At 43.3% G+C, this 288,358-nt stretch overlaps 1 protein-coding gene and 1 pseudogene across 1 annotated transcript; both read left to right on the forward strand.

Moving 5' to 3' along the window:
- Positions 1–10,742: 10,742 nt before the first annotated feature.
- Positions 10,743–145,671, forward strand: LOC126235142 (pituitary homeobox homolog Ptx1; the record flags this gene model as incomplete). The annotated part of the gene is made up of 3 exons (XM_049943878.1): positions 10,743–10,864; positions 144,958–145,489; positions 145,610–145,671. Coding segments are annotated over exons 1-3 (651 nt in total), but the record flags the coding sequence as incomplete, so codon positions are not given.
- LOC126209030 (5S ribosomal RNA) lies at positions 138,568–138,685 on the forward strand (annotated as a pseudogene).
- Positions 145,672–288,358: the final 142,687 nt, after the last annotated feature.

The following is a 288,358-nucleotide window of genomic DNA, read 5'->3' on the forward strand; positions in this document are numbered from 1 at the left end:
TTTCGACCTAGGTTGTTTTGAGTTTTCTTTGACTGCAAGGCAAATGCCAGAAGTGGGAATCCTGCCCCGTTCCCAACTCTGGAATTTTGGTGATAATAAGCGAGCTCTACAATAAGTTCTAAATGAGTGAAAACAAAAAAGAAATGAAATACTGAAAGCATACTTATACTGTCTATATGGCCTTAAAGAAGGGTTTTGTTCTATTAAAAAAAACACCGAAGTGAGATACAGCAATACTGTTCTGTGGTGATTGTTGCGTGTTATCGACACAGAATCAAAGTTACACTTTCCCACACAAAATGCACAAGTTTTCCCATTTTTGTGCCCTGTATCTGAACGCACTGCCTATATGTGCACGCTGTACTGCCACTGTCTGTCGCTGCATATCTTGTGCTACAAATTTCGTAAAGTGGTGCACTCACTGTAATGCTTTATTTAGGTATCCCGTACCAAATGGACTTCCTTACGTTATTTGCAGCAACGTAGGTCTAATGAGATGTCCATATTTCGTATTCGTTTCATTATGGACATAAATTTTTATCTCCGTTGATGAGTAAATGCAATGTCATTACGTGCACCTTGCAGGCAAAGAAGCCGAAACCTGAATGAGAAATCACTAATGATCTCAATGTCGACGGAAAGTTATACTGAACGAGAAAAGACATACGTCTCGTCCTGCAACAGCTATACTACAGCCATACGTTTCAATGAAGAAGTAAATAGTAAACTCAGCAAGTGGTTTGGCACCACGACGAATACAATAACAATATACCACAGCAAGGAAAACATTGTTTCTAGGAGAACGCCAGGCTCACGCGATCACTGAAACGCTTCTAAATAGTACATTTCTCATTCAGTAAATGTATTTTACAAATGCAATATTACTACTAGTTTAAGTAAAGTTAAGAGCAGTTTTGCATTTAACATGTTTGTAATTACTATCAAACGAAATATGTCTGCAATTAACCTCTTCATTCCGAAATTTAAGGATCAGCTCATTGCTACATATCGTTCAATTGCAGTTCCCAGACCGCGAAGAACATACCATTCGATCTATTAGTTCTCCGTGAACGAAAAATGCTAGTCGTCACAGAGACATTCACTTATTCAAATTTCTTATGTTATACAAAACATAACTTTCTCTATCGGTTGGCGAGATGGAACCAACTGCTACTTTTCATCCGTCCATTACTTTCGTCGTGGTTGTCTACCGCATTTTTTAATATTATTGTTACTGAACTGTTCTGTTCAGCAGCAACTTCTGTACGTAAGCTTAAGCAGGTAAGATAAGTCTCTGAGACATAATAATATTGTTACAATAACAATAATAATAATTATTATTATAATAATATAACTTGAAAAGAAAATCTAAAAATCAGCATTCCTAAATTTGATAAACGCATACAACTCAGTTTATGGGCGTCATTGTTTAAAACGATTAATAAATTGGTTCTGTGTAATGAAACAGCCACCTTAATTAAGAAAACCAAAATTAGGATACAAAAGACACAATCTCTCAATAGCAAGAACTCAATGTCCATAATCACTATGCAACTACAATTTTCCCAGAGCACTATGTGCTGCACAATGTCTGTTGCGGAGTAAGTAAAGTATCACAAAAGAATTGGAACCATTGAGAGAAAAATATTATATTTTACACGCATATTTAAACAAATTTCATACGTATTCAGGAAGTGATGAGATGCTTTTTGGGGCTACGCTCAAACAATATGTCCTGACAGAATCACAAAAAATTATGTAACTACTTTACTAAATTAAAAATTTCTAAATCGTGGATCAAAGAAACGGAAAGGACAAGCAAGAACTCAAAGTTGCTCAAGAAGATATCCAAGTACTTGCTTCACTTTAAGAAAGGTTACAAAATTTTCCAATTTTTTTTTTTAGAAATGGCCCAAAAAGAAAACTTGTGTAACTTTTACTGAGGAAAATAGACATTAACATTAAAGAATTAAGGAAGTGTGGAGGAGAATGAAACAGTTTAAATTAATGTAGTCCACAGCGGCTATTACAACTCATAAAAGAAACTACTACATCCGTTTCATGTAACGTATTGGTTCACAACACCAAAAAAGTGTTTATCGAATTGAAATCACTAAAAAAAAAATAATGCAATTAACTGACCTGCAGCGAACGTCCGTGTTATGTTGATGCAACCACTTTTATTTCGCCGAAGGTTCCGTTCGTCCGAATATGAGTTCGTTACTGCTGGCGCAGCTGAAACAATACAGAATTCGCAAACTGAAAGAAATATTACCGAGCGAGGTGGTGCAGTGGTTAGACACTGGACTCGCATTCGGGAGGACGACGGTTCAATCCCGCGTCCGGCCATCCTGATTTAGGTTTTCCGTGATTTCCCTAAATCACTCCAGGCAAATGCCGGGATGGTTCCTCTGAAAGGGCACGGCCGACTTCCTTCCCCACCCTCCCCTAATCCGATGAGACCGATGACCTCGCTGTCTGGTCTCCTTCCCCAAAAAACAACAACAACAAAGAAATATTATTATTAAGGAAAGGCAAAGACCACGCGCCCTTCGCAGCACTGAAACCAATACCATATTCTATCATTATTAAGATAAACTTATTTGTAACTACAATTTGATTAACCAGACTGACAAAAAGAGGGGGCGAAAGAAGACTTTGATTGCATACATATGATAACGTGCACAAATTTCTTTTTCACTGAAATTGCCTCGTAATTAATTTCATAACTCTCATTTCACTATCGTGCCGCTTATATTTGTCACATAATTCGTAAAAGATAAAAGCTTACAATTCATCATCTGCAGCCATTCTATCATCACAATATCTTACCATTATTTTGGCTATTTCATATCATAATTTTAACGCCAAGCAGCGTTTGCAGGTTCTTTGCCAATAAACATTCATTTTTACTAACACAAAATTGAAAACTCTACTGAAACTTACATAAAAACGTTGGTCTTCCAAATCTAGGGCCGGGCAAAAGATACTCGCGTTCGAACAAGCTCGAGGTTTCCCGATACGCTTCAGCGTTCGATGCAGTATCGAGCTTCTTTGAAGAGTCACGTGACATTTAAATCGCACAACGCGAGTGCAAGGGAAACGCAGGGAACTACGAACTAGCCACAACAATAAGCTATGGTACTGCATAAGGTTTGCAAATTTAGTAAAACACTGCACAAGCTCCTATTGTCTTTGAACAAATTTACGGTCCGAGTTCTCATACAGTACCAACATGTATGGATATACAAACATTTTGCATATTTTTAAGTAGAGGTAACAAAGACGAAGCTGTTGTCCTCCAAAACATATTACTTGAGTGAACGCAGTATTATATTTTGTTGGTGAGAGGAGTTAATGATTTACAAAGTAGGTTGCAAATGAGCAGTTCAATCTCTCGTCACGTATTAGAATAATATATAAAAACGCTGCCAGATTTAAATCAGTTTGAAAACAAGACGGTCGCATTCAGATGAAAAAATCAAGACAGTTCATCAAGAATTAAAAGCCGAACAAATATAATATATCGTAATAAAGTGACTGTAATTTTTACCAAGAGAATGAATTACAGCGGCAAGACTAATCTTGCAGATAGTACCATCAGCGGTCACTAGCTCGCGGGACGAGCGAAAGCTCAAGAATTGGACAGAACCGTGATTGGAAATCTTTTATTTATTTATTAGTTTCCCATGTTACGCATGGTGTCTACCCTAGAAGATATTTCAGTCCGTGTTTCATGGCTATTTTTATTCTTAAAATCCATAAGACAGGTCATTGTAATAGTACCAGCAACAGTCACCAGATCGCAGGCCGATCAAAAGATCGAACAGAGCCCGAGATTTCTCGAACTGTGACGTAAACTGTTCGAACAGCTCGAGTACTGTTCAAACACAGCTCTAACCAAATTATTACCAAAATGTATATTTTCTTTGATATACACCACAGAAAAAAACGCGCGATTCTTTTGTTTGTTAGTTAACAAAATGAATATATCTGTGTTACAGAGGTTCTAACGTTTCCTTCCGCTACTACATTCGTTACAACGTCGAACGATTCAGAAACATATTACAACTTATGTTTATAAAAAAAAGTCATCTTTTGTGACTCGTGCAAAGAAAACTTTATTGATCAGACCCGCACGCTCGCACGAATCATGTTGCTTTTCCCTCAGCTCAATTATGTATTATTTGATATACCAGATTAGTGTAAGATGTACACTTGACGTTGCTGATGAGAAGCAAGAGAAACGCTGCGTGTATCTCGCAGACGTATTGTGCGAAACATTGAACACCAAACAGGTGGATATAAATAATTAAGCGTTGCCATCGTCGCCAAGGCATGCAACACGAAGATGCGAATTCAAATTACGACCATCTTATTTATGAAAATTTGCCTGGTTAGTGTCTGGGCTGCTGGAGTTAAAAGTTTTAACAGCTGTTTCCTATGGTACGAGATTCTTCTAGATCACTCCGTGAATGTAGAGAATTTTCAGAAATACAGTATGTCTTCTTTCTGTTGTGCACCCTCGAAACCTTACCACTACGAAATATTTTCTTCATACACACGACATATGACGGAACTGCAATTCGTTAGACTTGACACACCAGGTAGCGTGAACAATGAGCTAAGCGCGTATATACTGTTTCACTTTTACTTCGATTCTACAGATATAGGTTTCAAGCAAATGTGTGTTACAAACATTATATTGGTACATCATGAGGCAACAGAAATCAGAAAACTAATAACACGGAAAAATATCAGTATTTATTTGGTTTCTGTTATATCCGACACGGGCAATACCAAGGTGCAACCCTCATTCCGTTAGTTGTAAGGACTTCATTATCAATTTCCATAATTTAAAATTTTTATTATTCGTTGAATGTTTTACTGTAGAAAAGTGCAGCAATTAACGTTTTATCAGAAACGTTACTTCTCATGACGGGTATATGCCACAAATTTCTGCTATTAAGTGATTAATTCGTCCCTTATATTAGAGCTTCCTTTTCTTAGCTGGATAAGATAACAACTGAATATTTGTAGGAAATTACTCTGTGCCATTAGGCCATCAGTGCAAATACGCCGGGTATTAAACTTTCTAACATATGACATGTTCCGGCGTAGAATGCTAATATCACCGAGGTGGAGCACAAAATAAAGATATGTACTCCGTGACATACGACTCTTGTAACTTGCAGATGTATCGGACATAGATAATTTTGAGTTTCCTATTTTTGTTACGTAATACAATATATATAAGTAGAAATTTCAGTAGCTTCTCATACTTACATTTACTGATGACATATTGGTTTCACAGTTTTTTATTTGCACTTATACATCTTTCGTTATCCGAGAATACTTTTAGTGCGAGCCGTGCCTGAAGTCATTATTACAAATTTCTGACTTACTCCGACGTTTAGCTCACATTTTCTTCGGTTACGATTATCAAATAATGTCTCTTGTGCTACGCAGCACTTCGCAATTTCCCTTTACTGTTTTTGTTTATTATTAATGTTTATTTGGATGTGCAACATTTTATTATTTGTTGTTGCGTATTCCAAGCCCTCTACAAAATGGCTGGTTCAAATGGCTCTGAGCACTATGGGACTCAACTGCTGAGGTTATTAGTCCCCTAGAACTTAGAACTAGTTAAACCTAACTAACCTAAGGACATCACAAACATCCATGCCCGAGGCAGGATTCGAACCTGCGACCGTAGCGGTCTTGCGGTTCCAGACTGCAGCGCCTTTAACCGCACGGCCACCTCGGCCGGCCCTCTACAAAAGATATCATAATCAATACTCACCCGACAGCTGTGTTACAAATAAAGCTGTCTGGTATTTCGTGAGCGCTTTTTTGGTCGTAGCTTTGATGAAATTTTTAATAAACTGAATTTGCTTTTCCCCCCAAATTTGCTCCAAATTCTATACTTGTTTGTTGTGAAAGGGACGATTTTTTGTTTCTCACTTTGTATCATGTTGCATTATTCCCCACTCTCTGAAAACTTGATAAGAACCTTACGTACATATTATTTACCGTTTCTTAAGCACCAGCAGCAGACAACATACCACGGTTTGCTTCATTCTTCAACCACACGTTTTACGCACTGTTCTCCCATATGAAAATAGTGTGACAAGCCAGGCTCTTTCTTACTCTTTCTTAGTGTTCCGCAGTAATAAAACTAAAGTCGAAGTTCGATGCAACGAACATCTCTCTCCTAAACACCCATTCTCCCCAGAACCTTCCCCGTATATTTAGAGAAACAGGGGAAATGTAGCACAAGACTGGTGAGAACGTGTTAACTAACATCGAATCAACGCGAAGCCAGTGCCTTAGAAACACATCTAATACGTATGCGATTTGATTTGTCCTTGAAAACTAGATCTTGCTCCAATTATTCATAACTTGAGATGAGGATTTTGTCAAATGGAACCTGAACAGTTTCAATTAATTCTCATTTTACGCTTCCTTTTCCTCCTTTATTGTTAGAATTCTCTCAACGTCTCACTTTTTTTCAGACTTCTTTACACAATCTCATTATGTTTTGAACTCTTTCTAATTTTAATACATTCCTTCTGGAAATTTCGCCGTATCCACACTGATTGCGTGCTTCAGTGTCTTTTTTAACATCTTGTTGGTCTACTTCCAGAGGCAGAAGATCTGTTTTTGTTATTCATTGAAAAAAAATCAGTTTAATTTTCCTTAGTGTTTCTGTTATTGGTTGGTTGGTTTTGGGGAAGGAGACCAGACAGCGAGGTCATCGGTCTCATCGGATTAGGGAAGGACGGGGAATGAAGTCGGCCGTGCCCTTTGAAAGGAACCATCCCGGCATTTGCCTGGAGCGATTTAGGGAAATCACGGAAAACCTGAATCAGGATGGCCGGACGCGGGATTGAACCGTCGTCCTCCCGAATGCGAGTCCAGTGGTTTCTGTTATTCTTTTGGTTTACTTGTATACGGCGAGTAAACGATAACTGTTTACAACTTACCACAATGGGTTAGCTAAAGTGGAGACGAACACTTTGGTATAGCACCCTTTTGGCATACCAAGCCGAAAATAATCTGAAGTTGGCCTACAAAAATCACTAAGTTACAGTGCATTCACGCCACGTGGGATTTTGTCTAAAATCGTCCTTAAACTTTAAAAGCGCCTTGTTTTCAAAAAACAAATTTACATCTGTGTAAATTTTACGCAAAAAACGTTTTGTTTGTCCCGCCTTCTTACTACGAAACTGCTGTGGTTGTGAGAGCTAAAATTAGATCTAATTGCAAACGTAATTAGATTTTGCATAACATCTACACAAGTATTTTTTCTTTCATTCCCTTCACTGGAATGTTTAGTTTAATCATGTAACGAAATAGCCGACTACGCCGGTGGCGTAAGACAGCGAGAGAATAGTGGAAACCTCGCGCGAAGCGCATGCTTAGTAACTTAAGTGGCTTTTGTAAGCCAGTTCGAGGTATTTCCCGGTATGATGGACCGCAACTGTCTTATATCAAACTGTTCGTCTAGCCATCGTCTGTACCACTGTGATACAGTTACGCTTTACACACGGTATATATTATTAACCTTTAAAAACTCCGGAAGCGACGTAGATGATATTGTGACAAGTAATTTAATATAAGACATATAGGGCTGCAAATGTCGGGAAATACTCCAAAAGTGGGTGACAAATGTTGAGCACGTGACATCGCCAGATGGCGTACCTCGCCACACGTGCAGCGGTTGGGCTTGTCGATAGGGGGCAGTGCTGAACATCGCTCCTCTAGGCTACTCTTTTTACATGAACTGTTGTAAATGTTGCCTGTTGCAAACGCAGATGTTACAAAATCAATGTCCTCGCTGTAACCAAGCAAAAACTGTTCTTATTTTGTCTTTCTTTCCTTATGTCCCTTCTTTTTTTAGTTATGTACTTTATGTAGTAAAGTAAACGTACATCATTTACTGTTAGCGACGCAATTCGGAAGATTATACTCATTAACTTGTGATGCAATACCTTAGGCGTTTGCTGTACTGTACGTTTCTGAAACCAGTGGAGATCTCGAGCCCGGTAAATAAAATGGTAAATCTTACATCAATGTAAACACATAATTGTCTAACGCAATGCAGAAAAATACTGTTTTGCGCAAGCAAAACTCGAACCCCGAATCCCACGCACTTATTTCGCACACACGGTCCCAGAGGCACACTGACTTGGGTTGGATTCATCAGGTGCGACAGACCGATAGGCTCAAACACCGCACGTGCGGTGAGATGAAGCCACAACATTTGTCAACAACTTTTAGGGTATTTGCCGAAATTTGTGGCCCCATGTATCCTACATTAAACTGCTTTTCTCGGCATCATCCATGTCTTTTCCGGGTTTTTTAAACGTTAATAAGATTCGTCCTGTATACATATTTCATCGTCTTGTTAATTTCCAAGCTTTTGTGCCTCATATTTGACCTAAAATTTTCGTCATAACAGTTGTCTTGTGTGAGTATTGTGTATTGAAACCGGGGGCCTAGAAACGACGGAGAGGTTTCGTCCCGTCGTAACCCTCAGCGGTTCCCAACCTCACAACAGGCCACAGCAGTCCACCCCCCCCCCCTCCCCCATCCCGCGAACTTCGCATACCAGTCGAGTAGACGAGTGTAACCCCAAATGTTTGTATGGTAGAGTAACTATGATGTACGCGTACGTGGAGACAGTGTTTGCGCAGCAGTTGCCGACATAGTGTAACTGAGGCAGAATAAGGAGAACCAGCCCGTAATCGCCGAGGTAGATGGAAAACCGCCTAAAGAACCATCCGCAGGCCGGCCGGCACACCGGACCTCGACACCTGCAGGGCGGATTCGTGCTGGGGACCGGCACGCCTTCCCGCTCGGGGAGCAGCGCGTTAGACCGAGCGGCTAACCGGGCGCGCACAGTTGTCTTACTTCTCGTTTCTCTGATTTATAACTGCATTGTAACTTAAATGTTTCTCTTGCATCGCTATTGAAAATTACTGACAGTTTACCACCGTGGGCCAAATAAGTAAACAAACCCGAAATGTTTGCTGTTGCTTGCGAACTACACTGAAAAATGAAAGTTTAGTTGAGTAACCATCCTCTGTTCTGTTGCTATTACTTTGGCCGCTTATGACGAACCATATATTACGAGCCGGCCGTGGTGGCCGAGTGGTTCTAGGCGCTTCAGTCCGGAACCACGCGGCTGCTACGGTCGGAGGTTCGAATCCTGCCTCGGACATGGATGTGTGTGATGTCCTTAGGCTAGTTTTTAAGTAGTTCTAAGTCTAGGGAACTGATGACTCAGATGTTAAGTCTCACAGTGCTCAGAGCCATTTGAACCATTTATATTACGGACAGAACTCCTAGATTTATGCAGAATCGGACATTGGTCAAATTAACTTTTGTACATAGTGTTCTGCACACATGAGTGAGCCATTACAAGGAAAACGTGGCTCTTGAGATTAGTAAAAGTTGTGAAAAGAAAAATAATTATACATTATTGTACGTAGTTTTAAAATAGAGTTTTGTAAAAATTATGGCGCATGCCACATCCCCAGAATAGCAAACATTTTGTTTCCTTTCATATGACTGTTTTTTATGAAAAATTGAGGTTGCTTCCAAAAAACTGGAACATTTCTTCATTTGACAGACAATAAAATTTCATTAGAATTTTCGTAACCAAAATATCGTAAAGTTCGAAATGTGTGCCATTTGTGCTCAAATAAAACAGATGGAATTTATAGGATACTTAACTGCTTTAAAATCAAAAATTAAAAAAATGTTCCAAAGTATAACAGCTGGGAAAGTGTGTAATTTAAGCAAATATTTCCATACAGTACATCGGTTAGGCGTGTAGTTTTAGGAAGAACGTAGCCGAAAAAATAATGGAATCAAAAATTTCGTCAAACAGGCTTAGTATCGTAATGTATTATTGACCAATGATCCCTATCATTCTGGTTTATAATACTCTTACGTGCAGTGTAAGTGTTCCTGATAGAGACTCAATAATAATAATAATAATGTCGTGTGACGAGGGCCTCCCGTCGGGTAGACCGCGCGCTTGGTGCAAGTCTTTAGATTGGACGCCACTTCGGCGACTTGCGCGTCGATGGGGATGAAATGATGATGGTTAGGACAACAAAACACCCAGTTCCTGAGCGGAGAAAATCTCCGACCCAGCCGGGAATCGAACCCGGGCCGTTAGGATTGACAGATAGCGACTCAATGCTACTTGATAAGTAACACCAAACTTGTCAGGTTTGGTTACTGATTTGGCGCACGGTATTGTAGAAAATACATACAGTTTTCTGAAATAGAATGAACCTCTTCGAAAGGGTCTGCGTTGCGTGTGAAATGAGAAAAGTTGTGTTCTAGTTCTGGTCTGCCACAGTCTTTTAGCGTAGTCCATTCCAGGACTCTTTTCTTGTTGAGGATATTTTATTTTTGTGCAGGAGGTTTCAAATAGACAAAGATACTAGTACAGTGATGACGACACTTGAGAGAGCAGGCTTGGGGAGTGAGATGTCCAGGTGGGGTGTTCACAGGCGGGCGCGTGCTGGCTGTGGAGCCGACGTCGGCGGTCAAGACGGAGGCGGGCACTGGCGGCGGCGGTGGCGGCGGCGGCGGCGACGGGGGCGGCGGCCCGGGGGCGGACGGCGGCGCCGCGGGGGCGGCCGGCGGCGGCGGCGGTGACGACGGCGGCGGCGGGGGCGGCAAGAACGACAAGAAGAACAAGCGCCAGCGCCGCCAGCGCACGCACTTCACGTCGCAGCAGCTGCAGGAGCTGGAGGCGACGTTCGCGCGCAACCGCTACCCCGACATGAGCACGCGCGAGGAGATCGCCATGTGGACCAACCTGACCGAGGCGCGCGTCCGGGTGAGTACGGCTACTCCACACCACCTCAGTCCGGGGCAGCGCTAGGGAAAGTGTGGCCAACCTTCTCCCGTCTGTTTCTCGCCGTCTGCACTCCGTAATTGGCTGAAGTACCGTCACGTGACACTTCCGGCCATTACGTGTGTAGTGTAGGACGCGTCCTATACTTTCGTAAATTTCCTCTGCAACACTTCCATAGGGCTGCGCTCTTAGGCTGCTACTTTCGAGGCCAGGACAGAGGGAAATGTTGTAGGATTACTACTGAGGGGTGAACTGCAGCAAGAAGAATTGTTACGCATTAACGTAGCTTTGTAAACTGCCTATCTCCACAGGCTACGAGTGTTTATACAAAGTGATGAATATATTTTATACCTTGAAATGTCACGTAATGATAACGCGATCTGACATTTTTACAAATGATAGGAGATGGCAACGCCACGCATAGCGCAACAAAAACGGGGAAAGTTACACTAAAGTAAGACAGTTGAACAGTGAAAGCTGCACGAGACTGTTAAACACGTACACCCAAGCTCCAAGTGTCAAAAATCGTACGTTATGTGTCCGAGTTGTGCAAGGACAAATATCTTTGTCGTCTGTTGCCTACTTTTTCTAAAAACCTGTAAACATTTTGCGCTTGTGGTGAATGCTGTCGTCGTAGTCTCAGCAGCTCAATATCTCGGAGTAACTGCACCAGCTTACTGTATTTGCCCAAAATCAGAAAAAAAGAAGAATTCAACAGCGAACACATGCGCAATGTAACCGTGAATTCAAGTCCGAGCAAACGTAAGAAGCACACCAGCGCATGAAAGTACATTAGAATTCTGACATAGGCACAGATACACGCAACTAAAATTGGTAATTAGCTGTGGAGTAATGAATACGTGAAATCTAAATACAATGGATAAACCATACAATTGAAGGGATTGGAGGAAGGAAGTATTAACCCTCGATTTAGTTGGGGCTAATCTGATCACATAGGCTGTTGTTTTTTTGGAATGCACTACAAACTAGTAAAAAGAAGTTCCACGTGTATAGGTAGAAAAGATTGTCTACCACACGAAGCGCTTCGCTTTTTTATATTTATGTACTTGTTAAATTTAATCAGATTTATAACATGCATTAGCTCAAAATGTGCACATATGGATTAGCACCTTCTTCCGCCAACCCCTTCACATAGCCAATTGATTAGTTATAAAATTTCGCCTGGATGGTGATGGGGAAATATGGAGTGAGAGTAGCTAACATTCCTTCAGAACAGTATTTCAGTTTCACAAAATAAATATTACAGATGCCCTAAAAGCTTCTAAATGAGAGGAAAAGACTACTTGTAAGTCACTTGAGTTTACAGATGCCGAATACGGATACAGATTGATATTACTACGTGGTCTGAATCAAGCATAACGTCGATAAAAAAACGATATTCTGCACATTAAAGCTGCACCCAAAACTGCACAAAGATGGTACGAGTTAAATTTCATGGCATGATATGTGTTCATCACTTTGCATGAACTTGTCGAGATAGGACGGCGGGTTACAAGTTTTAAGACTTAAGATTCACCGACGAGTATATCTTGCAACAAAAAGTTGCAGTGTTTCAACTTGCATAAATTCGTACTCACAATTGCTGCTTCGTGATGTGACGGTAAATTCGTGACGTATCGATGATTTCTGTTTGCTGGTTTGTAATCCACATTGCTGCTATAGTAATTTAGCGTTTTTAATGTGATGGATCGATGTCCGCTAAATTGTCATCTTCAGACTATCTGCGAAAGTTACACAATATTTTTATTTTATTATTATGATAGTATCTCAGATATATATATTAACTACAAAATCGCGAAATCGCGTTCAGTTTCCAAGCCATTGTTATTCATGTTATATGTGCAGCAGTTTCCGTTGCGATTTATCAAGTGTCTAAATTATGGGAGCAACGATTGTACGTAGAATTTTGGCTGAAATTGGACAAGCATTTACTGTATGCTAACTTTTCAAGAAAACTAAGAATAGTTCTCCTCATACCGACAGTGGTCATTGATCAAATTAAAATGCTCGTCGACTAGGAAGACCTTCGACCTCGACCTCGACCTTCAGAAAACCAAGGACTGGTGTGCTCCACCGCCTTTGTCAAACAACCTGTAGGGGAAATTGTAATTTCACTTGGTTCACGTCATACGACTTTAAACAAAAAATTGAATATTCTTTTAATCACTGAGGAATAGAACAAGCAACTCGAACAGTTACACAATAACAGAAGCGTTTTGAGAAGCATAATCACGAGATTTTGGACTATGACATTGATAACTAATAAGAAACCCGTCTTCAGAACGGGTTGGCAAAGACTCGCTGTTGTTATTGTGGTCTTCAGTCCAAAGACCAAAGACTGGTTTGATGCAGCTCTTCATGCTACTCTCACCTGCGCAAGCCTCGTCATCTCCGAGTAACTACTGCAACCTTCATTCTTCTGGATCTCCTTTGTGTATTCATCTCTTGGTCTCCCTATACGAGTTTTACCAAAAAATGGTTCAAATGACTTTGAGCACATCTGAGGTCATCAGTCCATTATAACTTAGAACTACTTAAACCTAACTAACCTAAGGACATCCATGCCCGAGGCAGGATTCGAATCTGCGGCCGTAGCGGTCGCGCGGCTCCAGACTGAAGCGTCTACAACCGCTCGGCCACACCGGCCGGCACGATTTTTATCCTTCACGCTTCCGTCCAATACTAAATTGGTATCCCTTGACGCCTCAGAACGTGTTCTACTAACCGATCCCTTCTTTTAGTCAAGTTGTGCGACAAATTTCTCTTCTCCCCAATTCTATTCACTACCTGCTCATTAGTCACGTGATCTAGCCATCTAATCTTCAGTATGCTTCTGTAGCACATTTCGAAAGCTTCTATTCTCTTCTTGTCTAAACTATTCATCGTCCATGTTTCACTTTCCTGCATGTTTCACTTCCCCATGGCTACATCGATACAAATGCTTTCACAAATGACTTCCTGACGCTTAAATCTATGCTTGATGTTAACAAATTTCTCTTCTTCAGAAATACTTTCATTGCCATTGCCAGTCTACATTTTATATCCTCTCTACTTCGACCATCATCAGTTATTTCGCTCCCCAAACAGCAAAACTCATCCACTACTCCATGTTTCACTTCCCCATGGCCACACTCCAAACAAATGCTTTCAGAAACGACTTCTAGACACTTAAATCTGTATTTGATGTTAGCAAATTACTCTTCTTCAGAAATACTTTCATTTCCATAGCCACTCTACATTTTACATCCTCTCTACTTCGACCATCATCAGATATTTTGCTCCCCAAACAACAAAACTCATCTACTGCTTTAGGTGTCTCGTTTCCTAATCTAATTCGCTCAGCATCACCTGATTTAATTCGACTACATTCCATTATCCTCGTTTTGCTTTTGTTGATGTTCATCTTATATCCTCCTTTCAAGCCGGCCGGAGTGGCCGAGCGGTTCTAGGCGCTTCAGTCTGGAACCGCGCGACCGCTACGGTCGCAGGTTCGAATCCTGCCTCTGGCTTGGATGTGTGTGATGTCCTTAGGTTAGTTAGGTTTAAGTAGTTCTAAGTTCTAGGGGACTGATGACCTCAGATGTTAAGTCCCATAGTGCTCAGAGCCATTTGAACCATTTTTTGAACCTCCTTTCAAGAGACTGTCCATTCCGTTCAACTGCTCTTCCAGGTCCTTTGCTGTCTCTGACAGAATTTCAATGTCATCGGCAAACCTCAAAGTCTTTATTTCTTCTCCATGGATTTTAATTCCTACACCAAATTTTTCTTTTGTTCTCTTTACTGCTTGCTCAATATGCAGTCTGAATAACATCGGGGATAGGCTACAACCCTGTCTTACCCCCTTCTCAACCACTGCTTCTCTTTTATGCCCCTCAACTCTTATAACTACAATCTGGTAGCCTTTCGCTTCCTGTATTTTACCATTGCCATCTTCAGAATTTGAAAGAGGGTATTCCGGTTAACATTGTCGAAAGCTTTCTCTAAGTCTACAAGTGCTGGAAACGTAGGTTTGTCTTTCCTTAATCTATCTTCTAAGACAAGTCATAGGGTCAGTATTGCTTCGCTTGTTCCAACGTTTCTACGGAATCCGAGGACGGCTTCTACCAGTTTTTCCATTCGTCTGTAAAGAATTCGTGTTAGCATTTTGCAGTCTTAACTTACTAAACTGATAGTTCGGTAATATTCACATCTGTCGACGTCAGCTTTTGGATTAGAATTGTTATGTTATTCTTGAAGTGTGAAGTTATTTCGCCAGTCTGATATATTTTGCTCACCAGATTGTAGAGTTTTGTCATGGCTGGCTCTCCCAAGGCTATCAGTAGTTCTAATGGAATTTTGTCTACTCCCGGGGCCGTTTTTTGACCTATGTGTTTCAGTGCTCTGTCAAATTCTTCACGCAGTATCATATCTCTCATTTCATCTTCATCTACGTCCTCTTCCATTTCCATTATATTGTCCTCAAGTACATCGCCCTTGTATAGACCCTTTATATACTCCTTGCACCTTTCTGCTTTCCCTTCTTTGCTTGGAACTGATTTTCCATCTCAGTTCTTGATGTTCATGCAGGTGGTTCTTTTTTCTCCAAAAAAACTCTTTAATTTTCCTGTAGGCAGTATCTTTATTACCCCTAGTGATATGTTCCTCTGCATCCTTACATTTGTTCTCAAGCCACCCTTGCTTAGCCATTTTGCACTTCATGTCGATCTCATTTGTGAGACGTTTTTATTCCTTTTCGATTGCTTCATTTACTGCATTTTTATATTTACTCCTTTCATCAGTTAAATTCAGTATCTCTTCTATTATCCAAAGATTTCAACTGGCCCTCGTCTTTTTATCTATTTGATCCTCTGCTGCCTTCACTATTTCACCTCTCAATGGTAACCATTCTTTTTCTACTACATTTCTTTCCCCTCTAATTGTCAAATCGTTCCCTAATGCTCTCTCTGAAACTCTCTACAATCTGTGGTCCTTTCAGTTTATTCAGGTCCCATCCCCTTGAATTCCTACCTTTTTGCAGTTTCTTCAGTTTTAATTTACAGTTCATAACCAGCAAATTGTGGTCAGAGTCCACATCTGCCCTTGGAAATCTCTTGCAATTTAAAACCTGGTTCCTAAATCTCTGTCTTACCATTGTATAATCTATCTGAAATATTCAGAGTATCCAGTCCTCTTCCACATAGACAACCTTCTTTCATGATTCTTAAGCCAAGTGTTTGCTATGATTAAGTAATGCTCTGCGGAAAGTTCTAGCAGGCGGCTTCCTCTTTCATTCCGCAATCCCAGTCCATATTCACCCACTACTTTTCCTTCTCTTACTTTCCCTTGTATTTAATTCCAGTCACCCATGACTATTTAATTTTCGTCACCCTTTAACTATGTGAATAATTTTCTTTATCTCTTCTCTAATCTCTTCATCTTCTGCGGAGCTAGTTGGCATATAAACTTGTACTACTGTGGTAGGCGTGGGCTTCGTGCCTATCTTGGCTACAGTAAAGCGTTCACTATGCTCTTCGTAGTAGGTGATCCATGTTCGTATTTTTTTATTCTTTATTAAACCTACTCCTGCATTACCCTATGTGATTTTGTATTTATAACCCTATAATCGCCTGACCACAAGTCTTGTTACTCCTGCCATCGAACTTCGCTAATTCCCACTGTATTTAACTCAAGCTATCTGTTTCCCTTTTTATATTTTCTTACCTACCTGCCCGATCAAGGGATCTGACATTCTACGCTCCGTTCCGTAGAACGCCGCTTTTGTTTCTCCTGATAAGGACGTCCTCCTGAGTAGTCCCCGCCCGGAGATCTGAATGGGGGACTATTTTACCTACGGAATATATTACCCAAGAGGACCCATCATCATTCAACTCATTTAACCATAAGGTAAAGCTGCATGCCCTCGGGAAAAATTACAACTGTAGTTTCCCCTTGCTTTCTGCCGTTCGCAGTACCAGCACAGCAAAGCCGTTTTGGTTAATGTTACAAGGCCAGATCAGTCAATCGTCCAGACTGTTGCCCCTGCTACTACTGAAAAGGCTGCTGCCCCTCTTCAGGATCCACACGTTTGTCTGGCCTCTCAACAGACACCCCTCCACTGTGGTTGCACCTACGGTACAGCTGTGTGTTTTGCTGAGGCACGCAATCCTCCCCATCAACGGAAAGCTCCGTGGTTCAAAAAAGCGAGACGGTTATCAAAGTAAAACTTTTCTTTTCTTTCGATGCCAAAGGCATTGGGTACCTCTAAATTCTCTGTCAAGGTCAAACCGCTACATGCCAGATTGAAGTATTTTTTAATGGTTGCGATAGAAAATTTGTAGAAGAGACCACAGTTGCGGCAAGAACACTGGTGATCGTTCACCATAAAAGCATGCCTGACCGATCAGAATAGTTAGCCGCGAATTGAGTGGCAAGTATCACAGTACTGTCCTAGTCATCTTACTCCCCAGACTTCGTCGCATGTGTCTTACCTGTGGATATAGGCCATTTAGAAACAATATAATGTTGATATAAAGCATAGAAACCAAAGCGCGATGCTGAGAGGTCTAGACACAACTACCGTCTCTACTACATGAGTAAAGCTGCCGAAGGGATTTACTATTTAATTACACTTCTGATTTGAAAAAAATTGTCATGAGACTCGGACCCTCAGTGCTTTGTTACAACAAAAATTTTAAGTACACTTGATTATAGAATTTTAATTCTACGTGCACAAAATGAGACACTGAAATTAGCAAGAACTTGCTAATTACTGTAATATTGACATAGGTATGATGTATGATGGATTACGCAGCGATAATATGGTATAATAATAATAATAATAATAATAATAATAATAATAAATGTCTGCCCCCGGTAGCTGAGTGGTCAGTGCGACAGAATGTCAATCCCAAGGGCTCGGGTTGTATTCCCGGCTGGGTCGGAGAGTTGTCCTAATCATCATCATTTCATCCCCACCGACGCGCAAGTCGCTGAAGTGGCTTCAAATCGAAAGACTTGCACCCGGCGAACGGTCTACCCGACGGGAGGCCCTAGTCACAAGACATAATAATAGCTGTAAACGCTCACGCACCCATTCATATAAATTAAGTTGCTCATCAAGTACTAAACAACATTGTCTTAAGTAGAAATGATATTGTGCTGCTAATAAAAACCTGTTACGTGACTCCAATGAATTTTGAAATATTACCAGAAAGGTTTTTCTGGAACAATTTAAATACTGTAAGTGCCAAAATTAATAGTCTAATTGTAAGAAAATTATCCTTTCTTTTTAAGAAATGACTGCTATTGGTTTATGATAAGGGTGTGCGGATAAAATGATTAACAAACAGCAAGTTCGTTAAAGTGACTTTTATAGACTCAGCGTCGAAAAATGTTTGAAAAGAATTATTGATAAGCTGAACTTCACAAGTTGTTTTAAACCTAGTTGAATTGTTTCCGTAGACGTCGTGAGTGTAATTGCAGTTTGACATTTTCTCACTTTCCTCCACAAACTTCACGGTGCAGTTTGCTGTTATATAGTCCACTACGATAAACATCTCTTCTGCTGAGGTCTGAATAGGTTCCCACTAAGTCACTAGAATTACTTCGAGCACCACAACTCACTCAGCTGTATTCACGCACACTGCTACACTCTCCGATTGTCACCCAGAGACTGCTACTACTCGATTCCTTTAAGAACAAATGCTAGCTTTTGCCTACCCAGTGCAGATTTCTTTAAGGGGACATTGTGTGTCCTATGCTGCCAATGTTAAATTATCGAATTTTGTGACCCATTATCTTGGAAACTTTTTAAGACGTCAACTTACAATTTTCCGTAATTATTGAATGCACCATTCTAGATACACTGAACTAGAATTATTACTAAGATTGTATTGTGGGGCATGTTATCTTTTTTTTTTTTCAAACACTCAATTTTTTGACAGGATTTTGTAAATAAATGAACATAAAAACAAAACAACTCAGGATATTTTAATTATTCTAGTTCCATATGTGTTGAATCTCACACTTGGCATGCTGTGAAAATTTCATGCCTCTACCATCAGCATTGTTCTTAGAAAGCGTGTCGTTTATTGCAATAAATGTAGTTCAGAGAAACTGAGGTATAAAACTTTTTTTTTATTACAAACTCTTATACAGACTTACATTTCTGCGTCTTTTAGGCACTGGAATTGCCCTGGCCCCATAGTCTGTGTCTCCTTCAGTGCCACAACAGCCCAGTGCTTGCCTCCTGCTTTTCTTTCTTGCCTCTTTTGTCATTTGCTGAGCAGCTAACTCTGCTTCACGTACACGAAGCTCATCCAGTTTCCGCAGCCCTTTAGCTGTGTTCTGTCCAAATCTTACCACTAACTTCTCCAGAACATTAAGTCTTTCAAAGTTCCCACCATTAAAAGATATTACAGTATCATATACTGCTAACTTTAGACTCATAAGGCCAACAAATACATTTTTAGGCACACGGCACCACACAACATTGCTGAAGGATCATTCACATGGGTCTTTCCATGTAAACACTTCTTTAGTAGCTCAGGATTTGCCAAATCTCTGTAAATAGGTTTGATTGTCTCTATTACTGCCAAAGGAAGAGAATGTTTATGTGTAAATTCATGCAGGGTGCCAGAAAATTCAGGTTGCCTATATTTACACCAAGTGTTTTGTGGAGGTGGACACATAGCACGACATGGCGTTTCACCGGTTGATATTCGATAAAAGAAAGTGCTCCACACATTTCTTTTCCTCTTCTCTAAATTGTCACAGTTATCTCTAATGCCCTTCCCTGAATGTTCCTGTAATTCATTAATTACATTGCCGTTAGTCTTCCAGCACATTTTAGTGTCTTGTTATCAGACAGTTTTGTGTTACCAAGCTTGGTTTTTAAGTTTATTCGTAATGGCAACTTCTGAGACGTAGCAGTAGGCACAAAACAAAGCAATTCACAGCCATATTGACTGTGTAGTTCCCAAGATATGACTGCTCGGCTGTGGCAGTATATGCGTAGCCGCGAAATTTGGCAGTCACTCGTCAACATTCAAAATATTTTTTGAAGGTCTCACAATTGTCTGATTTTAAAGTATTATATACCAAAATGTTTGGGGAACTCTAAAGTTCATTAGGGAGTAGAAAACAGAAAACGTCAAATTTCAACAAATTTCATGTACGATGTCCCCTTAATGTATTAACAAAATGTTTATATATTTGTTTTACTTCATATTACACACACTAGTTTTTTTAAGTTATTTGAGCTTTTAGGAAAATGTATCATAGAAGTAATAAGAAATAAAATTACTACTTTGTACAGACCAAAAATCATGGAAACCTTTACACAACGAGTACTCCACATCACAAACAGATGGCACTGCTTGTAGCGTTTACAGCATATTTGCGTATACATCGAGATAATTCAAACCAAACTGACGAATGACAAGAACAAAATTATATTGCACACTTACTTCTTGAACGTTTGTGTGTACCTTAAACGTAAGTCACTGTTTTAATATACTGCGTCATTACACATTACCATATAACGCACCATGTTGTTGTTGTTGTGGTGGTCTTCAGTCCTGAGACTGGTTTGATGCAGCTCTCCATGCTACTCTATCCTGTGCAAGCTTCTTCATCTGCCAGTACCTACTGCAGCCTATATCCTTATGAATCTGCTTAGTGTATTCATCTCTTGGTCCCCCTCTACGATTTTTACCCTCCACACTGCCCTCCAGTACTAAATCGGTGATCCCTTGATGCCTCAGAACATGTCCTACCAACCGATCCCATCTTCTGGTCAAGTTGTGCCACAAATTCCTCCTCTCCCCAGATCTCTTCAATACCTTCTCATTAGTTATGTGATCTACCCATCTAATCTTCAGCATTCTTCTGTAGCGCCACATTTCGAAAGCTTCTATTCTCTTCTTGTCTAAACTATTTATCGTCGACGTTTCACTTCCATACATGGCTACACTTCCTGACACTTAAATCTATACTCGATGTTAACAAATTTCTCTTCTTCAGAAACGCTTTCCTTGCCATTGCCAGTCTACATTTTATATCCTCTCTACTTCGACCATCATCACTTATTTTGCTCCTCAAATAGCAAAACACCTTTACTACTTTAAGTGTCTCATTTCCTAATCTAATTCCCTCAGCATCACCCGACATAATTCGAATACATTCCATTATCCTTGTTTTGCTTTTGTTGATGTTCATCTTATACCCTCCTTTCAAGACACTGTCCATTCCGTTCAACTGCTCTTCCAAGTCCTTTGCTGTCTCTGACAGAATTACAATGTCATCGGCGGACCTCAAAGTTTTTATTTCTTCTCCATGGATTTTAATACCTACTCCGAACTTTTCTTTTGTTTCCTTTACTGCTTGCTCAATATACAGATTGAATAGCATCGGGGAGAGGCTACAAACCTGTCTCACTCCTTTCCCAACCACTGCTTCCCTTTCATGTTCCTCGACTCTTATAACTGCCATCTGGTTTCTGTACAAATCGTAAATAGCCTTTCTCTCCCTGCATTTTACCCCTGCCACCTTCAGAATTTGAAAGAGAGTATTCCAGTCAACATTGTCAAAAGCTTTCTCTAAGTCTACAAATGCTAGAAACGTAGGTTTGCCTTTCCTTAATCTTTCTTCTAAGATAAGTCGTGAGGTCAGTATTGCCTCACGTGTTCCAACATTTCTACGGAGTCCAAACTGATGTTCCCCGAGGTCGGCTTCTACCAGTTTTTCCATTCGTCTGTAAAGAATTCGCGTTAGTATTTTGCACCATGCCAATACAAAATACTAATTTATCCTTCTCATCCTCTTCCCTTTCCTTCTTTGTACGTTCTCGGGTAGGCGGCTGCGGTTGCGGCGCCCTCAGATTTCGCTAAGCCGCGTGACGCGCTGACACAATGCAGGCGGCGGCGCCTCGGCCGTTATCTGTTATTGCGCGCTACAAGTAGCCGTATAGGTTTACGGGGCGCCATTAGCAGCCGCGCGGTCAGCGGGCCCTGCGCGCCGCATAAACAAACCGACAACACGCCGCCTCGGGTCGGCTTACACCGCCGACAGGGCCGCCAATTTACGCGGCTTGAGGAGTCGCAGGCCTCCGCCGTGGCGCCCCCTAGGCTGGCGCCGTAGCGTGGCGTGGCCAACCTGTCCTCCAGCCTTGAGGCCGACCAGACCCCACAGACAGCGGCGTCCTCTGCAAACAACCACCCTCCGATACCACGGCCACTAGCAAGTGGGTGGCGCGCTGTCGGTATGCGAGGCGATATTTTCACATCTTTCTGGTGCAGCGAGACGGACTGCAGTCACGCTACTTTCAGAGTCTCCACGATGGCGTAGCTGCAATCACAACGGAGGGGTATCTGTCCAGAGACCAGACTAACCTGTGGTTGGCCCGCCCGGTTGGCCGTGCGGTCTAACGCGCAGCTTTTCGGGCGAGAAGGATCGCCGGTCCCCGGCACGAATGCCGGACGTTTGCCACGCCGGACATTTGCCACACTTGCCCCTTTGCCGGGTATCGATCCCTAAGGTAAGGGACGCCCTTTCTACTTCTGTCCGCTTTCAAACCGTCGTCTCCACATCTTATTCCATACAACCAGTACGTAAGGGACCTTCTTCTTCGACATCTTGGCCAAATACAGAGCTTCTTTTCCGAAATAGAAATATTTATAACTTTTGGGAAACAAAAGCAGTACCGACGGTTGTGTCAGTATGTAATTAGTTCTGCCAAGTATAAATATAGATCCCTCTGTCTGTATGGTAGCTTCCTTTCACGCTTACTGACTGCGATAGAAACAATCTATCGCCATGAGAGCAACAATAAAGGAACGATGTAAAGAGAATACGAATGTACGCTAATCATTTCTTTTTGATCACTGAATTTGTGCCTACTTTAATTACTACAACTGCATTTCCAAAAGACAATAAGGAAAGGAGAAATGGGTATGTGAATGTTTGAAAAAAAAAACGACATACTCCATATTAATTTACTCTCTAAAATGCGATATCCCTTGCGGCGAAACATTAGTTAATAAAGTGTAGCGGGGAAATGTGCAAAACATGACTGAAAATACGTTCACTAAATAGAGATAAGATCATCAATGATCGATATGTCATCTAAAGTCGACATACAATTTTAAAATGTTAGAAATAAGGAAATGAAGTAATACAGAATGCTATGTGTGGTGTCACCGCTAGACACCACACTTGCTAGGTGGTAACTTAAATCGGCCGCGGTCCTGTAGTACATGTCGGACCCGCGTGTCGCCACTGTGTAATCGCAAACCTAGCGCCACCACATGGCAGGTCACAAGACACGGACTAGACCTCGCCCCCAGTTGTACGGACGACATTGCTTGCGACGAGAAGTACGACGCCTTCCTCTCATTTGCCGAGAGACAGATAGAATAGCCTTCAGCTTAGTCCATAGCTACTACCTAGCAAGGCGCCATTTGTATCAGTGCTTATAGCGTACTAATATTCAAGAGAGATGTATTCCAACAAGAGAATAAAGTTAAGTATTATAAAACTACGTACTTTTCTTTAGTGCATTAATAAGTCTCCTGTTCCAGTACTTCAAGCCCGTCTGCGTTAGTTTAGCGTGCACCTAGCTACCTCATTGTGTCTATGCTGTATGAATTAGACACAACACTATGCTTGTAACGTACGTTGTTGTTCTACATTGTTTAGCTCTGGTATTTACAAGGTCACAGAGAAAGCATCCTAGGTTTTGGTGGGAAAAACCGTAATTGTAATGATCTGCACTACAACAGAAACAAGAAACACAACTTAAGGAAAAATAATGTAATGTGTGTTCCAGCTCACAAGCTACATTGAAGTAGATAGTTCCTGTGACTTAGTATGGGCAGAGGTTATATTAGACAATCGGAATAAAGTGATAACTGGCTCCTTTTACAGACCACCGGTCTCAGATGAAACAGTTGCTAAACAGTTCAAGGAAAACTTGAGTCTCATCACAAATAGATACCCCACTCATACAATTATAGTTGGCAGTGACTTCAATCTACCTTCCGTATGTTGACAAAAATACATTTTCAGACCCTATTGTAGATTGAAAACAACTTCTGTAATTGTTATAAATGCTTTTTTTAAAATTATTTTGAACAATTAGTTCACGAGGCCATTCAAATTCTAAGTGGTTAAGAAAACACACTTGACCTTTTAGCCACAAATATTCCTGAGCATCACGACGGATACAGGGATTAGTGAACACACAGTCGTAGCGAGGCTCAATTCCGTAACAAATGAAAATCACCAAAACTAAACGTGAAATATATCTATTTATAAAAGCAGCTAAAAATTCGGTTGACGTCTTTCTAAGAGACAGTCTCCAATCCTTCCAAACTATGTAAGTGAAGACCAAATGTGGCCTAAGTTCAAAGAAATAGTATCAACAGCACTGGAGAGATTCGTACCAAATAAATTAATAATAGACGGAACTGATCCCCCATGGTACACAAAACACGACAGAAAGCTGATGCAGGAGCACCGAAAAAGGCACGTATAATTTAGACGACCGCAAAATCTGCAAGATTAGCGAAGTTTTACTGAGGCTCGACATTTGGTGCGGATTTCAATGCGAGATGCATTTAATAGTTTCCACAACGAAACTCTCTCCAGAAATGTGGCGGAAAATCCAAAGAGATTCTGGTTCTATGTTAAGTAAACCAGCGGAAAGGCTCAGTAAGCGTTGAGGAGGAGGAGGAGGAGGGGGAGACAAGGGACCCAACCCTCCGGAGCAGGTAAAATCGTGGCAAATGTCTGGCGTGGCAAATGTCCGGCGTGGCGAATGTCCGAAAACCCCCGGCACGAATCCGCCCGGCGGATTAGTGTCGAGCTCCGGTGAGCCGGCCAGTCTGTGGATGGTTTTTAGGCGGTTTTCCATCTGCCTCGGTGAATGCGGGCTGGTTCCCCTCATTCCGCCTCAACTACACTATGTCGGCGATTGCTGCGCAAACAAGTTCTCCACGTACGCGTACACCACCATTACTCTACCACGCAAACATAGGGGTTACACTCGTCTGGTGTGAGACGTTCACTGGGTAAGGTGGGGTGGGGGTGTCCACTGGGAGCCGAACCTCACAATAACCCTGGGTTCGGTGTTGGGCGGCGGAGGGGTGAAGTGGACTGGGGGACTGCGATAGTCGTCGTCGGGTTGCGGACCACTGCGGCTGCGGCGGGGACGGAGCCTCTCCCTCGTTTCTAGGTCCCTGGTTCAGATAACATAACCTGTGGTTCCTGAAGAGCGCAGCAGCCTTTTCAGTAGTTGCGAGGCAACGGTCTAGATCAGATATTTGCAACCATCCTGCGCGTGACTGGTTTCAACCCGGCTCGCGGAAGAAATAAGACAGAATAAAGGCAAATTCACACTGGCCGTCACGCCACGTCACTTCACGTCACGGTACCGTCAAGGTTTCTCAGAAAGGAAGTTTTGACGGTTGACGTCATCGCCCGTTGTTGACCACGTGACCCCCAAGCTCACTTCCTTCCGATACACGGCCCAGCGCACATCTCCATATTTCATTTCATCGTCATTTTCTTGGTTGACATCAGTTGCTCGTTATTTTTGTTATTTATTATAAACCAATAGCAGTCATTTCTTAAAATGAAAGGATAATTTTCTTACAATCAGACTATTAACTTTGGCACTTACAGTATTTAAGTTGTTTCACAAAACCCTTTTTGGTAAAATTTCAAAATTCATTGGAATTACACAACAGGTTTTTATTAGCAACACAGTATCATTTATACTTAAGACAATGTTGTTTAGTACTTCATTAGTATCGTAATTTGTATGAATGGGTGATGAGTGTTTACAGTCATTATTATTATTGCTATTATTATTATTATTATCATTATTATACCATATTATCGCTGCGTAATCCATCATACATCATACCTCTGTCAATCTTCCGGTAATCAGCAAGTTTTTCTTTCTTTCTAATTTCAGTTTCTCATTTTGTGCACCTGACAGTAAAATTCTATAATCACGTGTACTTAAATTTTTTATTGTAACAAAGCATTGAGGGTCCGAGTCTCACGACCATTTTTTTCAAATCAGAAGTGTAATTAAATAGTAAATCCCTTCGGCAGTTGAGACAGTAGTAGTGTCTAGACCTGTCAGCAAGCGCTTTGGTTTCTATGCTTTATAGCAACATTGTATTGTTTCTAAATGGCCTATATCCACAGGTAAGTCACATGCGACAAAGTCTGGGGAGTAAGATGACTAGGACAGTCCTGTGATATTTGCCACTCAATTCGCGGTCTAACTATTCTGTCGAGCAGGCATGTTTTTACGGTGAACGAAACAGCAGTGCTCTTGCCGCATCTATGGACTCTTCTACAAATTTTCTAGCGTAACCACATTTAAAAAGTGGATTTTTATACGCACCAGAATCGTATTTAATATTTTACAGTAAAATGCATTGCAATGTGGCTGCAATTTGAAGTGAAAAAAGTACTGTGGGCAGAATTAAATTGATTAGTAAGTGGGATTTATTTGCATGTTGTCAGGCATTTGTCATGTTTCATAAATAAATGGACTGAAACCTTAGACACTGCAACAGTGTTAATTTTTTTTTTTTTTTTTTTTTGTGAAGTGTACATCAAGTAATGTATTAGAGTTGTTTGCTTAAATATGTGTCTGTGGTAGGTTTATTTATTGTTAAGCAGCTCTCTGAATTGTATGTGAAACAATTTTGAAAGTGTCAGTCGTCAATGTTTATGTGGTTTCACTAGCTAACCCCAGCATAAATAGTGTAGTTGAACCATTAAAAGCCAAATACAAGACGTAAAGAAAAGCTATAAGTGTTGAAGGGAAAAATATTGAGGGAAAAGATATGGCTATTGCACAAAAAATTTTCATGGGATGTGATGGCAGCCCGTAACACTGTGCTCCTTTTAGAATTCTGGGTGCAATCTGACGTAACAATTGAAAAAAAGCTGATGTTTCGGCTTGCTAAAATATTTATAAAGTGCAAATTCCTCTACCTTGAGCTCCTTGCACAGTGCATAAAATTCCCCTTCTGTATCACGCAATGATATTTTTTAGATTCGCACTTTTTTGCATTGTTTTGCAATTCTCTCATCCTTCTCTAATATACAAATTATCACCTCAATCTGCAAACCAGTTAAGTCCGAGGTCATTTTCGTATAAATATGGACTCCAGCATCCAAGTATAGAAGCAACCGCGTTGTATACTTCCACTTCTTGCGAAAAAACAGTTGAAAATCATCTTACGGAGATTACAGTTTCTGCGAAGAAACAGTCGAGGACAGCAATGCGAACTGACTTGACGTACCGTCACGTAATGGACAGTTGCAATACACTCTATCGTGACGAGACTTTTTTTGTTTTTAATATTTCATTCCACCTCTGAATACATGGTGGGCTGCAGGAGAGGAGAGCCCTTTTCAACTGATTAGTGCTGTTGTAACACTATGATCTCGACGGCCAGATTGAATCGGCCTTAAGGCGCTAACGGGGTACGCCGCCCGGGACGCATTTTCCAATATTTCCGCCGACACTCGCAATGCCTCAGGTTTGCAAGTCAGGACACAGATCAGTGAAAATCTTGCTTATTCCGCAAATGTGCAAACCCACTTTGCCGCAGATGGATTGGAAAAACAAAGAGAAACACGATTCTATTCTAATTTATGATGAATTAGCTGCAATCACTTGCTTTCATAGATGTTTATTTTTACTTGATGGCATTTCCAGACGCCTGGCATCCCATCTTCAGCTGTTCACGTTTACTTACGTGTCGTGAACGTTATTTCGTTAATGATGGCATTGCAGGATTTTCGAACAGTAGCTTTTGAGACAGTTATTGAGAAACGTCGTATTGAAGAAACAATGTTCAAGACGGATAAATAAATGTAAACATTTGAAGAAGAGGTGAACATAAAATTAAAGTAATGTCAAAAACGCTTGTTTTGAGGCGCAATTAGTGGGCGTGGCTTGTCGGGAAATGGGTGCCTTACTTATCGGTGCAATACCCGATAAACATCAACGTTACGGACTTTATACTTTTGAAATGGTTCAAATGGCTCTGAGCACTATGGGACTTAACTGCTGAGGTCACCAGTCCCCTAGAACTTAGAACTACTTATACCTAACTAACCTAAGGACATCACACACATCCATGCCCGAGGCAGGATTCGAACATGCGACCGTAGCGGTCGCGTGGTTCCAGACTGTAGCGCCTAGAACCGCTCGGCCACACAGGCCGGCTATAGTTTTGATTTCACGCGCTAGGAGCTCTACTATCACGTCACGTGACGAGACAGCGCACGACCATAAATAAGCACGTGAATGAGGCTCGCGGGTTATCAAAGATTTCCCATGTCTGATCTAGAAGATTGACCGGTCTGGCCTTGTAACGTAATCCAACGTCACCTTCCTTTCTTGGTACTGTGAATTGTTGAAAGCAGAGGGAAACTATAGCTGATATTTTTCCCAAGGACATGCAACTCTAGCATATGGATATATGACGATGACATCCCCTTGGCTGAAATACACTGGAGGTGAGATATTCCCTCATTCGGATCTCCAGGTGGTGACTGCCCAAGAGGATGATGTAATCAAAATACAAAAACACCGTCGGAACGAGCCTTGAAGGCCCAAGGGTACCGACTAGCCGCCGTGTCATCCTGAGGCTTGGGCGTCATTGGATGCGGAAAGGAGGGGCGTGAGGTCAGCACACGCTCTCCCGGCCGTTGTCAGTTTTCATGATTTTCATGACTGATGCTGCTACTTCTCACTCAAAGAGTTCCTTGCAGACAAACAAAAACTACGCGAAGTGAAATGTAGTGTGAGGAGGGCTATGCGAGAGGCGTTCAATGAATTCGAAAGTAAAGTTCTATGTAATAACTGGGCGAAAATCCTAAGAAATTTTGGTCTTATGTCAAAGCGGTAGGTGGATCAAAACAAAATGTCCAGACACTCTGTGACCAAAATGGTACTGAAACAGAGGATGACAGACTAAAGGCCGAAATAGTAAATGTCTTTTTCCGAAGCTGTTTCACAGAGGAAGACTGCACTGTAGTTCCTTCTCTAGATTGTCGCACAGATGACAAAATGGTAGATATCGAAATAGACGACAGAGGGATAGAGAAACAATTAAAATCTCTCAAAAGAGGAAAGGCCGCTGGACCTGATGGGATACAAGTTCGATTTTACACAGAGTACGCGAAGGAACTTGCCCCCCTTCTTGCAGCGGTGTACCGTAGGTCTCTAGAAGAGCGTAGCGTTCCAAAGGATTGGAAAAGGGCACAGGTCATCCCCGTTTTCAAGAAGGGACGTCCAACAGATGTGCAGAACTATAGACGTATATCTCTAACGTCTATCAGTTGTAGAATTTTGGAACACGTATTATGTTCGAGTATAATGACTTTTCTGGAGATTAAAAATCTACTCTGTAGGAATCAGCATGGGTTTCGAAAAAGCCGATCGTATGAAACCCAGCTCGCGCTATTCGTCCACGAGACTTAGAGGGCCATACACACGGGTTCCCAGGTAGATGTCGTGTTTCTTGACTTCCGCAAGGCGTTCGATACAGTTCCCCACAGTCGTTTAATGAACAAAGTAAGAAGCAATTGTGTGATTGGATTGAAGAGTTCCTAGGTAACAGAACGCAGCATCTCATTCTCAATGGAAAGAAGTCTTCCGAAGTAAGAGTGATTTCTGGTGTGCCGCAGGAGAGTGTCGTAGGACCGTTGCTATTCACTATATACATAAATGACCTTGTGGATGACATCGGAAGTTCACTGAGGCTTTTTCCGGATGATGCTGTGGTATGTCGATAGGTTGTAACAATGGAAAATTGAACTGAAAGGCAGGAGGATCTGCAGCGAATTGACGCATGGTGCAGGGAATGGCAATTGAATCTAAATGTAGACAAGTGTAATGTGCTGCGAATACATAGAAAGAAAGATCCCTTATCATTTAGCTACAATATACCAGGTCAGCAACTGGAAGCAGTTAATTCCATAAATTATCTGGGAGTAGGCATCAGGAGTGATTTAAAATGGAATGATCATATAAAGCTGATCGTCGGTAAAGCAGATGCCAGACTGAGATTCATTGGAAGAATCCTAAGGAAATGCAATCCGAAAACAAAGGAAGTAGGATACAGTACGCTTGTTCGCTCACTGCTTGAATACTGCTCAGCAGTGTGGGATCCGTACCAGATAGGGTTGATAGAAGAGATAGAGAAGATCCAACGGAGAGCAGCGCGCTTCGTTACAGGATCATTAAGTAATCGCGAAAGCGTTACAGAGATGATAGATAAACTCCAGTGGAAGACTGTGCAGGAGAGACGCTCAGTAGCTCGGTACGGGCTTTTGTTGAAGTTTCGAGAACATACCTTCACCGAGGAGTCGAGCAGTATATTGCTCCCTCCTACATATATCTCGCGAAGAGACCATGAGGATAAAATCAGAGAGATTAGAGCCCACACAGAGGCATACCGACAATCCTTCTTTCCACGAACAATACGAGACTGGAATAGAAGGGAGAACCGATAGAGGTACTCAAGGTACCCTCCGTCACACACCGTCAGGTGGCTTGCGGAGTATGGATGTGGATTTAGATGTAGAAGTGTTCAAATGTGGTTGAATTCCTAACGGATCAAACTGCTGAGGTCATCGGTCCCTAGACTTACACACTACTTAAACTATCTTACGCTAAGAACAACACATACACCTATGCCCGAGGGAGGACTCGAACCTCCGGCGAGAGGGGCCGCGAAATCCGTCACATGGCACCTTAAACCGCGTGGCCACTCCGCGTGGCAGTAGCTCCTCAAGTGACCTCGCAACGGCTGAGTGCACCCCACTCGCCAACAGCACTCGGCAGGCCCGGACGGTGACTAATGCAAGTGCTAGTGAAGTGGGGTGGCAGGAAGAAGATGACTTCTGGTCAGTGAGTCTTGGATTGTAAATGCAAAGTGAAAGAGGGATAATGCAGTAGCAGGTGTAATAATGGACAGTAAAGTAGGAATGTGCGTAAGATACAGTGTATAGCACAATGAAAGAATTATCATTGCTCCACACCCTCATGTCCAGTATTCGGCTCTTGAAGAAGTATGGGCTGCCATTCCTCCACAGACATTTAGACAGCTCGTTGAAAATGACCCCAGCAGAGTTCAAGCCGCCATAAAGACGAAGGGTGGACACACCCAAATTAATATCCACTAAACATCATGCTTAGGCGATGGTTACCAGTATGTATAAATTAAAAAAAAAGGCACAACACTGTGCTGTCTGTAATAATGTTATTTTATTTTTCTAACTGTTTCGGTTCTGAACCATCATCAACGGCAGGAGAATTTACACAGACGTATCACATGTCACACATGCTTTAAAATAAATTATCACAGGAAACAACTGCCAAGATAAAATAAAATCGAAAATTGTATCAATTGTTACAGTTTTCGATTTCATATCATAGGAAACCATAACTGCCAAGAAATATAAAATAAATAAAATTGTAACTTTTGTTACAATTTTCGATTTTGTATTAGCTTGGCAGTTGTGGTCTCCGGTGATAATTTATTTTAAAGCATGTATGACATGTGATACATCTGCGATAATTTTCGTGCCGTCGACCGTGGTTCAGAACCGAAACCGGTAGCAAAATAAAATAACATTATTGCAGACAGCGCAGTGTTATGCATTTTTTAAAATAATATCCACTAATAGGTGTCCAGATACTTATGATAATGTATATGGTGCCCCAGTCAGAATTTGTCTACTCATTCTGAATTTTTCTGGTAATTCTGCTTATATTTTTTGTGAGCGACATCTCGTGAATTTCTGGAACCATTACATAATTTCTCGCACTTCTTTTGTCTTAAAAACTAGTAGGCTTATGAAAAATTCCTGTCAACTGGAATCCAGTCTTATACGATGTTAAAAATGACACCGTCTCGCGGCACAGTTTCCACAACTCAGTTTCATTATTAATACACTCCTGGAAATTGAAATAAGAACACCGTGAATTCATTGTCCCAGGAAGGGGAAACTTTATTGACACATTCCTGGGGTCAGATACATCACATGATCACACTGACAGAACCACAGGCACATAGACACAGGCAACAGAGCATGCACAATGTCGGCACTAGTACAGTGTATATCCACCTTTCGCAGCAATGCAGGCTGCTGTTCTCCCATGGAGACGATCGTAGAGATGCTGGATGTAGTCCTGTGGAACGGCTTGCCATGCCATTTCCACCTGGCGCCTCAGTTGGACCAGCGTTCGTGCTGGACGTGCAGACCGCGTGAGACGACGCTTCATCCAGTCCCAAACATGCTCAATGGGCGACAGATCCGGACATCTTGCTGGCCAGGGTAGTTGACTTACACCTTCTAGAGCACGTTGGGTGGCACGGGATACATGCGGACGTGCATTGTCCTGTTGGAACAGCAAGTTCCCTTGCCGGTCTAGGAATGGTAGAACGATGGGTTCGATGACGGTTTGGATGTGCCGTGCACTATTCAGTGTCCCCTCGACGATCACCAGTGGTGTACGGCCAGTGTAGGAGATCGCTCCCCACACCATGATGCCGGGTGTTGGCCCTGTGTGCCTCGGTCGTATGCAGTCCTGATTGTGGCGCTCACCTGCACGGCGCCAAACACGCATACGACCATCATTGGCACCAAGGCAGAAGCGACTCTCATCGCTGAAGACGACACGTCTCCATTCGTCCCTCCATTCACGCCTGTCGCGACACCACTGGAGGCGGGCTGCACGATGTTGGGGCGTGAGCGGAAGACGGCCTAACGGTGTGCGGGACCGTAGCCCAGCTTCATGGAGACGATTGCGAATGGTCCTCGCCGATACCCCAGGAGCAACAGTGTCCCTAATTTGCTGGGAAGTGGCGGTGCGGTCCCCTACGGCACTGCGTAGGATCCTACGGTCTTGGCGTGCATCCGTGCGTCGCTGCGGTCCGGTCCCAGGTCGACGGGCACGTGCACCTTCCGCCGACCACTGGCGACAACATCGATGTACTGTGGAGACCTCACGCCCCACGTGTTGAGCAATTCGGCGGTACGTCCACCCGGCCTCCCGCATGCCCACTATACGCCCTCGCTCAAAGTCCGTCAGCTGCACATACGGTTCACGTCCACGCTGTCGCGGCATGCTACCAGTGTTAAAGACTGCGATGGAGCTCCGTATGCCACGGCAAACTGGCTGACACTGACGGCGGCGGTGCACAAATGCTGCGCAGCTAGCGCCATTCGACGGCCAACACCGCGGTTCCTCGTGTGTCCGCTGTGCCGTGCGTGTGATCATTGCTTGTACAGCCTTCTCGCAGTGTGCGGAGCAAGTATGGTGGGTCTGACACACCGGTGTCAATGTGTTCTTTTTTCCATTTCCAGGAGTGTATTTCATTTTGTCGATACTGTTACTTATTTGACTGTCCCTGTACTTGATCATCACATCCTCACATATTTTAACACCTAAGCCGATTTCACATCTGTAAGGATATCTTTCGGTTCGTAAATACCCTAATGTTTCTTGGTTATCTAAAGTATTCCTTTCATTACCTTCCCCGACACATACATCATCATCGCACTGCACCAGTTCAATTTTATGTGTATTTGAGTCTATGTTACTACAGTACAAAACGTAGAAGCGCCATGTTATAACACGCTTATCTAATAGTTATCACAATCATATGATATCAAAATGGTTTTCTGGAAGTCCAACGTTGTGGCTCCTGTGTCATATATTTTCGACGCCAGAGTGAATAATCTTGTAGATCCTACATTCCCGTTCAGCATTCACTTTCGAAGGTATGTCACTGGCTCTTTCCTCAGCCATTGCTCTGTCAAGCTCTGACCTGATAAATAATTCACCTTCGATTACATATCCATCTCTTTCCCTTCTGCTGTCACAGTACTGCACCGCTTGTCTCTTCTTATTGACTATGCTCTGCACTTAATTATCATTATCTTCACAACTCGCTCTTGACCGGTCCGTTCCTTGTATCCTTGCATTTTTGTTGATTTCGTTTGTAAAAAACTTTTGTTGCTAATTTCATTCTTTCATTAATAAGCGAATTAATTGTCCAGTTCCATGACTTACTTATTTTGGTCTTCTTTATGCTATGACTACTCTTAAACTTCCCTCTTCTATTAAATCCTATCATCAAAGACACAATTTAGTAACTACTTAGAAGGGAGCACCAACTTTTTGAGCTCTTTTGAGTCAGCAACATTAAAAAGAGAAATTTTATGTCCATTTTGTGACGCTGTGATTTTGTGCAGTGTTTTTGAATAAAGCGCTTTCCTGGAGATATTTTGAGACTTTTGAAAGGAGTCACTTTTCTTTCCCTTCAGATTACTTCACTTCCTTTCCTCACACTCACGTAATTTTTTTTTTTTTTTTTGTTATTCTCTCTCTTTGGATTATGTCGATATCTACGGCCGCAAGGCTTCGACCTTGGAAGTGACAGAAAGTGGCAAGGCAACCTTTGGCCAGTTTTTACCAGCCACTTAGTGGATTTTCCCCTCATTGTAGCCTCTTTCCTGGGTCTGCCTACACCGAACAGTGAACAGACTCATGGTCCTCTACCGAAATGGAAATTTCTTGCGAAGTATTAATGCTCTGCGTTTATTTATTTCCGATAGGTACTGTTGTTTCCAAAATGTATTCAGTCGCATGACCAAGTGTTTTATCTCGGCAACATTGGTAAAAATGGTTCAAATGGCTCTGAGAACTATGGGACTTAACTTCTGAGGTCATCAGTCCCCTAGAACTTAGAACTACTTAAACCTAACTAACCTAAGGACATCACACACATCCATGCCCGAGGTGGGATTCGAACCTGCGACCGTAGCGGTCACGCGGTTCCAAACTGAAGCGCCTAGAACCGCACGGCCACACCGGCCGGCAATCCTTCTCACTCACGTATTAGTTGCTTATGCGTCATCGTCGTTTTATGGACGACAAGATAAGTTACAAAATATTGTTATCACTTATTTATCAAGTGTCTGCCATTTAAAGATCGACAGATAAAAAGAAGCCGTTGACCATGTGGGAGAAACATCCTTTAAAGTATATTACAAACTTACTAAATCATAGAAGGAGATTTGCTGAGACCGCGTACTGTCTTGAGTGATGATGACAAAAGTAAATGTTGAAATATTCCCTTATTAACCCACCGTTATTAACTAGTGGATTATAGCTAATTAGGATGTCCTGTAGCAATAATCGATACATACTTCGTTGTTATGATTCTAAACAACACGATTGACGCAGTTACTCCCTTCCTCTGACAAAATAATAACGGTTAACTCATCACAGGTCACCTATTAATATCGTCACACGCCAATACTCTTCATGTGGCACTGAATACACAGTCCTGACTGCAGTCCAAATCGTTGGTGGCCGGTGCGGTTGTCGCGTAATCGCAGTGCACAGATGACCACTTAAACACATCAAAAAATCACTCAGTTAGTGCCGTTGCCGTATTTTCTGGAGGTCTGGCCCACGGCGTTGGGTGACACACACAACCGTTAAACAACTGTAACGGCGGTCGGCCGTCCTGCCGAAATCCGGCCTGCTCGCTTAGCAGCCAACAGCTTACTTGTCTGGAATCTCAACACTGACTACCTTCGCGCACCGAACGCTTCACTATCGATAGTACCTACTGCGACCTGCTTGAGGCAAAGATATATTGTTCTCAATACGTAAGAGGCGGCTGACTCCTTACAGTGTCACGTACAGTTTTCAATTTATTTTCGTTTGGGCCTCTAAAGAACAGATGGGGCCGTTAGTTAGCTTCCCCTTTAAAGTCTGTTTCATAATTTTCTCTTTTTGTTCTGCTTCCTACGATAATCTAGTGGTTGGTTGCTTGATTTGGGAGGAGGAGACAAACAGCGAGGTCCTCAGTGCCGTCGCTTTAAGGAAGGACGGAGAAGGAAATCGGCCGTGCCCTTTCAAAGGAACCATCCCGGCATTTGCCTGAAGCGATTTGGGGAGATCACGGAAAACCTAAATAAGGATGGCCGGACGCGGGTTTCAACCATCATCCTCCAGAATGCGAGTCCAGTGTGCTAACCACTGCGCCAGGTCGCTTTTTTGCCACATGAGATCTTTGATTTATTAACGAATATCATAGTTTGAAATTTCTTGTACTAAATGGCAGTATGACTTAGCACACTCATGTTTGAGAATTCTGCGTTACACAACATACTGTTTCATCTTTCTCACTTTTGTCTAAATGTGTTTCGATAAATCGACATCATATTGAATGCGTTTCCTTTTACTTTACTACAGAATGTAAGTTATATGGGAAAAGTAAGTGTATACTTACCAGGAAATAGTTTATGGTAAAGAAAGAATTGATTACAGACTAAAGTTGATTGGAAGCTTAAGCGAGAGACCACAAAATAGCTTAAATTACTGCCAAAATTAGTCACTGCTCTGAATATCTGTGAAACTAAAACTTATATATTTAATTTAATAAGTGTGAAGTAACGCAGTGCTTATGAGACTGGGCTCATATTCAGAAGGAAATGGTTTCAAATTTTCTGCATCCATAATTTCCCTAAATTCTCGGTTTGCGCAATCGCCATAGGCCGTCTTTATTTTCCATTCTTGTCTCACTACTCCCATACTTTTAGTAACAACTCCACAGCGAGACATTAAACACAGGCATTCCCTTTTTTCATTTTTTGTCATTACTTTAAAAGCACATCACGGCTAAATAAAAACAATCTTTATTTCCAACTACACTCCTGGAAATGGAAAAAAGAACACATCGACACCGGTGTGTCAGACCCACCATACTTGCTCCGGACACTGCGAGAGGGCTGTACAAGCAATGATCACACGCACGGCACAGCGGACACACCAGGAACCGCGGTGTTGGCCGTCGAATGGCGCTAGCTGCGCAGCATTTGTGCACCGCCGCCGTCAGTGTCAGCCAGTTTGCCGTGGCATACGGAGCTCCATCGCAGTCTTTAACACTGGTAGCATGCCGCGACAGCGTGGACGTGAACCGTATGTGCAGTTGACGGACTTTGAGCGAGGGCGTATAGTGGGCATGCGGGAGGCCGGGTGGACGTACCGCCGAATTGCTCAACACGTGGGGCGTGAGGTCTCCACAGTACATCGATGTTGTCGCCAGTGGTCGGCGGAAGGTGCACGTGCCCGTCGACCTGGGACCGGACTGCAGCGACGCACGGATGCACGCCAAGACCGTAGGATCCTACGCAGTGCCGTAGGGGACCGCACCGCCACTTCCCAGCAAATTAGGGACACCGTTGCTCCTGGGGTATCGGCGAGGACCATTCGCAACCGTCTCCATGAAGCTGGGCTACGGTCCCGCACACCGTTAGGCCGTCTTCCGCTCACGCCCCAACATCGTGCAGCCCGCCTCCAGTGGTGTCGCGACAGGCGTGAATGGAGGGACGAATGGAGACGTGTCGTCTTCAGCGATGAGAGTCGCTTCTGCCTTGGTGCCAATGATGGTCGTATGCGTGTTTGGCGCCGTGCAGGTGAGCGCCACAATCAGGACTGCATACGACCGAGGCACACAGGGCCAACACCCGGCATCATGGTGTGGGGAGCGATCTCCTACACTGGCCGTACACCACTGGTGATCGTCGAGGGGACACTGAATAGTGCACGGTACATCCAAACCGTCATCGAACCCATCGTTCTACCATTCCTAGACGGGCAAGGGAACTTGCTGTTCCAACAGGACAATGCACGTCCGCATGTATCCCGTGCCACCCAACGTGCTCTAGAAGGTGTAAGTCAACTACCCTGGCCAGCAAGATCTCCGGATCTGTCCCCCATTGAGCATGTTTGGGACTGGATGAAGCGTCGTCTCACGCGGTCTGCACGTCCAGCACGAACGCTGGTCCAACTGAGGCGCCAGGTGGAAATGGCATGGCAAGCCGTTCCACAGGACTACATCCAGCATCTCTACGATCGTCTCCATGGGAGAATAGCAGCCTGCGTTGCTGCGAAAGGTGGATATACACTGTACTAGTGCCGACATTGTGCATGCTCTGTTGCCTGTGTCTATATGCCTGTGGTTCTGTCAGTGTGATCATGTGATGTATCTGACCCCAGGAATGTGTCAATAAAGTTTCCCCTTCCTGGGACAATGAATTCACGGTGTTCTTATTTCAATTTCCAGGAGTGTATAACAACAATGTTGACGTATTGGCTATTCAGAATTTCTATAGCGCTTCAGTACTGCATCGATTTCATGTAGGGAACTTACTGTCCGCATGACCAGTCGAACTCATCTCCAGTCTCAGTGTTGAGCTTCTAGGTAGGATGGAAATTCTGCATTGCTTTATCGTACGAAACATGTCGAAACGGGGGGAAATGATTAATGAAGTCACATGAAGGAATATTTTACATTATCCTCTTATAAAGAAAATATTGCAGTGCTGTACCGACCTTTTAAAGAACATGAACTTTAGATAAAAAATAATTTTTGACTGCCATGCAGAAGCGATCAGTTTAGACTTGGCTTGGAAAGGACTGGCATCATGATCCAAATTTGAAGTATCTCTAGTGCGACTGTCATATCGGCTGTACCCGCCTTTTCTCTGGAAATTGGGTAAAACGCGTTTGATGGAAACCAGTCAGTTTGAATTTGGTACCTCACACCTGATGGCTACTGCAGCAGACTAGGTCAACTCCAGAATGTCGAACAGTATTATGGTAGAGAAGTCTGTGTGGATGAATAGAGTTTTTCAAACTAAATATTTTCTTATGTGAGAAATACTTCTCGCATGTTACACGGTTCAATGAGTTCATCAAAAACTGAGGTGGTAAGCGCTTGAGGAGCCAGAAATTTATAACGGAAATGGAGTGCCTTGAAAGTGCCTCTTCAGTCATGTAATGAAGGGAAATCGGTAACGCTCGTATTAAGAGAATAATATTAGAATTCAGCTGAAGTCCCTACAGATGTTGGTTCGGTATCTGCAGCGCTGCACAGCCCAGCTCCGTGCGAGCGTTACTGCGAATCGCTCTCTCGGGGTCTAAGGGGTGTCTCCGATACTTCCGTGACAGCTGCCATGCTCCTCCATGTTGATCTATCAGTCTCTTAAATCATCGATTTACTTCTAGCTTCTACAAGGCCTTGACCAACCGTGGTAGCTCTAAAGTGTTTAAAAGCTGTTGAGTCGTTATTTTTGTGAAGTTGCCGTAGAAAAAATGGTTCAAATGGCTCTAAGCACTATGGGACTTAACATCTGAGGTCATCAGTCCCCTAGACTTAGAACTACTTAAACCTAACTAACCTAGGGACATCACACACATCCTTGCCCGAGGCAGGATTCGAACCTGCGACCGTAGCAGCCGCGTGGTTCCGGGCTGTAGCGCCTAGAACCGCTTGGCCACCCCGCTCACCTGGTAACTGGCTGAAAAGTACCGCAATTCTGTAAGGTTGTATCTCGAACATCCCGCTCTATCCTTCAGAAAATGAAATGTATTAACACAAGTCAAATATACCGAGTCTGTCTTATTTCAGTTAAGACGTAAGTATTCTATAGGAAGAACACTTTAGACGAAATGGAGGCGTCCAGGATCGAGTACTGCTCTGCTAAAAAATTCTCACGTATCAACCCTCGTGCCGCACTGGTATTGTCGAAAGTTACTTTCAAATGGTTCAAATGGCTCTGAGCACTATGGGACTTAACATCTGAGGTCATCAGTCCCCTAGACTTAGAACTACTTAAACCTAACTAACCTAGGGACATCACACACATCCCTTCCCGAGGCAGGATTCGAACCTGCGACCGTAGCGGTCGCGCGGTTCAAGACAGTAGCGCCTAGAACCGCTCGGTCACCGCGGCCGGCAAAGTTACTTTGAAAAAGTTACTAGTATCTACAATGAAACAACACAGGAATCCTAATTAGTTTACGTACAAGTAGGACTTTGTAATTTAAAAACAAATCAGAAGCTAAATTATAGTTTGCTTGCCACATGTAGTTGCAGTTGGCGCTAAACTGTACATATCGTTGACAGAGCGAATCCATACCTCTACAGATGCTTTTCGTTTACCCTTGTGAATGGTATAAATGCAAAAACAAGCGAAAAAGAAGCAAAGCAAACAAAACATTCGTCTTGTTGCGGCGTTTAAAAAGCACTTGTTGAGTAATTCATAAAACATTTTCCACGGTCTATCGTCGCCAAAACACGGCAGCCCTAGCGGCCGTATTTCGTTTTGTCATTTAAATCCAAAACAATAAAAAAAGGGCAAGCCGAAGACATTTCAATATTCTTTTTCCCGTGACGCGCTAACCGCACGGAATAACACGTAAGCCTACCGTTTTAACACGCGCGATCCAAAATTATATATCACTTAGCAGCGATTTAAACTTCCACAGGTCTTTACTTCTCTCTCTCTCTTTTTTAGCCTGTACTGTAACGGTCCGTCGCTCGTTTTAGTCGCACTTTAGAGGGAGAGGGGGTGGGGTAGAATGGAGAGGGACGATTCCGATTTTTTTTTTTTTTTTTCTCCCAGAAGCACATTCGCGAGAGACCTAGTATTTCAACAAAATATAATTGAATTTCCATAGAATTTTATCGTTTTTACAAGCACCTGCAAATGTTTGAGAGCGCAGAGGGGGGGCGCGGCGACCGCTAGGACGTGTTAATGTGCCGCGGCCAATATTTTACCGGCGTCGTCATCGCCTCCGGCGCCGAATTCGCTGGCGCTCTGCGTCGCTCCTGCCGGTCCTCTCCCTCTGGCGCTGTTTCTGTTTCTCTCCGCCCCCGGCCCCATCCCCCAGGGCACACACACACACCCACGCACGCGCGGCTGCGCACATGTTGGCTTAAGTAATGTATTCCGTATACATTACATCATTTTTTGCAGTGACGCCCGGAACAGGTAGGCGGGCAGGTAGTGCCCGGTTAAGCCGCGCCTGTACAAAGTTAATCCACGTATGATTAAGACTATAAATCTGCTGGACGGATTACTGTGGCGTGTATGTTTGGTCGCGGATTAAGTCCGCCATATTGGAAGTACGGCGGGCTCGCTGACCAGTGACTTTATCTGTGTGCCCAGCGCCCTGGCCGCGCCGCCAAACGGCAAAACACCGCAGCAGGCCGCACCGGCGCTAAATCTCGCCCGCTGCGGTATTAAAGCGGGCCCGCGGCTACACTCGCTGCCTCATGTTGGCGCCGCACTTCCGAAACTTCGCGCGCACCGTACAACTTCTTCCCTGCTACGCTCACACTGCCATATGGCAGCCAATTAAAAACAAGTCTGTTTTGTAATCTGCTAATGATCTAAACACTTTATGAATAAAAGTCATGAATGTTAAATACCTGCATTATTGTAGCTAAGATCATATTATGTTTATCTGCATCCACAATCCTGAAGTATTTTAGAAATGACAACATTTTTTTTTCTTTTTTTCTTTTTCAAAGTTTTGTAAAAACTACATAATTGTTCCCGAATTGTGCCTCTTCTTGCCCCACTGTGAAGTGCGTTAATGCAACAAGAACGATTAATATTTTTTTTAAAAAAAAGGCTGAATTTGCTTTAAAAAAAGTGAGAATAGAATCAGTTCTTTAAGGTAAAGGTCCCCAGTTCGAGTCTCGGTCCGGCACACAGTTTTAATCTGCCAGGAAGTTTCATATCAGCGCACACTCCGTTGCAGAGTGAAAATCACATTCTAGTTCTTTAAACAGTTTACATTGAGGTGAAGGAAGTCATGGGATACCTCCTAATATCGGGTCGGACCTCGTTTTGCCGGGCTAGTAGTGCAGCAACTCGACGTAGCATGGACTCAATAAGTCATTGGAACTATCCTGCAGAAATATTGAGCCATGCTGCCTCTGTAGCCATCCATACTTGCGGAAATGTTGCCGGTGCAGGATTTTGTGCACGAACTGACCTCTCGGTTACGTCCCATGGATGTTCGATGGGGTTCATGTCGGGCCATTTGGGTTACCAAATCATTCGCTCGAATTGTCCAGAATGTTATTCAGACCAATCACCTAGCCACACTTAACCATTTACAACCAATTATCGGTTTAGTTGGACCAGAGGACCCAGTCTGTTTCATGTAAAGACTGCCCATTCCATTATGGAGCACAAAATTGGTTCAAATGGCTCTGAGCACTATGGTACTTAACACCTGAGGTCATCAGTCCCCTATAAATTAGAACTTCTTAAACCTAACTAACCTAAGGACATCAAACACATCCATGCCCGAGGCAGGATTCGAACCTGCGACCGGAGTGGTCGTGCGGTTCCAGACTGAAGCGCCTAGAACCGCTCGGCCACAGTGGTCGACTATAGAGCACAGTGCCTTGTTGACAACCTGGGCCCAGGCACACAAGAACCCTACCGTCAGCTCTTACCAACTGACGTCAGGACTCATTTGACCAGGCCACGGTTTTCCAGTCGTCAAGGCTCCAACCGATATGATCAGGAATCCAGGAGAGGCCCGGCGATGTCGTGCTCTTAGCAAAGGCACCCGCATCGGTCGTCTGCTGCCATAGCCCATTAACGCCAAGTTTCGTCGTACTGTCCTAACGGATGTGTTCGTCGTAAGACCTACATTGATTTCTGCGGTTATTTCACGCAGTGTTACTTGTCCGTTAGTACCGATAACTCTACCCCCTGCTCTCGGTCGTTAAGGCCGTCAGCCACTGCGTTGTCCGTGGTGAGAGATAATGACTGAAATTTGGTATTCTCGGCACACACTTGACACCGTCGATCTCGGAATATCGAATCCCCTCACTGTTTGGCAAATGGAATTCGCATGGGTCTAGCTCTAACTACCAGGCCGCGTTCTGAGTCTGTTAACTCCCGTTATGCGGTCATCATCACGTCGGTAACCTTTTCATGTTAATACCTGAGTACAAATGACAGCTGTGCCAATACACCGCCCTTTTGTACCTTATGTATGCGATACTACCGCTATCTGTGTATGAGCATATCCCTATCCCATTACATTTGTATTTGGAGACTCGCTTTTGGTTCAAATGGTTCAAATGGCTCTGAGCACTATGGGACTTAACATCTGTGGTCATCAGTCCCCTAGAACTTAGAACTACTTAAACCTAACTAACCTAAGGACATCACTCACATCCATGCCCGAGGCAGGATTCGAACCTGCGACAGTAGCAGTCGCGCGGTTTCGGACTGAGCGCCTAGGAGACTCGCTTTTATTCCGGGCATAATAGCGACGTCAGAGTAAGAGAGTTGCAACTTTAATAGTGGCAACAATTTATTTACAGCTCGTACAGAATAGATATGTGTCTCTAAGTTTTACTGACTTTCAAAGTAGTCACAAGCATTGTGTATAACCCGTTGCCAGCGATGTGGAAGTCGTAGGATACTCTTAGCAGTACCAGTTGTGTTGACAGTTCGAGCGGCGCGGTCTATTTCCCGACGAATTTGTAGCAGTTCTGAAGCGAATGCCATGAAGTGTTTCCTTCAGTTTAGAAATAGAGTTGAACTTACGAGGGCTTAAGTCAGGGGAGTGCAGTAGGTTGTATAGCAATAGGCAGCCCCGTCAGTCAAACAAATTGGTAACAGCTTGCACTGTACGTGCTTGCGTATTGTCCTGCAGAAAGTGTCATCACTTCTGTGTCTAAGCTGGTCGTAGCTTGTGTTCAAAAAATGAACACTACGTTATTAGTGATGGTCACAGTCTAAGTGAGAACAAGATGTTTCACTTAGTCAGTGGTTTTATTTATACTAAAGTTATTAAAAGCAAAGAAAAACGAAAACGTGCAGACAATTCGGTTAGCAGCAACGACCTTTATACGAGGGTGATACATCATCATCCTTCTGCCCGCTGTGCGTTTCGTACGACTTATACTGGCATTGGCTGTAACTTATGAAATAAATGCAAAATTGAAGAGGGGAAAAATTACACATTCTGGGGTTGGGTTGTTTGGGGAAGGAGAGCAGACGGCGAGGTCATCGGTCTCATCGGATTAGGGAAGGACGGGGAAGGAAGTCGGCCGTGCCTTTTCACAGGAACCATCGCGGCATTTGCCTGGATCGATTTAAGGAAATCACGGAAAACCTAAATCAGGATGGCCGGACGCGGGATTGAACCGTCGTCCTCCCGAATGCGAGTCCAGTGTGCTAGCCACTGCGCCACCTCGCTCGGTCGCACATTCTCGTTACAGTCCTTTTGTTCCGCTTGAAGTCTTGCAAGTAGAGTAAATCTATAGAATCCACCACATCCATAACTATTCGAGATATCTGACCACGCATCCGTATCTCTGGATGGGTTGTAATGAACACTTTAAATTTTTCCTACGTTATTACGACGTCAAGTACTTATACGGCAAGGCACACCGTAAATTGTCCCCGTTGCTAGACTGCAGTAGTTTCCAGTACGTTTATCCAGCGTTTTTAAGTACGTTCATCTTGAAGCCAATGAATGACTAATTTTCCGTAATTTCTCTTTTATTACTCTTTATAACATTGTAAAACTAAGCCCCAAAACCGGGTGTGGCGTGACGTAGATTTTATGTAATGTTCCTAAGACATAGGCTATCAACTTTGTTCAACCTGAGCCTGTGTTAAATCTCTCATGACATGGACACAGACGGAAGATGGCACTTATTCTTTATTACTCTTTTTTAAGCAACAAATCTTATTAAAATATAGTTATTCGTCAAAATAATTTCAGTCTAACTGAACACATTGATTCTGAATCGACGCCTTATAGTTCCCTTTAAGTAAAATTTTGTTTTCAATAATTGTCGGACGTACTCATGTTTAGAAAAAAAGCAGAACATCTTGAACGACTAGTGATAGGACGTTCATATTCACAGGACATGTACATTAGTACCTTCTGCAAAAATGATTAGCATTTTAGTCGTCTCAGTTCAACATGTATCCTGTTGTCTAGTAGGCAAAGAGTCCGTCACGAGCCCTGATAACTTGTTCTATGCGTGATGGCATCGACGCTTATAAGGCGCGAATGGCGTCCTGTGGTACAGCCATCTATGCTGCATTCACCTTGTCCCATAGTTCATCTGTGACTGTTGGCACTGGATCACACCGCTGCACCCGTCGTTTCACCGTACCCAACACATTTCCGAATGGCGAAAAGTCTTGGTATCTGGTGGGCCACATCGTGTGACTCCAGAAGTAACACGTTCGTGTAACAGTATGTGGTCGTGCATGGTGTTGCTGAAAAATGGTGTCTGAGGTGTTGCGCAGAAGGCTATGGCTACGGATTGCAGGATGTCATTGAGACAGATCACACTGGTCACAATACTCTGGATACACACCAACTGTGATCTGTGGTTGTACCCATTAGCACCTCACACAATAAGGCCCTGAGTTGGCGCAGTATATCTTGTGCGAACGCAGTCACTGTGGTGCCACTCCCCTGTGCGCGGCGAACTAAAATGCGGCCATCATTTTCAAACAAACAGAACCGGTACTCTTCAAACAAATTTCGGGCTTGCAGCCGGTCGTCGTTCAATACTTCGCACGATATTTCAACTGGGCACCTGCCAGTCATCTTCAGGTGAGCCGTCGCAGACTGGCGATAAAGTTCTCCGCTCCGCAATATATAGCGTACTGTAACTATTCTGCGCATGCGTCGAAAACTTGATAGTTGAACCAACACTGCCCGCCGGCAGCGCCCTCACTGGTGGAATAGCGGAACTCAGTCGCCCTCTGCGTTGCTGTTTGCCACGGCCGTCGACGCACTCTGTCGTCTTCGATTTGAGCAAATCGTGGAGATGATGGGATTCCATACACTGTCCAGCTGGTAGCCGCTGTCACGGTTTAACAGATTTTCCGCCAGTCGTATTTCTACGGATTCTTTAATAATGGAGTCCCAGAAAGACGTTGCTGTAGACAAAATCATTGTTTTCTCATACTACATTGAATGTCCAGTAGAAATACAATGTTCAGCAATAGCGGACTTGCTTGGCTGCAAAAGGCGGGTGTAACCTTGATGTTCAGTGCAGCGTTCTTTCACGGTGCGTGTGATTTGACCTATGTAAGCCATACCACATTGGCTGTACTCGTCCGGAAAAAACTATCTCCTGCCATTCCTGTCCTCAGTGACGTCGTTCCATTCACCATTGCCGTCCAGCGTGTTTCTGCAGATTCGTCAAAGGAAGGCGGAGAAGTGGACGACGCACACATAATCCATGCCGTAATAAACGGCGACGGCCTGTCACCCCTGACAGGGTACGATGTGATACATTGTTCCACTGTCGCGCCAGAGCCGAGGAGGACGCCATGGCATTCGGATGACATGTCGATCTTCTCGGGGATGGTCTGGGTGGTGCGGCCTGATCCATCTCGTTGTGTTCTGTGAACTTTCGCGAATCATTTTGCACACAGCCGTTGCAGCGCTGACACACTTCGTTCCACACGAACAGCAATTTCCCGGATGGATGCATCACATTCTCTCACGCCAATTATGTGCGCTCTTTCAAACTCACTGACTAGACGGTACAGTTCGCGCATACATCGGGGAGGCATCCTGCAAGTCACATTAATCCATTAAGTTCAATCATAGCGACAACGGGAGCTGTAGGTACGTTGTACCGGTAGGTGATGTTGCGCCGCCGCGCGGAGTGGCCGCGCGGTTTAAGGCGCCATATCACGGATTGCGCGGCCCCTTCCGCTGGAGGTTCGAGTCCTCCCTCGGGCATGGGTGTGTTTGCTGTTCTCAGCATACGTTAGTTGTAGTAGTTTGTAAGTCTAGGGACCGATGATCTAAGCAGTTTGGTCCCTTAGGAATTCACACACATTTGATGTTATGCCGCGATGGTGATGTTGACCTCGAACCCGCGGGCCGACATTGTTCAAGAGCTAGTCATTTTTGCAGAACATACTGATGTATATGTCCTATCCTTAGTTGCACAAGGCCTTGGAAAGGAAGATTTTCCAACAACTTTTTATCTATCCTCGGAGACTTCCGAAGCGGAAAATCTACTCGGTATTGAAGTTGACCTTTTCGACTTAGATTCTAGTGCTTTCGACAGCTGTAAAACTACTGACTGTCACATCCTTGTACAGCCCTAATTTGTGCTCCATCTCCAATGATCTCGACGTCGACGGTATGTTGAACGGCGCCGATTCCATGTTACTGAATAGAATGGCGGAGACAGGTGTCGAAAGCACGACTACTTTATTCGAAATGACTCCAGCTGAATACTAAAAACATTTCCTCAGTTTCTATTATAATTAAACACCATATAACCATATTGATTGATCAGTTTCAGTTTCGACAAATTCAGCAGCTGATTTGCCATGTTTCACACAACAGTATTCGAAATGAGTCTTTGAAGAAAACTATCCATAACAGGAATGGACGATAGCGGAAGAACGTACCGCTCTTGTGTCCGACATGTCCCAGCGCAGTTCGCCATGCTTGCCGCCTCCATCTTCCAGTGCGCTGCGAAGCAAGACCCCTGCGCGCGCATGCGTACACAGATACCGGCTGGTAGCCAGGGACAGCAGCGTGGATTGTAAAGAGCACTCGCCATGCTCTGAACTGTCACCACACAAACACCTGGCCGTTTTCCCATAATAATACAGTTTTTCTGTCAGTTTGACATAAGTTCTTAGCAAAGCTTTTCTTCCTGCCTTAGACTAAATTGTCGCTCTCTTTAGAGCTATATGAATCGTTCTTCATATCGAACGCCAGCGTACGCATCATGAGCGTAATACTTTTTATTTTTACTGATTAACTCAGCGCTCTAACCCAGCCGGACAATTCAGTACCGCCTGGCCGACCGTCGTGTCATCCTGTACTTAAGCGCCACATTCTGATGGTGTATGGAGAGGAACGCGGTCAACACACTGCTCTCTGGGTCCTTGCTTCCAGATCTTGGAGCCACTACTTCTCACTCAAGTAGCTCCCCAATTCGCATATCGAGCGTGCCTGGGTTCGTGATTTCCTGTCAGAGAGGTCACAGTTCAGCGTAACTGACGCGAAGTCATCGAGTAAAACGGAAGTTATTTCTGGCGTTCCCCAATGCAGTGTTATAGGCCTTTCGCTGTTTCTTATTTATGTAAACGACTTAGGAGACAATCTGAGCAGCCGTCTTAGGATGCTTGTAAATGACGCTGTCGTTTATCGACTAGCAAACTCATCAGAAGATCAAAACAAACTACTAAGCGATTTAGAAAAGATATCTGTATGGCACCAAAATTGGCAAATGATCCTAAATAATGAAAAGTGTGAGGTCACCCACATGAGTGCTAAAAGGAATCCGTTAAACCTCGGTTACACGATAAATCAGTCGAATCTAAAGACCGTAAATTCAACTCAATATCTAGGAATTACAATTACGAACAGCCTACATTGGAACGAACACACAGAAAATGTTATGATTAAGGCTAACCAAAGACTGCGTTTTATTAGCAGGACACTTAGAAAATGTAACAGATCTACTAAAGAGACATCCTACATTCTTCTTGTCCATACTCTTTTAGAATAATGCTACGCTGTGTGGAATCCTTACTAGATAGGATTAACGGAGTACATCGAGAAAGTTCGAAGAAAGGTAGCACGTTTTGTATTATCACGGAATAGAGGATAGAGTGTCACTGAAATGATACAGGATTTGGGGCGGACATCATAAAAACAAAGGCGTTTTCCGTTGCGGCGAAATCTTCTCACGAAATTTCGATCACTAACTTTCTCCTCCGAATGTGAAGATATTTTGTTGACGCCGACCTACATCCGGGGAAACGATCACCATAATAAAATAAGGGAAATCAGTGCTCGCACGGAAAGATATACGTGTTCGTTTTTTCCACGCGCTGTACGAGATTGGAATAATAGGGAATTATTGTGATGGTGGTTCGATGAACCCTCTGACAGGCACTTAAATGTGATTTGCAGAGTATCCATGTGGATGTAGATGTATATGTCGAGCCCGAGTGCAACCCGTTCGCATCCTCTGACTAGGCTACATTTCAGGCAATAACGGGAACTGAACCCGGTCCTCCCTATGATACTCATACAAGCATACCCGTCAGCTGCGAAAGCGGACAGAGTGAAATAAAGGAAGAATAAAAACTGGTCTATATCCTCAGTCGGTAATCTGAATCATCTTTGTTTTTGTCTATTTCTTACTTTTCAGATGCTTTTCATGTCTGACGGCACACTTGCGTGTAGTGATCTCATTAGGTATGTTGATGGCAACAGAAGTAAAAAAGACAAAGTCTTCGGCAAAAGTCATCTAGGGAAAGAGCAAGAAGTCTTGGTATGTCCGTCACGCTAAATGAAAGGGAGACAATTTTTAATTGTCACACAAAATCGACATGTTACTGTCTGCTGTGGCATCTAGAGGACCTGCGTATCTCCCTTAGCCGGCCGAAGTGGCCGTGCGGTTAAAGGCGCTGCAGTCCGGAACCGCAAGACCGCTACGGTCGTAGGTTCGAATCCTGCCTCGGGCATGGATGTTTGTGATGTCCTTAGGTTAGTTAGGTTTAACTAGTTCTAAGTTCTAGGGGACTAATAACCTCAGCAGTTGAGTCCCATAGTGCTCAGAGCCATTTGAACCATTTTTTATCTCCCTTATTATAAGTAACGCGCAAGCTTTTTATTTTCAGACCAACCATATGGGTTCAGACCCTCTGGCTACAATTGTGTACATTAACTTTTACAGTCTGTTAGCTGCAACAAAAGTACTTGTTCCCTAAACGAACATGAGCTACGCACTTGTAAATGTTCAACCTTTTCATCACGCGCAAATACTGCCAACCGTAGGGCATCACTATAAAAATATCCGCAAGTCAATGTAGCAGCGCGCAGCAACTCGTGACCACCAGAATACGCGGTTCGCTATATTCCAGTGTATAGTTGAATATTGTTGTTGTTATTTTACATGGAAATTATTGAATGATCATTTTACCAATTATTACAACAGAGAATATTTCATAATTAGTTATTTTAGCCCTTAAAGTGAAGCGAAGTGAACAAGGTACGTTTTGGAAACGGGTTCATATTTTTGTATAAATCTTGCTCCTAAAATCGTTAAAAAATCACCTAAGACCACTACCAGATAAATTAAAATTTTTCTTCCTCCAGAAAAATTTCGGGTCTGAAAGGGTTAATATTCTAAAGAAGATGATGGTGTAGAATTATGTAGATGCGAAAAAGAGCAAATATTTGGACATTATGTGAGGTAGAACTTGTCGAATCCAACCCACTAAGAATCGCTGCTGTATTGAGTTTCAAAGATGGATAAACAGACTATAAAGCATGTGGTCATAATGTTTCGGCTCATCAGTGTGTGTGTGTGTGTGTGTGTGTGCGTGTGTGTGTGCGTGTGTGTGTGTGTTTTTACCAACAGGATGACACTTGCTGTGAATCATTTATCGATGCATTTTATCGGCTCTTTTGATACTTATCCTACTGCATCATACATTAAATGCATATAATGAGAAATGCTCCGTCTGTGGCAGCCACTGACGAATTTATCACGGAAGACTGCGTACAGTTTGTCAAAGTAGCATCAACAACGTCGTTGCCTCAAGCAGTTGTTTGTTTTGAAATCTGAGCAGAGTACAAACATGAACCTCAGACACAGTGCTCATTCATGACATCGTACGGGTTGAAATATTCATTTCCTACGATTCGTTGCGTGTCTCATAATACTCAGTTAACGATCGGCTTCCGTCTATGTGATTTAGACTCCAACGGATGTGATATAGTTAAAACACTGTCAGTTTACATTTCCACGTCCACGATGGTTAACCTTACCTTAATTAAAGATTTGCTCTCGTCATTCAACTATTCACACCAAGTGAGTTTCCCGGCGTTTTAAATTACATATGCGTCTCTGATGATTACAGGAAGTTGGTACTCCTAGGGGCAGAGTAGCTTTGATAGCTAAGGGAGGCTTTTCATAGACTTCTCGCGCATTAATGTAAGTTTTTATAACAACAGACAGACACTGTTGTGTATATTGTGGGTAGCTTAGCATTTCCTGTACGTCTGAAAAGTCTATCGTGCTATTCGAAGGCCTAGGAATGAAACTGGAAGAAAATGCTTGTCAAAATAACCTCAGTAGGAATGGAAAAGATTTTTCACTCTGCAGCCCGTTGCGCGCTAGATTGAAATTTCCTGGTAGAATAAATTTATGTGCCGGGTGGAAAACCGAACCTGGGACCTCTGCGTTTCACGGGCAAGTGTTCTACCGACTGATCTATTCAAGCAGGACCCAGGACCCTTATTTGCACGTGGAAGGCAGTGGTCGAAGGGTTCGAGTGCCGGTTCGGTGCACAGTTCTAATCTGCCAGGAAATTTTAAGTTGAAACCTTTTGAAAAATAAACGAACCTTCAAACATCTGAGACATTATACGTTAAGGGCTTCCGTACCCATTTGCGGTTTGTAAAATATATGAAAATAAGCCTATATACTGCTAAATGGCCCCAAGTCGTTAGCACATTTCCACACACTTGTCTGCCAGCAACTTTATGTTCTCTTTCAAAATATTTATGGAGTGAGGAAAATGCTGGTCAAATTTACAAACATGCCGAAACATAATCGAGGTGCCCAAATTTTTTATACGATTTCCATTGCGAGACAACTACCGATTTTTTTGAAGCTGCGTCATAAACACAAAAAAACATCCCTCCTTCTGGACTTGGGCTGTGTTCCGTGGCTGGTATATATTCCCCAATTCTTGATTTCTCCTCAATCTCCTTTAAGTTTGGTTTGTTCAGTTTGCTGCTCCTACCGTTACGATAAATACAGCTGACAAATCACGCTGGATTGATAGCACAACCTGTCGTTAGGTGCAGCAGGCTGGACGGGGCACATGAAGCTTGCTAGGCTTCCGGAAACCCAAGCTGGCATACTTTAGCCCCTGTGCTTTGGTACACGTGTACTCTTGTGTCTCCGTTGCAGCAGACTGAGCTGCATTGATGGTTGCAGCGAAGACAGGGGCAGGCAGGCTGGACGGAGAATACAAATAAAACAGTTTCTGTATCAGTCAGTTGTTTATTTCTCGTTTCGATGGTTCTCACCGCCATCTTCAGGTTGAGAATTGTTTATTTACATGGCTGGTGTTGGTAAAAAGTACAGACGTCTTTTCACAGTCGCAGACCAAGGGCAGTGGTGGCTGTTCTGCGTATTTTGCTGATTACATATGTTAATAACTTACACTTTCCATTGTATCGACTGTGAAAAGACGTCTGTACTCTTCACCAACACCAGCCATGTAAATAAACAATTACACCCCTCGGGAGCATGACGTGAACCATCGAAACGAGTAATGGCAAAGTAAAAAAGTGACACGCAGAAACAGTTATATTTGTCGTGATCAACATTTGCTGCCCTCATAATGCCGTTGCTTAAGGACGAAATATACACTGCATCGCGATATGGTCTACTGTTAAAGTTCCTAAAAGAGTCAACCAATATATTGTTTCCTCCTTCGTATACGACGCGAAAGGAGCATGAAGATAATATTAGAGAGATTCGAGTCCACACAAAGACCTAACAGCAACCGTTCTTCCCACGAACCATACGCGATTGGAACAATAAACAGACGGATTGACAGTGTACAGGAAGTAGATATAGATGATATAGATGTAGAATCTTAAATACTTCCACAAAACTATGAACATTGTTCTTTAGTAGACAGCGCCACAAGATACCCAAAGTCGTAATACAACACATACATGCCATGTTAATCCACATAAAGCCAGTGATTGGTGACACTAAAGTTGTTGTTTCAGTCTACATCACAGCATTAATTTTAATGTATATACCATGATATACTCCACACAAGCGTGTGGGGGAAGCAGTATGTGATGGCGTCCTTAATAAGGATTTCACACAACCATTATGGCTCCTGCTACGTTGTAGCTTGCTAATGCCGAAGGCGGTGAAATTTGCTAATTGCTAAATTATGAATAAAGTGTTCAAAATAAAACAGCAGACTACGGAAATCCCCAGCGGCTGTAGAGCTGTACTTGAAAAAGGCTGAAAAGTAATTGCCACTGCGGGTATCTAAGTGTTCGCTGATCTCTATCAACAGCCGTTAAAGTTTTTGTTACAGCCACAAAAGATGGAGATGTGATAAAACTGAATGCGTATTTGACGATGCTTTGGCCGTCTCCAGAGGTAATCGTAGAAGAGGGAGAGCTGTTCAGTAAAGTGTAGGTCAGTAGCCCCAGTGGAGAGACGGGAATCTCAAAGTGCGGGGGCGGTCTGCGCGATAAGGCGTATAGGGGTAGGGGTGGGGCGCACTGGCCATACAGAGAGCGGCGGACGCTGCGCCCGGGCGGTAGGCTGCCCGCGCGCCACGGCACGGCTTGCGGCCGGATAGCGGAGGATTGGCCGGGATTGCGGCCGCTATGGGAAGTTAAATCCCGGGAACAGATCCCGGGGATCCGGCCAGCTCTTACCTTAAAGTCTCCATACATCCCGCCGGCTAGCGCGCCGAGCGAGCCCGCTCAGCTGACACTTAGCGCTCCCTGCCGGGAATCAATTACACCACAGCGAGCTGCCGCAACTCGCGCCCAGTATTCTAACACGCAGTTCACCGTCCTGCAGATGTTTGGGTGAATACAATCGTGAACGAATATGAAAGGAGAGAATAGGCGTACAGGATGTTTCAGGACCGGTGATGCAAAAAGAAAGGACAGATTTCAATTGCTTGTTACAGACAAAATACAAAAGATAGAAACACGTTGGTCATGTTGCGAGGTGCCGGGGCCAGCAGTGTATTTAACACTAAATTCTTCTAGAATCTTCATATGGAAATGATACTCTAAGCCACCCCTTTTCTAACTCCGACTTTTGCTGTTGCACATGGATTAAGAAGAAACGCGAACTGACTGTAATCGACCCTGCAAGTGGAGTAGAAAAGAGTTTGGCACCTGCAATAATTTAATATAATAGAAATTAATAAAATAAAGTAAAGTTTCATGAACGTAGTGAGAAATGAAAGGGTTGCTCTACCGATTAACAGAATGAAAGTTCTGCCCAAAATAACAATTTGATTTATTATGACTAAACTCATAATAATAATCAAATCACATGAAACATTTACAACACATCAAATTGGTTACTCAAATAAATGCTTTGAAGGTGAAGTTGCCCATAAACTAGCTTGCGACATTTGTGACGAAGTGGTATGTGGAGCCAATTCCTTGCAACTCAAATCTTAAGAGAAACACTCAGTCAACCCAACATTAATTGGTGCTACAGTAGTGAGAACTCTGACAATGAACACCCAAGACAGAACAAAGTCAGAAAATACAAACAGGCGCGCTTTGCTGAGCTCTGATTATCACCTAGCAAAATTCCCTAATCTGCCGGTGCTGCGGACATACGTTACCAAGCTGTCTTCTTAATTGCAAGGACACGATCTGGCGTACCGGAGGCGATGGCTGGTTGCTTCGACGTCCCGTCGTGGTGATGATAATGTCGCAAGTATAGCCCGAAACAAATTCTCCTGGTCTGGTTGTTCCAGACGAAAGACTTCCTAGCAACACAAATACGCCTCTGAGGGAGACGAAGAAGGTTCGCTACACAATCACTGACGGTACAGTGAGTGATTTTAACAAGAGAAGTCACACAGTAACTCTGGTACAGTCAACTTTAGCCAAAACTGCTCAAGACGGACAACATAGGCCACTTGTACGCAGAACGCTCAATTGCCAACTGTACTCGGAAAGTTACGTGGAAGTCGAAACTTCCGTAACTTCGTCAAACAGTTACAATTAAATAATAGTATTTTAGACAGCCAACGGAAGGCAGGCTGTCCAGAGCAGCGAGAGCTCAGTCTTGTAACCTACCCTCTCAAGAGCACCTGTACCAGCCGAACACAGAACATTCCCGCCCCCACGACAGTGGCCATGGTTAAACGTTCCAATCAGCAACTCGAAAACCGCCGGAAAATTCCACTCTATTGCCGACGCACTACTATTCCACCAGTGGAGATACTTGGCGCCAAATTCTGCACTGATTTTGCTACGTCACGGAGCTATCCCCTGAGCAAGCCAATCACAGTTACGATCTGCAGAAAACGCGGGAATTTGCCCGCCAAGACTGCCTGGGAACACAGTTCATTCCCACGCCTCGCTGGTAGCCCGCCAGAAAGTGTTTTCACTAAGTTTCTGCGAAGTAACGGAATCTCTAGCCCAGCCGCCCCGTCAGGCCCCTGTGGGCGTGACGCCCCCGCTCTTATGACAATGTCGGCGTCTGGAAAGCATCCACTCAACTCCCTCATACCCGTCAGCTTAACCCTTTCAAGATCAGAGGAACCGGCCTGTCACTAGACCACCCGGGTGACGAGAGACACTGTGTGAGAAGTCCGAGTGTGAAGGAGTAGCAACTTTTCACCGCATGCAATTACAGAGGAAAATCGAATTACTCAGAGTAAGATAGAAATATGAGAGGGGGCTGATGCCACCTCTCAACGTGACTAGATAGAGGAAAGTTTATAGCGACATGGAGACTACACCACAAGAGAAATCATTATGTGTGTTAGAATCGGCGAGAAGGCACTCCATTGTCCAAGTGCAACGTGATTTCGCCGTTGATTCCGCAAGGAGCCACATCTGCACAACTAGATTCATGACTGGCATTCAAAATTCTTGGAAGGTGAGTGCATATGCAAAGGGAAGAGCGTTGGTCTCCCACGCACGTCTGATGAAAATATCGAGCGTATCCGAGATGCGTCCACACGGAGCCCTCGGGAGTCCACCAGACAGCCATACCAGGAAATTCAACTTCCTCAAACAATGGAGTGATCTGTTTTGATACGACGCCTGCGTATGAAGCCTTACAAGTTGCAATTACTGCACCAACTGTATCCCGCGACCATTATACTTCTGTTCCCCAGGATATGGCAGAGGAACTTTTTATTCATTTTTAATAACGAATCTACATTTCTTCTATCGGGTAAAGTAAACCGCCATAATGTAAGAATTTGGGAGGTACAAAATCCTGGTGCCGTCGTTGTACATGAAAGAGATTCACGGAAACTGAATGTATTTTGTGCCGTTTCTGTTCTTTGAGTTTATGGACCTTTCTTTTTTGCGGAGGAAACTGTGACAGGAATATCATAAATGAACATGCTGAAAAATTGGTTATTTCCTCAACTTCACGAAGATTCCAATTATTTCATTTTTATGCACGACGGCGGAAGCCTTACTTTCACCTCGAGGTTCGGGGTTGCCTCAACAACACCATACCACAACGCTGGAATTGGAAGATATGGACAACAAGATGTTCATTGCTTTTGGCCTCCTACGTCACCAGATCTCACACCTCGTGATTTTTTTTCTGTGGGGTTACACAAAAGAAGGAGTCTTTGTTCCACCTGTAGTAGCTACCCTTCAAGAGCTGTGAAATTCAATTATTGAAACTGTCGATTCAATAAACAGGGGCCTTTTGTTTCGTGTATATAATGAAATGAACTACCGTTTCGATATTTCTCGAATAACGAACGGTATTCATATGGAGTGTATGGTATAGTGTCTGTGAGAACTTAAAACTTTGTATCTTCCTCTATCCAGTGACATACACGATGTCTTTCTTTCATAGTTGGTCTGTTATAAACAACTGAAACTTGTCCTTTTGTTTTTTATCGCTCTGTATCTTAGGAGGTGTTGTTGCTGTTGCTGTTGTGGTGGTGGTCTTGAATCCGAAGAGTGTTTTGATGCATGTGTGCTCGCTGGTCTATCCTGTACAAGCCTCTCTGTCTCCGAATAATTACTGCAACGTCCGTCCATTTGGACTTGCTTCTGTATTCATCTCTCGGTCTCCTTCTGCAATTTTTAACCTCCTCCCCCACACTTCCGACAACCCCTTGATGCCTCAAAATGTGTCCTATCAGCCGATCCCTTCTTTTAGTCAAGTTGTGCCGTAAATTTCTTTTCCTTGCCAAATTCGCAACAATTACCCATCTAATTTTCAGTATTCTTCTACAAAACCACATTTCAAAATCTTCTTTTCTTTTCTTTATTCAGTTGTTCGTTTCTATGTATGATTTATTTGAAATCATACGACATAATGTTTTTCTTTGAAAATAAAAATTTACGTGACCTGCTGGACACTCGAAATTTAAAACTACTGTGAACTGCTGGCGTGGGTTACCAAGTTATTAAAGTTTAAGTATTGTTCCTATGATGTAGTTAATCTCATAGAATAGGATGGCAGGAAGCACAGTTGGGATTAATTATTTGGCCGTGTAGTGCTATTGAGAGCAATGTTCTTTTGGACAGGGGCTGGAAACGATAGTGGCCGTGGTCATTTTGAAAGAACTACTTGGATTTCCACTGGTAGTGTTTTCGGGATACAGCTTGAAGTGATGTGTGTGTGTGTGTGTGTGTGTGTGGTTCAAATGGTTCAAATGGCTCTGAGCACTATGGGACTTAACTTCTAAGGTCATCAGTCCCCTAGAACTTAGAACTACTTAAACCTAACTAACCTAAGGACATCACACACATCCATGCCCGAGGCAGGATTCGAACCTGCGACCGTAGCAGTCGCGCGGTTCCGGACTGAGCGCCTAGAACCGCTAGACCACCGCGGCCGGCTGTGTGTGTGTGTGTGTGTGTGTGTGTCCAAGTAACGGTTACAATATAAGTGCCAATTTAAAAAGAGATTTTGAATTTGGTAACCACGTACATCGTGATAATGAGTTATTGAATCCAAATTTTTTAATATTTACGGAATATTCGGTCGGTACTTGGAGGAACATGGGCTTACTAAAAACTGAAATACACAGTACTGATGTTCCACAAAAATATTTATTTAATATCATGTTGTGAACCAGCTTTCAACTTTCTAGGTCATTCTGATAAAACTAAACAGGTGGTCTACACATCATCGAGATTTCATAGTCGTACAAAGATTGTTTTTTCAGAAGATATGACACTTTACAGATATATATCGATACAAAAACAAAGGCATGATGAAATTCACAAAGAAGCTCTCAACAAATAGGTCTTACATTACTGTGTATTCAAATATTAAAAGTATAGAATATACAATTTAAATACTAGATAGAAGTAATTAACTGGTGAATGTGATGAACAGGCCGAAAACTGAGGGAGGAGACGGGATGACGGAGGGGCAGAGACGAGAAAGGAGTCTATGAAATGTGAGAGTGGAACAATTATAAAGCGCATATTACCATAGGGTGAGAAAAATATTAACTGGATGCTGTTACTTTAGTATGGCCAAATAATGAAACTGCCACTCAGGATTCCTTGGCTGCTTATTAATAGCCAGAATCTGGAGTAATGTTAGTTTTCTGTCTTCATTTCCTCTATGGAGAACATCACATTTAATATCACCAAAATGACATTCATTCAGAGCATGTTCAGCAAAGGTGGAATGTGTGTGTTTCAATCTCCAACTCATTTCATTTTTAGCCAGTCTAGTAGTTATAGCCCTGTTTGAGACAACTACGTATAGTTTCCCACGCAGATTGCAGGAAATCGTATAAATTCCACTCTATAAAATAATGGAAAATCCAGGACGGAATGTAACAAAATTATGATAAGGATAGTTGCTACTCACCATATAGAGCAGTGCTGAGTAGCAACTATCCTTTTCATAATGTTGTTAAATTCCACTCCGTTCTGTAGATGGTGTCTTATTTTACTGCTGAAGAGGATGTGAGCAACAGTATTCCCAGTACAAAACGCTGGAGCATATTTCCTGGATTTCTGTTTGTTGGCAGTACCTGTGAAGCCGTACCTACATGTAGCTTGAGGGCCCATTTGATATCAATGTTTATTGTTTTCTGAGGAGAATACAGAAATGCTATTATCCTCTGTCTCTTCTTTTCGCTGAGTATGTTGTCAATTAGGGTACTACTATAACCATCGCTGTGTGCTATTTCTTTAATTACTTTTAATTCTCTTTCAGAATCTTTATTCCAAGGAACTGAATTAATTAATCTACCCTAGCAATAAAGGGCGTAGTCGTAGGCTAGTGCTCTCAGAGTTAATGTGAGTTCTGTATTATTTTAATCACTCCGTAGTGCAGTCTACGTATTTGCGAATGCTACTAAGTCTCTCTAATGTGCAGCTGGATATCTAGAAAAATAAGGGGTAGCACGTGTTCACAGCCAATGAAGCCACAGAATGAAGTAGTTCAGATACTTCAACACAGAATGGCAACGTAACAGCTGGATGTATATAGAATATCAGTATTTAACTTGATCAGTGGTTTACAAAAAAATTTTCAATTCGACAGTTTTGAATCGGTTCTTAGACAAAAACCTAACAACAGTAAATAAGTAAATAAATATGTGAATAATATAAGCTACATGCCCAGACTGAGAAATTACAGCAACAATTTCTTCTTTATTTCATTACAATGATTTCCTTTTTTATATAAAAATGCAGTTACTTGAACCAATTATTGATGGTCGAAACTTAATGGAATTGGTTATTAATCGCTTTTCCGTGCAACTCGCGTAATGTATTGTATAAACATTGTTTCTAGAGTCTTTTTCGCAGGTAGTGCAATTAACTGTCTGTCGTTTTAAATCTACTTCATTTAGTAAAGCAAAAGCTAATTTTGTTTCATATCATTTCAAGTACACATTACATAGCTCCATAAACTTGATTTTGACTTGAGGTGCCTTTTCAATCAGAATTTCTACGTATTCACTGCATACTATACTCTTCAAATTTAAAAGAACGAAACAGAAAGCAGGAGAGATAGAAAACAAACTTGTTAAACCTACGTGGGTTACGGTTGGCGAGGTTTTCATTAGGTGTAACTATTTTTAAGCAATTAAATGTGTGTTTGTTTTGGATAAACGGTTTGTGTACTGCGCTGATACTCTGTTATATATTTCATAACGTATATACGTAAGTGACAAAAAATTTCACGACCTGTGTTCTGAGTTAGGCGTACGTTATAACATGAAAAAGCTAAAACAAGTACACATTTGTGTGATGTGATTCCTGTCGTTCTTTTTTTTCATAGAAGAACATGCTAACCAAAAGTTACAAGTAGTTACCGTTTTGGGATCTCGTTACATATTTGTTTCACTGTGAATCTGTACACTGGAAGTATATGAATAATACTGAAATCAGTAAAAAGATCGGAATAACTGCAGCTACAGAAACTTTAGCTGTTATATCGTGACTATACTAGTCGCAAATGGAGGTGTTTTATTGGTATCGTTGCAGCTACAGTATTCGGGTTATTAATAAATGCTCAAGACCGACAACCACATACGCGCTTACTGCGTCACCTGCGTATTAATTTTTATATATGTACAAGTGTCTTAATGCACGTGAACTGGAACTGGGCAAATAAAACCTTCGAATTATTATTTCGTTTTTGCCTGTTTCCGAAGGAAAATGCTTCAGCCGACTTGTGATTACGTATACGGCACAACTCGACGAAATCGTCCCTGCAAACGTTTTTGTGGTTAAACAGACGATAATTTTCGTACGTTTCTATAGGAAGGGTTGTTGTCGCAGTCGCTGTTGGCTCAGACAATAAGGAAAATATTTTCCTTTTTCCTTAACGCCAGCAGTAATCCTATCTCAAAGATATCAAAAATTCTACCTAAAGGGTATACTCCTTCACATGATCGATTCGCCGTTTACGACATAAGATAAAAAACAGCGTAAAGACCTTTCAGAAATGATGGGTCACGCTGATAGATTGTCAAACTTCAGCCACAGACTATGCGATTGGCCTTATCTTCGTTAAGGATTACACAGTGCGTCATTGTTTACCTAAAACCCGCCATCGCTGGCATATTGATGCAATTTGATGCCAACCGTCGTTTAGTATGCAAGCCATTGCTGACAGGAGATTTCATGCTCGTGCACACAATGCCGTGTCAGTTTCAGCAGGAGCACCGAGATGTTTCCTTGTTTTTGAAAAAAAAGTGACAGTAAACATCTCTTAATTCTTTTCGCCCATGAGTGCTGCTTAAAGAGAGACAACTGATTGAGATAAAGTGAACTGGCTGTTACAAGTACTGAAGGACGACGTCAAGAGCTGTTACACGAGAGACACAAGACTGTATCGTAAGATTCTTCTGCAGATTTAAGGACTACACAAATATCGACTGCAAGTAATGTTAAAAGTATGAAACAGGAAAGCATGTGGACCAGGTGGTAATACTTTGGAACTTTTAAAATTTATTGGTTCCTTTTGTGAACTTAGATTATTACATTTATTTAACGTGTCTTGGCATGGGTGTAAAAATCTCAAAGTCTTGTAAAATATCAGAAGTGGTATCAACTTTTAAAAAAGATCAAGAAACAACTGCGGAAATTATCGTGAAATTAGTTACCTAAACTCAGTCTATAAAGCATACTAATAAAAAATACGGAAGGAACAAAAATAATTTTTTATAAAACCATGGCTACACCTCTATTGCTATATGCAAGTGGGTTATGGGTCACTAAAAAACGTGGTGAAAGTAAAACATCACCAACAAAGAAAGAGTGTAGAGAGGATCTCGCGTCAGGCCATACTTACCTGGCAAGAGGAAGAAGAGCGCATCGGAAGAGCCAAAAGGAGGTGGCAGTGAAAAGATTAAACGTAACAGGCACAAATTCCTAAACTTTGAAATGCAGAAGAAAAACGAACATCAAGGTCTACGTACGTACTCCGTAAACCTTTGCATAGATCTTACCGCACAGTACCTTGCACCCACTTCTTAGTCGTTCGTTTTCAGCCTGGCTCACATTCGGACGCGGGGTAGAACCACAGTCTGAAAGTCTTGCCTTGTCATATTCGTAAAGTTCTTACATATAATTACGATGGAAGAAAAGAACTGTTGGACGATGTATCCGAAACACTTATTCTCAGCCGCGCGGTCTAGGGCGCCTTGTCACAGTTCGCGCGACTTCCCCCGTCAGAGGTTCGAGTCCTTCCTCGGGCATGGGTGTGTGTTTTATCCTTAGCGTAAGTTAGTTTAACTTAGATTAAGTAGTGTGTAAGCCTAGGGACCGATGATCTCAGCAGTTTGGTCCCACAGAAGCTTACCACAAATTATCAAATTAACTGATTCTCTAAATATACGCAGTTTGCAACAAGAACATAGTGTGTCTTTCAACAATTCCCTAAACATCTCCGTAACGTGTTGGCGTGATTAAACAACACACAGAGTAGGAATGCTCCTTCAGAGAAACAGCGGACGTCCGGTAAACGAGTTTTTTTATTAGATCATGCTTTATATTTCAGTGTCGCGTTACACAAATGGTATCACTGAAATTAAATGCTATGGTAGTAAAACTCACCTTCCCATATGAAAAATGATAATCTACTAGCCACCTGTTTAGCTGTGACAGGTAAACCTTCAATCAACATAACAATTCATTTCCCAAATTATACTAATTAACAATCTGGCATTACTTCTTAAGTTACCCCTCTGATGTTACATAATAACCATGAACATGAAAATGGAATAACGTCAAACATATATTAATACTGGTAATGAACTTTACCATCTGAACACTAAGCGTAAATAAACGAACATCGGAACAGTAAGAAACGCTGTGTTGTGCATTGAATCGCTTAAGTTAGGGGGTTTGAGATTTATTGGTGTAGTTAACTGTCTTTAACAGATGTTATGGTCCAAGCAAAACTGAAAGTTGGTAGCGCATGCTTTACCATGTGGCCGAAACTATCCAGTGTAAAGCGAGTGATACATAAAAAAAAAGAAAAAAAGTCTTTAACTGTCATGGTATTAATTTTAATTACTGTCAGTTAATTTATGAATGCACCGTTTGGATAATGTAGTTCTATACAAAAGGGACCAAGAGCAGGAGGATTAATCCGCTGAAACTGGTAGAATTATTAATAAAGGTCGTTGTGGCAGAGGTAGGATTTTATTAACTGCTGTTTCCTAAGTTTGAAAAACTAGTATTTGATACAGGCTGGAAAGTGATCCTGTTGCCTCTGTCGTATATATCGCCGAACGATCATAACAACAACATAGGAAAGGCTTAAGTACATACAGAGTCGTGGAGACCGTCATTGTTCCCGACGTGCAGTTAACAGTGCATTGCCAGATACATACAACGATGGACCAAAATACTGCGACCCACTTGTGTAATAGTGTGCTGGCCCACCACTGCAAGCAATAAAGCAGCTACGCAGCATGACATGTATTCGACAAGTCCTTGGCGGGTATAAGGAGGTATATGGAACCAGATTTCTACGAAGAGGTCCGGCAGTTCCCACAAATTACGGGCTGGAAAGTAACACAGGTCACACCAATATCCAACAAATGAAATACGAGTAACCCACTGAATTACAGACCCATATCACTGATCTCAATTTGCAGTAGGATTTTGGAGCATATACTGTACTCGAACATTATGAATCACCTTGAAGAAAATGACTTATTGATACATAACCAACACGGATTCATAAAATATCGTTCTTGTGCAACGCAGCTAGCTCTTTACTCCCATGAAGTAATGAGTGCTGTCGACAAGGGATCTCAGATCGATTCCATATTCCTGGTTTTCCAGAAGGCTTTTGATACCGTTCCTCACACGCGACTATTAACCAAATTGCGTGCATATCGAGTATCGTCTCAGTTGTGTGACTGGATTCGTGATTTCCTCTCAGAGAGGTCACAATTCGTAGTGATAGACGGTAAATCACCGAGTAGAACAGAAGTGATATCTGGCGTTCCGCAAGGTAGTGTCATAGGCCCTCTGCTGTTCCTGATTTATATAAATGATCTAGGTGATAATCTGAGCAGCCCCTTTAGATTGTTCGCAGATGACGCTCTAATTTACCGTCTAGTATAATCATCACACGATCAATTCCAATTACAAAACTATCTAGAGAGGATTTCTGTATCGTGCGAAAAGTGGTAATTGGCACTAAACAAAGAATGTGCGAGGTCATCCACATGGGTGCTAAAAGAAATCCGATAAATTTTGGGTATACGATAAATCGCACAAATCTAAGGGCTGTCAGTTCGACTAAATACCTAGGAATTACAATTACGAGCAACTTAAATTGGAAAGACCACTTAGATTATACTGTGCGGAAGGCGAAACAAAGACTGCGCATTGTTGGCAGAACACTTATAAGATGCGACAAATCCACTAAAGAGGCAGCCTACATTACACTTGTCCGTCCTCTGTGGAATATTGCTGCGTGGTGTGAGATCCTTACCAGGTAGCATTGACAGAGGACATCGAAAAAATGCAAAGAAGGGCAGAGGTGAGAGTGTCGCCGATATGATACGGAAGTTGGGATGGCAGTCATTGAAACAAAAGCGGTTTTCTTTGCAGCGAGATCTATTTACGAAATTTCAATCACCAACATTCTCTTCCGAATGCGAAAATATTTTGTTGACACCTACCTAAGTAGGGAGAAATTATCATCATAATAAAATAAGAGAAATAAGAGCTCGAACGGAAAGATTTAAGTGTTCCTTTTTCCCACGCGCCATTCGAGAGTGGAATGGTAGAAAAGTAGTACGAAAATGGTTCGATGAACTCTCTGACAGGCAATTAAGTGTGAATTGCACAGTAACCATGTAGATAGATGTAGACGTCTGGATATGGAGCTGGCGCCCAATGCCGTCTCCGATGTGTCCCATCGGGTTCTGATCTCAGATCATAAATCATCGCAAATTCACTATCAACCTTCTCAATCACCTGTGTTGCGATTTTGGCATTGTGAAAAGGACAGTTATCCTGTTCGAAGATGCCACCGCTGTAAGGGAAGCATGAAGGGATACAGGCGTTGCGCAATAATGTTCTTGTAGCTCACAGCTGTCTTGGTGCTTTCGATTATTACCACAGATCCCTTGGACGCACACATAATTGTCCTCTATAGCCTAATATAGCACCCATCAACCTGAACGCGTGGCGCTGTGAATTTTCGAGCTGCCGTTCACCTTGATGACGCTGTACCTGGACACAGCCGTCGACATTACTCGATGGCGATCAGGCGCCACATTTTAAGTGATCCACAGTCCAGTTGGGATGCCCACTGCAATCGTAATAGACGACGTCGCTGGCTCATCGTGGAAGGATGTCGGGGTAGTCTACCGCGGAACCTCAAGTTCAGTAACGTCCTGCAACCACTTTCCAAACATTTTCACGACCATAACTCGCGAACAACCCATTACCCTGGCAGTTTCCGAGATCCTCATTTCCAGGCGCCGTGCCGCAACAATCCGCTCTTTGTCTGGTTGGCGGATTTCGCCATTTGAGGACAGTATCGTCGCTACTGAGAGTTTGCAGACTTTTTCCGCTCTGCTTATTTACTTACCTTAGCGTGCAAGGTGTTCGGAACGCCATCGGGATGCATTCAATCTCGCGGTGGTCAGTGGTCATTACGTTTTGTCTCAGTGTGATGTAAATTCCAATATTCACGATAGAAATGTGCACTCAGTTTTCTACGCTGCAAGCTGTGGCTTGTTTCTGACAGATGTTAGGGAAGCGGTGAATACAGAAAAAAAAACATTGCTTTCCTTGTGAGCTGTTACGCATCACAGAAACAAATTTATTGTTTTTGCTGAAATGAGCGAAACTAACCTATCAACAGCAAAGTTTCGCCACATTGTTGTTAATTCGATAAATTTATTCGTTTTTGCTAAGAAAAAGTCACTGAAAACGAATATAAATAGTGATTGGTTGATTTTTCATTGATAATGGAGTAGACATAAGCCTCTGCGAAATTTCGTCTCGCGGTCATAAGGTGGCACGGGATGGACGCACGGAGATGTGGGTTGTTAACTTTTACGCTAAAAGTATACTCGAACGCGAGATAGGAACTAATCTGGATTCGAAATAAATGTTTTTACGGTATTCTGTGGTTCACTCCATAATTGGTCCAAATGGCTCTGAGCACTATGGGACTTAACATCTATGGTCATCAGTCCCCTAGAACTTAGAACTACTTAAACCTAACTAACCTAAAGACAGCACACAACACCCAGCCATCACGAGGCAGAGAAAATCCCTGACCCCGCCGGGAATCGAACCCGGGAACCCGGGCGTGGGAAGCGAGAACGCTACCGCACGACCACGAGATGCGGGCTCACTCCATAATTGCTAGCAATTTTTTGTAGTGGACAGTAAGCTTCACTCCATAGTTGCTAAAAATTTGGTATTGTGTCAGTGAGAGTGCAATTTTCTGCATTCCCAAAATTGGTATTGCAGAGTACGTACTGGAAGATTTCCGATCACCACTCGTACATTTTGAATGTCGGCCCTGCAGTTATCACAAAATATGATTCGTTTATAGCTGTCATTGCTTACCCTAAGCTCGAGAGGGTCACACAGTAATATCCACTTTGGCAGACTTCCCACGCTCGATTAATTCGACGACTAGAGAGTGCCGCTGATCGAAACAAGATTTAAATAGGCACTCTCTTTGTAGAAATGATACTTGTTCATTCTGTCGATCGCTGATGATATTCTTCTCGGGTCTGCAGCGGATCATGCAATCATCTGAACAAAATATTTTCGCTGTCCGTATGGCCGCCACCTTTGCTGAGAACTCTCCGTAGCCAATCTTGCCGGAACTGATTAGTACCGTCAGCGGCGGCTGTGTATGAATTCAGTATCACCAGTTTGGTACACTGTCACCCCAGCACGATAAGCTGTTGAAGACTGGAACATGTCTTTGAAAAATTTGTAGTAATTATTATGCGCGAAATCACTTTCTTGTTTCAAGAGTTCTTGCGGGCGTAAATCTCAAGTTCCTGCAGTACGTTCGGATCACAACTGTTTTCAGGTCTGTACGATACCTTTATCGCCTTGCCTAACGTGAGAAGCTCATGTTTGCTCACTTTCCTTGTACACATCACTCTTCTGTGAGCCTCTGTCATAGTTTCAACTTGAGAAAATTAATCCTGATATAAGTTTACATAACTACGACGCGATGAGTGACTACTTTTTTCTGACGATAAATTTTATATGCAGCCAAATCTTGATTTCAACGATTTCAGATAGGAGAAAATATCGACAACTTATTTTAAATGCCCTGAAATGTAAAATAGCACACTTTAGAAAAGGGAGTACAGTGTGAGGCAGAATGAATAAATACATTGAGGTGTGACGAAATAAATCTCGGGTGCACAGCCTGGTGTGTGTGTAGAAAGGACACAATATTTCGGCAATCGACCTTGTTGCCATCATCAGGTGTGCTGATGTACTGCCAAGGGACGGCAGGCTGTTCACCCGAGATTTATTTTGTCATGAAATACGCCTGGAGAAATTGAAGAATCACATATTGAGGTGTGGTTTACGCCAAGTTATAGTGAACAATATGGCGAATTTCCTGACTTCCGCAAGTAATTTTTATCGTTTATAATCCCCTATTTATTTTTCTAATGGAACTGTATGCCTTCTGTGGCACTTGAAAGAAGCTTCTATCGACTCTTCAACGACATTTCTATCGAAACTTCAACGACATAACATGTATGGGACTTGATCCAACAGTATCAAGATAATAGTGCCGCAAACCACTGTTCCGCCCTCAGGAAAGAAGGTTCCACGAAATCCTGCCCTATTATACCACACGTAAACAAACACGTAACTTAGGTATGCTTCTTGTGTTTACCTGTGCGATTGAAGCCCGTAAGTCTGCGTTTTGTTGTTGTAGCAATCACATAATTTGCTCGTAAAGCTATTGAGATACTCACCATATATACGACAGTCGAAAATGTGAATGTCGGTTACGGAGAACGTAGCCAAACTATTAGAGCAGCGGTGCTGTTGTATGTTGAAGAGTATCCACATCGTGCATAGCACTCACGATGTACCTTTGCAAACATTCTAAAAGACTTTCTAGAAATTGGAAGTGTGTTAAATAAAATAAAAATAAAAGAACAGAAACTTAAGAAACAACTGTAGCAAACAACGCAAATTTCACTTATCGGTATCTCGGAAGCACGAGAGAGATCAACCAAACAACTATTCTGTAAACACTGCATTCCATCGCATTTCAACCTCTTAGCCGCGCGATTTGAGGCGCCATGTCACGGACTGCGCGGCCTCTCCCGCCGGAGATACGAATCCTCCCTCGGGAATGGGTGTGTGTGTTGTCGTTAGCATAAATTAGTTTAAGTTAGTTTAAGTAGTGTGTAAGATTAGGGACCGATGACCTCAGCAGTTTGGTCCCTTAAGAATTCACACACATTTGAAAATTATTCCACCCCTTCAGTTTTTGCTGCATCTTCAGCTTCATGGTGAAGACTTCTAAAGCTTGTTAATGCTACTTATTGTGATGCAGCGTATCTATACAACATTGTTTAAGGAAGAATCAAACCATGGGCAAGTGCATTTTGCAATATGCACTAATCGTCAGTTGAAAACCCACGCTGACTCAAAGAAGTGGATGAAAACAACGCTCTTGGTATATTAACGTTTGGTGCGTGTTTTTAAAGACCCGCATCATTGGTCTCCGTTTCCTTGATGGGTATCTAAATACACTCAAGTGTCTCGAGTTCCTAAGACTTTCTGCTGCTGCCGCAGTTATTGGAACACATGCCACGGGGCTTAAAGCAATCAGTCCGGTCCCTCCTATTCCGCACATGTAATGATAGACCCTCTTAAGGAAACATTTGGAAGGCATTGATATGGCCGTTCAGAAAATACAATATGGTCTGAATACTCACCAAACTTGACACTTCTGTACTTTTATCTGTGGCTAAAGTTGAATCAAGATATCTGGTTCAAATGGCTCTGAGCACTATGGGACTCAACTGCTGTGGTCATAAGTCCCCTAGAACTTATAACTACTTAAACCTAACTAACCTAAGGACAGCACACAACACCCAGCCATCACGAGGCTGACAAAATCCCTGACCCCGCCGGGAATCGAACCCGGGAACCCGGGCGTGGCAAGCGAGAACGCTACCGCACGACCACGAGATGCGGGCTCAAGATATCTCTTAGGGGACACCGATAACTCACGAAGGCATGAAATGCCTTATAACACGCGCCTGTCCTGCCGTTAACTCCACATGAAATTCAACATGCAGTATTGTTTCTCCGGAATCAATGCAGTATAGCAATGCTTGAGGTCAACATTTTGAGCCCTTTGCATGAACAGCCGTTATAATAAACACACGAATCATATCTAAGTTACGTACTTGTTGACATTTGATGTAATAGGATAGATGTTTAAGGAACCTCTTCTCCCGACGGCGCGACAGTGTTTGCGGCATTGTTATCTTGATTCTGTTTGATGAGGTCCCATTCATGGTGGTGGTGGTAAGTATCTAAGAGACCAAACTGCTGAGGTCATCGGTCCCTAGCTACTTAATCTAACTTAAACTAACTTACGCTAAAGATAAAACACACACCAATGTCCGCAGGGGGACTCGAACCTCCGCAGGGGGAGCCGCGTGAACCATGGCAGGGCGCCCCAGACTACGCGGCTACCCAGCGCGGACCCCATTCATGTTATGTTGATTGAAGAATATCACCCCTTTAGGAATAAAAAAAAGTCTGTGGTGTCATTCGCCGATTAAAAACGATAAAATTTACTCGATACAGTCAGAAAATTCGCCACATTTTGCGCTATAACTTGACGAAAACTGATCTCCGATATATTAATTCATTCTGCATATACACTCCTGGAAATGGAACAAAGAACACTATGACACTGGTGTGTCAGACCCACCATACTTGCTCCGGACACTGCGAGAGGGCTGTACAAGCAATGATCACACGCGCGGCACAGCGGACACATCAGGAACCGCGGTGTTGGCCGTCGAATGGCGCTAGCTGCGCAGCATTTGTGCACCGCCGCCGTCAGTGTCAGCCAGTTTGCCGTGGCATACGGAGCTCCATCGCAGTCTTTAACACTGGTAGCATGCCGCGACAGCGTGGGCGTGAACCGTATGTGCAGTTGACGGACTTTGAGCGAGGGCGTATAGTGGGCATGCGGGAGGCCGGGTGGACGTACCGCCGAATTGCTCAACACGTGGGGCGTGAGGTCTCCACAATACATCGATGTTGTCACCAGTGGTCGGCGGAAGGTGCACGTGCCCGTCGACCTGGGACCGGACCGCAGCGACGCACGGATGCACGCCAAGACCGTAGGATCCTACGCAGTGCCGTAGGGGACCGCACCGCCACTTCCCAGCAAATTAGGGACACTGTTGCTCCTGGGGTATCGGCGAGGACCATTCGCAACCGTCTCCATGAAGCTGGGCTACGGTCCCGCACACCGTTAGGCCGTCTTCCGCTCACGCCCCAACATCGTGCAGCCCGCCTCCAGTGGTGTCGCGACAGGCGTGAATGGAGGGACGAATGGAGACGTGTCGTCTTCAGCGATGAGAGTCGCTTCTGCCTTGGTGCCAATGATGGTCGTATGCGTGTTTGGCGCCGTGCAGGTGAGCGCCACAATCAGGACTGCATACGACCGAGGCACACAGGGCCAACACCCCGCATCATGGTGTGGGGAGCGATCTCCTACACTGGCCGTACACCACTGGTGATCGTCGAGGGGACACTGAATAGTGCACGGTACATCCAAACCGTCATCGAACCCATCGTTCTACCATTCCTAGACCGGCAAGGGAACGTGCTGTTCCAACAGGACAATGCACGTCCGCATGTACCCCGTGCCACCCAACGTGCTCTAGAAGGTGTAAGTCAACTACCCTGGCCAGCAAGATCTCCGGATCTGTCCCCCATTGAGCATGTTTGGGACTGGATGAAGCGTCGTCTCACGCGGTCTGCACGTCCAGCACGAACGCTGGTCCAACTGAGGCGCCAGGTGGAAATGGCATGGCAAGCCGTTCCACAGGACTACATCCAGCATCTCTACGATCGTCTCCATGGGAGAATAGCAGCCTGCATTGCTGCGAAAGGTGGATATACACTGTACTAGTGCCGACATTGTGCATGCTCTGTTGCCTGTGTCTATGTGCCTGTGGTTCTGTCAGTGTGATCATGTGATGTATCTGACCCCAGGAATGTGTCAATAAAGTTTCCCCTTCCTGGGACAATGAATTCATGGTGTTCTTATTTCAATTTCCAGGAGTGTATTTGAAGAGGTCCCATTCATGGTGGTGATGGTAAGTATCTAAGAGACCAAACTGCTGAGGTCATCGGTCCCTAGCTACTTAATCTAACTTAAACTAACTTACGCTAAAGATAAAACACACACCAATGTCCGAGGGGGGACTCGAACCTCCGCAGGGGGAGCCGCGTGAACCATGGCAGGGCGCCCCAGACTACGCGGCTACTCAGCGCTGACCTCATTCATGTTATGTTGATTGAAGAATATCACCCCTTTAGGAATGAAAACAAAGTCTGTGGTGTCATTCGCCGATTAAAAACGATAAAATTTACTCGATACAGTCAGAAAATTCGCCATATTTTGCGCTATAACTTGACGAAAACTGATCTCCGATATATTAATTCATTCTGCATATATCTGGGATGCTCTTTTTTAGCTGTCTCGCCCTGTGTAGTAGTATCCTGTGACTATAAGATCAACGAGTCATAACTGGAATCATTCGACTTGCACAAATACTTGGGTGTAACAATTTGTAGGGATATGGAATAGAATCACATAGGCTCAATCGTAGGTATGGCAAGTGACAAACTACAGTTTCCTAGGCAAGGCCCTGGGGAAATGAAGTCACTCTTCAAGCGAGATTGCTTACAAATCACTTGTGGGTCCCATCTTACAAAATTGCTCGAGAGTGGGACTCTTTCCAGAAAGGAATAACAAAGGAAATTGAGCGTATATAAAAAAGGGCGTCACGAACTGTCACAGCTTTGTCTGATCTCAGGAAAGCATCGCAGAGAGGCTGAATACCATGAATTAGCACATGCTTGAAGGTAGACGCCAATTATACCGCGAAAACCTACTTTATACAGTTTCGAGAAGAGTATCAAGTTGTTCTTCATTCCCTACATGTAGCACCGAAATATCACGTGGAGATAGATCAGACGAATTATTACATGCACGGAGGCATGGAAAGAAACCCAAACCCTATGTCACACGCTTCACTGTGGTTCGTAGCGTACTGTATAATTGTAGATGTAGAAATGAAATTTGTAATCGAGTCACTGCCGTATTTTATTTTAGCCGAACTAGACAGTCAGATTCGTTATGAACTCGACTCCTTTGACGGAGATTTATAATACTGCAACAAATTGTAGTCGGTCATACAGTTGCAACGATTCCAGGCAACACAATCTTTCGTTTATGAGATGCACTCGGCAGGCGCACTGCTATGTAAGCGGAGGGCACGGCCGCGGCGAACGCTCGCGGAGAATGTCGTTCATTTCGCGCTCGGAGCGTCCGTGGAACGGCAAACTAATCTGGGCAAAGCGACTGCGTGACGAATTTGCATACGGCTGGTGCGGCAGCGCGCTGGGCTTTAAGGAGCGCCCGCCGCCATTTGCATCCGCTGCGTGGGTGGCGGAGGCGGCGCGGGCGGCAGGGGCGGCGCTACCCCTCCGCCTCCAAACAGGAACTCTGTAAGCCCGCGCATAAGACAATGGAAACTGCGGTGGTCGCACTAGTTCGGTTGGCGGCGGCGTTGAGCTCGCACACATTGGTTGGTACACTCGGTTCCTAGTCGAAAGGAGATACGTTGCTATCCGTATTCGATCATTCTTATCAGATGGTCAGTAGTTTGCACAAACTCTCTAGTGTACATCTAATCGCTGCTGCTGAGAAGAAAGTGCGCAACAGGATTGCGACAGCCAGTCTGTTGGGAACTGTGGCGTACTTTGCGGCAAAATAGCGCTCTAAAAACATTTTCATGAAAGCAATTACGTCAAAACTGTAACTCCGATTTCCTTGATGATATTCAGCAACGTAAATACATTAAATCGTCTCCGCTCTTCAGCACACTGGTACTTTCGGAATGACGGTGGTCCCACTTCATCTGTGGGTGGATGGTAGCGGTAGCAACCATCTAAGCAAATCTTCTTGCTTTTCGAGAACCGTCATTTCGAGCGTTCGATGACGGATATAGCCATAGCACGCACTAGTGTTTTATCCGAAAGGACACGGCGCAGTTCCGGACGAAAGTGCCTAGAACCGCTCGGCCACCGCGCCCGGCATTCTCCAACTCTCGTAATGGATTGCGAGGAAATCGGTTATACACTTCACCTGAAATCTCTTCTGGAAAGTGTATGGTCGTGTGAGTATGTCACTGACAATTCCTGTCCCTGCATTGATACTGATGCGACCCTGATACCTCATCTTCAAAATCCCTCGAGGATTTGTGTCGCCCACACATGTGTGTTGTGGCAATTTACCATTCCACCTCTTTTGAACGCTACCAATGCAGACTGTTAACTCCGGATCATCAACGGTCCATAACTAAACAGGTATTGGTTTCCGGACATGTCTCTATCGGAGCTGTTCGTCTATTTTTGACCAATACTATCTCCTGCAGGAATAGGTGACACTTGCTTTTTTAAACACCCTTATATTCTGCAAGCAACTCACGGTATATGGCGGAGGGCACTTAGAATTCTACTATTATTTTCTCCCTAGCCGTTATATTCTCGAATGGTGAGTGGGAAGAGCAACAGTCGACAAGCTTCGGTATGAACTCAGTTCTTTTTATTTTTGTACCGTGGTCGTTACGCGAGACTCTTCTTCTAGTGGAGTTTTCAGAGTAAACTTCTCCTTTATGCATGACGTCTCTTTTCTAGTACCTATCACCTGAGGTACGTACAAGTCATGGTAGTGATGCACTCACAGTTAGCTAAACGAATCCCTGACGAAACGGGGCTGCTCTTCATCGGATCTTCTGCATTCCCTCAATTATTCTTACCTGCTGAAAGGTCACAGTCTGACTTGTATTCGCCATATGCTCTTGGCACCAAACATAAACATGTGACAGGAAGAAAACCACCTATCGCCGAAAGCAGCTGCTCTTATGAGGTGGCTGGCTTGCACGCAGAAACTTGTGACAGGGTCAAATAGCGTTAGCCAACATTTGTACCAAAATGACGGCGTCACAGGGGTAACAAAATTTTACAATAATTTATTAATATAAACTGTACCACACTTTTTAGTATGAAAATGTGTGCATGACAGCAGTTCAATGTTATGTAGTCTCGGATACAGGAAACAACTATTATATCATCTGTAAAAGGTCGCCCGCATCTCGTGGTCGTGCGGTAGCGTTCTCGCTTCCCACGCCCGGGTTCCCGGGTTCGATTCCCGGCGGGGTCAGGGATTTTCTCTGCCTCGTGATGGCTGGGTGTTGTGTGCTGTCCTTAGGTTAGTTAGGTTTAAGTAGTTCTAAGTTCTAGGGGACTTATGACCACAGCAGTTGAGTCCCATAGTGCTCAGAGCCATTTTTGTAAAACGTCCAGTGTGTCTTGAGGTACTGTTGATACTGTGCCGATAGTGTGCGATATTGTCTGAGTGGTTCCATGTGACCGTTAATATCCGCGTTTGGCAGGTACACGCCCACTTGGGAAGTACGTGAGTGACGTACGGCACAAGTGTAAAATAGGCCTTCCCTTGTTTCGTCCTCCGCGGGGGCTAAACTTTATTCAGTTGCTCCTGAGTACTAGACAACTCAGAGCTCTGATACGCATGGCTGTGTTCCGTATATCTAAAGCACACGGATCTAATGATTAAAAGTCAAGACTCTATCGCTTTCCGCCTCAGTAACTGTGTGTTCAGAGCGACGGATTGTCAAGCGATGGGGACCGTCTTCAGTTCCCAGCCGTCTTAGAGATTTTCTCCGCTCGAGGGGTGGGTGTTACGTTGTCCTTACGTTCCTATCGACATAACTGACATTCTGCTGTTGAGCTGGCTGGATGGGCGCCTCCTGAGAGCCAATGCATTGAAAAAAGAGAAGGCTCTGTCAAATAACGAACTACTCTATAGGTGGGGCACACGCAGCTAAGCTAATACGTGACTGATGGAACTGAAACTTTCATACCGTAATACACTGAAGAGCCAAAGAAACTGGTACACCTGCCTAATATCGTATAGGCCCCTGCTACCACGCAGAAGTGCCGCAACACGACGTGGCATGGGCTCGACTAATAGTGCTGGATGGAACTGACACCATGGATCCTGCAGGTTTGTCCGTAAATCCGTAACAGTACTAGGGGATGGAGATCTCTTCTGAACAGCACGTTGCAAGGCAACCCAGCTATACTCAATAATATTCATGTCTGGAGAGTTTGGTGGTCAGAGGAAGTGTTTAAACTCTGAAGAGTGTTCCTGGAGGCACTCTGTAGCCTGGACGTGTGGAGTGTCGCATTATCCTGTTGGAATTGTCCAAGTCCGTCAGAATACACAATGGACATGAAAGGATGCAGGTGATCGGACAGGGTATTTACGTACGTGTCACCTGTCTCATTCGTATCTAGAAGTATCAGGTTTCCCATATCACTCCAACTGCACACACCCCCACACCATTACAGAGTCTCCACCAGCTTGGACAGTCCCCTGCTGACATACATGGTCCATGGATTCATGAGGTCGTCTCAATACCCGTACACGTACATCCGCTCGATACGAGTTGAGACGAGACTCGTCCGAGCAGGCAACATGTTTCCAGTCATCAACAGTCCAATGTCGGTGTTCACGGCCCCAGGCGAGTCGTAAAGCTTTGTGTCGTTCAGTCATCAAGGGTACGGGAATGCGCCTTCGACTCTGAAAGGATGTTCCGTTGAATAGTTTGCACGCTGACTCTTGTTGATGGTCCAGCATTGGAATCTGCAGGGATTTGCCGAACGGTTGCACTTCTGTCACGCTGAACACTTCTCTTCAGTCGACGTTGGTCCCGTTCTTGCACGATCTTTTCCCGGCCGCATCGATGTCGGAGATTTGATGTTTTGCCGAACTCCTGATATTCACGCTACACTCGTGAAATGATCGTACGGGAACATCCCGACTTCATCGCTACCTCGGAGGTGCTGTGCCCCATCGCTCGTGCGCCGACTATAACACCACGTTCAAACACACTTAAATCTTGATAACCTGCCACTGTAGCAGCAGTAACCGATATTACAGCTGCGCCTGACACTTGTTGTCGTATATAGGCGTTGCCAACAGCAGAACCGTATTCTGCCTGTTGACATATCTCTGTATTTGAATACGCATGACTATATCAGTTTAACAAGTTTGTTTTTGCGTGGCTGTCGTCCATATTCCTATACCAGTTTTGGTATAGTGATTCAGTGTATTGCGCGCAAGGTGTTATTAGCAAATTAGAATTAAAATGAATGGAAGTCCGTATGACCGCATTAGCGGTTTCCTGTATTCCTTTCAAAGACACACTTTCATAAAGGTGCATCCTCAAAAATGGCTCTGAGCACTATGGGACTTAACATCTATGGTCATCAGTCCCCTAGAACTTAGAACTACTTAAACCTAAGTAACTTAAGGACATCACACAACACCCAGTCATCACGAAGCAGAGAAAATCCCTGACCTCGCCGGGAATCGAACCCGGGAACCCGGGCGTGGGAAAGGTGCATGCTCAATGGATTTAAGTAACCACTTCATGTGATTCACTTCAACTGAATAATTTCTCAACAGTTGTCACCAAACTAAAAGGTTGTAAGCACCGATGGTGGGCGTCCTAAATGAAATACGTAAGCTGAGCAGCAGTCATCGGGAAGAGTGTTCACGAGAATTTGCATAACAGAGCGTACGATTAGTTGGGCAGTAATGCCTGTAGATAAAGCGATAACAACCTTCGTCGGCTGGATGAGATTGGCCCACTGAGAATCTATTGGATCCCGCTGATATCCGGGGCGTCGAGTGAAGGTGCCCCAGAATGGTGATGTCAAGGATCTGCTGTGGTGATTGGTATCGCACCAGCATGCGTGCCATACGTCCACCGACCTAGTGAGTCCCTGCGCTGTTGACGGGTCACACCTGAGGGTGCAACTTTAAAAGAGCGAAACCGGCCGTGTCAGGACTATAATAAACAGCTAATCATGTCACCTGTACTTTCATTCGTTTTAATTCCAATTTGCTAATAACACCTTGCGTCATATTATGGTATGGAAGTTCTAATTCAATCGGTCTGACGAATGAGTTTTCTGTAAGCCTCTTTTATCGCATATGGGTACGTGTTCTTAGGATTCTTTTAGTTTACCCCAACCGGACACCTGCTTCTCCAAAACTTATTTATGTGGTTGTTCCACCGAATGGATAATCGTGTACATTTTACGGTTTTCACCATATCCACTGATGTACCTCCAGCATTATAATGGAACTTTAACGACTCTTTCCTCCTGTTTGTGTACAATATGCTAACCTTATTTACCTGGATGGTTAACTATTAATTCCAAACCATGCATCGATCTTGTAAAGTTCTTAAAGCACTTCCTATAATTATATAGCGTTTCACTTTTAACGTGTGTAACAGCGTCATCGACAAACTATCTCCCGGGGCTTCAGAAATTAGAGACATTTTGGAACTATTCCTTGGATCAGACCAAGGTTGATTCCTTCATTGCTTTTCCTGGTGTGAACTAGATACGCGTCTCTACCGACCAAACGACTCAAACGATGTTCTGTAACGGCACTTGAGCCCAGAACCTGGTATTGTTAATCAAACGCGTAGCACCATAAACTGTCTCATAGTTTCTCTTTGCTAAACCGGAAGCTTCATGCTGATGCGATGTTGTATTGCGCCATACTTTTGGCTCTTAAATGTTAATTCAGTCCATTGTTTGGAGGGGAAAAGTTTTAAAAAAGTTGCGCAGCTATTAGTAACTTATTTTGGGTGGTTCGCGATAACCGTTCCCAATAGATTTTCTCTTGTGTATCCATCCTTAAACCCTGAACCCCTTAAACCGTTAAATCTCGAACCCCTGCTGACGAAGCCTCACGTACCTCTTATGTCTTGAAGGTCCATGTGGTGTCACCGCCAGACACCACACTTGCTAGGTGGTAGCCTTTAAATCGGCCGCGGTCCGTTAGTATACGTCGGACCCGCGTGTCGCCACTGTCAGTGATTGCAGACCGAGCGCCGCCACACGGCAGGTCTAGAGAGACTTACTAGCACTCGCCCCAGTTGTACAGCCGACGTTCATAGAAATGGTTCACTGACAATCACGCTCTCATTTGCCGAGACGATAGTTAGCATAGCCTTCAGCTACGTCATTTGCTACGACCTAGCAAGGCGCCGTATTCAATTAATATTGAAATTATACTTTTGTATCGTCAAGAGCGATGTACACCAATTATGGATTAAAGTTAAGTATTACATCATCTACGTACTTTATTTGCAATTCTCAAGACATTGTCCTGTTCCAGACCTCACGCCAATCTGCGTGAGCTTAAGGCGTGCCTTTCGGCTACCTCAGAGTGGCGTGGCTGTCTAGCTACGCCACTACAGTCCATATATCTGATAGTTACCTGAATTATTTTATCTTCGTGAACTCTCTCTCCAGTTTGACGTTATTTTATTAACAGATCTTACAATCATTTTTAAATAATTTTTTTTCTGCACTATTATCCATGACTGACAAAGAATTATATTCTTAGCGGAAGAAGCAGGAAACATTCTAGAACGATTTAGGTGTGTAATAACTAAAAGAATCTGAAATGAATAACACTAGAATTTAACATCGCGTTGATGACGATGTAAGTAGAGATGCCGGAACGTAAACTCAGATAGTGGAAGGAAATAAGCTGTGTTGTTTGAAAATGACATTTGCCGTAACAGTTCTTGGAAGAAAACAAAAGGTTTAAGCCTGAATGGCCGGACGGCCATTACAGTTCTGCTCCTCTTGAATGGGAGTCAGGCGCCTTGCCCCTCTCATTCGGTACGTGAGTGTTGGAAAATTTCAGTTTATTTAATCTTCGAAGAAACAGGAACAATGTAACCTACTTGAAAAGAGTACTTCGTTCAAAATAGAATTAGCAGAAATGCTTTCTGTTTAACTTGTGCGACAAACACTTGCCTACTGCACAAACAAAACAGATCGTCTTTTGAAACGAATGTTTATGATTCGATAACACCAGCTTGTCCACTAAGACAGAATGAGATTTTTGCACACAACTAAGAAACACTCTTTGTCCATCTTAGTGTTGCACAAGTAACTCCACGCTGGAGTAAATGTATTTGCGGATTCGAAGTTGAGCTCGAAAGGGATTCTGGATCTCGAGTACTTAATCTATTACACAAGCGATGAAAATGGAATTACTCCGTTGTTTTCGGATCCACGAGTATCCTGAAGCTAGTGTGAAGCGGAAATCATCGTCAAAAGATTATTTAAAACCTGAGAAGCCGTAGTTAAAGATGTAGGTTATCACCTGATGTATGGTTTCTAGGGGCAAATTGTTAGTCTACGATTAAATATTTTGGGTTCCTAAGACGAAGTAGAGTAGACAGCCTCACTCTGTGGGAACGGTCGTCTTTTGGCAGGCAACGAGAACACAACAGAATTTCGGGTACTTAAGCAACAGATTGTTTAAAACACCTATGTAATATTTAAGATCTATATTATTTAAATGGATTGTTGATCATGAACAGAAAAAAAATTAAATATTTGCCTATCTTCTCCAATAATTGCTACTTACGTTAATCAAGTCATTCTGTAGCTCTGTTCGTGTATTTTTCCATCCTGGTATACAAACGTGATATCTTTTCAAATACATACCAAGGTGTTTTCTTCCAGACCAGCATCACATTCCACGCCACTTTTCTTTGACAATCTGAGTTATTGCACTCACTGTAAAGATTTACACAGGTAAGTGGTGTTAGACTGCAGCCATCGTTCATATCCTAAAATTTATTTGAAATTACATCCTTTCCATCTACAACGATAGTGCTGCAGTATTGATCAAACTAAAGCTTTTTTTATGAAATAATGTTGCCATGTCCTCCGTTTGCCCTTTGTCCACATTCACATTCTTTTCTTTTTTGTATGTTCGAAGATTTAGTAGTTTGTTTAAAGTCTTGTACTAGTGGGAGCAAGCTTTTGCAGCCCAAGCAATATGTCGTTTCCCATAGCAAGCGTACTGTGTAATTGGGACATTCAAATGGCTCTGTTCCGGGACACAGGAAGGCCTAATCCTTCCTACAGTGTGTCTACGGAGTATAATTTTCTCCAACTTGTATCCCTTGCATCTCTCCACCTGAGACCTTCAGAAAAAGGCCCCAGGACGCTAGATTGGCCTTCTTGCTCCTTTGTTTCTTCGATCTGTCCAGTCATATTGGATAACGAAAACTGATCAGAAAATAAACAAAAATAATTTGCCTACTAAAATGTTTTTTTTGCACGAAGATACTAATTCAAATTTCCTATCGGCTTCACATTTGAATTAAAATGCTTGTCAACGAAAAATATTAGACGTCCGGTTAAAAAACATAACTGCTGTATAGAGAGACATATGTCTCTCTGGCAAACTCATTACCTTATTTTGTTCCTACAAGGTTCAGTTGCAGACACAAAGACGTCCAACACAATTTTCAGCAACCAGCAGGCATTTGAAAACCCTCCGAATGGTAAACTTACATGACGCAGTTACACTTCTGAACTCCCAGTTTTAAAACGGTGCAGTAGTTACGCCGCGTAACGAATTTAGCGAGGTATTTCGGTCGCTGTTTCTGCGGATAACACAAAATTCGGGTCAGTTCGGCGCACTCCTGCAGCATCTGCTGTTATTAAACAAATATTTTGCCCGGGGATTTGCATCGAGAGAGCCGCAAAACATCTCATTTACATTCAAACGCAAACACGTTTGCGCTAGGCAATAACGCGTGTTTTATTCGACCTGTGAAATTAGCACGCGCGCTCTAATTAATTAGAACTGCGACACAACTGCGGCACGCACGTTCGCTCGTTTTGCAGGCCACCCCCCCCCCCCTCCCAAACCCCCAAAACACAGCCGGGATGCACTACGGCTGTCGATACTAATTTATTAATTAATTCGTGATTGATCGGGGATTTTCCCATCACTCAATTGTCCACATTTCAACCCGATTTTTCGCCACGTCACAATCCCTAGCGAGCTTGTCAATACCGACCATAATGGATCTCAGCGGTTAATTTGGCATCCCTTATTTATTCACGGGCTGGGTACATCATTTATGATCGCCTGGTCTGTGCATCCCCTACTGCCAGACCCAGGCGCTGCAATGCGACTTGACGTGCACAACATAAGCTTTCAGAACAAATACAAACAACTTGTGTCGGTAATGCGGCCTGGTCTTACATTCTGAAGTGAGAAACTTAAGTCAGATTTTTCTCATTGTGTGTGTGTGTGTGTGTGTGTGTGTGTGTGTGTGTGTGTGTGTGTGTGTGTGCGCGCGCGCGCGTGCGCGCGCGTGCGTGCGTCCGTGCAGCAATGTAAACTGTGTACAAAGCTTGATTCAGAATTCGTCGTTAATATGAACACTGTACTGTGCTGTTGTTTTTATGGCACTAGAGAAATTTTGTAAGAAGACTTGTGGTTCGAATTAACAAGGAATTACGCTGTTAAATGCAACCTAAAATTTTCTTTAGTACTATCTACAACATGCTAGCTCATTGAGCAGAAGATATTCTGCATCAACACCAGTGTGGGTTTCGGCTTAACAAATCAACAACAGATCTGATAATTGTGTTGAGGAAAGTAAATGTAAAGGCGTATGAGTATAATATTGAGCTTCGTAACATCTATTGTAGACTTGAATCAGGCCTTTGATGGTCTTGGCAAGGCAGAAATGCTAAACGATTTGTTATACCATCTAACAAGTATGTTTCGCTCACTCAGGCAACATTAGCTGGTGCCAAGTCTGCATTGCGAATGGATGGAGAACTAAGCAACCGATTTAGAATTAGTAAAGAAGTGAGACAAAGGGATGCTCTATCTACAATGCTTTTCAATCTGACTCTTGAAGCAGTCATTCAGAATCTTCAAATATATGGTGATACAGTCACAAAGTCTACATAGATATGCCATATGCTGATGATGTAGGTAGTAATTATTAGTAGAATAATAGTTTAGCTAGAGACAACAATATGTGTGGTGAAAGAAGCCACACGACCTAGAGGAATTCCTATCAATAAAATGAGACTAAGTAAATGAATCTCACAAGGAAGGAAAATAATAACTTTCATAAACTGTCAGCAGCAGGATTCAATTTTGAACTTGTGCTGAATTTTAACTATCTGGGATCTAGCATTAATAGCAAAAATTACATGTCAGCTGAAATAAAACTTCACATTCCAATAGATGCTACCACACATTTAAGAAATTATTGGCATCCAGGTTGTTAAACAGAAAGCTGAAATTTTAAATGGAGCGGTGATCAGGTCAGTTGCAACCTACGTATGTGAAACGTGGACATTAACGCGTACTGATGAATAGCAGCTCTGGATATTCGAACGCAGGTTTCTGCACAGGATCTATCGGGCAATTCAGGATAATATTGGCGCCTGGAGATCGAGAAATAACGCTGAATAGGACCGCCTCATATAAGGAGCTATCATTGTAACGTTAATAAAAAGTAGGGCAATAGCTTGCCTTGGACGTGGATACTGGAAGAACGACTAAAAACGTTTTTGAATGAACGACTGGAAGGAAGAAAGAAAGGTCACGAAAGGGGTGGACAGACGATGTGATAGAAAAGTCTCTCATGTACACACAAATAAATTATTAGAATTTTAGAAACATTGGGTGATTTATGCAACAGAAAGTGCCTCACAAAACTGAGCAAGCATAAAGTGTGTTGGTCCATCTTTGGCTCTTATACAAGCCGTTATTCGGCTTGGCGTTGATTGAAAGAGTTGTTCGATGTCCTTCTAATGTATGTCGTGTCGAATCCTTTCAGTTAGAATGTTAGATCGTCAAAATCTTGAGGGCCCTGCCCACAATGCTCCAAACGTTCGCAATTGGGGATACAGTCTGTGACCTTGGCGACCAAGGTAGGGTGTCGCAAGCACGAAGCCAACCAGTAGAAACTCTCGCCTTATGCGGGCGGGCATTATCTTGCTGAAATGCAAGCTTAGGATGGCTTGCCATGAAGGGTAACAAAACTGGGCGTAGAATACCATCGATGTAACTCTGTGTTGAGAGGGTGCCGCTGATGAAAACCGAAGGGATGCTGCTAGAAATAAAATAGTACACCAGACCATCACTTCTGCTAGTCGGGCTATACGGCAGGTGACAGTCACGTCGGTATCCCACCGCCGTCTGGGGCGTCTCGAGACACGTCTTCGCTAGACATCAGGAGTGAGTTCGAAGCGAGACTCATTACTGAAGAATTTTCAGGCCGTGGACAGTCCTGGAAATGACCCGGACAGAGGTTGGATACCAACATGACTGCTGCCCGCCATTCGGCTCGATATCCAGAAATGCTGGTGTGGAGTACCATTTCATTTCATAGCAGGGCCTGTGCGGCTGGTCACGGCGGAGGTTCGAGTCCTCCCTCGGGCATGGGTGGGTGTGTTTGTCCTTAGGATAATTTAGCTTAAGTAGTGTGTAAGCTTAGGGACTGATGACCTTAGCAGTTGAGTCCCATAAGATTTCACACACATTTGAACATTATTTTCATAGCAGGGCCGCTTTCGTTGTCATCCATGGCACCCGTACAGCACAGAGGTCCGTCGGCAATACTGAAGGGGGAGGGGGGTTGATTGAGGGAGTCAACCAGACAGCGGGGTCATCGGTCTCATCGGATTAGGGAAGGACGGGGAAGAAAGTCGGCCGTGCCCCTTCAAAGGAACCATTCCGGCATCTGCCTGGAGCGATTTTGAGAAATCACGGAAAACCTAAATCAGGATGGCCGGACGCGGGATTGAACCGCCGTCCTCCCGAATGCGAGTCAAGCGTGCTAGTGTCGGCGATATTCTACGCCCGTTTTGTCCCCCTTCATGGTAAGCCATCCAGGGTTTATACTTCAGCAAGATAATAACCACCCGCAAACGGCGAGAGTTTCTACTGCTTGTCTTCGTACCCGCTAGACCCCACCTTCGGGAGCAAGGTCGCCAAATCGCTCCCCAGTTTAGGAGCATTACGGGCAGATCCCTGCAATAAACTTAGGATTTTGACGATCTAACGCACCAGTTGGGCAAAATTTGTCACGATATCGCTCAAGAGGACATCCAGCAACTCTCAATCAATGCCAAGACGAATAACTGTGTGTATAAGGGCCAGTGATGGACCAACGCATTATTCACTTGCTCAATTTGTGGGGCTTTTTCTCTTGAATAAATCATCCAGTTTTTTACTGAAATAGTACTCCTTAGTCCGTCTGTAAATGTACATCACATCTACCGATTTCCGCCCCTTTCGGATAATTCCTTTAAGCTTCGTCTTTTTGTGTCTTAGAGTAGTGATAATCATAAATCACTTAGAAACAACGAACCAAAGCGAACTGAAATGGTAGCACCATTTAAAATTAACGTAGAAAAAACTGATTCAGTGCTGGGATTCATTGGGAATCTTAATAGTTTTGTTTGTTTGTGAACGACGTATCTGTTACCTTCACTATAGTGCAAAACGTGTTCGCAGGAAGGTGTCAGTTTGATGAAATTGTTACTCGGTGGATGGAGAAAAAGGTCAGTGATATATATCAAGAAATAGACGAAGAAGACGACGATTTTACAACATCCAATGATCACTCTACAAGGTGATCATTCAGAGAAAGAACTTCATGACAATTGTGATGGGAATCATTCAGTTTCTCCAACGAAGTACTTAGTTAAAATCAAATGTGTTCTGTGTGGTGACAAAGAAAAATGTAGGCTCCAGCACTGGTTCAAAAAATGGCTCTGAGCACTATGGGACGTAACATCTGAGGTCATCAGTCCCCTAGAACTTAGAACTACTTAAACCTAACTAACCTAAGGACATCACATACACCCATGCCCGAGGCAGGATTCGAACCTGCGACCGTAGAGGTCGCACGGTTCCAGACTGAAGCGCCTAGAACCGCTCGGCCACATCGGCCGGCCGCATTGGTTCAAAAAATGGCTCTGAGCACTATGGGACTCAACTTCTGAGGTCATAAGTCCCCTAGAACTTAGAACTACTTAAACCTAACTAACCTAAGGACATCACACACATCCATGCCCGAGGCAGGATTCGAACCTGCGACCGTAGCGGTCTCGCGGTTCCAGACTGTAGCGCCTAGAACCGCACGGCCAAACCAGCCGGCTCCAGCATTGGATGTCAGTTTTGCGAACTTCCTTTTTTTACCTTTCGAGTTGATTTCTACGTGCAAGTTTAAACCATGCAACATGGTTTTATGTTAACATTGAGTTGGGCGGGGATGCTCCAGTTTTTCAGACAGCAAAATTCAGTTCGTTTACGTGTACTATGTAAAATAGCAGTATAAAAGTAAGCGATTTTGAGTGATAAAAAGTAAAATACTGCGGGCGTTATTCAGTAAAATAATTGTTACGTAAATTACATTAAAAGTTCGAAACGATTTGCGCGTTAAACTTCTGGTTAAATATAGGGATCCCAGAGACCCCACCTCGTAGTGCACGTCGCAGAAACGTCACCTCGTGAGTTAAAGATTAAAACATGCAGTGGCGCTGTAGATGTTTTCTTGTGAAATGAAGAAGATGGCGTAGTAGACAAAATCGTTGCGGACTGCATCAGCGGACAGAAGACCTCACAAAATATCATAAATATCGTTTATTAACATTCTGTTTACTATAAAAAGCCTACAAGAAATAGCACAGAAAATTAGCCTCAGAATATCATTTGGAAAAACAGAGGTTATGCTATGAAACTTCCTGGCAGATTTAAACTGTGTGCCGGACCGAGACTTTAACTCGGGATCTTTGCCTTTCGCACTTGCCCGCGAAAGGCAAAGGTCCCGAGTTCGAGTCTCGTTCCGGCACACAGTTTTAATCTGCCAGGAAGTTTCATATCAGCGCACACTCCGCTGCTGAGTGAAAATCTCATTCTAGAGGTTATGCTAACTTACCCACCAACTGCAAACAAAATTACCCGCAGGAGAACAAGAAATCAAAATAGTTGATAACTTCAAATATTTAGGTGAAATCGCAACTTATAATCTAAATGAGGAACAATCATGGCAAAATAGAATAAAAGCGGAAGAAAGCATAATATCATTACCAAAAACACATACAACAAAAAAGTCTACCTATAGGCACAAAATTAAAACATTATAAAACAATTACACAAGCAGAAATAACTTACGCAGCTGAAACCATCTTCAAAACAACTAGTACAGCAAAAATTGAAAAAAATACTAAAGATAGAAAGAAGAATAATTAGGACATGCATAGATAAACAATATCAAATAAATAGGCATTGGAGAACATCTTCAAATGAAACAGTATGCAACAAAATAGGACCAGTAATGAGTACAATAAGAAAGACGCTTATGTCATTCTTTTTACAACTGATGGGAACACCAGAAACCAGAATTAGTAGGCAAATAATAAAAAAATTGCCGAATAGTAAGAGTAAGATAAAATGGATCACAGAAAATAAGGTGCATATAAGAGAACTCCAAATTACATGACAAATTAGATGACCTGTAAAGCGAAACAGAGGAAACCGGAATATTGCAAAACACGCAGACCATATTACAAACGATGATCAACAAACGGGCTACAGGAGGAGTGATCTCCGACGAGGAAAGAAAGAAAATATCTGAAAGCAGCTTTCACTCAGTTAATACTAGGCAGAAATCAAATCTACATGTGGAATGCACTTCCTTGACTCTTGTGCAGAAAGGAGTACAGTATTCTGCTGCATCCATTTTCAGTAAGCTACCACAAGAACTCAAAAATCGTAGCAGTAGCCCAAACACTTTTAAGTCCAAACTGAAGAGTTTCCTCATGGCTCACTTTTAAGTCTAAACTGAAGAGTTTCCTCATGGCTCACTCCTTCTATTCTGTTGAGGAACTCCTGGAAGAGCTGAAAAATTAGGCAAATTCCAGTGTCACATTGCTGATTTTCTTTATTTAAACTTACGAGTATGTTTCTGATATTTCATTTTATCTGTTTCTACTATCGTGGTACAATTTCCTGTACTGACTCGGCCCATGACCATGGAGACTTCTCCTTAATTTGGTCCCACGGAACATGTTGTGTACATAGTTCCGCGTAGTCAGCGCGTACACAACTTTCCCACTAGAGCGCGCCCCGCTAAGCACAACAGCGCAGGCGCAGCGCTCGTCCGTCTCCACACAACGAAATGGCGCTACCTTAGAGACGGATCAAATTCTGCTTCCGCCGATCCGCGTATTAATATGTAGCGCAGCAATGAGATTGCTGCTACGTAGAACCTTTCCTCCTCGCGGATCACACTCGCGCAGTGATACCTGAACGCTCGAGGTATTATAACGAGTGTACAGACCTACGATTAGTCAGTCTCCATTAGTCTGTACCGGTCTGCAGTCATCTGTACCAGTCTGCATTAGTCTGTACCAGTCTATAGTCAAGTTTCAGTCTGCGCCTAATAAGATTATCATATTCCTGTACATAGCCATGAAGAGAAATGTATGGACACTTTGTCAAGTATCAGAGATATGTGAGAATAAAATGAATGTACCAAGACCAAAGGAACTTCAGATTGTCAATTGTAAACAGCATCCAGAATCAAGTTACGTAATGTCTATGCTTTTTATTATTTTAATAAATGTGTGTGGCCCGCCGCGGTGGTCTCGCGGTTCTAGGCGCTCAGTCCGGAACCGCGCGACTGCTACGGTAGCAGGTTCGAATCCTGCCGCGGACATGGGTGTGTGTGATGTCCTTAGGTTAGTTAGGTTTAAGTAGTTCTAAGTTCTAGGGGACTGATGACCAAAGATGTTAAGTCCCATAGTGCTCAGAGCCATTTGAGCCAAATGTGTGTGAAAATTACTCAAGTTCTGTTTAAAGTTGGTCACCGTCAATCTGCTACTCTAAGCGTGCAAGTGGCATTTCTATCGTCTGACCTAACGGCAGAAGACAAACACGCCACGATAAGACCACGAGACATACTGCTGACACTCGCCTACTTCGTTAGAGCGACAAGTCAAATAATCTGATAGTGTGTGTACCTAAGGTCTTACAGTACGCACACCACAGAACAATAAATAAATAAAGGAAAAGAATGAAGAAGTATTGGACAGACAGAAGAGCAGAATAATAAATTATAATAATACTTGTATAACCACTGTGCTATTGAACTGCCTTATCGAATTATTATTGAACAGTGTTGTATTACGGAACAACAATAACTTGTATAAACGTTTGTGCAACTGACTGGAGAGGTCCGAAAAAGGCTATAAAATGAATTAAAAAGCCGTAAGTCTCTACAAGTTCCGTTCTTGGGGGATTTGAAATGAACCGAGGGCGCCACGCCTTCGTATTAATCGTGGTACTGATCGTGTTGGGAGTTCGCGCAGCGGCGCTGTCGAACCGGGAGCCGCGCCACAAATTAAGGAACACCGCTAACGTTTGTTTAAACTATCTGCGCGGCGAACGACACGCCAGTTATTCCGAACTAAGCCGCAGGAATTTATGAAGCAGGTGGCCGAGCGGCCGGGCCGTTAATGACGGCCGCTCGGAGCGCGAGTGCCACTTAGGAGCATTAGCGCCGCCGCGCGGAGCTGTACGAGCGCTGCAGGCGGCTTGCGCGCGACTGTACCGCGTAATACCGCAGCAGAGCCCGCCTGGGCGCGCTGACAGATCCGCCGGCTTCGATACGGATCACATTTACACGCAATTAAAAATAAGGACGCTAAATCCTGCAGGAAGCCCCGGCACAGAATGATTACACGCCCTGACATTACCTGCGGCACCGGCTTTGCTTAATTAATGTTTTAGCTCCGGAAAGCTGCTAAATAATTCCGTATAATTCGCTGCATACAGTATAGGCGGCGGCGCGCCGTCGCACCGGCGTCGCTTGTTATCGGGGAGGATCCACCTAATGGCGTATAACCAATCAAGCAGTTTTTTTTGCCTCCTCGTCGGTACTATTTCGGGAGCTTTGGTTCCGCACGCGACTGCGGGTGGATCCCGTGTTCGCGGATTACGCTTGATTACACAGTGGGCTTCCGGTGGACGTCTGTTCGTGTCGGGACGTTAACACCTGTCGTACGGAGCGTGAATTCCTGTGCCGGAGAGAACAGAACTCAACAAGCAGTCATTAATCAAGCCCCAGTACCTACCTGCTGTTAAATAACAATCGAGACCGTATCGAGGACGTGGCGAGATACGCTCCCGCCACGAGAGCCAGCGCGAACGGGGCGCAAAACTGTCCTGAATAAAATTAAAAAAAGATACTTTAGACGTAACTATGAGTTCTTCTGTCTCTTCCTCCTCTTCGTACTTCCATTCTTCTTCCTATCCCTCGGCCCGTGACTGTAAACACACGTTGTTGTCACAGTGTAGCACGTAGCATCATATTATAAACGACCATTACCAAGCAGATGTCTATTACTGACGTGGCTTATGTGGCAATAGAGTGGCTGGTTCTCACAACGGCCACCTGCAAAGCCCTTTCATCTTCATCTGCGGAACTCTTGCTGCTACTTCGCTAGGGAATTGTAGGTTTCAGATTTCTGATGATTTATAGCGAATGGGAATTAAAGGCAGACTGTTTGACCTAAAGTTATTAAATGTATTTTGTAGAATAATCAATGGCGGCAGGCAAAAAATTTACCAACGTGCTACATTATTACAAAAGAAGGAAAGAAACAAAAAAAATGGTTCAAATGGCTCTGAGCACTATGGGACTTAATATCTGTGATCATCAGTCCCCTAGACTTAGAACTACTTAAATCTAACTAACCTAAGGACATCACACACATCCATGCCCCAGGCAGGATTCGAACCTGCGACCGCAGCAGCAGCGCGGTTCCGGACTGAAGCGCCTAGAACCGCTCGGCCACATCGGCCGACAACGCGTATATCCCATTCGCTCACAGGCATCCATGGGAGTAAACGTATTTAGTAAGTCTGGAATTTGAGTTGCCCCAGAATTATCGTGCGTGCAATCGAAATCTAACTCACATATCGCATGAATTTTGGCCATGAAAGAATGGCTTACCTGCTTGTAAGAGTCATTCAGTTATCGATCTTTTTCATGTAACCGATCTACAGACAGTCTAAGGCACACTCACAAACAAGAGGAGACGCAGCAGTTCAAGACCAGGCCTTTCCTCCCATATGCCGACAACAATTTGGCGAAATTACGAAGGACCCTACAGATAATCAAAATATCCACGGGTGTACTGCCGGTCTACAGTGTCCAACGGGCACAATATTTCGGCGATCATACATGTCGCTTTAGATTTCGGCAGTACACCCGTGGATATTTTGATTATCAAATACGCCGGGAGAAACTCAAGAATCACGACCCTACAGATAAATTACGTGAAAGTAAGACCTGTACTCTTCTCGATTCAGTAAAGGATGATCTGGGATTGCGAAAGGCTACAATCTACAGAATACCATGCCAGTGTGGCAAAGCCTACATTTGTCATACCACACGCACAGTAGGTGAAAGGAACATTGAACATGATTGCCACACTCGCCTTTCGCAGCTCAGTAAGTCAGACGTACCGGAGCTCTGCAGCTCCAAAGATATTTTATGCATTCTTCTCCCTCGGATATCTTGCCCCCGACGAGATCTATCTGGATTTAATTAAGGAATCTGTGACAAGAAGTTTCGCGGCGAACTTCATTAATCATGATGACAGCTTTCAGCTGGAGAGTTATCTATGGTAGTTACAGTTTGGCAAAATACTTTTAAAATCACATTTTAAACTAACCAATTGTATATGCAATTAGTCACATCGATGAAACGGGAAGCTTTTTCGGAGGGACCCCTGAGCATGCAGTTGCATAGTTTTTCCACCAGGGTGTCATAGAGTAAACATGAGCTCTTGGTTTGTACGTAATGTACAAATTTGTTAGACCGACAATGCACACAAACACACAATTTTTCGCACTTTTCGTGAAATTACACGACTACAACCTAAATTATGAGTTTAACATTATAAATGGCCTTTTTATTCTGTCTTTGTTATTTTGCTTTATACTTTGTATTCTAATTACGTTTTTCTAACATGCATGCAGTTGCCTGAAAATGTCTACGCAGCCGAAACATCGTAGTATGCAAAATAAAATTAAATGGATCTAAAAAAAAGAAACAGTCAATGCAGGAAACTAATTTCTTTCAAGAATATTACTGTTGCGGCGGTCGCGAACCCGTAGTTATGTTACAGTACCTTTTTCTTCGAGAGGTACGTAAGAGACCGTTTATTGTCTGTTCTTTCATCTTATCTAAAGATCTTCGCACCAAGACGCCTCTGTAGATCTTGGTATGTTGATAACTGACTTTAACGAAACTGATTATATCGCGCACGTGACGAGAAGATATCACGCTAAGAATAAGTGAAAACGCATTAAAGGAATTTAGCGAAGGCAACTGTTCGGCTGTCTGTCGTTCTTTCAAAAAGATTTGCTGCAGTCCTTTGTATCTTCTGAACTTGTAATGTTTTAGCATTTCCCGGCGTGGCAGGTGTCCGTCTAGAATCGAATGGAATCTTCAAAATGATCTGTCTTCATTTTCAGTCCCACATACGAATACCTCTTCACTTTTGAAAGACGTGGCACTCTCTCCCTTATTTCACGACAGTACAGAACGAGCTGCCTCTTTTGAACTATTTCGATGTCCTCCGTCAGTGCCATCTGATTTGGATGTTTATCTCGCTGACTCGTAAATCGTCATTTCTTACTCGTTTAATCCATCTGATTCTCAAGACACTTCCGTGACAACACATTCCAAGGGCTTCGATATATTGCATTTCTTTTTCCCCCCTTTGCCCTTGTTTCGCACCCATTCACATATATGCTGCAAACATAATTTTCATTAATCCTTTCTTACTGTGAGTGCTTATATTTTGGGTTTTAAGAGCTGTTTCTTTTTCATAGCAATCTCTTTTGATCGAACAGTTCTTGCCACTATGTCGTAACTACAATGTCCTCCTTTATCTATTCTGCTTCCGAGATAGCAAATTCTTCTAGTTCTTCTCTTGTTCAAGCTTAACATTCAGCCACACATGATGCCCACCTGCTACACATATCATTATCTTAGTTTTCATTTTGTTTCTGCCCTTATTGCAGCCATTAGCTCGCGCCGTTAAGCTCCCGACTTTAGTCCTGTTCACTTTCGGCGACTACACCTATGACATCAACAAGCCTATGAACATCAGTTAATATTAATCTGCTCATTTCTAAATGAAATATTTCCGTGAAGACTGGTGATCAAAAATGTTACGGCCATTGCCCACCACGAGATTTAATGCCCTGTTGCGGCGTTGCGGGCACATGCTGTAGCAAGGAAAGTACGAAGGCTATTTTTTTTTCAGCCTCCGATCGGTCCAGAAATTAAAACAACAGTGAAAGTCCGACGAAGCTTTGCGCAAATGTGTTGCGAGAGCCTCTACGATGCACATAGATCGCATCACAGCACACTTTTCAGTACTGAATGCGCAGTCAGCATATTAAGACGCTTAGAGCAATACAGTTTGCCGCCAAGTTTTCAAGGCCTGATTTCATGCAGCCCACATCATGTAACTGTCATGCATTTCCTTCTCCATGAAAGCGCTCGCACGCACACTGCAGTTGCAACAACGACGCTTCTGCACCTTATTTGTTGGAAAGTGTTTGACCACACACCATGCAGCCCGAACTTGGCTCTCTCTGATATTCATCTCTTCACTCTCATGAACCTCTGGTAATGAGGGTAACCTTTTGACACAGACAGCGAGCTGCAGAAACGTCTAAGCCTGAGCGGCGATTATGTAGAGAAATAGCTGGAAGGTGCAGCAAAATGTTTCAGATAAAACACTTTTTTTATTGTCATTGTGGTTTCCATTTAGAGACTGATCAGAGGCTGAAAAAACTGCTCTTATACGAACAGAACAGATACTAATGGGGAATCATTCAAGCGCCTCTTTGGGCGGAAAATAGGGAAATCCATCTACATAAGCGCATTTGACAAAGGCCAGATTTTTATGACCAGGCACATGGGAGAGAACATATTGGAAATAGCCAAACTGGTCGGTTGTTAGTGTGTTACTGTCATGAGTATTTTGCAAAGTGACGGTGAAAGTACGAGTAGGCGACAAGGCGTTGGATGTCCACGCCTCATGAAAGTGCACGGAATTCAAAGGCTTCTTCTGTCTGTAAATCTGTGAAGCAGGGTGGGTGGGGGTCTGTGGCAGGCCTGATGACAGAATACGGTGCTGATGCATGCAGCTGTGGTCCTTTGTTGAATCAACGAGAACGTCAATCATAACTGTAGGGGCACGTAATCATTGACATTAAACCGTGGCTTAACAGAAATGTGTCACTTGTATGAATCAGGTGTTTTTCTTTTTTTTTTCACGATACGCCATGGGTTCGCTTTAATGTAGACGAACGACTTCTTTGAAACATGCACTGCGCTACGGACACAGGCGGGTAGAGGCCGTATTGTGCTTTGGCTCTGACCACTATGCGACTTAACTTCTGAGGTCATCAGTCGCCTAGAACTTAGAACTAATTAAACCTAACTAACCTAAGGACGTCACACACATCCATGCCCGAGGCAGGATTCGAACCTGCGACCGTAGCGGTCACGCGGTTCCAGACTGAAGCGCCTAGAACCGCACGGCCACACCGGCCGGCTATTGTGCTTTGGGGTTAGCTGACATAGACGTCTTCGTCACAAAATTCACCTGACTTGAAGTCCGTAGAACATAACACTGAAGAGGCAAAGAAATTGGTACACCTGCCTAATAACGTGTCGGACCTCCGCGAGGACGCAGAACTGCGGCAACACGACGTAGAATAGACTCGACTAATGTCTGAAGTCGTGCTGACACGATGAATCCATAAATCCGTAAGAGCACGAGGCGGTGGACATCGTTGCAAGGCTTCCAAGATATGCTCAATAACGCTCATGGCTGGGGAGTTAGGTGGCCAGCGGATGTGTTTATTAAACTCAGAAGAGTGTTCCTGGAGCTACTCTGTAGCAATTCTGTACGTGTGGAGTGTCGCATTATCCTGCTGGAATTGCCCAAGTCCGTTGGAATGCACAATGGACATGAATGGATGCAGGTCACCAGAAAGGATGCTTACGTACGTGTCACCCATCAGAGTCGTATCTAGACGTATCAGAGGTCCCATATCATTCCAATTGCTCACGCCATACACCATTACAGAGCCTCCACCAGCTTCAACAGTCACTTGATGACATGCATGGTCCATGGATTCATGAGGCTGTCGCCATACCACCCTTTCAATGCAATTTGAGACGAGACTCGTCCGACCAGGCAATGTATTTCCAGTCATCAACAGTCCAACGTCCATGTTGACGGGCCCAGGCGAGGTGTAAAGCTTTGATTCGTGCAGTCATCAAGGTTACACGAGTGAGCCATCAGCTCCGAAAGCCCATCTCGATGATGTTTCGTTGAATGATTCGCACGCTGACTCTTGTTGATGGCCCAGCATTGAAATCTCCAGCAATTTGCGTAAGGGCTGCACTTCTGTCACATTGAACGGTTCTGTTTAGTCGTCGTTGGTCAAGGTCTTGTAGTATCTTTTCCCGGCCGCAGCGATGTCGGAGATTTGATGTTTTACTGGATTCCTGATATTTACGGTACACACGTGAAATGGTCGTAGGGGAAAATTCCCACTTCATCGCTACCTCTGAGATGCTGTGTTCCATCGTTCGTGCGCCGATTATAACACCAAGTTCAAACTCACTTAAATCTTGATAACCTGCTATTGTAGCAGCAGTAACCGATCTAACAACTGCGCCAGACACTTGTCATGTAGGCGTTGCCGATCGTAGCGCAGTATTATGCCTGTCTACATATCTCTGTATTTGAATATGCATGACTATATTAGTTTCTTTGGCGGTTCAGTGCATTTGGATGCCGTTGGGCGCCATCTGCGCATCCACAATCTACCGGCCGTGATTCACGGGAATTGCGTGACATGCGTGTAGACGTATGGTACTACACTGAGGCGACAGAACTCATGGGATAGCTATATGTATATATGGAGATGGCGGTAGTATCGCGTACACTAGGTGCTGCGGCCTTTCAATGCCTTGTTAAGTCCATACCGCGCCGAATTAGCGCACAATAAAGGGGTAAAATAGTTTCGACACGATATTAGGAGGTATCCTATTACTTTCGTCACCTAATTGTATACACCGCCGGAGACATATGGAGTACCTGAAAGTTCCTGGCAGATTAAAACTGTGTGCCGGACCGAGACTCGAACTCGGGACCTTTGCCTTTCGCGGGCAAATGCTCTACAAACTGAGATACCCAAGCTCGACTCACGCCCCGTCCTCACAGCTTTAATTCCGCCAGTACCTCGTCTCCTACCTTCCAAACTTCACAGAAGCTCTCCTTCGAACCTTGCAGAACTAACACTCCTGGAAGAAAGGATATTGCGGAGACATGGCTTAGCCACAGCCTAGGGGATGTTTCTAGAATGAAATTTTCACCCTACAGCGGAGTGTGCGCTGATATGAAACTGGAGTACTTGTCGAAACGGTCTCAAGCGGAATCGCTGTCGTATTGTGTTTCAAAGATGGCCGTGATGCTTTCGTTCATATGTGCAGGATTTAGTGTACCCATTTCTCGCGAAAATTTTATGGAGTTGGTTTCACTGACAACGAAGCAATAATAGAAATGATCAATCGCATCAAGTTAAAACCTTTAGCCACTTGCTAGCCGAACACGTCGCACTGTAGCTTCCGCCGAGAGATTACCTTCGTTGAGCGCGGCTTTTTTCCGTAATATCCTCACAATACCGGGCGTAATGAACATACAAATTCACATTTCCACACAATTAAAAACACTGACGGGCCAGTGGGCATAAATCAGCGTGGCGAACGTGGTGCCAACATTTATATATCTCTTGCGGCGCGAGTTACATGACACGGAACGGAACCTGCCCCTTCCCCCGCTTCCCCCCTCCCGACCCTCCCCCCCCCCACCTCTTCCACCGTAGAGTGGGGGACACACCAGATTTATAAACAGAGGCCATAAAAAGGCGGGCGACTAGTTATTAAAGCTAGCCACTGGCCAATCAGAGCGCCGCGCCGTCGATTCCCCCTGCGGATATTTACCGTTGCAGCGGCGACGATAAGCCCCCATCTCATTACCGTTGTTGCAGTTGGCGGCGGGGTAATCCCCGGCGCGCCCCGCTGCAGCGGGCAGGATAAATGCGTTAGGCGGCCGGCGCGGCGTGGAGCTCGCTCGGCCCGTGGCCGTGCCCGCGGCGCGGCGGAATTTCGGCGCGCGCCGGCGACTCCGCAAGTCGGTAATGGCAATTAGGACGGCGGCAATCCGCGCTGATCGCAGGTTTAGCAAGGAAACGCCGCCCGCAATTGAAATAATGCCATTCAATTTAATTTGGGTCGGCTCTTTTAAAACCGCGCCGACAGCAGTTAAAAATCGCGCCGCCTGTTTTTCCCCGAGGATAAAATACAATTACATTCGCATTCCCGCGCTACGGATGCTGCTATTGATACAGCGCGCGCCGGATTTTTTTTTTTTTTTGTATTACCTTTGATTGAGCTACATTTCTGATGTACTGCTTGCTGCGCTTTTTGATGGCGGAGTCGATAAAAATATGCAATGATTAATTTTGTGGATATGATGCAGACGGAGCAGCCATGACTAGTGACTCTTCGTTGATTCGTCTGCAGCATCTACCACGTCATACCTCTTCTCTTTGTACAATTTACAAAGCGAAACACATAGGTTGAAACATACAACTAAGTGGACATACGGGGTGATCAAAAAGTCAGTATAAATTTGAAAACTTAATAAACCACGGAATAATGTAGATAAAGAGGTAAAAATTGACACACATGCTTGGAATGACATGGGGTTTTATTAGAACCATCCCATATCGCTAGACGCGTGAAAGATCTCCTGCGCCCGGCGTTTGGTGATGATCGTGTACTCAGCCGCCACTTTCGTCATGCTTGGCCTCCCAGGTCCCCAGACCTCAGTCAGTGCGATTATTGGCTTCGGGGTTACTTGAAGTCGACCGACATCTCTAGGGATGCTGAAACACAACATCCGATGCCAGTGCCTCGCCATAACTCTGGACATGCTTTACAGTGCTGTTCACAACATTATTCCTCGACTACAGTTATTGTTGAGGAATGATGGTGGACATATTGAGCATTTACTGTAAAGAACATCATGTTTGCTTTGTCTTCCTTTGTTATGCTAATTATTGCTATTCTGATCAGATGAAGCGCCATCTGTCGGACATTTTTTGAAATTTTGTATTTTTTTGGTTCTAATAAAACCCCATGTCATTCCAAGCATATGTGTCAATTTGTACCCCTCTATCTACATTATTCCGTGATTTATTCAGTTTTTAAATTTATACTGACTTTTTGATCACCCGGTACACTACGATTTGATAACATAACTCTTAGTACTGAATATTCTGAAGAAACGTCATGTAAATTTATACTCACCTTCAACTATTGAAAATATACATCAATATCAATCATTTTTTTTTTTAATTGGCTCCTGATTAAGGACTCATACAGTTATGAATATACGTACATAGAGGTTAAAAAAAGTGACACTTATTTCTACAGGAGGTAAAAACTAGAAGAGAAGTTCCGATAATGATATATCCAGAAACCAATACCTGTTGAGATATGGGTCAGTCTGTTCTCTCAGTCCTGTCTTCATCTACATATATCCTTCGCAAACCACTGTGAAGCCCATGGCAGAGGGTGCGTCTCACGTAGGCGTACCAGTTATTAGAGTTTTTTCCCGTTCCATTCGCCTGTGGAGCGCGGGAACACCGAGTCTTTAAATGCCACTGTGCGGTCTGTGCTTAATCTAACCTTGTTCTCAAGATCCTTATGGGAATGATATCTAGGGAGTTGTAGTATATTCCAAGAGTCATCATTTAATGTCGGTTCCTGACACATTGTTAGTAGACTTCCCCGGAATTGTTTCTTTGTATCTTCAAGAGTCTGTCTGATCAGTTCTTTCACTATCTCTGTGCCACTCTTTCGCAGGTCAAACAAATCTATGCCTCTCCTCCGCCCTTATCTGTTATCCAGAGGCAGACACTATAGGCAACCGCGCGACCGCTACGGTCGCAGGTTCGAATCCCGCCTCGGTTATGGATGTGTGTGATGCCCTTAGGTTAGTTAGGTTTCAGCAGTTCCAAGTTCTAGGGGACTGATAACCTCAGATGTTAAGTCCCATAATGCTCAGAGCCATTTTGAACTATACGCAGGTGGTTACCCTGAAACATGCTACAGTCGTTCTTCGCAGTGAATCACGCACTTTTTCAAATATACATGGCGCCATTCGGATTGCGTCACACGAATTGGTCAAAAGCTCCTCGAACGTTCGTACATTGTCTATGGGTTGGGTGTAATGGTTCAAATGGCTCTGAGCACTACGGGACTTAACTTCTGAGGTCATCAGTCCCCTAGAACTTAGAACGACTTAAACCTAACTAACCTAAGCACATCACACACATCCATGCCCGAGGCGGGACTCGAACCTGCGACCTCAGCGGTCGCGCGGTTCAAGACTGTAGCGCCTAGACCCGCCCGGCCACTCCGGCCGGCCGGCTGTAGTTAATCTAATCTTGTTCTCAAGATCCCTATGAGAGTGGTATCTAGGGAGTTTTAGCATATTCTAAGAGTCATCATTTAATGTCGGGTCCTGACACTTTGTCAGTAGACTTCCTCGGAATAGTTTCTTTGTACCTTGAAGAGTCTGTCAGGTCAGTTCTTTCAATATCTCTATGCCATTCTTTCGCGGCTCAAATCTATGCCTCTCCCCCCCTCCCCTTCTCTGTTACGTAGAAGCAGACACTGTAGCTAGTGCTGCACGTGATTACCCTGAAACATCCTTCAGCCGTTATTCGCAGTGAATCACGCACTTTTTCAAATGTACGTGGCCCCATTCGGATTGCGTCATATGAATTGGTCAACAGATCCTGGAACGTTTGTACATTGTGTGTGGGCTGGGTATACACTAATGCCTTTAGATGTCTCCATAGCCAGAATCCAACGCAGCCAGGTCCGCTGAGCGGTTAGGACTCCTGATCAGACCGTCGCCCACGAAACGTTGCGGTGAGTTACAAGATCCGTAGAAAATGGGGATGTGTCCCGTTGTGTGTAAACCACAGTCGTTTTCTTTCTACAAGCAAAATTGGTATTTTTTGCAGACGATACTAGTTTTGTAATAAAATCACAGTTTGAGAAGCGCAATGATGCCCATACCTACAACACTAGAAGGAAATATGACCTTTTTACCCTCTGTTAAAGCTGTCAGTGGCTCAGAATGGATTTCATTACGCAGCAGCAAAAATTGTTCATCATTTGCCCGGATAAAATAAAATTTCTGACAGGAAGCGAAGCAAGTTTTTAATTTGAAATTATTTCTCTTGGAGAACTCCTTCTACTCCATCGACGAATTTCTACTTAAAAACAGGTAGCCAATAAAAAAGTGTAGTTGCATGAATAGGACTAGAAATAATAATGTATTCGTTAATGTTAACACCAATCAAGTATACATATCCTGTAAACTAACTCTTACCACATCATCTCAATAAAAGAATCGTTCATATAGTCTATGGAACATGTAACTAGCTAACTAGGGTAACGTTCTCCAATAGCGCTGGTAATTCATCACGCAGAATGTTGGTTTGGTAAAATGTGTGGCTTTTTGAGTATGCCACTGACACTCCCAGCCCATACATTGATACTGAAGCGATTCTGAAGCCTCCCCACCATAACTGCTCGAGGATTTGTGTCTGCCCACAGGAGGGCACTGCGGTAGTTTACTATGGCGTGTCTTGTGACTCCTGCCTCATCTATAAACAAAATACAGGCTGTGAACTGCAGATTTTCAGCAGTCTCTTATAGAAGCCATTGGCAGAACTGTAATGGGGTATCGTGATCTGCTGGTCGTAGAGCTCAAACGTGTAGCATACAATAGGGATGAACGCGCCAGAGTATGGCTGATACCTACAGCAACTCCAATTCTTCGTACATTTGTTTCTGGATAATCTTCTACATCCAAAAAACTTGCTCCTACTTCTCCGGCGTGAGAACAGTGCGAGACATAACGCGGTCCGTAGTATTTTCTGCGAATGATCCAGTGTCTGTAAGTCGCTGAAATACCTTGTCGGACATTCTTGCAGACGGAAAGGCGTATTGTGCCGTTCGGTATGCAGTTCACGGGCCTGGCGATTACTACCATTGGCTAACCCATAACAGAATATATGTTTGTCATTCCCTAGTGGGATAGTAGGTCTCCATTGTACTGTTTTGGGCACAGTTTTTATACACTGCACGGAATCACAAATTTTGTTCTGCTAACGTAGTGCATGAGCAGCCCAGCCTGAACTGACTGACGTACCAGGTCAGTGCGTTGCTACGATTAGTATCAGCGCCACTATCTGTGGCCTTCAAATTACAACCTTTCAGACAGTAAGACGGCCTACGTCGCCGAATGCTACACATTACTCGTTACAAATAAAGCAGGTATTGGAGGATCTGGTTGCACTAGGAGCTCAAAGGGTTGTTGGGTTTTCTGAAGGGCGGGTTAGAGGACCAGGAAGACGTAAAAGTGACGCAACATGACCTGTAATGGACTCGACTGATGTCTGAAGTAGTGTTGGAGGGAACTACTGATACCACGAATCCTGCGGGGCTGCCCATAAATTCGTAAGAGTACGAGGAGGTGGATATCTCTTCTGCAAGTCATCCAAGATATGCTCAATAATGTTCATGTCTGGGCGAGTTTGGTGGCCAGCGGAAGTGTTTAAAGTCAGAAGAAGAGTGTTCCTGGAGCTACTCTGTAGCAATTCTGGACATGTGGGTGTCGCATTGACCTGCGGAATTACCGAAGTCCGTCGGAATGCTCAGTGGCCATGAATGGAAGCAGATGATCAGACAGGACGCTTACGTACGTGTCACCTGTCAGAGTCGTGTCTAGGCGTATCAGGGGTCCCATATCAATCCAACTACACAAAAAAATTGTTCAAATGGCTCTGAGCACTATGGGACTTAACATCTGAGGTCATCAGTCCCCTAGACTTAGAACTACTTAAACCTAACTAACCTAAGGACATCACACACAACCATGCCCGAGACAGGATTCGAACCTGCGACCGTAGCAGCGGCGCAGTTCCTGGACCGAAGCGCCTAGAACCGGTCGGCCACAACGGCCGGTCCAACTACACAGCCTCACGCCATTACAGAGCTTCCACCAGCTTGAACAGCCCTTGCCAACATCCAGGGTCCATGGATTCATGAGGTTGTCTCCATTCCCGTACACATCCATCCGCTCGATACAATTTGAAACGAGACTCGTCCGACCAGGCAACATGTTTCCAGTCATCAACAGTCCAATGTCGGTGTTGATGGGCCCAAGCGAGGCGTAAGGCTTTGTGTCGTGCTGTCATAAAGGGTACTGGAGCGGACCTTCGGCTCCGGAAGCCCATATCGACGATGTTTCGTTTGATGATTCGCATACTGGCACTTGTTGGTAGCCCAGAATTGAAATCCGCAGCAATTTGCGGAAGTGTTGCACTTCTGTCACGCTAAACGATTCGCTTCAGTCGTCGTTGGTCCCGCCCTTGCATGATTTTTTTCCGACTTCAGCGATGTTAGAGATTTCATGTTTTAACGGATTCCTGATATTCACGGTACACACGTGAAATGGTCGTACGGGAAAATTCCCGCTTCATCGATACATCGGAGATGCTGTGTCCCATCATTCGTGCGCCGACTATAACACCACGTTCAGACTCAGTTAAATCTTGATAACCTGCCATTGTAGCAGCAGTAACCGATCTAACAACTGCACCAGACATTTGTTGTCTTACGTAGGCGTTGCCGACTGCAGCGCCTTATTCTGCCTGTTTACATATCTCTGTGTTTGAAAACACATGCGTACACCAGTTTCTTTGGTGCTTTAGCGTGTATGAATAGGGACAGGACGGAACGTCGGGGTTCTCCTGCAGTAGTGTGGAAGATATGGGGATGGGCGTGTTTGTAGCGACAAGGAATTAGTGATTGGATAGAAATGGTGAAAAGAATGACACGAAATTGACTGGAAGTACATTTGTCTGAAATTTGGAGACCGGAATGCCATACGCGTTCATCGGATTTTTTATGGTCAAAAGTACAAAAATGGTTGAGATGTGGTACGGAAATTGGTCATCGCGAGTGAATTTGGCATGCAAACGATGTTTGACAGGAAGGCGCGAGTGCTGGTTTAGGTTTATGGATGCGTTGGGAGAGGGTCGACTTGAGAACCTCCCTAAACACCGAGGTGAGTCTGAAGCATCGATAAACGCTGCTCGGCGTGGTATCTGGAAGGCCGAAGTTGAGCGCAGGAGCAGTTACGAAAACTCGTGAGTGTACAAATGGGCGAGGAGATATCGGGGGCCGACAGGAGGCGGAGAAGGAGGAGGAGTGAGGTCTGGGCGTTGCCCGGTGCGCGTCTTGGGCGGTGCCAGACGTCGCGCTTATCACGGGGGGCGTTCCGGCGGCGACGCGACGCCTCCGCCGATGCAGCAAGCGGCAAGCAGTAGGCAACAAGCAGACACTGCTTATCTGCCCGCATCGCCGCCCCAGGACTGGCCGCCCAGAAAAACATATCTGGAAAAGAGGAATCTGCTAACATCAAAAAAATGGTTCAAATGGCTCTGAGCACTATGGGACTCAACTGCAGAGGTCATCAGTCCCATAGAACTTAGAACTACTTAAACCTAACTAACCTAAGGACATCACACACGTCCATGCCCGACGCAGGATTCGAACCTGCGACCGTAGCGGTCGTGCGGTTCCAGACTGCAGCGCCTAGAACCGCTCGGCCACTCCGTCCGGCGCGCGGAGGACACTCACTTCTCAGCGACCGCGCTTCCATCCACAGCCTCTGCAGAGCAATTTGTCAGTGTTACTGTAACGTTGCAAGAAATCCCCCAATCGCACTAAACCTCCAGAAATGTCTCAGTTTAGCAGGTGAGTCCGCAGGTGGTGATATAAAGGGCGCACAGTATAATTGGCCACGCTTTCCCACCCGAGTTTTGCGATGATTAACCCAGATCGTTCTTGAACTGACTTACTGAACCGCCGCGTAGGAATTCTTTCTACCTGTTACGTGGAGTTGCTCTCGTAGGTCTATTTCCCCTTGCAGAACCGTAGCAGCGTCGTCGGATTCTGAAAGTGCGATACTACTGTAATGACGCGGGAAGAAGCTTTTTGTGGAAATAATTTTTGCACGGGATGCCATTATGACGCTTTTATTTCAGAAACACTATGAAACGAACTTGTTGACACTGATAATAAGCTAACAACTAACGGTGCGAGAGGGTGGTTTACCACAAGATTAGATCGAAAGGCATCCCAGTGATGACTGCTGACTATCGCGCACAATCTTGAGCGTATAGTTCGTATAAGATCGTGCGTCTTCGGTTATGCCGAAGTTATTAATATCAACGTTTCCTGGCATTGTAAAAGTACTGAAAGATAGTATTTATGACTCCTCCTAATGTCAGAGTGGCAAAAGGCAACTTTTGTTAGCAAATATTTATTAATAACAATTACTTCATTGTACTTTCTCCACGTATCTCTTTTCTTATAACACGAGCGATTTCTGCATCGGCACCTCATGTCAGTGGCTCTGAAAGCGCCAGATTGCCAACCGCCTCTGCTAGCCAGTGTGGGAGCCTACCGCTCGCTTCTTACTCCGTACGTGCTTCAGCGATGATACATTCGCTTCACGTATGTGAAATAGCCAAACCGGTAATAAAGTAAAATGCGCTCTTATCTGTAAATAAGGGGTACCTTGCAACTTGGAATAATCACTACCAAATCGATGAAAAAACCCAACGAACGCGATGAAGCCGTCGCTGAATAATCACCATTTGTATGTATTTGTATGTTAACCGGGGGCCTTGAAACGACGGAGAGGCTCCGTCCCCGCCGCTGCCGCAGTGGTCCACAACCCCGCGACGACTACCGCAGTCCACTTCACCCCTCCGCCTTTCCACACCGAACCCAGGGTTATTGTGCGGTTCGGCCCCCGGTGGACCCCCCCCCCCCCCCCCCCCAGGGAACGTCTCACACCAGACGAGTGTGACCCCTATGTTTGCGAGGTAGAGTAATGGTGGTGTACGCGTACGTGGTGAACTTGTTTGTGCAGTAATCACCGACATAGTGTAGCTGAGGCGGAATAAGGGGAACCAGCCCGCATTCGCCGTGGCAGATGGAAAACCGCCTAAAAGCCATCCATAGACTGTCCGTCTCACCGGACCTCGACACAAGTCCGCCGGGCGGATTCGTGCCGGGGACCAGGCGCTCCTTCCCGCTCCGGAAAGCCGTGCGTGCATAATCACCATTGTGTCGTATGTTACCGCTGCTCCTTTATAATATTATAAAGTCCACCGCCACGTTTTATATGTGAAAGTTAATCGTAGGAACTACTGCCGGAATTTTGATACTGTTTCCACTAACAGGCTGATTCGCAAGGACGTCTTGTGTGTGAATAAGGAGCTGTCACATGAAAACGAGACAAACTATAAACAAGCATGGTGCGGACGTTGGTGACGCACGTAGGTGTGTGTACAGAAGTATCCTCTGTCGGAAATCTGGAAGGAGCAGCGCTAGCATTTACTGCTGTGCCATTTGTCTCTTACGTCGTGCTCGGCGCGAGGTCAATGGGTCATGTTTGCATCCGACTTCACTACGGTCTCCGCGAAAGAGCAACAGCGAGGTGTAGCACGGTTTTTAGCTGCACAAGGAGTGTCAGGCAGAGAAACTTATGCCGAATGTCTGCTGCGTACACTGATGAGCCAAAACATTATGAACAACTGCTTAACACCTTGTTTGTTCGTCTTTGGAACGAAATACATAACTGATTCTGCGTATCAGGGATCCGACAGTTTGTATCTTAGGTTTGTGAAGGTATGTGGCATTAGATGTCTACGCACAGGTCACGTATTTCTCGTAATAACGGGGCGCTGATTTGCGTAAGCGGTGATGGTGTTCGATAGCGATCCAGATGGGCTCCATAGGATTAACATCAACCACTGTAGCACGGTTGTGGCTCCGAGATACGGACAATTATACTGTCGAAAGATGACGTCACCGTTGGGGAAGACAGGAAATATGAAGAGATGAAGATGGTTCACATGGTTCAAATGTCTCTGAGCACTATGGGACTTAACATCTGAGGTCATCAGTCCCCTAGAACGTAGAACTACTTAAACCTAACTAACCTAAGGACATCACACACATTCATGCCCTAGGCAGGATTCGAACCTGCCACCGTAGCGGTCGCGCGGTTCCGGACTGAAGCGCCTAGAACCGCTCGGCCACTACGGCCGTCGATGCAGATGGTTCGCAGCTGTCAGCGTGTCTTCGATTTCTACCACATTCTACCCATTTAAGTGCAGGAGAATGTTTCCCATAGCATAATTACTGCTCTCATCAGTGCATCCGTGGCGTGCTGAACATATCGAGCCGTCGTTCACCTCGATACCAGTATTTGTGGAGACAATCAAAAATGTGATTCACCCGTAGAGCCGATACTTTTCCACTGATGGACGGTCGAATCCCGATAGTCCTGTGCCCACTGCTGTCGTAACTGACGATCTCGGTGGGGTCGTCTGCTGCGGAGCTCCATGTTCAACAATGTAAGGTGTGCTCCAAAACACTTGAGCTCTTTCGGTAGAGATGCCACAGATCACCATCTATCCTACTTTGCAGAGCAGACAAGTCTCCGAACCCCACGTTCTGTGAAGAGTCGTGGACGTCCAACCATTTAGTGCCTAGTGGTAGTTTCATTATCCTTCCACCTTCATCCGTAGATGCTCACGACACCAGCACGTGAACGTTCGATCAGATTCCCCGTTTTCGAGACACTCTTTCACAGGCTCTGCATAATAATAATCTGCCCTTTCTCAGAGTTGCTTATCTCAGTGGATCTCCCAATTTGCATCCCATATCTTCACTAGGGTGATCCCCATCCCGTCTCTTTTGCGCTTACATAATTTTCATAGGGTGTCTGTCATGTGTCTGCAACGTCACCAAGGCATCCGACCTCACGATGGGCAGTGGTTATAATGTTTTGGATTATCAGTGTACAACGAATACAGTGTGTCACGTCCGCGTGTGTTTGCGCGAAATGGACGAATTCGATAAAGCCAGGTGTCACTGAAAGACGGCAGTCTGACAGGACAGGCTCTTGTGTCACTACCCCTTCTGTCTTTGCTGCAGTGGGGGCTGCCTTCAGAAATGACCAGACGGCTGACGGTGAAAGACGCTCTCCTCATGTTAGGCAACAGCCACCGTACAGCTCAAGCCATCACGACGGAGCATCTGAAGTTCCTAAAAAGCTGTCCGTTCTGGGGTTTACCACAGGCTGACGGAGGAGCAGAAGTGGAACAAAATGTCGACATCATTGTAGCACCTGGATCGATATCACGGCAAGGAATAGTTCTACCTGTCCCTTACAGTCGATGGAGGTGAATCATTTTTTTTTTTTTTTTTTTTTTTTTTTTGTCATCAGTCTGCTGACTGGTTTGATGCGGCCCGCCACGAATTCCTTTCCTGTGCTAACCTCTTCATCTCAGAGTAGCACTTGCAACCTACGTCCTCAATTATTTGCTTGACGTATTCCAATCTCTGTCTTCCTCTACAGTTTTTGCCCTCTACAGCTCCCTCTAGTACCATGGAAGTCATTCCCTCATGTCTTGGCAGATGTCCTATCATCCTATCCCTTCACCTTATCAGTGTTTTCCACATATTCCTTTCCTCTCCGATTCTGCATAGAACCTCCTCATTCCTTACCTTATCAGTCCACCTAATTTTCAACATTCGTCTATAGCACCACATCTCAAATGCTTCGATTCTCTTCTGTTCCGGTTTTCCCACAGTCCATGTTTCATTACCATACAATGCTGTACTACAGACGTATATACTCAGAAATTTCTTCCTCAAATTAAGGCCGGTATTTGATATTAGTAGACTTCTCTTGGCCAGAAATGCCTTTTTTTTCCATAGCGAGTCTGCTTTTGATGTCCTCCTTGCTCCGTCCGTCATTGGTTATTTTACTGCCTAGGTAGCAGAATTCCTTAACTTCATTGACTTCGTGACCCTCAATCCTGATGTTAAGTTTCTCGCTGTTCTCATTTCTACTACTTCTCATTACCTTCGTCTTTCTCTGATTTACTCTTAAACCATACTGTGTACTCATTAGACTGTTCATTCCGTTCAGCAGATCATAGCGCCGTAATTTTGAGCCGGAGAGCAAACGGCAGAGCCAGCAACGGAATGGCACGGATTGACACCGACCGGAAGGATCCCCAGCTCTAGGAAAGTTATGATGACCCTGTACTTCGACTTCAAGTTGCCATTGCTCACTGACTTTCTGGGACAAGAGTCCACAGTTACCGCACAGCGGTATGTGGACACTTCGCAAACACTGAAGCGGTCCATCAAGTCCACACGCCCAGGGATGCTGACGGACAGCTTCATTCGATTGCAGGGTAATGCCCGCCCACATGTTACCAAGGTTGCTTAGACCACACCACAGAAGTTTCGCTGGGAAGCCCTTACGCATCCACACAGTCTCCGTCTCTCCCAGTGAGATTTCCATATTTTTGGAACCCTGTATAAAGAGATTCGTGACCCTCGATTTGCTTCAACCGAAGCAGTGCACGCCTGGTACCGTAGGTGATCCACAAACATTTTTACACGAAGACAATTAACCGTCTTGCGTCACAGTGGCGATTATTTATCAAATAATAAACAGTTTACATATTTTTTTCAATCTGTCTTATTTTCATCTTACTGCCCCTTACAATTCACTGCCGCAGAATACTTACTGCTACACATAAGAAGCTGCTTGAATCGCTAGTAATGAATTAAGTAAAGAACATTACACAAGAAATCTCTTTTCGTCTGATTCTCATCTTTATTTTATTTTTTATTACACGACCTAGGGTTTGGATCACAAACTCAACATTCCAGAAAGATGTTAAATTACGAACTGCGACATATTCACGAATAAATACAATGAACCAGGAACTACAGAATTTGCTTCTTAAATCTATTACGCAAAAATTGTCGTCGACTATAGAGTTCGTTACATAATAACCATCTTCAGATCTGTCAGGCAATGGAAACAAACATAACTGTTGGGCAATTATGCACTGTGAATTATGAAAATTACGAAATAATGCAGCGGTAAACTGTGAAGAAACATACCTCAACAAAACATATGAAGGCCTGTATTATCATAATAAGATTAAGCCAAAGTGCAATCGCCATAATCTATATTAACAAAGTTAGCCTATAATTTTCGAACAGGTACATCGGTACAGAGCAGGTCAGGCAAGGTGACGGGAAGTTCGTAATGTCGACGGTGTCGCTTTTAACAGGAAACGGTTCCGACACGGTAAACATGCTTGTGACGCAAATTTTCCTGGTGTTACAATATTTAAGTACAATTAATGAGAAACTTACAATATGTTTAATAACGATGTGAGTCGAAACTTCCTGGCGGATTATAACTGTGCCGACCGACACTCGAGCCAATATTTAACAGATTACGGGTTAAATACGTACTCGTCACCAAATAGTATTGGCATTAGGTTTAACAGATTACAGGTTCAGTATACAATACTGAAAATAAGGTACTGTTGTCAGTATTGTGTAAAGAGAAATTAGTTATTAAACTTTAAACAAATTAGACATTACGCGATCAATGTCTCATATCGTCATCGAAGTCTCACAAAATTCTTCTGGGATGTAGACCGGGACATACCGTAAAAATGTGCTAAAGTTTCGGCGACTGTGGTTGAGTGGCGTTTGTCAGGATTTACAACAGACAGCGAATACCGCTTATGCACATTTTATGACATGATGCGATCTACAACACTGAAAAATTTTACGGAAATTGTTTCGGGCCACGAAATCTTAACAACATACATAATTAAATTTCTTTGTGATGTACTGTAAGATCTTTATGTATTTTGGACTACAGTCTTACTTCTCAGATTGTTTCATAGCACACTAGCATGTGTGCATGACATTTTTGAAATAGAACGGTAGACGGGTAGGATAAAAAATTGTGAAACACATGCAAAAAGTGTGTTTTTCTGAATAATAAATACAGTATTCCTCTAAGAACCCACAGACAGGTCATATAAATTAAATAAGGAACTGATGACGATACATTTTTCATTATTACAATAGAAAAAATATAATTTTGGAATTAGTTTCGAAGAAATCCAACTATTCACTACAGATACCAACTTACTTACCAATGGCCGGCCGGGGTGGCCGAGCGGTTCTAGGCACTACAGTCTGGAACCGCGCGGCCGCTACGGTCGCAGGTTCGAATCCTGCCTCGGGCATGGATGTGTGTGATGTCCTTAGGTTAGTTAGGTTTAAGTAGTTCTAAGTTCTAGGGGACTGATGACCTCAGAAGTTAAGCCCCATAGTGCTCAGAGCCATTTTTTTTTTACTTACCAATGCTGAACAGCACTCGACAAGAATAATAGTTGGAAATTAATCACGAATCATGTTGCCAAAGAAACCTAGCACGCTTACTTGTAGATTAAAAAATGTGCAAGTATCCACAGGTAGAATTGCGGCTAGGGTATCTACGTTGACTTCAGTCCCCCTCATCGAGTACGCACCGTACATTAACTCCAACAGGATTGTCTAATGTCATGGTTGACATCCAACTACTGATGAGTTCTTAATAAATAGATATCTTGCATGAATCCGACACGTTTCAATTCGACTGCGTGAAACAACTAGATGAGCAGTGTTTGGACCGGTACATTACACTCATACGAGCCACACGTCATTTACCCAAATACTTCACACGGCTATCTCAAAGGCGCTCATTGTGTATTACATAGGTAAGAGCTTGCGGTTTGTGTTCTCCAGTAATACGTTACAGAAAATCATCGCAGTTTCATAATGAACAAATAATCCAAATAAATGTCTTTACTCTTTCCAGACAAAGAACTTAAAAACTGTTAAAGATCAGTAATCACTCATAATTACGACCAAGACTGAACGAGGCCAGCTGGCGTGCATATGTTGTTATTGGTTCTCGATATCCTGGTTACTGGTGCTGGGACAGAGTTGACATCCGAGATGGTCCCGCAAATGTTCTATCGGGGACAGATCTGGGGATCATGCTGGACATGTGCCACGTATGGACGAGCACTGTCCTGTTGAAAAACTGCATCACGATGCTGCCACAAAAGTGGTAACACATGAGGACGCAAGGTGTCCGTGACGTACCGTTGTGCCGCCAAAGTCCGTTCCATCACTACCGCCGGCCGACGTGGCCGAGCGGTTCAAGCACTTCAGTCTGGAGCCGCGCGACCGCTACGGTCGCAGTTTCGAATCCTGCCTCGGGCATGGATGTGTGTGATGTCCTTACGTTAGTTAGGTTTAAGTAGTTCTAGGTTCTAGGGGCTGATGACCTCAGATGTTAAGTCCCAAAGTGCTCAGAGCCATTTGATCCAATCACTACCAGCCGTGACCTGAAATTGTATTCGATGATACCCCACATTATGACGCCAGGAGTAAAACCTCTGTGCCTCTCCAATGCATTGGGGGAATGGGACATCTCCCCAAGTGGCCGCTGTACTCACCTATGATGGTCATCCTAGACAGCGCAGAACGGCGATCAATCGCTGAACGTAATGACACGCCATTTGTCAGAACTCCAGGCTTCCCGATCAAAGCACCACTTCAAATACACGGGACGGTAGTTCCCTAGAGCGGCTGCTGCTAGTCTTCGATCAAAGGTGTGGGAAGACAGAATGTTGCAGGGAATCCATTACCTGTTCTCGGGTGAAGGCGCACATGTCAAGGCGTTACGGTGTGCTTGGTGCACAGTACGGATATCCCGCCTTGTGATGGTGAGACTTGGTCAGTCGGAACCTTGACGACGAGTATGTTGGCCCTCACCTTCACATACAGTCCAACATCGGGCCTATGTCACACACGAAAGCTCCACAAACCTGTATTTTTCAAGCTCTGCCAAGTGCTGAGATCGGTGTCTCACACGAGTCCGAGGAATCTCCCATATCCTTCACAGTGATCACGCAACATCTGACGCTGTTCACTCGCCTTATATACACTACCAGGCCTACAACACAAATACAATCTGGTGGCCCTTCAACTTGTCACAGAGGACTGCAACTCGAATCATTTACATAACCACCGATGGTGTTACTTGTACGAAGTTACGTTGACACACGACCTTGAGTTATGGGTGCTCCACTTTTTTTGTCTGGTAGTGTAGATCGCTCCGTTCTACGAATCATAGGTGGAGGCGCTCAAGTTATTCAAAGGATGCTCTACCTCAATATTCGAATAAGCGACATCAGCAAATGTATGTTTTAACAATAAGAAATAAAAATCGTTATAAGTTGTTCACACAACTTACTGCTTTCCTCCTTTCTATATAATCGTGTGGTTCATAGCCCGGTGCAAGTCATTCTAATAGACGCTGGCTGGATGGCGTCCGTGACAGATGTCTGAACTGTGTCTCGTGTTGTGGGTGCGCCCATAGTGCAGTTTCATGCTTGTGTCGAGTATAATGACAGCAGGGAGATGAAGAAACTCAGTACCGAGTCTACTCCTTTCCAATAACAGTCGAACTTAAAGTACACAATGACAATACACTGACAAGCCAAAACATTATGACCACTGCGAAGTTGGATTCTACCTGGTGGCGTTGCGGGCACGTGACATAGACACAGACGGGGCATCATCCTAGCGAAGATATGGAATGCGAGTGGGGAAATTCATTGAGATAAGCGACTTTGACGAAGGCTAGCTAAATGGTTGGCGGTCCATGACTCTTCACAGAACGTGGGGTTTGGAGGCTTTTCTACCCCCTAAAGTAGGATAGGTACCGAAAGAGAACAATGCTGATGCATCCACAAGTGTTTCGGGCACACCATTCATCGTACATTGTTGAACATGGAGCTCCGCAGCAGACCAATCCTACGCAATCACATGTTGACCAAACGACATCGTCGATTACGATTGCAGTGGGCTCGGGACCATCGGGATTCGGCCATCGACAGTGAAAACCTGTCGGCTGTTTGCTAGGTCGATGGTATTCCACACATACGCCGTCATCGAGACGAACGGCGGCTCGAAACGTGAAGGGCGCCACGGACGCAAGCTGATGGGAGCAGTATTGTGCTATGGGAGACATTCTCGTGCGCTTTCATGGGACCTGCGGTAGTAATCGATGACACGCTGACAGCTGCTAAGCATCTGCAAACCTTCATGTTTGATGCCTTCCCCGGCGGCGATGTCATCTTTTAGCGATATAGCTGTCCTGTTTCGGAGTCAGAACCGTGCTACGCAGTTTTAATCTGCCAGCAAGTTTCGATATACTCTCATGTTTTTGTATTGAATAATTACATATGTTTCGTGTAAGACCTGCTATAATTGCCGAATAGGAATAAAGAAGCTAGATAGCATATCGAGCAGTCTAAAATTAGAAAATTAAGGAAAAAAAACTAAAACTGAATCCGGAATCTAAATCTCGAACTCGCGTATTCCAACACGAAGCTCTATCCACTGCAGTAACTGTGCAGTTCGGCTACTGTGTATCGAATGAAGGGACTTATACAGTCGTGGACAAAACGAGCGATACCTCTCGCCTTTTCGTTATGCTGATCCGCACAGCTTAAAAGTCTGCTACACAGCACAAGAGGCAAGACGATGAAGTGCTACCAACGTACTACGCACAGGGGTGAAATTGACAAACTATCAGGACTTTGTCAGAGTGTTTTCAATCATGTGTAAGAATATATTCATGCTGATTAGTGTGTTAAACACAAAACGTAAATATAAGTTATAAATGAAAGAAGAAACGCTAATTAGTATGAACTGTACTAATAAAAATTAATTTCAGCTTATCGAGATACCATAACTATTTTAGTAAGACAAAGTACACCAAATCATTACAATTACAGTAGAAAAATATTATGCGCGTTCGGCCGCGAAACGGTCTGTGTCAACGTTCAGACCATGAAAGTGTGCAAATTTAGCAATGCGTAAAGATTCATAATGAAATTCAGTTAAAAATCGTTCAGTGCCACACTTAAGTCAATTCAGTTATTGACAGAAGCGGAAAAAGTAGGCAGTAACAAGTATGAAATTCTACAAGAGTTTCATATTGACGTCCATAGGACGCCAGTACAGAACAAAGGTAGCAATAAAACGTATTGGGGGGCGCCAGAATTTCTTAAAATTGCTTTACTGATAGCCTATCTGCCTCCATCGAGATTAGAACCGAAAACAGACCAGACCTCCCTTGCAGTAGCAAACATCTTTCACTACACTAGCAGCCAACCGAGGCAAACAGCCCTCTATTACTATCCCATACATGAATAAGCTGGCAATTTCCCAATGAAAATGACAAAATGATCTTCAGTTTCTGTTGCATAGAGCTTTCTGGACTCAAAAACAAGAATTTTCTACCTTTATGTCACCGATTACGTGACAATAATTCGGAATGTTTATCAAAATAACAAAATACTGTTATTAGCGAGTAAATTTAGTAGGATGATTCTGCACCACCACAGGAAATAAACGGCGACATAGCTGCCAAACTTATTCTACAATGTTTCTAATTCTCCATTAGACTCGCCACAGCCACAAAACGTTGATCAGCCGAGGTGTTTCTTCAGCTAGCTACTCGCACTTCTAAAACGCGGTGGCATTAATACTGGGATCTGAATTAACACGTGTATAGGCAAATGGATTTTATTTGCATTCCTGTAAACGTGATTTGGATCGAAAGCGTAGCTAAAAGTAATATGCTGATGTATCGACTGCAAGTAGAACATTTCGAATAAAGAGTAGGGGGAATTATTTATGCGGCCCATATCTTTAGAAGTATTTCATACTTGTTACTGCCTACTTTTTCCGCTTCTGTCAATAATTGAAGTAAGTATGGCACTGAATGATTTTTAACTGAATTTCATTATGAATCTTCACGCATTGCTAAATTTGCACACTTTCATGGTAGGTCAGCAACGGTAATCTAGTATGACTGGTCTGAACGTTGACACAGACCGTTTCGCGGCCGAATGCGCATAATATTTTTCTACCTTAATTCGTAATGATCTGGGGTACTTTGTCTTACTATAACATACTAATTAGTGTTTCTTCTTTCATTTATATCTTATATTTACGTTTTGTGTTTAACACACTAATCAGGATAGATATAGTCTTACACATGATTGAAAACAGTCTGACAAAGTCCTGATAGTTTGTCAGTTTCACGCCTGTGGACAGTATGTTGGTAGCACTTCGTCGCCTTGCCTGTTATGCTGTGTAGCAGACTTTAAATCTGTGCGTATCAGCATAACGAAAAGGCGAGGGGTCTCGCTCGTTTTGGCCACGACTGTACGTATGATTACGATGTTACCGAACTGGCTGTCTTGGACGTCTATTTTCTACCTAATACAAGCACGGGACGAAATTTTGTTAGTGATATTATTTTGCTGTTAGTATGCAAGAAACCGCGCGAATTTTCTTTCGTCATGTATAGCTGCGAAACTAGCTGATTCTACAGAGTATTCAATGAGAAATCTAGCCGGGATTCCGTTAACTCGTAGTGCCTCGCTTACTTTATATAGTTGTAATTGTTTTTCACTACCTACGCAATTTTCGATATCTTTCATTTGTGGGCCTGTGCGGCTGTCAAACATTGTACGGCAGTGCCATGTACGATGTATCCGTCATGTCTTACGCTGTATCCCGATATAGTGGGAAAGCTGGTGCACTCTCGGGTAGCGTGGGCTGGGAGCAGTGGCAGAACAGCCAGCCGGTGGTGTGGCGGCGAGGCTTGCCGGAGCGCAGCAACAGATCAATACGTGAGAGCGCCGTGGCGCGCTCCCTACCGCTGCCGCCGGCTACCCCCCAACACCCTCCTAACCATCCGCCAACGCACGCACACGCTTCCCAACAGCTCCAGCCGGAGTCATCAGCCTATGGAACTCCGTAGCGTTCCTCTGGATCCTCTCCTACATGCAGGTCCTCCCCACCTGTTCACTACTACGACGGTTATTCAAGGAAAAACAAGGATGTCTCCCACAGAGTTTGTTACATGTCACAGCCTTGTGCTTCACACGCGACGTGTACGCCGACGTCGACGTGAAAGAAGACGTGTTTTACAACGTGGTCAGGGATCGCTCTAAGGATCAGTCACGTAGGGCGTATTCACCGGCGTGGATGTCCACACCTGTGACATCAAACATCCAGATTTTTCTTTCTAAAATGGAAACTTTCCAGCCAGAATCATCAGCAGGTGGACCTCCGTAGAAGACCTGTGAATCCTGTCCTAAATGCAACTGCTCGAGAAAGTTTGAAGAAGAGCAGCACGTATTGTAATACCGAGAAATGTGGGAGAAAGTGTCACGGACATGATAGAGGATTAGGGGTGGACATAATTAAAACAAAGGCGTTTCTCGTTGCAGCGGGATCTTCTCGCGACATTTTAATCACTAACTTTCTCCTACGAATGCGAAAATATTTTATTGACACCGATCGACGTAGGGTGAAACGATCATTAGAATATAATAAAGGAAATCAGAGCTCTAAAGGAAAAATAACGGGTGATCAAAAAGTCAGTATAAATTTGAAAACTGAATAAATCACGGAATAATGTAGATAGAGAGGTACAAATTGACACACATGCTTGGAATGACATGGGGTTTTATTAGAACCAAAAAAATACAAAAGTTCAAAAAATGTCCGACAGATGGCGCTTCATCTGATCTGAATAGCAATAATTAGCATAACAAAGGAAGACAAACCAAAGATGTTGTTCTTTACAAGAAATGATCAATATGTCCACCATCGTTCCTCAACAATAGCTGTAGTCGGAGAACAATGTTGTGAACAGCACTGTAAACCATGTCCGCAGTTATGGTGTGGCACTGGCGTCGGATGTTGTCTTTCAGCATCCCTAGAGATGTCGGTCGATCACGATACACTTGCGACTTCAGGTGACCCCAAAGCCCATAGTCGCACGGACTGAAGTCTGGGGACCTGGGAGGACAAGCATGACGAAAGTGGCGGCTGAGCACACGATCATCACCAAACGACGCGCCCAAGAGATCTTTCACGCGTCTAGCAATATGGGGTGGAGCGCCATCCTGCATTAACATCGTACGTTCCAGCAGGTAACACATCGGCGTACCTCTCACCCGTCACGGTAGCAGTTTTTCTGTCCAGCGCCATCTGTCGGACATTTTGTGACCTTTGTTTTTTTTTGTTCTCATCAAACCCCATGTCATTCCAAGAATATGTGTTAATTTTTACCTCTCTATCTACATTCTTCCGTGGTTTATTACGTTTTCAAATTTATACTGACTTTCTGATCACCCGGTATAGGTGTTCGTTTTTTCCAAGCAGTGTTCGAGCGTGGAATAATAGGGAATTGTTGTGAAGGTGGTTCGATGTACCCTCTGACAGCCTCGTAAGTGTGATTTGCAGAGTGTCCATGTAGATGCAGATGTTGATGCTGCCCATCTGCTCAGTATGTGTCCCAAAAGGTTTGTTACTGCACCTAGTCCGTACCTCAAACGGGACGTGAACCCGGACGTTCATGAGAAAGTTGATGTTTCCACTGTGGTCGGTTACTTCTCATAAACAGTCACACGAGACAGTTCGCCAACGTGATTTGTGACCCAATGCTCTCTAACGGCAGTTGTTGGCCACATCTGTTGATACCAACCGTGCAGATTTTGCTTCTGAAAATGGAAACGCGTGTAATAGTTGGATTAATTTAATCAGTTATTCAAAAATATGTACGAAGGAAATTTGGATGAACACTGTGCAGATGAAAATGCATCCGAAGGCGTTTAATACTTCGAAAAAAAGCTTTTAAAATGTCCTGCTAGTCCAAATATCATTGATACTTGAACAATTAAAAAAAAAAAAAAAGTTTGCCGGCCGAAGTGGCCGTGCGGTTAAAGGCGCTGCAGTCTGGAACCGCAAGACCGCTACGGTCGCAGGTTCGAATCCTGCCTCGGGCATAGATGTTTGTGATGTCCTTAGGTTAGTTAGGTTTAACTAGTTCTAAGTTCTAGGGGACTAATGACCTCAGCAGTTGAGTCCCATAGTGCTCAGAGCCATTTGAACCATTTGAATTAAAAAAAGTTTCGAAAATTTGTTGGGAGTTAAGAGTTTATGTCCGGCAGCAAAGCGATCATAGTTCTGCCAATTGTCAGGACAACGTGCTGTCAAATTCATTATGTGTGGCCGCAAAAGTACTCTCATCAAGGTTCCAAGCTCATCTCGATTCCTCCATTTGGTAACGTCCCTTAAAAATAATTTATTTCTCTTTGCTACAAGTGTAACGTTCTTTAATAACGTAACTTTGTGTTATCCATATTTACGATGTGATGTGTTGTTGAGCAGATGGTAAGCTTAATCAGTTTTACTGTAATCCAAACAAAAATTGAACAAATTAATCTCGAAAACCAGTAATGAAATCAATCCCTCTGAAATTTACTCAGTCTCGTCAGCACCGAGTTCTATGGCTCTGTGCAAATAAACAATGAAATACATTTTCCTTAGCTCTTGAGTCGCAACGGTTGTAATCTTGGTATTCTGTTCTCTCCACAGTAGGCACACAAAATATTCAATCTTGGCTCAGCGAAGTGCAATGCCGGCCGTAAAATGGCTTCGTGCAAAGAATGTCACACGACATGGTAGAGGATGAGGTACTGATAACAGGATATGCTAAGATAGAATACTTCAGTTCGAAAATTGTATTCAGAATAAAGTTTTTCCTTCACAAAATCCAATACGAAACATTTTACATTAATTTCAAAATCAGTGAACTTCTCAACTGTTCTACAATTCTCACTTCCTGACGTAGTTAACAATACTTTGATCGTTACATGATAAAAGGTCTGACATCGTTTGACAAAATAGATTCCAAAATTTTATTTCCTTGTACTAGACTTAAAAAATACACAAAATTACAAATCGAGCATCCCTGATCAACCTATACATTACATTTGATGGAAGGTACTTGGTTCCTACACTCAAGGGTGCCGAGCGGTTCCAGGCGCTACAGTCCGGAACTGCGCTGCTACTACGGACGCAGGTTCGAACCCTGCCTCGAGCATGGATGTGTGTGATGTCCTTAAGTTAGTTAGGTTTAAGTAGTTCTACGTCTAGGGGACCTCAGAAGTTAAGCCCCTTAGCGCTTAGAGCCAATTGAACCACTCAAGTGTCAGTACTGTAAGAATTAGCAAAATCCACATTGCGTTGCTGAATACTTGAATCTAAACATACACAATTTCATTACCTTACAAAACTGTATTATGCTGCGTCCATAGGCCAACAGCTAAATTCCCACAGCTAGCCACTAGCTTAAAGTCTTACATCCTACCTTTAATAGATTAGAACGGCAACTGCTACTGCGCTCTGCGCACCCCTACTTACAATCGATTCTGGCACTCAGGCAACATCCTTGGTTCAGTGGTGCCAAAGATACAATCTCTTCTACATGTGGTAACCATTTCATGTCATTTTTCATGAAATATATTACAAAATCGGGCTCCACGTACAAGGGGACCCCTACAATTTCTACATGAGCAGTGGAGATGGAATGTTCTATCCACACCATTTCAACGTACCGTTTCTACATATTTTCTTATATGAAAAAAATTAAAAGACAGGATTTTGATATACCTTTAATAATGTTCCAGTGCCTTGAAATATTATTTTTCCATACTTAAGAGAAACCTGATGCAAAAACTTCCCACTTGGGTAAGGTCGGGTAAGCGTACGCTTCTGGTAAGAGTTCGCAGTGGCATTTTTTCTACATTGGCAACACAGACCGACAACGAAAAACTACATTCAGTTGCTGCTTCTATAACGACGTTATCACATGCAGTCTTGAGGAGCTCGCCATATTTATTGGTAATAACAGGTAAACATAAGTTTTTGTTTCAAATTATGCAATATTTAAGTTGCTTATCGTAAGGATAGTAAGGAATAAGCAGTTTCTAGATGTGCCCTAGAAAATAAAATTATTTGCCAAAAGAATCACCGTTCTGTGAGGAACAAACCATAGCACGAGAAACAGCGGAACCAAGTAGGGACTGCCAATTGTGACCCATATATATATATATATATATATATATATATATATATATATATATATATATATATATATATAGCTGTGTGGCATCAGTTAAGAGTATGCTGTTAAGATAGTGGGAAAGACAACACGCGTACTCTTAGCCCCCTCACCATCCTTCTTTGCTTCCAAAGATTACTTATCCTTGAAGACCGATTAAGCATACAGATGTGAATGCTTTCTTTCGAGCTGCACATTCTAGAGTAGCCGCAATCCAAACAACTGAGAAATCCTTCGAGGCAACGGAAATGTTCCCTTTCAGTTCGGATCTCTTAACTGCAGAAGATTTTGCTCCATCAGAAATCACTGAGATAGCCGAATTTTCAACAACTGAACAAGACAAAGGAGTTCGACAGGAACCCACGGACAAACGCTGCTCCTCAGTCACAGAAGATTTGTCCATACAGTCACCGGGAAAAAGACCAAGAACGTGACACAAATGAAGTTCAGAGCGCTGATGTTCCAACAGGAGTAGGTAAGTCCAGTATTTATCCACTGCCAAAATATGATCGACCCACAGCAAAGAAGAAAATGGCCAGAAAATTAGTGATTTTGTCTGGGTCTCCCTACAAAAATGCATTATTAGAAAAACAAGCTAAACCATACAAAACCAAGAAGAGACAAAATAGCAGTGACAAATAACGCAGAACCCCTAGGGCTACTCTGGACTTAAACATGCCATCATCGTCAGGAGCAACGATGCTCAAGTCCAAGGAAGGATCTGATGTTTTGAATTGCCCAGGGTGTGGTGATGCCAGTAAGCAGTCTATCACGGAAGACTGGATTAAGTGTGATAATTGCTCCCAATGGTGGCATGAAGAATGCACAATTTATGAGCCGGCCGAAGTGGCCGTGCGGTTAAAGGCGCTGCAGTCTGGAACCGCAAGACCGCTACGGTCGCAGGTTCGAATCCTGCCTAGGGCATGGATGTTTGTGATGTCCTTAGGTTAGTTAGGTTTAACTAGTTCTAAGTTCTAGGGGACTAATGACCTCAGCAGTTGAGTCCCATAGTGCTCAGAGCCATATGAACAATTTATGAAGGACATAGTGAAATTTCTTGTGATTAATGTTACTGCGTACTCTCGACTAGATGTCGCGTACTTTCACCAGAAGATGCGGCTAAGAGAACGAGCGAGAAGTGTCTTACGTATGTTGACATTTAAAGTTTGTGTTAAAAATTAGGTAACTGATACATGTAATTCCTAAATGAACCAGCAATAATTTGCTGTCTGAAACAATTGTTTTAGCCTTCTCATCTACTAGATATGAGCGGTTAAATAACAAGTGCGTACTCTATCCCTCCTCTACCCTATGGCACTTAAGCAAGCTATTTTACCCTGTGACGTAACACCGTACTGTTTCATTTTTCGTAATACGTTACTGAAATCTAGTGAGAATTAATGCTTTTTTCACATGTGTAAATGCTTTGCAATGTGAAACTCCGTGTTTTGACGTCCCAGAACTCATTCCACTCCACTTCAACGAAGCCAAACGTTGACATCAGGAGGACGTGTTTACTATCTTCATTCACAATGAAAGGCACGAGGAAGACTAATGATGCTGCTTTCTTCATTGTAAGTCACTGAATTATAATCTGAACGTGGCATATTGCAAAACCTTCGCTGTGTTCTAAAATACTAAAGTGTGTGATCTCTGTACAAGCTCTCTAGATTTCGTCTTACGCTTTATTGTGTTTCACCAGTGTTGATGCTGACTCCAATGTTGTTCTACACCTATACTATCAACTTGACCATATCGGCCAACCAGGTGACTGACATAAATGATAGCGCCTTCTTTATTAGTAGTCTAGAGCTAAGTACTCCACACAACGTATTACATGTTGTTCGCTACGCCCTCAAAAGCCCGCGGAGTGTACGCAATCTGCACAAGACCTGTGAGTCGATTCTAAGAGAATCTGCTCACTACCACTTAACTGTTTTGTGTGAGCAGAGATTATTATGAAGGTTTTTTTTATACGAAAAATTACAGACTAAATTTTTCATTATATATTTCAGCCGTATACTGTGCTTCCATAAGACATTATGTCTAGTCTGAGTATCTTACAAACTTCCTCCGACTGCTCGTCACTGGTGGTTGATAATATATGTAACACATATGATCGATTTTGAAATACACATTACATCAGCCGATGTATTTGGGAAATCACTCGCATCAGCACACTGGTATTTTGCAGTATGTCTTTACTACCTGAGTCAATTCGTGTATAGTGAAACGTCCCCTTTGAAAAATTATACAAGACTATGCTTAAACTGACACACAGTATTTTTAGCGCAACGCAATCTGACTTTCAAAAAAATCCCTACGAAAGAATGGCCCTGACTAGCATTAACCTATACCTTTCACAAATCACTTACCTCACAAAAATCTTCGTTACTGGAACTACTGCAATACAGCGAGCGCCACTACTGCCAGCTAAATAAAAGATTCAAACTACTGAAGGCACTAACTACTGATAGGCATAGTTAGCAAATGAAAGATTTTGATAGAGAACAACCAATGTATTTACCTCAATAGTCATAATATATATAGCAGTTCATGACAAATTTCAAAACTCCGCCATCTCTCTCCCCACATCCGCCACTGCTGGCGGCTCACCTCCAACTGCGCAACGCTACGCGCTGTTCACATCCAGCTGCCGCTGCCCAACACTACAATGGCAGACAACAATGCAAACTAGCCACAGACTGCATACAGCACAGCCAGTGATTTTTTTATACAGAGCGCTACGTGGCGTTACCAATAAGAAAACCTAAACAGCCTACTTACAATAATTACCCTAATTTTTGTTTCTTTTTTTTAGGTTTCACAAAACACACAAAACCCACACTGGCCGTGTGGCTTACCAATTAAGTTTTAGTGTATTTGCTAGTTATCGCTGCGAACAATCAGAAACAGGTGAATACCGGCCGGCGTCATCCAACCTATGCACTATTTCACCGTTATCCATAGCACCAGAGAGAAGAATCTTCTTAATGTAGATGTAATTTCATCCACAGCAATATGGAATTGACGTCGTGGTGGAAATTAAACGGTCTACATCTACAGGTACCTTCCGCAAGCCAGCTTGGCGTGTTTGGTGGGTGGAGCTTGTACCACTATTTCTTCCCCTATTCAGTGTAGCACTAATGAATAGTCTGTGGAAAGATGCATGTAGATAAACCGTATGAGCTCTAATTTTTCTGATTTTCTTCTCGATTTCATTTCGCGAGACTTCTGTGGCAGGAACCAATATGTTGCTCGACTCTTCGTTGAACATAAGCACGCGGAATTCCAATAATAAATCCCCTTGGAATGTACAGTGTCTCTCTTGTAGCTTTTGCCACTGTAATTTTCTGAGCAATGCTCTTCGTTGGATCTTCCGTTCCTTCTAATCCAAACAGGTAATTTTTTCACAGTGACGAGTATTATTCAAGACTCGGCTGATAACGTGTAATGCAATTCACTTCTTTTGTGGAAGGCTATAGAACGAAATGTTGGTGGAACTGTTTGACTGGCTCTGTCGAATAGAATGACAATAACTGAAATATGGGAAGGGGGATAAAAGGCAGAGAGTCAGCACAAGCCGTCAGGAACACACTACTGATTGCTGGATTAAGCCTTCCGAGTTGCCGTGTGTCATGTACCACTGCTGCAACTAGCTCATAACTTTAACTTCTGAATACATAGCACGTTGTGTCTCGGGTTTCAAATGGTTCAAATGGCTCTAAGCACTATGGGACTTAAAATCTGAGATCATCAGTACCCTAGACTTTGAACTACGTAAACCTAACTAACCTAAGGACATCACACACATCAATGCCCAAGGCAGGATTCGAACCTGCGACCGTAGCAGCAGCGCGGTTCCGGGCTGAAGCGCCTGGAACCGCTCGGTCACAGCGGCCGGCTCTCCGGCTTCAGTGCCATGAAAATACTCTCCTTTGTATGAACTTTGACCGTTGAATGAACAACAAAGTGATCTGGTTACTTTTGGGGAAATATAACATAATGGGACGACTTTCATAGTGCAAGGGAACACTAAAGGTGTCTTTAGCTTAAGTTAAATCAAGATAAATTGCAACCAACATGTGCTAGCTGTTCTAAAACGAGACTATCAGTGAAAGTATATCGTTCCTTAATTGGTGAGTTACATGGGATGCAGGTGTAACTGCACATAATGTGTTCTACTATCTAGCGAATGGAAAATAATTCATTTGAAAGCAAAGTCTCGAAGTATTCATCGCTACAGCACGTCTCTTGAAGACCACTGCTACTCGCTCTTACTTTAGTTAGCTGAAAATTGCGTATAAATCTGGAATAATATTGCTGCTGAAGGAGATTCTAGAAATGCTGCCTCTGGTGAGAGCAGATTAATAAATATTCCAAACAGAACGCACGTGAACGGCTTGTACTCATTAACAAAGCATAAATGAACACATGTGCATATGAACAGTAAACAACGAAGGATTGAAAAATGATTTCATGACGAAAATAATTCATGAGAGATTTGAGTTTAAGCTCAGTTATTATTCAGAGCATAGACACAAAAGCTCGCTCATGAATAACATCTACCATATGTGGCCCACGTGAATGTAAAAAACTACACATTTACAGAAGATAAAAAAAATAACGCGATACTCGTGCTAATCTCTTTAGCATTTTTTAATGAGTGGGAAGATAATGTGCGAAGCGACAGATATGCTCAGATGTATTAATGAGAAATAAATATTAACCCTAACGTATTCTAACAAATCGAACAAACGCTGTTTCCAGGTACGTCCCGTAATTCGACATAAAAAAGCATGTATCGTAGAATTTCATCAGTGCAGCCTCACCAATAATCCTGGACAACGTAGCTTTAAACAGCCCGTCTCAATTATCACAAGACAAATATCTGTACGTTACAAATCGGCTGCAGGAATAACAATGCTTATACCTTCAGGCAAAACATTAAGAAAGGAGCATCAATGTCTGGCCGAAATCATAGACCTACCACCAAGAAATATTATTGGCCGAGTCCAAATTCAAAATATTGGCTAAAAATATACCTTGCACTGGTCAGCAAAAGATGAAGTTACTAAATCAGGCAAAAAATTCGACTACATGGGGTGCCTCAGGAAGAGTGGTCTATATTCACGGATAAGACATAAAAAATCTATTGTAAACACATGCGTTCTAAAATGTGTATCTTAAAAACTATGAGCGCGTCTTAGATACTGTGGAATAAATCTCTTATAGTGCAAGCTCATTGCTTTTCATACTTTGAGAAGTGGTATTATGAATTAAAACAAGAAAAAAATGTCCAATACACTTGGACTTTAATGTATATAGCTTCACAGCTATGAGTACGTGCTCATCTTCCCTACAGTGAAACACATCTCTACTACTGAATAAGTCCTCATAGCTCAGTCAGGTATGCCCATGTCTCCCATGTCTACTAGACAAATTTTTCGTGTTGTTCTCCTCCCAAAATATGAAAGCAAAGAGCTTGCACTAGAAAGGACTTGCTTCATAGTATCCAAGGTGCAGAAGTGTTCGTAGATCTTAAATAATGCATTTTAGAGCCCTTGTTTACTAGAGAACGTTTCTGTCACATTCGTCAATACTGACCATTCCTCCTGACGCACCATGTAGAGTTTTAGAGACACACGAGTGCTTCGCAGCTTGAATGCAGACACGTAACATGAAAGTTGTTTATAATTGATGACTCTCAACACCATACAAAAGACATTAGAGACACGGGCCTGGTGTAAAGCTGAACTGGGAGATTAAGTGGCATTCAGCGATGAATCTCGCTTCTGTTTGATTCTGCCTCGGGCATGGATGTGTGTGATGTCCTTAGGTTAGTTAGGTTTAAGTAATTCTAAGTTCTAGGGGACTGACGACCTCAGATGTTAAGTCCCATAGTGTTCAGAGCCATTTGAACAATTTGGAGGGGTGGGGGGGGGGGGGCTACTGGATATGACAGAAGTACTGATCTGATAACTGTTGAGGGGAGACTGGAAGCTCCAAGTAAGTGGCAAGAACGGTATACTTTTTTGTCATACCCTTAGTGAACAGCGTACCGGGAAGCATATTCCAGCAGGACAATGCAAGATGGATCATTGAAAAAATTAAATGTCTTGTGGCTAGGCCCTCCCGTCGGGTAAGTCGGTCGCCTTTTTAGTTGACGCCATTTCGGCGACTTGATGAGGATGGAATGATGATGAAGACAGCACAACATCCAGTCCCCGAGCGGAGAAAATCTCCGACCCAGCCGGGAATCGAACCTGGGCCCCTCGCATGGCATTCTGCCGCGCTGACTACGGAGGAGGACAAACGGATCATGGACTAGCCTGTAGAGACGCCACAAAGCACGTCTGAGATCGGCGGGAAGACATATATTTTCATACCACCATCCAGCCAGCAATCTTTATGTCCTGACACAGCATGTGTTTGAGGCATGGCAAGAAATCCGTCAAGGTTATTCCATAATGAAGAGTGTCTTTATGCCCTTGGAGCTCACTCATAATGAAGTTGACAACAGACTTATGTTCTGATTGGAATGAAAGTTTAATCATCTAATATGGGTTATCTAAAAAATAGTTCACAAAGTTTCATTAATCTCAGGTGATTCATAGTGTAACACTTCCCACTTCCAGGATATAATATATTTATATAATCAAACAGCAACAGAAAAAACGATACTGCATGGAAGTCATGTAAAATCATATTATTCGTAAGTAGCTTAGATGTAGTACAAGAAAAGTACCAAAATTTATAGGTAATCTATTACCGATAACCTGATGACGGCCGTGTAGCCGAAATAGATCTGCAGTTGAAATAAAAATAATATCCATAGCAACATCACTGGTTATATAAATATGTTATGTGCTTGAGAGACATTTATTACGACGCAGGCCCAGAGGACTACAAATTTCCCATTTCGATGACTTTAGTTTAAAGCGACTTTCCAGCTGTAGACCTTCATAATGTGGTGCGGGTGGAGTGTAGGGGGAGGCAGAGACAAGCGCTGAAGAAGAGGAGCGGCGATTCCGACAGACTGCCCCCACCCCCACGCCACCCCCGACCACACCCATCCGCCCCCGGCAGCGGGCACGCGCCTCGCCGCGGGGGCCCGCAATATCGTCACAATCAAGCCGCACGCCCAGCACATAAATCACACGGCCCAACAATGGCCGGGACACAGGGCTACCGCTGCCGCTGCCGCCTCCGCCGCGGCGGCTTTTTATTGATGAATGGCCTGCCGAGTTATTACAAGACAAATACACTGCCGCCGCGCACGTTCGCCACAACTAATTTACGGGGATTTGCGTCGCGAAGTCGTTACCGACGCCCTGCGGCAACTACTGCGCCGCACACGTAAATAAGACGGCGGCTGCGGCAGTGAAAATCGTGCTGCTCCTTGTGTCTCGGAACTTCGGTACACGGAGGTAGCTGGTAGCTCACACCCGTCCGAAATCAGCAACTTCGCTGTTTTTAGAGCTCTACTGTACGGTCACAACTGTAGTCGTGCTAGAACTGCTTGAGAGTTGACACACCACGCGTTGGAGCTGGTTTCCTCCAATCAGAGCGCTCAACGTAACGCCCGCAGTTAGCAAAATGCCACAACACTTAGTCAGAAATTCATTTCCAGTTCCATGCCCGGATTTCTTTCTTGATGTGTTTCACCCCCGAATCCTGGGTCTGGTCCTTTTATTTCGTATTTCATCACACGTGATAACCACACCAAAAACCAACGCCCCCCCCCCCTCCACCACACACACACACATACACACACAACGATTCTAACGAAACACATACGTTTCATACACAGCACTAGCCAAACACTACTGAACAGTTCCGCGCGAGACGAGATCCATGGCATATACAGTCATTACAATCGCCGAGATAGGCTTATATTAGAAAGATTCGCACGACGTTGGGTGATGCCGAATTTTAGAAGGCTGCAAGTTCATAGTTGTGACAGGCTCCGCATAGACATGAACATCACACCCACAGTTACTATAGCGGCGTAGCACAGTCGCTAGCGCTGGAACTCGACGTGTCGAACGGCGTAGGTTCGAATCTCGTCAAATTCACCAAATTATTTACTCCCAAACCTAATAGTAATACTTTGCCGGCCGGCCGCGGTGGCCGTGCGGTTCTAGGCGCTTCAGTCGGGAACCGTGTGACTGCTACGGTCGCAGATTCGAATCCTGCCACGGGTATGGATGTGTTTGATGTCCTTAGGTTAGTTAGGTTTAAGTAGTTCTAAGTTCTAGGGGACTGATGACCTAAGATGTTAAGTCCCATTGTGCTCAGAGCCATTTGAGCCAATACTTTGCCGCGTCATTTTCATCATCGTATGACTTTTTTTGTTTGTTATTATTTTTCTTCCTATCTTTTTTTTCGTTTGAAATTTGCCTGTGTGGCCTATAATTTGCAACCAAGCGCCAACCAGGATTGCTCATCGGTTGGTTAGGCGGCAGCTTGTATAGCTAGTACAAGGATATTTCGTGTAACCAGTGAATTACAGCTCGCATCTCGTGGTCGTGCGGTAGCGTTCTCGCTTCCCACGCCCGGGTTCCCGGGTTTGATTCCCGGCGGGGTCAGAGATTTTCTCTGCCTCGTGATGGCTGGGTGTTGTGTGCTGTCCTTAGGTTAGTTAGGTTTAAGTAGTTCTAGGGGACTGATGACCATAGATGGTAAGTCCCATAGTGCTCAGAGCCATTTGAACCATTTTTTTAGTGAATTACAGTTTGCTTTTAGAGCAGAAACTGGAATTTTTCTGATTTCCAGCGTTCTACAGAGCGAAGCAGCGCAGTGGTTTAGCGTACTGGATTCGAATTCGGAAGGACGACGACTCAAACCAGCGTCAGGCCATGTAGATTTAGGTGTTCCGTGATTTCCCTAAACCGCTCCGGGCATGTTCCTTTGAAAGGGCACGGCTGACTTCCTTCCTCAACCTTGACACAACCCGAGCTGCTCCGTCTCAAATGAACTCGATGTCGACGCGACGTTAAACCCAATCTCGCTTCCTTTTTGAGTTTGCCCGCAGAGGTTAGCTTTCATCGCCGTGAATACGAGGTGCGACAATGAAGTAATAAGACTGTTGTGAAAAAAAATGTTGCTTACCGTTTTAGTCAAGTTTAGTGTTGTCTCCTTCAAAGTAGTTCCCTTCTGATTGCACACACTTTTTCCAGCGCTTCTGCCATTGATGGTAACATTTCTGGAACTCATCTGCAGTTGAAATAAAAATAATATCCATAGCAACATCACAGGTTATATAAATATGTTATGTGCTTGAAAGACATTTATTAAGCCGCAGGCGCTCAAGACCCTCGTCACAGCTTTTTGGACATCTTGTCTTGTTTGAAAATGGTGTCCCCTGACCGCCGTTTTGACTCTTGGAAATAGACAAAAGTCGCACGGAGCGATATCTGGTGGATAAGGTGGCTGTGGTAGTACTGAAATTTGTTTTGAGGTTAAAAATTGCTGTACTGACAGAGCAGTATGGGATGGCGCATTATCGTGATGCAGAATCCAGCTATCAGCAATGTTGGCACGGACACGAAGAACTCTTTTACGAAGTCTTTCTAAAATTTCTTTGTAGTAATATTGGTTAACTGTTTGTCCAGGAGGCACCCACTCTTTATGAACAATTCCCTTGGAATCAAAGAAGCACACAAGCATGTATTTCACTTTTGACTTTGACATGCGTGGTTTTTTTTGGTCTGGATGAGAACTACTGCGAACTTTGGCGTTTTGTCTCTGGATCGTACTGAAAAAAAAAAAAAAAAACAACTTTCATCACCAGTGATAACATGGCTCAGCAACTCTGGATTGATTTCCGTTTGCTCTTACAGATCGTATGCCACATTTTTCCGTGTTTCTCGCTGTTGTGGTGTGCGATTTTTGGGGACCATTTTTGCACAAATGTTTCTCATACCAAGATCTTCAGTTATTATTAGACGAACCGTTTCGCGATTGATGTTCAGTTCTTCTGCAATAATTTTCACAGACAATCTTCGATCAGATCGTACGAGTTCACGCTCTCTGGCCAAGTTGACATCCGTCCGTGGGGCTGATGGTCGTCCATTGTGGTCTTCATCTTCGACATTTCGTTCGGCTTTCACTAAACATTTTATGCCAACGAAAAACTTGAGCTCTTGACATAACCTCCTCTCCAAAAGCCTTCTGAAGCTTACCGCAAATTGTCGCGTTTTCACCCAATTTAACATAAAAATAGCGCAATATTAAGCGGTCCCATTTCCGTGATGAGAGACACAAACACGTGTTAACTTATTACAGCACAAATCATGACTGGGCAGTTGCATAGATGTGCCGCTTGGACTGGAAGCAGCTTGTAGACCAAGGTCAAAGATATTGTGCCTACGCAAGCCTGCAGGGCTGTCACATCTTGCAAAGAAAATAAGTCTCATTACTTTATTGTCGCACCTCGTAAAGCAGCAGCAATGGTTAGTGGAAAATAAATTTTCTGAAATGGACTGGTCTGCCCAGAGTCACGATCTGAAGCCAATGGAACACTTTTGGTATAAGTTAGATGCTACGGTGTCAAGTTCGCTCCAGACCCCAGCGTGCAATATCGTTACCTCAACAGACTATCTCCACAGGCATTTAGAAACCTCACTGAAGAGTCCACTGCCGGCCAGTGTGGCCGTGCGGTTCTAGGCGCTTCAGTCTGGAACCGCGTGACCGCTACGGTCGCAGGTTCGAATCCTACCTCGGGCATGGATGTGTGTGATGTCCTTAGGTTAGTATGTTTAAGTAGTTCTAAGTTCTAGGGGACTGATGACCACAGATGTTAACTCCCATAGTGCTCAGAGCCATTTGAACCATTTTTTGAAGAGTCCACTGCGAAGATGAAGCCTTCATAAAGGCGATTGGTGGACATACCCCATATTAACGTCCACAGGCTTTCAGACACCTCATTGACAAGAGTCCCCAGCAGAGTTCAAGTAAAGGCGGTTGGTGGACACATCCTGTATTAATGGCCACGGCCTATTTTTTGCAGTAACATGTGTACATGTTAGAGGATTTTAAAGTCTGACATGTGCTAAAGCAAAATCTTTTGCAGTACCACTTGAAAATATCCAAATGGCCGAAAATGTAATTTTGAAATAAATATTTTAAAATTAATCAATCTGTTCTTTAAGTTCATGACGGCCGCAGTTATGTTCTTTCTTGCAGTAGGACGGATGCAGTGATCAGGAAACTTTCCTGCTCAATGGTCTGGTAGCAAATGCGTTGCTCAGCTGTGGTGACAATACAATGGGAACCGACAATGCCAGGCTCTCATTGGTGTTTTGCTACTGGAAACAGCACAGCCCGCTCGCTATCAAATGCCAACAGGTTTAAATCGCCCATAGATGGTGTTGGAGTGGTCAGTGTTTCGAGTGTTAGGACACTGCAGACACGCTGTGAAAATTGTGCCTGGAGCTGCTAGCGTTGCCTCCAGTTCGAGGCGAGTGTAGGTGGGGCGTCGCTGGTCAGAGGCGGCGTCCGCGACTGCCCCTGTTTGCTCTGGCCAGTGTTTGCCCCGTTCGGCGGCGAGTGTTTGTCCTCTCGAGTGAGTGGGATCCGCGCTGCCTAACGGTTATGTGGAATAATGCACACGGCGGCGAGTAAAAGCGGAAGGAGCGCCGGGCCTTAAGTAGCCATTCGGCAGAGCCCGCGGACGGCCGTTACCGCCTTAATGCGGGCCGCTTGATAGGCTCTTGCGGCGGCCCGCAGTAGGACCGGGCGCCCATCATTTAAACGCTGTTTGCCCACTCCGGGCGGCGCCTCTTCAGACCACACCTTGTTGCTTCTTACACGGCCGCCAACACTTGGCTCGCGAGTGTCAACGTGCTAACAGTAGTAGCAGTTTATTGTTTGGCCTTCGGCATCCGGCGGCCATTTAACCAGCTAAAACGTAAATAACTGATATACAGTGAAGCATTCAGTCGATTGATATGTGTGTAAAATGCTACACAATATATTTGTTTAATTTAAAGGAAAATACGGATATAATAACATTCACGATTAACGCTGGTGGTGGCACTAATCCATATAAAAAAAATGGCTCTGAGCACTAAGGGACTTAACATCTACGGTCATCAGTCCCCATCCATATAAACAAAACTGTAAATTTTCGCTTGTTCAAAATCGTGAATCTCCGAAAGGTCTTCACCGATTGCTTTGAAATTTTGATACAACGTTGGATTCTAATACGGGCGTGTTTTTAGGTACCTAATTCTTCAATATATGTATATTTTTACTACATACTGAACAGCCAAAGAAACTGGCACAGCCGCCTAATATCGTGCAGGGCCCCCTGCGAGCATGCTGAAGTGCTGGAACACTACATGGCATGGACTCGACTAATGTCTGTATTACTGCTGGAGGGAATTGACACCAATGTATTGCTGGCCGTCGTGGCCGAGCGGTTCTAGGCGCTTCAGTCCGGAACCGCGCGACTGCTACGGTCGCAGGTTCGAATCCTGCCTTGTGCATGGATGTGTGTGATGTTCTTAGGTTAGTTAGGTTTAAGTAGTTCGAAGTTCTAGGGGATTGATGACCTCAGATGTTGAGTCCCATAGTGCTCAGAGCCATTTGAACCATTTAAACACCATTGTATTGTATTGTATTGTATTGTATGTTAACCGGGGACCAAGAAATGACGGAGAGGCTCCGTCCCCGCCGCAGCCACAATGGTCCACAACCCCACGACGACTACCACAGTCCACTTCACCCCTCCGCAGCCCCACACCGAACACAGGGTCATTGTGTGGTTCGGCCCCCGGTGGACTCCCCCCCCCTCACCACCAGGGAACGTCTCACACCAGACGAGTGGAACCCCTATGTTTGTGTGGTAGAGTAATAGTGGTGTACGCGGACGTGGAAAACTTGTTTGCGCAGCAATCGCCGATATAGTGTAACTGAGGCCGAATAAGGGGAACCAGCCCGCCGAGGCAGATGGAAAACCGCCTAAAAACCATCTACAGCCTGGCCGGTTCACCGGACCTCGACACAAATCCGCCGGGCGGATTCGTGCCGGGACCAGGCGCTCCTTCCCGCCCGGAAAGCCGTGCGTTATACCGCACGGCCAACCGGGCGGGCTCATTGACACCATAAATTCTGCAGTGCTCTCCATAGATCCGTAAGAGTAAGACCGGGTGGAGATCTCTTCTGAACAGCATTCTGCAAGGCATCCCAGGTATGCTCAATAATGTTCATGTCTGGGCAGTTTCGCCTCCAGCGGAAGTGTTTCAATTCAGAAGCCACTATGTAGCAATTCTGGACGTGTGGGGTATCGTATTGTCCTGCTGGAATTGCCCAAGTCTGTCGATATGCACAACGGACATGAATGGATGCGGGTGATCAGATAAGATGCTTAGGTACGTGTCACCTGCCTCAGTCGTATCCAGGGGTATCAGGGTCCCATATCACTCGAGCTGCACACTCCCCTCCCAATTACAGAACCGCCACCACCTTGAACAGTCCCCTGGTGACATACAGGGTCCATGGATACATTAGGTTGTCTCCATACCCGCACACGTCCATCCGCTCGATACAATTCGAAACGAGACTCGTCAGATCAGGCAACAAGTTTCCAGTCATCAACAGTCCAACGTCGGTGCTGACGGACCCACACGAGGCGTAAAGCTTTACGTCGCGCAGTCATCAAGAGTACATGAGTGGGCCTTCAGCTCGGGAAAGCCCATATCGATGATGTTTTGTTGAATAGTTCGCTCGCTGACACTTGTTAATCGTTCAAATGGCTCTGAGCACTAAGGACTTAACTGCTGTGGTCATCATTCCCCTAGAACTTAGAACTACTTAAACCTAACTAACCTAAGGACATCATACACATCCTTGCCCGAGGCAGGATTCGAACCTGCGACCGAAGCGGTCGCGCGTTTCCAGACCGTAGCGCCTAGAACCGCTCGGCCACCCCGGCCGGCACTTGTTAATGCCCCAGCATTGAAATCTGCAGCAATTTGCGGAAGGGTTGCACTCCTGCCACGTTGAACGATTCTTTTCAGTCGTCGTTGGTCCCGTTCTTGCGGGATCTTTTTCCGGGCGCAGCGATGTCGGAGGTTTGATGTTTTATCGGATGCCTGATATTCACGGTATGCCAGTGAAATGGTCGTACGGGAAAACCCCCGCTTCGTCGCTACTTCGGAGATGCTGTGTCCCTTCTTTCGTGCGACGACTGTGACACCACGTTGAGACTCACTTAAATCTTGATAGCCTGCCATAGTAGCAGCAATAACCGATCAACAATTGCGCCAGACACTTGTCGTCTTATATAGTCGCTGCTGACCTCTGCGCCATTATCTGCCTGTTTACATATCTCTATCTGAATACGCATGCATTTACCAGTTTCTTTGGCGCTTGTGTGTATTAGTGAATCATGTTAGAGAACAGTTAATTTGCGGTTATGGTTTACAGGTTTCTAGGTAGAATACTACTATAGAGTCTGAATTTGCAGTAACAATAAACAAGGCTCAGGGTAAAAGAGAGTGGAGGAAGAGGAGATGCACAGAGAGGTGGGAGGAAATTGACATAGTAAACGGGAGGGGAAAATGGACAGAGAGATGGGGTAGGACGAGACGGAAAGGGGGAGGCGAGGAGAAGTTGGGCAGAGAAAGGGAGGAAGGAGGTTTTGGACTAAGAGAGGGGGAGAGGGGGAGAGATAGGTCTGGAAGAGATGTAGAGACAGGAGGCGATGAGAAGATGGACAGTGAGAGGGAGAGTAGGTGATGGACAGAGAGAGAGTGAAGGAGAAGAAGATAGAAAGGGGATGAGGAAGAAGGACAAAGACAGGGGAGAGAAGCTGAGAGGGGTTGCCAGGGGCGCCCAAGTGCAAGATTTATAAACAGGGCGTATCAAAATTAGTACCGAAAATTGACACGGCTGAATGTGTACGAGGGCAAAGGGTGAAAGATGATGAGAGGGAAGAGAAGGTAAATGGGTCACCAAATGTTAATTCGCCTGTGTGTGAAAAAGGTTCTCGAACCGCCCCTTATTACAAAGATGTCTTAGCACCTCTTAAAAATTTGAAAATCTCTTTGTATAAGCGGGATTACTCAAAGAAAGTGGAATGGCGGCTCTCGTGGGAAACCGCTTTCAAACAACGTGGTTGTTGCAAAACCGATTGTCAGTGACTCTTCCATTTCCCACATGCAGAGAGGATTGCAGTAATCGTAGTTTTGTTCATCCGTATATCACTTTCACATGGTTCTTCGTCATGTCATGGTATAACAGTTTAAGAATTTAAAAAAAATATAGAAATCATTTATACAGGAATCTGTATACTCCTGAGATTAGTCGCATACGTGTATGACGGGTAGTCGGGCGCGGCCTCAAAACAGGAACCATCCCGGCATTTGTCTGAAGTAGTTAGGGAAACCACACAGAAACAGTACTCAGAATGGCCAGATGGAGACTGAAAGTTCCAAACTGTTTAAAACGTCATAACTTCATTCGGTTTATCCCTAGTATATAATACTATTTTGCAAAGAAGTTACTTAATAATACAGTAAGTGACTGATACTCTGCTCATTCATTTCTGTCACCGCAGACACAGCACACAAAGTTCCACATTAAATCATAATGTAACACTACACACACTATCAAGTGACGTCAGGAACGTGGCTGCAATGATTGGTTCCCATTTTGCGTATCCCACATTCCAAACTCCTTGCTTGAAGAATTAAAACATCATCTCTCCATAATGAGCGAGATGTTGGGTTCAGAAAGAGGATAAAACTTTATTACTACCCAGTGCAGAGCTTTAGAGTAAGGTTTTCCAGAAAAAAAAGAAACAACATTCTACTGCTACATTGTAGTGTGAAATGGCACATTTTATTATTGGAATGAGATTTTCACTCTGCAGTGGAGTGTGCGCTGATATGAAACTTCCTGGCAGATTAAAACTGTGTGCCGCACCGAGACTCGAACTCGGGACCTTTGCCTTTGGCGGGCAAGTGCGCTACCATCTGAGCTACCCAAGCACGACTCACTCCTCGTCCTCACAGCTTTACTTGTGCCAATATCTCGCCTCCTACCTTCCAAACTTTACAGAAGCTCTCCTGCGAAGGTTCGCAGGAGAGCTTCTCAACATAGATCTCTGCAGTGATCATTGAAGGACCCTCACTTTTTGAATAATTTTCACATTAAAAGTCCTCGTCTCGAAGTTGGTAACACAAGCAAGTAATCTTCGATGAACACGCCATTTCGTTACAGACGAATGTCATATCACAAAATTCTCCTCATCTGTATCTAGGTTCATACTTCCCAAACCATCATGAAACATGTTGTGGAGGTTCCAAGGTGTTACTTTTTTTACCATTTTCGAAAGATTCACTGATGGTACGAATGTCTCTATTTTGATGAATTACATTTTCCTAGTATCCTACAAGTAGTTTTATATGGTCATTCCGTTTTAGCTGGCATCGGACGGAAGTCCTAAGTATTTTACTATTTTTCCTGTTTCCAGTTTTTTCTCGGTCACAACATAATCGAACAGTATGTTCACTATGTATCCAAAAATCAGCAAATACTTTGCCAATTTTTGGTTACATGGTGGAATAAGTCCATCACTGTTCGATTATTACTTAAATCGTTATTCACTTCTTTGCTTTGAAAGAAATGAAGTGAATAATGATTTAAGTAACAAATTACTGCACCAGTAACGTTTCCTTCACGCGTCAACACGACGCGTTTCAGATATGAATCCATATTTCCAAGAGCGGTGGGAGTTAATATTACCATTTTATATGATGTTTACGTGTGGGTTGTTCTGCTTCTCATGCCCTGCTGTCGTATTTTTATTTATTCCTCTTCGTTATACAGAAATTCACACAGACACGCCACTGTTGGTCTTACAGTACATCGTAACATTTTATTCACACACTCGCAAACCGTCATTCACACTGTTTTTTTTTTACATGTTATGATTTAACATAAAATACACAGAGTGGAAGATGGTATGCAGGTGTCTGATTTCTGATCAATGAAGACCATAAAAATAGCATTACATGGCAAGAGAAGCAAACCAAAACAGGCAGTTACATGTCATACAATACTAATGCAAATCTTCCACAGTATTTTTGCGAATACGATATTAAATCAGCTGTACGGTGTACTGCAGACACATGAGAATTTGTGTCGAACCGGGACTCGATCCCAGATTTTCCGCTAACCGTGGGCGATCGCTTTTACCACTTCGGAAATCAGTGGACGCCTCCCGGGCCGATTAGTGTCTGTGTCCCTTAGAGTTCGCACACTGTTCACGTGATTCAAGCACAGGGAGAGAAAGTTTTTCTAGTAAGTTTTCCTTGTTTTGACATGAAATACATTTGCATCTATCTTGGGTTGCGGTCTACCAAAATTTTGGTACAGTACATAAATGACGTAGTAAACAATAGGATTCCCGGTAGCACTGGTAGGGAAAGAAACATACATGAATGTGTAAGACAGAAGTTGGGGGTCGACACCTTCTCCTGGTTTCTTTGTTTGGTTCATTGTTTGTTTTGCACATAATAAGAACCGCACATCGTTCACTGTTAGTCCACTGCGTATTTATATCCTTACACAATATAAGTTATATTTTTTAATTAATGAAAATTACTTGATCGGGTAAATTCTCCGCTTTTATGTAACGAGCCGGCCGAAGTGGCCGTGCGGTTCTCGGCGCTGCAGTCTGGAGCCGCGAGACCGCTACGGTCGCAGGTTCGAATCCTGCCTCGGGCATGGCTGTGTGTGATGTCCTTAGGTTAGTTAGGTTTAACTAGTTCTAAGTTCTAGGGGATTAATGACCTCAGCAGTTGAGTCCCATAGTGCTCAGAGCCATTTGAACCATTTTTTTTATGTAACGAAAGCAATTACATTTGATGCTACATCAGTTTACATTCGCAAACATAAAAAAATCTATATAATTATTGTTGTCATTTTTCCTTAATAGAAGGTTCTTAATCATGATCAAAAGTAAGAGTTCCCTATAATTATTGATAAATGCGGAAGTTGTTTATGAACAACAGAAATATGTTTCCTATGAATTGAACGAAGTGACTCTTCAACACGAAAAGTAGTCTACTTCGCATATTTTCATACGCTTCTGTCGTATGGTATTATTTTTTGGGGTAATTCTCCTGATTCAAAAAGGGTATTTTTGGCTCAAAAACGGGCTGTTCGAGCTATATGTGGTGTAAGTTCGAGAACGTCTTGTCGACCCCTATTCAATAGTCTGGGAATTCTGACATTCCCCTCACAGTATATATTTTCTTTAATGTCGTTTATTGTTTGCAATATTAGCCTATTCCCAAGAGTTAGCAGCTTTCACTCAGTCAACACTAGGCAGAAATCCAATCTGCATGTGGAATGCACTTCTTTGACTCTTGTGCAGAAAGGAGTGCAGTATTCTGCTGCATCCATTTTCAATAAGCTACCACAAGAACTCAAAAATCTTAGCAGTAGCCCAAACTCTTTTAAGTCTAAACTGAAGAGTTTCCTCATGGCTCACTCCTTCTATTCTGTCGAGGAGCTCCTGGAAGATCTAAAAAATTAAGCAAATTCCAGTGTTACATTGTTGAATTTCTTTATTTAAACTTACTTGTCACCTGAATATGTTTTTTATATTTCATTTGATCTGTTTCTAATATCGTGTTATAATTTCATGTATTGACTTGTTCCATGACCATGGATACTTCTCCTTAATTTGGTCCCACGGAACAATAAATAAATAAATAAAAATAAAAATAATGAGGCGAGGTTTGATATATTTTTGGTTTGGGTTTTTCCTTAATTTTACTTTTCTGCGAAAATTGCGTGTTCTAGAGCTGTGCGATAAATCTGTAATTTTTTTAATTTTTACTACAACATTCCTCTGTTTCACGTTACAAATCAACAGTTTTCGAACAAAACCTGAACTAAACATTGATAATTTCAGTTTAGCTGTGCTTTCGCTTTCGCTTACGCCATCGTCCCGCAGCGATCGCAGGGTCGGCGTGGTTACAACAGATTTGGCAGTGTTAGTGTTAGGGATGGCCGGATGCCCTTCCTGCCGCCACCCCGTACCACCCAGGACGGAATCAGTGTACCCCAACTGTCTGCGTCAAGTGTAAACCGTGAAATAGTGCGGACGTGTTTCAAATGTAAGCGACGCGTGTAGCTGAGGCGGAACGTGGGCTCAAATGGTTCAAATGGCTCTGAGCACTATGTGACTTAACTGCTGTGGTCATCAGTCCCCTAGAACTTAGAACTAATTAAACCTAACTAACCTAAGGACATCACACACATCCATGCCCGAGGCAGGATTCGAACCTGCGACCGTAGCAGTCACGCGGTTCCAGACTGAAGCGCCTAGAACCGCACGGCCACTCCGGCCGGCGCGGAACGTGGGGACCAGCCCGGTATTCACCTAGGGGGATGTGGAAAACCGCCTAAAAACCACATCCAGGCTGGCCGGCACACCGGCCTTCGTCGTTAATCCGCTGGCCGGATTCGATCCGGGGCCGGCGCGCCTACCCGAGTCCAGGAAGCAGCGTGTTAGCGCGCTCTGCTACGCTGGCGGGTATAATTTCAGTTTAGCTATAAATCTAGTTTGGGCAACGGCCTTGCCGCAGTGGATACACCGGTTCCCGTCTGATCACCGAAGGTAGGCGCTGTCGGGCGTGGCCGGCACTTGAATGGGTGACCATCTGGGCCGCCATGCACTGTTGCCACTCAGCCTCGTGATGCCAATTGAGGAGCTACTCGACCGAATAGTAGCGGCTCCGGTCAAAGAAAACCATCATGACGACCGGGAGAGCGGTGTGCTGACCACACGCCCCTCCTATCCGCATCCTCAGCTGAGGATGACACGGTGGTCGGATGGTCCCGATGGGCCCTTTGTGGCCTGAAGATGGAGTGCTTTTTTTATAAATGTAGTTTATGTTTTTGAACATAGGTAGGCCGCCCTTTATATATCCTCACTCAGTTAGTAGACGGTTCACCGCATCCGGTTTGTAAGGAACTGTAGTAAGATACTGATTACGTACATAAACAAAGCGATAGATATGATGTAACGCCCGGTACGTTCGCAACACATCTAACATACAGGTAGTGTGGTATGATCTTAACTGAGCATGGGTACCAGGGGAACTACCGTAGTCTTCGCTTATGTAATATTATAGTCTATAGTAGTTAGCCGCGCGGGATTAGCCGAGCGGTCTAGGGCGCTGCAGTGATGGGCTGTGCGGCTGGTACCGGCGGAGGTTCGAGTCCTCTCTCGGGCATGGGTGTGTGTGTTTGTCCTTAGGATAATTTAGGTTAAGTAGTGTGTAAGCTTAGGGACTGATGACCTTAGCAGTTAAGTCGCATAAGATTACACGCACATTTGAACATTTTTTTGAGTCTACAGTAGACTATGGTACTTTTACAACTTTGCCTCTACCTGATACCCACAATACTTGGAAATGGGAATACATTACTGGAAAGCGGTGCGATACACACGAAAAAAAAATAAATAACGTAACTGAAACAGTACCTTGTTATTTAATTTATTACTGAGCGATTACAAGTTTCGAACAACATAGCCAACATAGCTATGAAGTAAACGCTGCAAGTCATTGCTGTGCCCCGAGGACGTCGGGCTTCTTATGTCAGTGAACTCGCACGATGTGACGACACAACTTTTGAAAATGTTACTCGCATCCGTGGCGTATTTGCGCCGAAGGCAAGCCAGAGGTACGGAGCGAGACGGCTGCAAATTGCCGGGTGCTGCGCCTCAGTGCGGCGAGAGGCGAGATTTGGTCGGAGGGCGGGGGCGGTGGACCAGCCGGATTAGCCGCCAGGGGGCGCGTAAAGCAAGCGGGAAGCGGGGGCGGTCGAGAGGGGCCGGCGTGGCCGCTTTAATTAGAGTCAGTGGATCAAGTCCCCGCCGCGCCGCACCAGCCGCGCTGAGCCAGTGCGGGCCCGGCGCTCGGCTAACTCCTTGATCAATACCGCGCCAGGTGCCCACGGCTTACCGTCATTACCGTAACAGCCGCGAGAAAGAAACGGCTCGCCGAGCAACAGGCGGGCCGCTTGCTCTACCTGCCTCGCTAGTACCCGGAACGCTCTTTCCGTAGATGAGGAGAGGGGCGGGGGGGGGGGGGGGGGGAATTACAAAGCAGCCATCTTGTTCTTGCGGTCATCAACTTAGAACTCTATGCAACAGAAGCAGGCCAATGCCTTGTGACCTCTCGTTGCACAAACTCTGAGGTGAAAAAAGTCATCGGATTGACGCTTAAATCTAACATCGAGTATAGATTTAAGTGTCAGGAAGTCGTTTCAGTATTTGTATGGAGTGTAGCCATGTATGGAAGTGAAACATGGACGATAAATAGTTTGGACAAGAAGAAAATAGAAGCTTTCGATTTGTGGTGCTACATAAGAATGCTGAAGATTAGATGGCTGGATCACATAACTAATGAGCAAGTATTGAATAGAATTGGGGAGAAGAGGAGCTTGTGACACAACTTGACAAGAAGAAGGGACGGGTTGGTAGGACATGTTCTGAGGCATCAAGGGATCACAAATTATTGGAGGGCAGCGTGGAGTGTAAAAATCGTAGAGGGAGACCAAGAGATGAAACACTAAGCAGATTCAGAAGGATGTAGGTTGCAGTAAGTATTGGGAGATGAAGAAGCTTGAACAGGATAGGGTAGCTTGGAGAGCTGCATCAAACCAGTCTCAAGACTGAAGACCACAACAACAACAACCGCCTAATATCGTGTCGGACCTCCTTTTGTCCGGCATAGTGCAGCAACTCGACGTGGCATGCACTCAACAAGTCGTTGAAGCCGGCCGCGGTAGCCGAGCGGTTCTAGGCGCTACAGTCTGGAAACGCGCGACCGTTACGGTCGCAGGTTCGAATCCTGCCTCGGGCATGGATGTGTGTGATGTCCCTAGGTTAGTTAGGTTTAAGTAGTTCTAAGTTCTAGGGGACTGATGACCTCAGAAGTTAAGTCCCATAGTGCTCAGAGCCATTTGAACCAAGTCGTTAAAAGTCCCATGCAGAAATATCGTGCCATGGTGCCTCTATAGCCGTCCATAACTGCTCAAGTGTTGTCAGTGCAAGATTTCGTGCACGAACTGACCGGTCTGTTATGTTCCATAAATTTTCGATGAGTTTCATGTCAGGTGATCTGGGTGGCCAAAACGAGAATTGTCCAGAATGTTCTTCAAACCAACCGAGAACAATTGTTAGAATTTATTTATACCATCAGCTGCTGACGGGCGATGATATATATCAACGGGGGACAGGTGAAAATGTGTGCCCCGACCGGGACTCGAACCCTGGATCTCCTGCTTGCATGGCAGACGCTCTATATAGTGCGACTGCAGGGACTATCTCGTGCACGCCTCCCGCGAGAACCACATTCTCACATTCTCGGACATGTCCGAAAGAACAGTCACCATATCCATATAAGTATATAGTTCTGGCAATACCGGCCATGACCTCCTTCTTCTGGGTGGATGCACACACATTCCCCGAACTCTTACGCGACTTGGTAAGAATGTTTTCCACGAGTAATGAGTGTGTTGGAATGGGACGCTACGAATATAGTGTGTGGACAAACAAGGTGAGAATGTGGGTTCGCGGGAGGCGAGCGCGAGATCGTCCCTGCAGTCGCACTATCCTCTGTGCCCTCAATGGCTCAGATGTATGTAGCGTTTGCCATGTAAGCAGGAGATCCCGAGTTCGAGTCCCGGGGGATGGGGGTGCGGGGGACACATTTTCACCTGTCCCTGTTGATATATATCAACTCCCGTCAGCAGCTGACGGTGTTCAATTAATTCTAATTTCGTTGTAGACGGCTGCAGGACTTCAATGGTGTCTGTTCTTTTAGACCTGTCCGAAAGAACAGGCACCATCTCCATATAAGTACAGAGAACAATTGTGGTCCGATGGCAAGGCCCATTGTCATTTTTATAATTTCATCACTCTTTGCTTTGGGAACATTAAGTTTTGAATGGCTGCAAATGGTCTCCAAGTAACCGAACGTAACCATTTCCTGTCACTGACAGGTGCAGTTGGACCAGAGTACCCATTCCATTCAAACACACAATACACCGGTATGGAGCCACCACCCGCTTGCGCAGTGCCTTGTTGACAACTTGGGTCCGTGGATCCGTGGGGTCTGCGCCATACTGAAACCCTACCATCAGCTCTTACCAACTGAAATCAGGACTCTTCTGACCGGGCCACGGTTTTCCATTCGGCTGGGGGCGAACTGATATGGTCACGAGCCCAATAGAGGCGCTAAAGGCGATGTCGTGCTGTTGGCACTGTTCCAATTACGTTTTTATTTATTTTTTTTCGTGTGTATCGCACTTCTTTCCAACAATGTATTCCCATTTTCAAATACTGAGGATATCAGATACAGTCAAAGTCATAAAAGTACCATAGGTTACTGTAGACTATAATATTACATTAGTGAAGACTATTCTGCTGGTACCCGTGGTCAGTTAAGATCATACCCACACTACCTGTAGGTTAGATGTATTGCGTACGTACCGGGCGTTACATCATGTCGATCGCTTTAGTACTCACGTTAGTCGTCTCCTGCCCCACTGTACTAACGGATATGTTCGTCGTACGTCCCACACTGATTTCTGCGGGTATTTCACGCATTTTAACGTGTCTGTTAGCACTGACAGCTCTACACAGACGCCGCTGTTCTCTGTCGTTAAGCGTCCGCCTCGATGGCTGAGCCGTCAGCGCGACGGAAAGCTATGCAAAGGGGCCCGGGTTCGACTCCCGGCTGAGTCGGAGATTTTCTCCGATCAGGGACTGAGTGTTGTGTTGCCTTCATCACCATCACATCATCCCCATCGACATACAAGTCGCCGAAGTGGCGCCAAATAAAGAGACTTGCACCAGGCAACCGGTCTACCCGACGGGAGGCCGTAGCCACATGACATTTCATTTCTGTCGTTAAGTGAAGGCCGTCAGCCACTGCGTTATGCGTGGTGAGCGCTAATGCCAGAAATGTGGTATTCTCGGCACACTCTTGACACTGTGGATCTCGGAACACTGAATAGCCTAACGATTTTCGAAATGGAATGTCCCATACGTTTAGCTCCAACTACCAATCCGCGTCCAAAGTTTGTTAATTCCCGTCGTGCACCCATAATGACGTCAGAAACCTTCTCACACGAATCACCTGAGTCCAAACGACAACTCTGCCAATGCAATCATCTTTTACACCTTACGCCGGCCGCGGTGGTCTAGCGGTTCTAGGCGCTCAGTCCGGAACCGCGCGACTGCTACGGTCGCAGGTTCGAATTCTGCCTCGGGCATGGATGTGTGTGATGTCCTTAGGTTAGTTAGGTTTAAGTAGTTCTAAGTTCTAGGGGACTGATGACCACAGATGTTAAGTCCCATAGTGCTCAGAGCCATTTGAACAATTTTTTTACACCTTACGTACGCGATACTACCGCCATCTGAATACGTGCATCTCGCTATCAAGGGTTTTGTCGCCTCAGTGTAGATTATGACTTCCTCAGAAACCGACTTTTTCTTATTTTTTGATGCCTTAGGCCAGTGGTCGGCAAACTCGTTAGTCAACAGAGATGAATTTCAACAGTTCAACGATTGAAATTTGTTTTGGGAGTCAGTTTTTTTAAACTTAACCTATGTAGGTAGGCATATAGCTGTTAATTAGGGTACTCGTAAGCTGGCCCTTGCTAAAAAAACCTCAATCTGCTTGACACACATACGCTGAGCTCCACCTCTCCCATCTACACTCTTTTGTATACTTGTTTTGTCTATCTCCTTTCGTTCCTCCGCTTTATACGGCCAAACCGTCTCAACATACCTTTCTCAGCACTCGACACTACAAAAAATGGTTCAAATGGCTCTGTGCACTATGGGACTTAACTGCTGTGGTCATCAGTCCCCTAGAACTTAGAACTACGTAAACCTAACTAACCTAAGGACGCCACCCCGAGGCAGGATTCGAACCTGCTACCGTAGCGGTCGCGCAGCTCCGGACTGTAGCGCCTAGAACCTTTCGACCACTCCGGCCGACACTCGACACTACAACTTTCATTCCACAAAGCTACCTAAAATTAACTTAATAAACTTAACTTATGTTTTAAGTGTTAGCTAAACAATAAAGACGTTGAATTAAACTTGGAATTATACTTAGTAGCGGCACTATTTGTTGAAAAAAAATAAAAATAAACTGATAGATATCCATAAAATTAAATCATGACAATGACTGACAAACATGAAAGTGAACAATGGTCTTCTGTGTCCTTGGAAAGTTTCGATAAGTTACGTTTGTGTATTGATGCATTTGATTTTAGGCATGATTCCACGTTCTCATGAATAACATAACTTCTCAATTTACTGTTGATAAGATTCATGCTTGAACATGATAGTTCGTATGGACATAGAGACCTGAATAAGGAAAGAAAGGCAAACGCCGTTGTTTCAGCTGATTATATAAGTCAGGAATTCTGCGATCCAATTTGTGCAATTGAAAACGGTCTCTGAATGCTTCATTTCGTTTCTTTTATTTAATTATCTGTTTCGACTTATGTGTTCAAGAAATATGTCTTTCTTGCTAAGGTGCAATGTAAACGATGAAAAACTCATAGTTAAGACAGGCTCTCTATGTCTTATATACTAGTTTAGGAAGATAAATCTGATGGGCGGACTGCTTAGAATCAGGAAAGATTATAGAGCAGCGTCTGTTTTCAGCCAATTATCAGGCGAATAAGTAGTGGGACAGACGGGTTTATTACTGCATTTACACGAGAAAAATTAAAGTTATGTGTATGTGCGTTGTGTATATATGTTGTGTATGTCCATGTGTGTCACACTGTAGGTGCTGTGTATGCATGATTTTTCTGTTTCTACAGAAAGTAGAACAAGTGAATAAAACTAAATTGATAAAACGAGAGAAAGCCAGAGAGAAAGTAATTTTCTGTTTAATAAGACGCAATTTGCGGCTTGTTGCAGGTGTGGTTCAAGAACCGGCGTGCCAAATGGCGCAAACGGGAGCGCAACGCGATGAACGCGGCGGCGGCAGCGGCGGCCGACTTCAAGAACGGCTTCGGCACGCAGTTCAACGGGCTGATGCAGCCGTTCGCCGACACCGACTCGCTGTACTCGTCCTACTCGTCGTACAACAACTGGGCGTCCAAGGTGCCGAGCCCGCTGGGCACCAAGAGCTTCCCCTGGTCGGTGAACCCGCTGGTGCCGGCCAACCACCACCAGAGCCCGGTGAACTGCTTCAACGCGGCAGCGGCGGCCGCCAGCTCGGTGTCGGTGTCGAGCGCGGCCGTGTCGGGCTCCATGCTGCCCGGCTCCAGCCTGGCCGGCGTGGGCGGCCCGGGCCAGCCGGCCGCCTGCCCCTACGCGCCGCCCACGGCGCCCTACTCCATGTACCACCGCAGCGCGCCCGAGCCCTGCTCCGCCATGTCCTCCAGCATCGCCTCGCTGCGCCTCAAGGCCAAGCAGCACTCGTCCAGCTTCGTCACGTCGTACGGCGCGGCGGCGGCCGCGGCGGGCACCGTGGGCGCCGGGGCCGGGGGCGGCGGGGGCGGCGCCGGTGGTGGCGGCGGCGGCAACGGCGGCGGCGGCGGCGGCAGCGGCGCCTCGGCGCACTCGCCCGTCAGCCCGGTGCCGAGGGCGAACTCGGCGGCGGGCGCGGCAGGGCTGTCCGCCTGCCAGTACGCCAGCGACCGCGCCGCCGTCTGAAACGAGCCGCCGCTCCTGCCGCTGGTGGTGGTCGGGGGCGGCGTCGGCGGGCCCGGGGGCGGCGGTGGAGGCGGCGGCGGGGGCGGAGGGATGGGCAGCTCGAGCGGCAGCGGCAGCAGCGAGGACGGGCGCGCGAGGTCTTCGCCGCTCAGCCCGGCCACCGTGGACAGTCGGCACTCGCCGCACGTCTCCATCGGGCCGGGGGCAGACTCGTAGGCGACGAAAGCGATCTTCTGGCCCACGCATATCTCCAGCCGCGCCCCGTAATAAACACAGGAAACATGGCCCATTTGACAAGTTATTCCTAAATACACTTCCCCAGTTATTCCGAAATTCTGCGAAATTGGTCTGTAGTTTGGCAGCAGTCGAGTTCAGCATGGCTTGCGCCTGGAGTGTCCAGTAAGTCTTGTATTGTATTATATTGTATGTTAACCGGGGACCTAGAAACGACGGAGAGGCTCCGTCCCCTCCACAGCCGCAGTGGTCCACAACCCCACAACGACTACCGCAGTCCACTTCACCCCTCCGCCGCCCGACACCGAACCCAAGGTTATTGTGCGGTTCGGGCCCCGGTGGACCCCCCAGGGAACGTCTCACACCAGACGAGTTTAACCCCTATGTTTGCGTGGTACAGTAATGGTGGTGTACGCGTACGTGGAGAACTCGTTTGCGCAGCAATCGCCGACATAGTGTAGCTGAGGCGGCATAATGTTAACCAGCCCGCATTCGCCCAGGCAGATGGAAAACAGTCTAAAAACCATCCACAGACTGGCCGGTTCACCGGCGACACAAATCCGCCGGGCAGATTCGTGCCGGGGACCAGGCGCTCCTTTCCGCCCGGGAAGCCGTGCTTTAGACCACACAGCCACCAGTAAGTCTTAGTCGACGTATTATTTTTTTTCCGATTTCTGCAGGTATTGTATGAACGACACAATTACAACTACTTCCGCTCTTAATCAATCGAAAGTTTCTAGAAAGCGTCCAAGAGACGAAGGAGACCTTTAACTATCGGTGTTTGTTGTGGCAATATACCATCACGAAATTTGTTTCAGTCCATCTGGTAGAGCATATTACTGAAAGTAGTACAGGGAAGGGGGAACCGGGGTGAGGGAAATACTTGGTAACTGTTCGCTAACATCTGATTATTTCCAGTCTTCTTCGCAGTCATTCCTTTGACGGAGTTAATGGATTTGGTTCTGCTTCACATATGGCAGACTGTCCCTTTTGCTTCTTCCATTGCTCAGCAATAATCCCTATCAGTAATACCAACTGCATGAGCATTTTAGTGGCCACGAGTTTACCTTGTAGGTAAGCAGTGTTTTTAATTCTTTCTAAAGCATCAATTTTTTTGACTGGTTTCTTGCTTTCCTCCACCATTCCCAATATTTCGTAAAACATTACATCGGTGCTTAACTAATACCCCAACCATTTTTTCACCCTTTTCGGCTTAATCAAGAGCTAAGTTCGCTACTCCTGCAAACTGTAACAAGTGTTCTGCTACCTATCCCTTCTTCCGCTCTGGATCTTTCATTAACTTATTCCCTTATCTGTTTCTCCAATTATTCTTCATTTCATGCTCTTGGTGTCCATTTCATTTTTAAATTTCTTTGCCGAATCACATTTGAAATGTTTCCAGTTTCCTCTTGTGCACACTTCCAATAGTACACTTTTCATTTCCATACAAATCTGTGTTCGAAATATAAATTCCCGAAAATCGTTCCGATCTTGTATAAGTAAAGTTGTGTTGAATTGGCGAAAAAGCTTTTTTTTAACCTATGACGCCATCAAAATGTCGGACACAAAGAACTTACCGAAATCGCGTATTCGTTATACACCCCTTAACAAGAGTTATAGCTACTCTCATCACATCACTTTGGTTCGCTTCCCCAGTTCACAACCAGATTGTTACATATCAACCAAGCCTAGACCTCAGACACCACTGTAGATCAATATGCAACAGCAACAACGATTTCGTATTCAAGGTCGTTTGCTTCGCCAACTCATGAACAAGCTGTGACTTTCAGACCTAACCTAGACCTTGGTCTCTACTGGGCATTAGACTGTTGCCACTACCTACACTACAAGAATATCCACACATCAATAAACCATATTGTATCAGCCATGGCGTTGCACGATAGGCTACATTTCATCGTACTTGTGGTAGAATCTGCCAAAACGTGATAAACGAAAGTATAAACCACGAGGTAACTACATTCTAGACGCCTTTTAGTATACGTTTACTAGTCGCAGTGCTCTATACAACAACTCGCCTCGGTTTTGGAAGAGATAAGGTCTTATCTTTTTCATTTAAAATGATATTTGATATGTCCAGAGTTTTTACGATTTTTTTTCTTGCACATCTTATGATGAGATGAAACTGCAACTGACACATTTATGGTCACTACTGAATGTTTCCTCCCCGCTAGGATAGACTTGACCTTCTTCGCTACTAGCACTCATCCCTCATTGGTTAATTAAATGCTTGCTTACTGCAGGCTACTCCTTGTCTGATCATTACGATTCGATGTCATCTGTATTGTGCTTCGTCTGCTGCGAAACTACAGTTTCATATTTCCTAGATTTCGCTGACAATTTGCCTAGATAAAGGAGAATAACAGTTGATGGCTACAAGCAAATAACTTTCAACATGGGATATTCTGAGGCGATGTAAAGCCTGTATGCGGGAGCCAAGAGATTACTGATGGACACGTGCGGTGAATACTGTTTACAATAAGCGTAAACCTGTCACAATGGACTGCAAGCGTTGCCCCTTGCGAGGGGACGTCACAGATGACGCATATCCCGTAGTAGGAGTTTTCGATGGCCTGCTGCGAATAGAGCAATAGTAACCGCGAGGTTATCAACAATAATTTGCTTATAAATCTCGACCAAAGGGTTTAAATTATTGTATTACTTCTAACATTTCTGTACATCTTAAGATTGGAACTTTTGTGAAATACAAGTTCACCTTTCACTATCAATGTGTAACTCGTATTCGTAATTTTAATTATAGTTCAGTAGTCATGTTTACGTAATAAATGTGTATATTAATTGATGTACCTGCATGTCACAGAGAAAAGTATTTCCGTCACACTGGAGCTCAAGTACTTTATTTTTAGGGTGCAGCTGAAGCTTAACTTGTGATCTTTGTATTATCCTGTACTTAAGTTCCTACATTAGTGTGTATTTATATCGATCTATGAGCTATACTTGTAGTGGTGTGGAGCCAATCCTCATGGTGGATCCGGTTCTTGGGTAGACTACATTACTGTGATTCGTAGCTACTAGATATCCGATTACAGTATTGACCTTCCAGTTCTTCTTTATTTAATTTCATTGAGATCGGAATAAGAATGACTTGTCGTTACCCGTGATGAGGGATCCTGGTCTCGATCCACTTCGTGAGAACGCTGTGATTTGCGTAGCGATAGAAAGTATCTCATTACTTCCAGATGTATCAAGAGAGAGAGAGAGAGAGTTGGCTCTAATGAAAGGGAGTCATTTACTGTTCCGCCAGCTAGGAAAGATTGGCTTCACACTAAGCTACCGAAATGTTCACGTGTCTTAACATACACAAGAACACTTCATTTTCACCTGTTCCTCTGTAACATAAACCGCAATTTTCAGCGATAAGGATGTACAGTGTCGTTTGAGGTTGACGTGACCCGCACATGAACTGAGTACAAACGGTTAAATGCGTTACTTGTCCACTTTCTTCCCAGTTAAGATCTAGTCACTGATTTCCAGTCACATGCATGGCGCTTTTTCATACTAATTTCATTGTATCCGGTACAAAAGGTAAATAGATTCAGGAGCACAACAAGCATATCCGGCACTTAAACTTCTGCACTCTCGCGTGAAGGATGGAGTGAGCGCGCCAGTCGCTGCCGTTCCCGTAGGAGAATGCAATCTCCGCTGCTGGAGGTGTAGGCAGCAAGCCCCGTGGCGTGGCCACGCCCATCTGCAGCAGCGGCGGCTGGCGACTTCTGCAATATGGGTGTAGGACCTGCTGTGTGCCACAGACTCTAACGCAAGTCTACTCCGTTGTTACATGAAACGTGAATTTTACTGTACTGTACCAATACTATATACAATAATAATAATAATAATAATAATAATGGTATCACGTGTATGTCTTTCATTTCACACAGAAGATATCCAAACCTCATTCAGCATCCTTCTCTTAGTTTATTTACTTTATTTATTTATCATGTTCTTTGGGGCTGTGCGAGCCAGAGCTACTCGGTCATGGAACGAATCACTAGTTAGTTTTCAGAGTACTAATTAGAAAATTTGTAAACAAAAATTCAATAACACACAAAAAGAGAATATATGAATAAGTAAAACATTACAGACAAAAGTTCTCAAATTCCGCGAGGAACTCGCGTACAGGAAAGCAGTATTGTGCCACAAGCAAACATTCTGTTGTTGCAACTACAAAAGTGCGTTTTTTTTTTCACCAGACACGTTTCGCTTTATTGGGGTAAAACATCATCAGTGGTCTGTAATCAAGTTACTTATATTTTAATTTTCTTTTAAGATCGAAAAACAGTTCGTTACCAATATGCTGATTTGTACTTAACGGTGATTTTCACTTGATTTCTCGCTTACATCGGGAAATGCCCTGTGCTAGCATATCGTTAATGTTTTTTTTTCTTTAGACACTGGTAGTTACGGTCTAATTTTTAGTTGTTCTGCAGCGCTATGCATTTCTTATGTTCTTCACACCACACTTTTTTGCACACCACTGTTTAACGTTTTTTTTTTTTTTATACTTCTAACAAGGAAACCTTCCCATCGCACCCCGCTCAGATTTAGTTATAAGTTGCCACAGTGGATAGGCCTTGATAAACTGAACACAGGTCAATCGAGAAAACAGGAAGAAGTTGTGTGGAACTATGGAAAAAATAAGCAAAATATACAAACTGAGTAGTCCATGCGTAAGATATGCAACATCAAGGAAAATTTCAACTCAGGAGCGCCTTGGTCCCGTGGTTAGCGTGAGCAGCTGCGGAACGAGAGGTACTTGGTTCAACTCTTCCCTCGAGTGAAAAGTTTACTTTCTTCATTTTCGCAAAGTTATGATCTGTCCGTTCGTTCATTGACGTCTCTGTTCACTGTAATAAGTTTAGTGTCTGTGTTTTACGACCGCACCGCAAAACCGTGCGATTAGTAGACGAAAGGACGTGCCTCTCCAATGGGAACCGAAAACATTTGATCGCAAGGTCATAGGTCAACCGATTCCTCCACAGGAAAACACGTCTGATATATTATATACGACACTGGTGACGCCATGTGCGTCACATGACAGGAATATATTGTCGACCCACCTAACTTGTAGACTTGGCGAATGGGTAAAAAGATTCTTCTACCTTACCCGATTTAGGTTTTCTTGTGGATGTGATTATCACTCCCAAAAAAGTGATGAAAACATAAGAGTTTGTCACATAAACTGCAACAAATGAATGCAACAGTTTCACAGTCGCACAGTTTTACCTGTGCTCTGTCAAAACATATGTTTTTAACGTTTTCAAATTTTTTCGTGTGTAGACCTTCAAATCCTGCATATGTCCAAGCAAATCTGAACATGTCCTGGAATTTTGGAGAGCGAAGTTGATCATGTGTGAGTGCCTGAACTTTGATAACTGTCTGAAAATAAAACATTCTAGAGGAAAGACTTGAACCAAGGAGCCCCCATTCCGCAGCTGCTCACGCTAACTACGGGACCACGGCGCTGCTGAGCTCAGACTATCCTTGATGTTGCCTATCTTGCGCATAGACTACTCAGTTTGTATATTTTGCTTATTTTTTTCATAGTTCCACACAACTTCTTCCTGTTTTCTCGATTGATCTGTGTTCAGTTTTTCAAGGCCTATCCACTGTGCCAACTTATAACTAAATCTGAGGGGGATGCGATGGGGAGGTTCCCTTGTTAGTTTTCAGAGTACTGATTAGGAAATTTATAAACAAAAATTCAATAGCACACAAAAAGAGAGTATATGAATAAGTAACACATTACAGACAAATGTTCTCAATTTCCGCGAGGAACTCGCGTACAGGAAAGAAGTATTGTGCCACAAGCAAACATTTCAACTTGGGGGTATTTTTGTTCTGTCGTTGCAACTAAAAAAATGCGTGGTTTTTTTTCACCAGACGCGTTTCGCTTTATTGAGGTAAAGCATCATCAGTGATCCGTAATCAAGTTATTTATATTTTAATTTGCTTTAAGATCGAAAAACAGTTTGTTACCAATATTTTGATTTGTTCTTACGGTGATTTTCGGTTGTTTTCTTCTTACATCGGGAAATGCCCTCTGCTAGCATATCGTTGATGTTTTTTTTTTTCTTTAGACACTGGTAGTTACGGTCTAATTTTTAGTTGTTCTGCAGCACTATGGATTTCTTATGTTTTTCTCACCACACCTTTCCGCACACCACTCTTTAATGTTTGTTTTAATACTTCTAAGTATGTGTTGTGGTTTGTGTTTTGTAGTGTTGCCAACCTAACTTTGTTACTAGTTTGTCTTTGACCTACAATTTTTTTCTCTTTTGGATTATTGTATGTGTGTACTACTATTTAATTATGTTGCTGTGTATTTATGTAACGTGTAAGAGTAGGGAAGGAGTAGTGATTTTTTGTTTGGGTGGGGGAAGGAGAAACCATGGTGAGTGGACGTAAGGTCATAGTAGTATGACGGAATGTGAGTTGGAGGAGAATGTGAGGGGCAAGAAGTGAAATGAAATTGGGAGGTGGAGGGGATTGGGTGGGAGAGTGGGAGAATGGGAGGGGGTGAAGGATGGAAAAGGTTCCTTTCTTTTTCATGCAGTTTCATCAGTTATTTTATATAAAGCCTGGTTTATTTGGTCATTAAGCAAATGTTTATTTTTTGTTAATGCTTTGTGTATGTGGAAATTTTCTTAAAAGGGCGGAGGTGACTGTCTTCACTGATTCTTATAATATTCATATTTTATTTTCAATAGTTCTTGGTCTATGGTGTTCTTGTTTTAGATGATCTACGAATGTTGGATGGTTTGTACCGTGTTTAAATGCTCTGACATGTTCTTTATATCTTGTGTCAAATGTCCTGCAAGTCATTCCTATATATATCTTTTCACATCTCTGCAACTGAGCTGATAGATATCAGACACAAGAACAAAAATACCCTCAAGAATTGTAAAGCAACTACGGACAACATGGCCACGCAAATGAAGAATTTCAGCTTGGATATGAATATCTGATATCTGGGGTCTATCGCTCAATTATTTCAGTTCTGCTGGAATGAAACCAGTTGAATAGCAAGCCTTCTGTACAGTATTTAAGGAAGTGTTCAGTCCAGTATCGTTTCCCCTTCTAATGTTCACTGAATAAATGTTTCAGCTTCTCCTGAAGCAGTCAGTATTACCAACAACAAACCACAGTGATGACAGAGAATTCTGACGCCTGAAAGAAGGCCTACCCGAACTTCGCGAACCGACACAGCAGACCAGTCTGAACACCCGTTTCTGGACGGAGACCTTGTTTCCTGAGTGCACAGAGCTGCCTCAAAATACCAGGGGTTTATGATTAATCTGGCGGTTTTCAGAGTACAGCAGCGTCGGCTGTACACATCGCAGGACGCTGAAATATCGTAGGTACATGAAAACGGTGGTTTTGGTTCTTTTATTAGGATATGGTCACAAGTTACAACATGCGTTCAATATGGTCTCCCAACTCAGCAACATGCTGCATCCGTAACATGGTATGGTCGACAGTTGCTTGCAGCATATCCTGTGTAATCACAGTAATATGTCGTTGTGTGCTGTCCTTCGGATCAGGAAGAGTCCGGATACATCCTTAACAGGCTTGATCTTTCAGATATCCCCACAACCAGAACTGACATGGATTTAAATCGGGGGAGCTGAAAGGCCACATATCTTGAAACTTCCTACAGATGATGAAGTCTTCTCGAGGCACATTTTTCACCTGACATGGGACATGCAGTGTCACCCCATCTTGCACGAAAACAGTGGTGTGGACACAGTTACATTCTTGCGAAACCTGTCACACAAGCAGGTCCTTATAAAGTGCAGATGTTGCTGTACACGAACTAAAATTTGGGGACACACAGGTTCTCATGATGGACAATAACTAACAAGCAATTATCGCCTTGTTAATGATTGACAGAGTTGTTGAATGTCTTTCTCAGGGATATCGTGCCAAATTCTGTCCAATTGGTGCGTTAGATGGTTCCGGGCTTTCTAAAAAACAGCGCACCCTCCGACTCAGAGTTTAAATATTAAAAGTTTTGGCTGGTTTCGTTGTCTAGGGGCTGGAATACGTAGTTGCCGCATTACAGGCCAAATACTGCTGATGCCACAGTATACGATAAGAATACACACATGAATCGAATGGTCGAAGGTTTCCATCACTCGGCAATTGCGAATTATGAATGTAACATATAAATTTATAACTGCAAGATTGCAATTAAATAAAATCGGCAAGTACTATCTTAACGACTGTAAATGATGACTAAGATAGTAGAAGGAAGGCCGGCGTGTACCAGATTCCGTTTCAATGTGGCAAGTCGTATATTGGTCAGACGATGCGTACCGTCGAGGATCGATGCCGTGAACACCAGAGGCACACTCGACTGATGTATCCGAGCAAGTCGGCGGTCGCTGAACATTGTTTGTCGGAAAATCACGCTATGGAGTATGAACGCACGAGGATTCTGGTACAGACGTCGAGATACTGGGACAGCCTTGTTAGAGAGGCCATCGAAATTCGCACCAATGACGACCTCATAAACCGTGACTGTGGCTATAATCTTAGCAAGGCTTGGGAATCAGCGATTGGGTTAATCAAGAGTAAATCGAGCAAACGTATAGTTGTGACGACCACGGCGGACAGAGCCATCACACCGACGTCACCTCAGACGCCGTCGCAATCTGTTCCACCGCGCGACCGTGGCGCGGGGCGCGGACGGCGGAGTGAGCGAGCCGCGGGCGGAGGGTATTTAAATCGGCCGCCGCCGCGACCGAACCCAGTTCCTCCTGAGCAGCCATAGCGTACGGATCTCCGTGCCGGCACGTTCACAGGAGCTCAGTCCTGATGATGGCGACATGTATGATCGCCGAAATATTGTGCCCGTTGGACACTGTAGACCGGCAGCACACCCGTGGATATTTTGAAGATAGTAGAAGTACTTTTGAGAATGCGGTATACTTCTGCAAAACACATATTGGTGTCGATAGTCCAGCAATTAAATAAAATTTAAGTTGAATAACAGGGAAACAATAGATTCCTCCTGCACGTAATTAGTTATGAACAGCAACATAGGTCGCGAGATATTCACTTCTAAAACCACAGTACGTCTTCACTGTAGGAGCCACGGAAATGACACAAGTCGGCAACCCGAAGTATTTCTGTCTCTGCACTCTCCAAGTCTCTGCCGCGACTGTCCGTGCGTCCCTCGCGCCGTACCGTCCCCACACTTCCCGTGTCTCGTCCCGTACTGTCCAGAACATCCCATTGCTCGGGACTACCCGTGTCCTCCTCTACCGAACTCGCTTCCATTCACGAGCGCTGCGATTGGCTAGAGCGCTCGCGCCATGTCTTCAATCCAACGTACACTCACAAACATTTTCAAACACATACGATACTGGAGTTACATTTAAATAAATTGAAATTAAATAAACATTCCTACGGCTGGCCCATAAACACGCTCTAACACACGTTATTAGATACATAAACAAATTAAATAAACATATATCAAAGGAATAGAACAAGAGGTAGGCCAGTAGCCTAATGTCTCTGTGCTTTCTAAAACACAGTAAATATTTCACCGAGTTCTTCATGAATAGTATATATCGGATATAAACAAAGACATAGATGAATAATTAAGCATGCTGCTACCGTTTTTTGTGCAACTGTGGAGTACTTATGGCCTGACGCAATCGATAGTAATTGGCCACTTTGACCTCCAATAACTCATGTACTATTCAAGTTACATGCCTGTAATTCATACCAATTTAGGTTTACACTAATAGCTTTCTAAAGACACGACGATCGACAAAATCGGATGAAGTCTTTATATTTTGGAAATTCGTTGTTGCGTGTTACTTGTATAATTTACGGTCAGGAACTAAACTTTAAACTAATAGAGATATTGAAAATCTGATTACACCATCAGAATCGTCGTGCAAATAATGGTAATGCACATGTTTCTTTTTGAGTTATCATGATTCATCTGGCTACTATCAATTTCTATACGAACTGCGAAATGTCTGCCATTGAGGTTTCACAAAGCCCGCCATCTTCGGCACTCCCGGCGTGTCTCCTTCATCAACACAGCGTCACCACGGAATTCCCAGCCACGCGGCTGGACCCTGTGCTGCGGCTACACGTCTCGTCTGGCCAACGTTCGGCACCATGCTGGCCGAGCGGCCCGTGCGGCCACGCCAACTTAGAATATTTTCAGGGCGCCACAAATCGCCCGTTACCTCACATCGTCATAATCTCCAGATGGTTTGAGGGTCCTATCTATAATGCTCCTATTATTATCAGTTTGGGACAGATTCGGCGACTTTGCTGTTCAAGGTAGGGTTTGACAAGCAAAAGATAAGTAGTAGAAACTGTCTCCATGTGCGGACGGAAATTATCTTGCTGAAACGTAACCCCTGAATGATTTGCCATGAAGGACCAGAAAATGGGCGTAGAATATCGTGGACGTACCGCTGTTTCGTGAGGGCTCAGTGGATGACAACCAGAGCGGTGCTGCTACAAAATGAAATAGTACCCCAGACCATAATTCCCGGTTGTCGGGTCGTATGGCGGCTGATAGTCAGGTTGGTATCCCAACGCTGTCCAGGGTGTAGCCACAAACATTCGCTCGTCTTCGGGACTCACCAGTAGCGGGAATCATCACTGAAGACATTTCTACTCCAGTCAATGAGATTCCAGGCCCCAATGAGCAATGAAGACATGTCTGGAGACGCCTCGGACAGTGATGGTATACCAGCTTGACTGTCGCCTGCCATATGGCCCGACAGCCGGGAGTGATGGCCTGGGGTCCCATTTATTTTCATAGCAGGTCCCCTTTGGTTGTCATCCACGCCACCCTTATAGCACAACTTCACATCGACAATATTCTACGCCCCGTTTTGTTGCTCTTCATTGCAAGCCACCCTGGGCTTACATTTCAGCGAGATAATTCCTGCACACAGTGACAATTTCAACTGCTTGTCTTTTATGCTTGCCAAACCCTATCTTGGCCAGCAAGGTCACCGGATCTCTCTCCAACTGAGAAGGTTTAGAGCATTATGGGCAGAACCCTCGAACACTGTCGGGATGTTGACAATCTAATGCGCCAAACGGTCAGAAACTGGCACAATAACCCTCAAGAGAACGTCCAACCAGCCTCCAGGTGGCAGGACACAGGTAACGGTATGATCGGATATGTGCACTGGCGGAGCTGTAACCAGTCCCACTGAGTCCCGTTACCAATCATTGTGGCTAAGCGACATATTGAAGACCCGCCGTAAGAAGTCCGGTTTTGTGTCATTAAAACTAAAGCAGCAAGGGAAAAAAATAAAACAAAACGTGTAGGGAAGAGGTACCATGCTTAGTCCCTAGACTGAAACCAACGAGCAAAGCCACAAAATCGTCGCAAATATGCTTTGCCTATTTTTACAAGTGTGAATCATTAGAGTGGTGAACGAAACTTTGGGCTTCATAGCAACATGACGGTAAAGTTTTTTCGAGGTTGCCTAATGCAATAAGAGGAGCGTCTAAGCGCTGCAGTCGTGGACTGTGCGGCTGGTCCCAGCGGAGGTTCGAGTCCTCCCTCGGGCATGGGTGTGTGTGTTTGTCCTTAGGATAATTTATGTTAAGTAGTGTGTAAGCTTAGGGACTGATGATCTCAGCAGTTAAGTCCCATAAGATTTCACACACATTAGAACATTAAGAGGAGCGTTCAATAAGTAATGCAACACCTTTTTTCTAGACAATTTCATTTTATGCAGCACTCCAATACATCATATCATTCCCCACTCTTTTGACTACAAGACCATATTTTTAACATAATCTTCGTTCAATGCGACGCCATTAAACCACCATATTGGGATAAAGGGTGGGGCCCCTCCACGCCCACACCAACGTGGTGACCAAACCAAAAGTTCTACTGTCACCTCCGTATAAGATGTTAGTTTTCAAATCGTGAGTCACAGGATGCGGGCTGTGATGTTGTCCATGTGTCTGGGTAGGATTACTCATTGACATGGTCCATCAGAAGACAGAAAGTGGACGAAAGCGATCGAAGGGTAGCGGTTTGCAAGGGCAGAGGTAAAAAAGTGCCAAGGCAAGCGCCAAGGGAAGAAAACCTCTGCGACAGTAGGACGGGTAGCGGCTTGCTAGCTGCGACAGTGCATGCAAGGTGTGGTTATGTTAGTGCGAGGTATCGTGCATCGTTACCTTCGTCGTTGCGGGTGCTCGTTGTAGGGATTGCTGCAGCTGCTGCGTCCTTGTAACAATTCAAGGTCGGCAAACATTAGTGGGCGATCGGTCATAGATCAGCTCACAGTGTAGGGGGTGTGTGTGGCTGGTTTGTGTGCTGTGTACAGTGCGGTTTCCCTGCGATTGCCTCGATTGCCTGTTTTTCGGTGGGTCAAGCATCTGGGGTTGCCAGTAGTAGCTGTGTTGCATGGGGTTCGCCAGTGCTGTCGTGTTAGCGTGCTATGACCAGAGATGTTCAGTTTCTTGCTAACAGTGTCTTTGGTCTATTATGTTTCCATCTATAGATGTAGTCGTAGTTACCCAGTGAAAGGATAAACGGGTTACGCGAGTGTCTCGTGTTTCTGTACAGTCGTGTGGAGAGTTTTTGGAATACCTGCAAGATGGTATCTAGCCGATATTCCCGGTGAAGATCCGCGATGCGTGTGTACCCTTACTGGGAGGGCCTGCCTCCTCACATGGTACTGATCGGTGTCAGATCCAACGTCTTGGTGCATGATCCATGTACTGCTTGCAGTGGAGTACACCCTCCAGTGGACCAAATAAATGGTTCTCTGTTGCACTTCATGGTATTCTGTTAGGCGGCGTGGTAACCAGTGGGCACATACCTTTGAGTACCCCAACTAGTGGATGAGTGTATCAGCACTACCAACATAGTAGTCCAGTTGAGCAGCGAGGTGTTATAGTGGTCCGTCGATTACCTCGAATGAGGAGTCACATCTGTGTGTGGCCGGCTGGTACGTGGGAGATCTCGCCCAACGGCTCATCGTGCTTTTGTTCACTGCCAGGTCTCCGTTGACATTGTGCAACCGCCCACAAAAAAAAAAAAAAAAACTCAATGAGAGCTCTCTGCTTGGAATGCACCTCTTTTAAAGATGACATTTCCAAAGCAACGTTTAGCGCCGCCACCTATCGCAACTTCATGAATCTATAGCGGATGAAGAGGAAATATTCCACGATCTCCCACAACAAATTCCACTTTTTTTTTCAACGAAACTGGCCGGGAAAAAATGTGTTGCATTACTTATCGAACGCCCCTCGTAAATTTAATTTAAGGTAGGAGGGAGCGCACTGCCGAAGCAGCTGTGTCATCATAATTGACAAACACCAATTAGACCAGCGAAGTGTTATTGTAATCAAGCGTAATAATCTCAGATTAACCTCCATTTTCACCAAAGTGAAATTTAAATGAGAAATGATGATTACCGAACCACGCCATTGTCTTTCATCCACTCTATAGCAGAAGTACTAAAAAGCAACACACACTATCACGCAGTGACGTAGGTCACGCAGTCACGCACATCAACAAGCTCGCTCGCTGTAGTTCACACAGGGCCAGGGAAGCAGCTTGAGGTACACGTTCCAGGCACCCCGGTGCCAAGCACCGACACGACGCAGGAAATCCAGTCGTCCCGTCCAGCGACGGCCGCTCGTGATCCAGTGTGCGGCTGGAGTGAAAGAGCGGTCAGCGGCGGTGGCGGTGGGTGAGCGGCGATTACCGCGCCCCCGCCAAATCCCGCGTTATTGCGGGCCGCACCATACATAACATTAACAGCGCCGGCGCCTGCGCAGCTGTCCGTCCCCTCTGCTTGGGGGTCAGGCGTTCCCTTCCCTTCCAGCCGAGATCCCCAACTCCGGGTCTGCGCCGTGGGGCAGGTTCGCCACTTCTAGCAGGTCGGCTCCTCGCTTTTTTGTCTCTGTCTTATCTGCTATCAGGCGAGGTCTGCGTCGTAAACGTAAGTCAGCTGGTTGGTTGGAACATCACACTCATACGCTGAGAAAGGTACAATGGTGTCCTGTAAACAGCACCTAGTGGAGTTTGCGCCCAGAAAAAGGTTGAGGAAAAGTGTACTATCACCCTGTCCTAACTTCTTCGCAGCTTGCTGTTCTAGTGGAGGAGACCAGGGCTCTAAAGTGATGTTTTACGTTATGTTAACTATGGATGAAGATCAGTGGCACTAGTCGAAATTCAATTTTTTTTTAATACGAATACAAAGGCTACTGGACAGATGTTTCATTCTTTGAACATCTAAAATCTGAGTGAATCCCTGTTATTAAGCAACTACAAGGGTCGTCCGATCATAGTTGCAGGTTACCTATGTAACAAATTCCAGGGGCAACAAAAATTTAATTTTCAGTGTTTCATATACTCCTAGATGGAAGTGCCTAAACTGGACCTCCCCCCCTGCCCCCTCAAAGCGGATCCTCTGGTCTCTTGGCTCTGTACTATCCTGAACTCGAGTGGAACCAAGTGTAAACAATAGATGAGGCTTCTGCCACTCTATAGTGGAGAGTAGAACGTACCCGCATCACTTGTTACTTATCATTCGCCATTATACGTTTTCACAATGGAAAACGCTTTTACATTGTCCCGCATTTTGCATTATTTCTCGTAGGTAACGTCAGTTGAGCCTTTCAGCCAATATGTGTTCTTGAGAAATCAGGTTTAAAATTGGTGTTAATGATGAAACCGTTTCACTTAGATGTTTGGCTAGAATTTTTTTTTTTTTTTTTTTTTTTTACAGACTTTAGGTTATAGTTAGGTAAATTGGGCCCACTTCGGTTACTTAAACTGGACCCGTTACTTTATCAAGTCTGCCGGTATTACTACACACACTCATTCTCCAGGAATTCTATTACAGATTCCAAGAGGATTGTAGGGAAGTCTGATCAAAGAAAGAGCAGTCCGTGTAAAATGAATAAAGCTACTGATGCAGTCCAGGAAAAGAAGACCAGTAAACGGTTTAATGTTCAAAAAACAACTCCTATGAAATTGTCCAGCGTGAATTACGATATACCTGAGGTAGCTGTAGAACGAATCAGAGGAAGACCTACAGCTTTGGCTAGAGATCTTGAAAAAGATGCGGTTAGTATTGTCTCGCTGTGGAAACTTCATTCTCTGGGATTGCCCGTGACACTTTATGAAGAATGACTTCAACAATGGTAAAAAGAAATAATAATGAACACCCTTTCAAAGAGGAAATTGCTGGGAAAAATGAGTTAGTCTTTTTCTTAAACATAACAAAACCAAACAGTTAGTAACATCCTGTAGCAGGTCCCTTGGGTTCAGCAAAGAAACTTCAGAGAAGTTCTGTAACGTTGTGGAAGCTGTTGTATTATACCTACTTTAAAAGTAGGTTATCTTTTTTCTGATTTAATACCTTTCTCCAATTTTGCTTAGTGTTATTTTGATTATTTTTAGGAGCGGTCCGATTTTGGCAACTATTTGTGTAACTCGTTAAGTATAAGTTTTTTGAAAATAACTTTTTCCTCTAATAATTTTAACTATATTTTCTAACAGTTAACTGTAAATCGTCCATAACAGTATAAACTAAATATTACGAGCTTTTAAACCATAATGATTTACTAGTTTATGTTTTCAAAAAATCAAAAACAAAATGCAAGTCCGGTTATGGGCACTTTAAATATTGATCGAATTTAAAAATCTGAAGTGCTGTCAGAGTCTAGTCATTAGGAGGTACAACTTTACATTAAAATTTTAATACTGTAACTTAAGTATTAAAGTTCGAAACTGTAAACGTCTTCAGACACGATAACTCACGGCTCCCAAATTACTCAGACTATATTCATCCATTATTTGAGAATGAAAACACTTAGCGACTTCCAATAAATCTTACGCCTAATTTCAAACATTTTCGAAACGTTTTTTCTCTGATACCCCGCACAAAATAATGAAAGGGAAAAAAATTATCGCTTGCTAGTGTATATATTCTCTGTTCATGCAGTAAAATTTTTGCATCAGACATAACGTTTCAGTTTACTATTTCATTATTACTAATTCTACCTGCAACATAGTTTGCCGACAATATCCACATATAATATTGGGTGTACCTGCAAAATGTAATCTTTGCACGACAGATAGTTCAGCACGTATGACGTCAGAAACACTGAAAAGCAAGGAAAACAATATTTTCTTGAAACGAAACTGTTTTGTACGAGTTCGAAGCTTCAAAGAATCTGGGGTGAGTGTGGGGTTATTAGTAGTATATATTTGAGAAAATTGCTTCCTTGCTACAGCACTTTATAGGTTCCATATGTAAAACAGTCTTGGTTTGCTTTAGAGCCACCGTTCCTGCTTATCCACTAAAAACTAAAATCCTGTCTCCTAAGTTTCCGTCATTTAAAATAAATCTGTGACCGTCATTTATAGTTCTTATCACTGGTTGAAGATTAAATTCTTGCCATGATTCTGGTTATTTCTAATTTCCGTTTGGCCTAGTGGTTGGGACACGTGTAATTCGTTACTTACTGTGCCGGCATTTTGGTAACAAAATCGCACTCTCCGTTGTGCTGAACACGTAACACTTCGGAATATATTTTACAAATCGAACTCTTCCTTTCGTGCCCTCTTCTTCGCCTGATTCAGAGTCTTATGAAGCGATGCTCGTTTGGTCTTAATCACTTCTGTTTTTGAGCAGCGGCAAATCACAGCACCGTCCACTTTGATTCTGTTTATGCCATACGAGTAACATCCACAGTGGCCACTTACAACGGATGACCGTTGGTACTGTTCGTGCATATCGAACATATACGGTAAGCTCACAAACACTCTAGAAGCACGTACTGAACTCTACAAAATTTAGAGTGGTACTAAAGGTGAGCAGTAAAGCGGTCTTCTGCAGGCGTTGACAAGAACTTTAGAATTGAGGATGGACCGTGATTCACAGCGGTTTCAGAGGGTGAAGACTCTTGGTTTGCAAGTAGTTTTAGTTTTCAGGAATACTGGGTGCAAATGTCAGATTTTTGTATGGACGCAATTTCGCTGGGAGCAGCGTTGCGATGGTTTGATGGAAAGTAAGAACAAAATCCAGTTTTCATTTTTCACATTCCTAAAAAGTGCAAGAAAGGTAGGAGCAAAGTAAGTAGCTTACAACTACTTGCAAACATTATAAGTCACTGTGCGGTGAAAGGAGGAGTGTGCTTCCTATTTGATTTCCTAGAGAGGAAACTGTCTACATGCCTCGGGAGGGTCCTAATCTCACTCCAAAGCTGGAACAGCACTCCAGAACTTGTTGCACGATTTCCTGTAATGATATACTGCACTTTTGTACAACTGTTCTAACAAATCTAAGTCAAATGTTCACCTTGTCTAGTGCTCATTTTACATTTTATACACTTCTTACAGTTCCTTAGTATTACCTGTAAGTAGTCCGCCCGGATAGCTGAGTGGATGCCGGCACGGTAGCTCAGCGTGTTCGGTCGGAGAGCCGGTTGGCCTCTGTAATAAAAAACTGAGTGGAAGGATCAACAACCGAACTTGAACAGGATGTCTTGCGACGTCCGCAACGACCAAACACAGTGACCAATAACGAACAAAATGAAAAAAAAAAGTGGTCAGTGCAACTGTCTGTCATGCCAAGGGGCCCAGGTTCGATTCCTGGCTGGGTTGGAGATTTTGTCCACTCAGGGACCGGGTCTTGTGTTGTTTTCGACATTATCTCATCCTCATCGAAGCGCAAGTCGCCGAAATGGCGTCAACTCCAAAGATTTGCACCAGGCGACTGATCTATCTGACGGGATGTTCTAGCCACATGGCGTTTCCATTTACATTTACCTCTAAATACAGGGCAATTCTAAATGAATGTAACACTATTTCATGCACAAAAATACACTAAATACAAAGGCAAGTGCAAAAAAAAAATACATTTATAGATGTTCTATTGACACCGTATAACATCTAGGGGATACTCGTCTTCACACCATAGACTCTGAAGCAGATCCATGTGACAACATTAGAAATGCGCACTGAGTTCTGGAATTATTTGCGGCAGTGGAGGCATATTCACAAGGTTATTGTCACAGCCTCCAGCTGTCAGATCTGGAGATCCAGGGGATCAGGAGCAGATCGTAGCTCCTTCATGTCCAGAGCGAGCAGTCTAACGGTTTGGAAGATGATTTAAAACGTGCGAGCCACTATACCTCCAATCCACGTGTATCTTGCTGAAAAATGTAATCCACGGAATCCGCATCAAGCTGTGCCATCAGTCATTGCTCAAGCACGTCCAAGTAAAAGTCCACTGAAATACTTAGCTAAATAAAGAAAAATAGAGTGTGTAAAGTTTGTGCTGGAATCTCACAGAAGACGTAAACTTTCGGTGAGTCAGGTTGAAGTTCAGTTACACACGAATGCTTTCCCCAAATTCGAATGTTGTATCGGTTAACAGGAACGCTGCGTAGTGCCTCATCGCTAAAAATGAGAGCTTTTCACTTTGCGTCACCCTGCACACACCGGCTTCCTATTCGTTGAACTTGCGTAACGATCTAAATTTTGAACTTTCTTTTATATTCCTAGTAATTCTTATCCATGCATCGACACGCACTAAACAGTTGTCTACATCTACATCTACATCTACATTCATACTCCGCAAGCCACCCAACGGTGTGTGGCGGAGGGCACTTTACGTGCCACTGTCACTACCTTCCTCTCCTGTTCCAGTCGCGTATGGTTCGCGGGAAGAACGACTGTCTGAAAGCCTCCGTGCGCGCTCTAATCTCTCTAATTTTACATTCGTGATCTCCTCGGGAGGTATAAGTCGGGGGAAGCAATATACTCGATACCTCATCCAGAAACGCACCCTCTCGAAACCTGGCGAGCAAGCTACACCGCGATGCAGAGCGCCTCTCTTGCAGAGTCTGCCACTTGAGTTTATTAAACATCTCCGTAACGCTATCACGGTTACCAAATAACCCTGTGACGAAACGCGCCGCTCTTCTTTGGATCTTCTCTATCTCCTCCGTCAACCCGATCTGGTACGGATCCCACACTGATGAGCAATACTCAAGTATAGGTCGAACGAGTGTTTTGTACCCGCCTTACCAACAATTAATTTTATATGATCATTCCACTTCAAATCGTTCCGCACGCATACTCCCAGATATTTTACAGAAGTAACTGCTACCAGTGTTTGTTCCGCTATCATATAATCATACAATAAAGGATCCTTCTTTCTATGTGTTCGCAATTCATTACATTTGTCTATGTTAAGGGACAGTTGCCACTCCCTGCACCAAGTGCCTATCCGCTGCAGATCTTCCTGCATTTCGCTACAATTTTCTAATGCTGCAACTTCTCTGTATACTACAGCATCATCCGCGAAAAGCCGCATGGAACTTCCGACACTATCTACTAGGTCATTTATATATATTGTGAAAAGCAATGGTCCCATAACACTCCCCTGTGGCACGCCAGAGGTTACCTTAACGTCTGTAGACGTCTCTCCATTGATAACAACATGCTGTGTTCTGTTTGCTAAAAAATCTTCAATCCAGCCACACAGCTGGTCTGATATTCCGTAGGCTCTTACTTTGCTTATCAGGCTACACTGCGGAACTGTATCGAACGCCTTCCGGAAGTCAAGAAAAATAGCATCTACCTGGCGGCCTGTATCTAATATTTTCGGGGTCTCATGAACAAATAACGCGAGTTGGGTCTCACACGATCGCTGTTTCCGGAATCCATGTTGATTCCTACATAGTAGATTCTGGGTTTCCAAAAACGACATGATACTCGAGCAAAAAACATGTTCTAAAATTCTACAACAGATCGACGTCAGAGATATAGGTCTATAGTTTTGCGCATCTGCTCGACGACCCTTCTTGAAGACTGGGACTACCTGTGCTCTTTTCCAATCATTTGGAACCCTCCGTTCCTCTAGAGACTTGCGGTACACGGCTGTTAGAAGGGGGGCAAGTTCTTTCGCGTACTCTGTGTAGAATCGAATTGGTATCCCGTCAGGTCCAGTGGACTTTCCTCTGTTGAGTGATTCCAGTTGCTTTTCTATTCCTTGGACACTTATTTCGATGTCAGCCATTTTTTCGTTTGTGCGAGGATTTAGAGAAGGAACTGCAGTGCGGTCTTCCTCTGTGAAACAGCTTTGGAAAAAGGTGTTTAGTATTTCAGCTTTACGCGTGTCATCCTCTGTTTCAATGCCATCATCATCCCGGAGTGTCTGGATATGCTGTTTCGAGCCACTTACTGATTTAACGTAAGACCAGAACTTCCTAGGATTTTCTGACAAGTCTGTACATAGAATTTTACTTTCGAATTCACTGAACGCTTCTCGCATAGCCCTCCTTACGCTAACTTTGACATCGCTTAGCTTCTGTTTGTCTGAGAGGTTTTGGCTGCGTTTAAACTTGGAGTGAAGCTCTCTTTGCTTTCGCAGTAGTTTCCTAACTTTGTTGTTGTACCACGGTGGGTTTTTCCCGTCCCTCACAGTTTTACTCGGCACGTACCTGTCTAAAACGCATTTTACGATTGCCTTGAACTTTTTCCATAAACACTCAACATTGTCAGTGTCGGAACAGAAATTTTCGTTTTGATCTGTTAGGTGGTCTGAAATCTGCCTTCTATTACTCTTGCTAAACAGATAAACCTTCCTCCCTTTTTTTATATTCCTATTAACTTCCATATTCAGGGATACTACAACGGCCTTATGATCACTGATTCCCTGTTCTGCACTTACAGAGTCGAAAAGTTCGGGTCTGTTTGTTATCAGTAGGTCCAAGATGTTATCTCCACGAGTCGGTTCTCTGTTTAATTGCTGGAGGTAATTTTCGGATAGTGCACTCAGTATAATGTCACTCGATGCTCTGTCCCTACCACCCGTCCTAAACATCTGAGTGTCCCAGTCTATATCTGGTAAATTGAAATCTCCACCTAAGACTATAACATGCTGAGGAAATTTATGCGAAATGTATTCCAAATTTTCTCTCAGTTGTCATTTCGAATTCTCCTGTGTTCAAAGGATATAACGTGCTAGAGAAGTTCGCTAATAATCCTCTAATCGGATTACACATACGTCAACGATATTGGTCTGAAATTCCGTGCATCCGCTCATTTACCATATTTGGAAACAAGATTGACCAACGCTTTTTTCCAGTCACGCTACGCTGTTCGCTGCAACGAAGCAGGTTTATAATCCTTTCAGTTTCAGTTTCTATCAAGGCACTTGACCAATTTCTTTCATTTGATGGAGAAGTTCATTTTTTATACCCCTCGTCCCACGCACCATTCTCTCATCCTTTACCTTGAGGCTATCCGATTTGTTCAATTCTTTCTTGTCTGGTCAAAGCACTTACAGTGTTGACTTTTAGTATACTGACACGGGAATTAGCTACTAAGGTGTTTTCCTAAAGTACTCGTGATACACAATACTTATCGGAAAAAGAAAACCTCGGGAGGCTTAAGTCCTGATTGGAGAAGACCAAGCGAAATAGCACAGTGGTTTATATACTAAATTTGCAGTCGCGAGGAAGGTGCTTGGTACTCTCTAAAATCTACCTGAATTGGAATTCTGTGACTTTCCTACATCTAAGTGATACAAACGTGCCAGGATAGCTCCTTGCTTTTCTGGTCATGCCGAATGCTCCTAAGACAGCGTCCGTATCTAATATCGTCGAGTCAGAGAGACTAAATTTCAACATTCCTTCCTTTATAGGAGAGCGGTTACCATTTTTAAGGCTTGAACGTATCCAGTCATTCTTGGTCTTAAGCTGGATTACCCTAAGAACTTTCACAAGATATTTATACAGTAAAAACGTACACACACACACACACACGCACACACACACACACACACACACACACACACACACACACACACAGAGTTGTGTCAGTTCCCATGAACAGCCACTAACCGTCTAATTGCTGCGACGAAACTTAGTCAACCATTACAGAATCTTTCCTTGGTGGAGTACAGAACGAAAGCGTCAATAACTTGACTTACTACCGCAAGAACTATCAGACTCGGTATACGTTTGACTCAAAAATGTTCAAATGTGCGTGAAATCTTATGGGACTTAACTGCAAAGGTCATCAGTCCCTAAGCTTACATACTACTTAACCCAAATTATCCTAAGGACAAACACACACACCCATGCCCGAGGGAGGACTCGAACCTCCGCCGGGACCAGCCGCACAGTCTATGACTGCAGAGATTGACGCCACTTACAAACGTCCACATACAAGTTAATCCACTCTGCATATTATTTTTGTTATTATTAGTATTATCACTATTATTATTACTAATATTATTATTTGCTAATAACCCCATAAGGCCTATGTCATTCTTTTTCTGTGGGCTTCCTTTCTCTCTTCAGATTATGTTGTCCCAGTCTTCTCGCTCGGGTTTTCCTCTAGGTCAACTTACCATTCGTGAATTTTTCGGCTTGAAGATTTCGCGGTTTTGGACATCTGGAGAAATTCCTCCCAATTTCCAACCCAATTCATCGTGTCCATTTTCTCTTTGATCTTGTCGTAAAGAAAATCGACTGTTTGTTTTCTCAGTCAATGAGGCATTACACTGTATCAATAAACTTACACATGTTACTTAATGCAATTTGAGGAATGAATAGCCCCCAATGTCTCGGCACGAAGATGTCAATGTACTTGGCGTGAAAGTGAGACTATAACAGACCAATTCTGATATTAAACGCAAATCACTGACTTACGCGTTACGTTCTGACTACAGTTATACGAGGATACACGAACAGCTAAGCAAAACTTATAAAATAAATTACATGAGCGATCAATTAGTCACTCAGGTAACTCACGTACAATTTTACAGGAATAACATTCCATTAGGATAGTTGTTCAAAATGTGAAATGCGACAACAGTATTCATGCCAAAGAGTACAACTCTACATCATCCGCTCTCGCACCGCGACGTATTGCCGCATATCAGCGGTTTCGACGACCCCAGCGGGCACACTTACAGTGTCGTAAGCCAGGCTGTCCACAAGAGGTCAGTAGAATTTGTCAACGACTTTCGAAACGGCACTATAATCATCAGCTTGGGGTCCAAAGAGAAAGCGGGGCACTGACCGGTGTCGTCCACAATGAGTATTATTAGTTAAGGGATAAGTAAAAGTCACACACGTTCCAACATTGAATCTAGGTAGTCAAATAAGCAACGGAAAAAAACACTTACTCTATAATGAGCTACGGAACATAATGAATCCCTAAAGCATCCCCGAATAAGATCTGTAAGGCCCTTTCTTCTTTTGGTTCAAAATATTTCAGTGATTACGAACCAACAGATTTAAAGTATCTGCATTTGGTTCAATCACGAAACAAGGTGAGTCCGCATTAATTTTACGAAAATATTAACTTGCCTTTTAAAAAAACCAAATGTCAAATTCCTGTTATTGCTAAACAATTTGTATTATGAACGCCACTTTCTTCATGACCAAATTGTGTATATTCGAAACACAGAGACGTTGCACTGACCAGCCAGAACATTATGACCAACTACCTCATAGCCAGTATGTCTACCTTTGGCAGGAAAACAACAGCGACACATCGTGGCATGGAAGCAATGAGCCCTTGGTTGGTCCCTGGAGGGAGTTAACACCACATCTACACGCACAAGTCACCTAATCCTCGTAAATTCAGGGGAGGGGGACGATGATCTCTGACGTCACATCTCAGATGTATTCGATCGGGTTCAGATCTGGCGAGTTGGGGGGGGAGGGAAATCGCCACTGTGTTTCTCGAACCACTCCATCACATTCCTGGCCTTGTGACATGACGCATTACCTTGTTGAAAAATGCAACTACCGGCGGGAATCATGATAGTCATGACGAGCACATAAATTTTTCTAGGGAGAATCAGAAGTGGAAACAGTGGTGCGCTGTGACGCTACCCCAGCGTTGTCAGTTTCCAGTGTAGGTAATGGCTGGAGCATGAGGTGTGCTTCAGAGACAGAGGGGACACTAGCGAAGCAGCAAGGTATTCTCCGTTCCTCTACGCTGAATGCATCACTTACCCACCTTCTCAGTTGCACACCACTCTAACTAAAGAAAACACTTCTTCGATCTCGTAATATAATCTTATATTGGACTTTTGGTTTTAAGAGCGGTGTAATTGCTGAATAGAAAATACACACAGAAACACGAGACAGGTCCTTGTATTTATCAGCGAAGAACAGAGACAAAAATTGTTGTAAATTGAGGTAGGTTAAAAACGAAATTAGAATTTCACGCTTTATTTGAGTCAGATTCGTGCGATTTTTTTCGTTTTCTTGGTAAACATGTCTGAAAACTATATGCATTGTGTTAGCCATATCGGATATTTATTCTGCTGTCGTCTGCCGGAAGGCTACATGTATTTAGTAACATCGGTGCTATTATTTGCAATAAAAATGGATCAGAGAAATTGTATCAAATTTTGGTACAAGAAGGGAATAAAGAGCACTAAAACTTTAGAAATTTTAAATAGTGGTTTTGGTGATTACCCTGTGTTTAAAATGAGGAATTAGGAAAGGTATAAGCGTTTCGAAGAAGTCCGTGACGACGTTGAAGATGACATGCGCCCTAGGCAGAGCACGGAACAACTAAAAAATGTTCAAATGGCTCTAAGCACTATAGGTTTTAACATCTGAGGTCATCGGTCTCCTAGACTTAGAACTACTTAAACCTAACTAACCTAAGTACATCACACACATCCATGCCCGAGGCAGGATTCGAACCTGCGACCGTAGCAGCAGCACGGTTCCGGACTGAAGAGCCTAGAACCGCTCAGTCACAGCGGCCGGCACACGGAAGAACAGACATTCTGCCGAGTGAGATGCAGTAACGGAATAAATCAGGAAGACTGCAGCAAAGCAGACGCAAAATGTTATTATTTCTTGTCAGATGCGCTACATTGTACTCACACGAAACAATGGACACATTACCGAGTGAGATCGTTTTTACTCTTTGCTTTACGTAACGATTGCTGTGAAATGAAAACTGTTATTGGACATCACGTAATTCGCTAAGGGGAAGCGCGCTGGAACGAGTCCACAGCAACGGAGTTCCGACACTTGGCCGCAGGTGCTCACCCGCGCAGCTTGCGGGGGCGGGAATTGGCTCAGAGCAAACCAAGCGCGCCGTCGTTTGCCGGCCTGCCGACCCGAATGTGCTCACATGTCGGGAGATCGAGATAAATGGAACATATTGAGGTTCGCCGAGGTATTTATGTGTTCTTATTTTCCGCCCCTTGTAATCCCCTTATCTGGCCCCCGCGATCTACATAATAATGGTGTGGGGGGCGCACCGCCCTCCCCAGGCCGGGTGTCACTGACTCACCAGATTGCCTCCGGCTGGCGCTGAGCGATGATTTCGCCATTACGGCCTGACGAAGGGTGAAAGTCAACACGTGTCAAATGTTTCGCCGATTAACGGCCTTCTCTGGCGAGGAATGAATTTTTAGATGTCGTGTTTCACTCCGTGGCCGTGAAATGGCATGCGCCGGTAATTTATCGAGGCGGCGAGGACTGCTACTTATGCGCAGCCGTATCCAGAGCCAGAGTGAAATTTTCACTCTACAACGGAGTGTGCGCTGATATGAAACTTCCTGGCAGATTAAAACTGTGTGCCGGACCGAGACTCGAACTCGAGACCTTTACCTTTCGCGGGCAAGTGCTCTACCGACTTTTTTTTTTTTTTTTTTTAAATCTCATTTTGTTCGCTTTTGTTCGTTGCATCTGCTGGGGACGGACGTCGTAAGACATCCGTTTAAGTCCGTTATTAATCGATTAACTCATTTTTTTTATTACAGAGGGCAGTTAAACGCTCTGACCGAACACGCTGAGCTACCGTGCCGGCTTAACCGACTGAGCTACCCAAGCACGACTCTCGAGCGCTCCTCACAGCTTCACCTCTATGAGGTCTGGAAGGTAGGAAACGAGATACTTGTGGAAATACAGCCGTGAGGACAGGTCTTGAGTCGTGCTTGGGTAGCGGAGTTTGTAGATCACTTGCGTGCGAAAGGCAAAAATCGTTAGAGTCTCGATCGGGCACAAAGTTTTATTCTGCAAAGAAATTTCATATCAGTGCACACTCCGCTGCAGAGTGGAAATTTCATTCTGGAACCGTCCCCTAGGCTGTGGCTGAGCAATGTCTCCACTATATCCTTTCTTCCATGAGTGATAGTCACGCTAGTTTCACAGGAGAACTGTGAAGTTTGGAAAGGAGCGGACGAGGTGATGACTGACATAAAGCTGTGAGGTCGGGTCGTGAGTCGTGCTTGGATAACTCAGTCGGTAGAGCTCTTACCTGTGAAAGGTAAAAGTCCTGAATTCGACTCTCGGTCTGGCACACAGTTTAAATCCGTCAGTAAGTTTCTCTGCCTAGTTAGAGACTGCACCAGGATATTGAAAATTTCGTAATAATACACTCAGTTCTCTTCATACTCTCATTCCAGTCGTACTTTGCACACCAAGACTCACAGACCTCGCCCCGTAGCTATCGCCTACTGCTAGCAGCCTCCCTGTACAGATCAATATTATATTTTATTTCGGTCTAGTAATAATGAAGCACATAGAAAATATAAATCTTGGGCACTAGACAGTGACTAACAGTTTCCTCTCGCTGCAAACTTTCGCAGTTACGTGTGAGAATTCAGGTCCGCCTGTTTTTCGAACAACCCACAACCACAAGCACCGCCATTTACACTCCTGGAAATTGAAATAAGAACACCGTGAATTCATTGTCCCAGAAAGGGGAAACTTTATTGACACATTCCTGGGGTCAGATACATCACATGATCACACTGACAGAACCACAGGCACATAGACAGAGGCAACAGAGCATGCACAATGTCGGCACTAGTACAGTGTATATCCACCTTTCGCAGCAATGATGGCTGCTATTCTCCCATGGAGACGATCGTAGAGATGCTGGATGTAGTCCTGTGGAACGGCTTGCCATGCCATTTCCACCTGGCGCCTCAGTTGGACCAGCGTTCGTGCTGGACGTGCAGACCGCGTGAGACGACGCTTCATCCAGTCCCAAACATGCTCAATGGGGGACAGATCCGGAGATCTTGCTGGCCAGGGTAGTTGACTTACACCTTCTAGAGCACGTTGGGTGGCACGGGATACATGCGGACGTGCATTGTCCTGTTGGAACAGCAAGTTCCCTTGCCGGTCTAGGAATGGTAGAACGATGGGTTCGATGACGGTTTGGATGTACCGTGCACTATTCAGTGTCCCCTCGACGATCACCAGTGGTGTACGGCCAGTGTAGGAGATCGCTCCCCACACCATGATGCCGGGTGTTGGCCCTGTGTGCCTCGGTCGTATGCAGTCCTGATTGTGGCGCTCACCTGCACGGCGCCAAACACGCATACGACCATCATTGGCACCAAGGCAGAAGCGACTCTCATCGCTGAAGACGACACGTCTCCATTCGTCCCTCCATTCACGCCTGTCGCGACACCACTGGAGGCGGGCTGCACGATGTTGGGGCGTGAGCGGAAGACGGCCTAACGGTGTGCGGGACCGTAGCCCAGCTTCATGGAGACGTTTGCGAATGGTCCTCGCCGATACCCCAGGAGCAACAGTGTCCCTAATTTGCTGGGAAGTTGCGGTGCGGTCCCCTACGGCACTGCGTAGGATCCTACGGTCTTGGCGTGCATCCGTGCGTCGCTGCGGTCCGGTCCCAGGTCGACGGGCACGTGCACCTTCCGCCGACCACTGGCGACAACATCGATGTACTGTGGAGACCTCCCGCCCCACGTGTTGAGCAATTCGGCGGTACGTCCACCCGGCCTCCCGCATGCCCACTATACGCCCTCGCTCAAAGTCCGTCAACTGCACGTACGGTTCACGTCCACGCTGTCGCGGCATGCTACCAGTGTTAAAGACTGCGATGGAGCTCCGTATGCCACGGCAAACTGGCTGACACTGACGGCGGCGGTGCACAAATGCTGCGCAGCTAGCGCCATTCGACGGCCAACACCGCGGTTCCTGGTGTGTCCGCTGTGCCGTGCGTGTGATCATTGCTTGTACAGCCCTCTCGCAGTGTCCGGAGCAAGTATGGTGGGTCTGACACACCGGTGTCAATGTGTTCTTTTTTCCATTTCCAGGAGTGTACAATCAGTTAAACCATCCATTGACATAGAAACAAGCACACTTCAGATTCGTGCCTCACAGTTTAAACAGAACACCCATAAACATTATACAAAATTTTGAAGCTAGGTCCACCTATTACGCAACCAAACGCAGTCATGGCCCCTGCTAGAGCTTCAAAATCAAACGATGATTATTTCTAGAATTACTATTGAAATCAGTTCAATATTCAATAGCGGATTTAATTTATTGCTATATGATATGTTCATTTTATTTTGTAAAAATCTCACTGTTTCCCTATTTCCCACATATTAGACGAGTTAAATAACTACCTTCACGATTATATGACGTTAGTGGCTATTGAATCGATAGTAGTAGACATTTATGAAAATGTCTTAGCAATGGAATGTCGGTTGACAATCGACAGCGTGATTGCAGAGATGTGCGTTCGGCAGCTTCCTACCTGAGACGACTGTTGCAGGATCTCTGGTGCCTACGCTCCGTTGTCTCGCCGATCGCCGGCCCGTCAGAATACACTATAAATAAAACCTTGCTGGTCGAAAAGCAGAGCAGGATAACGCCATTCGAGTTAATTTAATACTAAGAACGCAGATTTTCATAAACGACAGTGGTCGGCTGGCCAAATATCAACCCCACAGGGCAGTCCGCTTCGTTATTTTTCACTTCACCAAAATTAAACTATTCAGGAACTCGACACACCTACAGATTTTGGCACAGATTTCAGCATACCAAACCAAACCACAGGCAGTTCACTGCTCCAAACGAAGACAGTCCGTTTCACCAGTAATATTCAACTTAATCAATAAATGCAACACAACTTAGTCCACCATCGCTCCTCAGCTGTCTCTTTGGAATATTATTCACAGATATTAATTTTCCTAAAGAGCCGAAGCTTCTAAAATTCAACGAAATTGCATGATATATTAAATTAACATTACATAATAAATAACAATATTGATTCTACCTAGTACATTACATTGCCTCTGTGTATATTAAACCACTACAATACAAGATAACTAACATAACAGAGAGAAGAGAAAAAAAACTATTAAAAAATACATTCTGACTTCATTAATGTTTTACCGAACTCCAAATGATTAGCGGTAGTATATGCACAATACAATAATATAAGCCAAATAATGTCGTTATAAACCAGTTCTGACAACAGAATAAAAAATATGAATGCATTACTTTTCAGCAAGGCCTCGTATAAGTGGACGTGTTATCTCGGCTTGTTCAGTGTTACTGGCGATTGGTGTAAAGGTTCAAATCTACTTTCCTGATACAGAAAGACCTGTAAGTCTTATGACCACACATTGTTAAATGAAACTTTTGCTTGAATTAGTCACACTGTGGCGAAGTGGGGTCAAACTCAAAGCCTTTGACCAGGTTATGAGCTCCAAGCTGTGGTAGAAATTTCTGTTCGCTCATTCAGCACATATCAAAGTGATAACATCATTTTCCTTTGTTCTATCTCCTTGTATCAGCTAAGATGTGTACCATTATTTATTACATCAGCATATCTTCGAACAGTGGCAGTGATAAAAAAAAACGGTTCAAATGGCTCTAAGCACTATGGGACTTAACATCTGAGTTCATCAGACCCCTAGACTTAGAACTACTTAAACCTGACTAACGTAAGGACATCGTACACATCCACGCCCGAGGCAGGATCCGAACCTGCGACCGTAGCAGCAGCGCGGTTCCAGTCTGAAGCGCCTAGAACCTCTCGGTCACAACGGCCGGCGGCAGTGATATCCTGAACTGGACTTACGTATCAAAACTACAAATGAAAAAAAAACGAAAGAATGGAAGTAGAAAGGACTATCATACGGAAAACCCTAAAAGCATTTCAATGTCAAATGACTTCTCTGAATTACACACAGCTGCGTTATGGTCGTATAGGATAATTACCTGCCGACCGCTAAATAAATCAGCTTTGTGGAGTCTTATCTCCTCCAAATGGTCAAAAATGTTCACCTCCTTGAATCTCAACCAGAGAGCGCAATGTTTCGATACGGAGATGTCATTAGAATCATTCCTAGTGAATACACTCTAAAGGCGTACCACGTAGAAATTATACGAATGGAGCGAAAATCGGTACACGTGAAGTGCATGTACAAGCAAACAAATGATTACAGTTTCAGAAAAGTTGGATGATTTATTCAAAAGAAAGAGCTTCACATACTGAGCAAGGCAATAACGCGTTGGCTCTTATGCAAGCAGTTATTCGGCTTGGCACTGGCTGATAGAGGTTTTGGATTTTGAACATCGTGTCAAATTCTTTCCAATTGGAGCGTTAGATTGTCAGGGCCCTGCTCGTGATGCCCCAAGCGTTCTCAATTTGGGAGAGATCCGATTACATTGCTGGCCAAGGCATAGTTTGGCAACCTCGAAGGCAAGTAGCAGAAGCTGTCGCCATGAGCAGGCGTGCATTTTATTGCTGAAATGTAAGCCCCGCGTGGCTTGCCATGAAGGGTAACAAAACGGGCGCAGAATATCGATGAGATACCGCCGGGCAGTAAGGCTGCCACTGATGAGAACCAAATGGGTCCTGTTGTGAAAATAATTGGCGCCCGAGACTATCACACCTGGTTTTCGGGTAGTATCCCACCCCTGTCCACGGCGCGTCCAGAAACGACTTTGCTGGTCATCTGGACTCAGTTCGAAGCGGGACTCATCTCTGTAGACAATTCTACTCCAGACAATGAGATTTCAGCTCGACAGCGTTCCAGATGTGCTCCACAGAGTTCAGGTCAGGCCCCTTTATGGCTTTAATGTCAACATGAGTTTAGTGCCATTCTCCTAAAATAACTATAGCATGCATCGGGCCTTGTGACAGGGACAACTATCCTACTAGAAGAAGCCATCGCGAAAAGCGTTAAGCATGAAGGAATGTAGGTGGTCCACAATAACGTTCACAAACAACGTGTTCTACGAAGACCCGAGTCAATGACCCCCCCCCCCCCCCACAACAGAGCATTTTTCCAGTCGGCCTGCACGCGTGCCACGATGAAGGTTTCTAGCAGTGATTAGCCTGAATGACTGCGGCAGCCACCGACCTGATGCAGCAAGAGACGTGATTCATCCAGTCGACACATCGTATTGATGCACGGCCCAATCTCGATCATCCTGCACTCACTACATTCACAGCTAAGATGTCGCAGCAATGTGTACTGCACTCGTGTTCCGAAGCACTTGCACCAGCACTAGCATTATTCTCAGTTGTCTAATCTGCTACATATCGCCACCTATCCCACTGTACAGAGCCGGCAAGTCTGCGACGTCTAGGTTCTGTGATGAGGAGCCTACCTTCAACTCCTCTGAGGTGGTTGGGAGCTGGTTGGAGTGTGGTAAGGTGCTGAGTTAACAAAACTCTATGTATCTAGACCAGAGTTTATTATCAGAACACAGCTGAACATTTTATAATTAGTAAAATACGTAATTTAATAACGGGAGCACCGATGACTACTAAATAAACCAGTAAAACTCAAGGATCATCACATCAACAAGTAATTCTTAAAATGCGTGGGTGTATGGTGATAATTTAAAAAGAAGCAAAGTTAGCCACATGCTGGCGCCCAAAAAAAATCTACTTCCTTTTCTTATCAATATAATCTGAAATAAGAAACTTCCTGGCAGATTAAAACTGTGTGCCGGACCGAGACTCGAACTCGGGAACTTTGCCTTTCGCGGGCAAGTGCTTTGGAAGGTAGGAGACGAGGTACTGGGAGAAGTAAAGCTGTGAGGACGGGGCGTGAGTCGTGCTTGGGTAGCTCAGTTGGTAGAGCACTTGCCCGCGAAAGGCAAAGGTCCCGAATTCGAGTCTCGGTCCGGCACACAGTTTTAATCTGCCAGGTAGTTTCATATCAGCGCACACTCCACTGCAGAGTGAAAATCTCATTCTATAATCTGAAGTACTAAGCAGTTGCAGCAAGAATTGTTACTTGCCAAACGAAGTTGCTCGTTAACAGACAGTTAGAGATTAAGAACTGCAATTGATCGAAGTACACTTAACAAATGCATAAAATGCTTAAGTCCCCATGACAAACACCACCACAACGAAGTCTTTTAAAGTAATTAAATTTTGCATACAAATTTCATTAAGGAACAACACGTTTCTCCCCTAAAGACTACTTTATAGCAACACTGAGCAAGCTTAAGAGAACAAAATTTCACTATTCAAAAAACTTCAATAACATTTAAGACAGATACAGTACAACAGAACGCACGACAGGCCGCCCCGCAAACAATTTTCACAGTGGGCGGAGGTGCTTAAGGATTTATACGAAATTTGGCTAAGAATACAATATGCTCACTGGTAATTATTTTAAGGGACCTTAAACTTACGTCCAAACACGCCTCCATGAGCAGACATGCTATCAGGCTTTTAAACTCAGTGAGTCTTACGCCGCGATGGCTGATCAAAAGCATACAGGGTGCCGCAAGCGACCATACCAATCTTGTAGTAAAAGCCACCTGTAGAACGTATTGATTAGAGTCACTTAAGCGGGATTTCGAAGGATTCGGCTGTAGTGTCTTACCAAAATAAATACCTTTTTCACTTATGTACCAGGAATTTGCAGTACAGAAAATGATCAGATGAAAGCCATAAGACCAACTAAACCATACAATGAGACCCCTTCCCGGGTTCGTTCTTGAACAGACATGGTATTCAAGAATAAACAAGGTATTCAATAATACAAAATTGTTGAGGCTTTCGTGGCCACTTGTTGACAAACTGCCTATTGGCTTCTGTCTCGGGTTCTTCGGCCGACGTTCATCTAATGATTTTTCTGACGTTTCGCCAGCACGAGTGGCTGGCATTGTCAAAGCTTCACCCTCCATTGCCGGTGGTGAACTGGAGCCGAGCTCGCGGGCGCAGGCTATATGTACCTGGCGCACCAACGTCCGAGGGCTTCTCCGCGGTCATTTCCGGTGCTGTTCTCCTCTTGCTACCTGCGACGGTCGTTCGCTGCAGTACGGGAAGCCAGGATCCGTTAACCTTAAGGCTTTCCTCTTTCTTGTTCAAACTGTTCGCGTGTTTTTGTATTTCTACAGCTTCTCTGAACAAGCGCGTGTGATAGTGCTTCTCTACAGCCAGAACTTCCGTGTCGGCGAATTTTATTACATGGTCGGTCTCATTCAGTGCGTGCTCTGCCACGGCCGATTTCTCCACCTGCCCCAACCTGCAATGTCGCTTATGCTCTTTGATCCTGGTGTTAATGGAATGACTGGACGATCCATTAACACCAGGATCAAAGAGCATAAGCGACATTGCAGGTTGGGGCAGGTGGAGAAATCGGCCGTGGCAGAGCACGCACTGAATGAGACCGACCATGTAATAAAATTCGCCGACACGGAAGTTCTGGCTGTAGAGAAGCACTATCACACGCGCTTGTTCAGAGAAGCTGTAGAAATACAAAAACACGCGAACAGTTTGAACAAGAAAGAGGAAAGCCTTAAGGTTAACGGATCCTGGCTTCCCGTACTGCAGCGAACGACCGTCGCAGGTAGCAAGAGGAGAACAGCACCGGAAATGACCGCGGAGAAGCCCTCGGACGTTGGTGCGCCAGGTACATATAGCCTGCGCCCGCGAGCTCGGCTCCAGTTCACCACCGGCAATGGAGGGTGAAGCTTTGACAATGCCAGCCACTCGTGCTGGCGAAACGTCAGAAAAATCATTAGATGAACGTCGGCCGAAGAACCCGAGACAGAAGCCAATAGGCAGTTTGTATTCAATAATAGCTGTTCTGGCCTGTGACACACACACACACACACACACACACACACACACACACACACACACACACAACACACACACACATCAACAGAATTAAACGCTATTATAGTAGAATACAAATCACCAACAAGTAAAACAGGCTGGCGAGCAGTAAATAGGTGATACGCCGCAAAAGCAGCTTATGTAAAATATTTTAGAGGTAAGTGTGGGCTTGTGTACACAAACAGCCAAGCCACACCACACAGTAACGTGGTAAGTAGAAACCAAAATCCAAATTACAATCCATGCTCACCACAAATCGTCAATACGTCTCCAGAAAATCGGCTAAACGTAGCCCGAAAGAAAAATACAAACAAGCGCATTTGCTCACAAGAGAATATCGGAGATCCGAAAGAAACTAGGATACAGTGAATCACACCTCAGTTAAGAACAAATTACTGCCCGTTACAGAAAAGGGCTGACCATAAAGTCCACAATATAGGCACGCTACGGTTCTCCAAGCAGGCTCCTTCCTCCAGTGGTCGAGTAACTGACAAACACCAACTGGTGAGGTGGCGCCTGTAACACTCCAGAGACTTGGCCGCCACCTTCCAGCTATGTACGATCCAAAGGAGTGCTCATACATCTTAGATAAAACCGGACCTCCAGCTCTCCGCAGTGCTTCCAGCAAACCTCCTCTGCTTGCCGCGACATCCCTGTATCTACATCTACACGATTTCTCTGCAATTCACAGTTAAGTGCCTGGCAGAGGATAGATCGAACCATCTTTAAGCTACTTCTCTACCGTTCCATTCTCTAACAGCGAGTGGGACAAGTGAACACTTAAATCTTTCCGTGAGAGCTCTGATTTCTCTTGTTTTATTATGACAATCCTTTCTCCCTATGTAAATGGTCGCCATCAAAATATTTTCACACTCTGAGCAGAAAGTTGGTGATAGGAATTTCATGAGAAGTTCCTGCCGCTGCTAAAAGCGCCTTCGTTTTAATGACTGCCACCGCAGTTCACGAATCGTGTCCGTAGCACTCTCTCCCATATTTCGCGATAATACAAAACGAGCTGCCCTTGTATGAACTTACTCGATGTCCTCCGTCAGTCCTATCTGATGCGGATGCCTCATGGTAGAGCAATACTCCAGAAGATGGAGGAAGAGTGTAGTGTAAGCAGTCTCTTTTGTAAACCAGTTACATTTTCTAAGTGTTCTGCCAATAAATCGCAGTCTTTGGAATGCTTTCCCACAAAATTATGTAAGTGATCGTTCCAATTTAAGTGATTTGTAACTGTAATCCCTGAGTACTTAACGTAGTATACAGCCTATAGATTTGTGTGATTTATAGTATAATTGAAATTTAGCTGATTCTTTTTAGTCCTTTTCTGGACGACGTCACACTTTTTATGATTTAGAGTCAATTGCCAATTTTTTCACCATACAGATATCTTGTCCAAATAATTTTACAGTTCATTTTGATCATGTGAAGACATTACATGACAGTAAATGACAACATCATCTGCAAACAATCTAAGAGGACTGCTCAGATTGTCTCCTAAATTGTTTATGTATAACAGGAACAACATAGGGCCTTGGGGCCTTTGGCGAAACTCCAGATATTACCCCTGTTTTGCTCGATTACTTTCCGTCAGTTGTTACGAACTGTGACCTTTTTAACAGGAAATTACGAATGCAGTCACACAACTGACACGACACTCCAAAAGTACGGAATTTAATTAGAAGTCGGTTGTGAGGAACGGTGACAAAAGCCTTTTGACAATCCAAAAATACGCAAACAGTTTGACGTCCACTGACGATATCGTTTATTACTTCGTGAGAATAAAGTGTTACTTGTGTTTCAAAAGAAAATATCTTACGAATCCGTGTTGGCTATTTGTCAATAAATCGTTTTCTTCGAGATGATTCATAATATTCGAGCGAAGTATATGTTCCACAATCTTACTATAAAACGAGGTTAGTGGTATCGGTCTGTAATTCAGCGGATAACTCCTGTTTCCTTCCTTGGGGATTGGTGGATTTGTGCAATTTTACAGTCTCCTGGGTACGGATATTTCTATGAGCGAGCGGTTGTATCTGCCAACTAAGCATAGAGCTACTGTATCAGCATATTCTGAAAGGAACCTGTCTTTTATGTTTCAAGCTGCTTCGGTACACCGCGAATGTCCACTTCTAAGTTACTCATGTTGGCAGTTGTTCTTGATGCGGATTTTTGAATGTTTCCTTCGTTTTCTTTTGTGAAGCAATTTCTGAAAACTGTGTTTAGTAACTCCGCTTTACTGGCGCAGTCAGCAATAACATCACCATTGTTATCGCCCAGTGAAGCTATTGATAGCCTCTTGCCACTGATGTACTTTACATAGAGCAAGAATCTCTATGGGTTTTCTGCCAGATTTCGAGACATAGTTTTGTTGTGGAAACTATTAAAAGCATCTCGCACTGAAGTCCGCACTAAATTTCGAGCTTCTGTAAAACTTCGCCAATCTTGGGGATTTTGAGTTATTTTAAATTTGGCGTGCTTATTTCGTTGCTTCTCCAATAGTGTTTGATTCGTTTTCTGTATCATGGAGGATCAGTACCATCTCTTATTAATTTGTTTGGTATATATCTCTCAATTGCCGTCGATACTGTTTCTTTGAATTTAGACCACAGCTCACATAGTCAAATTGGAAAGAGTGGAAACTGTCTCTTAGAAAACTGTCAAGTGAATTGTTATCTGTTTTTTTATATGTACCATCCGTTTAATTTATCAATTTCTGTCACCATTCTGCTTTTCAGTTCCTGCGAGGCATTTTCGTTCCGTTGTTACAACTACAAGAAAATGCGTTTTTTCTTTCACCAGATGCGTTTCGCTTTATTGAGGGAACGCATCATCAACGGTCTGTAATTAACGATATTTACAATATGATTTGTTTTTAAGATCGAAAAACAATTCGTTAACAATGTGTGAGTTTTTCCTCACGGTGATTTCTGTATGGTTTCTCGTCTAGATCGGGAAATGCCTCTGCTAGTACATCTTTGGTGTTTTTTTTCATTAGACACTGATACTTGTAGATTAATATTCCGTTTCTCTGTAGTAATATGCATTTACTGCGTTTTACACAGCACAGTTTTTCGCACACTACTGGTTATTGTTTATTTTTATACTTCTAAGTTAACAGTGGTGTGCAAAAAATTGTGTTGTGTAAAACGCAAGAAATGCATAGTTCCACAGAGAAACTGAAAATTACAATACAAGTATCGGTATCTAATGAAGAAAAACACCAAAGATTTGCTAGTAGGGGCATTTTCCGATGTAGACGAGGAACCATGCACAAATCACCGTGAGTAAAAACTGACATCTTCTTCACGAACTGTTTTTCGATCTCAAAAACAAAACAAAGCTTGCCGCGTGGGATTAGCCGAGCGGTCTAAGGCGCTGCAGTCATGGACTGTGCGGCTGGTCCCGGCGGAGGTTCGAGTCCTCCCTCGGGCATGGGTGTGTGTGTTTGTCCTTAGGATAATTTAGGTTAAGTAGTGTGTAAACTTAGGGACTGATGACCTTAGCAGTTAAGTCCCATAAGATTTCACACATTTGAACAAAACAAAGTGTAAATATCTTTAATTACAGACCACTGATGATGCTTTACCCCAATAAAGCGAAACGTATCTGGTGATAGAAAACACTCATTTTTCTTGTAGTTATAACGACGGAACGAAAATGCCTTCTGTAATTGGGAAGCAACTACGGACAATATGGCCACACAAATGAAGAGATTGAACATATAATACATCTATTACAGAAAAAAACAGATAAAAATTCGCTTGACACTTTCCTAAGAGACAGTATCCACTCTTTCCAATCTGACTGTTGTTAGGTCCTTTGTAAAAATTTCGGTTGAACTTATTTCCAGCTTTAGCCAGATTTCAGTACCTAAAACGATTTGAGAGTCAGTGCTTTCTGTTAGCGCTTGTAGCTCTGGTTCTTTTCCAACACAGCTACTACAGTTCACAATTACGATATTGATTGTTACTTTGTTACTTTCTTCCCGTATTTCTGATTCAGACCCTCCACTCGCCTCTGTACCAAAAGATCACAGTCGTTTCTATTGACGATGCTACAGATGATGAGCTCCGCCTTCATCTCGCAAGTAAGAATGGAGTCTTTACTACTTCAGCTAGCCGCCAGAAACCAGAGAGAATCACTTCCAATACAGAGCGACACACGCTGTTAGTGCCAACATGAGCCAACACCTGCAGTTAGCTGCACTACTGGTATACACACTGAGTGCTCATTAGATTCTTTCCCCTCTTTTACAACCATATCCCTGAGGGACTGCCCGCATCTCGTGGTCGTGCGGTAGCGTTCTCGCTTCCCACGCCCGGGTTCCCGGGTTCGATTCCCGGCGGGGTCAGGGATTTTCTCTGCCTCGTGATGGCTGGGTGTTGTGTGCTGTCATTAGGTTAGTTAGGTTTAAGTAGTTCTAAGTTCTAGGGGACTTATGACCACAGCAGTTGAGTCCCATAGTGCTCAGAGCCATTTGAACCATTTTGACCCTGAGGGACTCCATTACCTGCCTAATGTTGGACCTCCCAAATACCAGTAATCCCACATCTGTGAACGCCCAGACCTTGTAGGTCAACAGGGTTCCTATGGAACAGGGCGAGCGATTTCATTTGGCTCAAGGGCTTCGTCAGCCACAGACAGCGCCAAGAACCTGTCCGTTAGACGAACTGGGCAGGCCCACCCATCGGGCCCTCGGAAAGTCTGTCACTGCTATCCACACCTTGGAACGACCTCCCACTAGACTGCGAGTGAGGTGTCAGCCTCAGCGCAGGCAGTACCTGGAGCGGCCACAATAGTGGAGAGATGGGGGGACACGTGGGTCCTGCTGGACGTCTCTCGAATCGCTCCTCCCCCAATCCCTCCCCCCCCCCCCTCCCCCAACACAATGATTCCCATTGGCAACAGCCTCAAGCAGCCACATCGTCTGGAAATGTGAGCAAAGGCTCACCAATTCGTTCCACATCTGAACACAGCAACCACAGTTCCTATCCATACTAAAGATGGCCTAATAAATAGCCAGACACACATGAAATATAGGAGTTGAAGCTAAAGAACACTGACGAAATATGAGGTAATTCGTTTCTTATGAGACGTTGTTCCAATTCACAGTATTCGTAAATATAATTATCAAATGGTTCAAATGGCTCTGAGCACTATGGGACTTAACTTCTAAGGTCATCAGTCCCCTAGAACTTAGAACTACTTAAACCTAACTAACCTAAGGACATCACACACATCCATGCCCGAGGCAGGATTCGAACCTGCGACCGTAGCGGTCGCGCAGTTCCAGACTGTAGCGCCTAGAACCGCTCGGCCACCCCGGCCGGCTATAAATATCAAACGAACGGTGTGCTCTCCTTAATTTGCAGCAGGAACGTAGGTCCTCTCTCACTGACGGTCTAATCGACACTGACTTGATCTAAACAAAACAAATAAACAAAAAAATTTGTACTTGGCTGCACGTTCAGAGACCGTGAATAGTTACAATTGAAAGAAAACAGCCCTCGGTCACTATTTTTAACGAATTAACCCGGTTTCAACACTGCTAGGAGCGTCTTCCTCAGAATTTAAATCAAAGAATGGTCTATAAAATGATCACAGAATTATGACTAAAAACGTATGATACACAGTATAAGTACGGAATCGTCGTGAAAGACTGGCAGTACTTACATGTCATTTATAAAATAATAAATATGCCAAAAGGGCATTAGTCACAAAGATATTTAAGATAAAAAACTGTAATGGCGAGCTACTAAGGGCTGCTCGTTACTTGCGCGGGTACCGATTGCAAACGGACAGTCCGCAAGTAACGAGCAGCCATTAGTGGCTCGCCATCACAGTTTTTTATCTTAAATATCTTTGTCACTAATGCCCCTTTGGCATATTTATTATGTTATAAATGACATGTAAGTACTGCCAGTCCGTACTTATACTCTGTATAATACGTTTTTAGTCATAATTCTGTGACCATATTATAGATCATTCTTTGATTTAAATTCTGAGGAAGACTCTCCTAGCAGTGTTGAAACCCGGTTAATTCGTTAAAAATAGTGACCGAGGGCTGTTTTCTTTCAATTGTAAATAAACAAAAAACTGTACGATACGAGGGTCGATAGAAACTGGAGTCTTTTACACTACACTGCCATTAAAATGAAAGACTGTGCCTAGTAGGCACACAAACACCCAAGAAATTAAAATAAAACAAAACTAGTAGCCACACAGATAGCCGAAAGCAAGTCACTCCTATTTGAAGCTCGTAAATGTAACTCGCAAACGAATATCCCCTCCCGCCGCTGCTTATGCGCCGTCTTACGGACCGTCGTTCTCCAGTTTCCCAGCAACGGACCAGAGACACACACAGGGCAGATACTATCGACAAGTGAGCACCAAGGATGCCGCACACGCTTACTTTTTCTCCGTGAAAACTGTCTCAAAAAATGGCTCTGAGCATTATGCGACTTAACTTCTGAGGTCATCAGTCGCCTAGAACTTAGAACTAATTAAACCTAACTAACATAAGGACATCACACACATCCATGCCCGAGGTAGGATTCGAACCTGCGAGTCCGCAGCTCGTGGTCGTGCGGTAGCGTTCTCGCTTCCCGCGCCCGGGATCGATTCCCGGCGGGGTCAGGGACTTTCTCTGCCTCGTGATGACTGGGTGTTGTGTGATGTCCTTAGGTTAGTTCGGTTTAAGTAGTTCTAAGTTCTAGGGGACTGATGACCATAGATGTTAAGTCCCGTAGCGCTCCGAGCCATTTTCGAACCTGCGACCGTAGCGGTCGCTCGGCTTCAGACTGTAGCGCCTAGAACCGCACGGCCACTCCGGCCGGCAAACTGTCTCAGAAATCCATCACCCTTCGAGCATAATTAATTGTATTGATGTTCCTTTGTGGTTAGAAGTAAGTATTTTCTTCCAGCATTATAAATTGAGATGAGTAAAGCAGAACAGGGTGGACTCATTCTTTATTTCGCTGCTCAGGATAATGGACAACAACAAACTCATTCCCACAAGTTAGCGACTTGTGTATCACATGATCACATCTGACGTACTACCTGCGGAAAAAATGACCAGTAGGTGACTTCTCTGTCTTGATGTCTGTACTAGTACGATGTCATTCTGTCACACCAAGCTGTCGGTAATTCGAGAACGCTGCAGTTGGCGTACAGTGATGTGGGGAGAAACAAATCAGTTAATGGGTGATGTGTGCATCACATGTAACGGCATTATCAGTAAGGGTTCACATTTCTGCCCAGTACCACCACTGATACGACACCGAGGCTCATGTTATGAGACCAACAGCAAAAAGCAAACATATCGCAGGACTTGGATTCTCTCACGTGACAACACCCAGAACCGTGGCAATGTAATGGAAGGAATGACTTTGTTTTCAGGTAGGCAGGATTTGGTTTATCCTCTTCCATAGTACTGCAATCAATAGGCAACGCTATGGGCATACTTTACGAAACCTAAGGGGCACAGCACGTCGAAGCAATCACGATACTGTCGAGAAACATAATTTTTCGCTCAGCATCATCTTTTGCTAAGGCAGCGTCCACTACTATTGGTCAAAAGTAGTGTGGGGCATCCACCAAGTGTTTGTCTGTGGCTCACTTCTACATCCAGCATGGAACTCAGATCTTATACCACTCAGATTATGCTTTTGACAATCTGAATACTCGTGCATAAACAGTTATTTTCATGGCACTGTACTGCTTGGTTAAAATTGTCAAAGAAACTGGTATACGCATGCGTATTCAAATGCAGAGATATGTAGACAGGAAGAATACGGCGCTGCGGTCGGCAACGCCTATATAAGACAACAAGTGTCTAAAAAAATGGTTCAAATGGCTCTGAGCACTATGGGACTTAACATCTATGGTCATCAGTCCCCTAGAACTTAGAACTACTTAAACCTAACTAACCTAAGGACAGCACACAACACCCAGCCATCACGAGGCAGAGAAAATCGCTGACCCCGCCGGGAATCGAACCCGGGAACCCGGGCGTGGGAAGCGAGAACGCTACCGCACGACCACGAGATGCGGGCCAACAAGTGTCTGGCACAGTTGTTAAATCGGTTACTGCTACTACAATGGCAGGTTATCAAGATTTAAGTGAGTTTGAACGTGGTGTTATAGTCGGCGCACGAGCGATGGGACACAGCATCTCCGAGATAGCGATGAAGTGGGGATTTTCCCCTACGACCATTTCACGAGTGTACCGTGAATATCAGGAATCCGTTAAAGCATGAAATCCCCGACATCCCTGCGGTCGGAAAAAGTTCCTGCAAGATCGGGACCAACGACGACTGAAGAGAATCGTTCAACGTAACAGAAGTGCAACTCTTCCACAAATTGCTGCAGATTTCAGTGCTGGGCCATTAACAAGTGTCAGCGTGCGAACCATTCAACGAAACATCATCGATATGTACTTTCGCAGCCGAAGGTCCACTCGCGTAGATGACCGCACGACAAAAAGCTTTACGCCTCGCCTGAGCCCGTAAACACCGACATTGGACTTTTTATGACTGGAAACATGTTGCCTGGTCGGAAAAGTCTAGTTTTAAATTGTACCGAGCGGACGAACTGTACGGGTATGGAGACAATCTCATGAATCCATGGACCATGCATGTCAGCAGGGGACTCTTCAGGCTGGTGGAGGATCTGTAATGGTGTGGAGCGTGTGCAGTTGGAGTGATATCGGACCTCTGATACGTCTAGATACAACTCTGACAGGTGAGTCGTACGTAAGAATCCTGTTCGATAATCTGCATCCATTCATGTCCATTGCGCATTCAGAAGGACTTGGACAAATCCAGCAGACTAATGCGACATCCCACACGTCCAGAATTGCTACAGAATGGCTCCATGAACACTCTTCTGAGTTTAAACACTTCTGCTGACGACCAAACTCTTCAGACACGCACATTATTGAGCACACCTGGGATGCCTTGCAACGTGTTGTTCAGAAGAGATCTCCACCCTCTCGTGCTCTTGCGGATTTATGGACAGCCCTGCAGGATTCATGGTGTCAGTTCCCTCCAGCACTACTTCAGACATTAGTCGTGTCCATGCCACGTCGTACTGCAGCACTTCTACGTCCTCGCGGGGGTCCTACACGATATTACGCAGATGTACCAGTTGTTTAGCTCTTCAGTGTAAAACGCAAAGAAGTACACAATACCCCAACATTCTATGAGATAATTATTTAAAATATACATTATTATCACATTTTGATGGAGTAGTAAGGATTTCAGTAATATTTTGATCATCTTTCATTAAAAAAAAAAAAAAATTGCCGGCCGTGGTGGCCAAGCGGTTAAAGGCGCTACAGTCTGGAACCGCGCGACCGCTACGGTCGCAGGTTCGAATCCTGCCTCGGGCATGGATGTGTGTGATGTCCTTAGGTTAGTTAGGTTTAGGTAGTTCTAAGTTCTAGGGGACTGATGACCTTAGCAGTTAAGTCCCATAGTGCTCAGAGCCAAGCCAAGCCATTTAAAAAAATTGTCTTAGAAATTTACTGAAATTTCATGTTCAAAAATCAGATACATAATATTTTAGCTTTTATGTGGTATAATATGGTTATCTTTTGATGTCACTTTTACAGGACTTGCAGATCAGCTTTGTATGCATTTTACATAGATGTCTGGAACAAACCACGCTGCTGTGGAATGCACACATTTTACATACATGTCTACAACAAATCACGCGTAATGCGTAATGCGCACGGCCATTTGTACTTGTACATACTGCGAAGGTACAAAATTGTCCGAGCCTGATTTTATTCCTGGCGTATAAGCTATGACATGGCAGTAACTACGGAGGCAGCTTGAACTAACGACTGTAAACAGCAGGTGTGCATTAGAGCAATCGGTTGTGTGTAGGCAGTGTTACCTAGTGTACGTGTGGCCATATTGTGTCAACGCTGTTGCATCACAAATCGCAGTGGAGTAACGAACTGAACAGCTCTAAATCAAGTGTTCAAGACCTTCTCTAAAATGTTTTGAAGAAGAGAAAGTGTGTACAAAGTTTGCTCCACACACCTTGGCAGACGAATAAACACAACGATGCGTGGACGCCTGCCGTCACTTGATTGAAATAAGAAAGCGACAGCTCTTTTCTGCAGAAAATAATCACGGGTGACCAGACTTGGAATGGTGACAAATACAACAGATCATGAGTTGGCTGGAACATGTGACACCATCGTCACATCTTTTGTGAAATCGCACAGACTTAAAGCTACAGTTCTTTGTTTATACGACATAAATTGTGTGAGTATATTCTGTGTGTTATCTCGTAATGTTTCTGCTAATGTCAACGTTTTTCCAACAAACTTCGTAAGATAAAATGCTATGGAGTTCACAAAAGAAAAACTATAGCTTTTCGGTAGAGATCGTATAGGACGTACATTATACACAGGATTATGCAGCTTCAAATACTTTTCTTGCAATTATGTTGTAAGTTCACGCACAGTGCCTAGTTTGTCAGTCGCCTTTCTCCCACTTCTAGTGTTTTAACAATGAAGGAAGTGCAGTGAAGTTGTTGTTGTTGTTGTTGTGGTCTTCAGTCCTGAGACTGGTTTGATGCAGCTCTCCATGCTACTCTATCCTGTGCAAGCTTCTTCATCTCCCAGTACCTACTGCAACCTACATCCTTCTGAATCTGCTTAGTGTATTCATCTCTTGGTCTCCCTCTACGATTTTTACCATCCACACTGCCCTCCAATACTAAATTGGTGATCCCCTGATGCCTCAGAACATGTCCTACCAACCGGTCCCGTCTTCTGGTCAAGTTGTGCCACAAACTTCTCTTCTCCCCAATCCTATTCAGTAATTCCTCATTAGTTATGTGATCTACCCATCTAATCTTCAGCATTCTTCTGTAGCACCACATTTCGAAAGCTTCTATTCTCTTCTTGTCCAAACTATTTATCGTCCATGTTTCACTTCCATACATGGCTACACTCCATACAAATACTTTCAGAAATGACTACCTGACACTTAAATCTATACTCGATGTTAACAAATTTCTCTTCTTCAGAAACGCTTTCCTTGCCATTGCCAGTATACATTTTATATCCTCTCTACTTCGACCATCATCAGTTATTTTGTTCCCCAAATAGCAAAACTCCTTTACTACTTTAAGCCTTTCGCTCCTTGTATTTTACCCCTGCCACCTTCAGAATTTGAAAGAGGGTATTCCAGTTAACGTTGTCAAAAGCTTTCTCTAAGTCTACAAATGCTAGAAACGTAGGTTTGCCTTTCCTTAATCTTTCTTCTAAGATAAGTCGTAATGTCAGTATTGCCTCACGTGTTCCAGTGTTTCTACGGAATCCAAACTGATCTTCCCCGAGGTTGGCTTCTATTAGTTTTTCCATTCGTCTGTAAGGAATTCGTGTTAGTATTTTGCAGCTGTGACTTATTAAACTGATAGTTCGGTAATTTTCACATCTGTCAACACCTGCTTTCTTTGGGATTGGAATTATTATATTCTTCTTGAAGTCTGAGTGTATTTCGCCTGTTTCATACATCTTGCTCACCAGATGGTAGAGTTTTGTCAGGACTGGCTCTCCCAAGGCCGTCAGTAGTTCCAATAGAATGTTGTCTACTCCGGGGGCCTTGTTTCGACTCAGGTCTTTCAGTGCTCTGTCAAACTCTTCACGCAGTATCGTACCTCCCATTTCATCTTCATCTACATCCTCTTCCATTTCCATAATATTGTCCTCAAGTACATCGCCCTTGTATAGACCCTCTATATACTCCTTCCACCTTTCTGCTTTCCCTTCTTTGCTTAGAACTGGGTTTCCATCTGAGCTCTTGATACTCATACAAGTCGTTCTCTTATCTCCAAAGGTCTCTTTGATTTTCCTGTAGGCAGTATCTATCTTACCCCTAGTGAGATAAGCCTCTACATCCTTACATTTGTCCTCTAGCCATCCCTGCTAAGCCATTTTGCACTTCCTGTCGATCTCATTTTTGAGACGTTTGTATTCCTTTTTGCCTGCTTCATTTACTGCATTTTTATATTTTCTTCTTTCATCAATTAAATTCAATATTTCTTCTGTTACCCAAGGATTTCTACTAGACCTCGTCTTTTTACCTACTTGATCCTCTGCTGCCTTCACTACTTCATCCCTCAAAGCTACCCATTCTTCTTCTACTGTATTTATTTCCCCCATTCCTGTCAATTGTTCCCTTATGCTGTCCCTGAAACTCTGTACAACCTCTGGTTCTTTCAGTTTATCCAGGTCCCATCTCATTAAATTCCCACCTTTTTGCAGTTTCTTCAGTTTTAATCTACAGGTCATAACCAATAGATTGTGGTCAGAGTCCACATCTGCCCCTGGAAATGTCTTACAACTTAAAACCTGGTTCCTAAATCTCTGTCTTACCATTATATAATCTATCTGATACCTTCTAGTATCTCCAGGGTTCTTCCATGTATACAACCTTCTTTCATGATTCTTAAACCAAGTGTTAGCTATGATTAAGTTATGCTCTGTGCAAAATTCTACCAGGCGGCTTCCTCTTTCATTTCTTAGCCCCAATCCATATTCACCTACTATGTTTCCTTCTCTCCCTTTTCCTACACTCGAATTCCAGTCACCGATGACTATTAAATTTTCGTCTCCCTTCACTATCTGAATAATTTCTTTTATTTCATCATACATTTCTTCAATTTCTTCGTCATCTGCAGAGCTAGTTGGCATATAAACTTGTACTACTGTAGTAGGTGTGGGCTTCGTATCTATCTTGGCCACAATAATGCGTTCACTATGCTGTTTGTAGTAGCTTACCCGCATTCCTATTTTCCTATTCATTATTAAACCTACTCCTGCATTACCCCTATTTGATTTTGTATTTATAACCCTGTAGTCACCTGACCAGAAGTCTTGTTCCTCCTGCAACCGAACTTCACTAATTCCCACTAGATCTAACTTTAACCTATCCATTTCCCTTTTTAAATTTTCTAACCTACCTGCCCGATTACGGGATCTGACATTCCACGCTCCGACCCGTAGAACGCCAGTTTTCTTTCTCCTGATAACGACGTCCTCCTGAGTAGTCCCCGCCCGGAGATCCAAATGGGGGACTATTTTACCTCCGGAATATTTTACCCAAGAGGACGCCATCATCATTTAATCATACAGTAAAGCTGCATGCCCTCGGGAAAAATTACGGCTGTAGTTTCCCCTTGCTTTCAGCCTTTCGCAGTACCAGCACAGCAAGGCCGTTTTGGTTATTGTTACAAGGCCAGATCAGTCAATCATCCAGACTGTTGCCCTTGAAACTACTGAAAAGGCTGCTGCCCCTCTTCAGGAACCACGCGTTTGTCTGGCCTCTCAACAGATACCCCTCCATTGTGGTTGCACCTACGGTACGGCTATCCGTATCGCTGAGGCACGCAAGCCTCCCCACCAACAGCAAGGTCCATGGTTAAAGGGGGGGGGGGGAGTGCAGTGAAGTAAAAACAACAATTTTCCATAGTAAATACAAATACCTCACGTCTACCTATATCCCACATGCCATTGAAATGGAAATGGGAAGCCTTGTTAACTTGCGACATTTATCAGGAAACCCAGAAATGCATTCATCTGACTTTATGTACCTTGTGCGACATTAGATCTGCCAAATTGTCCATGAATATTCATTATATGCACATTAGTGTGCACAACAATGTCATACATAAATTTATCAACATAATGAAGGGAAAGGATTTCCGTTGGTGGCTTTGGTACAGTAGCCAGCGGTAAAGCGCCTAGTTTATGAAGTGGTGTATTGTATTTTGGGTGTTCGCCTATGACGAATTGGTTTCATCTGGCTATTAGCCTGTTTATCTTAACTCATTTAACAAAACAATTCGAAAATTCTTCACTTAAAGAAGCAACCACATTTAAATGTCCGACGCGGCCGGAAAGCGAACCCGGGCGTCTTCTCTTGGCAATCCGCCGTGCTGAGCGCGCAGCTACCGAGGAAAGTCAATGATAGTGATCACGAGTGAAGTCTCGCGTCGTATTAATCTTTGACGTGATGAATAAGACGTGTGGTCGCGTCGGGTGACTTCAATGAAATACGGAGCTACACGTGTAGTATCTTGTTTTGCAAATAAAACCACCGTTTCTTGCTGCAACTTAATTTATTTTTCCCAGACGCGTTTCACCTTTTTCTTACTCTAAGGCATCTGTAACGGGATATTTTGTTGGCATCTGCGTTCCACCTCATCTGGTCTGAAGGTCGCACTACGACTTCGTTTCCGAAAAATAAGCACGATTTTGTATTCCGAACTTTTTCTTTCACTCTGTTCACCATGTTCCTCCTTCTTCTTTGTGTTGGACTGTTATTCTTTGGCCATTAGTTATAGCTATTTGTTCGAACACTGTGTTTTTAAAGACGTGAATATTGTGAGTTCACTATGTGGACCACAAAGAAGAAGAAGAAACATGGGGAACAGTGTGAAAGAAAAAGTTTGGAATACAAAATTGTGCTTACGTTTCTGAAGTGAAATGATAGTGCGTCTTTCAGGGCAGATGAGAGGAAACGCAGATGCCAACAAAATATCCCATTGAAGATGCCTTAGAGTAAGTGAAATGCGAATCGCATCCGGGAAAAATAAATTAAGTTGCAACAAGAAAAGGCGGTTTTATTTTTAAAAAAATATTTCCGTGCTTGCTGCGGAGGATGTCCACGAACACAAATAAATAATATCGTGGGATCTAAAAACATTGTCCAAGGAAACGATGTGGGCGACTATGGTTTTACCTAGAATCAAGGGACAGCCACACACAGAGGAATTTACAGAAGACTGGCTACCTTTGTCTCTCAGCATGTCAGTGATCAGCAACAGAAGAAAAATTCTCAGGTGACATTCATCGGCGTTGAGCAGGTAAGGGCTAATAGAAAAAGCCAATAAAATGAGCTTGAAAACTGACCTGATAATCGGTCGTTGTAAGATAAAAGTAGTTTCTAATTGACATACTGAAAAGGAAAAAAAGTAGAAATTGGGAATGAAACCATAGAAACTGGTTAATAAGTTGTTGTACTGATGACAACAACGCAAAAAAAGAGGAATAAAATTGGGGTGGAGTTTTCAGAACTAGGCTTATGGTGTGTTTGAAACGGAAATTCTACAATCAGTTTGATTTTATGGCAGTGGGATAGCAGCGAAAGCTGAATGAGTGGGATGAGAATTACGTGGAGATGTGCGGGTCATGTACCTGGTGAATGGATGGTAGGTGAATCGAAGAAGTTCTGTCCTGGAATCGAATTGATAAAGAAAGTCTGAGACGTAGATCTAATGGAAGTCAGATAGATGACGTTAAAAATCATACGGGAAGAATTTGGAAACATTATGGATTTGTCTAGCAGAAGACCGTGAAAGGCTGTCGTTACACGTCCGCAGCTCGTGGTCGTGCGGTAGCGTTCTCGCTTCGCGCGCCTGGGTTCCCGGGTTCGGTTCTCGGCGGGGGTAGAGATTTTCTCTGCCTCGTGATGACTGGGTGTTGTGTGATGTCCTTAGGTTAGTTAGGTTTAAGTAGTTCTAAGTTCTAGGGGACTGATGACCATAGATGTTAAGTCCCATAGTGCTCAGAGCCATTTGAACCATTTTTTTTGCTGTCGTTACGCACCGAGCAATTTCCATGCATCGTGAGATCGCACCGCGCTCGGCGTAAGTGACTTGTTGATCACAGACAGTCAGTCACGAGTCGCCTCTTTCCGCGAGAGCGACGCATCTTTGCCCAAACAAGGAAGTGCTGGCTTATCTTAGCGCTAGGCCAAAGGCTTGAGCGGAGCAGCACAATGATCGCGCTAGGTTCTCAGAGTCCCTTTACTTCTATCAAGCTTTGAAACACGAAGGAACTCTCGTCTCGATGCCATGAGCAACAAGCAGAAGATGATATTCGTTAGACATTTGTCTTGTGTTTGATATGGACGCATTCGACCAGTAACCCGCGGTATGATGATGAAGGTGCAGCAAGCAACGAGCTCTTCAACTGCGTTCGTGTGATTGGGATCCACAATAACAATGAAGTTAAAAACCGAGTCTCTTTTGCTTTGTCTTTTACATGTGGACTTCAGGTGCAAAATACAGGGCCTCTGGTCTCATTTTCAATTGCTTCAGAACACTTGATGACCGGAATCCGTCGCTGTGTTAGGGATCTGTAAATTCCTGAGCCTTACAAACAGCTTCTCTCACTCGTGATTATGATTCTCAAATATGCGTAAAGGCTCTTTATTGTGTAATTTTGTGAGATATTGCAAGCTAGTGATGTTAGATATTCCGACTCGATGTCTGTTCACAGCCACCATCACTGAACTGTACATCTCATCTAGTTGTAAATTACATCGAGTTTCTTATGTACTTCGAATTCGCTTATCCATTGTCTTACACCTTTTTCCTGGCTCTGAGCACTATGGGACTCAACTGCTGTGGTCATAAGTCCCCTAGAACTTAGAACTACTTAAACCTAACTAACCTAAGGACATCACACACATCCATGCCCGAGGCAGGATTCGAACCTGCGACCGTAGCGGTCGTGCGGTTCCAGACTGTAGCGCCTTTAACCGCTCGGCCACTCCGGCCGCCTTTTTCCTGGAACTATTGAATCCACCACGAGTATTTTGCCTCCATTCATGAATCTCTGAACTTGTTTTCGTGGGTAAACGTGTTTCTTACACTTACTTTGCATTTTCCCAGGAGTTACATTGCATTTTTTTTTTTTTGGAAGAAATTTTCAGTAGTCCAAATAAATTGATGCTGAAGCTGTTCTCCGAGATATGGTTCAGCTGAGACGACGACGTAATTGCAAACATCCCTTCATCACACAAAGTTTTCGGGTTGTTAGGCGATGTAGGTAACAGACGACAAAAGCACTTCTTCTTGTACAAATCAGACATATATGCTGCTACTTATTATACTTCGAGGCTGTGTTATATGTGGGCTGCAGTTCATGCGCATGTTCAGCATTCAGTTATTTTACTTCCGACTTAAGGAGGATCTGCAACGAATTGACGCATGGTGCAGGGAATGGCAATTGATTCTCAACGTAGACAAGTGTAATGTGCTGCGAATACATAGAAAGAAAGATCCTTTATCATTTAGCTACAGTATATAGCAGGTCACCAAGTCGAAGCAATTAATTCCATAAAGTATCTAAGAGTAGGCATTAGGAGTGATTTAAAATGGAATGACCATATAAAATTAATCGTCGGTAAAGCAGATGCCAGACCGAGATTCTTTGGAAGAATTCTAAGAAAATACAGTCCGTAAAAAAAAAGAAATTAAGTTGCAGTACACTTGTTCGCTCACTGCTTGAATACTGCTCACCGGTGAGGGATCCATACCAGACAGGGTTGACAGAAGAGGTAGAGAAGATCCAACGGAGAGCAGCGCGCTTCGTTACAGGATCATTTAGTAATCGCGAAAGCGTTACGGAGATGATAGATAAACTCCAGTGGAAGACTCTGCAAGAGAGACGCGCAGAAGCTCAGTACGGGCTTTGTTGAAGTTTCGAGAACATACCTTCACCGAGGAGTCAAGCAGTACATTGCTCCCTCCTACGTATATTTCGCGAAGAGACCACGAGGATAAAATCAGAGAGATTAGAGCCCACACAGAGGCATACCGACAATCTTTCTTTCCAAGAACAATACGAGACTGGAATAGAAGGGAGAACCGATAGAGATACTCAAGGTACCCTCCGCCTCACACCGTCAGGTGGCTTGCGGAGTATGGATGTAGATGTAGATGTAGACTTGGTTACCCCAATCTTCATTGTGCTTTATGCGCTTTGCAAACTTCCGTTGATATTCAAAAATCAGATCGCTTTATCAATGGCTCATATCCTCTGTCTGGGGGTATATTTCAGGGTATAAACAGCGTTCATAATCTTGAGTGAATAATCATGCATAGTTTCAAAAGAAGTGGCAGCTTTCAACCGTAAGTTCAGATGATGGCTTGATCTACCAGGTGATGACGATGAGTTTCAGTGAAAAAAAAATTAACGCATTTGATGTAGCACTTTTCTCCATGTACTCTTAAAAATGTGGATAAATAACTCACGTAATGAAACATGTACTGTCGACCAAGGAGATGCCTTTTCGCAGTACAGTGAACATTTAGAATAACCACGAAATGGTCGGTGCGGAAGAGTTGGTGCCCTGCCCCATGCATTTACAATTCATACCAGCGAAACGTTCCCTCGATAGCTTATAACTGGAACCACCCCCGGCTGTTTCGGCAGCGATACCGAATATAAATATCGTATTTACATCTGAATGCGCTGAGAGTCCGCTTGCGAGGCGTGTGCCGGTATTTAGAATAAGGAACAGGAGGGCCGCAGACACAGAAGTAACAAGACACTTCTACATATCGATGCTGTAGGCGCGCCCTGGAGATCAGGGCGAAGCCATCTGGAAAGCGCTTCGGAGGTATTCAGGCGCTGAGTGCAGCCGCATTCCCGGCCACATTATGCTAATGTACATCGAAAATCGATAGCAGCCGCTGCGTATCTCATACCAACTTGCCAAATATGTTTACTCTGGCTACAGAGCGCAGGGAGAAAGCTATTTTTCAAGGAAATGAAGCATATAACGTATATCGTTTCCGTCATTATCAAATAGTTTCGTTTTGAACGACATTCCTCCTGATGGGCGAAAAAAATATGAATCTACAGCATCGGATCTTTACAACCACAGAAAGAAACTTCCAGCACGTCCTTTCTACTACACTGAGCTACAATTACTCGCAAAATCTACTGCAACTGAACAGAAAGAGAATTAAGGAAGATGGTTCCAACATACAGGATATGTAATTGTCAACATCTATTAAATTCTCCAACAGCCGAGTAACTAAGATGTTCTTTTATTTTATTCTGACGATAACCAGTTTCGGCATTCCACTATGCCATATGCATCTCTGAAAATAAACGATAATGCAGTGCAGTCTCTTATACCCCTGCATTTCGTGATGGTTCAAATGGTTCAAATGGCTCTAAGCACTATGGGACTTAATATCTGAGGTCATCAGTCCCCTAGACTTAGAACTACTTAAACCTAACTAACCTCAGGACATCACACACATCCATTCCCGGGGCAGGATTCGAACCTGAGCGCAGCAGCGCGGTTCCGGACTGAAGCGCCTAGAACCGCTTGGCCACAAAACCCGGCGCATTCCTTGAATTCAAACCGTTTCACAAGTGCTTCATTGGAAGAGTTGCTACCAATGGTCGTCGATGAAGCACTTGTGTAACGGTTTGAATTGACGAAATTCGTGGGTATATGGCACTGTACGGCTTCATCATTTGGAGATGCATATGGTTTCTAAAGACGGTATAGTGGATTGACGAAACTGGTTGTCGTCAAAATAAAATAAAATAACATCTTAGTTACTCGACTGTTGGAGAATTTCATTGATACTGACAATTACTTAAACAACTGATGTCCCCTGTTCATGATGGATCAACAGAAATTAGACGATATATTGTATGCAGCCCATTTGTTTTTAAACGGTGGAGAAAAAAATGTGGTTGCATTCGAGTGCATCCCTATTCAAGTGCTACGTGGTCCGGTCATATAGTTGTTAAACATCTATTGTAGCTTTACGAAACAATATACTTCGACATACCTCGGGGGGTGGAAACAAGGGGAAACTGCTACATACACGTTTCGACAATGTAACTGTTTTGGGTTATTAAAAGAGAATTGTGCTGTTTGACACTCTCTCTTCCCAGATATCAGCTTGTAGGAATTGTTTACAGTGTCAGTCATAGAAGCTTACAGAATATGTTCATAATGTCCCTCTCTCATTTCCATAACTTTTAAAAACAAGTGTCCTCGTGGAATGCCGTGACAAGAGTGTCTCTGTATTACTTTAGGTGCACCGGAACTACCAAAAGACTGAGGTCAGGCGAGCGTGCTGGACAGTAAGTGGTCTTCCCTTGTTTATCTATTTTATTGAAGTCCATACAGGATATGAACAAAATGTGTTGTTGTCCCATTATGTAGAAGCCGCACGATTCGTATTCTGTAGAAGCTCTAAAGGAGTTCATCAGCAGACTGACTCCATAAAACAAAATGTTCTTTTGAAAAATAACTCAAGATGAAGACGAAGTATTGCTGCAAATGTTTTCATATGTTTCCAGTGACAGAAATGCGCCATCACAGCTTGTCCAACAAGGTCAGGTACACAGCACAGAAAAACAAAAATGCAAACTCAGTTTTAGGGAGATCTTTGGCAAAAGCGTAGCGGACCTGCTACGGAGACCGTAACAGCAGTTGCATTCAATTATTTCTTGAGTATACTTCATCATTTGGTATCCTTTACACGAACAAGCTAAGGAAAGAAACTGCTAGAAATTAGAGGTGTGCTATCACGTCTGTAGCTGGCTGATGCAGTGCGAGAGAGTACGAAAATCCAAGGGAATCTACGGGACAAGAGTTGGAGATATTTCATATTCTTTCGAAACGCTGTGAGGCAAGTTTAGGAAATCAATATTTGCAATAGACTGGAAAAAAATGGCACCACTCCATCTTACATTTCGTATAAAGACTAGTTTTCGTGAAAGTTAGCTGGAGGCTTTCCGCGCTTGGGAAAGGGAAGGAAAGGAAAAATGGTTCAAATGGCTCTAAGCACTATGGGACTTAACATCTGAGGTCATCAGTCCCCTAGACCTAGAACTAATTAAACCTGACTAACCTAAGGACATCACACACAATCATACTCGAGGCAGGATTCGAACCTGCGAGCGTAGCAGCAGCGCGGTTCCGGGCTGAAGCGCCTAGAACCGCTCGGTCACCGTGGCCGGCGGAAAGGAAAAGATAAGATCTTAACGTCACGTACACCTGCTAGTTTGAGATGTGATTGGAAATAGCTGAGACAGGCGATTCACCACGACATTTCGGAAAGACCTGAGCACCACAGAAACCTTCTCTCTACATAGTCTTCTACTTCCGAATAAAGTACGCCACGGGCCTACCACAAACTGTATCCTTACTTTACAGTTACATTCATATTCCTTTTAATCTCCAGAAATCCCTATCGGAGTTGATGGCGGTAGTATTGCACTTCTGCTAACTTTGTCTGTGCCGATGTTTTTATTTATCAATAAGCTTAGTTATGAGATTGCTACATCGGTACACTTTGACAAAAAATTTAAAATGGCTGTCGCTGCTTCGTTCAGTAGGTCAAACCACTGATGGCTTATGTAGCTTCCAAGTGATCGTCGTTTTCGAAAATAAGTTCTCGGGACTCACTGACGGTTACAGAAGATGAAGATTTTCTACAATATTCTAATGACACTGGTCGATAGGTTTCCCAGCTTGTCAGAGAAGGATGTCTTCACGACTACGCAATTTTTTTTTCATAACGGGCACTGGATGCATAGCAGCACTAACATTCCATTTGAAGATGGAAGCGAAACAACTAAATATTTGGCAGGTTACGTCCATCACATCTCAAGAAAAATCAGTGTTTCACACGCATATTTTCAGGTCAAAAAGAAAGATCAACAGCTATACTAAGGAAAGGATAGTTCTTTATGCTATGTGTACTGTGACAAGCCAGATAACCGCACACAATAGGAACTTGTAATCCCATCTGCAACTGCTATGATCATCACAACGACTTTTTAAAAAATCTGCTGCTACAATTTCCATAGAAATTCTATTGAAAACTCTGTTGGGTCGGAAGGAACAATATCGCCGAGGTTGGCTGCTTCATCCATGATCCACGGCTTTACTCCACCGAGGTTTCCGCTGAAACAATTGTTCCACACAGATTATTAAATTCGATTGTGCGTTTCTCGCGTAAAGTAATGATCCGATTGCAGAACAAGCCTCAGTGCACGGTAGTAGGCAGCCTCTAAGGTCCATAGCACTCCGTATTTACAGCTTAATTCGAAGTAAGGTGTTAAAATAAAAGCATTAATTTATCAAATGAACGAGATACCTTAAATTTTATTACAAGCGGTGAATGAGTAATTTGTATGTCCGCAACTCGTGGTCTAGTTGTTAGTGTTCCTGCCTCGAGATTGTGGGGTCCCGATTTCGATTCACGGCCGAGTCGGAAGTTTTCGTCACTCGGCGACTAGGTGTTTGTGACGTTCTAATCGTTGCGCTTCATATTCTTAGACGCGCAAGTCGCCTAAAAGCCGTCAAACAGAAAGACTTGCAACAAGCTACCGAACAACCCCCGTGGGGATCATCTGTCCGTTAATTGCCATGCGGTCATTTCATTACTTATTGGTTGTTGTTGCTGTTGTTGTCTTCAGTCCTGAGACTTGTTTGATGCAACTCTCCATGCTACTCTATCCTGTGCAAGCTTTTTCATCTCCCAGTACTTAGTGCAACCTACATCCTTCCGAATCTGTTTAGTATATTCATCTCTTGGTCTCCCTCTATAGTTTTACCCTCCACGTTGCCCTCCAATGCTAAATTTGTGATTCTCTGATACCTCAGAACATGTCCTACCAACCGGTCCCTTCTTCTTGTCAAGTTGTGCCACAAAATTCCTCTTCTCCCCAATTATATTCAATACCTCCTCACTAGTTATGTGATCTACCCATCTAATCTTCAGCATTCTTCTGTAGCATCACATTTCGAAAGCTTCTATTCTCTTCTTGTTCAAACTATTTATCGTCCATGTTTCACTTCCATACATGGCTACACTCCATACAAATACTTTCAGAAACGACTTCCTGACACTTAAATCTATACTTGATGTTAACAAATTTCTCTTCTTCAGAAACGCTTTCCTTGCCATTGCCAGTCTACATTTTATATCCTCTCTACTTCGACCATCATCAGTTATTTTGTTCCCCAAATAGCAAAACTCCTTTACTACTTTAAGTGCCTCATTTCCTAATCTAATTCCCTCAGCATCACCCGATTTAATTTGACTACATTCCATTATCCTCGTTTTGCTTTTGTTGATGTTCAACTTATATCCTCCTTTCAAGACAGTATCCATTCCGTTCAACTGCTCTTCCAAGTCCTTTGCTGCCTCTCACAGAATTACAATGTCACCGGCGAACCTCAAAGTTTTTATTTCTTCTCCATGGGCTTTAATACCAACTCCGAATTTTTCTTTTGTTTCCTTTACTACTTGCTCAATATACAGATTGAATAACATCGGGGAGAGGCTACAACCCTGTCTCACTCCCTTCCCAACCGCTGCTTCTCTTTGATGCCCCTCGACTCTTATAACTGCCATCTGGTTTCTGTACAAATTGAAAATAGCCTTTCGCCCCCTGTATTTTACCCCTGCCACCTTTAGAATTTGAAAGAGAGTATTCCAGTCAACATTGTCAAAAGCTTTCTCTAAGTCCACAAATGTTAGAAATGTAGGTTTGCCTTTCCTTAATCTATTTTCTAAGATAAGTCGTACGGTCAGTATTGCCTCACGTGTTCCAACATTTCTGCGGAATCCAAACTGATCTTCCCCGAGGTCCGCTTCTACCAGTTTTTCCATTCGTCTGTAAAGAATTCGCGTTAGTATTTTGCAGTTGTGACTTATTAAACTGATTGTTCGGTAATTTTCACATCTGTCAACACCTGCTTTCTTTGGGATTGGAATTATTATATTCTTCTTGAAGTCTCAGGGTATTTCGCCTGTCTCATACATCTTGCTCACCAGATGGCAGAGTTTTGTCAGGACTGGCTCTTCCAAGGCCGTCAGTAGTTCCAATGGAATGGCTCTGAGCACTAAGGGACTTAACATCTGTGGTCATCAGTCCCCTAGAACTTAGAACTACTTAAACCTAACTAACCTAAGGACATCACACACATCCAAGCCCGAGGCAGGATTCGAACCTGCGACCGTAGCAGTCGCACGGTTCCGGACTGAGCGCCTAGAACCGCGAGACCACCGCGGCCGGCTCCAATGGAATATTGTCTACTCCCGGGGCCTTGTTTCGACTCAGGTCTTTCAGCGCTCTGTCAAACTCTTCACGCAGTATTGTATCTCCCATTTCATCTTCATCTACATCCTCTTCCATTTCCATAATATTGTCCTCAAGTACATCACCCTTGTAAAGACTCTCTATATACTTCTTCCACCTTTCTGCTTTCTTTTCTTTGCTTAGAACTGGGTATCCATCTGATTTCTTGATATTCATACAAGTGGATCTCTTTTCTGCAAAGGTGTCTTTAATTTTCCTGTAGGCAGTATCTATCTTACCCCTAGTGAGATAAGCCTCTACATCCTTACATTTGTCCTCTAGCCATCTCTGCTTAGCCATTTTGTACTTCCTGTCGATCTCATTTTTGAGACGTTTGTATTCCTTTTTGCCTGCTTCATTTGCTGCGTTTTTATATTTTCTCCTTTCATCAATTAAATTCAATATTTCTTCTGTTACCCAAGGATTTCTATTAGCCCTCGTCTTTTTACCTATTTGATCCTCTGCTGCCTTCACTACCTCATCCCTCAGAGCTACCCACTCTTCTTCTACTGTATTTCTTTCCCCCATTCCTGTCAATTGTTCCCTTATGTTCTCCCTGAAACTCTATACAACCTCTGGTTGTTTCAGTTTATCCAGGTCCCATCTCCTTAAATTCCCACCTTTTTGCAGTTTCTTCAGTTTTAATCTACAGTTCATAACCAATAGATTGTGGTCAGAGTCCACATCTGCCCCTGGAAATGTCTTACAATTTAAAACCTGGTTCCTAAATCTCTGTCTTACCATTATATAATCTATCTGATACCTTCTAGTATCTCCAGGATTCTTCCATGTATACAACCTTCTTTTATGATTCTTGAACCAAGTGTTAGCTATGATTAAGTTATGCTCTGTGCAAAATTCTACCTGACGGCTTCCTCTTGCATTTCTCTCCCCCAATCAATATTCTCCCACTATGTTTCCTTCTTTCCCTTTTCCTACTCTCGAATTCCAGTCACCCATGACTATTAAATTTTCGTCTCTCTTCACTACCTGAATAATTTCTTTTATCTCATCATACATTTCATCAATTTCTTCATCATCTGCAGAGCTAGTTGGCATATAAACTTGTACTACTGTAGTAGGCATGGGCTTCGTGTCTATCTTGGCCACAATAATGCGTTCACTGTGCTGTTGGTAGTAGCTTACTCGCACTCCTATTTTTTTATTCATTATTAAACCTACTCCTGCATTACCCCTATTTGATTTTGTATTTATAACCCTGTATTCACCTGACCAGAAGTCTTGTTCCTCCTGCAACCGAACTTCACTAATTCCCACTATATCTAACTTCAACCTATCCATTTCCCTTTTTAAATTTTCTAACCTACCTGCCCGATTAAGGGATCTGACATTCCACGCTCCGATCCGTAGAACGCCAGTTTTCTTTCTCCTGATAACGACGTCCTCTTGAGTAGTCCCCGCCCGGAGATCCGAATGGGGGACTATTTTACCTCTGGAATATTTTACCCAAGAGGACGCCAACATCATTTAACCATACAGTAAAGCTGCATGCCCTCGGGAAAAATTACGGCTGTAGTTTCCCCTTGCTTTCAGCCGTTTGCAGTACCAGAACAGCAAGGCCGTTTTGGTTAGTGTTACAAGGCCAGATCAGTCAATCATCCAGACTGTTGCCCCTGCAACTACTGAAAAGGCTGCTGCCCCTCTTCAGGAACCACACGTTTGTCTGGCCTCTCAACAGATACCCCTTCGTTGTGGTTGCACCTACGGTACGGCCAACTGTATCGCTGAGGTAGGTTCATGGGGGTAGGTATATGCTGAATTATTCTTTCAATAATGGTCATATGAGTAATGTTTAATCATGGACTCATCAATGGCAGTTGTACTGTTGGAAACTTAGTAAGTCCTCCGTGCCTCAAAGAAATGTCAGCCAACATCGAACATAATATTTTGCATTTGATTTTTATTCAAAATTTAAACTGTGTCGAGATTCAATCCCGGGACCCAGAACGTTTTGATTTCTACTTTGTCTCTTCCCTCACTCCGTTTGCATTGTTTAGAGCGTCGTTACCGTATTTTACGGACTATAAGACGCACTGTTTTCTTAGAAAAATTGCCTCGAAAATTCAGGTGTGTCTTATACTCGAAATTAATGAAAAAATGTCCTGTGTTTGATTTAAAATTCCAGCCAGTCTTAAAAATGGCCATGCATTCGATACATGTCTGTTTGGCAACATTGGATTCAACTGGCAGAAGCAGTGCACCGATGCGACTTACATGAGTTGCGGAGATTCACAAGCTTGCTAACTCTGTCTCCCTCCCACCCCACCATCACAAACCCATAACACTTCCTAGCCTACGATGCGTCATTGCAGCCTATGATGCCCGTGAACTTGAATTGAAAGTGATTTGTGTAACCGGTAACAGTACAATATTTTTGTTAGAAGCTAGTTTCGTAATGGAAAACAAGGTATTCATATGATGAGGGATTTAAATTAAAAGCAATAGCATATGCTGGAGAACATGGAAACAGAGCAGCTGAGCGGCATTTCGGCCCTCCTCCAACAGAAAAAAAAAACATTCGCGATTGGCGAGCAAGTAAAGAAGAGTTGAAAAAAATGAGAAAGGCTAAATGTGAAAATAGAAGACTGAATGCAAAATGGGCAGAACTAGAAAATGACGATATTCACGGATTTTAAAGGTAAGTTCTGTTTTATAAACAAAGTTTTTTTTTACTCTGGGTTTGCAATCTAACAATAAAAAAGGTAAAAATGTTATTTTTTAAATTGCTTAAAAATTAAGGTGCGTCTTTTAGTCCGTAGCGTCTTATAATCGGTAATATATGATGTCCATCGCAATACATTCGTTCTGTTTCAAACGCACTACATCGAACAGCTATTCACTGTTCGCTAACCTAGTCGTTTCCAAAGTTACTTGACTTTTTGTAGAGATTACCATAAAATTCAAAAAACTGATTTTAGCTATAAAATATTGGTGTTTTATTCTTGGCACAGGCCACTGTAACAGTAGTTCTCTTTTCATAACGAGTAACAAAACTACAGCTGCATGTTTAGGTTAAACCAGATTAATTAATTACAGTTCTAATCATCCTCACTGGTAATATCAGTAATGCCGCACATATAGCGTCAGGCAATACTGACAGGCCGTGAAGTTTATCAAACGTAATGACATATGTGCTAGGTTGTTATTTACGTATGTACGGATACAGGAGTAGAAACAATTCCGAGAAACGTCGAAGATGAACATGTATTTTCACAACTGATATACGTGCGGAAAAATCTTTTAATATATGATCTGCGACGTAAAATATTGTTTAGCAGATGGAACTCTTGCGTATAACTACATAAAGGATTAACACACGCGCACACCTGAACAAAGATGCAAAGATCTGCTCATCCATTACCCATGACAGTACGAAAAGCAGTAGATGTGTTTGTGACTCATTTTTTCAATACTAATAGTATTCAGTTGTTTGTTGTCTCGTGCTTTGAGATAAGAAACATATGGTAGACTACTCATTATTTGTATCGCGTGCAGATGTATCTTTGTCACGCAGTAACCTTCGGAAGGCCATGACTGATTGCGTAAGTGGGAGATGTCATGTTGTACTATCACGAACACTGTTCTAAGCAGTGATGACAGTTAAACTACTTGTAAGAAGTTATCATAGGTCATCGATAGGCGTTAACATTTCAACCTATGAATTACTAGAAGATAAAATTTCATTAAATTAATTACTCGATGACAATAAGAAAAGAAAAATAACAAAAAAATCATAAATAACTTGCTTTTGGTTTGTTTGTACACGCAGCTCAGATCCACCATCAGGAACGAAACACAGGCTCAGAATGGTGCACAGTGATAAATAAATCCGCCGTCATAGACCTGCAGGGACTTGGAAAGGCTGCTGAGCAGTTCTGATCGAAACATCTTTCGTTCAGTCGTTACGTCACCTCACTTCGAGCAAACAGAGAAATGAAAATTAGTGCAAGAATCGGTCACAGACGAATTAATCGGACTGTTATAGACGGAAAAACAAACAAATAAAAAGAGTAAATTTATTTATCCTTCGTGGATGACACCTACAGGGTGTTTCAAAAATGACCGGTATATTTGAAACGGTAATAAAAACTAAACGAGCAGCGATAGAAATACACCGTTTGTTGCAATATGCTTGGGACAACAGTACATTTTCAGGCAGACAAACTTTCGAAATTACAGTAGTTACAATTTTCAACAACAGATGGCGCTGCAAGTGATGTGAAAGATATAGAAGACAACGCAGTCTGTGGGTGCGCCATTCTGTACGTCGTCTTTCTGCTGTAAGCGTGTGCTGTTCACAACGTGCAAGTGTGCTGTGGACAACATGGTTTATTCCTTAGAACAGAGGATTTTTCTGGTGTTGGAATTCCACCGCCTAGAACACAGTGTTGTTGCAACAAGACGAAGTTTTCAACGGAGGTTTAATGTAACCAAAGGACCGAAAAGCGATACAATAAAGGATCTGTTTGAAAAATTTCAACGGACTGGGAACGTGACGGATGAACGTGCTGGAAAGGTAGGGCGACCGCGTACGGCAACCACAGAGGGCAACGCGCAGCTAGTGCAGCAGGTGATCCAACAGCGGCCTCGGGTTTCCGTTCGCCGTGTTGCAGCTGCGGTCCAAATGACGCCAACGTCCACGTATTGTCCCATGCGCCAGAGTTTACACCTCTATCCATACAAAATTCAAACGCGGCAACCCCTCAGCGCCGCTACCATTGCTGCACGAGGGACATTCGCTAACGATATAGTGCACAGAATTGATGACGGCGATATGCATGTGGGCAGCATTTGGTTTACTGACGAAGCTTATTTTTACCTGGACGGCTTCGTCAATAAACAGAACTGGCGCATATGGGGAACCGAAAAGCCCCATGTTGCAGTCCCATCGTCCCTGCATCCTCAAAAAGTACTGGTCTGGGCCGCCATTTCTTCCAAAGGAATCATTGGCCCATTTTTCAGATCCGAAACGATTACTGCATCACGCTATCTGGACATTCTTCGTGAATTTGTGGCGGTACAAACTGCCTTAGACGACACTGCGAACACCTCGTGGTTTATGCAAGATGGTGCCCGGCCACATCGCACGGCCGACGTCTTTAATTTCCTGAATGAATATTTCGATGATCGTGTGAATGCTTTGGGCTATCCGAAACATACAGGAGGCGGCGTGGATTGGCCTCCCTATTCGCCAGACATGAACCCCTATGACTTCTTTCTGTGGGGACACTTGAAAGACCAGGTGTACCGTCAGAATCCAGAAACAATTGAACAGCTGAAGCAGTACATCTCATCTGCATGTGAAGCCATTCCGCCAGACACGTTGTCAAAGGTTTCGGGTAATTTCATTCAGAGACTACGCCATATTATTGCTATGCATGGTGGATATGTGGAAAATATCGTACTATAGAGTTTCCCAGACCGCAGCGCCATCTGTTGTTGACAATTGTAACTACTGTAATTTCGAAAGTTTGTCTGCCTGAAAATGTACGTTTGTCCTAAGCATATTGCAACAAACGGTGTATTTCTATCGCTGCTCGTTTAGTTTTTATTACCGTTTCAAATATACCGGTCATTTTTGAAACACCCTGTATATTATGCTTTATCTTCAACAACTAAACTGATTTGAAAAGTGCAAGTATTTATACCGTTTCCCCCGACAATATAAAAAATCGTTATTCTACAAACAGACCAACTCTGTTCACTACACTAGAAGAATGTGAAGTGGATAATAAACCATTTAATTTGATATCTCACGAACAATAAACCAAAAGTTATATTCCAAGAATAAATTTCTGAACTACCTGAAATTAGAACAGTCTGACAAAGGGATGATTCCCACCCCTCCGCCGCTCCCTTCCCTTTATGGTCTTTAATTGCGACTTGAAAAATTCATTAGGTAATGGGGAAGCTCACTACAAAAACATACAATGAATCAATAAATAAGACTAGGAACCAAATACAAAGAAATTAAAATCAGCTGTCCGGCTTTTACAGTCTTGTAGTTTTGTAGTGTTTGCAATAGAAATAGAATCACCTATCACCCAAACAGAACCCGCTCGGAAGGATGTCAGAGAAAGCTGGTCTACAGACTCAACGTCGAAAAATATATTTGACAGATACCGTAGATTCCCCTAAATCATTATGAATAGAGTTCGTTAAAGCTAATAAAGTTCAAAAATTTAACATCTCGGAGAAATCTTTCAGACCATTGACTGACCAAATAAACAAACAATGCCAGATCCCAAAAGATTGAAAAGGCATATTAAGTCTCCAACGACGTCGGAAATTTTAAAAAAATCTCGATTAATGCGAGGAGTAGACATTTACGAAACAGTTCTGTAACCATAAGCCCTCTATACATCATTTTACATTGCCACACTTAAAGAATTAGAAGCAGAAAAAAATCAAGAAAAAAAGAGATTTCTTCTAAATAGTCTGGAATCCGCCTTAGGCGAAAATGGTAACTAAAAATTCTGAAGCATCAACTGACTGTATCAAATAATTCCCTGATTCTCAACATAATCCGCAAAAGGATGCTCAGTTTCTTTCAAATGTGAAAAGAATGGAGGACAGTAGATTAATTAAAAGAGTCTTCCATTATGTCAGTAACAAACAAGAAAAATCAGTGGATCAAAAGTATTCAAAATTACGGAGAAGAGCTTTTCATTTATTTATCGCTTGGAAAAAGCACTTTGACATATACCGTACATAGGACATTAAAATAGCTCCAACTGAGGAGCTAACAAAACTAGTACATCAAGTTTTATGTACATCTGTTATAAAACAGGTGTAAATATGCAGTAAAATAAACAGCACAATGTGTGATGCAATAACTATAAAATGTGTTGGAAGTCTCTTCGGGTTTGCTGCCACATCCTAAAATCAACTCTTTTCAACATTTCGGCGATCCAACCGTTCGCCATCTTCCCGCAGTTCTCAGCGCAACTCATCAGCAGAATCAGTTCTCAGCGGGATTCGTCAGCAGAAGCAGCGTTGTCCTGAAGATGGCGAGCAGTTGGATCGCCGAAAAATTGAATCGAGTTGACCTTAGGAACCGGCAACAAACCCAAAGAGATTTTCAAGACTTATTGCGTCGGGGAAAGCCGACAAAGTCACAGACTATAAAATAGGAAAAAATAGGCTGTGAGAGGAGCCAATAAGACGAACAATAAATTCTGCATTATGATGAGCAGTTGAATTAACATTAAAGTCAGCCAAAAAACATGAAACTGAACAATAAGGCAAGTAATAAAGAGTGCAGCGAAATGAACACTAAATTTGCACCAATAAAGTTGACTGGCTTAAGGAATACGGGTAGCAAGCAAAATCATTATACAGGGTGAAAAGTATTTAAACCGACAAACTCTGGGAGGTTGTAGGGGACATCAAAACAAATATTTTTCTATGTCATTTTTTCCTATGAGGAGTATTTAAACCGATAGAGGAAGATTTCTCTGGCGGCAAATTAATTAAACCAACAAACACTTTTTAATTTTTTTATGACCAAGAGACAACACGTTAACACAACCCAATTTCAGTGACAGTAGATTTTCAAAAATTCCTCCATTGACACGTAAACAGAGGTTACACCGTCGGATCATGTTCTGTCTGACACGGGCAAAAACCCCAGGACTATCCTGAATTGTTCCTGCTGCTGCTACTATCCGGGCAACCAGATCCTCTTCTGATGCAACAGGAGCAACGTAAACAAAGTTGTGCATCTCTCCCCACGCAAAAAAGTCCAGAGGGGACATGGTACATGGTACAGGACCACCTCTGCCAATCCATGTTTCTGGGAACCGTCGGTCCAGGAATAGACGCACACTACGAATGAAATGTGCCGGCGCTCCGTCATGTTGGATCCACATGCGTTGTCTTGTAGGGAGTGGGACGTCTTCCAGCAATTCTGGCAAAGCTCTGGCGAGAAAATTGTAATAGTGCCTGCCATTTAATGGCCTAGGTAGCAGATACGGCCCAATTAAACAATCCCCAACAACACCGACCCACACATTAACGAAGAACCGCACTTGATGAGCGCTAGTAACTGTGGCATGTGCGTTATCCTCACCCCAAACATGCGAATTGTGCATGTTGAAGACTCCATCACACCCGAACGTTGCTTCATCGGTAAACAACACAGAGGATGGAAATGTAGGACGTATTTCACACTGTTCCACGTACCACTGCAAAAACTGTGCTCTGGGTGGATAATCAACTGGTTCTAGGTTGTGGACACGCTGTAAGTGAAATGGAAGTAACAATTGCTCTCGGAGGACTGTTCTTTCATTGGTCTGATTCGTCCCCATGTTACGTGCAATTGCACGAGTGCTGATTGAAGAATCCCTCTCCACATGCTGCAAGACAGCTTCCTCAAATTGCAGCGTTCTTACCGCGCGACAGCGTCCCTGTCCAAGTAATCTGCTAAATGACCCGCTCTCACGCAGACGTTGGTGCACAGCAGCAAAGGTCGTATGATGTGGGATACGGCGATTAGGATATTTTGTTGATAAACCCTCTGTGCAGCTCGTCCGTTGTGGTGCGCTACGTAGTACGCACCAGCCATATCAGTGTACTCCTTCCAGGTGTATCGCTCCATTAGTAAACAGGGACAATGCACTACTAAAATGGTGGACAGCAGTTGCATATACAAGTGAAGAGCGTAAAATGCCATGTAACAACTGAAAATCGTAATACGGCCTCTAACAACTGAAGAGCTTAATACCGCCTCCACCGGTTTAAATAATCCCCATAGGAAAAAATGACATTAGTGAAAAATATTTGTTTTGATGTCCCCTACAATCTCCCAGAGTTTGTCGGTTTAAATACTTTTCAGCCTGTATATTGATATCTAAACCAACCAGCCACGAAGTTGCAGAATTCTTTAGTTAGTTCAGATCTGTTTTTGGTCCTGAGTACGCTCTGATGTTGCTGTCACTCACAATATGGTCAGTCGCCTGAAAAAGAGCACCACAGTCACACTGAGGGCTTGAGGATTTTCCCCGTTTGTACAGAAAGTCCTGGCAGACTCGATGTGATGTTCGAAAGCTGTTAAGAACATTACACTATCGAGGCAGGTGGGGAGGGGGTAGGGGAGGAGGGGGGGAGGGGGGAGTTGAACCCAGGCGGTCTTTGTGAGTTCGGAATTGGGCCAATGAATCGTCAAGTTGTCGGCGCTCCGTTCAGTCCGCCACTGTGCCATGATGTTGAATTGTGTGTCTATTAGTTGCTCCGCTAAGACTAACGGGGGTTTCCTGGACCTAAGTCTTCTCAGTGATAAATAAGGAATGCCCTTATGCACTGGCAATTGTGGGTCTGAATCCTCTTCAATTGACGGACCGAAAAGCTCTTTCTGCATACCTGAGTTGGAACAATGTGGCTCAGCACGGGTAACCATTGCAGAGGTGTACTTTTAATGCATACACTGATGATACGGGTCGTGTTGTGCAGTCTGACATCTAGTTTCCCTACATGGCTGCTATTCAGCCACACAGAGCAGCCTAGGGCAGAATCTCTCAGTGTGGAAACACGCGAACAGTTTCAACAAGAAAGAGGAAAGCCTTAAGGTAAACGGATCCTGGCTTCCCGTACTGCAGCGAACGACCGTCGCAGGTAGCAAGAGGAGAACCGCACCGGAAATGACCGCGGAGAAGCCCTCGGACGTTGGCGCGCCAGGTACATATAGTCTGCGGCCGCGAGCTCGCCTCCAGTTCACCACCGGCAATGGAGGGTGAAGCTTGCATGGGGGCTTAATTAAAATAAAATGCAAATACTTTTTTAATTTTTTGCTTTAGTAGCTGTCTGTTCGGTTACGAAGTCTCGTAACGGTTGGCCCTGACTAGTATTATTACGCTATCTGACTGCATAGAACAACAACAAAGAATGAAATGGAAATTTTCATTAACACAATTAATTAATTAAGTCCCCAGCAACTATAAAACCTACGAAACCAAAGCACAAGTATAACTGTTCTGTGTGTGGAAGTGTGACTCAACGTACGCATCTGGCACGGTTCTTCTTCAATAACACAAGAAATTTTAAATATCATTTATACTGAATTAATTAAAGAAAATAGAAATACCATAATTACTCAAGAAAACCAGAATTACACTCTAATACAAGAACACAAGCCAGATGCTTTGTTGACTGAACCTGTAATGACGCATTATTCAGGACATTGAAATAATGAGAAAGAAAAGAAAAGTAGTTTGTTACCTTAATTTATATTGATGAAAAGCACTCTAGACATTACAATCTCTCCACACCGACTCGCTACTATCACATCTCAACAAGAACTTTTCAGTATCACATCTCAGCAAGCACTGCCTACTAGCTCATCTCAACAAACACTCCTCACTACGACATCTCAGCACTGACTACCACGAGTTCTCCCAAAGCACTGCCTACTACGAGTTCTCAATAAACACTGCCAGTGGAGGCGGCGGAACAATACTCTCTAGCGCGATCTCTGGCGCTGTGGCTCAGTGTAGCCACCTTTCATATGCCCTTCCTCCACAGGCTAGAATTTGATGTTATTTTTGCCAGCATTGGTGGTGAAAATACCACCAAATTCGTCAAAAAAATACAGACAAAAATAAAAGATAATATTAATGCGTAAATATCATATACTAGATAAAATTTTGGCTTTGCACTGACCTTTCAATAACCTATTATATAGAATACAGTAAGCAATACAAATTCTTTCGTACATGTGACTTTACATAACAGTTTACACAAGTATTATGTGGTTAAACAGTTCAATTAATAGCGTCAGCAATGACGAATATGTGCAGGTAAGAGTCTCATAACTTTTCACCAACAGTAATACACAAAAAATCAGTTTATACAAATATTCACATAAACGCTTTCCATAGCCCAAGAAACAAGTAGTTGACAGTTCCAGCAGTAGCACCCAGCAATGGTCAACAGGTGCAAATACCAACAAGTGACATTTTTTCAGTAGAAGCAGTCCATCAGTGGCACCCAGCAATGTTGAACAGGTGCAGACACCAACAAGTAACATCTTTTCAGTAGAAACAGTCCATCAGTGGCACCCAGTAATGTTGAACAGGTGCAGACACCAACAAGTAACACCATTTCAGTGTAAGCAGTTCCATTAGTGGCACCAGCAATGTTGAACAGGTGCAGACACCCACAAGTAACATCTTTTCAGTAGAAACAGTCCATCAGTGGCACCCACCAATGTTGAGCAGGTGCAGACACCAACAAGTAACACCATTTCAGTATAAGCAGTTCCATTAGTGGCACCAGCAATGTTGAACAGGTGCAAACACCAACAAGTAACATCTTTTCAGTAGAAACAGTCCATCAGTGGCACCCAGTAATGTTGAATAGGTGCAGACACCAACAAGTAACACCATTTCAGTATAAGCAGTTCCATTAGTGGCACCAGCAATGTTGAACAGGTGCAGACCGCAGTCCATAGTATTCACTTTCACTAATCACACTGTTCATCAGCAGAAATTAAACATGACTAAATGTCACACATCATGTTGAAAAGTGCAGCATCATCACTAATCAGACAGTTCAGGCATGAACAATAGTTTGAATACACATACAATGCTTTTACACTAAACATACAAATCATAATAAACACACAAATGATATCAGATAATTGTCATATTAAATATTACAAATACACAAATATCAGTAAACCTATAATTTTTATGGGTGTCAGTGCAAGCCACAACAACACGTAAAATAATATTTAGGAGATAGGTTGGTACCAATTTGGGATAGGGAAAGGAAAACACACAAAACACACTCACTCATCTTTCATCCACATTTAGTGCTACTGTGTAGTTGAATAGTGTTAACTGTGTAAATGCAATTCTGTCAAAATTTTACGTTCATCATGTGTATCAAGTAGTAGTGGCAGCAATGTATAACAGTCAATAATAGTTAGTCAACGTCATAGTCATCATGTCAAGACCAAAGTTTGCCAAGCCAGATCAAAATGTACGGTTGCTGGACAACTGTCAGTGAGCCAAGATATGCAATTACTTCCTCTCTCCAAAAAAAAAAGTATATACTGCTTAGTGATTTAACAAAGTGTGTGTGTAGACAATCTTCCTGCTACTTTAGTGTTCTAGTCTGCCATCTTTATCCTCCTTGTTCCATATAGACCAACGAAAAAAAAAAATATGCTCCTCACTTACTTCACCTCTTATCCACCAAAACTCCAATAATCATCAGCATCACATAATCTCAATACTTCAATAATACCTCTTCAATACGTCGATCATCAATATCATTTACCTTACCTCTTGCCCACGAAAACTCCAATAATCATCAACTTCACATAATCTCAATACCTCAATCATACCTCTTCAATACGTCGATATATATAACCTCATTGCCAACATCATTTCACTTCCATAACAACTCTTTCCTCTAGTCAGTCTCCTCGAACAAGTGCAGACAAAATCCTAATGCAAACCTCAATTCATCATCTCATACAATCCGAAGACACAATGTCAACACACAACCTCTCGTGTAATCCATCTGATCCAAATCTGCTACTCATTATAAATTATAAGATACATTTTGTTTACCTTGTCCATCATTAAATAAAAGAAATGCGTACATGACCTCTAACAGACTTAGTTCGAATAACTCTCAGTAATTAATTACGATTACGGAGTGTGAATGATCATAATATTTCACAGTGTGTACACCACTTCAAGAATCATGGCAGAAGCAAACATGTGGAGTATTTCTTGTGTCAAGTGTCACTTCCTATTTCAATTACTCACGAAAAATGCAGTGTAATAACTGTCAATGGTCTAACCTAGTGTTGGTATGTCATGTCGTTAGCTTCCTTCCTATTAGCATAAATTTATACAGCTTCCATAAAACCTCCATCTCATGTGACTTCTATGAAGTTTCTTGTACTAATGTCGTTCGTAGCATTATAGCAGTTCATTTTCTTATCTTAAAAATATCAGGCACTGAGCGTAAGCAAAACATGCAATAGCGAGTAAATATACCAGTAGAGAACAGAATGTCAACAAATGGATACAGCACAATTCCTACAACGAGGCTCTGCCAAGCGAACAATCTATAATTAATACCACAGTGTAACCTAAACTCTATGTACGTACACAGTATATCAGCATTGCTATATTCTAAATTGAAGAGTAGTTGTGACAACAAACAGAAATGTGTAAATATGCAATCCATACGCACAGCAGCAAACATATATCTTACGTAATAAACAAGTCATTAGCATCATATCAGCATAAGCAAATAAATGTACATACGTAATCTCAATAAGTAAACATGAAGGCGCAAGCAGATAAATCACAAAGTATAACTTACATACATAACCACAGTCAGCACAATTAATCAGTTGACAATTACAATTTAAATAAATAAGCACAGCAGGCACATAATAAAAAAATATGACATCAGTAAAAGAGCAGTGCAGCCAAGCGATGCATAATATATACAAATAACAAGCCTGTTCATTAATCAATCATCGTCAAAATCAGTTAATGTGCGTAAGCACGTCGCTTCACAAGTAAATTCATAGAACATGAAATTTAGCACAAAGTATGAATCACGTAATCGCGAGCAGCAAATTACGTCTAAAGTACGTACCTAAGTGGAAATATGTTACCTGAAAAATAAACTCAATTAATCGTTACCCTTTTGGTTTTTTTTTACTTCTTTTTTTTTCGAAATTACATTCTTCCTGAAATTTTCTCCATAGCAAGTCCTCTTAACGTCGGACACACACAGAATTTACCTGAAGGTCTTAAATATTTTACACAACCGTATCCTGAAAAATACTGAACGTTAATAACATCATTTATAAAGTCACCATAGCTTTATACTGAATTTAATCCGAGAAATTAGACTGTGTATTTGTTTACGGCTGTCAGTGCATTCGCACTGAGCGCTCGATCAGCTGTAGACGCGTGACGTAGAAAGTGATTGTTTGCGGTCAACGACTGCCTTGTGCGGCGCGCAGACTTCACTGTTGCTTTGAGTATCTGCCGCCGCCGGAACACGGCGCGGTATCCTTGTACTCTCCGCATGTTTACGTATAACTGTTGATGTCTCAAAAATATGTCATTCCACAAAAATTTTAACGTTGCCTGTTGTCATAATTTGCATTTGGCAAGAACAGATCGAATACGTTTTTCCATATTACTGAAGTAGCAATTTTCTCGTAATTTATGAAAGCATTTTCTGGGACCAAAGTGTGCATAACTGAAATGTGTAAATGAGGTGTGGCCAAATCATCCAATCTAACAAAGCGTCTAAGAAAATTACAGACACCAAGGAAACTACAAACATCACGTTTTGTGGTAGGAACAGCATAATTACGAATAGCGTCTAGTTTCTCTGGATCAGGGAGAATACCTTCTGTAGAAATAATGTGACCGAGAAATTTCACCTGAGAACGACCAAATTCAGATTTTTCCAAGTTCACTGTAATGCCAACTCTTGCAAAAATTCGTAATAATGAATCCAAAATTTTGTTGTGCTCACTCCAAGAACGTTTAGCAATAAGAATATCGTCAACATATGAAGTAACATTGTCACGAAGATAAACAGGTAAAATTTCGTTTAAACTACGAATGAATGCTGCTGAAGATACAGTAAGTCCAAACGGTAATTTTCGAAATCACTTTTGGGTAAAATAGTCATATCCGGTTATTCTTTACCTACTGTCTAGATAGATTGATAGTCGAAGAGTAGTTTTGACAGATGCAAAGAATAGTAAAAGAGTAGGCAGCGGTGCAGAAAACTAAAAGGGAAATAGCACCACTACAGCTCGGGGCCCTATGCACGCTACGGCACATATTCACTTAGTGTAGTGAATCCCCTGAGGACTTTAATAGCCGCACATAATTTCCAGTTTGTGACTTAGTGGCCAATTTGGTGGAAGTGCGTACGTAAATTGATCTGACCATGCACATGGATGTATGTCATTCTTAGAATTGCGAAAGATCTTAAATTTCCGAACAGTCAAAAAGTGTTTATAGTCAAAGCTTTCGCCTCGTGGCGACAAAGACCTACCGCGTCTGTCCCAGTCCCAATGTCTATTATTGTCAATTTCGCGCGCCTGGCGCTCTCTTGTTGCATCCCGTAAATGAAATAAATTATTTTCTTCAAACCCCTCTGATATCTGTGATTCTAAATTTCTTTTGCTGTCTTTTCCTACGATTTCGCTTTCAATATGTTGTCTTGCTTTTGTAGTGCCTCAAATTCCCTTTTGATGCGTTCATTAACTTTTCCCTGATTTTCAACATGCTTATTTATATTCGGGTACTCTTCGGTTTCTGCAAATGGTAATGGAGCTGTATCATCCGAATCTCTATCCCCATTTAAACTAAGACTTGTCAATTTATCTGGAATCTCCTCATCTCTTTCCAATAAGTTTACGTCTTTCGTAAGTATCGCAACTCGGGTTTCGGTATTGTCACATTTAGTAGTTAACTGTTCACACTGTTGCGTTAAATTATTTATTCTGTCATTTGGTACGGATTCCTCGATTCTCTCAATTATTTCTTCCTTATCGTGTGCACGTTGTAAATTTAATTCTGAAAATGTTTGTACTATCACGCGATCTTTTTCTTCCCGTTCTCTGTCCTGTTCCTCTTGTCTGATCTCTACTGCAATTAATCTATTATTGTAAGAATTCAAAATCGGTTGTACTTCCTCTCTAATCTCTTTCTTTAATTCATCCTTCATGTTTTTGAAACATGTCCCTATTCGCGAATCTAACCGTGTTTCCATTGTTTTTAATTCAGATCCTAACTGTGATCCCAGTGAGTCAAAACGTGTTTCCATTGTTCCCATATCAGTTTTAATTGTACCTATATCAGTTTTAATTTCAGATCGCAAAGTTCCCATCTCTGTTTTAAATTCAGATCCTAACCATGTTTCCATTGTTCCCATCCATGTTTCCATTACTCCCATTTGTGATCCCAGATTTAATATTGCACCCATCAACTGCTGCATATCTTCTGTCGTTAATCTCATATTCTGAAAATTTTTTGATTGTGAAAAATTTTGAACTGGTTCCGGACTATTCTCCCGACTTATTATATTGTTTTCAACTTCATTATTCATGATACTGTTTTCCTCTGTTGGCGAGTTCGCCATGTTAACAATTTCGTCATTCTATCCATCATTTTTGCCTTTTTCATTGATCGCGTAAACATTTACAAAACATACAAAACTCGTCCCTATATGAAAATTACACACAATGACACTTTATCTCCAACAATACCATTCACACGAAATGTTTCCCTCAAACACGATTAACGAACAATAGAAGAATGACAATTACCAAATCTACACATGCAAAATAGACTACAATTACTAAACTACAAATTACTACAACATTACTACTGTCTACTATTTTTACAATCAGAAGAATTCCAAGGGACGATCCGAAGCAGCGGTCGCTACGTGCATGGGGGCTTAATTAAAATAAAATGCAAATACTTTTTTAATTTTTTGCTTTAGTAGCTGTCTGTTCGGTTACGAAGTCTCGTAACGGTTGGCCCTGACTAGTATTATTACGCTATCTGACTGCATAGAACAACAACAAAGAATGAAATGGAAATTTTCATTAACACAATTAATTAATTAAGTCCCCAGCAACTATAAAACCTACGAAACCAAAGCACAAGTATAACTGTTCTGTGTGTGGAAGTGTGACTCAACGTACGCATCTGGCACGGTTCTTCTTCAATAACACAAGAAATTTTAAATATCATTTATACTGAATTAATTAAAGAAAATAGAAATACCATAATTACTCAAGAAAACCAGAATTACACTCTAATACAAGAACACAAGCCAGATGCTTTGTTGACTGAACCTGTAATGACGCATTATTCAGGACATTGAAATAATGAGAAAGAAAAGAAAAGTAGTTTGTTACCTTAATTTATATTGATGAAAAGCACTCTAGACATTACAATCTCTCCACACCGACTCGCTACTATCACATCTCAACAAGAACTTTTCAGTATCACATCTCAGCAAGCACTGCCTACTAGCTCATCTCAACAAACACTCCTCACTACGACATCTCAGCACTGACTACCACGAGTTCTCCCAAAGCACTGCCTACTACGAGTTCTCAATAATCACTGCCAGTGGAGGCGGCGGAACAATACTCTCTAGCGCGATCTCTGGCGCTGTGGCTCAGTGTAGCCACCTTTCAAGCTTTGACAATGCCAGCCACTCGTGCTGGCGAAACGTCAGAAAAATCATTAGATGAACGTCGGCCGAAGAACCCGAGACAGAAGCCAATAGGCAGTTTGTCAACAAGTGGCCACGAAAGCCTTAACAATTTTGTATACACTGATAAGCCAAAACATTATGACCACTGTCCTGCGCGACATTGGATACAGTCTGGTGGCGTGGCGGGCATCCGACGCGCTGACGAAAGTTGTAAGCGGAATAGACACGGACGGGGCATCACCCTAGCGAAGATATGGGCTGAAAATGTGGAGATGCATCGAGATAAGCGACTTTAACAAAGGACACATTATTATTAGGCAGAGCATGTGAACGAGATTCTCTAATACGGCGAAGCTGGTCTAATGTTCACATGCTACTGAAGACAGCATCTGCGGAAAGAGCTAGAAAAACAGTGAAACTACCACTAGGCGCTAAATCGTTGGACGTCCACGACTCTTACAGTACGGGGGGTTCGGAGGCTTGTATGCTCTGTAAAGTAGGATAGGTAGTGAGTGATCTGTGCCACCTCTGCCAAAAGAGTACAATGCTGGTGCACGCACAAGTGTTTCGGTGCACACCGTTCATCGTACATTGTTGAATGTGCAGCTCTGCATCAGACCACCCCTACGTGTTCACGTATTGACCCAACGACGTGGTCAATTACGACTGCCGGGACCATCAGGATTCGACCGTCGATCAGTAGAAACGTGTCTGCTCATCGGCTGAATCACATTTGTGCTACACAAGGTCGATGGTCGTCTACACAAACGCCGTCATCAAGGTAAACGGCGCCCCGAAACGCGCAGCGCGCTACGGACGCAGCCTGGTGGGCGCAGTGTTATTCTATGGGAGATATTCTCCTGAGCTTGTATGGGTCATGTGGTAGTAAAGACACACTGGTAACTGCAGACCATCTGCATTCTTTCACGCTTGATGTCTTCCCCGACTACAATGTCTTCTTTCAGCAGTATAACTGTCCGCGTCTCGGAGCCTTAACCGTGCTACAGTGGTTTGAGGCGCACTATAGTGAACTCACATTGATGTCTCGCTGACCACATGCACCTGATGTAAATCTTGTGGAACCAATTTGGTTCGCTGTCGGGTGCCGTCACCCCGTGCGCAAGTAGGGGGCCAGTTTTTTACGCGATTTACATGAGCTGTGCGTAGCCTCCTAATGCCACATTCCTCCACAAACCTACTAACAAACTGTCGGACCCCTGATGCGCAAAATCTGTGATGTATTTTGTTCCAAAGCAACTGCTACATAGTCGTTGCCAATCAGTTTGGTAGCGGAAACTGTGACCACAGCATGAAGAAAAACCGAAAAGTAACGAGAATTATTTAATTAAATATATTGTGTTTTACAGAAAATTTACGTAACTGCACCATCTTCAAAATAAGAATTTGTCGGGCTTAATATGTTTGCCCAACATTCTACCTATTGATGGAAAAAGTTTTGAAATCAGTTGAATGATTTACACATGCTGTGTGTGTCGAAGTTTCTGTGGTTACTGTAAAACATAAACATCTCCTTATTTCCATCTAATGATTGTTTACCTTTCACCCTGGTGGCCGATGGCCAATTACGAAGTCACTTTCCACCGATCATTCAGTTTACTCACTTTATTATTCCTCAATATACACATCTATATTAAATTGTTAGGTGATGTGTTAGAAGACTTCCAGATTTCTTTACTTAGTGTTTACTTACAATGGTAATTTCTTTGTTAGTAAGTCCAAAGGTGCTCACTCTTTAACGGTATGAAAATATAACAGTTATGTTTAGGTGGCGTAACTATTTTTCTTTAAATTGTTGTTTATAGGCCTAAAGTTGAATTCATTTTTAAGTTCACCTCATGCTTTTGAGCTATAAACATATACTGTCTTCTGATAATTTCTATTACCATTAAAGTGAGACTGTTTAAAAATTCAAAACGTTGCTTCTTAGCTTACATTAATTGTAGAGCAGTTTGATATTCATTCGTGATTTACGATAATGTGAATAAATTAGTGTTGGCCGTAAGGCTAAACTATCTACAAGTTCTGCTTTAGTAGTCTGTCTCATTTTGAGGATGTGTGTTCCCATTGCTACCGCTGAATTGTTTAAAGAAAAATATTCTACATTTCTATCAGACCGAAACTGCAGTATAAGATTGTCACATTTTTCCACACCAAATATCTGTCAGGATGATATTATGAAATTTGATCCCCCTTTGCATGAAGCCTGGAATGGTACGCAGACTACAGTGCTCAAGAAGAGCAAATGTTTGGAGGGACAGCATGAAATACAGTCGTCCATCTCCTTTTTGTGGAAAACCACTTTATTCTTCAAATATGAACATGAAATATGTGATCTGGAGAGCTGATCGGCGTTCCAAGTCAGTTGGTGCAAAATTATGAGGATGCTAACATGATATGAAATACCTTTCCTAGACTCAAAAGCGCTTTTTTAAAGTCTTTTCAACCCTGACGACTCGTCGTACTATGAAAAATATCTATGAAGCATAGGTGTCTTGTAGGAAAAAGGGGCTAAAGAGTTTTATTTTATATAACGGAAGTTCAGTTCCACTGAACCACTCTTGAAGAACTGCATTTTAGCCACTTGCTGTACGAATTATTCTTTATTCTATACCAGTTTTGATCTTAGCCGCCATCACCAGAAGAAGACTATCAACAAAAATGAAATATGTAATGTACACATGACATCAAATAAATAGGTTACCAAAATGTGTCAAGTAATTATGTGAAATTACTCCCATAAGCAGTACACCAGATGGATAATAAGTTCATCTTTCCTTTACAAGAAATGAAGCTCCTCTAAGTTACAAGATGCATACTTTATCACACGTTAGACACCACGACTTCCAACAGCATAAAACTTGACTGATAATAACCCACAACTGAGTATGAAGAAATAGTGTGAGGACAGATTTCACTTAAATAGAAAACGTCAAAGACCACAGACACATATAAACAGAGAACTTCAAAGAAAACAGACATGTTAAAGAATAAAATTCAGAGTACATCCTAACATACTCATTACACTTTCTGTACATAGATATACACCGTCAGCAAACAGAGAGGTGCAAAAAATACAGGTATGTCTTAAAAGCAGATCGCACACAACGTATCGATGTTGTCATCAAAGAGTTGCCCTTACAAGTACTGAGATACCTAAAGCGTAATTTACTAGCTTGCATCCGAAAAAGACGTTGGTCCCACAACATGTCTCTAATGTTTTGTAACTCATAAATGTCCCAATAATACCTAAGTAAACAATCAGTTATCATTCACTAGCACCAAAAACACGAAATATATGGAATTTGCGAACGCATGATCCAGTCATACTACTGTGACAACCACCTATGGTAGACGTCAATGTGCAATAACCATTCACATTCGGCTGGTGGCAGAACTATCAGTGGAGCAGTGGAGGGCATACAAAGTGTGTCGTAGGCAGGGGGGGAGGGGGGGGGGGGGAAGGCCGGGAAAACAGCACAGTCGTTGTCGTATAGCGGAAAAAGAGTGATTTATGTGACGTCCGAGAGAGCTTGATGACTGGCCTTCGAACCAATTGTGGAAACATATCCACAATGTTTAAGTTTGCAACCGGTTAGCGTGCCGCCATGGCTGAAGTATACAGTGCGTGGAAAAATAGGGCTATGCAAAACCGGCGTGGAGACAACTGAGGTGCACCACGGGCTGTGGATGACAGGGGTGAAAGACGGCTATGGAGTGTGTACGGGTGAATAGACGTGCCACTCCTGAGCAAGTGACCGCCCAGATGAACCAAGGGGCTACAAACAGTATCTTCTAAACGACCATTAAGCAACCGTTGTTATGTATGTGCATCCATAGCAGACACCTGGTTGAGGCAACCATCCTGACTGCTGTGCATCGGTGAAGAAGGCTGGAATTTGAACACCAGTGCCGCAAATGTACCTCCACTGAGTAGAGACAGATGCCTCTTCGTATGAATCACCTTTTACGCTCCATCGGACAGATGGCCGTTGACGTGTACATCTGAAAGCAAACACATTACAACCATCGTTCGAAGGGCCAGACGAGGGAGTGTTACGTTTCTGGGGAATGATTTCGTGGTGTTCTGTGACTGACTTCATTCTGGAAGGCACAATGTACCACCACCAGTTTGCATCTGTACTAGCGGACCTTGTCTGTCCCTCCGTATAAGCAGTTTGTTTCTCCTCCACACGATGGCATCTACCAGTAAAACAATGCAACGTGTCACACATCTCGCAGTGTTCGCGCGTGTTTCAAAGAGCAACAGGATGAGTTTACCATACTGCCCTGAACGCCAAACTCCCTGGATTTAACTCCAATGGGGAATCTGTAGCACCTCCTCAATCGGGCTGTCCCCGCCTCGGATTCTCAGCTGAGAAACAGAGAGCAGCTGGTCACGGCTCTGAAGTTGCCATGGCTACACATCCCTGTCGCTACCACCCAGAACCACTTTGAGCATGTCTTACAGTGGCCACACTGCGAAAGGTGGTTATCCAGGCTTTTGACTAACAGCAACATTTATGTGAATGGCAGTGTGTGAGATAATGTCAAAAATAAGTAAACAGAGCTTACCCCACTAACTACGAATAAATTAATTTTATCATTCATCGTGTATAATACATAATGTTACATGAACTTGTACCTGTCAGTTTCTGAAGAACCATAATAATGATAAAAGGCAACAACTTCAAATCACATTATTATATAACTTAGACTTCAAGTGGGAGTGTAGGCAGTAATCACGTATATTACAAACGTTATTACCCTAAAATCCTGTATACAGACAGCTCAAACATTGGATACCATACAGTGAAGGATAAGTAATATGCAGGAACTCTCACATACGTTCCGAATACAGAAGAAATAGTTTCATATAACACTGGTGTTATGTTACTACACTGGCTCACTATAACCGCGGACAATGGAAAAAATAGAAGTTTTTCTAGTAAACAACCATTGGTACATTTGTGCAACCACTAATACCTGTATGAAAATATCGAACAAAATGTTCATTCAGAAAGTAACAGTATAAATTACACAAAAGGAAAGACAATCCGAGATTCTATTATAGTATAAGCCTAAACAGCAGGCAGATACTGTTTAAATTATGGACGCTATATAAAATGGCTCTGAGCACTATGGGACTTAACTTCTGAGGTCATCAGTCCCCTAGAACTTAGAGCTACTTAAGTCTAACTAACCTAAGGACATCACACACATCCATGCCCGAGGCAGGATTCGAACCTGCGACCGTAGCGGTCGCGCGGTTCCTGACTGTAGCGCCTAGAACCGCTCGGCCACATCAGCCGGCTGGACGCTATATAACTAAAGCTACTTAAATAATGAGATAATTCTCAGGTACCATTAGCCTGGAGATCGAGCACTATTTTCTCTAAAGGATGTAGACAGCCAAGCAAATGTAAATGCTTAAAATATGGTAATTATACGCTTCTTTCTCATTTAAGAGAATATAACTAATGGAAAAGATCAGAAATGTATTTGGTTAAGTTTAGGACTATAGTGAAGTTTATAAGCTTTATGCTAAAAACTTTTATCTAATTACATAATTCAGAGCTGTTGTTAGACTATACATGAAACTTTGAATGGTAGTCTCTAAAGTGATATAATTTTGACCGACAATAACACTTTGAAGTGTTATTATCATACAGTCCAAAACACAGGTACTGATCAGTTATATAGTACTTGAATCTTGGGCACTAGTCCATTAAATTACAAGCATTAATATAATAACCTAAAACTCAGTAGGAGAATGGCTTATCACATACCAAACAATATCAAAATATTTTTTTTTAATTTTTACTTGATCTGTTCCTAATATATTTAGTTGATATCATGTGTGTATTACATACTTCGTTTTTCTTGATAGTCTTTCTATAATGACGATAGATATGAACCAAAACTAGTGAAAAAAAAGAATAATTTGACTTGTAAATAATATATTTCAGCTCTCAATCGTCCTTTGGAATGTAATATAGCAGCATATTATATCTACCACATCATAAGTTTATTATATGTATAAAAGGCAAAATGTATTTCAGGCCACTGATGATGCTTCCCAAATAAAAGAAGGGAAACGAGTAGGGCAATAAACAAACTGCCTTCATTTAGTAGCATAGAAGCTACATACCTCCACGAATTTAGAGCAACTAAGGGGAAGAGGGAAAACAGAAACAAAATGACGATAATGTAAAAGGTTTATGACTGTGATTTCATACTGTAACATGATCTTGGATTGAATTTTTTCAGTTTGTGTAATTTATGCTTTTACATTCTGAGTGAGCATTTTGTTCTGATATTTTGATTCAATATTTGTCATACAAACGTACCAATGGTTACCTATTAGTAAAATTTGAATTCTTAACACTGACCATGCTTATAGTGTGCCAGTTTAGCAACACAATACCAACGCTAAATAAGACTATTTGATCTGTATTCGGTACCATGTTCTACAATTCCAGCAGATTACTTATCCTATGTTGTATGATACCAAGTTTAAGTCAACTGTATACCGAGTTTTTGGTTAATCAATGTTTGTAATATAAATGATTAATGCCTAAGGTCTAATTTATATGGCTACTGATAAGCACTTGTGATCTAAATTGTATAATAACACGATTTTAAATTGTTACCATTCATTATTATTACGCTCCATCAGAAATTAACAGGTATAAGTTATACAACTTCATATACTACACACAATTTATGATTAAATTATTTTGTTCTTAATGAGTGCACATCGCCCTTCCTCTTTATTTTTGATGTAACCTCATAGTGGCACTTTATTCATAAATAATGTAAAATGAGATGTCTATGCTAGTGATTATTGACTGATTGTTTACTCTGGTTTTTTTCTTGATGTTTACGATTTACGTAACATTAGAGACTGCTTGGTGGAAACTAAGCTTTTATCAGAAGTAAGCGAGTATATTACACTTTAGGTGTTCCATTACTTGTGAGGATAACTCTTTGAGTGATGATTTCTCGTGTTTTCAGGAATACTATATGGCTTCAGACTGTTGTACCATTGATACGTTGTGTAAGATGTTCTTCTAAGTTGCACCTATATTATTTCCACTTCTCTCTTTTCTGACAGTGTATATCTTTGTGTATAATTACATCGAATATGTCAGGCAGTATTTTGCATTGTATTCTTTGAAATTCTTAAATATGCACATGATCTTTGAAGTTCTCTGTTTAAATGATATCAATTCTCACACCATTTCTTTCATACTCTGTTGTAAGTTAGTGAGGGTCCAGTTTTATACTGATTAGATTCATGGTGCATTACTCATGTTTAAGTAAGCATCTTGTAACAGTGATGATTTTCAGTTCGTCTAAAACAAAGATGAATAGCTTATCCATCTGATGTACTGCTTTTCCAAGTACTTTCACATAATTACTTGACCTATTTTGCAAAACTGTTTACTTGATCTTATGTGTACATTATATGTTACATTTTTGTTGATAGTCTTCCTGTGATGATGTTTGCTACGAGCCAAACCGGTAAAAAATAAAAAATAATTCATAGAGATGATGGCTAAAATGCAGTTATTAAAATTACTGGCAGCTGTAACAAGTAACCTCCCTAATATGTTAATGAACTGCCATTATTTGGAGACCCACAGCTCAATCTGGCATGTGAATACAATCCCAGTCATAAATCGACATGTACTGCAGTAACCTGTGTTTTTTTTTTTTTCTTTTCTCAATGAGAAAGTGGGGGACAGTCTGCCAGTAAACGTCACTGTCACATTACATAACATGCCCAACTGAGCCTTATGCTTGCATCCATACTACATTTTGTATAAGACTGATAAACAAAAATTGTGATCATGATATCGGTGGGATGTCCTTCTAAAATCTAGCTTCAGAGACTTTACGAAAAGTACTCGATACTACCGTCGCATGCGCAACAGCGTTAACTGATTTCGATTATGTGTTATCTTAAATTGTGCGTTACCTTAAATTTACGACTCTTTCTGGACGTTAGCGTAAATTTCGATCGTAAATCTCCATGCGTCGTAGTCTGTGCTCATGTTCATCATGAGAAATGGACCAACTGCAGAAGATGTAGTAAATCATAGGCCTACCTCTCACGTCGCCATTTGTCTTCTTTTCACTGTGGGCATTCGGCTGAAATGATTAATCGTTGATGCGGTAAAGAGATTTATTTATACGATAAGAAGAGTAACTCTCTTGTCAAAGATAACTAATTATTAATAAAGATAGTGGGACATTAAAGCAGTTGGCAGAGGACTATGAAGCGTAACTAAATACAAGAGCATAATTGAATACTTCAGATGCAAGTATTTTCTGAGTCTATTGGAAACAGTAGCCATAAATCGTATAGTTTTAAGGTATTCTGTGTAAATGTGCTTGGAAGATTACAAATGATCTAATTTGCACAGCAACATGACACTCCTACATTTCACGAAGAATTAAAACGTCCTTTCTGGGCAAAGATCACCAATGTTGGCCTTCAAGTGAAAATTTTCTTTTACTCTTAAGGTCGTGTACTGCTCGGCACCAGAGAAGTTCCAATAAAAATAAAACAACGAAATCAGTGAGTAAATCAGTAAGTCGCCAACATAATCATCTTCGAAACTAGCTGCACGAACTCCACTTTCAAACTTCCCTCTGCATCACAGACTTCAAACAAGTTACTCCTAAATGTTTTGTGAATCTATCTGTTCGCGTTCTATAGTGTTTTCTTATCTCCTGGCTACGTGCAGAGAACATCCTTGAGACATCTACTACCAGCTGCCCTGATTATATGTCCCACTCATCCCCATTTCATTTTCGTGGCAGCCATTATCACGTCTTCAGTTTTTTCCCCTGTTACCAATTTCTTTTCCTGTCTCCCATAGCAAATCTAGACATACAACTTCCCATCACTCACTCAGCAGCTCTCCGATTTTGAATGAATTTCTGATTGGAAGTCAATGGACATAATTATGGAAACAGCTTTCAGCCTTGAAAAAATATAGATTTTTACTGTAACAAGTACATATGTTTCGGTGAAGTTTCACCATCCTCAGGTGTACGTTTAATTTTTTTTAACATTGCATGCTGATGTTTGTGTAGCTATCTGTTATTTGCATTGCGGCTGATATTTTGCTTCAGTTTCTTCGTCTGCGGATTTTGTTGTTTCCACGTTGTCGTGCGTCTGTGGAGACTACTTGATAATACAGACTGTGTCACTGTTTGCAAGATACGCATCTTTTACGCCACACAAATTACAGACGGTTGCACAAACATCCGTATATAACATTAATAAAATAAAATGACTCCCCTGACAACGGTGAAATTTCAACGAAATGTGTATTGCTGATAAACAAGAAAATTGTGTTTGCTCACGGTAGAAACTTATTTACATGATTATTTCTGAAAGCAAACATGGACAAAACGTAAGTTTCAACCACAAAATGAAAATGTCTCACTACCATAAATCTAAAGTATCTGTCTGTCTCATATACACCAGACGTTGAAATTTACAAAAAGAACTTCAGAATATTTTTACTTTTCCGTTTGTTTATGTTGGAGACCATCCAGTCTTCAAGGCGTCGAAAATCAACCAACTGGTTGTATGTCTGCATTGTTAGTTTACAGTATTTTGTCTTCTGTTTGTTAATGGTTCTTTACTTTAATCTCATTACAATTAATTTTCAAGCCCTCTTTCAGACTTCTACAACTAATCTGTTGAATGTATTGTCGAGGTTTACAGTCCTCATCAACCAAACGAGATATGCTCGGATACGTTCAACTTTCATTTGTTTTGCTCCTTTTCCCAGCGTAACGACCTGAAACCTACCTCTGTAACTGTATAGAATATTTTTGGTGGTTCAGAATCTCCTTGGCTGACTTATTTTTCAATACTGAATTTACGACTATCGTATAAAGACCAACGGATGCAGTAGCACTGAGTTATAACAAAATAATAAACACAGGCGGTATGAATTTATTTATGTAATTATCATATATGAAATCTCGTGAATATTGCATATCTTTCTATACAATGCTCAAGGAGGTGTTATCCAAGTGCATATCGTTTACCCGTCTAGTGTTCACTGAATTAATGTTGAAGTTTCTTCTGAATCAGTTAATATTGTCAACAATAAATGCCATGGTGGGCTATATGTACAGGAATGACCGAATAATAATTCTGTGACACTTGAAAAATGGCCCACACGAAGTTCACGAGCTGACGCCACAGATCAGTCTGACCATGCGTTTCTAGACAAGACATATTCTTGGTGAGTAAATGAGTTGCCCCAAAAGACAGAATAACACCGTACTGCCATCTATTGTATTTCGTTGTCGTCCACTGACAGACATTAAAAAAGGCGAATGGCCCAAAACAGAACTGTGTGGCACATGCCGCTGTGGTAAGCGGCGGAAGAGCGTACAGAAGTCCTCTATTCACCTGACCCTTTTCGGCCAAGCCCACAGCACACGTGGAGCGGCCTACACACGGTGTAGCTGTTGAGGTGCGCGGCATGTCGTCAAAGCGAAGGCAGCCGCTCCAGCTACTGACTGTCAGCGGTGATAGATCCGCCTGATAGCCTATCTCTTATCGACGGCAATAAATAACCCTGCTGTCAGCGAGCAGCAAATTAACACGTGGAAGTCTAGCTACAAAGGGGACTACAACTCGTAGTTGATGGTGGGCTTCCACATCAGCAAGTTGCTTCCTAAGAAAAAAAGTAAATATTTTTCCGGTTTAAATGTATACCCCTCCCTCAAACACTTCTAAATGTATCGCTGCGTTACTCCGCTGTCCACTAGATGAAAGAGAAACTAAGAAATGCTTTTGGCATTTAATCATACAAATCAGTAAAACACAAACGTATATCACTGACGAAGCATAGCCTCGTTTAACAGACATTTTGAAAAGTCTGTAGCCAAATTGACAGAAATGTGGGAGCATAGTACGAGTATATTATACAGCCTCTTCATACTTTAACAAGGATACAAATACGAAGGTACGAAGAAGCGTCGAAGTTTATCTTTCATTTGCGATATTGCTTTGGAGCAAAGTACATTGATGTCAGCTTATAAAATGGTTTTGTAACGGGCCTTTGCTGCAAGTAGGAACTTCTTTTCTGGTGCTTGGTTCATTGATTCAGCTTTGCGCTTCAGTACGCCTGTTTCACATCCGAATTGTAGGGCTACAGCTGCCGAATTTTTAGTACAATTTAAGCTGTGTTTCCCTTTTATATTGCCCCTCCAGTTTTATGCATATTGTGACAGACATTTTAAAACAAAAAATCGTTAATTTCTGAGTGTTCTGGTCTTATTTTCTGAAGGTATTACACAAAAGTATATTTAACGAATGTAATACTTCTAAAACCATACCGCCGATATGATTGTGAGAAGCGATGAAACCGGAAAGTAATACGATGTGTATTCTCTGAGACAAACTATAAACGAATATTGTAACAAATAGATGAAATATATAATGAGAATGGCTGGAAATTTTATACTAAATTTTTCTGTCCTTTATACTGTGGAAGAGTTCTCAAGGGGCCCCGTAGAAGATGGTGGACTGTTGTTAACTGAAGCTAATCAAATAACCTCATACTGGAAGCTGACCGTAATAGGTCCTGCAATAGATCACAAATAAGTGAAGTTAAGAAATAACAGATACAGATCGTATGTCGTCACATGAAAGTTTACAGAAACTAAGTATGGGATTAAAATCCTATACACTAAATATGATTGTCTGTAAGTACATCATTTATTGCACTCAATTAGGCATCATTTTTCAATCATTTTAATGTATTTTCGTCTCAACATTTTGAAGGGAGTGTGTCAGAACTGAAAACAATATAGCCAATATGACGCTATTCTTTGCATTGTGTAAGACTGGAAATAAATAAGCACTCAGATATCGATAGTAACAATATATGAGAGCGATTGTAAGCATTGTTGTGAGACTAATAACAATCTGAGGGCGAAACACTGGAACGGGATTCTAAGTAGTGTCGGTCGAGAGCTCGAAGACAGAAGACATGTCAAGCTGCTCTCACGTCGGTGATGGCAGATCTTACCACACTTAAGGCCTGATTTCATTTATATGGCCAGGAGAGATTTAGCTGCCTTAACTACGCTTGAAGATAGAATTCAAGGTAAAATTTGCAAACATAGCGTAAAGCGCAATTGCAGGGTTGGGCTCGTGATTGTTAGTTCGAGTTCGCAATAATCCCATGTTTTGCTTGTAAGTTGAAGAAGCCTCCATATCCTCCAAATAAATGTGCTGTGGTTATTAAATGTCAATGTAACTTTGAAATTGAACTAATTTGTTAATCTGGCACTTAGCCATTATTGATACTTACGTCATTTTGAGGCATTTCGTCATTATTAAGACACTTGTCATACTATTATTGATCATGATGATTTCTGAAGTTTTAAATAGAATTAATTTATGAAATCGCTTCTTACAAGTTATTTAGTAGTTAACAGGGCTCAAGAAAACCCCTTTTTATTAAATTCATTCTTAGTAACAATAAGCTTTAGCCGCTGCTGCTGCATGCTGCTGCGATTTGTTGTAAACCACATGGAAAAAGGCAGTCATCTAAAGAGGTGAGTGCAAACCTTAGGGCCAAAACAGAGACACTGACACACCGCAACATGTGATGTACTCTTAATCCAGTAAATTCCTTTTCACAAGTCAGATTCTGTATCACTTGTAAATTCTGATGCAAAAACGCAGTCAGATAGCTCAGATATTCATTGTTACAGGTTAATTTGTTCCTGTAGTTGTTCATATTCAAATACGCAATCAGATAGCTTATCCTACTGTTAGTTTTAAGTTTTCCATGTAATGCACTGTTGAGGGCTTGAATGACAGTCAAACTGACACTCATACAACACGCACACAGTGTTATGCAGGTTGCCATTTCCCACAATGATCTTAAAGATTCTGATAGGATGTGATCCATTCTGTCATATTTTGTCTTAAGTCATCCAAAATTCTTGTAAATTCTGATTTTAATACTGGATTCACGCTAATTTCCAAGAATGATTGCCTATCGAACGCGCGGGTCCCCAAAGATATACACTCCTGGAAATTGAAATAAGAACACCGTGAATTCATTGTCCCAGGAAGGGGAAACTTTATTGACACATTCCTGGGGTCAGATACATCACATGATCACACTGACAGAACCACAGGCACATAGACACAGGCAACAGAGCATGCACAATGTCGGCACTAGTACAGTGTATATCCACCTTTCGCAGCAATGCAGGCTGCTATTCTCCCATGGAGACGATCGTAGAGATGCTGGATGTAGTCCTGTGGAACGGCTTGCCATGCCATTTCCACCTGGCGCCTCAGTTGGACCAGCGTTCGTGCTGGACGTGCAGACCGCGTGAGACGACGCTTCATCCAGTCCCAAACATGCTCAATGGGGGACAGATCCGGAGATCTTGCTGGCCAGGGTAGTTGACTTACACCTTCTAGAGCACGCTGGGTGGCACGGGATACATGCGGACGTGCATTGTCCTGTTGGAACAGCAAGTTCCCTTGCCGGTCTGGGAATGGTAGAACGATGGGTTCGATGACGGTTTGGATGTACCGTGCACTATTCAGTGTCCCCTCGACGATCACCAGTGGTGTACGGCCAGTGTAGGAGATCGCTCCCCACACCATGATGCCGGGTGTTGGCCCTGTGTGCCTCGGTCGTATGCAGTCCTGATTGTGGCGCTCACCTGCACGGCGCCAAACACGCATACGACCATCATTGGCACCAAGGCAGAAGCGACTCTCATCGCTGAAGACGACACGTCTCCATTCGTCCCTCCATTCACGCCTGTCGCGACACCACTGGAGGCGGGCTGCACGATGTTGGGGCGTGAGCGGAAGACGGCCTAACGGCGTGCGGGACCGTAGCCCAGCTTCATGGAGACGGTTGCGAATGGTCCTCGCCGATACCCCAGGAGCAACAGTGTCCCTAATTTGCTGGGAAGTGGCGGTGCGGTCCCCTACGGCACTGCGTAGGATCCTACGGTCTTGGCGTGCATCCGTGCGTCGCTGCGGTCCGGTCCCAGGTCGACGGGCACGTGCACCTTCCGCCGACCACTGGCGACAACATCGATGTACTGTGGAGACCTCACGCCCCACGTGTTGAGCAATTCGGTGGTACGTCCACCTGGCCTCCCGCATGCCCACTATACGCCCTCGCTCAAAGTCCGTCAACTGCACATACGGTTCACGTCCACGCTGTCGCGGCATGCTACCAGTGTTAAAGACTGCGATGGAGCTCCGTATGCCACGGCAAACTGGCTGACACTGACGGCGGCGGTGCACAAGTGCTGCGCAGCTAGCGCCATTCGACGGCCAACACCGCGGTTCCTGGTGTGTCCGCTGTGCCGTGCGTGTGATCATTGATTGTACAGCCCTCTCGCAGTGTCCGGAGCAAGTATGGTGGGTCTGACACACCGGTGTCAATGTGTTCTTTTTTCCATTTCCAGGAGTGTATATCGAAAAAGCGACTCTATGTTGACCACACGACTCTGGTGGCGCGAGCTATGGATACAGTTTACAACATTCATTAGAGCAACGACAAAAGATGAATGTTTATTAAATTACAATTAATTACAAATAAAAGTAGTAACTCATTTTACTCGCCAGCTGCGTCTCCTACGTGCACTATTTATGGTGTTGTATAAACCGTTGACAGCATCCATTTTTCAACGGTCGTTGTCTCTGTTATTTCCCAATAGTTGTATGCGATTTGTCTATTTCGACAACCTTGTTTTGTCCGCCGACTGGAACACTCTCGTTTGTGCTATCACATAATAGCCTTCTCTGTAGAATCCGTAATAATCGCACACGGTGTTCGTGGACAATTGTGTTTCACAAACTGTCGCTTGTACCGTATAGTCTCTTACCTAACAAGAAACTAAAATGATGCTCTTCTCGATGGGTAACTTGGAACTGACACACCATGTGTTCTTCCTTATAGTTGTTCTCCTATGGCACTGGGCGCAGTACAACTTCAAAGGAAAATCAGCACACCCATCTTTCTTACGAAGTTTCACAGAGTTGAGTCTGTGACATTCTGCACAGTTCCTTCTATCCTCATTTGGAAGCAACCCGAAGTCCCAAGAAAATTCCAAACAACTTTCCACACTACATAACCGCGGAATTAGAATTCGTCCTGTGAGGCTATCGGCACTCTAAACTGCAATGCTTTCACTCATTGACATTCACAGCCGAAAACAGTAAACTATCTTCCCCCGATAACGCACGAAACATTTACCATAATTCGCGTCACCAGAGTCGTGTAGTCGACATAGTCTCACGCTCGATATGTATCGTTTAGGGCCGCGCGTTCGATAAACACATTCTTAGAAATTACCGGATACCCTATCTCTTCCCTATCGACTCCTTTTCCTTCTTCTATCACATCCTCAGACAGGTCCTCTCCCTCACAGAGGCCTTCAGAGCACTCTTTCCACCTATCCACGCTCTCCTCTGCATTAAACAATGGAATTCTCATTGCACTCCTAATGATACCACCCTTGCTTTTAATTTCATCGAAGGGTATTTTCACTTTTCTGCATGCTGATTCAGTCATTCCGACAATCATTTCTTTTTCGATTCTTTCCACATTTTCCATGCAGCCATTTCGCCTTAGCTTCCCTGCATTCCTATTTATTTCATTGCTAAGCGACTTGTATTTCAGTACTCAAGAATTTTCCAGAACAGTATCTGATTTCTCAGTCTCTGCCTCACTTTGATGTAATGTAACTGGAATCTTCCTGTACCTTGCAGACTTTTCCAAGTACACTTCCTCGCCTTGTGATTCTTGAACAGAATATTCGCTGCTACTAGCTGAAATTTATTGCAGAACTCAGTTAGCTTTTCTCCTCCGTCATTCCTGCTACCAAGCCTATATAATCCCGTAACCCCTTCCTTGTTCCTTCCCCTACAACTGCATTTCAACCCCCATGACTACTAGATTTACATCTTCCCTTTACCTACTGAATTATCCGTTTAATATCCTCATATATTTTCTCTACCTCTTTATCTTTTATTTACGATGTCGGTTTGTATACCTGAATTATTATTATCGATGTTGGTTTGCTGACAATTCCGATGAGAACAACCCTATCACTGAACTGTTCAGAGTAGCTCACTCTCTGCCATACCTTCCTATTCGCAACGAATTCTACTGCCGTTATACTATTCTCTGCTTCTGTTGATATTACCCTGCTTTCGTCTGACCAGAAATTCTTGTCTTCTTTCCATTTCCCTCCACTGCCCACTATATCCAGACTGAGCCTTAGCATTTTACTTTTCAGATTTCCTAGCTTCCCTACCACATTAAGACTTCTGACATTTCACGTCCCAATCCTTACAAAGTTACCGTTTCGCTGGTTATTCATTCTTTTTCTCTTGGTTACCTCTTTCCCTTGGTCGTCCACTCTCGGAGATCTGAATGGGGAACTATTCAGGAATCTTTTACCAATGGAGAGATGATAATGACACTTTTCAGTTACAGGCCACAGTCTTGATAGGGACGGGGAATATGATTTAGGTGGTGACCTGGTAAAGATAGCTACTCAAACCGGTGGTACTAATGTGCATTTCGTGCAATTGTTTCATCGTCATGATCGGCCTCATCTTAATTCGGCTGTTAGGCGCGTTAACACGGGGCTGGAGAGGACGCTGGTGGTAGAAGGTATGGATCACATTTCAGTGGTGCCAGTTGGGTCTATCAGTATATGGAGTTTCACTAGGCATGGCCTGCACCTCAATAGCTATGGGAAGGGGAGGCTGGCTGAGATTATAGGTGACAGTGTAGTGGGTGGTGGTGGTGGTGGTATCACTCATGGAAAAATTCCTGTAGTAGTTGAAAGGTGGCTACACTGAGCCACAGCGCCAGAGATTGCGCTAGAGGTTATTGTTCCGCCGCCTCCACAGTGATTATTGAGAACTCGTAGTGGGCAGTGCTTTGGGAGAACTCGTGGTAGTCAGTGCTGAGATGTCGTAGTGAGGAGTGTTTGTTGAGATGAGCTAGTAGGCAGTGCTTGCTGAGATGTGATACTGAAAAGTTCTTGTTGAGATGTGATAGTAGCGAGTCGGTGTGGAGAGATTGTAATGTCTAGAGTGCTTTTCATCAATATAAATAAAGGTAACAAACTACTTTTCTTTTCTTTCTCATTATTTCAATGTCCTGAATAATGCGTCATTACAGGTTCAGTCAACAAAGCATCTGGCTTGTGTTCTTGTATTTGTAATTCTGGTTTTCTTGAGTAATTATGGTATTTCTATTTTCTTTAATTAATTCAGTATAAATGATATTTAAAATTTCTTGTGTTGTTGAAGAAGAACCGTGCCAGATGCGTACGTTGAGTCATACTTCCACACACAGAACAGTTACACTTGTGCTTTGGTTTCGTAGGTTTTATAGTTGCTGGGGACTTAATTAATTAATTGTGTTAATGAAAATTTCCATTTCATTCTTTGTTGTTGTTCTATGCAGTCAGATTGCGTAATAATAGTAGTCAGGGCCAACCGTTACGAGACTTCGTAACCGAACAGACAGCTACTAAATCAAAAAATTAAAATTATTTGCATTTTCATTTAATTAAGCCCCCATGCATAGTTTGTGTTAGAGTTGCACCTTTTTTTAGATTGAAGTCAGCTGATAGGTATACCTGCATAAAGGAAGTACCTCTAAGGGCACACCTTCAGAGGATGTAATGTTCCCAAGTATAGAAGGAATTAACATATTTCATCGAAATATAAAAGGTATTAGAAATAATGTTAGTGAACTGCTTATAGGTGGTGACTCTGAAATTATTGGTATATCGGAGCACAACTTAAATAATTTGACAATTTAGAGGCTTCCTGTACCAGGATACAGATTAGCTGGCTGTTTTTCAAGGAGTTCCTTGCGGGGCTGGGGGAGTAGCTATGTACGTAAAACACAATATTCCATTTGAGTCCATAGACGTATCATGGCACTGCACTGAACAGATTTTTGAGTGTTGTGCAGAAGCAGTTGAATTTAGTGAAACTAAACTTCTAATTGTTGTTGTTTATAGGCCCCCTAACTCCGACTTCAGAGCATTTTTGCTCAAGCTGGGGAGGGTTCTTGATTCACTTTGTAGGAAGTACCAGAAATTAGTTATATGTGGTGACTTCAATATAAATTTTGTATATGATGGTGTAAGAAAAAGGATGTTGGTAGATCTCCTAAATTCATATGATCTGATGCAGACTGTGTTTTTTCCAACTAGGGTGCAGGGATTCAGTAGCACAGCCACAGACAATATTTTTATTCATTCTTCTTTACTACATGGGGATATAGTTAGTAAAAGGGTGAACGGCCGTTCAGACCATGATACACAAATTTTAACACTAAAAGGGTTTTGTACACAAACAGATGTCACATATAATTACAAACTATGTAGGAAAGTAAATCCAACAGTAGTAGAGAGTTCTTTAAACCTTGTCAAGGAACAAGAGTGGCAGGATGTTTATAGTGCCGATAACATAAATGATAAATATAATGCTTTCCTTAACACATTTCACATGCTCTTTGAGAGTTGCTTTCCATTAGAACGTTCTAAACTGGGTACTAGCAATAACAGGCAGCCCATGTGGCTGACTAGTGGGACATGGATATCATGTAGAACAAAGTGGAAATTTTATAAAAATGTTAGAAGTGGTCACACCCAAGCTGCAGTACCCCATTACAAACAGTATTGCAAGCTGCTTAAAAATGTTATTAGGAAGGCATAGAGTATGTGGTATGGAAATAGAATAGCTAATTCGCAGGGTAAAATTAAAACCATATGGTCAATTGTGAAGGAAGTGTCTGGTCAGCAGCAAAAGGTCGACGATATAAAGTCACTTTGTAGTAAAAATATTTCTGTTACTGATAAATCAGATATATGTACAGTATATAATAATCATTTTCTGAGAATTGCTGGTGAATTAAATAAAAATTTAGTTTCTACAGGGAATCATACAACTTTCATGGAAAACACCTTTCCAAGGTTGATGTCTGAAATACTCCTCGTTGTTACAGATAAGGGGGAGATTGCGTCAATAATTAAATCACTGAAGACTAAGGACTCTCATGAATATGATGGAGTGCCTAGCAAAATATTTAACTACTGTGTTGCGCATGTTAGCCTTGTATTTAGCCATATTTGTAATTTTTCCTTTAGGAATGATCAATTTTCTGAACAATTAAAGTACTTAGTAGTAAAGCCGCTTTATAAAAAGGGAGAAAAGGATAATGTAGACAATTTAAACCTATTGCTATGCGATCAGTGTTTGCTAAAGTTACTGAAAAGGTTGTGTATGTAAGGATAATTGATCATTTTGTATCAAACGATTTGTTATCAAATGTACAGTTCGCCTGTAGAAGTCGTTCAACAACTGAAAATGCTATATTCTCTTTTCTCTGTGAGGTACTGGATAGGTTAAACAAAAGATTTCGAAAGCTAGGCATATTTTTTTATTTAACTAAGGCGTTTGATTGTGTTGATCAAAAAATATTTCTCCAGAAGTTGGACCACTACGAAATACGGGGAGTAGCTGACAATTGGTTCACCTCTTACTTTATCAACCAACAGAAGAAGGTCATTATTCGCAATGTTGAGACTGGCTGTGATGTAGAGTCTGAGTAGGATACAGTCAGGTGGGGGGAGGGGGGGGGGTGCCCCAGGGATCAGTGTTGGGGCAACTCCTGTTCCTTATTTATATAAATGATACACCCTCTAGTATTACGGGTAACTCTAAAATATTTCTTTTTGCTGATGACACTAGCTTGGTAGTAAAGGATTTTGAATGCAACGTTGGCTAAGTTTCAAATAGTGCAGGTCATGACCTAAGTTCATGGATTGTAGAAAATAAACTAATACTAAATCACAGTAAGACTCAGTTTTTCCAGTTTATAACTCACAATTCAACAAAACCTGACGTTTTAATTTCACAGAATGGGCACATGATTAGTGAAACTGAACAGTTCAAATTTTTAGATGTTCAGATAGACAGTAAACTGTCGTGGAAAGCCCACATTCAGGATCTTGTTCAAAGACTTTTCGAACGGTATCTGAAGTGAGTGACCGTTCGACACGAAAATTAGTCTATTTTGCTTATTTTCATTCGCTTATGTCGTATGGTATTATATTCTGCGGTAACTCTTCCCATTCTAAACGGATATTTTTGGCTCAAAACAGGGGGTTCGGGCAATAAGTGGTGTAAGTTCACGAACCTCTTGTCGACCCATGTTCATGAAACTGGGTATTTTGACATTGGCCTCTCAATATATATTTTCCTTACTGTTATTTCTTGTTAACAATATTAGCTTATTCCCAAGAATAAACAACTTTCACTCAGTTAATACTCGGCAGAAATCAAACCTGTATTTGGATCGGACTTCCTTAACTCTTGTGCAGAAAGGTGTGCAGTATACTGCTGCATCCATTTTCAATAAGCTACCGCTCAAATTTAAAAAATCTTAGCAGTATTCCAACTGCTTTCAAATCGAAACTGAAGAATTTCCTCATGGGTCACTCCTTCTATTCTGTCGAGGAGTTCCTCAAAAAATTAAGCTGATTCTTGTTGATTTATTGACTGCGTTTACTTAAACTTATGGGTTGACTTTTTCGGGTTCATAAACATTTTAATTTTATCTGCTATTAATTTTTTGTTGTAATTTCATGTACTGACATGTTCCATGACCTTGGAGATTTGCTCCTCAATTTGGTTCTACGGAAGCCGACGTCTAAATAAAATAAAAATAAAGTGTTCTGTGGTTACACATTATATGTCTTTAGTGCAGTGGTTTCCATTGCCTTCTGCATGCTCATGCCGTTGATCGTTGCTGATTCTTCCGCGTTTTAGTGCCAGTTTTGGCACACCAGGTGCATGAGATTACCCTGAACCTCTGTTCGCTCCTCCGCTCTCTTTGGTAAGTCTGATGATAGAATGAGGGTGACTTCTTATGCCTGAAGTCTTCGACAGCCATTTTTGGTGGTTTTTATGCAGAAGTGAAGCAGTGCAAGGTTCCCTTCCGACTAGTCAAAGACGCTGTCCTTTGCCCACGGTTTACAAACGTCTAACACTATTAACCCGGTTTTCCCGTACCAAATTGTGGAAATATTTTTTTCAGCAGTTATAAACGTATGATTGATCGGCGCTGAGTCCGAATTTGAAATTTTCTACCTTGTAGAATGTCGGCTTCAAAGCGAAAAAAACCTCAAAATTTAGCACTTTTTCAGTTTCCCGCTTGTATCTCGAAAACTATGCGTTTTTCAAAGATGAGCATGCTACACAAAATTAACACAGACAAAATTTCCTAAAAAAAGGCACTATTTGGGTTTGATTTTGTGACGAGCGGTGTTGTTGCTAGATTGCTCTGAAAGCTCTGAAAAGCAGTGCTTTGTTGGCCTTTCTGTGAAAACGTCAAAAACGCCCATTCCCACCCGCTGCAACTCAAAAAATGTACATGTTATCAACAAAACCCCTACAACACGTGGAAATACATTCAATTTCTACGAGAAATGTGCCTAACGGTCAATATCCCAAAAGAGAGGAGGGAGCAAAGCGAAAATTACAAAATATGCTTTCTATGCCCTTCAGTCAAATGACACTTCCCAATTGCCTGTCTCCTGTCGATGGTATACTTTCGGACCATAATGCTAAAAGAGGTTGTTTTGAATGAATTTATGGGAAAGAATGTTTGATGAAGACAGTAACAAATTATATTTACAGCATTTTAATTAGATGACACTGAACAGAAAAATTATCATGGAATCTGTACGTAGTAACGTACATGTGTCATGAAATCAGTGAATGTCGAGCCCAGGATTGTGTCATCACTTCGAGTACGTTCTTCTTCTCGAACGGGAAGAAGGCATAGAATAGGAATACAGGAGACAGATAAGCTGTATAGCTAACTATCGATGTGCGAAGAAATACACTCCTGGAAATGGAAAAAAGAACACATTGACACCGGTGTGTCAGACCCACCATACTTGCTCCGGACACTGCGAGAGGGCTGTACAAGCAATCATCACACGCACGGCACAGCGGACACACCAGGAACCGCGGTGTTGGCCGTCGAATGGCGCTAACTGCGCAGCATTTGTGCACCGCCGCCGTCAGTGTCAGCCAGTTTGCCGTGGCATACGGAGCTACATCGCAGTCTTTAACACTGGTAGGATGCCGCGACAGCGTGGACGTGAACCGTATGTGCAGTTGACGGACTTTGAGCGAGGGCGTATAGTGGGCATGCGGGAGGCCGGGTGGAGGTACCGCCGAATTGCTCAACACGTGGGGCGTGAGGTCTCCACAGTACATCGATGTTGTCGCCAGTGGTCGGCGGAAGGTGCACGTGCCCGTCGACCTGGGACCGGACCGCAGCGACGCACGGATGCACGCCAAGACCGTAGGATCCTACGCAGTGCCGTAGGGGACCGCACCGCCACTTCCCAGCAAATTAGGGACACTGTTGCTCCTGGGGTATCGGCGAGGACCATTCGCAACCGTCTCCATGAAGCTGGGCTACGGTCCCGCACACCGTTAGCCAGTCTTCCGCTCACGCCCCAACATCGTGCAGCCCGCCTCCAGTGGTGTCGCGACAGGCGTGAATGGAGGGACGAATGGAGACGTGTCGTCTTCAGCGATGAGAGTCGCTTCTGCCTTGGTGCCAATGATGGTCGTATGCGTGTTTGGCGCCGTGCAGGTGAGCGCCACAATCAGGACTGCATACGACCGAGGCACACAGGGCCAACACCCGGCATCATGGTGTGGGGAGCGATCTCCTACACTGGCCGTACACCACTGGTGATCGTCGAGGGGACACTGAATAGTGCACGGTACATCCAAAGCGTCATCGAACCCATCGTTCTACCATTCCTAGACCGGCAAGGGAACTTGCTGTTCCAACAGGACAATGCACGTCCGCATGTATCCCGTGCCACCCAACGTGCTCTAGAAGGTGTAAGTCAACTACCCTGGCCAGCAAGATCTCCGGATCTGCCCCCCATTGAGCATGTTTGGGACTGGATGAAGCGTCGTCTCACACGGTCTGCACGTCCAGCACGAACGCTGGTCCAACTGAGGCGCCAGGTGGAAATGGCATGGCAAGCCGTTCCACAGGACTACATCCAGCATCTCTACGATCGTCTCCATGGGAGAATAGCAGCCTGCATTGCTGCGAAAGGTGGATATACACTGTACTAGTGCCGACATTGTGCATGCTCTGTTGCCTGTGTCTATGTGCCTGTGGTTCTGTCAGTGTGATCATGTGATGTATCTGACCCCAGGAATGTGTCAATAAAGTTTCCCCTTCCTGGGACAATGAATTCACGGTGTTCTTATTTCCATTTCCAGGAGTGTACATGCATGATGTCATGTGTGGGGTTATCTTACTCATATCTGTTTGGCTGTTTGTGGCCCAGGCAATATTTTTTGGACACTAGAACGTCCAGGTGAAGGATCTTGGGCAATGGAACGTCCAGGCAGAGCGTCATGGGTTGTTGGAAGGTCCAGCGTGCATTTCACTGACAACAAGTCACCGCCATTTGCGACGTCAGTGGCGCCAAGCGAGAGCTCATTGCAGAGCAGGTTGGAGGTCTCTTGTATTTTCTGATGAAAGCTGGTTCTCCCTCAGTGGCAGTGACAGCCGTGTGTTGGTTAGAAGGAGACCAGTCGAGGCCTGAAACGAACCTATCTGTATGGTAGACAGGCTGGACCTAGATCTGGAGTAATGGCGCGGGATGGGATTTCGTATGACAGCAGGAACACTCTCGTGGTTATCCCACACACCCTGACTGCAAATTTGTACGTCAAGCTTGTAATTTGATCTCTTGTGCTGCCACTCGTGAACATCATTCCAGAGGGTGTTCTCCAACAGGATAACGCTCGCCCACGTACCATTGTGGTAACCCAACATGCTCGACAGAGTGTCGATATGTTGCCCGGGCCTCCTCGATCACCAGATCTGTCTCCATCCGAGCATATGTGGGACATCATCGGGCGACAGCTTGAGCGTCTTCTCCAACCAGCATTAATGGTCCCTATACTAACCGACCAAGCGCAACAGGCATGGAATTCTTATCCCACAAACTGACATGCGGCACCTGTACAACCCAGTGTTTTCACGTCTGCGTGCTTGCATTCAACATTCTGGTGGTTACACTCTTTATTAACGTCGCAGCATTTCGCATTTGCAGTGGCTTATCTCCCACTTACATTAACTTGTGATCTTTCAATGTTAATCGCTTAAGTATATCACCTGTTGTTGTTGTTGTTGTGGTCTTCAAAATGGCTCTGAGCACTATGGGACTTAACATCTGTGGTCATCAGTCCCCTAGAACTTAAAATTACTTGAACCTAACTAACCTAAGGACATCACCCACATCCATGCCCGAGGCAGGATTCGAACCTACGACCGTAGCGGTCACGCAGTTCCAGACTGAAGCGCCTAGAACCGCACGGCCACACCGGCAGGCTGTGGTCTTCAGTCCTGAGACTGGTTTGATGCAGCTCTCCATGCTACCCTATCCTGTGCAAGCTTCTTCATCTCCCAGTACTTACGGCAACCTACATCCTTCTGAATCTGCTTAGTGTATTCATCTCTTGGTCTCCCTCTACGATTTTTACCCACCACACTGCCCTCCAATGCTAAATTTGTGATCCCTTGATGCCTCAGAACATGTCCTATCAACAGGTCCCTTCTTCGTGTCAAGTTGTGCCACAAACTCCTCTTCTCCCAATTCTATTCAATACCTCCTCATTAGTGTTGTGTTGGCAGAAGAGCCAACACCGTGTTACTAGTGGAGGCCTAAATGCACGCGTTTTAGCTCACGTAGGCTCGCGTGAGGAGGGAAGAACTATACTGACGTGAGGTCTGGAACATGACAAGGAATTAGAATTCAGAAAGCCTAGTTTGATACTTAACTTTAATCCATTAATGATGAACGTCGCTCTTGACGGTACATCATTCGCAATATTATCTGTTCAGAATACATTCATAGTAACTGAATATCGCGTCTAGCTAGGTTGTAGCAAATGACGTAGCAGAAGGCTATGCTAAACCGTCGTCTCTGCAAATGAGAGTGTATGTAGACAGTGAACCATTGCTAGCAAAGTCGGCTGTACAACTGGGGCGAGTGCTAGGAAGTCTCTCTAGACTAGACCTGCCGTGTGACGGCGCTCGGTCTGCAATCACTGATAGTGGCGACAAGCGGGTCCGACGTATACTAACGGACCGATGCCGATTTAAAGGCTACCACCTAGCAAGTGTTGTTTCTGGCGGTGACACCACAATTAGTTATGTGAGCTACCCATTTAATTTTCAGTATATCACCTAGACAAATGTATTCATGAAATTTTATAACTCTACATTAATTATTTTTTTGGTATTGCTGCAGTACATGAGACGTGGAACGCCACGCGTCCTCGTTTCGACGGCGTGCCAGCGCGTCGACAGGCTGGTGGCACATGTGGAAGCGGCGACGGGAGTAACGGCGATGGATGCGTGGCGGTCCGGACAGGTCATTGCCGTAAAGCCCGGCGCGTGATTGGCGCGTCCGTCAATCACGGCTGGAACTGCGGCGGCGGCTGCGGGAGCCGAAAGCGGGGAGCGGGGATATTGATGACTAATAAATGACGGCCACCAGAGCGGCCGGCCAGCCGATTTACAAGTCAATGCGGCGCCGCCCACAATGAGCCATTGTGGCCGCCACAATGGGCGCGGAGCGTGCCTTCTGCAAACACCGCCGCCGCCGCAGCCCGACACCCGCCGAAGCGCGTCCGCGCGCCGCCCTGCGAGGTCAGAGGTCGGACCTACTGGATCAACTGCAGCGTTCTCGCTGGGGAGGCGCGCCACCAGCGTTGCCCGGCGACCAGAGTACTTGTCTGGGCAGGGGGGGCACCAGTGACACCCTGGCATAAGACTGCGCTTCCGAAAAGAAATGGTCGCATATGGAGCGGTAACGTTCTGCTGCTTGAATAACAAACTAACTGATGCTGGCCGTAATCGTCAGGGCATGAAATGCAGACTGCCAGTAGTGATAAAACGGTTTCTGAAAAAGAAATTTTTTAATCTCGAATACACTGAGCGATATACTCACATACAGATGGCGGAAGTATTGCGTACACAAGGTATAAAAGAGCAGTACATTGGTGGAGCTGTCATCTGTACTCACTTGCTTCACGTGAAAAGTTTTGCAACATTATTATGGCCGCACGAGGGGAATTAACGGACTTGGACGCGGAACAGGAGCTGGAGCTAGACGCATGGGACATCCCATTTCGGAAATATTCCGAGATCCACAGTGTCAAGAGTGAGCCGAGAATATCAGATTTCAAGCATTACCTCTCACAACCGAACGAGGTGGCGCAGTGGTTAGCACACTGGACTCGCATTCGGGAGGACGACGGTTCACTCCCGCGTCCGGCCATCCTGATTTAGGTTTTCCCTGATTTCCCTAAATCGCTCCAGGCAAATGCCGGGATGGTTCCTTTGAAAGGGCACGGCCAACTTCCTTCCCCGTCCTTCCCTAACCCGATGAGACCGATGACATCGCTGTTTCGTCTCTTCCCCCAAATAATCCAATCCAATCCATTAACTCTCACCACAGACAACGCAGGGACCAACGGCCTTCACTTAACGACCGAGAGCTGCGGCGCTTCCGCACAGTTGTCAGTGTTAACAGAGAAGCAAAACTGGGTGAAATAACAGCAGAAACGTGGGACGAACGACGATCGTATTCGTTAGGACAGTATGGCGAAAGTTGGCGTTCATGGGATACGGCATCGGACGACCGACGCGAGTGCCTTTGCTTACAGCACGGTATCGCCTGCAGCGTCTCTTCTGGGCTCGAGACCATATCGGCTGGGCCCTAGACTGGAAAACTGTGACATAGTCAGATGAGTCCCGATTTCAGTTGGTAAGAGCTGATGGTAGGAGTCGGGTGTGGTGCAGACCCCACGAAGCCATGGATCCAGGGTGTTGACACGACGCTGTGCAAGCTGATGGTGCCTCGATAAAGGCGTGGGTTATGTCTGCTTGAAATGGACTAGGTCCTCTTGTCCAGCTGGACCTATAATTGACTGGGAATGGTTATGTTGGGCTAAATTCGTGGCTATAATTTCCGAAAAAACGACGGAATTTTTTTGGGTGACAATGTGCCATGTCACAGGGTCACAACTGTTCCCGATTTGTTTGAAGAACAGTCTGGACACTTTGAGCGGCCAATATGGCCACCTATATCCCCCGACGTGAATCCCTTCGAAGGTTTGTTCAAAATGTTCAAATGTGTGTGAAATCTTATGGGACTTAACTGCTAACGTCATCAGTCCCTAAGCTTACACTCTACTTAACCTAAATTATACTAAGGACAAACACACACACCCATGGCCGAGGGAGGACTTGAACCTCCGCCGGGAACAGCCGCACAGTCCATGACTGCAGCGCCTAAGACCGCTCGGCTAATCCCTCGCGGCTTTCGAAGGTTCGCGAGGCACTATCGAGAGGTCAGTTAGTGTACAAAATGCTCCAATGGCAACAATTTCGCATTTATGGATGGCTTAGTTAATTAGGTAGTGCGACTAGGGCGTCCTATCTCGTAGACCGTTCGCCGGGTGCAAGTCTTTCGATTTGTCGCCATTTCGACGACTTGCACGTCGATGGGAATGAAATGATGATGATTAGGACAACACAACACCCAGTCCCTGAGCGGAGAAAGTCTCCGACCCAGTCGGGAATCGAACCCGGGCCCTTAGGATTGACATTCTGTCGCGCTGACGACTCAGCTACCGGGGGCGGACTATGGACCGCTATAGCGGCAGCGTTGCTCAATATTTCTGCAGACCATGCCACGTCGAGTGACTGTACTACGCTGGGCAGAAAGACGTCCGACACGATATTAGGAGATATCCCTTGACCTACGTCACCTCAGTTTATTAATGTACGTACATGAACTTTCCACTCTGCAGCGGAGTGTGCGCTGAAATGAAACTTCCTGACAGATTAAAAGTTTGTGCGAAACCCTTACTCGAACGTGGGACCTTTGCCTTTCACGGGCAATTATTCTGTCGACTAACAACGCTCTCGCTCTTCCCTTCCCCCTCCCCCCCCCCCCCCCGAACATTCCCGATCCCCTCACAGTTGTATCTCCGCCAGAACTTTATCTCCTACATTCATTCTGGAAACAATCCCTTAGGCTGCAGCTAAAAACAAGACCATCATGTTTAATCTCAGATTTTGATGATCTTACGTAAGTTGTACAAGGACCAGTCCTAGGTAGCAGGCTAGCGGCAATCCATGGGACGTCCGCTAGTTTCCGAGAAAATCGATGTTGAAGTTTTATGCGTAATCTCTATACCTGTAATATGCGACTTAGCGCGACGGCTAAGGTTTACAGCTACCACGCTGACAGCCTGGTTTCTAATCCTGTCTGTGGTTTCTTGTTTTATTTTACAATTTAATCACAGAGAATATCATTAAATAGTGTATGTCGTGCAAAATTATTCAAAAATAGTCATTTACGCCATAGTAATTTAATTAATTAATCATTCATTGAAGTTTTATGCGTAATCTCTATACCTGTAATATGCGACTTAGCGCGACGGCTAAGGTTTACAGCTATCACGCTGACAGCCTGGTTTCTAATCCTGTCTATGGTTTCTTGTTTTATTTTACAATTTAATCACAGAGAATATCATTAAATAGTGTATGTCGTGCAAAATTATTCAAAAATAGTCATTTACGCCATAGTAATTTAATTAATTAATCATTCATTACGTCAAACTTTCTTCAAATGTGTATTCCGTTTGTCAGAGACTAGATTATAGAATCGTCTTACTCGCTATGGCTTGCATCATTTGCCTTACTATAACAGAATTCCGGATGGTATTTGTCGTAGAAGCAACAGAAATGAAATTCTTAGAGCACCACGCACATTTAATTTCTGGCATACGGATTTTTGAGAAGCGAAACCGAAAAACAAAGTTCTTTTAAATTCAAAAAGATTGTTCTTTACTTCATAAACTTCGTTGCGAACCATGCGTAATTGATCATTCATTTGAAAGAAGGCGCGCTAAACCGATGTAGAATTAAAGAATGTATTTCTAAAGAACCTTCACTTGATGCGATTCCTCTACGTGTTAGTCTAAAGTTGATAGAATTTCGAATTTTTCTCATGAAAATTTTAACCTGCCTGTCAAAATAAACATCATAGGTTTGGGAAAGTGGAGTACATTTGGATGAGATAATTTTATGGTGCCGGTTCTTGCCTTTTTTCCATCGACAAAGTTTTGACTGTAAAGTATCTGATCATTCCATTCCCCCCCACGAATCAAGTGTACGCTAACCAAAAACGTGACATTTTAACTACGCATCGCAAACCGAATACACATTTGAAGGTATTTTGCTGTAATGATTCATATATTAATGACATTACTGCTACAAAAATGATTATTTTTGAATAATTTTGCGTAACGTATATTATCTGATGGTATTCCGTACGACGAAATAGAAAAAAAATGCACAGGTTGGATCTGAACCAGAATCGGCTGCGTAATAAAATGGCTCTGAGCACTATGGGACTCAACATCTGAGGTCATCAGTCCCCTAGAACTTAGAACTACTTAAACCTAACTAACCTAAGGACATCACACACATCCATGCCACAGGCAGGATTCGAACCTGCGACCGTAGCAGTCACGCGGTTCCGGACTGAAGTGACTAGAACCGCACGGCCACCGCGGCCGGCGGCTGCGTAATAGTCGCTAACCTTAGCGCTGAGCTACTTTCGCATGGTCGTAATAGGGCTAAAATTATATGTACAACGAATAGACATGAAACTTCAACATTGGTTTTCTCGGAAACTAGAAGCCGAAGTATGAAAAGCCGCTAGCCAGGTATTCAGGACAGGTCCCTCTGCAACATACCTAAGATTCATCAAAATCCGTGACTAACAGGACTGATGGTCCGTTTGTAAGGCATGTCTCTGCATTGTCGTTTCTTCCAGGAGTGCTAGCCACTTAAGTTATCTGGTTGAAGTTTGGAAGCTAGGAGATCAGGTACTGGTAGAAATAAAATTGTGAGGATGGGTCTTGCATCGTGGTTGAATAGCTCAGTGGGTAGAGCAAACGCCGTCAAATGGCGAAGGTTCAATGTTAGAGAACTGATGGGCCATAAACAGTCCAGCTAAGAATAAAATAACTTTTAAAATGTGATAGTACAGAAGAACGTCGAAGGTTGGATGCATGAATCAGATAACTATTTGGGAGGTTGTTGTTGTGGCTTTGACTAACGACTGCGACGTATATCAATTTGAATCTGTTTATGATTTTCATTCCTACTTCATATCCGCAACACTTCCCTCCATTTCAAAACTAAAGGTTCCTTGATGCCTTAGAACTGTCCTATGAAACAATTCGTATTTTTAAAATCAGATTGTGCCATAAATTTCTTTTTTCTCATTTCTATTCAGTATGTCCTCGTTAGTTATTCTATCTACCTATCCAATCTTCAGAATTTTTCTGTAGCACCGCATTTCAAAAGCATGTATTCACTTCCTGTCTAAACAGCTTCTCACTTCCGTACAAGGCTACCCTCCCGGCAAATACTTTCAGAAAAGACCTCCTAACATTTAAATTTGTATTAGATGTTAGCTGGGCCGGCCGCGGTGGTCTAGCGGTTCTAGGCGCGCAGTCCGGAACCGCGCGACTGCTACGGTCGCAGGTTCGATTCCTGCCTCGGGCATGGATGTGTGTGATGTCCTTGGGTTAATTAGGTTTAAGTAGTTCTAAGTTCTAGGGGACTGGTGACCTCAGAAGTTAAGTCCCATAGTGCTCAGAGGCATTTGAACCATTTTTTTTTTTTGATGTTAGCAGATTCCTCTTTTCCATATATGTTTTTCTTTCTATAGCCATACTACGTTTTATATCCTTTGTACCTCGACATTCATCAGTTATTTTCCTGAATGGGTAAATGCTCAGTCGAATTGGGGCAAAGTTAATTTATGGTATAACATGATTAAAAGAAGGGACCGGTGGACAAGACATATCAAGAGATGTTAAGAAGAATTCAGTTTAATAATGGAGGAAAGTGTGGAGGTTAAAACTGTAGAGGGAGACAAAGGCTTGAAAACAGAAACCAGGTTAAAATCGATGTAGGCTCCAGTCGCTGTACAGATAGATTAACAGGATAGATTAAGGAGCTGCATCCAACCAATCTTCGTACTGAAAGCCACCACAACAGCAACAGACGTTTAAATCCTTGCGGCAATGATTTGTGTGTTTTTGGTCTCATCGAGGGAAAGTAAAACATTTAAACCTCAAGGAAGAACATTGCTTTCAAGAGTATGCCAAATATCACCATGAGGGATCAACTCATCAACGAACATTGTCACTTCATTTTGTTTTCCATTTACTGCCATATTATATGACGCCCCCTGCCTTGGGCCTTAAATGGCGCTACATTTACAGCTACAGTCCGCAAGAGACCTTACGGTGTGTGGCGGAGGGTTCTTACGGTACCACAAATATCTCCCTTGCTCATGTTTGTCATGAAATTGGCAGGGAGCATCGGTGAACACATTACTTTCATATTTGAGCGAAGTCGTGTAGATCACGGGTGGGCAGTTCGTTTGACTCGGAAGCCACTATGTGGAAGTGAAGCTTAGCAGAGAGCTGTACCTTTTATAGTGATTGTATTCATTAGTTAAATTTGCATCTCAGAAAAGATGTAAATTGTACCATTTTTTCATTTTGCTAATTTCATATCGTCTACATCTCAAAGCACATTTAATTCTAGTAGCAGTTTAATATGACAAATGTATCCTGTCACACTCTGATACAATTTCTTTTTAAAACAGGAGTGGGACTGTTTGTTGAGATTTTCATCACAGCTTACAAGTTAATTTTTGTCAAAGAGCATCAATATTTACCCTTGTTGATCTTCAAGCAAGAAAAATTTTGCTCACAAATATTTGTAGACCCAAATATGGCGAAAAGTTTCCCAGCAAAATTGTTGTTACATAGAAATTTTTCAGCTGACAAAGATTTGTAAAAAAGCAGCCAATGCCACATCATTAAACATTTCTTTCACAGTGTGATCTGACCTTGTATCAATAAGATCAAGAGGCAACTCCGCAGGTGCTGTGTCAATACCAGCAGTGATGGCATAAGGAAGCAAATTTAATTAGGCGTAATTTTCTTGAAGTCTGAAATTGTCTTGTGAACTCGTCCTCCAAACTCTGCAGATGATCTCTAATCTCATCAGAAACATTTTCATGTACTTTCTGTTTTCCTAATAAATAGAAATGACAGAAATTGCCGTCACCTGCTTGCCTTGCAAATAGACCTACTTTTACTTTGAATGATTTTACATGTGTCCGCAATTCGTAAGTAAATAATCTTTTCCCTGTAATATCACGTTCAGTTCATTCACTTTCTCAAATACATCAACTGCAAAGATCATCGCATATCTCCACTCCCCGTATCTTATTTCTGTAACAAAGTCAGGAGATATTTCCTTCGTGTTTAGAAATAAGAGAATTTCATTCTTTAATGACCAGACACTTTTTAACAATTTGCTGACGTTCAACTACTTCAGATTATTGTGGTAAATTGTGTCTTCATACACTACCCCGACATCTTCAAGAAGCTTTCTTCCTTGTATTTACTCTCAATCCATACTCTGTACTCATTAGACCATTCCATTTAGCAGATTAGCCGGCATGGTAGCTCAGTGTGTGCGGTCAGAGGGCTGCTCACCCTCTGTAATAATAATAATAAAAAAAAAAAAAAAAACTGAGTAAATGAATCAACGATCAACGTGAATCGATGTCTTGTGACGTCCGCGCCGACCAAATGCAATGAACAATACCGAACAAAAGAAAACAAAAAGTATGGCCAGCTTGACGGATTGTCAGTCCTCTGAGCCCGGGTTCGATTCCCGGCTGGGTCGGGGAATTTTCTCCGCCCAGGGACTGGGTGTTGTGCTGTCCTCATCATCATCGTATCATCCACATCGACTGCAGGTCGCCGAAGTGGCGTCAAATTGAGAGACCGGTACCTGGCGAACGGTCTGCCCGACGGGGGGCTCTAGCCATAAGAATAAATAAATAAAAATGTAGCATATCGTGTAATTCTTCCTCACTTTCACTCAGGATAGCAATGTCAGCAGCGAATCATGGCATTGACATCCTTTCACCTTGAATTTTAATTCCACTTCTGAACCTTTGTTTTATTTCCATCATTGCTTCTTCGATGTACAGGAGCGACAGACTACATACCTATCTTACACCCTTTTTAATTCGAGCACTTCGTTCTTGGTCGCCCACTTTTATTATTTCCTCTTGGCCCTTGAATATATTGTATATTACCTATCTCTCCCTACAGCTTAACCCTATTTTTCTCAGAATTTCGAACATCTTGTACCATTTTACGTTGTCGAACGCTTTTTCCAGGTCGACAAATCCTATGAACGTGTCTTGATTTTCCTTTAGTCTTGCTTCCATTATCAACCGCAACGTCAGAATTCCTGCTCTGCTCCCTTTACCTTTCCTAAAACCAAACTGATCGTCATCTAACACATCCCCAGTCTTCTTTTCCATTCATCTGTACATTATTCTTGTCAGCAATTTGGATGCATGAACTGTTAAGCTGATTGTGCGACAATTCTCGCAACTGTCAGGTCTTGCAGTCTTCGGAATTGTGTGGACGATATTTTTCCGGAAGTCAGATGGTATGTCGTCTGACTCATACATTCTAAACAACAACGTAAATAGTCGTTTTGTTGCCACTTCTCCCAGTGATTTTAGAAATCTGATGGAATGTTATCTATCTTTTCTGCCTTACTTGATCTGAAGTCCTCTGAAGCTCCTTTAAATGCTGATTCTAATACTGCCCCCCCCCCCTATTTCTTATAAATCGACTCCTGTTTTTTCCTCTATCACATCAGACAAATCTTCCCCCTCATAGAGACCTTCAATGTACTCTTTCCACCTATCTGTTCTCTCCTCTGCTTTAACAGTGGAATCCCCGTTGCACTCTTAATGTTACCATCCTTGCTTTTAATTTCACTGAGGGTTGTTGTGTACTGTCTGAAAGTGGGGGAGGCCAGTTCAAAGGCCCTAATAGACGACCACTGCAGCCTACTGCGGCAGTTTCTTGGGGCGTAACCTTCGGTTGAAAGTCAAAACAACCTTCGGACGAAAGTTATGTCCCAAAAAATTGCTAGTAGTAGGCTGCAGTGACCGTCTGTTTGGGCCCATGAACTGACCTCCGGTACTTTCAGACAGTACACACTGCAACTGACTCACTGCACTGCTTCAGCTCACCTTCTGCTATCAGCTACAGACAGCACACATGCCATGTAACACATATACTTCATGTTACGGCAGTCTTTTCACTGCTCTTTATCATCATCATCATCGTCATCATCGTCATCATCATCATCATCATCACCACCACCACCTTGTTCTCTAGTACATTGTTGGGCACAAGACTCTTTTGGTGTTTTTAAACGGTGACTGCCATGTTTTGACCACCTTTTTATTATTGACATGTCACACTTAGTGACTAGGATATGGTGAACTTCGAATTGAGGTTCCAAATTCTTTGTAAGCATGGCTCTGAGTTGCGGTTAGCAACGCTGTTGTTATGACCAGCAGTGAACTTAAGAGTAGTTCTTTAGTAAGCATGTTCTGAGAGCCACTTAGTGACGATTAGTGACGATAGCGTTGATGTTAACAGTGTACATAGACACAGCAGCTTCAGCAAGCTTCGTTTGAAGAGGATTATCAGTCAGCCTAAACCTATTATCATACAATTGTGCCGCGCCGGGTAGCCGCTCGGTCTAGGGCGCCTTGTCACGGTCCGTGAGGCTTCTCACGTCGGAGGTTCGAGTCCTCCCTCGGGAATGGGTGTGCGTGTTGTCCATAGCGTAAGTTAGTTTAAGTTAGATTAAGTAGTGTGCAGGTTTAGAAAACGATGACCTCAGCAGTTTGGTTCCATAAGACCTTACCACAAAATTCCAATTTCCTTAAAATTGTAATTTTATTTTATTGTGAACAACAAAACAAATTAATCGCTGTATCTCCATCACCCGACTTTGTCAGGTGTTACAAACGATGCTCGTATCTATGCTGAAGTACTGTCTGAAAAAATCTGCTGAAATATTCTGCGAAATCTTGATAAATTTTCATGTTCTGTAGAGACTGGCATCTAACTTTAACTATTCAGTAATGTAAAACTCTGCGCTTCACAACACAAAAAACGCAGTTTATGGCTGCAGCATCAACGAGTAACAGGTGGAATCAGTCTACTAATACAAATAATTGGGTCTAACAACTTTTATGGACAAGTAAGGGAACGATCGTATAGGCTCAGTAGCAGGTAAAGCTGTTGGCAGGACCGGAAAATTTTCAGTCTACAAAGACGACTTTTCACAAAACACTCGTACGATCCGCTATAGAATATTGCTCAAGAGTGTGGGACCTGTAATAAATAGGACTAGTAGAGGATATTGAAGATAGGCAAATCTTGTGGGGAAGAAAAACCAAAAACTGCGTTTTACTGCTAGAACGCTTGTTAGAGGATGCAGAAAATCTATAAAAGCTAATACCTACAATACTCTTGTCTGTCCTCTTCTGGAATATAGCTGCGCAGTATGCAGTCCTTTCCAGTTAAGGTTGACGGAGGACGTAGAAAAGTTCAAAGCTCGTTTCGCATTATCGAGAAATAGTGGAGAGAGTGTCGCGAATATAATATGTGGGTTGGGGTGGCAATCATTGAAGCAAAGGTGGTTATCATTACTTCGAGACATTTTCACAAAATTTCAGTCACCATCTTTCCCCTGCGAATGCCAAAATACATTGTTGATTCCATATAAATAGGAACAAAAGGCCATTGCAATGAAATAAGAGAAATCAGACCTCATACGGATAAATTTAAGTGTTCATTTCTCCCACGTGCTATTCGAGAGTGGAACGGTCGATAGTAGCGGTTGCGTGAACCTTCTCCCATGCCATTAAATATAAATTACAGGGTAGTCACGTAGACATAGATGTAGAATGGCAGCACGAAGGGTGACAGGTTTGTTTGGCCCACGGCAGAGCATCACAGGGACGCTGGGAAAAGTAACTGGCAGACCACTATAGAGAGAAGAAAACTATCCCGTGAAATCCTAACAACAAAGTTTCATGAACAAGCTATCAGCGATGAACCTAGGAACGTACTCTTATCCCTTAAGTATCGCTTCTGTACGGGTCGCGAAGACAAGGTCAGACTAATTGCAGCGCGCACAGGGGCACTTAAGCAGCTATTTTTTCTGCGCTTCATATAACGGGAAGAGGCCCTAAAAAGTATAGCAATGGAAAGTGCGCTCAACCACGCACTTCGCAGTCGTTTGCGTAGTATAGATGTAGACGTACATGAAAATATAAATTAAAGACCGCTCAGATGTTGATTCACGTGTAAGCTCCCCCCTTTCTTTGAGCCCTGGACAACACCGAAATGTGTATCCTGAGACATGCGCTAAATAAGAATGTCCTCTTTTATATTTTTAACACTATATGAGTGCGATATTTTGAAGATAAATACACAGACAGAAAAAAATCGCCATACCATGAAGGAGTTGTGCGACATGAATGAAAGTTAGTAGACGGGTTTCTACATCTGAAAGATGATGTCTCTTCAAATTTCGTGTCTGTCGTATAAGAATGGCACTAGCGGCGCCACTATGAGCGTGAAAAACATGTTTGTCTTAAGTACAAGCTGTAACGGTCTTGAGTGTTAGTTACGAGGGCAGTTCAATAAGTAATGCAACACATTTTTTTTCTCGGCCAATTTTGGTTGAAAAAACCGGAAATTTCTTGTGGAATATTTTCAAACATTCCCGCTTCGTCTCGTATAGTTTCATTGACTTCCGACAGGTGGCAGCGCTGTACGGAGCTGTTAAAATGGCGTCTGTAACGTATGTGCGTTGCAAACAACGGGCAGTGATCGAGTTTCTTTTGGCGGAAAACCAGGGCATCTAAGATATTCATAGGCTCTTGCAGAATGTCTACGGTGATCTGGCAGTGGACAAAAGCACGGTGAGTCGTTGGGCAAAGCGTGTGTCATCATCGCCGCAAGGTCAAGCAAGACTGTCTGATCTCCCGCGTGCGGGCCGGCCGTGCACAGCTGTGACTCCTGCAATGGCGGAGCGTGCGAACACACTCGTTCGAGATGATCGACGGATCACCATCAAACAACTCAGTGCTCAACTTGACATCTCTGTTGGTAGTGCTGTCACAATTGTTCACCAGTTTGGATATTCAAAGGTTTGTTCCCGCTGGGTCCCTCGTTGTCTAACCGAACACCATAAAGAGCAAAGGAGAACCATGTGTGCGGAATTGCTTGCTCGTCATGTGGCTGAGGGTGACAATTTCTTGTCAAAGATTGTTACAGGCGATGAAACATGGGTTCATCACTTCGAACCTGAAACAAAACGGCAATCAATGGAGTGGCGCCACACCCACTCCCCTACCAAGAAAAAGTTTAAAGCCATACCCTCAGCCGGTAAAGTCATGGTTACAGTCTTCTGGGACGCTGAAGGGGTTATTCTGTTCGATTGCCTTCCCCATGGTCAAACGATCAACTCTGAAGTGTATTGTGCTACTCTTCAGAAATTGAAGAAACGACTTCAGCGTGTTCGTAGGCACAAAAATCTGAACGAACTTCTCCTTCTTCACGACAACGCAAGACCTCACACAAGTCTTCGCACCCGAGAGGAGCTCACAAAACTTCAGTGGACTGTTCTTCCTCATGCACCCTACAGCCCCGATCTCGCACCGTCGGATTTCCATATGTTTGGCCCAATGAAGGACGCAATCCGTGGGAGGCACTACGCGGATGATGAAGAAGTTATTGATGCAGTACGACGTTGGCTCCGACATCGACCAGTGGAATGGTACCGTGCAGGCATACAGGCCCTCATTTCAAGGTGGCGTAAGGCCGTAGCATTGAATGGAGTTTACGTTGAAAAATAGTGTTGTGTAGCTAAAAGATTGGGGAATAACCTGGTGTATTTCAATGCTGAATAAAACAACCCCTGTTTCAGAAAAAAAATGTGTTGCATTACTTATTGAACTGCCCTCGTACCTTTGAGATTGGACGTGTAGAGTCGATCATAGTAAAGAATGCCTTTAGGCGACAAAGACGCCATTATCAGCACCTCATTGAGTTACAACAAGGTCGTGTAATAGGGCTACGAGAATCTCGATGTTCCTTCTGCGATATTGCAGAAAGACTTGGTAGAAACGTAGACACTGTATATGACTGCTTGTAGAGGTGTTCACGAGAATGTGCAGTAGCAACAAGATCGGGTTCTGGACGCCATCTGGGAAAACTACCGTGTTCGGTGTGTGGCTCTATAGCATCGTACTGCATCCGCAGCAGCAATTTGAGCAGCGGTTGGCACCACAGTGACGTAACGAACTAGTTACAAATCGGTTACTTCGAGGACAGCTCCGAGCCAGGCGCTCTGTAGCGTGCATTCCACTGACCACAAACCACCGCCATTTACGAATTCAGGGATGTCAGGCGAGATCCCACTGTAGGGCAGGGTGGAGGTCTGTTGTGTTTTCTGATGAAATCTTGTTCTGCCGCAGTGGCAGTGACGGCCGTGCGGTGGTTAGGAGGAGGCCAATAGAGGGCCTGCAACCATTCTGTCTTGTTGTTAGACACAATACACCTACGCCTGGAGTTATGCTCTGGGGTGCGGTTTCGTATGACGGCAGGGACACTCTCGTCGCTATCACACGCACCCTGACTGCAAAACTGTACGTCAGTCTGGCGATTCTATCTCCTGTGCTGCCATTCATGAACAGCATTGGTTCAAATGGCTCTGAGCACTATAGGACTCAACTGCTGAGGTCATTAGTCCCCTAGAACTTAGAACTAGTTAAACCTAACTAACCTAAGGACATCACACACATCCATGCCCGAGGCAGGATTGGAACCTGCGACCGTAGCGGTCTCGCGGTTCCAGACTGCAGCGCCAGAACCGCGCGGCCACTTCGGCCGGCGATGAACAGCATTCCAGAGCGTGATTTCCAACAGGATAAACTCGGCCACATACAGCTGTTGTAGCCCAGCATGCTCTACGGAGTGTCGACATGTTGGATTGGCCTGCTCCATCACCAGATCGGTCTCCAGTCGAGCACATACGGGACATCATCGGACGACAACTCCAGCGTCATCCACAAACGGCACTAACCTTCCCTATATCGACAAACCAAGTGCAACAGGCACGGAACTCCATCCAACAAACTGACAATATATGCAACTTTTCAAGCTCACATTCAACATTCTGGCGGCTACACCGGTTAATAATGAATCAGCATTTCGCATCTGAAGGGGCTCCGGAACGCCCTATACTTGCAATGTTAAAATAACGCTTATAAATTACATCTTTCCTCACAAAGTATTTGAGGTAGGAAGTTGAACTTTTTACAGATTATTTATTGGAATATGGGCTACAACTTAACACAGGGATTTTACAAAATTTTAGTTCAGTTATTAAAGATGATTTTTTTCAATTGTAATGAAAATTCACAACATTTTTTTGCAATTTTTTATTTATATATTCAAAAATATACAGTTTTTTGGAAAAAGGCTGTGTTAAATTATGCAGAAGGTACTGTGTAACATTTACTGAAAGTTTGAAACAAATATGTTTGGAAGATCCTTAGAAAACATGTAATTAGTATGAGAAAATAAAAGTTTTGGGAATCGAGCGACAAAGATTGGATTAACTTTTTAGTGCATTCCAGGTCCATAGGATGGATTATCTTCATCCTCTGCAAACTCCTCCTCCAGCTTCCTCTTGTTCCTCCTCCTGTTTACTCTTGCTTGTATTTCTAGACTCTTTACAGCCCTGTCTGCAGCCCGAAGGCATTCCTTGTCTAAAGCAAGCATCGCTCGTACTATGTTAGAACCTATCTTCATTCCCATATTTCTAAATACCTTGCACCTTACAATGTTGCCATCATTGAAAGTCGCAACAGCATCATACACACCAAAGTGAAGTGTTTCTATTCCAACAAATACAGTCTTGGGGATTCTCGACCATATAACACTATTTACACTTTCATTGGGGTTTTGAGTTTTTCCGTGAATACACTTTTTCAACAGTTCAGGTGCTGCTAAGTCTCTGAAAATAGGTTTTATCACCTCCATTATTGCATGAGGCAGACTATGCTTATGAGAGTGTACACTTCACCAGTTAGCAATCCTTTGTTATATTTACACCAACTGTCTTCTTCTTTGGGACACAAGCTATGTTGGGGATTTTCATCGTCTTTATTGTTTACAGTAATAACACATACCTTTGGCTTTCCAACATTTCTCCTTTTCTTAAAAGCCTTCAGAGGATTTCTAATAACTTTACTTTTACTCATTATTATACTTCAACAAAACAGAGACTCAAGAAACAGAATTAATTACGAATATTTTCGAGATAACGACATAGTAAATAAACATGAAACAATCGACAATCACACCAGCGATATATATTGAACCATCACAGGTTAGCCACAACACATACTTTATCTCACATCACTAAAATGTACCTGATGAACACGGACGTTAATAATAACACCATTTGACAGCAGTTTAACAGCGCCACAGTGGATCACGCCCATGTAGAACACGTTTCAAAAAAAATTTAAAAATAGTTGTAGTCTTCGGAATTGAATACATTATATAACTATTAAAAGGTAATAGTCTGCAGTTTCAGAAAATGTAAAAAAGTAAAAATTGAACTTTTCATGATTTTGAGCCTTTCCGGAGCCCCTGAAATCGCTTCTCGCGCCCTTTCATTGACCTGTTATCTTGCAATGTTAATCACTATAATATGTCACAGACAAATATATTCTCGAAATTTCATTACTCTTCATTAATTATTTTTTGGTGTTGTGATTTTTTTTTTCGTCAGTGCAGATCAAGAAGCGTGGAATAAGCTTACATCGCGCAACGTAATAATGAAGGGCATAAATGACCATTTGACCGAATTTAATTAGGTACACTAATTCGTAATAAGCTCGTGGCCTTACGTTAACGACATGTAACTCGCCCTTTAGCCACATTCCGTGCAGTGAGCGTGCTGGCTCATTTTGTTCACCTAACTTTTCTGCTTAGAAATCTGAAACTGAAACACACAAAGAAGTGTATTATTGACTGCAGCTTTGAGAGAAATTGACACAGAGAGATTGGTGTCTCTGCAGAAGGCGTAAAGTCTACCATACTGTGTGTTATAACGCAATGTAGACTTCAAAGTGCATACTCTATCGGAAGTATATCAGAATCGTTAAACAGTGACAAAATGTCACGAATAAGCTATGTAAACTTCAGCTGTAGAGGTATAATTTCATTTAAAGCGCAAACCAATAAACCTGAAGACAGCTATAGAGAATCTCAGTACCGACTTGTGTGCACTGTCAAAATAGGCTCAGGCTATACGGTTAAAGCTCAATCCATCCGAAACCCAAGCGGCACTGGTCGGTCATTCTAGGCTCATTAGTCAGAAATATCTACCATCTTTAACCTAAATGGGACAAATATCACTCACCTTCAGCAAAGAGTCTAGGAGCGATAACAGATGAAAAACTAAACTGGAGTGCGCACGTAACTGCAGACTGCAAGAAGGCATCAGCATCTCTCCACGCCCTACAAAAATATAAAAAGCTCTTCTCTCTTGGCCTGAAAAAGAAACTTGTACAAAACACTTATACTTTCAATTATTGATTACAGTGATATAGTCCTCCAAGATCTTTCTCAGGAAAACTGAGGGCGGCTGTAACGGCTTATGAATGCCTTTGTTCGTTATATCTATGATGTTCCACTCTATGATGGTACTCCATAATCATATGCACTGATATCCTGGCTGCCTGCAGGCAAGCGCAGAGATTTCCATACCTTCCGTCTTCTCTGCTGTCTTACCAATAAACACTGTACCTCATATCTGACCTCGTCCTTAACGCTCTTGTCTCAACAACATGGGAGAAACACCCACTCCCTTCAGAGCAGAATCCCTTCTGTCTGACGGCATCGTCCAGCCACTTTCTCGAAGTCCTTCTCAGTAGCGGGAGCCCGGCCCTGGAATAACCTCCCGGATTATATTAGAGAACTGAATAACACATCCAGCTTCAGAAGAAAGTTAACGACATAGCTCCTAAACCAACAGCAAGAATCACCATTGTCCGTGCACGCACTCGTTACTCCTGTACACCCCTCTTTCCAGGCTGATCTTCCTCTTTCCCAGTATTCTTAGCCGATGTAGTCTCCTTAACTTTTCTTTCCCCAGCACTCACTATATCAGAAAACACTTATTTTGTACACCTATAAATTCTTCGTATAACTCCCACTATCGTTATTGATATTATTGTCATTATTATTATTACTATTAACACTACTAGCAGCAGCAACTGCAATGGTACAGGTACTGAAAGTATTAACTTTAATAGTACATGGTCACTATAGTTTCCTCACACTGCCACTTCAAACTTTCAAATCGTTTTAACACTATTTGTCAAAAAAATGGTTCAAATGGCTCTGAGCACTATGGAAATAATCATCTGAGGTCATCAGTCCCCTAGAACTTAGAACTACTTAAACCTAACTAACCTAAGGACATCACACACATCCATGCCCGAGGCAGGATTCAAACCTGCGACCGTGGCGGTCGCGCGGTTCCAGACTGTAGCGCTTAGAACCGCTCGGCCACTCCGGCCGGCACTATTTGTCATATTAAAATCGTTATTTCTTAGGTAACTTCGATGTAAGAGCGGTACTGTATGTGTGAAACCCTGGCCCGATGTAAGAAAGACCCTAGTGGCCCTAATCAGATTAGGTTAACAAATAAATAATTATGGCAAGGATGACAAACACAACATCCGTCCTTGGAACACGTGGCACAATAAATCACCACAAATGAGAAGTTGGAACAAAGAGAATTACCTATGTATCAGAAAGTGTTTAAATGGTTCGTTAATCTTGGGTGTAATGAGTTAAACTGCCTGATATTCAGATAAATTAAGGGAAACCCAATTCAGTACAAAAACTGACCACCTCACCAGACAATGAACATATCGTTTTAACAAAAATGTGAAAACACCATAAATGGAACATACTGCTATGTATAATACGTACAGGAAACCCGTTCGCATTCTGAACACCTTCTTGTCGTCCCTGAACGGATATATACAGGTCCTTTACGGTTTTCAAGGCAACCTTATATCATTCGTCCGGCAAAGTAATGGAATTGTCAGGTAACGATCATGGAGGTAGATAATAATCACGTACTCCAAAGTAGACCACAAAGGCGCAATACTACTGAGATCAGGCGCATGTAGTGGACAGGGGATATGCGACAATTCATCTTCGTGACCAGACACCAAGTCTTGCAAGGCGGAAGAGACTTGGTTTACAGGTATTCACGACATCTCCAGATCTTCAGTGAGCGCCTGTTTACAAAGGTTGGACAAAAATATGGAAACACTGCGACAAATGCAAGCTTGAAAAAAAAAATGCATATGCTAGCCGAGCCCCCAGGTTGTGCTGTTGTATTTGACCGTGAACGGCACCTGCTCAATGCACTCAGTAAGTCGTAAGTGTCAGTCGAGGTCAGAAAAGTGCCCTCAGTAGTTGTCAGTGCACTGCGTCGGAACTAAGTGATTTCGACTGTGAGAAAATTGCTGACGCTCGGAAGGTGGGTTCTTCCGTAACTCAGGTAGCCGAAGTGTTGGTGCTTCAAAGGACACCGTATCAACGATTTGTACCACGTGCTTTTAAACTAAACGTTCCCAGCGAACCACGCGGCACTTTCGCCCTCGACTAGGTGCACAAGCACGCCTTGTGATACCTGAAATACTCCTGCTGAGTGTGTCAAACACAGCTATGCTATCAGAGATCGGTAGCTCGATACAGAAAACATATTTGCAGAGTGTCTGAGATTTAGACTACGCGAAACAAAAGAATCAATACTGGTAGTTGCAGTTGTGACAGAATTCTGTGACGCGTTGCTCGCACGTCGCGTAGTTCCGACACGCCTGTTCTGCTAGTGACGTCGGTCGCGTATGGTGTGTCCCGTGTGCGAACAGTAGCGTGGAGGGTGGCAGCCGGCCGCGGTTCACAGGCGGGGGTAGCGCACAGCCCGTTGCCATGGCGACGGGGGGCATCCATCTGGGAGCGTGACAGCGCGCTCGCAATGATATGATGTCGCGCAGGGGAGGTGGTCGCCAGCGGCGGCCACACGGCACTTGCTCCCGCTCATCACAAAATCGCTCTCGCTTGTTCACGCATTAACTTGCGTGAAATATATGGCGTCAGTTACATGTTTTTCTGCTCTTGTGCTTCTCGCACACACGCTGCGAGGTAACAAATAAAGATGTATCGACACTGACGCGGTCCCGCACCGACTGAACCATGCGGTAATACCTGTGCACTGTCGGACGTTGAGCTACCTAGGAATGTGGTCTGCATTCATTTCTATCTTCAGAACACTAGCAAATATAGAAATGAAGGCTCGCATGGCCACTGTTTATTTCAGACAAAACTTGCGGGCTGAGAGCCTTTGATTAATGTACTTAACTATCCACTCACGTTCCGCCCACATCTGCGGGAGACATCTTGAGACTCAATGACAACTGCACTGAAAGCTTCAGATTTCCATCTAAACTCCGCAAGCTACCTGATGGTGTTTCGCACTGCATCCTAATGAATAAGATACCAGCGAACGGAGTCCTCTGTTTGAATATTGCTGCGCGGTGTGGGATCCTTACCAGGCGGGATTGACGGAGATCGAAAGGGTGCAAAAAAGGGCAGCTCGTTTTGTATTATCACGTAATAGGGGAGAGAGTGTGGCAGATATGATACGCGAGTTGGGATGGAAGTCATTAAAGCAAAGACTTTTTCGTCGCTGCGAGATCTATTAACGAAATTTCAGTCAGCAACTTTCTCTTCCGAATGCGAAAATAATTTGCTGAGCCCAACCTACATAGGTAGGAATGATCATCAAAATAAAATAAGAGAAATCAGAGCTCGAACAGAAAGATTTAGGTGTTCGTTTTTCCCGCGCGCTGTTCGGGAGTGGAATGGTAGAGAGATAGTATGATTGTGGTTCGATGAACCCTCTGCCAAGCACTTAAATGTGAATTGCAGAGTAATGATGTAGATGTAGATGTAGAGTATCAGATCAACTGTGTGGATGGACTTTTTTTCTTTTCATTAAACCAGGTGGGTATATGTCTGGTCCTTTTTTTACCACAAAAAATACTTTTGTGATATACCCAACGAAGTTTTCTGGTCTCTTAGCCATCGTGAGTGGCCACAAGTTTGTTAGCTTCCGGCCACCCTCGATGTTGCCCGTCCCTGCCACGTGGAGGCGGACCAGTTTCTGCGTTGTTGACCTTTATCTTTTATTGTTGAGTGATATCACATTTCTATGTACGAGCATTAACAGTTTAGATACAATTTGGAATTCAATCTCGATATGTTTTACGAAAAATGCTTTAAAACAAAGAAAGACTGGAGAGTTTCCAGCAAACAGAAAACAGTAAGTCACTCTCAACGGAAAAAAGTCTTCAGATGTACAAGGTGTACAACATAGCTTCCGCCGTTTGCCGATAGGTGGCGACAACGGTAAGTTACGGTCGAAAGAAACAGATCGCAGACGTCAGGCAGTTAGCTTAGACCTCGGTCGACATAACCTCATTCAAACATTAGTCAGTTTGTGTCTGCATCATAAAGTTATTCTTGGTTGAAAATGTCAGTTTACGAGCCTAATTCTCGTCATTTGCGGGAAGTGTTACTGTTTTGTTTCAGTATGAAGAAAACAGCGGCTGAGTCTCATCGGATGCTCTCAAGAACGTATGGTACGGACGCTATTAGTGAAAGAACGTGTCGTCAGTGGTTTCAATGCTCCAAGAACGGTGATTTTAACGTCGTAGACCGGCATAGTGGTGGAAGAGAGAATGCTTTCGAAGATGCGGAATTGGAGACACTGCTGAGTGAAAACTCGCGTCAAGCTCAAGAAGAATTAGCACGATTAGTCGGAGTGACACATCAAGCCATTTCAAAACGTCTCAAGGCTATGGACATGATTCAGAAAGAAGGAACTTGGGTCCCGTGTGAGATGAAACCAAGAGACGTTGAACGGCGTTTGTGTGTTTGTGAACAGTTCCTTCAGAGGCAAAAACAGAAGGGATTTCTGCATCGCATTGTGACCGGGGACGAAAAATGGGTTCATTACGATAACCCTAAACGCAAAAAATCATGGGGATATCCCGGCCATACTTCCACGTCGACGGCCAAACCGAATATTCACGGCCCCAAGACTATGCTCTGCATTTGGTGGGACCAGCTCGGCGTCGTGTACTAGAAGGTGTTAAAACCAAGTGGAACAGGTGCTCGTTATCGAACGCAGTTAATGCATTTGAGTAGAGCATTAAAATACAAACGGCCGCAATACAGCGAGAGGCAAGATACAGTGATTTTGCAGCACGACAACGCTCGACCCCACGTTGCAAAAGAGGTCAAAACGTACTTGGAAAAATTAAAATGGAAAGTCCTCCCCCACCCGCCGTATTCTCCAGACATTGCTCCCTCTGACTATCACCTGTTTAGATCAATGGCGCATGGCCTGGCTGACCAACTCTCCCGATCTCATGAAGAAGTCACAAATTCGATCGATTCGTGGATCGCTTCGAAAGATGAATAATTTTTTCGATGCGGGATTCGTACACTGCCAGAAAGATGGAGAAAGTAGTGGCCAGCAATGGAAAATACTTTGAATGATAGCCGGCCGCGGTGGTCTCGCTGTTCTAGGCGCTCAGTCCGGAACCGCGCGACTGCTACGGTCGCAGGTTCGAATCCTGCCCCGGGCACGGATGTGTGTGATGTCCTTAGGTTAGTTAGGTTTAAGTAGTTCTAAGTTCTAGGGGACTGATGACCACAGATGTTAAGTCCCATAGTGCTCAGAGCCATCTACTTTGAATGATACATCTGTAACCAATTTGTTTCATTAAAGCCTCAAATGTTGGGGAAAAAACGGCGGAAGCAAAGTTGTACACCTTGTAAAAGTAACTTCGATTATGCTCCAGAGGAGTGGTGTAGGACCATTACTTTTCACAATACTAGTATATATAAATGACATAGTAGATAATGTCGGAGGCTTTTCGCAGATGACGCTGTTGTATATGGAGAAGGCGAAGTGTGGCAAGACCTGCTTAGTGCAGGAAGTGGTAATTGACTCTCATCATAAACAAATGTAACCTACTGCGAATAGATAGACAGGAAGATCATTTATAGTGCTGTTACAAAATTGCAGAATTATCACTGCCAGCAGTTCCTTCCATAAAATATCTAGGAGTATCTGTACAGAGCGATTTGAAATGGAATGACCACATAAAATTAATCACGAGTGAGGCAGATACCAGACTGAGATTCACTGGAAGAATCCTTGGAAAATATAGCCCAGAAACAAAGGAAGTAGCTTACAAAATACTCGTTCGACCAATATTTGAACACTACTCGTCAGTATGGGATTGGTACCACATCAGACTGATGGAGGACATACAGAAGATTCGAAGATCAGCGTGTTTCGTTACAAGCTCATTCAGTAAACACGAAAGAGTCACAGAGATGATCAACCAACTGCAGTGTCAGACGATGGAAGAGAGGCTTTCTGCATCACGCTGTGGATTATTATTAAAGTTCCGAGAGCGAACGTACCTAGATGAGTCAACAATTATAATGCTTTCTCCTATGTGTATCTCGCGACAGTACCATGAAGATAAAATCAGAGATATTCGAGTCCAGTCGAAATTTTACCGACAGTCATTCTTTCCCTGATTTGTTCGCGACTGGAACAGGCAAGGGCGGACGTGATATTGGTACATAAAGTAACGTCCGCCACAAACCGCAAGATAGCGAACGTACCTAGATGAGTCAACAAATATAATGCTTTCTCCCATGTGTATCTCGCGACAATACCATGAAGATAAAATCAGAGACATTCGAGTCCAGTCGAAATTTTACCGACAGTCATTCTTTCCGTGATTTGTTCGCGACTGGAACAGGCAAGGGCGGACGTGATATTGGTACATAAAGTAACGTCCGCCACAAACCGCAAGATAGCGAACGTACCTAGATGAGTCAACAATTATAATGCTTTCTCCCATGTGTATCTCGCGACAATACCATGAAGATAAAATCAGAGACATTCGAGTCCAGTCGAAATTTTACCGACAGTCATTCTTTCCGTGATTTGTTCGCGACTGGAACAGGCAAGGGCGGACGTGATATTGGTACATAAAGTAACGTCCGCCACAAACCGCAAGATAGCGAACGTACCTAGATGAGTCAACAATTATAATGCTTTCTCCCATGTGTATCTCGCGACAATACCATGAAGATAAAATCAGAGACATTCGAGTCCAGTCGAAATTTTACCGACAGTCATTCTTTCCGTGATTTGTTCGCGACTGGAACAGGCAAGGGCGGACGTGATATTGGTACATAAAGTAACGTCCGCCACAAACCGCAAGATAGCGAACGTACCTAGATGAGTCAACAAATATAATGCTTTCTCCCATGTGTATCTCGCGACAATACCATGAAGATAAAATCAGAGACATTCGAGTCCAGTCGAAATTTTACCGACAGTCATTCTTTCCGTGATTTGTTCGCGACTGGAACAGGCAAGGGCGGACGTGATATTGGTACATAAAGTAACGTCCGCCACAAACCGCAAGATAGCGAACGTACCTAGATGAGTCAACAATTATAATGCTTTCTCCCATGTGTATCTCGCGACAATACCATGAAGATAAAATCAGAGACATTCGAGTCCAGTCGAAATTTTACCGACAGTCATTCTTTCCGTGATTTGTTCGCGACTGGAACAGGCAAGGGCGGACGTGATATTGGTACATAAAGTAACGTCCGCCACAAACCGCAAGATAGCGAACGTACCTAGATGAGTCAACAATTATAATGCTTTCTCCCATGTGTATCTCGCGACAATACCATGAAGATAAAATCAGAGACATTCGAGTCCAGTCGAAATTTTACCGACAGTCATTCTTTCCGTGATTTGTTCGCGACTGGAACAGGCAAGGGCAGACGTGATATTGGTACATAAAGTAACGTCCGCCACAAACCGCAAGATAGCGAACGTACCTAGATGAGTCAACAATTATAATGCTTTCTCCCATGTGTATCTCGCGACAATACCATGAAGATAAAATCAGAGACATTCGAGTCCAGTCGAAATTTTACCGACAGTCATTCTTTCCGTGATTTGTTCGCGACTGGAACAGGCAAGGGCGGACGTGATATTGGTACATAAAGTAACGTCCGCCACAAACCGCAAGATAGCGAACGTACCTAGATGAGTCAACAATTATAATGCTTTCTCCCATGTGTATCTCGCGACAATACCATGAAGATAAAATCAGAGACATTCGAGTCCAGTCGAAATTTTACCGACAGTCATTCTTTCCGTGATTTGTTCGCGACTGGAACAGGCAAGGGCGGACGTGATATTGGTACATAAAGTAACGTCCGCCACAAACCGCAAGATGGCTTGAGGAATACAGATGTTGATGTAGATGCAGAAGGCACTTTGTGTACCACTGTCCCCTCCCGCATTTCCTTTTCCAGTCTCCAATGATCCGCGAGAAGAACAATTGTGAGCTCGAATCTTGCGAGCTATATCTTCATGGCCTTTTCGCTAGATTTACTTAGGAAGCAGCAATGTATTTGCTGATTTTTCTAGGAAGGCGCACACCCGTCGGATACGGATCCCAGAATGACAGGCAGTTTTCAAGGATTGGTCGAGCGAGGGTTTTGTAAGCTACCACTTACGTCGACAGACTAAATTTCCTGAGGATTACTGCAATGAAACTGTCTGGTATCTTCCTTACCTGTAATTAGTTTTATGTAGTCGTTCCACTTTAAATCGCTTCTTACGCATACCCTCAGTTATTTAAAGGATGTAGCTGCTCCCAGTGATCATTAGGCAACCGTGTATTCATACAATAATGGGTCTTTCTGCCATTTGTGGGCAGTATGTTACATCTGTGTGAGGGTCAGCTGCCAATTTTCTCACCAAACGTGAGTCTTGTAACATCCCCACACTCTAGTCGGTTCAACTAATTGATTATGCGATTTCAGACCTAAGGATTTCGGAAACAAGGCCATCGTTTCCGAAAAAGGAAGGAAGGAAGGTACTGATGTAGGTTAATTCTTACAGAGAAGAAAAGAGCAACCAGCCACTACTAATACTACTATTTATTTAGGTAAATAGCGCCGTTACCGGTTTCGAACTGGAAAGTTCATCATCAGACGGCTGTTCACATGATTTTCAAGATACACTTTACATTATCGTCCGTTTTCGATTTTTATTATTCCACTGTGGCGAAGTATTTTTGGTGTGTTGTTGCCGTCGAAAATTCCGCGCAATTTTGTTGCGAAGTTGCAGGATTGTATTTTTCGCATATTCCTAAATATATCCAGCACTTATGTAACTTGTACAGCACCATATTGTGCAAAGCACCACACACACACACACACACACACACACACACACACACACCAAAAAGAATTTGCCACATGTGAAGTTATCACAGAGATTACAGATAGTGGCTGGTTGCTGTTTTCTTCTCTCTAAGAATTAACCTACATTAATTGTACACAGCCTCGGTCTCACCATGTCAGTTTTAGACAAAATAGCATTAGGGACATATTGGTTTAACGCCCCGTCAACATCTAGGTCATTAGAGACGGAGATCAAGCTCGAATTGTTACAAGGATGGGGAAGCAAATGGGCCGTGTCCTTTCAAAGGCAATATGCCGGTATTTGTCTGGAATGATTCAGGGAAATGACGGAGAACCCAAATCAGGACAGTCGGACGCGGGTTTGAACCGTCGTCCTCCCGAATGCGAGTCCAGTGTGCTAACCACTGCGCCACTTCACTCGGTTGTCTTTTCCAAATACTACAGAAACGAAATGGGGAAACATATACAACTTGTAAACTAACCCTTGCTTGTTGAATTCTGAATACATTTAGGAATGTCTACAGAAAGTAGCCACGATCGATTGAGCTGTTGTAACATGTAGTTTTGACCCATAAAACTTTATTTAGCACTATCTGATTGAGTTTTCTAAGAACAGATGAACAAGGGATAGCTTACATTACACAGCCTGTCGATCTATGGGCGTAAATGAATATTTGAACTGAACTTCAGTGATCAAATTATCTATTAGCAGGTTCATGACCTGATTTACGAAGTATGTAAATACCCCATCTCATAGATAAAGGCCGTGCAATGTTCATGCATGGCTCAGACAGTTCTCTTAACACTTTTCCATACAAAGCCCAACATAACGCACCAGAACAAATATTGAATGGATCATTAGATATCATCGGCTGCAGCAATTATTTCCAAACAACTTACCTACAGAAACCTGAAAAATCTAGCAGGGAAACTAGAACTAATCGTACGTTGTGCAAGTAAATATGATTGTGAAGGCAGATAACACGAATAAACACGCTTTCTAAAGACCGATGTCCATAGTAGAATATTTATAATAGTTTGAGTGCAGAGTAGGCAAAGTAATGCCCTGTTACGTCAAACATTATCAACTAGAAATATTATGTTATGAATTAAACACACACTACAGTTGTATCATGTTCCAGAATATTTATTATTTGCTGCACGAACCGGTTTTCGGCTGTTATGCTATAATCAGTTACAAAGATAGAGGTGTGGTGCAGTGAAATTTTCGTAGATCAAAAATTTTAAACTAGCGCACCTATGGAATATCGCCTTTTCCAGAGGTGACAAATATTAATGTTAGATTTAGGAATAAAGCAAGAGGGATTACTTCAGTGTAAAAACTGTGTTTCAGAATTGTCTATGAAGATCTCAGCAAGGCCTGGACTGAGGGGGGGGGGGGGGATCCCCCAGCTAGACCATTCAACTGTTAGTGTATCCTGCCATTGAAACGGAAATAATTTTATGTTAGAAAAGTTTCTGTAGCTAACCTTCTTTCACCTGTCACAGCTGGGTTAACTCCTGGTGTATTTAGTAAGTCTGTTGGAATGTTCAGGCACTCCTGAACAAGTATATTAGTGAATAACTTGCTAACATCAAAAGAAACCAGCTTGACTCCAGGAGTGATTTGCATGTCTTTTAACTTGTTCATTAATTCAACTGAATTAATAATATCGTGAGTGGATTTGATCTTGGTTTTGAACTTGACCAGGTCACTTAACTCTCTGGCTAATTTGCAACATGGAGCTGAGAATGAAGACACCCCAGGACGGATTGGGGTGCTATCTTTATAGAATTTAGGGAGGCCATTAAGCCTGGGAGCTATGGGAATCATGTAGGTGAGAAAGTAGGCATCAATAAAAAAATACTATTTATAAACACAGCAGCTTCATGCACCTGGTTAATATCACTACTATATCTTACCTGTTTCTAATTTAGAACCTATTCATGACAAGATTATTTTTTTCAGCCACATCTTTGGAATACGTCACCAAGGTTTATTGTTCAATTATTTTGTTTGACGTTCAACTGTTGCAATTTGTGAGATATTTTAAGTTAGTTAAATAATCTTACATCGCATTTACATTGAAATAATCCCTCTTGTTTGTATTTAATTCTAACATTAACGATTTTCATCTCTGGAAATGGAGACACCCTGTAGATGCCCTAGTTTAAAATCTTTGATCCAACAAAATTTCACTGCACGACATACTTATTATCTCTGCACCTGATAAGGGCGTAACAGCCGAAACAAATAATATACAGGGTGATTCAAAAAGAATACCACAACTTTAGGAATTTAAAACTCTGCAACGACAAAAGGCAGAGCTAAGCACTATCTGTTGGCGAATTAAGGGAGCTATAAAGTTTCATTTAGTTGTACATTTGTTCGCTTGAGGCGCTGTTGACTAGGCGTCAGCGTCAGTTGATGCTAAGATGGCGACCGCTCAACAGAAAGCTTTTTGTGTTATTGAGTACGGCAGAAGTGAATCGACGACAGTTGTTCAGCGTGCATTTCGAACGAAGTATGGTGTTAAACCTCCTGATAGGTGGTGTATTAAACGTTGATATAAACAGTTTACAGAGGATGGGTGTTTGTGCAAAGGGAAAAGTTCTGGACGGCCGAGAACGAGTGATGAAAATGTAGCACGCATCCAGCAAGCATTTGTTCGCAGCCCAGGAAAATCGACTCGCAGAGCTAGCAGAGAGCTGCAAATTCCACAATCAACTGTATGGAGAGTCCTACGAGAAAGGTTAGTTATGAAACCTTATCGTCTGAAATTGGTTCAAGCACTGTCTGCAGCTGATAAGATTAAAATAATCGATTTCTGTGATTTTTTCCATGCTCAAATGGAAACAGATGAATCTTTCGTTTCAAAGATTGTGTTTAGTGATGAAGCAACTTTCCACACTAACAGGAAAGTCAACTGTCACAATGTCTGTATATGGGGCACTGAGAATCCGCGGGAAACAACTCAGTATGAACGTGACTCGCCTAAGGTGAACGTTTTCTGTGCCATTTCAGCCAATAAAGTTTTTGGTCCCTTTTTCTTCGAAGGTGCTACTGTAACTGGACTAAAGTATCTGGAGATGTTAGAGAATTGGCTGTTCCCTCAGCTCGAACAAGAAGCACAACAATTCATATTTCAGCAGGATGGAGCGCCACCACATTGGCACTTATCTGTCCGTAACTACCTGAACGTCAACTACCCGAGGAGATGGATCGGCCGCCAGGCAGCCCGTGACAGAGCACTTCATCACTGGCCTCCAAGAAGCCCTGATCTTACTCAAAAAAATGGCTCTGAGCACTATGGGACTCAACTGCTGAGGTCATTAGTCCCCTAGAACTTAGAACTAGTTAAACCTAACTAACCTAAGGACATCACAAACATCCATGCCCGTGGCAGGATTCGAACCTGCGACCGTAGCGGTCTTGCGGTTCCAGACTGCAGCGCCTTTAACCGCACGGCCACTTCGGCCGGCTGATCTTACCCCCTGCGACTTTTTCTTATGGGGGTATGTTAAGGATATGGTGTTTCGGCCACCTCTCCCAGCCACCATTGATGATTTGAAACGAGAAATAACAGCAGCTATCCAAACTGTTACGCCTGATATGCTACAGAGAGTGTGGAACGAGTTGGAGTATCGGGTTGATATTGCTCGAGTGTCTGGAGGGGGCCATATTGAACATCTCTGAACTTGTTTTTGAGTGAAAAAAAAAACCTTTTTAAATACTCTTTGTAATGATGTATAACAGAAGGTTATATTATGTTTCTTTCATTAAATACACATTTTTAAAGTTGTGGTATTCTTTTTGAATCACCCTGTATATTGTAAAACATTACACCAGTGCTGTGTGTTTCATTCACAACGTACAAAATATTCTAACAAGAATGCTATTAGAAATTAATCAGTGGGAACGAAATGTTAAATGATAGAAAACTTAAGTTCCATGTAACGTAACTATTCAAAGCCACGTGAACATAGCACACATGACTTCTTAGCTGCACAAAACACGCAGCAAGTATACCAGATCTTCAAGTATTACGTGAACAATTCTACACACAATACGAAACGTCTGATAAGTTAGGCCGACTGGAAGAGAAAATAAATTGACGGAACCACTTTTCGGACTGAACATGTATTCCCAACCAAAGCTAGGACTAAGGATGGCAACGAAACGACGAGCATGCTTCGCCGGCCGGAGTGGCCGAGCGGTTCTAGGCGCTTCAGTCTGGAGCCGCGCGACCGCCACGGTCGCAGGTTCGAAACCTGCCTTGGGCATGGATGTGTGTGATGTCCTTAGGTTGGTTAGGTTTAAGTAGTTCTAAGTTCTAGGGGACTGATGACCTCAGAAGTTAAGTCCCAAAGTGCTCACAGCCATTTTTTTAGCATGCCTCCGCTCGCTGCGATCATCCCAACCTCACTACGTAAGTCAGTGAAAACTTGACCTTGAATATAAATATCTCGCGAATACTCAACGAAATCACTCTGCAGATAAGCAGTTCCGACGGATAACCCCAATAATATGAACTTCCTCACCAAACAGCTGGCTCCATTTAAAATCATATGGCTCTCCTCCTCTGTGACTACCATACCAAAGACATGTTCAAATGTTTTACGCAGAGATCCTTGCCTCGTGGGGAGCGCTGTGCTTGGCTCACTGTACCAGAACCGAAACATATGACCCGTAAGATTAAAAGACTATACTAACCATCGACCGTATGTAATGGACCGCGCGTGCTCCTATCTCTGCCGCAGTAACGCTTGAAACCAACATATAGGTCACGTGACTCGAAGCAGAAAGCCGAGCTCCTGTCATTAAGCGCTGTTTGAAGTGGAGTTGACAGCTACAGTTTGTCTCATTTGTAGCTGAAATCAAGCATTGATTTTGACAATTCAACGAACTGCAGTACTGCTCTTACACATGTGAGTAGTGCAGTTAAGCTAGATTCTCCGAAATTGCTAGCCGGCCAATGTGGCCGAGCGGTTCTAGGCGCTTCAGTCCGGAACCACGCAGCTGCCACGGTCGCAGGTTCGAATCCTGCCTCGGGCATGGATGTGTGTGATGTCCTTAGGTTAGTTAGATTTGGTTAGTTCTAAGTCTAGGGGACTGATGAACTCAGATGTTAAATCCCATAGTGATTAGAGCCATTTGAACCATTTGAGTCCGCAGCTCGTGGTCGTGCGGTAGCGTTCTCGCTTCCCACGCCCGGGTTCCCGGGTTCGATTCCCGGCGGGGTCAGGGATTTTCTCTGCCTCGTGATGACTGGGTGTTGTGTGATATCCTTAGGTTAGTTAGGTTTAAGTAGTTCTAAGTTCCAGGGGACTGATGACCATAGATGTTAAGTCCCAAAGTGCTCAGACCCATTTGAACCATTTGAACCGCAATTCCTGATAATAAAACAGTGGTTATCGTTTCTACATGTGGTCAAGTTGAAATGTATTGACAGTTCTTTTAACAACCGGCAGAATGACTCTTCTTTTGTGACTACTTATTTTTTCACTTTAATTTCTTATAGTTCGCCGCTACCACAGGAGTGGAAGACAAAATAACAATTTCGAACGAAGCATTAGTTTTCTAACGATTCCACAATATTATGTGTAAAATGCTTGAGTAAGCTTTTGTAAGGAAATTCTTTTATGTGCATAATTTCAGGTATTTACACAAAATAAGCACGTATGTTTTCTGATTTTTCTTAATACAGTACAGAACCCGAAACGATATCAAGGTAGGAAGCCTAGATATGAATGGTAAATCTTAGTCATTCGCCAAGTTTTACATCCAAGGACCAACATCCATCCTAACTTTCAACTTATGGATGTATCTCTGCAGATATTTTAAAGTAATTCACTTACACAACTGAGATTTTCGTCACTTTATCTAAACTGTAGGATACAAGACAAGATTAATCTGAGCATAAGTGAAAGTCTTTCCTTTTGCATCTAGTAAATAGCACAACATTTGATCTGTGACAAAAATGTCTGTGCACAATAAATGCGTAATGACATGCTCGGCTTCGCTCCCCGAGTCACGTGACTTAGATGTTGGTTTCAGTAAAATGGCGTCATGCGCCGTCTGTGTTATCTGTGGTCTACGATACTAATTGATCAAAAACTGATTGCTACGAATCTTTGGCACAGAATACCATCTTTGCATAGCGTCAGCGATAATTGATTCGCGAAATAAAGTGACAAAATAACTGAAAACTGAAAGTTATTATTTTACAGGTGACTTTCTAGCCGAGAATGAAAAAGACAACTCACCCAACAAAATTTTTAATATGGTATTACACCGAGATGCAAAACATAAGAATGAATCTAACTTTTGTATGATGTGTCACTTTCAAGCAACATAGTTCAATGAAACTTGATGAGACAAACAGAAAAGACACTTTTATTCAAAGATAATAATTACACTGCAGTCACCGCGATTTATGATGGTGCCCTGGACACTACCAAATGCGGGACATAGTTCGTAGTAGGTTGTCTGATCACGACGGACTGCAATGCATGTGCTGCAGCTTATTCCCATCCTGTCAACAAGGTTGGTAAGGAGTTCTTGTGCTATTACGTTTCACTCTTCCACTAACGCGGTTGACAATATTGCTGGATAATCGTTTATGTGTGTAGAAGTGCTGCAGTACGTCCCCCCCCCCCCCCCCCCCCCCCACGTATCCCATATTTCCTGATGGGATTTAAGTCGGGGTAATGGGCAGGCCAGTACATTCGCTGAATATCCTCTCGTTCCAAGAGCTCCCCCACCAGCGCTGTTCGATGCGCTCACTCATTATCATCCATGAAAATGAAGGCAGGGCCGAAAGCATTCCTGAAAAGATGAACTTAGGGAAGGAGAACAGTGTCTCAGTGACGTTGACCGGAGATTCTACCGTCTTCTAAGATCTGATGGTCAGTGCAATATAATGCGTCCCCACACCATAATACCTGCAGGACCACCAAAACGATCACGTTCGACAATGATGGGCGTACACTCATATCGCGAGAGGTAGGAACACGTAGCACAGCCAGGTACCTCCTTTAATAAAGCACTCCGTCTTCAGGCCACAAGTGGCCCATCGGGACCATCCGACTGCCGTGTCATCCTCAGATGAGGATGCGGATAGGAGGGGCGTGTGGTCAGCACACCGCTCTCCCGGTCGTTTTGATGGTTTTCTTTGACCGGAGCCGCTACTATTCGGTCGAGTAGCTCCTCAATTGGCATCATGAGGCTGAGTGCACCCCGAAAAATGGCAACAGCACATGGCGGCTGGATGGTCACCCATCCAAGTGCCGGCCACGCCCGACAGCGCTTAAACCTCCTTTAATGGTTGATCATAATTTCTCCTCTCTTTCATCCCCTTCATCACCGAAGGGGCCAGTGTTTCAACTGCACTACTGGCCATTAAAAATGCTGCACTAACATGATAAACGGGTATTCATTGGACAACTATATTATACTAGAACTGACATGTGATTACATTTTCACGCGATATGGGTGCATATATCCGGAGAAATCACTACCCAGAACAACCACCTCTGGCCATAATAACGGCCTTGATACGCCTGGGCATTGAGTCAAACAGAGCTTGGAAGGCGTGTACAGGTACAGCTGCCCATGCAGCTTCAACACGATACCACGGTTCATCAAAAGTAGTGACTGGCGTATTGTGACGAGCCAGTTGCGCGCCCACCATTGACCAGACGTTTTCAGTTGGTCAGAGATCTGGAGAATATGCTGGCCAGGGCAGCAGTCGAACATTTTCTGTATCCAGAAATGCCCGTACAGTACCTGCAACATGCGGTCGTTCATTATCTTGCTCAAATTCAGGGTTTCGCAGGGATCGGATGAAGGGTAGAGCCACGGGTCGTAACACATCTGAAATGTAACGCCCACTGTTCAAAGTGCCGTCAATGCGAACAAGAGGTAACCGAGACGTGTAACCAATGGCACCCCATACCATCACGCCGGGTGATACGCCAGTATGGCGATGACGAATACACGCTTCCAATGTGCGTTCACCGCGATGTCGCCAAACTCTGATGCGACCAACATGATGCTGTAAACAGAACCTGGATTCATCCGAAAAAATGAGGTTGTGCCATTCGTGCACCCAAGTTCGTCGTTGAGTACACCATCGCAGGCGCTCCTGTCTGTGATGCAGCGTCAAGGGTAACCGCAGCCATGATCTCCGAGCTGATAGTCCATGCTGCTGCAAACGTCATCGAACTGTTCGTGCAGATGGCTGTTGTCTTGCAAACGTCCCTATCTGTTGACTCAGGGATCCAGATGTGGCTGCACGATCCGTTACAGCCGCTCGGATAAGATGCCTGTCATCTCGACTGTTAGAGATACGAGGCCGTTGGGATACCGCACGACGTTCCGTATTACCCTCCTGAACCCACCGATTCCATATTCTGTTAACAGTCATTGGATCTCGACCAAAGCGAGCAGCAATGTCGCGATACGATAAACCGCAATCGCGATAGGCTACAATCCGACCATTATCAAAGTCAGAAACGTGATGGTACGCATTTCTCCTCCTTACACGAGGAATCACAATAACGTTTCAGCAGGCAACGCCGGTCAACTGCTGTTTGTGTATGAGAAATCGGTTGGAAACTTTCCTCATGTCAGCACGTTGCAGATGTCGCCACCGGCTCAACCTTGTGTGAATGCTCTGAAAAACTAATCATTTGTATATCACAGCATCTTCTTCCTGTCGGTTAAATTTCGCGTCTGTAGCACGTCATCTTCGTGGTGTAGCAATTTTAATGGCCAGTAGTGTAGTTACTTCAAAACAGAGAATTGCTAAGATAAAAATGAAAACATATCTCTCTTTCATGAACATATCATTGTTTTTCCTGGTTTGATATGGCCCATCACTTCCTCTCTTGTCACAGTCTCCTCATCGCAGATTAGTACTTCCAATCCCTGTATTTTCCTACAGTACATGGAAGAGAGTTCCTGATTTCTTAAGAAATAACCTCTCTCCTTGTCGCTTCTGTTAGCTACTGTTTTGCAGACATTAATTTCCTCGTGGATTCAGTGGAGAACTTCCTCCTTCGTTTCCTTACCAGTCCACTTAGTTTCCTGTATTCTCCTATACAACACCAAATCTCAGATGCTTCGATAGCCTTTTTCCTCGGTTTTCTGGAACTGGGTAAGAAATACTCCGTTCTTAACCGCCTCCCTTACCTCTGCAAGAAACGGAGCATCATTACCTGTGCAAAAAACGAACTTGCGTCGACGGTTCTTCGGGCTCCCAGAAACAACATGCTGTTTCTCTTAGCATTACCGAGCGATGGGCTAGTTTCTTCGCTGCGCCTGTTTCGGAGTATACGAAAAAGGAGAAGTATTCAACAGAAACAAGATATCATTTACGTAGATAAAATCTGTAAATAAGTAAACCCCTCAACGTACAGTGACATCTCCACAGTTAAACTATTGATTTAATATGATAAACTTCACACGTAGTACGAGGAACCGTCTGTTCTGGTTATGTGGACGTACGTATGTAAATTACTGTAATGATGTAAGAGCTTTTTCACCCTATTAGCCGTTTTAATTCGAATGAGTGTAGCCCAGAACTATAGAGTTAATAATTTTAGTTTATGTTATCCAAGAGCAGAACAGTAACCCCACATCCAAATGTGTAGTTATTATGCCTCCCTCTCTGAAACGGAAGAGGTCTTTAGCCCAAATTTGAAAAAGAAAAGGAATTTTCGTGATATTTGTTACATTGATAAGAGACGGTGTGGAAGTCTAAGAGCGCAAGATGGTAGAATATGGAGGATGAAATTACGTCACAAGCAAGCAACTGACAAGCTGATTTTATCATGTTAATGGGCTGTAGGCGTGCTACTGACAAGCTGATTTTATCATGTTAATGGGTTGTAGGCGTGTATTATCTCTCTGCAACAGCACTCCATTCAGATACCACGATACAGATCCGTTTTTCAGATTCGCGCAGCAGTACCAGTTGTAACTCGTAAATGACAAAAAAATGGTTTAAATGGCTCTGAGCACTATGGGACTCAACTGCTGTGGTCATTAGTCCCCTAGAACTTAGAACTACTTAAACCTAACTAACCTAAGAACATCACACACATCCATACCCGAGGCAGGATTCGAACCTGCGACCGTAGCAGTCGCACGGTTCCTGACTGCGCGCCTAGAACCGCGAGACCACCGCGGCCGGCTCGTAAATGACAATATTTCTGGTAACATAAGGAACTCTCAGTACAAGACTCATTTACGCCAGGTTTTTATCTTCATCTTCCGTGTGTGCTCAAGCTGCTTTTTGAACGCTGAGCCAAATTTTTCTTTAACACATAATTCTTCGCCAAAGTTTTACGCGAGCTAAATGATGACGAATAAGCAGAGATGCACAAATGGACGCTTGACTAACCTTTGTGAACTAGACTTAAGAAAGACAGTGAATAACCCTTCCAGAGCCACTGTTAGAACATTCTGTTTTTAAATTTTTGCGCGTGACTGGATTCCTGAATATTCAATTTCATTATTAAGTGTTACGTGAAGTATCTATCATGTCGGGTTGCCAGTTATTTGGCAAAGTAATACAGTGCAGCTGAACATCTTATTTTGTATGTTCTGAGTATGAATACAGTTCCATATTTTGAAACTAAATGCATCCCTCCATGAAGATTGCGCGTGAATCACTCACACTTCGGCAACACATTAATATACTTCTTACTGAAGACGTTTTCGTTAGTCTTTCGCTCTCTCTGTCACAAAAGCTAAACTTTCACGTACGACGTGGGATCAGGTAATGCCTGTAAGTGTTTCCTTCTTGTTTCTTATTCTGACAAAGATTTTTCTCACCGATGAATCGTTTAAAGTAGCGGGAGATATATTCCGTGGGTGTTACTGTCTTCTTACTGCTTCTCTCGAAATCTATGGTAGGGTACAGGTCGGAATTAAGTGTTTTTGAAATGAAAGGAGAAGGAAGAGTAGCAAGTGAAAGTATGAGACAGGGAAATTTCATTAAGAGAAATTAAAACCGAAAGGACCAGTATATCTACTGTCAAGGGAGATAAATTGCCGCAATTTAAACATGAAAAGACTGAAAGAAAAGCATGATGGATGTTTCTTAATTTTAAATGTAATTCTGAGATTAGTTAGTAGTGTAGAAATACAAAGATAGGGGTGAAACCAACTCCGAATACATAAAACTTGGAAAAATGTGGCTTCACGTACACACCAGTTCTTTTACAATTTATAAATCCTACTTATGCACGTCAGTAGAATAATACTCCAGCAGAAAGACGTACAAATCTGCGGCTAAATCCGTATACTGTACTTCTAAATTGTAGTTATATTCTCAGTGGAGACACGAAAACAGTTCCATTAGTATAGTACAACTGGATTCTGCCCTATCCAAATTATACTCTAAATAAGGCCCATTCATGCTCGTACGCAAAACTACCGAAACCTAAACGCCATAGAATTGAAAATTGTCTACTATGGTGCTGTCCGTGGATGTTGCAAATTTAGTCCCAAATTATAAATAGACATGTTTGATCGGAAACAGTCCTGCTGGTTAATCATGCCATGAGAACGATAGAACTATCTCCAAACTTCTGGGAAACACAACTGTATCCATAGTAACATTACACTGATGGTAAATCAGTATTTTTCAGCTGGGCATCTTACGCAGTGAACAGAGTGAGTAAAGTCATGTTTAGCAACTCCTGCCTTGAGTGAGGAGCAGAATCTATAAAAACCTATATAAAGTACGTTTTGTATGACCCCACCAGTACAAAATAATAATATGTAAGTAAAATAATATTAATTAATTAATGTAAGTAATTAAGTAGTAATTAGTAAGTAATGTAAGTAATTAATTAATGTAAGTAAAATAATATTCCCCCCCCATGAACCATGGACCTTGCCGTTGGTGGGGAGGCTTGCGTGCCTCAGCGATACAGATAGCCGTACCGTAGGTACAACCACAACGGAGGGGAATCTGTTGAGAGGCCAGACAAACGTGTGGTTCCTGAAGAGGGGCAGCAGCCTTTTCAGTAGTTGCAAGGGCAACAGTATGGATGATTGACTGATCTGGCCTTGTAACAATAACCAAAACGGCCTTGCTGTGCTGGTACTGCGAACGGCTGAAAGCAAGGGAAAACTACGGCCGTAATTTTTCCCGAGGGGATGCAGCTTTACTGTATGATTAAATGATGATGGTGTCCTCTTGGGTAAAATATTCCGGAGGTAAAATAGTCCCCCATTCGGATCTCCGGGCGGGGACTACTCAAGAGGATGTCGTTATCAGGAGAAAGAAAACAGGCGTTCTACGGATCGGAGCGTGGAATGTCAGCTCCCTTAATCGGGCAGGTAGGTTAGAAAATTTGAAAAGGGAAATGGATAGGTTAAAGTTAGATATAGTGGGAATTAGTGAAGTTCGATGGCAGGAGGAACAAGACTTTTGGTCAGGTGACTATAGGGTTATAAACACAAAGTCAAATAGGGGTAATGCAGGAGTAGGTTTAATAATGAATAGGAAAATAGGAATGAGGGTAAGCTACTACAAACAGCACAGTGAACGCATTATTGTGGCCAAGATAGATACGAAGCCCACACCTACTAACCTACTACAGTAGTACAAGTTTATATGCCAACTAGCTCTGCAGATGACGAAGAAATTGAAGAAATGTATGATGAAATAAAAGAAATTATTCAGATACTGAAGGGAGACGAAAATTTAATAGTCATGGGTGACTGGAATTCGAGTGTAGGAAAACGGAGAGAAGGAAACGTAGTAGGTGAATATGGATTGGGGCTAAGAAATGAAAGAGGAAGCCGCCTGGTAGAATTTTGCACAGAGCAAAACTTAATCATAGCTAACACTTGGTTTAAGAATCATGAAAGAAGGTTGTATACATGGAAGAACCCTGGAGATACTAAAAGGTATCAGATAGATTATATAATGGTAAGACAGAGATTTAGGAACCAGGTTTTAAATTGTAAGACATTTCCAGGGGCAGATGTGGACTCTGACCACAATCTATTGGTTATGACCTGTAAATTAAAACTGAAGAAACTGCAAAAAGGTGGGAATTTAAGGAGATGGGACCTGGATAAACTGAAAGAACCAGAGGTTGTGCAGAGTTTCAGGGAGAGCATAAGGGAACAATTGACAGGAATGGGGGAAAGAAATACAGTAGAAGAAGAATGGGTAGCTTTGAGGGATGAAATAGTGAAGGCAGCAGAGGCTCAAATAGGTAAAAAGACGAGGGCTAATAGAAATCCTTGGGTAACAGAAGAAATATTGAATTTAATTGATGAAAGGAGAAAATATAAAAATGCAGTAAATGAAGCAGGCAAAAAGGAATACAAACGTCTCAAAAATGAGATCGACAGGAAGTGCAAAATGGCTAAGCAGGGATGGCTAGAGGACAAATGTAAGGATGTAGAGGCTTATCTTACTAGGGGTAAGATAGATACTGCCTACAGGAAAATTAAAGAGACCTTTGGAGATAAGAGAACCACTTGTATGAACATCAAGAGCTCAGATGGAAACCCAGTTCTAAGCAAAGAAGGGAAAGCAGAAAGGTGGAAGGAGTATATAGAGGGTCTATACAAGGGCGATGTACTTGAGGACAATATTATGGAAATGGAAGAGGATGTAGATGAAGACGAAATGGGAGATACGATACTGCGTGAAGAGTTTGACAGAGCACTGAAAGACCTGAATCGAAACAAGGCCCCCGGAGTAGACAACATTCCATTAGAACTACTGATGGCCTTGGGAGAGCCAGTCCTGACAAAACTCTACCATCTGGTGAGCAAGATGTATGAAACAGGCGAAATACCCTCAGACTTCAAGAAGAATATAATAATTCCAATGCCAAAGAAAGCAGGTGTTGACAGATGTGAAAATTACCGAACTATCAGTTTAATAAGTCACAGCTGCAAAATACTAACGCGAATTCTTTACAGACGAATGGAAAAACTAATAGAAGCGGACCTCGGGGAAGATCAGTTTGGATTCCGTAGAAATACTGGAACACGTGAGGCAATACTGACCTTACGACTTATCTTAGAAGAAAGATTAAGGAAAGGCAAACCTACGTTTCTAGCATTTGTAGACTTAGAGAAAGCTTTCGACAATGTTAACTGGAATACTCTCTTTCAAATTCTGAAGGTGGCAGGGGTAAAATACAAGGAGCGAAAGGCTATTTACAATTTGTACAGAAACCAGATGGCAGTTATAAGAGTCGAGGGACATGAAAGGGAAGCAGTGGTTGGGAAGGGTGTAAGACAGGGTTGTAGCCTCTCCCCGATGTTATTCAATCTGTATATTGAGCAAGCAGTAAAGGAAACAAAAGAAAAATTCGGAGTAGGTATTAAAATCCATGGAGAAGAAATAAAAACTTTGAGGTTTGCCGATGACATTGTAATTCTGTGAGAGACAGCAAAGGACTTGGAAGAGCAGTTGAACGGAATGGATGGTGTCTTGAAGGGAGGATATAAGATGAACATCAACAAAAGCAAAACGAGGATAATGGAATGTAGTCGAATTAAGTCGGGTGATGTTGAGGGTATTAGATTAGGAAACGAGACACTTAAAGTAGTAAAGGAGTTTTGCTATTTGGGGAGCAAAATAACTGATGATGGTCGAAGTAGAGAGGATATAAAATGTAGACTGGCAATGGCAAGGAAAGCGTTTCTGAAGAAGAGAAATTTGTTAACATCGAGTATAGATTTAAGTGTCAGGAAGTCATTTCTGAAAGTATTTGTATGGAGTGTAGCCATGTATGGAAGTGAAACATGGACGGTAAATAGTTTGGACAAGAAGAGAATAGAAGCTTTCGAAATGTGGTGCTACAGAAGAATGCTGAAGATTAGATGGGTAGATCACATAACTAATGAGGAGGTACTAAATAGGATTGGGGAGAAGAGGAGTTTGTGGCACAACTTGACCAGAAGAAGGGATCGGTTGGTAGGACATGTTCTGAGGCATCAAGGGATCACCAATTTAGTATTGGAGGGCAGCGTGGAGGGTAAAAATCGTAGGGGGAGATCAAGAGATGAATACACTAAGCAGATTCAGAAGGATGTAGGTTGCAGTAGGTACTGGGAGATGAAGAAGCTTGCACAGGATAGAGTAGCATGGAGAGCTGCATCAAACCAGTCTCAGGACTGAAGACCACAACAACAACAACAACAACAACAAAATAATATTAAAATAATGATATGTAAGTAAGAATAAAAACATCGATGGCATCACCAAGTGCTTAAAGGTGTATGGGGGATAGACAAATGTGTATATAGGGAACATTTTCTCTAATATTTCAGTTATTTACTTTAAGGCTTCTAGTATTCGCCACTATCAGATCAGATGCAAACTTTACAACGGAGACAGGCCGAAGGGATGTTCGACTACAATATCCACTTTGTTCATTTTCGCTCGATTCGCACGAGTACTAGGGAACAGTAGCGGCCCCCTGCTCCTGTTTGTAACCAAGCGGAATATGAATTTACTGTTCTTTACGTTATCGGGGTTCTTAGAGATGGGTAGCGAGGAGTAAAGGAAACAGTACTTGTCAGTTTCAGAATTCATCCCAGTATTCACCTGGAGGATCCAGGGAAATTCGAAGAAAACCCTAATCAAGAGCTTCGGAAAGGGCTTGGATGCTTTTCTTCTGAATATATCGTTTTATTATGTCAGCTAGAGTGTTTTGCCACAGTTTTCTTTCCTCCTCAGCTCTAGCCAATGCCTCCTCATCAGTTATGCGATCCACCCACCTAATTTCAGGATTCTTCTGTAGCACTACATTTCGAAAGCTTCTATTCCCTTTCCTGTCTGAACTGTTAATTGCCCATCTTTCACTTCCGTACAAGACAACACTCCAGACAAATGCCTTCATAAAAGACTTCCCAGCACTGAAAAATTATATTCGATGTTAATAAATTTCAGTTGCTGGCAAACACTTATCTTGCCATTGCAAGTCTACATTTTATATTCTCCCCACTATATATTCTCCCCACTACGGCCATCATCAGTTATTTTACTGTCCAAATAGCAAGCTCACCTAACACTTTTAGTGTTCCGTTTCCTCATGTAATTCCCTCAACATGGCCTGATTTAATTTGACTACATCCCATTACCCCTGTTTTGCTTTTGTTACTGTTATATCCACCTTTTAAGACACCATCCATTCCATTCAGTTGCACCTCTGACACAATTACTATGTCATCTCCCTGAACTTCAATTCCTTCTCCGAATTTTTATCTGGCTTCCTTTACTGCCTCCTCCATGTACAGAGTGAATAACTTCTGGGATAGGCTACAACCTCCTTCACTCCCGTCTCAATCACTGCATTGCTTTCATGACTCGAATCTTATGAATACCTTCTGGTTTCTGTACAATTTGTGTATAACGTTTCGCTCCCTATATTTTACCCATGCTACCTTTAGAATTTCAGAGAATGTATTCCAGTTAACATTGTCAAGAACTTTCCCTAAGTCTACGAAAGTTATAAATGTAGGTTTGCCTCCTTTTATCCTGTCTTCTAAGATAAGTCGTAGGGTCAGAATTGCCTCTCGTGTTCCTACATTTCTCTGAATCACAGGCTGATCCTTCCCGAGGTCGGCTTCTATCAATTTTTCCATTCCTTTTTAAGTAATTCGTGTCAGTAT

Source organism: Schistocerca nitens, chromosome 1, assembly GCF_023898315.1.
Source record: "Schistocerca nitens isolate TAMUIC-IGC-003100 chromosome 1, iqSchNite1.1, whole genome shotgun sequence".
NCBI classification, from domain to species: domain Eukaryota; kingdom Metazoa; phylum Arthropoda; class Insecta; order Orthoptera; family Acrididae; genus Schistocerca; species Schistocerca nitens.